The following is a 288,358-nucleotide window of genomic DNA, read 5'->3' as shown; positions in this document are numbered from 1 at the left end:
TGCAATGGAAAACATGGAATGGATCCTCTAGAAAGTAAGGATCAGGAGCAGGAAAAACGAAATAACCTATGCAAACTTCTCCCTACCCCTCCAAGGAAAAGACAGGAAACTAAACTAAGAGGAAGGCTAAGGCAAATGGGTAACAGCAGCAAAGGACAGAGTCAAAGAAATATAGAACACAGACAAACTGGGCTGCATCTAAAAGGGGAAAGCACTGAGAATTGCTGCCTGCAAACAGGGGAAGACAAAAAGGGAAATCAAGGGAGCAGAAATCAATTAGCGCATGAATCCGAAATTCAGGGCGGAGGAAACAAGAAAAGAGGAACAAGGAAGTAGGTACAAAGGCAAGGAACCAGGGACTAGTCAAAAACAGGAACACTGCAAACGATGACCAGCGCTGGACTGAAGTGAGACTGAGGCTTTTAAAGCTGTTTAACGAGCACACGACTCAGGTGTGCTGACTGCTGCACCTGCAGCCACAGGTGTTGCCTATCCTCCACCCAACCTTGTCCTGCAAGGGTGGAGGTGGAGCAGTGGGCCAGGCATTCTGGGAAGCACAGTCATTTGGTTAAAGAAGCATGCTGGCTGCCAAAAACCTGGAATGGATCCGGAAGGGAAGTAGTTTGGAAAATAGGGATTTAGCGCTCCCAATTCATTACAGCATTGTGGCATTAGGTTCGGAGGAAATGTCCAGCAGGGAATAAACCCCAAATCAAGCCCCCAAGTGGTGGGAACGGGAGCGAAGGGAGCGGGTCGTGACACCCTGACACAGCCCTCTCCACGCTCCACTCTTCTATATCTGATACTCTTAATATCCTTGCCCCTGTCATGAGAATCTGCCTGAAGTCCAAAGTCAAGTGTAACTCCTGGTATGACTCATACCTCGTCACACTAAAACGCAAGTGCAGGGTGGCCGAGAGGAAATGGCGTGCTTCATGTTCATCCTCTGACAAACTGGCCTGCCGCCTGCTGCAAAGGCAATACCGGCTCTCCATCCTCACCAAGAAGAGAGCTCATATCCAAGACCGCATCTCTGTGACATCTAACAACTATGCTGAACTCTTTAAAATCTGCATGGAACTGGCCAATCCTGCCGCAGTCTCTACCTCTCCTGTCCCTTCCCAGGCCCTCTGCACGGCACTGGCTTCTCACTTCATTTCTAAAACTCAGGACATCCTATCCTCACTCTCCTCCTTTCACCTCCCTCCCTCTACTCCCTGCTCATCCTCTGGCCCTTCTGCAGCCACCCCACCTCCCTCCTTCTCTGACTTTCCCCTTTTCTCTACAGACAAGGTTTCTAGACAAGTCCGATCTACGAAAGTCTTGTTGAAACAAGTTCACCCCTGGTCCTCTAAAACTATCAAGGACCACATTGAATCCCTGGCTGATTTCTGCAATCACTCCTTCACCACTGGAGTCTTCCCATCCCCCCTGAAGCACTCCCTTGTGCACCCTCTTCTTAAGAAACCCACTGCCGACCCCTCATGCCCGGCTAACTATCACCCAATCTCCATCACTCCCTTCCTGGGCAAGCTCCTGGAGAAACTGGCCATCTCCCAGCTTAATCTCCACACTGAATCTGATGGTTGTCTTCATGACCATCAGTCTGGCTTCAGAGCTGCCAGAAGCACGGAAACTGCTCTCCTGAACATCTGTGAAGACCTGCTCTCCAACCTTGACTCCAACACCCAGTGCGTCCTCATCTTGCTTGACCTCTCTTCTGCCTTTGATACTGTCAACCATGCCATCCTGCTCAACCGTCTCCGTGGTAACCTGGGTATCACTGGTCAGGCTCTGGCATGGCTGACTTCTTTCCTCTCCGACCGACCCTCCCAGGTCCAACTTGGGTCCTTCCTCTCCGATATCTTTTTCTCTACCTACGGTGTCCCCCAGGGGTCTAGCCTCTCTCCCTGGCTGTTCAACCAATACCTGGCACTCCTTGCCCACCACATCGCCACTCTCTGCCCCAACTTTCAGCGCTATGCGGATGATACCCAGCTAATTTTCAGGCTACCCTCAGCCTTCTCCTCTCCTTCCCTCATCTCTGACTGTATGCCATCCAGGAGTGGTGTGCCGCCAATGACCTCTGCCTTAATGCCAGTAAGACTGAGATTCTACTCATGGGCACACCCGCTGCCTCCTTCCCTGCAGCTCTCTGGCCGGCCTCTCTTGGCCCTCTTCCTGCTTCCACCTGCAAGGCTAAAAACCTCAGAGTCATCTTTGACTCCACACTCTCCTTCTCTCCTCACATCTCTGACGTCTTTAAGAAGTCACACTACCAGATGCACCTCCTCAGAGGTATTCTTCCTTTCCTCTCCTTCCCCCAGAATCTCACTGTCTCTAGAGCCCTAGTTCTCTCTAGGCTGGACTATTGTAATTGTATTGGTGGTAGATCTCTCTCTTCGGCAGGGGCCTCCCTCTGGAACAGCCTTCCTGCCTCCCTGAAACTTGAGGAGAACCATCTCCGGTTCTGGAAGCACCTCAAAAACTTCCTCTTTGCCTCTGCTTTCTCCCCCCTCTCCTCTGCTGAATTCCTGGCAGGAACTGCACTTGTTACCTGGCCACCCTTTCTGATTCTCGGGCCCTGGACCCACCATTTGCCCTCCTGCACTGCCTCCCTGACAACCCCTGCACCTGGAGACTGTTTTCTGTATCCCTACAGCCCCCTACCAGCACTTATATCTGCACTTACCTTGCACTTGCCACCAGTGGCTGTTTTTATTTATCTTATTTATTCTACTATCCCAAGTACTGCACTTTCCCCTCTGCCTTCCCCCACGCACTTTTCCCTTTCCCCTTCCCCTGCACTTGTGCGATCTGAATGACACCTGGCCTAGCAGGATTGTTGTTCTGTTTTCCCTTTGTTCCCCCTACCTTGCCCCGCCACGCCTTGAAACTCTTGTGTATAGGCGTGTTATAAATGCCATATCATATCATATCATATCATAATAAAAAGTCTCTTGCCTTCGAAGGCCTGATGTATTCAGCAAAACAAACAAACAAAATGTTCCTTTCCAAATGAACATTGGGGTGTTGACTTTCAACCCCCTGGACCTCTCCCTTTCGGGCTCGGACCATTATGCTTCTTTCGATGGGCTCTGGCCTTTCTTTCAGGATCTCTCTCTGTCGGACTTGGATACCAGTGCCAAGGGGTTTTGTCACAGTTTATTATAGGGTCACATGCAAATCAGGGAGCTCCTTCCCCACAATGAATGTGGGGCACAATAAAAACACTTTGGTTGATATTAGGTTCTTTTTGATAAGGCCTCCAACCCGTCTTGCACACAACCTCAACAAATACCCGGTGCCACAATGGACAAGGAGCCAGGCCGGTGTGTATTAATAAGATATTGATTCATTAATGTATTTAAGTCAAATTAGGAGAAACAGATTATATCAGCCACAAAAGTCACGGCAACACAAAAAGAAAATAACCTTTTGTAAAGTACCAACACAGAGATGACATTAGAATACTCAGTCACAATAGTTTCTTTCTACATCACCCACCGATACAAGCAAAGAACAGTTAAAAGGCACACAATGAAAATGAATTCAAACAGGGTCATGCTTCTTCTGCCAGGAACCCTCACCCTACAAACATGCACTAGGCTTGATTCTTTTAAATGGAAGGCAGTGGCAGTGAGTGGGAATACAAGGGGAAAATTGGTTTTTGGGTCGTGTGCACAAAAACAACATGGGAGACAGAAAGATAATGGTACAATTCGTTTTGCAAAGCACAATGGTGAAAGCGGTTTTAAATTCTTTCACACCACTGCTATCGGAAAGAATAGAAAGAAATGGGGAGTTTGTTTTTTCTATACCAAAATGAGACAGCCAGGGCTTTGAGATATTATTATGTATCATGTTCACTCGTCTTGTATTGTCAGTGTATAAATATTGAGTGTCCCACTCAAGACACACTACAAATGCTATTGATATCTAGACTCGAGTAGGTCACGAATACGACAAAACGATTACGGCGGATTTATGATAGCTATGTCTCCATGCCAGTGCTAAACTACCATGTTATCTCTGAAACGCCCAAAATATGTTGCTCAATCTATGGCTACCTTATCTATGCAAACAGATTAGGTGTATGTAACCGGACGATCGTATGCTAACTGTAATTCTTAAAGTCAGTTATAGTGCTGTCCTAATACTAAGAGTTGTATGTGGGGTACAACGTTGTTTCCTCGCCTGCTGTTTCATCGCGAGGCTTTTAAACGTGCACATTACATCGTATGTGCTCATTACATTTTTTAGGGGGGGTGGGAAAGGGCAAATAAGGGTTTGGGCGGGTGGGCAATAGTAAAGAAATAAGTGTGGGTGGGGGTTTGGGGGAGGACCCCCCAAAAAAACCAAAAAAAAACAATGAGCATATTTGATGGAATGTGCACGTTTAAAAGCCTGGCAATGAAATGACATGGAACCGTATGTGGATACCCTGTGATCATAAAACTATATGTAGTGACCGTTTAGCATAACCTGAGGTAATTACCATTTTAGCAAAGTCCTACAGGCCATCTCTGTGCTAACCCAGACTACTTACATCACTACCTAGGATGCTTGTACCAGTAGAATACTGCCAATATACTGTTAGTCCCCTACCAACAAGAAGTTATGCCAGGCTGGTTAACACATTATGCTCCCTTTTTGTATTGTACCCTATGACTTGCCATGCACAGGATCACATGTGCTAACCCAGACTACTTACATCACTACCTAGGATGCTTGTAGCAGTAGAATACTGCCAATATACTGTTAGTCCCCTACCAACAAGAAGTTATGCCAGGCTGGTTAACACATTATGTTCCCTTTTTGTATTGTACCCTATGACTTGCCATGCACAGGATCACACTTCCTGTCCCACATAAATGGTCTTAGTAGACTAGCGTTCCCCCGACACCACCCCAGCCCCTGTCCTACTCCATTCCTTCCACATATAAACCCTTTCTATCCCCATTATGACCAGAACAACTTCCCTGCTGACCGAGCAGCGGCCAAAAATCTAAAACTACCTCCATGCCATGCATTCTCACCGTTAACAACACAGCCAAAAGGAGCTCCCACCCAATTCAAGGCATAGTGAAATGCGACAAACTCAGGTCACGGACTGACACCACGGACTCACACCACCCTACCCCATTCAGATGTAGACTACACCAAAAGTAAACAATTTAAACTGAACCGTCTGCAGGTTAGCACCAGAACCCAACGGCTCAGGTCACAGACTACAAACTGCCCTGCCATTAATGTCTCTACCTCAACTAATTCTACACTTACCATACCTACATCAGATCACCTACCCAATTCTCTCAAAACGAGCACCACAAATACTACTAAGCAACAAGTCACCCCACACAATGTCGCCAACTCTCACCCAACACCTACACCTCAGATTCAACCTCCTACACAACTCAAATTAGCGGTTATCAACGCACGATCCATAGCTGCCCAAGCCCCGGGAATACAGGATTATATTATTGACCAGTAACTAGATATGCTCATAGTGACAGAAACTTGGCTCCACCAAGCTTCTGGACCAATTCTTAGCATTGCTATTTCGCCAAACTACACCATCCTTAGGACGGATAGAACTAAGTCCGTAGGTGGGGGAGTAGCCATTATTGCTAAAACCCATCTCAAACTAAGATCTTGCCCCATTGATAATCTAGATGGATACAAAATACTACTAGCAAAACTTGCTACTAACCATAAAACTACTATTAATATAGTAACTATATACAGAGCACCCAATAACAATTCTCAGCCTGAGTTAGATATACCACTACTACTAACTCCACTCATCAAACCAAAGACAAAATGTATCATCCTTGGTGACCTGAATCTCGGCTTCAATGATAGCCAAGATCACAAAGCAGAAGCCTTACACAATGCCTCTTAAAGACATGCTATTTACACAACTTGTGAAAGTGCCTACCCATTATAAAGGAAGAACATTGGACTGGGTATTATCCCTCAATACTATAGTATCCATAGAAACGATCATTCCACTACCCTGGACAGATCACCATAGCATTCATTTTTATATCATGTGCAACAAACCTGACTTACCCAAGCCCACCACGTTGGACTCCTATGTAACCAGGAATATTTGCAAACTCTCTGCTGAAAACCTTAACCAATTCAAAAAAATATGCTAACAGATAAGATTATTACTATTGATAACCTGTGTTCCCTTGCAGATACTTACCATAACTGCCTCACAAACACAATAGATACCTTAGCACCTTGTGTCACTAAAACTAAACGATCCGATAAAAAATCCTCCTTTTGGTTTAATGAAGAACTAGTATCACTTAGGTGTATAAAACACTCCTTTGAACGTCTCTACAATAAATCCCACACTCCCGAGGCAGCCATCATTGCACATGAAGCAAATGTGCTCAATACAAGGTTTAGCAATGCATCCTCAGACTCAAAAGAATTGTTCTCCATCCTTAAAGAGCTGGAAATCCCCATCCCGATCGTCAACTCTGTTCAACCGAGCAAAGAATGGTGCACTACAATTCAAGATGCCCTCGCCGCTAAAATCAAACTGCTACAAAATAAAATCATCACTAAAAGAAAAATATTAGCTGAAAAATATACCATGGCCGACTCAACCACTAGTCCCATAGTATGCAACATCCCAGCCTTGTAGTGCTCAACACCATAGCTAAATTGAAAGCGTCTAATTGCAAAGGGGATCATTTCCCAGCGCATCTAGTCAAACTATGCGCTCCCATCCTTACCCCCATTATCACTTAGTTTGTTAACGTGTCCTTCAATTCCAATTCGTTCCCAGCCAGCATCAAAGAAGCCTGGGTTACTCCATTATTAAAAAAGCCCATGCTGGACCCTCTAATTCCGACTAATTACCGGCCCATAACTACAATCCCATTCCTTCTTAAAATTATTGACAAAATAGCATACAATCAAATATAAACCCACCTCGAACAGAACAAACTCCTAGGAGCTAGACAATCCGGGTTCAGGCCAAACCACAGTACCAAAACCGCTCTTACCGACCTGAAAATCCAAATAGATACTATCAGAGACTCAGGAAAAATAGGTGTACTGCTGCTGCTGGACTTTTCAGCAGTGTTTGACCTTGTAGACCAAGACAAACTTTGTGACACATTAGCTAAAGACTTCCGTTTCTCCAACGATGCCACACTTTGGATTAAATCATTTTTAGCTGAACGTACATCCAGAGTCGCCATTGGCAAAGATGAGGCTGATCCCATAGCTGTCCCCATCGAAGTCCCCCAAGGATCCTGCCTCTCCCCCACCCTCTACAATGCCTATACAAAACTCCTATTCTCAGCACTAGATTATATGGGTGTCATCTACACAAATTTTGCAGATGACACCCAGATCCTTATCCCCATCACCGGGGACTACGCCTAAGATACCCAAACCATTAACAAAGTCTATGCCATCATTCAAAACTGGATGACAATGAATAGTCTCTGTCTTAATGATGAGAAGACTGAGGTTCTCATTGTAGGCTCCCAATCTAAAATAGGCACACTCCACCCATACTACTCACACATCAATATCGACGGCACCTTGATCCCAGTACTCAAGCAAGTCAAAACTCTTGGCATTTATCTAGATGCTAATCTCACTATGAGTAAACATATCTCAGCCCTCTCATCCTCCACAGCATACACAGCCAAACTCATTGCTCTGAGCCGCCAATTCCTTACACTCTCCAATTGTATAAGGTTGGCCAGAGCTCTGATATTAACTAAGCTCACTGTAACGCCCTTCTTCTAGGAACTTACAATACCAATATCAGTAAGCTACAACTGCTGCAGAATAAAGCTCTTAGAGCTGCATTAGGTATAAAGAAAACAGATCACATCTACAACATTAGGCGAGAAAATCATTGGCTACATATCAAAGCCAGAATCATCTTCAAAACTTTATGTGTTGTATATGAATGTCTCACAAATAAAGCCCCCAGCTACCTCAACAATGCTATAAAGCAAAATAACAATCAGTTGGACACTCATATCAAATAACAAGTCATTACTAGAAATTCTGCATCATAAATGCACCAGAGAAAGGAGGGAGCAGTTTTAGAGTCCTCACCCGTACCCTATGGAACTTCCTACCACTCAGAATTAAAAAAGAGGAAACTATTTCAGGTTTCAAAATAGTGCAGAAAACGTGGTTGTTCAACCAATATTGATATCCTATGCTATCCTGCCATGACCTACCTAACACAGGCATTGGCTATATATTAAATGTGAATGTTAAATTTGTAACTACACTGTATTTTAGAGCTGTCTGGCTAAATGCTATTCTCTCCGTTTGACTGTAACACTGTACAAGAAACTTGATAAGCTGTCTGTAACCTCGCTGTGAAAACACATGGTCTGTGCGTGTAACAAATGTAATAAATAAATAAATAAAATAAAAATATAAGTCAGCACACAATGGAAAAATCGGTTTTGTGTTGGAATCACGGATACAATATGAGAAAGAAAATCCAAATGGAAATTCGTTTTTCAGATCACAATGGGAACACAGGGGCAATTTCATTTTGCACAGCACAATGGGAACACAGGGACAATTTTCATTTTTCAGATCACAATGGGAAACCAGGGACAATTTTGTTTATACCTTACACCCTGCACACACACGTGGAAGCAGGGCTTTTTGGGATTAATTATTTTGGAAAATCTTTATGACTATAACGGCTCACAACGCACTGGGAAAATATTGTTGGTTTTGAATGCCAACCATACAGAATCCATGAATTAAATGGGGGAATTAATTGATTTACTTTGATAAACATGCTAAGGATCTACACAGGCAAACAGGGGATTTTTCAATCGGGAAATAACTAACACAATGGTGAAAGAATACTTGGCCTACACACTGTGGATTTTTGTTTGGGGTAGATCTACTTACAGGAGAGATCTTGACTGGGCATCGGAGAGCATCAGGGCACTACACTGTGACAGCCAAAGGGGTCAGTCAAGGATTTCCTCTGTGTCCTACAAGGGTCCCAAGTCATCTCCTAATTCTCCTAGCTCCTGTCTCCACTGCAACATTAGGCCTCTTTGCTGGGATGTTTTTCCAGGTTTCAGCAACAGGTCGCCTCTCGGAATTATTGGCAGAAGTCCAGGTCTGAGGCAAGCTGGCTTAGTTATAGGGCAAATTACATCACTAACTTGTCATGATTCCCACAGAAGGGATTGGATAGCCACAACTACCTCACTCCCACCTGTGTGCAGATAGGACAAGTGGATGGGGGAGTACTTCGGGACAGCTAGGGGAGGAGAGAGCTTCATCATTTCACTTTGACAGGTGGGCTCGGACTGCATTAAGACTTAAAAAATCTCACCACATGGCAAGTACCCTTAACTTTCACACCTTGACATGTATGAATACATTTTGAGCACTACATTTTAATGTGAGCCAAATGAGACTAGTTATGAGTCTGCACGTCATTCCTGTGCACAGACACAGTTTTTCTTCATTTACTCTGGAACGCATTCAGTGAAAAATATGGCGCTATACGGGCATCATATGAATCATAAATGGCATGCTTTTATCAATTTTTTATATCTCTGAAATTCATGAGGAGGCCCAAATCACATTTTCATTAATAACTTCAGTTGTGTTTATCCCACCAACATGGTTTTAGCATGGTTGGAAGTGCTTAATGTTCACATTTAATAAAATCCTAGAATGACTGTGGTGCGATGTATACTATCCATTTTACACAATAAAATGCATTTCTCCCATTTAAAGCAATGGGCAGCCTCAATACTAATTTTCTTAGATCCCTACCTTTTCTTAAGTTTCACGCTCCTGTTCTGGCATATGACGCAAGCAGAGAGGTCTGTGTTTATATTAGTTTACCCCTTCAAGGGATAATGGCTAAGCTAATGCACTTTATTATGAGACTCGTGACCCGGAGGTCACAAGTCCTGCCAAAACAGACAGGGCCTACAGTTCCCCCCATCATTTCTGATCTCCAAAGTAGTCAAGATTTTATTTTTAAGGAAAGGCACTGATGGATGGAGACAACCAGGGCTGAATCTCCAGGGCAACCAAGGGAGGCCCTGAAGTTTAATTGCACATCTGAAGAAAGAGCCAACAGCTCATGGCCGTCCAGCAAAAAGCCTGTAAACTCATGCATAAATGCATTTTAAATGACATATATGGTACACAATTTACAATGTATGCATATGATTTCTGAATGGGTACATGTACATGAGAACACCATTACCCAGCATACAAGTTTGGCAAACATTTTTCTGAGCATATTTTTAGTTGAGATTAGGGAAAGCGAAATTACATGCATTTGTTTATTTCACAGTAAAATGCTTTGTTTCACTGTGGCGTCTTGAAACACAATTCTGGCATTTTCATTTAAGATTCTGTGCACTGCTGTTTCTGGAAATATCAGTGCAGCTCTCCGTAGATTTGTTAACACATTATGTTCATGTGTCTTCCCTTTATGAAAGGTATTGCACACATTCTAGTATCTGGAAGTTTTTAGGCCCACTTTCTTTCCTTTTTATTTGTATTCCATAGGCCTTATGTTCAAAATCATTTCAGCACAGGCCTTTCATTTTGCTGGGTCCTTAGAATTGTCTCTGTCCCTTTTATTCATGGCATCCAGTGCTATTTCACCACACAGGATGATCCACTTCCATTGGTTTTACAATACTTCTTGCCTTCACGAATCTTAACGTCTTTTTAAATAGTTCTTCAGGCTCTGCCCCTTTTTGTTGGCCTCTCTCGGCCAGGTTCACTCTGGCCAACTTTTGCAAAAGAGTTCACTGTGGGAATCCCTCTGTCGGGTTCACTCCTATCAACACCCTGTTCAACACTTTGTTCACAGGACTTCAGACTTTGCCCCTTCTCATTAGCATCATTCCACCGGGTTCACTCTTGCCAGCCTTTACAACACACAATTCATGCACTAATTTCATCAAGTGGGATTTATCCCCCTGTTCTTCAAAATCATCTGTAGGTCAAAGACTTTCGATGGTACAGAGGATTTTACAAGTCCCCTGTATGACCACTTTGACCTTTTTTAGCCTCTTTCCAAGGCCTTCTTGTTATGGTAGTTTCTACCATCATGTAATCGCCCAGAGTTTCCTGCGTCAGCACCCATGTGGTGCCGGACTCATCTGTTGCTGGTTTTCCCCTTTTTTCATTACTCGCTCTTTAAGGCTGTCACAGTTCCAATTTAGCCGTTTGCTACTTTTCGTTCAACACAGTTTGGTTTCTTATCGGCTTTCCTCTCGACTCACCAGCTGTGATGAACCTCTTGGCTTTCTTTCTCTTTGGAGTCAAGGTTGGTACCACAGAGACAAGCGTCTCTTCTCAGCTTGGTAAACAGTGGAGGAGGGTCTTGTGTACCGTTGACATCTGCTGCAACACACGCTGGCTATTGTTCGTGGTCTTATGATTCTGTCTGCGGAGGTCTCACGGGCCTTGGTCAGAAATGGCAAGGCCGTTTCTATCCTTGTCATCCCCTCAGTAGGCACCGTCTTTCTCCTCCTCTTGAACTGCCATGCTGAGTTAGCTCTCACGTCGTGCTGTCTGCCTTGCTCAACGTGCACTCTATTGCTCCACCTTTTATCCCTGTGGGCAAGGGGAGGGGCCATCAGGTGTGTGTGATTCTGGTCAATTGCCTCACTTTGCCTGACCCTTGTATTGGGACATGTCAGGTAAGCGACTCTAGTGTTAGTCCGTTGTCTTATGTGTTGTGCGAAAGTGTTTGTGTCGGAAAAGGGGGACGGCAGAGTTTTGGAATATCCTACATGGTTGGATGGGGAAAAGGTGTTGAAAGAAGGGGGATACCGCATCTCACCCATCAGTGTCCCACTCCCACTCCTCAGGGACCCCCCATCCAGGTGATCTTCCTTCACTGGTCCACCCCCAGGAACTGGATCCAATAGCGATGGCCATGTATTCACCACCTGGATGACAGATCCCCTTGCAATAGCCAGGGAGACACCGCCAGGTTTTTCACAATATCATGTTTCACCATCCGGTGTCCCACTCCCACTCCCTGAAGAAACCTCACCCAGGTGATCCTACCGCATTGGGCCACCCCCAGGAACGGGATCCAAAAGCGATGGTCATGTCCTGGCCACCTAGATGACAGATCTCTGGGGACTAGTGGGTGAGACACCTTCTGGTTTCTCACACTACCCTCCACCCCTTTCTCTGTGCCGGCCTCATACCTGAGTGTTGGCCGCCTCTGAGATCATCGTCTCTGTTGCAGTGAATCCTCATCTGAGCATCTTGGCTCAGGAGCGTGGGTGCATAACGTCTCTGACGGGTCAGTCTCACACTTTAGGGGACCTCGGGTCATTGGGTGCTCTGCCCTCTAGGGCTCGACTGCAGTATTGTATTGTATTGTATTGTATTGTGTTTGGATATTTATATAGCGCCCTTTCCCCACTTGTATGGCCTCATTGCGCTTTTTAGGTTGGAACATCCTTAGTGACCGAAGTCAATGTGCTTGAAAAGATCTAAAGGGTTTAGATTAGAAGATGCGTGTGTGCATTTTGAGGTTCTAGAACTTGGGTGGCTGGCTAGGCTCTTCTAAGCTGCCCAAAGCGAGGTCAGGCACGTGGGTGGGCGTTGTTGTGGGTTTGCGATAGATTATTATTGTTGGGAGAGTCGATGTGTGACCAGCTATACTGAAGTTCTTTCCTAGGTAGTTGCTGTATGCTAGTGGCAGAGGTGCTGTGGTACGTCGGGTGTTTCAGTCTGGTCAGCTATGTGTGCTGCTAGACCGAAAAGCTCAGTCATAGCGGCATTCTACAGTGCATCGATGCTTGGAGGTGCCTCTAGCCTGTGTCCACAGATGTGGTGTGAAGTATACGTACCATTGTCTTCAGGATATACGTACCGCAGCCATGCTGGATGATGTTCACAGTTATACCTATAGTGTGGCCCTGGCTAACATTTAGTCTACATGTGAGGTAAACCAATATTCACAAGATATAACCAATAAGTGGCACTGGCTAAGATTCCCAATCCTGTCTAGACATGGCAAAAGCCAACACTCACATTTGGAACTACATGCAGCACCGGCCAACATCCACAATCCTGTCTAGATGTGATGCAAGCTAACATTAATAGTTAGAAATACATGTGGCACTGGCTAACATTCACAATCCTGGCTAGATGTGATGCAGGTTACTAATCAAAAGATATAACTAAGATGTGGCAATGGTTAACATTCACAATCCTGTCTAGATGTGACACAAGCTAATATTCATAGTTAGAACTACATGTGGCATTGGCTAACATTCACAATCCCGTCGAGATGTGACGCAGGCTAATATTCCCAAGATATAACTAAAATGGGGCAATGGCTTACATTCACAATCTTGACTAGATGTGACGCAGGCTAATAATCAAAAGATATAACTAAGATGTGGAAATAGCTAACATTCACAATCCTGTCTAGATGTGATGCAGGCTAATATTCCCAAGATATAACTAAAATGTGGCAATGGCTAACATTCACAATCTTGCCTATTTGTGACGCAAGCTAATTTTCCCAAAATAAAACCAAAATGGGGCAATGGCTAACATTCACAATCCTGTCTAGATGTGACACAAGCTAATAATCAAAAGATATAACTAGGATGTGGCAGTGGTTAACATTCACAATCCTGTCTAGATGTGACTGATGCAAGTTAACATTCACAGTTAGAACTACATGTGGCACTGGCTAACATTCACAATCCTGTGTAGATGTGACGCAGGCTAACATTCCCAGGTTATAACTAAAATGTGGCAATGGCTAGCATTCGCAATCCTGTCTCGATGTGACACAAGACAACATTCACAGTTAGAACTACATGTGGCACTGGCTAACATTCGCAATCCTGTCTAGATGTGACACAAGCTAGTAGTCCCAAGATGTAACTAAAATGTGGCAATGGTTAATATTCACAATCCTGTCTAGCTGTGACGCAAGCTAATATTCCCAAGATATAATTAAAATGGGGCAATGGCTAACATTCACAATCCTGTCTAGATGTGATGCAAGCTAATATTCCCAAGATATACCTAAAATGTGGCAATGGCTAAGATTCACAATACTGTCTAGATGTGATGCAAGCTAATATTCCCAAGATATAACTAAAATGTGGCAATGGTTAGTTAGAGCTACATATGGCACTGGCTAACATTCCCTAATATTCATAGTTAGAGCTACATGTGGCACTGGCTAAACATTCAGTAATATTCATAGTTAGAGCTGAATTTGGCACTGGCTAACATTCACTAATATTCATAGTTAGAGCTACATGTGGCACTGGCTAACATTCACAATCCTGTATAGATGTGACACAAGCTAATATTCATAATTAGAGCAACATGTGCCAGCAGCTAACATTCAGAATCCTGTCTGGTTGTTAAGCTGGCTGGTAGTAACATTCTGGCCTGATATGTTTTGAGGGTAAATAGAGTGGCAGGGCTTCCAGAGTACAGTTATTGCTGTACTCCCCACCCGGGCCACACCTACCTGGGTAGTCGATGATGGTTGAGGGCTGCCCACTGTCTTCCCCTGCTGACACCTGCAGACACGATAGGGAGCTGGCTCTGTTGGAGTGGCCCTTTGCCTCGGGGCCCTTAGCCGCAGGGGCTGCCGGACAGAGGGCTGCCCAGGTGAGGTCAGGATAAGGAGGGGTGGACCAATAAGGGCCAGGGGAGGGAACAGGAGGTGGAAACGGGAAGGAGGACACTGGAACGGCTATTGAAGATGCGAGGGACTCTCTGGGCAAATGCAGCCCCATGAAAGAAAATGGGTGTTAGGGGGACCGGTGGTCAAAGTGTATGAAAAGAATTACCGGAGCTATGTTCTCTGCTGGCCTGTCCCAACCCCCCACAAACCCCATCACCATGCTTCCTCCAGTGCACCATACAAACCCCTAAACAAATGTGCCTGCTGTTTAAGAGAATGTTGAGTGCAGTGCACTGAAGTGCAAGTTTCAATTCTTCTTACATGTTTATTTTAAAACTAAACCATTCTGGAGTGCTTCCTCTTTAAAATAAAAGTATAGGAACAGTAAAACCTAATTTAAAAGTAGAGGAGCACCACTCCCAACCACTCCCGCCCACTTTGACCACTGCCCCGCAGTGTTCTGCAAGCTCCTTGATCCTTCCACCACCACACTCTGAAATAGTCTTGAAATCGACCTGCCCAGTGTTCAGGCTTCCACTGTCAGTGGGCTGGCTTAAGATCCCCCCTGCCCAGTAGCTATGATCACCCATCCTTTTAGGCTCTCCTGAGAAGCAAGAGAGGAAACAGGATTGGTTCAGCATCTCCTTAACAGAGGTTAACAAAGTGGGGTCAGCAGTCAAGATCCTACCAGTTAAATAGCCCTCTATAGTATAACATGGTTTAACTTGCAAATACCCCATAAACAATGGGATTCTGTATCAAGGGAAGTCGTATTCATACTCTGACTTGGGGCTCCATTGTCCCTAAGAAGGGTCACCCTCAGTGAGATATCACTTGCCCTCTCCCCTAGGAAGTATTTGGTGGAGCAGGCCCACCTCCCTAGTCCCAAAGGGAGTGGCTCCCCTTTGAAGAAAACGGATGAATTCCCTGGATTAGTCTCAAATTCCAGAAGCACATACACTTTTGAAATATTTACTTAATTCCCAGGATGCAAAGTCAATTCACATACCCCACCCCTCAATGCTTACAAATGACAGTGGGTGGGGTTTAATCCATTCCCCTTTTAGAGTATTACTCCCCTCAGGATTATTTCCCCTTAATATTATACTTACATGTGAATTTCTTTTTTGATGCCTCACGTACAGGTGGGTACCCTCTTAAGGACAGGTTCACTTCTCCCCCTCTACTGACAAGTGGGCATCAGTCACTAAGATGGGGTCATCTTCCCTCCCCAGCCTGTTTGCTGTTTCTTCCACTGGCAAAGGCCTGGGGCTTTAACTCCAGGTAGGCCTCACCTACAGTGCTCTGCTTATGAAAATACAAAATGGTCCAAAGGAAAGCAATCTATTTAATTCTCCTTTCTGATGTTGTCAATTCTCCTTTCCCTCCTTCCAAACAGTCAATGAGTGAGCGAATGAGTGTCTCCCCAAAATCTATGGGTTTTATCTTATAAAGCACAGACACCACTCCCTTTAGAGGTGTGTATCACTTCCCCAATCTAATTTGTCATTGTATTTGATTGGGCAGTGTTCCAAAAGTGATATCACACTAAACCAACCCCGACATAGTCATTGGGGATATTAATGAGGAGTGCAGTCTAATGGGAGCAACTTCTAAACGGTTTCCCTTCCCTTTGATGTAGTGTCATCGTGGAGATTTCTGCATTAAACAATTGCAACCTCCAAAAACACCATTTTCCACACATGTGATAACTTTACGAATCGGTTCAGCAGATTCCTCTCACATAGATGAAACAAATAATGTAATTTTCATCTTGACATGTCGTGTGATGGGTTGCTACACATTTTGGCTCTTTACACACTGATGCTTTTATGCAAAAATGTAATTTCTAGCTCAAAATAACAGGCTCTCTGCCAGGGATGCTAGTACATATAAATCAATGGCACACACTTTTAAAAATTCACATTGTCTAATTTACATAATTACCTTATTGTAAACAAAACTCTTTTATATTCAGTTGATAGAGCCTTTCAACCTGAACATTAACAGAACTAACTCTCAAGGACATTCTGTCCACAATTAGAAGCAACAATGTAATTCCCAATGTAAAATTAAAAAAATATTATTTTGTATCATAGGATGAATCACAATCTGAAATGGGGTACCAGTTGCTGGCAGGTGCAGCCAAATGGTGTCTGTTCCTTTTGGAGCTGGAGGCTGAGTCATTTATGATTCCTGTGAACACTGTTGTCATGGTGCAAGTTCTTTGAAGTTAGGCTGCTGGGTGATTGCACCTTTAGTGTTGCGTCTTTTGAGTGACCCTAGGATCTAGCTGCCCTTTTTGTCAGAAATCCAGTCTTGAAAGGGGTTGAAGTTGCATCTTCATATGAAGACCTGGCTGATTGAAAGATCAGATTATTTGAGAGGGGAATGCTGCTCACCTCTTCCCATAGAAGATATAGTGTAATTTAAGGGGGTCTAGCCAAAGCTCAGAAACAGATGGCACTTGCAAATGGGCAGTCTTTGTTTTTATTACCTATTCATGTCTCTGTAAAACTACGGTCCAATCAAAGTTATAAGAGTATACAAACAGCTTCTAAGGTCAATGTTCACACTTTCCTTTTCGGAATGCCCCTTCCTGTAGCTTGTTGAGGGGATGGGAAGCCATCTGGTAGTTCAGGCCTGACTTGGTCTCATTCACAAAATGCAGCTTCAAAGTTATCTTTTTTCAGCTTTTTCCTTTGCCATCAACGTCCTGTCAAAGCCTCATATTTTGGAGATTTCTGCAGGTTTCTTTCTACAAAGCTGATTCTGACTCCTGTAAAGGAAAATAGATACAATGCAAGGGCCAATTCATTTTTTCATTTTCCAATAAACTGTTGTGCTTTTCATCCAAGGTTGGGTGTTTTTTCCATTTAACAAAAGATTTCTGGATACTTTCTGGTAACTGAAAGGATGTATTTTCTTGACTTCATCATTACTTCAGAGATATACACTTATTGTAGATGGACTACACACATTGCAAATTCCCCCACATGTGTAATTTTGTAGATGCTGTGCGTTGGCTGCAGCTCACATGTTTGTTTTTAAATTGGTGCTTTTCCTTTTTTGCATACTTTCTTTCCGTATAGACTTTCCTTACAGCATCAGGGTCTCTAGGAGCCAATGATTACACAACGTGTCACAGAAGGCTCAAGAAACACTCCAACTCACAAAGAAGGTTCAAGGGTTTTTATTGAGTTTTTCATCACTAGGACTGTCCCTCTCTCTTTCACCTTAATGCACCAGTCCTTCTCTAATCCAGGTGTCCCTACTCCCTGGGTTAGTATATAAAGATTATTTCATCCTACTGTGGACAGTGTCCATTGTGGCCACTGTGAGGTAGGTTGCCTCTGTAGTAGTCACACATTTTGGAGATTCTCGGGTTTGCAGGTGTGAATTTTCCCCTCTGGGACCTGTCCGGGCTGCCTTCATGCCTCTTCCATACCAGCTTCTTTCCAACTGCCTAAACTTAAGCTATTGCCATTGTGAGAAACCAGAAGGTGTCTCACTCACTAGTCCCCGGGTATCTGTCATCCAGGTGGCCAAGACACGATCATCGCTTTTAGATCAATTTCATGGGGATGGACCAGTGTGGGAGAATCACCTGGGTGAGAGGTGTTCTGGGAGTGCGTGTGGGACACCGGATGGAGAGATGCAGTATCCGCTTCCCTGTAACACCTTTACCCCATCCTACCAAGTAGGATATGTGGGAACTCTACCACCACTCCCTCCTTTACAACATGAAAACTTTCACACGGACAGCCCGCTATGAGGGAAAACAGGCTAACATCCGAATCGAATACCTGATGTGTCCCAATACAATGGTCAGGTGAGGTCAGGCAATTACTGGCCATCACACACACCTGACTTCCATTAGGCTTCCCCACATGGATAAAAGGTGGAGCATGAGAGCACACTCTGAGTGAGGCAAAGCACACAAGGAAACAGCAGTTCCGAGATGGCAGTTTAACGAGAGAAGACGGCAAAACAGAAGGGGATCGCAAGGAGGGAAGTACCTTTGACCATTTCGACAAGGAACTGTACTTTCCTGAAATTTTGAGAATAGAAAGTGTAAGACCAGGAAACCAGGCTGAAGAATCCTGCAATGTGTGTTGAAGATACCCGGGGCCCTCCTGCATCAATAATCTAGGCAGGGAGAAGTGCCAGCTGCAGTGGTACTGTCCTTGGCTCCAAGAACAAAGCAGCATCAGTGAAATCAACAGAGCCGGTGAGTTGGAGAGACCGATACAAGACTGGGTTAAAACCAAGGTTACAAGCAGCAACATTATATGGTGAGCATTGGAATGAACATGGTTAAAATGCGTGTGATGAAGAATGCAAGTAAAGTTGTACTGCTGATCAGTGATTGAACTTTTAAAGCAACATTCAATACCCTTGACAGAGTGGTCTGGCACCGCAAAGTTGCTCAGTCGAAAATATCTGTAAGGTATCCAGCTGAAAATTGGCAAAGTAAAAGTGAGAAAGAGAGCATATCAAGAAGAGAGCGAGTAATTGTGAATCGAAGTGGTCCTGCGATGGATGAGCATAATCCTGTGCACAGTTTAAGGTTTTCGATTTCTGAAGTAAAGAAAGCTTGGAAAAGTAGAGAAAGTTGGTCCGAGCTCAGTGAAGGGAGATCAATTGAAAGCTTTGTGTAAAAGTGAGTCTGAGCCCGGCACATGGGGACCTCGGGTGTATAGTGAATCACCGAGAAGGTTTTGTGTTAAAGTGGGTTTGAGCCCGGCAGAGGGGGACCCAGAGTAAATCGAAAATCACCCAAGAAGTTATACATGTGAAATCCTAAGAAGAAAGGAACTTTAATGTTTGTCGTGTTACATCAGGCCCTTTGAAATAAGAGACTTTGGATGGCAGAGACTTTGGCACAGAAGGCCCTGATGTTGAGGTTTTGAACTGCATCCTCATGCTAGAAAAGCCAACAAGTGCGAAGTTCGAGTGTGCCGCCTTGTCCCGGGATGACAACCTGTGGAAGGGAAGCCAACGGGCTTGAATATCCTCACATATTATTTCTTGAACACTTTTCTTTTGCATAACATTGTTTACCACACTATTTGTATTTAGAAGTAAGGATTTGCCATATGTGTATTAGTATAGGCAATTTTATTTTGACAGACTCGCTAGGACTGCGTTATTACTTTACTTTAATTTATGTATTCCTGTGCAGCCAAAGAAGTGCCCGTAGGAATACGGGCGTATGGAAAAAAAGTCCCAACATAGATATAAAACAAACAACAGTCATCTAACAGAACTAACTTGCTAGACAGTGTTCTACCTAAATAACTGCATTTTCAGTTTTTTTTAAAGCTTTCCAGTGACTCACAGTTTTTAAGGTCCATCCTGAGGGCATTCCAGCTCTGGGGTGTCACCACCCAGAATGGACCTCTCTGGACCAAAGTCAGGTTGGATCTGTGAACATCTAATAGTTTGCGGTCATTAGATCTCAGAGTCCTAGTCTTTCTCTTTCTAGTCAGAATATCTTCCATGTAGGCTTGGTATTGACACACATGTGGGTGATGGTCAGAAGATTAAATTCTATCCTAGCCTCTATCATAGCTGGTGAAGACTTCTCTGAGCATCAGAGACATGATCAATCTTTTCAGACTCAGAATTGCTCTTACTGTGCCATTCTGTTTCATTTGCAGCCTGGCTAACTCGTCTACCAATCACCACCAATAGGCTGCCTCAGTAGTCAATCTTCAAGCACATAATAGCTCTTTCCACTGTATTATTATTCAATGTTCAAAGCTTGCTCCCATCTTTAGATTTAGGATTAGATAGGTGTCTTTCAAACCCAATTGAAGTTCAATAAACACCCTTCAACTGTGATCACTTGTGTCTGTCTTACTGTTGATACCATACCTTCCTTACATATGGTGTTAGGCGTGGGATATGATTCAATTGCCACAAATTGAGAATCCATGCTGATAATCGTTGTACCACCAGAAGGTGAAAATAGGATTGTTGAACTCCCCGAATTTGATTGTGTATCCACTCTTAAAGAGGTTTTGTTTTCCCAGCTTCACGTCCCAAATGGTCAACAAGATTTATTTTTCAAACATCAGCTGTTATTAGATTCCCTTCCACTTTCCCGCTATAGCATCCAGCAGTGGGATCAAATAATCTTAAAAATACGACCCACACACGTCTTTATTAGACCTAGCGATTTGAATCTACTTCTTCCTGAACCTTTTCTTCTTGGTACCAAATCAACGACGGTCCCTGGTCCACCAGGTTTAGCGGTCAACTAATCCTGATCTACCCCTCCATCGGAATCAGACTCGGAGGAATCAGATGACTTTCAAACCCTATCAGAGGGAGTCAATACCTGTTTTTCTTTTGATTCAGAAAATACAACAGAAGGATCCCTTACCCCGTCAGAAGACATTGTCGACCTGACAGCCATCATGGCCCAGCTGTCCACCCATTAGATTCGGGATGGAGCTCACCTTCAAGAGAATTTAACGAAATTGGTTGAGTTACAGACAAGACACCTACTACCTCAAGGGATACTACAACCATATCAAGAAGGCGAAGACGTAGGGAATTTCTTTTTGAATTTTGAGCGATTATCCGAACAATTAGGATGGGAAGACAATCTAAATTTTGTTTACTTAGGGCCTCTGCTGAAAGGTGGCTACATAATGCCTACCAGCTACTTAACATGGCCCATGGGGCTACTTTTATATCCATAAAAGAGGGGCTTCTAAAAATGGTAAGGCAATCCGGTAACCTCTATCAGCAAAAATTAAGAGCATAAACCCCCCTTGAATTAGGACAGCGAATTAAAAATACAGTCACCCTCTGGATTAACAACAAAACAATGGAAAAATTGGTAGAAATTATTACTCTAAAGCAATTCACCAATTTTTAACCAACCACCCTTTTTGCAAAAGGCAGTACAACAACTGAATTGACCCACCTTAATCATGGCTATTGAGAATTCCAAAAACCACTCTGATGCAGTGAAACACTTCCATTAAGTACATCAAAATGAGGAGCGCATGGATCACACGTTTACACATCGTACCAAACGCCAGGTACTAGATAGAGGGGGAGGATCCTATAAATCCAAGGAATGGATGGCAAAAGAATAAATAGAAATTAAAAGAACTGACCCAAGGGACAGAGAGGAAAGTAAAAGATAAGAACCTGATGGAATTAAACCCTGTCCTCCTATATGCTTTTCATGTAGAGAAACTGGCTATCTGTCCAGTAATTGTCCTAATAATCTAAAGGAAGAACCCATGAAAATAGGCTTTCCAAATGGGTAAGAGTGGGTGGAACCCGAAGAAGAACTGGAAACCTTTAGTATACGTTTATGTCAATCTTCCGCTGACATTGTGTACGAAAGGGCCATGGTAAATGGAAAACAAGTAAAGGCATTAATCGACTCAGGTAGCAAACAGACCGCTATAAGGGCCGATTTGGTTACGCAACAGACCTTGAGAATGCAACCCTGGTTAGGGTTATATGTGTACACGGGGATAACAAAATATACCCTAAAATACCTGTGTACATTAACATCAGGGGGGAGTCATATCTAGTATCATCAGCCATTATTCCTGCCCCCCCCGATGAAGTAATTGTGGGAAGAGACTTCCCTGCGTTCTCCACTTTCTTGCAGGAACTTCCAACTCCCCTTAGTGAATATATACCCCAAGACCATTGGAACTCCAACTGTTACTCCCAAACCTCTCCAGTGTGGGAATGGACAGAGACAGAGCCCTTGAGCCCAGCATTTACCAAAAGCCTTCTACAAAATTTGCAGAGCACCTAATTTCACAGTCAACTCATTGATGCCAGTGTATGAGGTACATTCGGAAGACAAATAGGAACACCTCACCTCTACCAGAACAGAGGAAAAGAAACTCATGGACTATACAAGAGTCCTTTGATATATTTCCTTGTTGTTCTATCCAGGATCTTCAAATTGAAGAACCTAGGAAAGGACCAGGTATATCCACCTGGCATAGTGGAAGGGCATGTGAGAAACCAGAAGGTGTCTCACCCACTAGTCCCTGGGGATCTGTCATCCAGGTGGCCAGGACACGGCCATTGCTTTTGGATCCAGTCAAGTGGGTGGACCAGTGCGAGAGGATCACCTGGGTGAGGGGTCTTCGGGGAGTGGGACATCAGATGGAGGGATGCGGTATCCCCTTCCCTGTAACACCTTTACCCCATTTTAACAAGTAGTTTATGTAGAAACTCTGCTTCTCCTTTTCACACGGACAGCATGCTATGAGGGAAAACAGACTAACACACGAACCGTATACCTGACGTGTGCCAATACAATGGTCAGGCAAGGTCAGGCACTTACTGACCATCACACACAGCTGACTTCCATTAAGCTTCCCCACACAGATAAAAGGCGGAGCATGAGAGCACACTCTGAGCGAGGCAAAGCACATGAGGAGACAGCAGTTCCGAGATGGCAGTTTAATGAGAGAACAAACACAGCAAAACAGAAGGGGATCACAAGGAGGGAACTTCCCTTGACCTTTTCGACAAGGAACTGTTACTTTCCTGAAACCTCTAGAAAAGGAAGTTTAAGACCAGGAAACAAGGCTTAAGAATCCTGCATTGTGTGTTGGAGGTACCCAGGGCCATCCTCTGCCAATAATCAAGGTGGGTAGAAGCACCAGCTGCCACGGTACTGTCCTTGGCTCCAAGAACATACAGCGTCAGTGAAATCAACACATCCGGTGAGTTGGGGAAACCGATACAAGACCGGTCTGTGTTTAAGCCAAGGTTGCAAGCAGCAACATTATATGGAAAGCACTGGAATGAACATTGTTAAAACATGTACAATACCCTTGACAGAGTGGTCTGGCAATGCGTGGGTCCTCAGTCGAAAGTCTCTGTAAGGTATACAGCTGTAAATTGGCAAAGTGAAAGTGAAAATGAGAAAGAGAGCATATCAAGAAGTAATTGTGAATCGAAGTGTCCTGCGACGGGTTGTGAAAAATCCTGTGCACAATCGAAAGTCTTTGATTTCCGAAGTAAAGAAAGCTTGGAAAAGTAGAGAAAGTTGGCCCGAGCTCGGTGGAGGGAGATCAATTGAAAGCTTTGTGTTAAAGAAGGTCTGAGCCCGGCAGAGGGGAACCAGGGTGAACAGTGCATCACCCAAGAAGGTTTTGTGTTAAAGTGGGTCTAAGCCCGGCGGAGGGGGATCCGGGGTGAATCAAAAATCACTCAAGAAGTTTTACATGTGAAATCCTAAGAAGAACAGAACTTTAATGTTTGTCGTGTTGCATCAGGCCCTCTGAAATAAGAGACTTTGGATGGCAAAGAGACTTTGGCACAGAAGGCCCTGATGTTGAGGTTTTGAACTGACTAATCCAAACTAGAGGTGAGTGATATGCAACAAGCGTGAACTTTCATTCCGATAGATAGTATCTAAAATGAAGTATGGCCCATATGATGGCCAGGTCCTCTAGTTCCAGAACAGAGTAATTGTTTTCACGTAGGAACAGTTTGCGACTAGTGAATAATGCAGGGTATTCCAATTCATTGCAAACCTAGGACAGGACTGCTCCTAACCCTGTAAGGGAGGCATCTGTTTGCAATATGAATTCTTTAGAAAAATCGACTACCTTCAGGATTGGGTTCAGGCACAGAGTCTGTTTCAAGGTGTTATAACATATTTAATCCTCATCATTCCAATTAAGTTTCTGTGGTTCAGCATTCTTCAGTTTATCTGTAAGCCGGGCTGTTTTGTCCAAAAAGATGGGGATAAACCTACGGTAATATCCTATCAACACAAGAAATGCTCTAAGATCTCTTTTGGTCTTGGGTTTTGGTATATCTACGACAGATTTTACCTTCTCATGATGGGGTTGTACCTTCCTGTTTCCTACAAAGAAGCCAAGGTATTTTACGGCTGACCTGGCCAATCTGCACTTAGCTGGATTAGCAGTTAGGCCAGCATTTCTGAGGATGTTCATGATGGTATAAAGATGGAAGAGATGGTCCTCCCAAGTCTTACTATAAATGACAATATCGTCAATATAAGCTCCCCAGAAATCGGAATAAGGTTGTAGGATTTGATCCATGCCACGTTGGAAAGTGGCAGGTACACTGTGTAAGCCAAAAGGAAGGACTTTAAATTGAAGCAGTCCTAGAGGTGTTGAAAACACATTTTTGTTTGATGATCTGGCCCAAATACAGGAACTTGCCAATACCTTTTTTTAGATCTAGGGTGGATAGATAGGTGGTTGTTCTGAGTTTATCAATTAGGTCATTGATGTGTGACATGGGATAGCCATTGAAGTCCAAAATAGCATTAACTTGATGGAAGTCTATACAGAATCTCCAGGGCTGGTCAGGTATATATTGACCAACATGATAGGAGAAAACCAAGGGCTTGAAGAAGGCTCGATAACATTGGCTTTCAACATTTTGTTGACTTTCTCAATCACTATCTGTTTACAGGCTTCTGGGAGTCTTTAAGGTTTTTAATGAATCACTTTACCTTTGGGTTTTCTAATATAGTGGTAGGTACTTTTCCTGGTTTTTCTGAGAATACATTGGGAAACAAGTCCACTACATCTTTTAGATTTCCTTGTTGTTAGACAGATAACTTGGGAGGAATAATAGCTTCCCTACCGCTACAGATATCAAACCCTATTGATTGCTTGGTGGCAATGGACTGACTATGTTTTTAAAACTGTAGGGTTCCCCAATTTGTTTCATTTGAGTCACATTCCACTCCTGACACCATATGTAAGGAAGGCATGGTATCAAGAATAGACAGACAAAAGTGATCACAGTTCAAGGGTGTTTATTAAACTGTATAGGTAGGGTGGAAAAACGCCTAACTTAAACCTAAATCCAAGATGGGATCAAGCTACGACCATCAAATAATAATATAATATAATACTTTATTGTGGTATAATCCAAGAAATGGATTTTACACAACACATTTTAAACACATTCATTGATACATCACTTATCCATATATATAAAGATTTATACTAATATAGGATATATAAAGAAATAAGTAAAATAAAATAAAATAAAATAATATATGCAATATAAGATGTATCAAATATATATCAAGTATAAAAGAGATAAAATATAAAAAGCACAGAACAGCGTAATATCTCAGCAGTATACTACAATACAATTAGAATCACATTTATAATCACATTTATAATCATAATTACAGTAGAAGAGGTGCGTTCTGATTCTACTGATGTTATTATTATTATTATTTATTGTTATTGATGTCCATATTACTGCTATTCCTGTGTCGTTGATAGTAAGGGCATAATTTGTGTCCATACTCTAAAAAGAGACATCTGCAAACGAAGAGATTCAGTATTTAAACACATGTACCAAAAGTCATCCTCCATAATTGCCTCATAGTTATGGACCCATTTAACATATGCATTCATATATATAGGGCCCAATTTAGGGCACAGGGTTAACACATGTCTAGAGGTTTCCAATATTCCTGCCCCCTGACAAATACGGCATATCCTGGCCTCACCAGGTATTTTCAGTCGTGGTCCTATGATAGTCAATACAGGCAACTGATTGATTCTTAATCTTAACAAGAAATTTCTCACCTCAGGGGCCGGGCATAGTAGCAGATATGGCTGTACTTTTAAGTATCTATGTGAGACATATCTAACCGCCTCATATCCCTTCAATTTGGACAAGTGGTCTAAATTTGCACACCAGTCCCATTTGTTCAGCTTGTCCTCGAATGCCTTTTTTTGATGGATATATGGTAGTTTGCTCAGGTTTGCATATGTCCAATCAATTTCCCTAAATAATGTTTCATTCAGATCTTTATAATTAGCACCACGTGGGTGCCTTTCTGTATCGTAATTTTTTCCTGCCAGGCCCAGTAGTTTACAGTGGGGCTCTGCGCGTGATTTTAGGTAGAAAGCACCTTGAGCCCGGAGTGCTCTTCCTCTCAGGGAGATGAGGCCCAGTTCTAAGCGGAGATATTGTATCGAACACGAAGGTCCCAGTCCCAGCACCATACGCCAAAAGTGGCCTTCCAAAGTGTTTAGCCAGGTTAGATCTTGCATGGCCAAAGCCTCCAAGCCATAGAGAACTGCCGGCACAAAACATTGCAGGTAGAGTTTCAATATACCAGCCATACTGAAACCAGCCGTGCCCTTTGCGAATTTACACGCCTGGAGTGTGAGTAATTTCGCTCTCCGTGTCTTGTGTCTTATTATGGCATCATAGTTTGTAGGTGCTTTAAAATCCAGGCCCAGGTAGGGATATTGTTCTACAACCTCAATTTTACCCACCTTGGTATCTATACCCGTACGATGTGGTCCCTTTCGTGCTATTGTCATTATTTTTGTCTTTTCCACGTTAATTACAAGTCCTATCTGGGTGGCATACTCCCCTAGTTCATTCATCATATTCTGTATGCCGGACATCGTGCGATCTAGGAGAATCAAATCGTCCGCATATAGCATTCCTATTACAGGAGTGTTTCCTAATTTCGGGGGGCAAATAATACTAAGGCTGTCCTAGGAGTCAAATTAAAAAAAGCCTAAACTAAAAAAAAACTATTGCCAATCCTTACAGCTAAATACAGCTAAATACAAACAGAGTGTGCGATAGGATTCACAAGAAAGAAAGAAGTGTTCACAAATGATACGTCAGGATCTGTTAGCTGGGGATCTCCCTTCCCTACGTTTTGAGCACTGGACAAGGAGGAACTCCAGAGCCCAGCACACGCTCGAGCCTTCCCCGCATGAGACTACAGTTCTGTTTTCAGATATCAGGACCTCCGGTGGTTAAGTCTCTTTTCTACAAAAATTCTCTTGCCACTGAGGACCTGATGTGCTCAAAATAATAAACAAAAAGTTCCTTTCCGCCTGGATGTTGGGTGATGTCTTTCACCCCTGGATCCACCTCTTCGGGGCTCAGATCCCTCTTGACTGTTTTCCTCTCTTTGGGTGATGCTTCTTCACCCCTGGGTCTCCCTCTTCCGGGTTCAGACCCATCTCGAATGTCCGCCTCCCTCTCCTGGGTTCACTCTGGGTTGTAGTCAAAAGATATTTTCATATTTTTTCCTTTCACAAATCTTAATGTCTTATTAAACAGTTCACTGTGTACATCTCTCTGTTGGGTTCACTCCTTGTCCTCACAATGTTCATCGGGCATCATTCTGTAGGCATCCCTCAATCAGGTTCACTCTTGCCAATCTTAAAGTTCCTTTTTACCTTTTCACTATACAGGATTCGCTTCCCTTGGTTTCTAATAGTTTGCCGGTCAAAGACTTTCGTCTGTACAGAGGATTTTGCAAGGCTCCTATATGGTATGATATGATAGGTTATTTATAATGCGCTTAATACCCAAAGGTTTCTAAGCGCTGACCCGGGGATCAAACCTGTATTGCTCTGTGTTGTCTTGCTTCCAAGGCGAGCACGTTGCCCCTGATCTATCCTCCTGAGACAAAGTAGCTTTGACCTTGATCCTACGGCTCTCCTACAGCCTTCTGGTATCAGTTGTTTTCAACAGAGGGGGAAATTAACCAGAGTCATCCGAGCAAGCACCCACATGGTGCCGGACCCCATTTGCAGCTGGTTTCCCCTTGAAGAGTGTTCAGTTCTGTAAAGTCCCTTTTACTTTGCCATTTGCTAATTTCATTCGACACAGTTCAGTTTCTTATTGGCTCTCCCCGGGACTTACCAGCTGTGATGAACCACTTGACTTTTCTTTCGTCTGGAGTAAAGGATGGTACCATGGGAGCAAGTGTCTCTCCCTGCACTGGTTATCTGAGTAGGAGGGCTTGTGTACCGTTGACATCTGCTCCAACACAGGCTAGCTATTGTTCATAGTCTTAAGATTCCTTTCATGGAATCTTCGTGGGCCAGGGTAAAAAAGACAAGGTCACTTCTCTCCTTGTCGCCCCTTCGGTCCTTGCTGTCTTTCTCTTCCTCTTGAACTGCCATATCTGAATAGCTCTCTCGTTGTGCGGTTTACCTTGCTCTCTGTGTGCTCTCGTGCTCCACCTTTTATCCCTGTGGCGAAGAGAAAGGACTGTCAGGTGTGTGTGATTCTGGTCAGTTGCCTGACTTTGCCTACCCCCTGTGTTGGGATATGTCAGGTAAACGGCTCTGGTGTTAGTCTGTTGTCTTTCGTACTGTGCAAAAGTGTTCATGTCGGAAAGGGGGATAGAGCTTCTGAGTAGCCTACATGGCAGGATGGCGAAAAGGTGTTGAAAGAAAGGGGATATCGCGTCTCACTCATCAGTGTCCCACTTCCACTCCCGAGGACCCTCATCCAGGTGATCCTTCCTCACTGGTCATACCCCCAGGAACTGGATCCAATAGTGATGGCCGTGTTCTGCCCACCTGGATGAGAGATCCCAGGACTAGTCAGGGAGACACCTTCAGGTTTCTCACACTACTTCTGTGGGACACAAAATCCCACCAGCTACCTTGCAAGCAGTGAAGGAGGCTGTAGATCCACATCTTTTGAAGACAACAATCCTCTGTATATAATGCAACACGCCATTCTGGAGAGGGGATCAATTTCGAAGTGCTTTTGAAGCTGTAATTAAGGAACATGAGAAAGACTGCCCCCTAACTTAGCTGTAACACACGTGCAACATCTTCCCCCTGTCCACCTGCCCCTCCATATTAGTGCCTGGTACCTCTTCCTTCATTTCCCTCCCCACCTTACATTCTAACCTCTCCTGCAACTAACCTCTCCTGCAAAAAAAAGAAAAATCAACAAAACAAAAAAAGTTTCCTTTAGGAACCACCTTTCAGTTAAAAAATAGAACTAAAAAGAAAATCTTACAGACTCCATCTACTTTACATTTCTCAGTAAAGTACATAGACTCAATAAGATTTTCCAACATTTCCATTAACATTTTGTGTTATACTAATGGGAATAATGCGCCAGTCTAAGCTATTGGCGCAAGCGAAGCAAGGGCAGATAACGAGGGCTCTGGACCGTTATCCCCATTCCAGCCTCTGCAGTGGGGGATGAAGGCCATTAGCACCCCAGGTTTCCAAAGGAGTAACCCGGGGGTGCTAAAAAAAAGTTATTTTCCTCCTACACTGGGACGCACACGGTGTCCCGCTGTAGGAAAGAAAATCCTTTTCCAAGATGGCCATCATGGAAAGGGAAGGCGGGGCTCAGTACAGAGCCCCTCATCCCTTTCAATGGCAGCCTGCAGAAGGCGAAGAGAGAATCCTATGACCGTATTACAACATTACCACAAACACATTTGTTTCTGTCACGACCCTCGCCCAAAACCCCCTCTGGCAAACCCATTGGCCAGGTGGAGTCAGGACTCGGGCCTCTAGAGCCTGGCATCCTCTTCAAAAGCCCTCATGGGGCCAGTCCTGGCACCTATGGCGCCAGGCTCATACACCTAAAACAACAATGTGCTTGGGAACTACTTTATTGTATTGTCAGCCAACATGGAGGCATCCACATAGCTTGGATCCTAAGAACCAAGCTATGCGGTCTAGTGTTTTGGGTGTGGCAGGCCGGGAACTACTTTCACTGGTACTACTTTACCTGGGCTATATAAACCACACCCTGACTGCAGAACATGCTTCGTGTTACTTTGCAGCTTGCAACGTGACGCTCACTGTGTCCAGCTATTCCCTCGAACCTCGGAGAAGCAGAACCTGCAAGGAGACAAAAGGAACATCATTAGCAGCAGCATCTTACCTGCAGTCTTCATCTTTAAACACTTGCAGCTACTGAGAACAGCTTCCTCGAATCTGCACGACTCCCGGACAGAATGACCTGAAAAAGGAAGATAGAGGCAACATTAAAGAAAGCTGTAGAGACATTTACAAATTACAAACTGCTCAAAAGGCTTACCTGGCTGGTCACTTCTCGGCTGGCACCACTCCGGACATTCTACTCGCGCTGCAGAACACTACGACCTACAAGGAAGGAAAACACAGGTTAGCAAAGGCAAGACTTTGCTGCGCTGCGCATAGCGCTTACTTACCGCATCATATCGCTCTTAATGCGCCATCATTTACCAGCGGGGCTCAACCAAGCCAGTTCGCTGCGATGAGGCTCCGCATACCTAAGGGAGAAAAAAGAGACATTTTAAACAAAGAAAGGCATACAGGATAGCAACAAAACTAAAGAACAGCAATAAGACCTACCTGAACAGTGAAGTAACAGGACCGCACACGCCCATGAAAGACAATGCGCCCTTGCAAAGAAGGCAGGACGGAGAGCACGCCTAATTCTACCACAAGGTGAGGAGAGGGCGCCAGAGGGACTGAAAGCATATGGGGGTGGAGGGAGGATACTTACCCCAGTCAGTCAGTCTTGAACACAGTCCTCCTGTATTTTCAGGCAGAACCTTCCCCGCAGACCACATCAGGGCAAAGCTGAGAAGCATACCAGCGAGTAACCCAGCTGGGTGGCGTCCCTGTGGGTACCAGGTGAGTGTAACAGTTTCCCCCTTTCAAACCTATCCCAATTTCGAAAAACGTTACCACATAGCCGGTCCCTGGTGTCTACTCTATCCCTATTGGTCGCATTTCGCTTCAAGTGAAGCGCTTAGGTCTAGTTCCGGTCGTGCTATACATGATCTACTCGTCCTCTCACTTAACGTGTCTCTTTCAGCGTACCACTCGATCCTCCTCGCTGCCTTTGATCTATGGCGGTCACAGAAGTGTGATCCAGAGCGTTGGAACTTAAATTAGTCTGTCGCGCCCCGATCACACTCTGTGACCGCTGTGTCCCCTGCTAGCTGGTCTCTATAATTGCGGGCCCCTGAGGCATCAGGTGGACTAAGAGTCTAATTAAACTATGCGGATATGCTCTGCCACTTACTCACTATACGGCACTCGCTCCAAAAGGTCCCTGTCAGCGCGAGCGCGGTTCAACCAAACATACACCATACACATCAAATGTAAGAAAATAAATATATACTTGTCTCGTTGGTTGAGCAACAAAGAAAGAGGAGGTTTCAAGGGATCATCAGTGTTTATGGGACTATATGGATGTGGATTGGCTAGTTTTTTTATCATGTGTTTTTATGGACCAATAATATTTTAGACTACCAAAGACTCTAACTGTTGTGACAGACAACAGGGCCAGCCCACCTTAAGAGGAGAGCCACCTTAATGGAAGAAGGGGGAAGCCACGGACAAGGGGAGGAGGGAGGAAGAGGAGGGGCTATTAGAGCCCAGGAAAGGCAGAACTCTGTAGAGGGTAATAAAGAGCTGTTGATTCCCTCCCTGTCTCTGTGTACTTCTGTGGATGGTGTGCGGGGCCTAGAGCGCTAGTGCTCACCAGAAGGGAAGCACAACACCCGGGAACGAAGAGTAAGGTCCATGCATGACCAAGGATTACGACATACCATCATCAGCAGAAGAAAGGGCGGAACAGTGTTGCGCATGTTGACAGCGGGGGGAAGGAACCTGAGCACCGCACACGCAGCCGGCAGAGGGCCTTGTGCAGAAAAGGACCAGCGGAGAACCCTGGATAACCCCCAATGAGAGCAGAGCGCCCAAGGATCCACCGGCGCCCCACAAGTGCCTGCAACGGGCGTGGACACAAGAACCCGACGCACAGAGAAAGGTGCGCGAAACACACCAGCGAGCATTGGCAAACGTAGGAGAAGAGCACCCCACAAGACACGTGTTCCCCTCATGACTGAGGAAAATCATTCGCTTTATATGCACGTCACAGCAACACCCGAGGAGTGCGTTGGAAAATGCACTGACATTGAACTAATGCCATGTGCAAGTAAAGGCCCAAGGACATAAAAAGTGTTGGGGCGCCAGAAAACAAGTGGTCCAAGCAGCGGCACACCACACGTATGACAACAGCACAAAGAGGGTCTGACAGAGCAGCAGAACAAAGGCAGTTCCCTTAGAGAATCTGACGAAAAACAGGCGAGTGTAACACCTGCAGATACGTGAGCAAAGACACCAAGACAGCACACCAGCAAGGGAAAGACTAGGAGGGTCATGCACATCCTCCAAGACGGGAGAGGACAGACCGTCCCAGAGGAGGTAAAGGGCCATGAGGGAGGATGATCGTGTGAGAGGCCCGCTGACCAGGTGGCTAAGAGGACGAGTGCAGTGGCAGGAGACTGTCACACCACAACAGGAGGGAAACCCGCCACATGGCAGCACGAAGGGAGCAAGCTCAGGCTGGTGAGGATGGAGAGTACGCACACCAGCAGCACCACGTGCACCCCAACATAGGCTGCAAGACCGGAAAGAGCACCGACCAATCAAAAACCCTGGGACATAGACTACCCACTAAACAACCAAGGAAGTGACCCCACAATACACCAGAGGGCAATCGTCACACCAGACCCTCCCAGCAGGCCAACCAGGTGCGCAACCAAATGTGCAACATGCAAACAACATGTACAAATAAGGCATGTGCCCGCTTGACAGCACCACAGGAGGATAGCGAGGAGAACGTACTATGAACGCCCAAGAAACAAAGGACACAATGCAAAGGGAGATCATAACTGAATGGAAATACCATCAACGTGAAAGATCAGAAGATACACATACAGCAGAAGAATATGATCTCCAGAGGAAAAGTGAAATCGTGACGCCAATGGAACACACCAGAAGGGAAAGAGTAAAATGCAAATAGACAACAAAGCACTACAGGAGAAACTGCCCAAAGAGGGGGCAACAGGCGAAACTGGACTACAGGAGAAACTTTCCAAGGAGTGGGCGACAGGAGAAACTGCCCAAGGAGGGGGCCACAGGCGAAACTGCACAAGGAGGAGGCCACAGGAGAGACTGTACTAGGAGGGGGCCACAGGAGAAACTGCACTACAGGAGAAACTGCCCAAGGAGGGGGTCACAGGAGAAACTGTCCAAGGAGGGGGCCACAGGAGAAGCTGCCCAAGAAGGGGGACACAGGAGAGACTGCACAAGGAGAGGGCTACAGGAAACACTACCCAAAGAGAGGGCCATGGCTGAGATTGCCCAATGAGAGGAACGGATGAGGTACCATACATAGGAGGAGACAAGAGCCCCTGCAGTGCTGAAGGAAACTGACCCGGGCAGGAGGGGCAAACTTAGGCGCCAGCGAGATGTGCCAGGGTGAGGAAGACCCAACGCAGCGAAGCAGGTGGAAAGAAGCAGCGCCCAGTGCCAACCAGCAAGCAAAGGAGGTGAAAAGCACCCACAGCTGACAGCGAGCCGCACCCACCAAATGGAACCGGCTGAAGTGGGAAAATGGAAAAACAGGCTCCCATTTTCCCCCTCTCGTGCCTGGCCTAAAGGTTCACGGCCCAAGCACCCGCCACGAGAAGAGTTTGCCCATCTACCGGACGACCAGATACCCTGGTACAGGAACATAAGGATGTGTCCATCTGCCTGCCCAGCAGCCCGCCCTGCCCATGCCGATGCCTGTTGTATGGATCAACTGGACTAAAACTATACTTCGTTAGAGATGCCATGACGACCTAGCCAACGGATAAGCACACCTGTGCCAACATACACACTGGACACTCCCGCACCAATCTACATGAAGAATATACTCAGTGCTATGACGTAGGCGACAGACATACTCACGGACGTGCATCTTTATTATTTTCCACATAGGCTCTCAAAATGCAGAAACGCAAGACGCATCATGACCTCATCTAAAGAGCTTGCTTACGCTTCCTCTAAACCTAGATGCCATAATGAGAATTATAACAAAGACACGATACTGGTCATAAGACAGTATGAGACTATAACCTGAAGCGCCTGTGCACCAAACGGTTCCACCTATACACCAGACCTAAGTAGGCCGCAAGCAAGAGCTCCCGTGGACTTTAACAGAACAAGAGTCAGGTTGCTGATCCTGCAGAATGAGCTTGGCGAAAGCAGACAGCCAAGGTCGTAATGTTGCAAACCCACATTCCAAAAGCAGACCATCAAGGGCACGATGTTGCAATCTCGCACGCCGTGCACCAACATCAAAGTTGCACCTGCAATTAAATCAGGCACACAGTGGAAAAACAATATTAATTGTGCAGAATTCTGCCTCAAACACGGTCCCACCTCATGTGACTAAGCCGAACCTGACGAGAGGCCAAGCCCAGGAGGAAAGAGGCGTCTGGATCCCTCGTTACGAGACACAGGCAGATACACTTGAAAGGATCAATAGACATCTGCGACGGTGGGAGTATTCAGCCATCCAGCTCATGAATAAGTCTTCACATTGTCTGCATGTACCCATAGTGAAACATTGTTGCAAATTGCAGGTACACGAGAGCTGGGAACAGCGATGGTCCCAGGCTGTGAAGCTCACGGGCGCACCAATCAGAACATGGGGCTCTTATCACTGACGACAGTAACATTAACCAATCATTAGGAGTCTTCATGTAACAATTCTCATGTATCTAATTGTAGGGACAACCCAGATATATCACCTGACTAACCCTCGTCCACTCATATTATTCTCTATACGTATGCTATACTAACCCTACCACTCGAGCAACCAATTAAGAGTGGCGATAGGTTTTTTGTTAACTTTCTAGAGTGACGCAAGTAGCGCGTCATACTACAGTAAAAAGGGCCTGCGAGCCCCACGATCGTGTGTGTGTCAGGTCAGACGCGTATGATCCTTGACCCATCCCTGCCGTTTGTGTTTAATAAACAGCAGAGTGACCTTGCTTCTTGTGTGTGTCTCATACTCTATCTCTTTTGGGATATACGGGAGGAGTTGGGGCCTCCCTGTCCGGAGGTCTGCGGACGGCCCGGCCGACCCCGGCAGAATTTCCCCCCGACAAGTTGGAGGCACTGCTGAGATCTGTTTAAGATCGGCATTTTTATTTTTGACTTTTTCCAGGCACTCCAGGTGCGAGGAGGCCCGGCGGCGCGGCCCCCTCTGCCGTCGCCCCCTTTCTGAGGACTACAGGACAGTCGCGGAACTGCGAGAAGACCGGACAGCGCAATCCGGATATTGGCCCTCGGGAGCCAGTTGAGAAGTATCCCGCCCGCGGTTGGCGAGTGTCCAGACGTGGTCCAGACGAGGGGAGGTGGCGAGCCGCTCGGAGGGGTGCACGCAGTCGAGCGGCCCCGCATCAAGAGAACTTGGTGAGCATGCCACGCACAACAAACAATGTGAAATTGTGAGGGAGGGGGGAGGAATTAAATACGGGAGGAGGGAGGTGTTGCACAGGTGAACGGCGAAGGTTTTGACAGTTTAGTGTTAGGAATAGAATGAATGATAGCTGAATGAGCGCGAGAGCAGGTGGCCACGTAACGCGAGAGAAGGGGGCGGAGCACGAAAACATCACGTGCGGCCGCTCGTAGACACTGATTGGCCCGCGAAAACGTGTAAGGGTGTGTGTGTGTGTGTGGTTTCCTACGATTTGGCATTTATTGATCAATGAGTAGATGAGGATCCCTATTGTTCGAGCAAGACACTCGATAGGTAGATGACGTTTCCCTGTAGGCGGTAGCTAGTTAGTTGCCTAATACGGAAGATAATTGGCTGGTTAAGCCCTCCTGTCGAGGGGCGTATCACACGCGAGGCGACGCAGTGTGCGCAGTCCGATTATATTGATTGATTTGATTACCTTGTTCCAGGAGTGACAGGAAGACAGCTGTGGGGTTAACGGGGGTAGATTGCAGGTGTATTTTGGATTTAAAGAGTATATGAAGAACTTACCAGTAGCTCTACGTGATCGGTGACGTCACCAATAGGGTTTTCATAGGATATCGCAAACACGAGGTATCCTCGTTTTGAGAGTGTTGAGGAAGAGAACTGCGGTAAGGGAGTGGAAACGGAGATAAATGGTAAACGAGTGGATAGAGGAAAGGCGAAACGGGGAATGTGGCTGCGCACGGAGAACGCCGGCCACGGCAAGTGTAGAAGGGGGAGGAGCACGTGAAAACAGGACGACTGTATAAGAACGTAATAAGGGGTATGCGGCCGCAGGGGGCTACGTACTCCTCGGCCGCAGGGGGCCGTAAGGGTGTTGTATAAAGGAAGAAAGGCAGAGGCAAATATACAAATGTAACATACTATATTTTTATAATTTTACTTAAGCGGACTATCGTAAGTCCCCAAACTTACGGGGCCAGGTAACGATATAAGGCTGTATATTATGAACTACTAGTGGGATAAACTGGTACCAGATTAAGGGAGGGTAGCGAGTGGAGCGCTACTATGTCATACGGAACAGGATCGGGTGGGTGGGGGAACACCCTCACAACGCCACTACAATACATATGCACAACACTGCCACCCCATAGGGAGAAACTGATTAAGTATAGCATAGAATGGACACAGGGGACGGATAACAAAATGCTAACACCGTGGCCGCCTAACGGTAGCTTCGATCCATATGCCCAACATTCACTATTAAATCATCTGCACAATACATATAAAGGGAAGAAGTTGGCAAACCACGTGGAGGTGTTTAACTTATGGAGGATGTTCCAGGGGTCCCGACCAGGACCAAATGGAATATTCACTATGGGGGAAATACCAGAAGAAACAGAGATTAAGGAGGAAGGAGAGGATGGGAAACAGGGGTATGAGGATCCAAAGACCACGGGAAACAGAGGTAAGGGAGGAGAAAAGAATAATAAAGCAGATGAAATAAAAAAGGAACCGAGCAATGATATACACCTAGTAACGGGAGTAAAAACAGAGGGAAGGGGGTTGTACCCTTTAAGAGAATTGGGAGAAATAGAAAGAGGACAGTTAAAGGCGGCTGAGGGATACTCGAACCCGGCATACAGCCCTCCACCATATGTGGCTCATAGGAAAATGCCAGCAGGGGAGGGGAGGACTGGAGAAGACCAGACTGTGGAAATAGGAAATGATGAATGGGTAGCTGCACAGATATTATTAAAATTACGAGGTTCATTAACAGGAGAAGAGAAGGAGGTAGTAAAGAAAACAGACGAGGATAATGCCTGGGAGAGTGAATTGAGGGGGGAAGAGCTGTTAAGACAAAAAGAAGAGATTCTGGAGGAACAGAATGAACAATCAAGCAGCTTGAGAGGGAGGAGAGAGAGAGAGCGAGGAAAAGGAAAGAAGGTAAGAACGAATTGGAAAAAATAAGGGAACGAACTGAGGAGCAAAGGAGAGAAGCTGACAGGGTAAAAGCAGCAGCAGAAAGGGTATCAAGGGTAATACTGCGGGAAAAGAAAAGGGAAGAAGAAGAAAAAGAAAAAGAAATGGCAATATGGAGGAGGAGGTTACTATCAGAATCAACTAAGAAATACGAAGAAGGGAGGGTGATGGAGAGTATAGTAGAAAAAGAAAGGGCGGAATGGGAAAGAAAAAAAGAGGATGAAAGAATATTAGAACAGATGAGAAGTGAAGTGATGGAGGAATTGAAAAGGAAAAGGGAGGAAAATAGTAAGGAGATGGATGAAAGGTATGAAGGAGAAAGAGGGGATAGGGGAAGGGAGAGTGGAATATGGGGGGATGTATATAATGACACAGAAGTAGCAACAACATCAGCACAAAGGGGAGCGGTTGATAAAGGAGAAAGAAGAGAACTGGACCTAATAGATTTACAAACAGTAACGATCAAGGGGAAAAAGACCGAGTGGGGGTTGCCGTTTATGAATAGCTTTTGTAGTGAGGAAGAGAGAGTGGAAAGTGAAGGGAGAAACAGTGAAAGGGAAAGCTTAGATAAACTATACATCACCCGGACCAACATAGACTCACCATGGATCAGTAGGAGAAAGGATGTGATGAGATGGAGAGAAGTGAGGAGGGAAAGAAAGGAATAAAGAAAAGACAGGCATATGAGGAGGCAACATCCCCATCCCCATCATCCCCATCACGCCCTCCCCTATCGCACCCTACATGCTCAACCACCTCACGTTCGTTACGCAAAATAAAACTAGCGCCCTTCACCGACGAACGGACACCCTATACATGGCGGCTTAGAGACCTCCCTAGTCGCAGGCAGGAAAAAGGTATACACATGCCCACATTAAATACAGAGAAAGATGGAAGAAGGGGAAAAGATGGAGAAGGAGGTATGAGCTGGGGAAATACAAACGAAAGTGAAAATGTGGAAGAAAGGGAAGAGGAGGAAGGGTGTGAGGACTCAATATTGTGGAACACAAAGGGTGAAACAAGACATAATTTAATGCCACTTTTAGAGAGAGGTGGGGTTAGGCCACAGTATGTTCCTTGGAAGCATACCGATAAAGAAAATATAAAATGTAGGCTCCCATCAATAAGTGGAGGTGCGGGTAAATGGATATATGAAATGGAAAAACACACCGCAGGACAGAAGCTAGCAGTAGGAGATGTAAAGGGCCTTTTAATATCAATATTAGGGGATAGAGCGGATGACATATGGAAAAGAGCGGGATTTCATGGGGTAACAATAACAAATACCTCGCACGATGGGGCACCGTTCGCAAATTGCAGACATGCACTATGGCAGGCATTGAGGGTACAGTACCCAGACACATCAGATATAGGAGCAATTACATCCCGCAAGATGCATGAGAACGAAGATCCTGTTGATTATATCCAGGAAATCCAAGAGAAGTGGCGCATGGAAACTAGAGAACAATGGGATAAAACACCAGCAATATTTTACCATATACTGGTACAAGGGCTCCCAGAAGGAGTTCAGAAACAACTAAAGAAAATAGTGGGAATGGAAGCAAAACCATGGCCCGAAATACAACTGACTATAGTGCATCATTGTAGGACATGGCAAGGGAAAATGAAACAAAAGGAAGAGGACAGGAAAACGGAAGAGACTAAATTAGTACAGAAAAAGCTTACTAAATACACAATGGAAGGGGCACTAATAACTACACCTACAACAATGACCCAAAGCCCCACACAAGTAGTGGCTGCACAAGATTCCTCCCAAACACCACCTTCACAGACTACAACACAGCAGGTGCCGCAACTCCAACCATACACGCCAAACATGGGAGGAGGATACCCAATGCAAGGAGCTGGATATTACAATTATAACAGGGGGAGAGGAGGAATTATGAGAGGGAGAGGGTACGGGTATGGTACCCAACCGCAGGTGGGAGGATTTAGAAACTCCTACCCCACAGGGCAACCAGTATACCAGGACAACACAGGGAGCTTTCCATGGCAGAATAGGGAACCACCGGTGTGTTGGAGCTGTGGACTATTGGGGCACATGTCACGCACGTGTAGAGTTAGACCAGGAACACCATCATGGAGTGATCAGGGACAACCACGGCCCGCACCGGTACAGCAGGGCATACCACAACAGCAAATGTTGCCACAAGGAAATGAACAACAACAACCATTAACACAACAACAGCCCCAAACACTGCCACAACAACAGGTAGCGATGACACAACAACCACAAATACCACAAACGCAACTGGGTAGGGTGACGGTTTTGGGACACAACCCTTATACCGGGAATGGCCAGTCGTTGTACCCCCAATAGGACAGCCCACAGACGGCCTTGGTGTGTCCCATCCTGTCAGTAACACCTAATAGTGCGGAGGAACCACGCATAGAGGTAACGATAGGTGACAAAAAATTATCATTCCTTGTTGACACCGGGGCGACCCGGTCCTGCATAAGGGAAGGTAAATTTAAGATGTCAGGCGAGACCATGAACACCCAAGGATTCTCTGGGGCTAGAGGGTTGGTTCCCTTTACTGATAACATTCCCTTATCTATTGGAGATTACGATCTGTCAGTTCCACTTTTATATTATAGTGCCTCACCAGTAAATATACTGGGGAGAGATATAATGAACAGGTTGAATATGACGATCTCCTTTACTGAAGACGGCATAATTTGCTCTACTCCAGGGATTAACATGCTCACAGCACGACAAATTATGCAGGCATACTGTGGGCAGACAGCGATTAGGGCGGAGCCAGTAGATGGTGAATTGTTCCAGTATGGAACGGACATGGCAATTGCATGGATGCCAGGCATAGGAGGGAAAATATGGAGAAGGCCAGCAGCCTATCTGTTCAGACCAGAAACACCTGTTAATGAGCCAGAAGGGAAGGAGGTTTCAATGGATATTGAGAGCATTATTGCAACAGCTGATTATATTTCTGTACATGCCCAAGACAGAGAAGGAAGAGCATGGAGGGCAGTGATAGCGTTAGCAGAAGGATGTAGGCTCACCCAGGTGTCAGATGAGGAGCTGTTTTCAGATGAAAAGGAGGAAGGTGAAATGGTGTTTATGATGAGTGTGGAAATATGGCTAAGAGTGGCCTACAAACAAGTAGCACAGAAAATTGCAATGGCACTTGAGGCACCCGCATGCACCCTTTCTTTAAGGACAATAAGTCAAAGGTACCCAAATCATTGTGGACTACCGGCCCCTATGACGTGGGCTGCATAAAAAGTATAGGGGGAGTAAAAATAAAATTGAAAAAAGGTGCAATACTCCCCAGAGTAAAACAGTACCCACTATCAAAAGAGGCAGATGAGGGCATATATGAAACCATTACGGCCCTTATAAATAATGGTATACTGGTCCCCTCAGAATCACCATGTAATACGGCTGTGTACCCAGTGCGCAAGGCTAAAGGGGGGTCTTGGCGCTTTATACAGGATCTCAGGCCCTTGAACAACATAGTACAAGCGGAATATCCCGTAGCTGCTAACCCGGCCACAATATTGTGTGGCATTCCAGCAGAAGCATCACGATGTGGATGACATAATAATTTGCAGCAAAAACGAAATAACATGCAGAGAGGACTCCTTAAAAATGTTGACAATATTGGCTGACAAAGGTTACAAGGTAGACATGGAAAAGATACAGTATTGTCAAGAACAGGTACTTTACATTGGCCAGCTTATATGGCAACATGGAAGAAAGATCGCACCACAAAGAGCACAAGCTATTTCGACCACTCCAATGCCACAAACTGTAAGGGAGCTGCAGCAGTTCCTGGGGCTCTGCAACTACTGTAGAGCTTGGGTATTTGATTACAGTTCATACATAGGACCCCTGCTTGAGGCGTTACGGGAAGCTAATAAAGGGGAGAAAAAACTGGGGTGGACGATGGAAATGAAAGAAGCTTTTGACGAATTAAAAGATGCGATATCAACTGCTCCGGTACTGGCATCCCCAGATTATGAGCGGCAATTTTTTATATTTTCACATTGCGACTCAGCAGTAATGAAAGCAGTGTTGGCTCAAAAAACAAGCATGGGCTACAAACCCGTAGCATTTTACAGTGACCACTTAGATCCTTTAATGTTAGGCCACTTCCCCTGCGAACAAGGTCTCGCCGCAGCTGCTTTCGCGGTGGAAAAAGCATCAGCAATCACCATGGGATACACTATTTGTGGAACATGCACTTTTTGCGATATTAAATAAACCTAAATCCACCCTAACCACGCAAAGAGCATCAGGTTATAAGATCGTTCTATCCAGAGCCGAACTATCAATTGTCAGATGTAGCACGGTTAACCCTGCAAGGTTCCTAGCAGAAGTAATTGAGGAGGGAGACTATGCCCATGACTGTACACAAACAATTGAAATGTACTCTGTACTAGAAAAGTTGAGGAAAACGCACTAGAGGGGGGTGAGCTCTTATTTATTGATGGGTCATCAACTATCGATCAGAGAGATGGTGTGAGGAGGACTGGGGCAGCAGTGGTGAGAATGATGGAGGTACCGGTGTGTGTGGCAGTGAAATGTGTACAATTACCACAGCATTACTCCGCTCAAGCAGCTGAACTGGTCGCACTGATCTTGGCGTTGAAGGAAAGCTTTGACAAACGAGTGACCATATATTCCGACAGCGCATATGTTACATCAACTGTCCACTCAGGGTTGTCAAAATGGAGAAGAAGAGGGTTTAGGAGAGCTGATGGCACTCCAGTGCAACATGCCCTCTTATTGGCTGAACTAATTGAAGTAATCAATGACCCCCAAGAATTAGCTTTAGTAAAATGCACCGCACACACCAATGGTGAGGACCACGTCTCAAAGGGTAACGCAGCAGCAGACGCACATGCGAAGTATGCTGCATACTTTGGTGAGATATGGAACCCCCCAGAGTCACAGAGAGGGAGAGGGAGGGGAATAGCTAAGGAGATGCTGATAAGAGAGGGGTACACCCATCTCCCAGCCACACAGATTATGGAGTTACAAGCAGCTGCACCAATGGCCGAAAAAGAAATATGGGTAAAAAGAGGGTGTACAATGTCACCAACCGATGCACTATGGCGCCAGGGTGGCACTGGAAAGGTTGTAATACCATTGGCACTTTTGAACACCGCCCTGAACCAACTACATCATCCAGCCCAAACAGGCAAGGAAGTAATTGCAGCACGAATTAGGGAAGACTGGTTCTGCCCCGAGTTAAATTCGCATGTGTCGAATTTTATCAGTAATTGTCTCACATGTCAACAGTTTACGGCCGGCCACACTCTAAAGGTGATAAGAGGTACTATACCCCGGCCAGAGGGACCTTTCCGGCATCTCCATATTGACTTGATATGATCAATATATGTCAAGGAAATAGGTATATGATTGTAGTAGTATGCCCATTCTCTAGGTGGATTGAGGCAGGGCCCTGTTCACACCCAGATGCATTTAGAGCAGCCAAGTTCCTAGTGAGGGAGGGCTTCCCCAGGTGGGGAGTGTGCGAGGTGTTAAGGTCAGACAACGGCCCACACTTCGCAAACGAAATGTTTCAGCACATTACATCACTGCTGAACATTCAACATAAATTTGCATGTGCATACCACCCACAGGCCAACGGTGTATGCGAACGCCTGAATGGCCTATTAAAGGAGGCAATTGCAAAGATACAGCAAACAACAAAAAGGAATTGGTTATATTGTCTTCCATTAGCCTTATTTGAGCTAAGGAATAGGCCAGGGTCCGACCACCACCTCACTCCCCATGAGGTGGTTACCGGACGTCTAATGCGCCTTCCCCTAACGCCAACGTCAAGAGCATTTACTGACCACGAAAGTACTGCAAGTGTTCTGGGTGATGAAATGTACCAATATGTGTCTTCTTTGATTACTAGTGTAGTGTTTGTGTCTCAACAGCTCGAGCGCACATGGGGCGGGTCTAATAGAAGCCAACAAGAAAACGTGGATAAAGAACTGGAAAAGGAAGGACTGTGTAAGGTTGCTAAAGGTGACCACGTACTACTTCGCAACTTCAATAGGAAATGGAATGACCCACGCTTTACGGGTCCCCATCTGGTAGAGGAGGTATCAACAAGAGCAGTAAAGTTACAGGACAAGCGTGCCTGGAACCACCTACACGACGTAAAGATCTACAGACAACAGACCCGCCCCAGCGCCATGACAGGTCCATTGAGAGAACAGCAACAACATCGACAACGGAAGAAGAAAGTTCTACCACAGCCAGCGGCCCAAGTATTCCCATACCGTGTCACTCCCCAGACTCCCCAGAGACAATAACTGAAGAAGAAAGGGGTGATCCCCATACAGCCCACCCCATGATCACACGCTCAAGAGTAAAAGCCACGCCCACCAGTTGAACCCAAAACCCCCCCCTGCCCACCATCCACTGACCCCTGTCCCCATTACAGTAGTAACTGAACTAAAGAACATTGTCTTGCACAATTACACATGTAAACACGTGAATGCTCTCTTTTCTTTTCTCTCGCACATGCAGGAACCGCGTATTATTGTATTGCTAAGAAAAGTAGATAACTAACAAATTCACTGCCCAGGAGTAGATGGTACCTTCAGACGATAATTACCCAGAAGAATTGTCACACCAATTTGTATATGAAATAAAAAGGCCAACGTACCTGAAAAGGAAAAGGGTACGTGTCTACTACACAGCGTTCCTTTTGGCCATAGAATATTCGATGCCCCACCTCCACCCTTACTTGCCTGCCCTAAGGGATAGATCGCTTAGAGTAGCGTGGGAACAGCTCTTCGCCTGGGCACTGAATGACTACTTGATAGGGAGACCTTAAATAACAACAACTAACATTTAATAACCAGCATATTGAGAATTTTCAGGCAGGCAACTATAACATCGCAAGAATACGGTGCCGGACTGCAGCAAGGTAAGAGCAAAAATGCCGGTGAAATTAGCGTATGTAATAAAAGTAATAGGGATTTTGGTAATCACCGGGTTCGTAGCTGCCTCTGTATGGCAGTACAGCTGTGCTATCAATATTGTTGCTGTACCCAAACCTAACACACCCCCATCCCCAGCTGCAACAGGTGTTACGTCAGGTGATATTAGTAAAATTGCGCACAAGCAAAATAGAGTCCAACGCAGCACATACTCAGATAATAAAGGTATTGACAATTATATACAAGATTCAGCACACGTCTCGAACAACATATGGTATCAACACATGACCCGCATTGGTAAGCAGACAACAGAAGACAGCTGCTACGTTTGCTCCTTAATACCATACGCCATGAGCGCTTCTCGAACATTTGTTGCCACAGAAATAGACGAAAAAACAGCACGATGCATAATATACTTGGCACTGTTCCAAACGAAAGGAAGATTTCAAGGGACAGTGGTGCATATGACGTGGAAAACACGAGACTCATACCCATATGAAAACAACTTCCTCAAGACTTATTTGAGTTACCACAAGAGCAGTTTACATGCTGAAGCATTCAGATACATAACAAGTGGTCCTGCAAAAGGAGAAACACAGAAAGTAACACTGCAGTATTTATCATGTGATTGGTACGCCACTGAAGTTCCTGGTAAACTAGGATGCTGGGAGAGGCCACTGGTGACGATTACGGGGAAAGTATACCTGGACAACAAATGGGAGATAGGAGTGGTTGGCAGCAACATGGTAACAAAAGAAACTATTTCAACTATCGATGCACACAATCACAGATGTTGGACGACTTGGATCAAATACGTGCCTATGCTCACATGGATAGAAACGGATGAAGACCGATAACAATACTGCCGCTGACTGCGCCCAAAGTATGCTATCAACATAAAGGAGAGGTGGACGTAGGATACAACACCAATTGTGGAAGCGTGATGGAGTTACCTGAGGGGGGAGCAGGAACAGCAGTGATAATGGACCATTACTGGGCCTGTGGAGAAAAGGCATATCACACACTGCCCCCTCTGTGGAATGGTGTATGTACGATGGTGCATGTCAATGTACCATCACTTGTGGTACCCCAGAAACATGTGAATGTGGCGAACTTTCCCAAGATGGATGAAGGGGACAAGAGAAATAAGAGATCTGCACCACCTCAGGAGGAGCCAGGGAACAGGACCAGCAGTAATGATACTGTCCTAAATAGACAGAAAAGACAAGGAGAACCTCTGACAGGAAATTACCTATGGGGAAGGTCGGAAATGGCACTGACTTCAATCCCGCCAGAGCACAGACTATTCAGCAGAGCAGCAATGTTCTTCTCCTCAATAATCCATCCGGGACTACAGGCTTACGCAAACGCAAAATGGCTCCAGATAACTAGATGGGAACTTATGATGACCATCAATTCTACAGTAAACGGATTCAACGCGATAAAAGAGGAGCTGCGAGCAATAAGAATGGTAGCACTGCAGAACAGATATGTATTAGACCTCCTCACTGCCATGGAAGGAGGAGTTTGCGCAAAGATAGGACAATCATGCTGCACATTCAGCCCTGCCAACGATGCTGACAACGGTACACTGACAGAAGCAGTTTCACAATTGGCCCAGTTACACTCCAAAATGGTGGATGAAAGTAAAGGTGTGAAAAAGGATGAGAGCTGGTTTTCGCTATTATGGTCATGGATGCCATCTTGGCTGTCAGACGGACTGAAAATTATAGTTGGTTGTATTATTTTGGCTGGAGCTACACTGATCTTAATAAGATTTTGGAAAGCCCGGAAAGCACGCACCACTGACGAGTTGCTCGAAATGGTTGGTATGCACCCACTGATGCCAGCAGACGACGGCCAACACACAGGCATAATAATACAAGAGAGAGAGAAATTGCGCAACCAGATCATCACCAAACACCTGGACCCACCATCGGTGAAGGTCGAGAACCCAAGAAACCCCAGGAGTTACATAGGGAAATGGGTATACTGTACTCCTGGAGGAATCTGTGAATATATGTATTGGTCATTTGAAGATCATGTTAACCATTATGGACATTTAGGAGGAATAACTAAAGTGTGGAGAGTAAGAGGAGATAACGAAAAGGATATGTTTGTGGTCGACAAGTCGACCAGCGGGGGGACTGAAGTGGGAAAATGGAAAAACAGGCTCCCATCTTCCCCCTCTCGTGCCTGGCCTAAAGGTTCACGGCCCAAGCACCCGCCACGAGAAGAGTTTGCCCATCTACCGGACGACCAGATACCCTGGTACAGGAACATAAGGATGTGTCCATCTGCCTGCCCAGCAGCCCGCCCTGCCCATGCCGATGCCTGCGGTATGGATCAACTGGACTAAAACTATACTTTGTTAGAGATGCCATGACGACCTAGCGAACGGATAAGCACACCTGTGCCAACATACACACTGGACACTCCCGCACCAATCTACATGAAGAATATACTCAGTGCTATGACGTAGGCGACAGACATACTCACGGACGTGCATCTTTATTATTTTCCACATAGGCTCTCAAAATGCAGAAACGCAAGACGCATCATGACCTCATCTAAAGAGCTTGCTTACGCTTCCTCTAAACCTAGATGCCATAATGAGAATTATAACGAAGACACGATACTGGTCATAAGACAGTATGAGACTATAACCTGAAGCGCCTGTGCACCAAACGGTTCCACCTATACACCAGACCTAAGTAGGCCGCAAGCAAGAGCTCCCGTGGACTTTAACAGAACAAGAGTCAGGTTGCTGATCCTGCAGAATGAGCTTGGCGAAAGCAGACAGCCAAGGTCGTAATGTTGCAAACCCACATTCCAAAAGCAGACCATCAAGGGCACGATGTTGCAATCTCGCACGCCGTGCACCAACATCAAAGTTGCACCTGCAATTAAATCAGGCACACAGTGGAAAAACAATATTAATTGTGCAGAATTCTGCCTCAAACACGGTCCCACCTCACGTGACCAAGCCGAACCTGACGAGATGCCAAGCCCAGGAGGAAAGAGGCGTCTGGATCCCTCGTTACGAGACACAGGCAGATACACTTGAAAGGATCAATAGACATCTGCGACGGTGGGAGTATTCAGCCATCCAGCTCATGAATAAGTCTTCACATTGTCTGCATGTACCCATAGTGAAACATTGTTGCAAATTGCAGGTACACCGAGAGCTGGGAACAGCGATGGTCCCAGGCTGGGAAGCTCACGGGCGCACCAATCAGAACATGGGGCTCTTATCACTGACGACAGTAACATTAACCAATCATTAGGAGTCTTCATGTAACAATTCTCATGTATCTAATTGTAGGGACAACCCAGATATATCACCTGACTAACCCTCGTCCACTCATATTATTCTCTATACGTATGCTATACTAACCCTACCACTCGAGCAACCAATTAAGAGTGGCGATAGGTTTTTTGTTAACTTTCTAGAGTGACGCAAGTAGCGCGTCATACTACAGTAAAAAGGGCCTGCGAGCCCCACGATCGTGTGTGTGTCAGGTCAGACGCGTATGATCCTTGACCCATCCCTGCCGTTTGTGTTTAATAAACAGCAGAGTCACCTTGCTTCTTGTGTGTGTCTCATACTCTATCTCTTTTGGGATATACGGGAGGAGTTGGGGACTCCCTGCCCAGAGGTCTGCGGACGGCCCGGCCGACCCCGGCAGAATTTCCCCCCGACACGGCTATGCAGCTACCAATATAAGAACAGTGCATGCAGCAGATACGCAACACCACCAGGGTGCATCATAAAACAAAGGGGGTCCAACTAACGAAGAAGGCCACCACTGAGAAACAAGAGCACAGGCCACGAACGACATTAAACAGGACACAACCATGCCTGCCCAGAAAGTCAACCAGAGACTGGGCACGAGGCAATCACCAACAAAGGCTCCCACGGTCAAGTCATCAAGACCAAATAGACGAGGGAATTTAAGGAAATCCTGCACAGGCACACCCGACATAAGACACAACCAGCTACCAATCAAACATGCCCAGTCGAATGAGTGGACAAATTGGGCACCACACCTAAACCCAGGCCCTCCAGAACCTGTACCGGGGGATGTCAAAGCGATAAGATCCAAGACAAAAATGGAATCCCATCAAGAGAAGCACATCGCCATACACACCGGCACACACAGGCCACTGGGGGAAGAAGGAAGGGACAATAAGTGTCCCCCACCCGCCTACGGAGGAAAGCTGGGTTGTAGAGGCAACGCTCACAATTCTGACTGTGACCAAGACTACTCCTCCGGAGTGCATATGTCGATGCTAGTAAGGGCATGTCACTATGTGACTATCACAATGCTGAACATAGCACAGCGCACAGCAATGGCACACTTCATGGCCGGGGCTGCTCCACATACGCCCCTTGCCAAGGGTACCACCCTACCCATCAAGGACAAGTAACCACCACAGAGGAGATGACTGGCAGGGAGGCAGTACGCCTCAGCGCTGGAGACCCCCCAAAGACTGCAAAGGGGGAGCAGAGGACATACACTGCTTGAGATAACAGACAAAATAATTACAGCCGACTGTGGGGCATGAGCATGCAAACACCTAGTCCTCCCAGTGGGAAATTGGACCACAGCATCCTCCGTAGCCAAGCAAGAGCAAGAGCCAAGAGCAGAATCCAGTCACCAAGAAGGCCACAGGCAACAGGGGCATCAACAACATCATCGGGCTAAAGAAGGTGCTAGCAGCTGTACCAGGCTAGAGTCATCAACAGCCACTATTACGAAAATGGGCTGTCAGGGGCCTCGACTAGCAGCTTGCCCCGCAGCTTGACAGGCCCGGGGCAGCTCGACGCAGCTTGCCCCGGGCCTGTACCACCACCCCAGAGACCACGTCCGCCACTGATGCGACCAGCAAAAGTCCTTCTACACAAGCAGCCTTCTCTTCATCAGTGAAGATTGCAGGTGATGGGAAGGCGGTCCCCGGCACCCCAATCTACGACTACAACGAATACTTGGATTGTCACCACACAGCCCACAACAGCGGCAACCGAATGGCACACGTGCCAGCACAAAGGATCAGGACAACATGAAAGAGAAAGACAAGAGCAGAGCAGTTCAGCATGATGCCAAGGAAATGGAGTGCTGGGCTACGATGTTGAATGGTCAGCAAGAAGATCTTAAGAACCAGCTTCCAGAAAGTGCCCTCCAAGGACGAAGAGAGAAGATGATCGACAATAGCAAAAGCCAGCGTCTTTTGGGTTGAAGGAAAGAGCGCTCAGGCTGAAAGGCAGCCAATGGGGCCATAAAGGACAATGCCAATAGAGAAGAAGGGTGGAGAAGATGTCAACGCTGACGAGGTAACCAAGGACTACAGCAAAGAGACACAACATTGCGGACCACAAGCATGAATGTCATGGGTGAAAGGTCTTACTCCGGGCAGCTGCACTAGGATATCACACGGGTGCTGGCGTGGGTGCAGAGAGGAAGAACAGCGAAAGGGAACAAGATCAAGGCGAATACCACAACGGCCGCCAGACCGCAGGAGAAGAAAGACCAACCCCTACAAAGAAGATAAGCAAGGGGGAAGGGGGTGTTGTGAAAGACAACAGGGCCAGCCCACCTTAAGAGGAGAACTACCTAAAGGGAAGAAGAGGGAAGCCACTGGCAAGGGGAGGACTGGCAGGAGGAAGATGTAGGGCTAGTAGCATACATGCCAACATTCAGATGCACCGGGGAGGGAGATTTCCACAGTGAAATCGGGAGATGCATATTTCCCCATAGGAATGCATTGGGGCTAGAGTTATTTTAGGTGGGAGACTGTGAAAAATAGCATTATTTTTCACCTAAATATCGTGAGTCTCCTGCCTAAATCCATAGCTCTCAACCATTTGTGTTGCAAAGGCGGGTGAAATCACCCGATTTTGTTTTAGGCGGGTGAGACGCCCATTGAAATGAATGGGAGTGCTGGAGGCATGGCGGGTGAGTCAGCCTTTTACAAGGCGGGTGACACCCGCCAAAAGCGTTTGAGTTGAGAGCTATGCTAAATCGGGAGGGTTGGAATGTATGGCTACTAGAGCCCGGGAAAGGCAGAACTCTGTAGAGGGTAATAAAGAGCAGTTGAGTCCCTCCCTGTCTTTGTGTACTTCTGTGGATGGTGTGCGGGGCCTAGAGCGCTAGTGCTCACTAGAAGGGCAGCAGAACCGAACACAACACTAAGTGGGACTTGTAGTCTTTGCTTTGTTACCGTTATTATTGGTGTTTTTTTGAAGTGCTGCTTGAGAAGTAAAGTTTAAGAGAAAGCATAATCCAAGCCTCCGGTCTTGACATAGAATTTCCCTCCTAGGTGCGTCTGAATGTTGCCATGTATGCTATGCACATGCGCAGACCGCACATGTAATGCGCCATCACAGCAACTATATTCAGGATACATTGTAAATAGCTTTTTCAGGTGGAATGTGGCTAAAGATTTGAGTAAAGCTAGTGGAGTAGGAATTCCACTAGTGTTACTTAAAACATTACCACATTCCACTTTAAAAAATGCCTAAAATTGGACTTTAAATATTTGTAAAAAGCGTTTATGAACGTGTCACAGTACAATAGTCTAGGGAACTAGCCTCAAGAGCAACATAATTGTCCTACTGTTGGGATTTGGTCAAATGGGACGTCTGCAGCTTTTAAGATGGGTGCTATTTTCACTGGAGATACGGGTTGGCTAGGGAAGTATCAACCCGGTCCCTTTTTTATGTCTATCTATCAACCGTTTTTTTTTTTTTTTTTTTGCTGTGATCGAGGGCCGGCCGTATATGACGCGAGGGAGCGAACTGCATCCAATCCCAGCAATTCAGAGTCACAGGTCCTCCGATGATTTGCCCGTTCATTGTGTCCATCAGCGACAATGCTCGCGGCCCCCTGGCGTTGACTCTGGTGACGTTGTGCTGCACGCGGGAGCTCTGTAGCTCCGCCCATGCAGTCCTGTACACTATCTCGGCTGCCGTCCCTTTCCCGGGGCTAATGGAGCGGCACCGCAGCGGCGGGACAGGGCTGGGAATGGAGCCGCAGGAAAGTGGCAGGGAGCCGGCGGCTGCTGCGGCCCCCGGGGTGGTACTGTCCACGGGCCCAGGGGACGAGTATGAGAGCTTGCCGGCAAGCGCCTCCCTTGGAACGCACATGACAGCTGGAGCCGTTGCCGGAGTGCTGGAACACACCGTCATGTACCCCGTGGACTCTGTCAAGGTGAGCGTGGGGTCAGGGGTCACTGCAAAGTTTGGTAAGCTTACTAAATGAGACTGGGGAGTCCGGCGCATGTGCTCTTTCAGAAGTCTTTATATGGAGGACATAACGTTGCACGGTTGGCAAGTATCCGGGGTCGGGAGAAGAGTTTGCAACGATCTGCAATCGTTAAAGTCATTTTGCATTCTAGATCGTGCAGTGCAGAAGATCAGATGCCTACAAAAATACCGCAAGATGACTGTGTGGAAAATGGATGGGATACAGTAGAAGAGTCTCACTATGTGATGGTGCGACGAGGGATAGTAGCTGAATTCAGTACATTATGGGTGCTAGGAGAGGAATTGCTGGCAGTCTGTATACCCGGTTCCCCAAGAGTGCTTCCAGTGTGGCAACATAAGAGTGCATCACCCTTAGTGCATCGAGTACTTTGCAGAGGGAGACGTCAAACATCCCTGACCATTGCTACAGAAATGGTTGCATTAATCCTAATATTACTGTGATCGAGGCTAAAGGTATGGCATGCCATATATATTTCAATGAGGCTCACCCTTGCGCGACCTTCTATGCTAGTTGTAGTGACTTTGCAAAGTTGTCCCGGTTATTGAAGCACTATCTGTTATTGCTAGTCTTATGAACGTTGTGACATAAAGCATTACCCTGCAAATCATAACCATTCAATTACAAATTTGTAAGGCATTCCATGTTTTTGAAAACCTAAATTCCTTAAATGTTATTCCTGCAGTAAATACCTAACATTTGGGGAGGTGTGGGGGGGAAATGTTAGCATAAAGAAGGGGGGGGGAAGAAAAGAGGAGTAGAATTCTTCTGCCTTCTGCTTTTTAAGCTTGGCAACAAGACTTAGTAATGAATGAGTTGGACCCATTGTTGTCATATTGACTGATGTGTAGTTAACAAAGCAGGCTGTCCATGCGAAAAGGACGTGTTAAGAGAGAAACTTTGTGAGGGGTCTAGGCTGCACCGCAAATGGGTCCAGGTAAGTGAGTGGGACATAAAGCTGTGAGGGAGGCAATCTAACAAGGGACTGGCATGTGTTAAGCAGCATCTGAGAGAAGGGGGCAAACACGCATGTATATAATTTATTTGACTTTAGAGTGGGCTTGGCCCAGGGGCATTGCTAGGTTTGTAAACGATCCAGGGCTAGAGACCATGGCAAGTACAGATGACAACTATATCATATGAACGCACACGCCGCATCGTGCTTTGGAGCGTTAATACTGCCTAGTATACGGCTCATACTAGGGAGTACTGCTAACATGTAGCTATACGGCCACTCCAATAGTGCTAGGAAATATTTTATGGGGTTATATAGGACAAAAGCCTTTGGACAGGACAGCCAAAGACTTGCCGATAGAGACATTGTATTTAACCAGCTGGAGATCTATCAGTTTGCCACATTAAACATACAGTCACTTGCTGCTAGTTCTTGGGCTGTCAAACTGACTGGGGATAGCTAGTGGACTTAAAAAGTGGTGGGACATAATTAAATTATACACTGTAGAGGGTGAGCATGAACTTGACCACGGGGTCAAGGTATTTTGGAATGGTTTGCAATTTCCCTTAAATCCTCACATAGGAAGTTTGAGGAAAGTGGACTGCAATCCTGAATTCCTCTCATCTCTTCTTTGAAATGAGAACCGAGGTTCTAGTTCAGAGATCATACAATCCAAGCATGGTAGAAATAACTTTGCTCTGAGGTCATCTTCTGTATTGACATGTTCTGCAAGAAGAATTTTGTTCAACCACCGTCTTCCATGCTCATTTGCTTTTTTCTTCGTTCTACTATTTCCTTACCTTCAATGTTGGTATCACTGAGCAAGGAGTCTGCATTTTGCCGCATCTCCAAAACTCTTTCTGTAGTTTGCATAGATTTTAACGTATTGAACACAGCTTCTTTCAAATCAACTGTTTTAGCTGAATCTAGTGTTTTTTGGAGGATTGTGTGGAAGCCCTCTGTGGTGGTAAGCAAAGACTGGAACAGAAAGAGACAAAATACTATTGACAATTTTCTAACTTTAACAGTAAACCAGTTGCTGTACTGGGTTCGATTTCTGAAAGGCAGAGATGGAGAGCACTGAAGTAGTGCATTTACACATCGCACCTGACAAGACTGCAGAGTTTGTCTGAAAGCTGTACAAGTTTGCCTTTTTTTAAACCCGGACTGTTTTGAACCACGTTAAATGTATGGTGATGAATAAGAGAAGTGCTGAAAAATGTATAAAGATTTTCCATTGTATTGAAGAAATCTTTGGCATCCTTTATTGCTTTCCAGGTGTGGCATAGCACAAGGGTAAGTTCATGGGCATGGCAATGAACATGAATAGCTTCTGGATGGTATTTCTGAAACTTTGCTTGTACACCACCACTTACTCCACTCATAACAGCTGCACCGTGTTGGGTTTGAGCAACACATAATATACTGTCTACCCCATGTTATTTTAGGCATTCATGTAAACACTCTGTGGTTGTATCTGCATTAAAATCCTCCAATTCCCTGAAACCTAGAACATTTTTACTAGCTATTGGTAATACATAGCAAACACAGATTTTCAATTGCTCTTTTTTGTGATTATCTCATTTCTCATTTGCCATTATTGCATACATGCCGAAGCTTTCAGCTCATTTCCTATTTTAAGTGTCACTCCGAGCAGCACTGGATGATTTCATTCTGAGATGAGGGGGGAGTGTAGGTAGCATTGTCAGGAGGATCACACTTTTTTCAAGAAAAGGTTCAAACTAAAAGTACATTCAAGAATTTAATGAAATTTCCTTTGTTCTCGCTGTCCTCTCACTCATTAAGCCCCTTAAATGAAATACCTTGTTTACCAAGGATCTTTGTTACTGCCACAATACAGACAAGACAGTATTGTCGTTCTTTGATTTAAACTTCACTGCCTGTTTGCATCTAATCTACAACATTGCCAAAAGTTTGGCCTTTTGTGTAGGCATGGGAAGGGCTCTTGCGAGGCCCAGCAGTAGTGATATCAGACTGTGCCTTCTACAGGTACCTTTTGGTTACAGGTGCAAAATGTTGGGAGTACCTGGGCATCTAATAGCCATGCCTGGCAAAAGCACAATAATTATATTCAAGCTGAAACTGTTGGATGTGCCAATGTTTTTTTTTAATCAGCACTTCAATGAATGACATGCAGAGTGCTTTTCAATCGAGTGGCTGAAAATAGGCCTGGTAAGACATTTTTATTACACAAGTAGTGTTTATAAGTCATAAAATCTCAGACTGCTTTGAACGTACACTGGCAGGTACTTTGAATGCAGCGCCTGATGGTGGTAAGGTTTGATTAAAGCAAGCTCAGGTGTTTTGGGTGGGCAGAGTCAGGAATGGGTAAGAATGGCCATAGGGATTAGCATGGCATTGGTCAGGAAGTGGGTGGGCACATAATCAAAAAACACCTACAAACGGTGTCCCTCCTCATGTCATTCCTCCCTACCTATACTGCAATGCAATACTTTCAGTTTATAGGTGTCGCATGCAACAACTAATAGCCCAAACTATAAACTGCTCTTTGATCTGCGATACCTCTGATCCTGTTATTAAAGGACACATTCTGGTTCATCCTCAGATCTCCGAATACACTTTGCGCTTCACTGTAGCCTAGGGCTCCAGTTGTGACAGTCTTGGAGTTTGGCGAGGGACTCAGTTCAGTCATCTATGCTGAGCCTGAAGTGGCAGCCTCTTCGGTTTAACAGCCAGCATCTGCACCAGCCACAATACCTATGTAATGTACGGATGCCGAGATCCATCTGACGCAGCAAAGGAGGAGGGAAGGTGAAAAACAAAATGCTTTGGGCAGCAGTGAGTTTCATGTGCTGGGCCAGCCCCTTTCAGACCGGGGTGTGACTGATGATATCTAAGACATTTTCCAAAATTTTCCTAAAACTGTCAAGTGTTACTTTATATGAAATCCTACACCACCTATTTTAGAGAAAGAACTGACCAAACTGTACTGAGTAGGTACAAAATTGTAATGATTCAGGCTGAGATTTTAGATAATATACTTTACTGTATTCAAGATGTCATTTGTTTGTTGGTGCAAGACAATGATCTTGTGTTATCCAGTTTTCCTGCCTGCATCAAATACAATTCTGTTTGTCACGTTGATCAATTATAGGCCTAATTGTCTCTCTATTGGTATGTCTTCAGAATACAAAGCCCATGCAATATTTCTTGTTTACACCTAGGTGCATAGTTTTACTGTGAAGTAACTGCCTTTGTGAATGCTCGTTCTCGCTATATTAAGGTCAGAAGAACTCTGGGAAGGATCCTAAGGATGCACAGCCCGGCACCGTTATTTTATATTTTTTATATTTGTAAAGCGCCCAAAGCCTGAGGCACCAGGGCGTTGTTTCAACCAGTTACATGAAACAAACTTAGCCGGAGAAATGCACATATTGGCATTGGTAAATAAGAGAATGTTGTTGCAAACAGTTACATGAAACAAACGAGATTAGCTGATGCAATGTACATGTTGGCATAGGTATAAATGAGATGGATTATAAAACAAGTTATGAGAACAAACAAAATTAGCTGATGCAGTGTACATATATGCATGGGTATAAAGGAGATTGTCAAGCGATAGGAAAAAAATTAAAGACCAGTTGGCATACAGAATGGGATGTATACATTGACATGGAGAGGGCATGTTGTGAAGCGTTTTAGGTGAGAGCTCTGTTTTAGGCAAAGAGACAAGTTTTTAGTGCCTTGCCCAGTAAGAGGTTTCCGCTCTGAGGAAAGTGGTTAGGGAGTTCCATTGATGTACTGCTATTGAGGGAAAGCTCACAGCCCCGCCCCTCCCCCCCACCCACCCATGGCTCTTTGGGGCAGATGAGTCTATGCTGGTTAGTAGATCTGATTGGTCTAGAAGAGTTTGTTCTCTGTATTTTGTTGATTAGATAGGGTGGGGCAGTGTTACTCAAGCATTTGTGTGTAATCAATAGTTTTGAAGGTGATCCTTTCTTTGATTGGGAGCCAGTGGGCATTTTTCCTAGTGGTTGAAACATGATCTCTTGGGGGCGTTATTTTGAATTGTATGGAGTTTGTTTATGTTCTGTTTATAGGTACCGGCGTACAAAACATTGCAATAATAAAACGTTGCCCTTGTAATGGCTTTGGCAATGGTCGGGCAGTTTTCTGGTGCAAGTAATTGTCTGGCTGCGGTGAGGAGCTTGGCAGTGTAGGCTGCTGATGAAGCTACTGCTCTTACTTGTTTGGAGAGGGCAGAGTCTAGATGGACGCCCAGCGTTTGAAAGAAGTCTGAGACTGGGGTGAGAAGTCATCTATGGTAAAAGAAGAGTATTGTGCGCTGAGCTTCTGCAGTCGGACGGTTGATTCTGTGAGGAGGATCTCTGTTTTTCATCATTGAGACAAAGGTAGTTTGTAGCCTTCCAGGTTTGGATGGTGGCGAATATGTTAAGTGTGCGGGAGTCCTCTTCGTAGGAACCTGACAGCGGGTTCAGGGTTTGAGTGTTATTGGCATAATTGTATGTTATGCTGATACCATCAAGGATGTTTGCTTTTTTGGTGAAAATGTTGCATATGGATGGGGGGACGCAGGAGCCTTGGGAGGGTGGGGGGGCACAAGGAATGGATATGGGGGGTACATTCGCTGTATCGGAAAAGGATCTAATTGTTCTTCCATTAAGGAAGGAAGCCATCTAGGCAGTGGCATTTGCTAAGAAGTCGGCTGAGGTGATGAGATGGTGGCAAATGGTAGGGTGGTCAACCAGATCAAATGTGGCACAAAGGTCGGGGAGAAGGAGCATGGCAGGTTTGCCAGAAAGGTCAAGGAGAAGGAGCATGGCAGGATTATCGAATGCCTACGGTGTGGTTGATTTCGAGGTAGGCTTGAATCTGATTGTAGGCTGGCTCTTGAGCAGGAATGGGACAGTGGTCGGGTAGTTATTGGGTAGAGAAGGGTCAACACTGTTATTTTTTTTTTTTTTTTTTTTAAGGAGCGGGCTGGTACTTGGTTAGCTGTGAATGCAGAGTTAATGAAGGTGGTGATGGGTGTAAAAGTTTCAGCGTAGTCCTCAGATTTTTCCTTGTGTTGTTTTGTAGTGGAAATGTCACACTGCAGATCACATTAACTGGAATATGCACACATCTCATTGGAGTGTTTTAGACAGTAGCGTATCAAAGTGTTAAATGGAACCTCTAGTGACAACTACTATGGCACTTCTATTTAAAGGATGAATCTGTGCTCTCCATTATGTCTACACTTGTTAGATTGAAAGGTGGTTCCTTCAATGCTATTGCAGGTAGGTTATTATAAAAGCCCTTTCCAGGTGATATCTTAGTGGATTAATGTACACCACCTTCCTCATTCTTTTTTCTGATGGCAGATTATGGTTACTCTTGATGTTTCCTCCCAGCTCCTTATTCAAGTACTCCGCATTCAGTTAATCTTTTTCTTGCCTAATCTAAACTACTGATGCCCTGTTTTTAATCTCGGATCAGCCCAAACTAATGAATCCCCTACCCCCGGAGACAGTTCTGCGGATTTTCAGTTTCTTTAAAAAAAAAGTCTCCTGTAGCAATTGTCGAGCCCCCCACCCCAAATCTCCAATGACCCTGTATTAGACATTTCCTCTCACTTTTGCCTCCATATCTTGAATTCCTGACTCCTAGCTGTGGTGTTTAAAGTCCCCCCAAAAAAACGATGAGCTCCCTCCTGTTTTTTTAAAACTGTGTTTATTGTATCTCGAATACAATTCTTCAGAATGTGTCCTTGTTTTGGGTCCATGAATGGCGATTTCCAATACAACATTTTCGAACTTCTTCTGTGTACTCAATGTTTTTCAATCGATGCCTGCATTCTGTAGATTTCGAACTAGGAAGAGCTTCATTTTAATGTTCAACTGGATTTGTTGATACATTTTATTAAATTGTAAACATAGATGCACTGTACCTCTTACTATGAACAGGTTAGAACAATTGGGAACCATCTCAGCATAGTGACAAGATGTTAAGTGTCTGCTAACTGATTGTGATGGATGGAATTCCGATGATGATACAAAATCACTTTTAGAGGACAGGGTCGTGCTGTATTTGCGTGTCCTGCTGGCCATGATGACTGAAGGTAACATGTTGATAATGCTTTTTGTATTCATGGCTCAGAGAATGTTGGGCCTGCGGGATGTGAGAGCAGTGTGGAGCTCAGCAAAAAGTGGCTAGTGAATGTCGCCTGTCTTAAATGGACTTGTAAAGGCAAATCGACAAATGTATTTTCCATAACTGGCTTCTTGTGTCATATTACGGATAGGATCCTACAGTGTAGATAGCCTACTTGCGTGTAGACAATATTTTTGCCTTGTATTGTCATAACTCTCTTGATTTGGTTGAATCCCAACACAAACCAAATCGTACGCCTTAAAGCAGTATGTGATTGCTAGTTGTTTGACATAACAGTTGCTTTTTAAGTACAAGATGTGACCAAGTGGGATTAAAACGCTCGCAGATTATGTCTTCATTGCTATTTTGCCAGCATTGTGTGCTGAGGGGTAGGTGAGGGTTCCGCCAGCAGTGCTCTGGCAGGGGGAACACGTGTATGTTTATGGCCGCTGTGACACGTGTTTTGTGTCCACCTGGCTGATGGTTTGATAGTTTGTATTGCACATCTCATTGAAGAAACGCAAAGTAAGTTGTTGGTTTTCTGTGTTGACATTTGCCGTTTAGCTCTAATCTGTATCTTTTGCCTTGGTCAATGTGCCCCTTTTGTAAGTGAAGTGTAGGCACGAAACGACCACAGTTGCAGTGCCGTTTGTGATGTTGGCACGTCCTTTATCTAGTAAAACAGAAAAGGCCTTCGTTCTCCATTCTCCCCCTCTACCCTCCAGCTACCCCCACAACCTTCACAAATAATCATTTAGACTTTTTTTTTCTTTTCAGGATTCGTTTTTTTCTTTCAGAAATGTGGAGTGAAAAGTACAGTTAAATACTTATGTACCGTTAATGTTGGCGGATGCTGGTGTAGGATGCCCTATTAGTGAGGCAGTTCATTTTTGACCAGGAATGCGGAAAGAGTGTTCAATTTGACCTTTGCTGATCTCCAATGATCCGCTTTGAGGAAATCTTTTTATGCCTAACTTTTCACCTGGGCGCTTTCAGTCTTGTTGCATAATTGGGTGTGAGATTACATATAGCGGTGCAAGAGAATTACTATGGTCTTATAGAGGAATTCATTAATGTGAGTAAAGTTACACATAAAGATATCTATGAAAGAAGACACAAGTAAGTACTCGACTGTCGGGTAACTCATTCTATCCATCAAAGCAAATGTGCCCTCTCTAGTTTACCCCAAGTGTTCTCTACTTAATAGGCTAAACTAAATCCTGTTAGGTAAGGTTCTTTTAAAAATGATTTAGTTTAACAAAGGTAGCGGGCGCCCCTCTCTCGCAAGAACAGACATGATAACCTGTTCAGTGGTTATTAACCACTTGAGAGTTCGCAGCCACTGCTTTTACCCACTGTGCCTTTCACAGATGGGAAATATCCATTTGCATATCAGTCTTTGTCCTGCCCAGGGGCAGTCCAGCACCGAAATACAATGGCAATTCCAATCTGAACGAGAGTACCACCAGCAACCCCATACACGTGTTTCACCCTTGTTGGGGATCATCAGTGAGGTGAAGCTGATGCCTCTCTAAGCACAGTGAGAGGGAGACCACGTCTGGTTGCCCCCAGGAGACCTAGGGTTACCAATCCCAGGTTCCTTAAAAAATAGTTTAACAAAGGTAGCGGGCGCCCCTCTCTCGCAAGAACAGCCATGATAACCTGTTCAGTGGTTATTAACCACTTGAGAGTTCGCAGCCACTGCTTTTACCCACTGTGCCTTTCACAGATGGGAAATATCCATTTGCATATCAGTCTTTGTCCTGCCCAGGGGCAGTCCAGCACCGAAATACAATGGAAATTCCAATCTGAACGAGAGTACCACCAGCAACCCCATACACGTGTTTCACCCTTGTTGGGGATCATCAGTGAGGTGAAGCTGATGCCTCTCTAAGCACAGTGAGAGGGAGACCACGTCTGGTTGCCCCCAGGAGACCTAGGGTTACCAATCCCAGGTTCCTTAAAAAATAGTTTAACAAAGGTAGCGGGCGCCCCTCTCTCGCAAGAACAGACATGATAACCTGTTCAGTGGTTATTAACCACTTGAGAGTTCGCAGCCACTGCTTTTACCCACTGTGCCTTTCACAGATGGGAAATATCCATTTGCATATCAGTCTTTGTCCTGCCCAGGGGCAGTCCAGCACCGAAATACAATGGCAATTCCAATCTGAACAAGAGTACCACCAGCAACCCCATACACGTGTTTCACCCTTGTTGGGGATCATCAGGGTGAAACACGTGTATGGGGTTGCTGGGCAGGACAAAGACTGATATGCAAATGGATATTTCCCATCTGTGAAAGGCACAGTGAGTAAAAGCAGTGGCTGCGAACTCTCAAGTGGTTAATAACCACTGAACAGGTTATCATGTCTGTTCTTGCGAGAGAGGGGCGCCCGCTACCTTTGTAAAACTATTTTTTAAGGAACCTGGGATTGGTAACCCTAGGTCTCCTGGGGGCAACCAGACGTGGTCTCCCTCTCACTGTGCTTAGAGAGGCATCAGCTTCACCTCACTGATGATCCCCAACAAGGGTGAAACACGTGTATGGGGTTGCTGGTGGTACTCTCGTTCAGATTGGAATTGCCATTGTATTTCGGTGCTGGACTGCCCCTGGGCAGGACAAAGACTGATATGCAAATGGATATTTCCCATCTGTGAAAGGCACAGTGAGTAAAAGCAGTGGCTGCGAACTCTCAAGTGGTTAATAACCACTGAACAGGTTATCATGTCTGTTCTTGCGAGAGAGGGGCGCCCGCTACCTTTGTAAAAAAAATCTTTTAAAAATGACCATCACGTTCCAAGGCCATTTTTGGTTCTGTCCAAAAATCACAACTTTAGAAGTTGGAGAGTGTTAAAAAAAAAAAAAAAAAAAACTGTTCTTTGCATATATTTGAAAAAACGTTTGTGACATTAATGTGCCGATTGAATGCAACAAAACTCCTGAAATTAGGAAGGTGTTGAAAACTGCGCCAATTTATGTGGCCCCCATTGCGTAGGCCCATAATTACATGAATGTGTATAATATTTACATTACACATGCTGTGAATCATTGATGTATGCTACTGTACGTATGAAAACTCGTATTAAAGTCAGGATTGATATTAATGTTAGTTTTCATGAGATATACACTATGGCATGTTTGTGTGCAGTTACTTGTGGTTTAACGGGATACTGTCTTTGTGACGGGTGTGGTGTGAATACAGGGATTGCATGTGCTGGGCAATATTGGATTCATATGTTTAATGGCTTGCAAATTCCCTAGACCTGCAGGTCGAGTAACCTAGTTTACTGCCATGATCTGGGAGAAATTAACTCGACCCATAGCAAAGAATGACAACAAATTGAAATGCATATTATGTAAAATGGTGCGTGTCACCACAAACTCACTTTGTTTGGCACACTGCTGCCACCCAGAGGCTAGCCATGCACGGTGAATGTTTTATTTGACATTTACTGCAAGCAAAGTAAATTTTCAATAAAAGCTTCAAACATCCCCTGCAAATGGTACTCGCTCTTCATAAACTCTACTACTATGTGAGTGGCCAAAAGGCTAGCCCCAGATGAGTGTCTGTAAACGGTTTGCTGAATGGACACAAAAAATAAATGATATAAAAGCTCAGAAAAGAGTTTAGCCACCACACGTGCTAATATATAATGCAATCCTAATCAATAGTGCCAAGTGAACTGTGGGCGCTAACTACAGTTTGTTAATACAGTAGATCTGTAAATTGGATGGAACTATTGATCACTACTTTGCGTTAACAACTAGTTATCTTTGTGTATTCATTATGCAAGAGGAAAGAAAGTCGGAGACTAAGAAGAGTGGATGGCATAGCGGGCCGAGAACCTGGTAAACTAGATGGAATATTGTAGTTTGCAGCCATATCACTTTCAGGTTAGCTGGTATAAAGCAACCGGTTGATAAGATATAATGCCAATGAGTATGGGATCAGCCCATTGGTTGAGCACCAGTTGCACAGATGTGTGCAACTAGAAGGTTACAGAACTAGAATTGCCATCAAAAGAACTTGGTCATGTACATTTTCAAAAGTGTTCACTCGCCATCTTCCCCAATAAATTGAAATATAGTTCACACAATGAGAGTTAGATGCACAAACCTAAACTTTACTGGAAAGCATGGAGACAATGCAGTGTGTTACAGTAGCAGTACAGTAATTATGCATTATGATTATGTAACAACTTACATTTTTAGGAATGGAAATGCAGGAATACTTTAAAAAACAAAACATTAACACCTACCTGTTTGCCAGACCGGATTTCGTTGGCTTAATCAAAGTATCTCCTGATTACTTCTGGTTTGCAATTATTTGGAAAGGACATCTTGCCTGGCACTCTTACACAGGCATTTGACACTAAAAAATGGAGCCGAGTATTACTGCTGCTCTCTTGCTCCATTAGCCCCAACTTGCACCGAACAGGGCGAGTTGTGCTTTTATTGGACACAGTGAAAATGGCTAGCTTTGCTGCACATGTCCATTTAAAACCTGCAGAATTGCATAGCAAATTGCCATTTGACACTGCATATGTTATGCCTTGCATGTGCTACATGGTTTTAAAACAGTTGTACAGCTCCCAGTGCTGCTGATTCTTTTGCATATTTTTGCCCTAGTTCCTGAATGACTTCACTTGAAAAAGCAGCTGTTGCTACCTATTCGCTTGTAGGTGCTTGTCTCTAATATGGTGCTGGTCAGTCCTGGCGTGCCAAAAGCCCTGTTTATTCGATATGTAACTTGGCCAACAAGTGCCTCCGTTTCTTCGGGATTTTCACCTGCCATCTGAATGGTTACAAAATAAACTCCATTATTTGCTACAGTTTGCAAGTTATCTTTGCATTGTGTGTACCTCCAATAATGCCTTGTGACTAGATTCAAATAAGGAAATGTGAGACCTAGAATCTAATCAGACTTTTATCTAGTCAATGCAATGATTTGTCATGGGAATGAATCGATGGGTGCGTGGGCTCTGCATGTTGAACTTGAAGGGCCCAGCAGTATGCTTCCTTTCAACTTTCACGCAGGGACGTCATTTCACCAAAATGCCAGGGGTAGCGGAAGTGACATCGCACGACCCTTGACCCCTGATGACATCACAGGAAGTGAATTCATTTGACCCCACCCCAAATGATATCGCTGGAAGCTATGGAACACAGCCTTTCACCCATTGGCAAAACAGGAAGTGGCATCACATAGCATTGTACACTATGAAAAATATGGTTAAGATATCGCTATAATGTACATTTCATACAAGAATGGATCGCCATATGTGTGTGTTTAAGCCCATATTACCAAATTACTGTGAATGCAAGCAGACGTCCATGACAAAATGATGTGTTATTAAATAGCACTTACGCTTAAGTGATTAATATAGAAAAAAATATACACCTAACCTCTGTTGGTACTCATTTATCGACCTCCAGAAGGATGAAAGGCTGAGTTGAGGTGTTTAAGAACAGACTAAATCAGTGACTCACCCCCTGAAATAAACCTTTAATGAGTCTAGCAAATATTGTATAGCATTCCAGAAAGACACATTATTTGGCATTCCTATTCTTTCTTATTTCGGGTCAGTGCTGAAAGTGTTAGACTTGTGGCACTCCTGTGGGGCCTGAACAAGAAAGCTAGCCATTATAGACGTAAAGAGCCACATGGTGCTGGCCACAGCCCAGGAGCTTGCATTAAAAAAAAAAACTTTTTTTTTTTTTGCTTTTTTGGGGGGGTATTTTTTTTTAGAGGTTGCGACCTCTGGCGACCCCTAAATGACGTCCCTACTTTCACGTCTTCCGCTCAGCATTCAAACAGTCTATCTTTTCCTGTGGGAAATTGGATGAGCCCTTTCAATGCCATTTTTCTGTGGACTCCATTTGTTTTCTATATTTCAAATTCTAGTCTGTCGGCCTAAAATTGGACTACTCGCAAGGCTTAAGCCAGTATCTCCTACCCATGCAAGTGCCTTACCACAGAGTTCTCCTGGAGCCCAATCTCCTGTGGCTTTCTCATTCCTTGGTTCACGTTAAGGGTACTTCTCTTCCTCTATTGGAGGAAGGTGATGGCGGTGTGTTCTACCACCCCATCTCCCTTTAAAAACATCCCCTACCTCTTGAGGGTTCCCCTTGCTGATTTACCCCTTTGTCTGGATTACTGTCCTTGTTAGCATTTTTCTGCAACTCTGCATGCCGCCTGCATAGGTGATCTCTGCCTAGTGATAAGTGGATGTCCCTGTTTCCATATTGCTCCCTCCTTTGTTCATTAAGAATGGTTAGCTTTATATGAACTTCTGTTTGTAGGCTCTCCTCTCAATAAAGGTACCATTTATTCTCTGAACAATTGATAATTATTCTATGCTAGGGTCAAGCTTAAATTCATAGCTGCAGAAGTCCCCTGTGTCCCCATTATGTCTCTGAATATTGGTGATAAGGATGTGATGGCTGGAGTGCCTAGAAGCTGCTAGCTCGGTCAGTTATGTCTCTGAATATTGGTGATAAGGATGTGATGGCTGGAGTGCCTAGAAGCTGCTAGCTCGGTCAGCTATAAATTGAAATCCAGCTGTCCCAGCTTGCTAAGGTGAATGTGCAGTAGGAGGGGAAAAAACATGGCTAAGGCCCTGTTTGTGCCTTTGTTGAGGTTTTATTTGTAGATGCGCAGCTCACAGCTGTCCCAGTTTTTTTTTTTCTTTTTGAATGCCATTTGGTTAGGTCCTCATTTTTTGAGAGGGCAAGCCCCCTGATAGGATTCTCAACGTCTGTAACTGTACACCACCTGTTTGTTTGTCCTTGTAGTTGCTGAGTGGCGCTATGCCATGCTATGCAGAATAATGTAAAGTGTCAAAATGTGCAGTCATGAGAGTTCAAAGTCTGTTTGCAAAAGGGGCTCTTCCCGATTTGGATGGAAACAGGCTAAGAATCCTTATGTCAGGATTTCTGTGGCTAAAGATCCATGCCAAGTGTTCTTGCGTGGGTAAACTAAATTACCTCTAAACCAGTTTTACATGTATTTTTTATGAGTGGATGCCAATTCGTGACACTGGTATGGGCGGTATTGGATAGTGTTACTATTTGCTAGTGTTACCAGGAGAGTGGCATCCACACTATAGGCTGGCATTTTTAAAAGTGAAGCTGATGAGACTTCCTGCTCTTGCAACGATAACTGTAAAGTTTGTATTTGGAACTTCACAATTGGAAAATCAAAGCAATCAAAAATGGCGTTCCTGCCATGGATAGCAAGGCGGACTTCCCAATGACCCATCTACTGCCCACTTTCTATCCTCCTTTAAAAAAAAAAAAAAAGTTAAATTAAAAATGTTCTTAGAAAGTTTGCTTCTTTCATTTGCTGTGACTGGGTTGTGAGGTTAAGGATTAGAAACCACTGTCCTCTCTCAAAAGAGTTCCATCTGGGGTGCACAATGTTGTGATTTGCTATTATATTCCTAGATGAGAAGGAAGAAGTGCTATGCATCTCCACCCCGGAAATGGGGCTGTAATGTATGGCTTTTGAAGCAAATCACTCACCGCTGCTAGCGATTCACGTCTGTGTTTGGCCTGCTATGCTCTAGCATGATTAAACGCAAACGCCAGAAAATTATAGTTTACATAAGTCTCCCTTATGTAAGATGACGGTTCAGAATTTTTGCTTAAATTATATTTGATATATACAGTAGTTTAAGGAAATCTTCTTAAAGCTTGTGTGTATTAGTCAAGCTGTCAAAATCTCAACCTGGGCATAACAAGTAGTCTGCCCTAATAGCAGAAAGATTACATAAGATATAGCCATTTTGGGTAAAAAAACAAGTGACAGTGTTGTAGGATAAATGCCTAAAATTTCAAAAGCACCTATTTACTGCTGTTTCTATACATCACGACCAGTCTATTCCAACACTGTTACTCAAGTTGGAAAAATAGAGCTCAAGGCTAACTACTTCCCATCTATCAGCTCAGGCCTTCTTTGTGTTCTCAACCATTCTCAAGGCTCCCAGCAAGCCTCACCCTGTCAAACACCGGCTCCCTCGTGTGCGTGTGGCTCTTGGCCTGGATATTTTATTAATTCAAGAAATATGACGACTAGCAAGTTGCAACATTTAAATGTCCATTGTAGAAGTCACATTTTCAGCTCTGTATTAGAGTAAGGATTTTTTTCAACTCCCAACTTTTCAACACTTCATGCATTCTGGGAAAAGCGTGTTACACAGGGACGTTTAGAATTTTAGCTCTGTACTTTAGCTCTTAGAAATCTTACTTCCTCGACTTGTCTAGTGAGTGAACATAACAGGCAGGGTAATGATAAATCTCGCTGAAGTCTGTTTGCTTCATGTTGGTTTCTGCCCACATTGCATTGTATTTTACAGACCTGCTTACTAAACGTGAACACAGCTTACCTGCCACTTCATTTGTCTAATCGGTAAATAACAGCAAATCTTTTCTTTTCCGTTTTCTACTAGAATACATGACTTGGTGTAGCAAACATCAAAATCAGATCAGCTACTGTAAACCATACAAACTGAAATCCAGTCGTGTTGTGCACTATCCCATTACTGTACAACTCTTTGCCCCCTTGGGGTTGAATCTCTTTGACCCAGGCGTCCCACCGCCCTACTTCCCCATGCTCCTATCTGAGAACGCTGACTTACCGCTCCTCTGTTCACATGGAGAACCCTCCGTTGCAAACCCTCCCCCCCCCCCCCCCCCCCACCCGACCATTGTGAAAAGCCCTATACCCACACATTGATGACGTGGGCCATTGGTAGCACACCCACTCTCCTAGAACCCACCACCCAATGTTTTCCACAAGCCGTTGCAACCATGCATCATGACAGCCTTTCAAGAGCAATCAACTAATCAACTTGAATTCTAGGGAGGTCTCTAGTTCGAGCGTGCCTGCAATATGTCCCAGATTTTGTGCCTGACACTATCATTCAGCACCATCCTCTGTGATATGCCTGGTATTTGCACATCCAGTTTCGGCCCTCGTCCACTTCCGTACATCCCTCAGCCAATCAGTGAACGGAGTCCCATTCAGAGCCTTCCAAGCCATTGCTATTGTGCGCTTCCCTAGGCTCAGCCCTAACATCAGTGCCTTATCAAACATCTTTACACCTGCCATTCTTACTCTATAAGAGCTCCAGGAGGCAAGCAGTGTTTCACAGGTGGACCCTAAGCCCCATCAACAAGTCACATCCAACACGTGGGATTTATGCCTGGCGTCATTTTAACCACTATTACAGGGCTGATACACAACGCATCACAAGTTTACATTGGATCCATTGGAGCCGCGCATTCCTGTATACTTGTTTAGTGCACACAGCGCGCTTCTCTACTTTGTATCTGTTAGCGGTTCCCCTATGTCTCCCTCACGTTTCATTCTCCACTTCATCTCAGCATTCTTTTTAGCGTCTGTCAGCAGCGTAAATCTGAGATTTTCCTGCCGCCATGCCCCGTTCATCCATTGGATCAGAGGCTTTGCAGGGAATCCCTCCCACAGTGTCCTGACTGTTATAATGAAGTTAGCAATGCCTAAAAAATTAAGGTGAACACTAGGATGTGGCGTCAGGAATTCCTGAACGTACCAGCCCAGTCATCAACCAATCAAATTGTAATGGGGTTTTATTACGTGTCAACTTCTCTGCGACCGGTTTCACTTTGTAATGGATCAGTGTCGCGTGTGTGAATTAAGTCAGAGGAACCCCCCCTCCCTTACCCCCCACCTCCGTTGTCAGTGTATAGAGTTATTGCTTTCACACGAGAACTGCGCCACAAGTAGGTTCAAAAACATTTTTTTGGTATTTTTATGTCTTCAGTGGTTTGTCATGTCTCCCGAAGGAGAAGAGCCCTTTGGATTACACGTGTTTCAGCACGTCCTGTGCCTTTTTCAAATCGGGGCATACATCGCTTTCACTTCATGTACACAATCAATTACATATCATATTGCATTGTGTAAAGACAGACATTGAGTAGGGAGTTGTGGGGAGGATAATGAGGATAAACATTAAGTTAGTAAAGACATAATAATAAACTAAACATATTTGAAGCATATGCTGAGATTGGATTCATATTCAATTTTTTTTTTTAAACCCAACATATTTCACATTGAATCGGATTTGATTCATATTCCATTTTTAAAAAACACAAGACGCAGCACAATGCACTTGTCATTCTCATAAGATTCTTCACAGTTAACCCATGTGATCATGTCGTGGCTAATTCTAGACATTCCTTTTCCAGGACCATATGATTGCAACATTACATACTATTTGTAAAATGTCTCTTAACCATATGTATAATTTCTTCCTTGTTGAGTATTGCTTGTGGTCCCAAAAGTTCCCTGGGTTGTAATACCTCCTGTAACATATTATCTGAGTCACACATTCCACACACACGTTGCAACCTGTTACTGACTGCTGTCCTTTGCCATGTAATGTAATATTCGTACAGCCACCCGTATTGTAAGCGGGTATTTCCAGTTTATTTTGTTGTTCCTGGTTTATTTATAAATAGTCCAATAGTCATCATTTCCTCAATTATATTTTTGTATTTAACTTGTAACTTTTAATGGCCATATTGAAGCGTTGCTGCGTTTTTCAAATCTTTCTATATTTGTGTTAAGATTGCTCCTTCTATATATGTTTGTGTTGCCCATAAGACTTTTTTACTTGTACTGTCATCCACCAACTCATATATTTAATGTCTTCCATAGTGCTCATCCCCTCATGCGCTAGGGCTTTCCTCAAAAGTCTAAGTTTGTTCTCTCTGCGTCGGCTTCAGATTACGAATGGCGGCGGTGGCTGCAATGTATGAAGCTTCTGCTGGTTTCCATAGTCCGTCCTCTATTCTTCCTCATCAGGTCGACAGGCGCCATGTTTTGGCTCCTGCTACATTATCCAAACTTTGGCCAATTGGAGTATTCCCATACTTACTGATGTATCTCCCGTGATTTTAATGCTATGTATGCTAAATGTTTCTCGAATGGGCCAGTCACTTACTTATTATTTTAATCTCCGGCATATTTTCTCATGACGATACTGCTTCCCATCTATATTTGCCTGCTGCAATTTTATCCTCCTGCATATTAAGTTTAATAGTCAATCTATCGACTTCCTCCAAACTGACACATTCTTAAGATTGGGTCCACTAAATTAACTGCGCATGGCAAATATCTTCATATGCAGGTACGGTCTCCATTATGAGCTTAATACATTTTCATGGTCTTTAATGTTCCTAGACCCATATTTGAAATCTTACATCCTCAATAGTCAGTGTCCATTCCTTCAATCCACATTCACACAATTACCCTTTTTTCCATACCAAAATGACCACAGTTCATTAACAGTTCTACAATTTTCCCCCAAAGACCACTTAACTACAGCTCTTCATAGAATATTAAGCTTGCTTATAGAAAATGCACCATTTCATTGTCCTTATTGAGTCCAAATTCAATTGTTCTAAATGTACATATTAGTCGTGCTTCTGCTTGCCCTAGCAATGCCTCTCCATTACCTCCTCGTCTTCCAAGTTCTACCTTCTGTAGTCCTATGAACCTTAAATCTTGCTTATTGATATGATCTGATAGGTTATTTATAACACACTTAATACTCAGCTTTTTAAGTGCGGACCCAGGGATCGAACCTGTGGTGCTCCTCGTCGCCTTGCTTCAAGGCGAGCACGATGCCCCTGAGCTATCCTCCCGAGACGATATCCTGTCCATTTGATGTGTCTGCTGCCAATGCTGCGCCAGTGGGAGTGTCGCGTCCTGGCTCCCAATTGATGAAATGTGTTCACGTTTGTTTCCTCATCTCCATTATGGTACTTCCATATAAATGCGCTTGCATGCGCAAAGTATCGCATAAATTATGTGTTTTGACCTGCAATTGATATTTGCTTTGATTCTCATTTTAATTCCTCTTGCGTCTTAGAAAATCCTTGTACTGTCATGTGCGTACTTGCATACCGTGCATGTTCCGCACTTCCTGACTCTTCCGTTGTTAGCCAGGTTTTGCTTGGTATCTTTGGGAGTAGCGATGGACTCGGTTTCATCTTCAGCGTTTTAATCTTTCTGTAGGTTATTTTTGGATAATCGATGTATTTTGATAACTGTGGGTCTAGTTTCAAAAGGTACCAGTTTTTTTTTTTTCAATATTATTCTCATCTCAATGTTGCAATATGTTGTAATAAATCTTACTTTCTCCATGTCCCTGTGTTTCTTGCGAACAAGAGTTTCTTCCCTCTTCATTTTTGTTGCTTTTTCACGTGCTTCTTTAATACATTTGGTAGGGTATCCTCTTTGTCTGAATCTTGAAGTAGCAAATCGCACTCTTTATGGTTGGATCTTTACAATTTCTCTGTGCTCCGATAACTCCCCTCTGGGTATATTCCATTTCACTGGTTGGTAGTGGTAACTGGTTGCATATAATGTTGCATTTGCCTCAGCCTCTTAGCAATACGTTTGCGTTTGTAGTTGTTCTCCTGCTACATACATTGTTGGGTCAAGGAAGTTAATACTGTTCCTGTTGGCTTGTCCAATAAATTCTATTCCTGAATCATTTTGATTTCATTATTTGCCTGAAATCCTCCAGTTCATCTGTGTTCCCATTCCAAATTAAAAGCACATAGTCTATGTACCGGGCCCGTATTGCCACTTTTTCTGAAAATGCTTTAGCCTTATAGACTTGCTGATCCTCATACATTCCTATAAAGAGATTTGCAAGTGCCGGGGTGTATTTTGTGCCCATGGCCACTACCCTTTTCTGTCGATAATGTTTATCGTCAAAGATGAATATATTGCATTCTAGTTTTGCACTGCATTTCCTTCAGCATTTCTGCATAATGATAATGAGAAGCGGAATCCTTTCAATACATAATTAATGAGTTGTGCCTGCACGCACGTCTCAGGTGGCTAGGAGGTATGTAGGTTTCCAATTAATACGTTCAATAATCCTTATTGTGTCTGTTGTGTCCTTGATATATGCTCTTAGCTTAGGCACTATAAGAGGATTCAATCTAGCACTACAGCTAAGTCAATGCCTAGTCTGGGATACTGAATGGAAACCCTTATTGATATATCTTTATGTCCAGTTCATGAGTTCTGGATGACTACCCCTATATAACACCCCTCTCTTGGAATCCCCCTGACCCCACTGAGCCAAGAAGTAGTTCTGTTTTGCAAGTTTAAAAGGTTTATTTGATAATTTAAACAATATATATATATCACACTTTATAATAAATTAATAATTGAATATCACACTTAACCTGAGCAATAATCAATAATGGTTAGTCCGGCACTAGCACACTTCTTTATAATCAATGATGAGTGGTTATAGGATGGATAAGATAGCAACAATACTTTTATGGTTTCAAATGGATGCAATGTGGAATGAAATGCAGTACAGAAAATAACTTGATAGGATTTCAGCAAAAGACAATGTAATCACTTTCTTGGACAATTCACCCCCCCCTTAATGCAATGTAAGGAGATGAATAGGATGGGACTCAGTTGTTAGGAATGCAATCAAATAGAATTCAGTTCAATTCCAGCAAGCTTAGACTACAGAAGTTTGAAACACAGGCCCAAAATGCTTTTATATGTGCTGGCAATGAAGTGAGGAATATGTTGAAAATGGTTTTAATTCCCTTTAGGAGGTTCAGGGTGAGTGAAATATACTTGGGATGAGTTCAGGCTCACTTTAGCAAGGATCTAGGAGTAACTAGCAGGTTAAACGAATTTTTGGCAAAGGAAAGCAAGGAAGCTGCTGTTTTCAAACGTGGCTGGATTTTTAACCAAATCGCGGCAAAATTCGCGATTGCGTGGATCACGAGTACGGCAAAAGTATAAGGAGTAGCAAGTCGGTTCTAAGCTTGTTGAAAAGCTGAGATTCTAAGCTTTCAGAGGAAAGTTAAACCAAGTTCCTAGCCCAAACGGTTCCAGAGATACGGACGATTAAACAAAGGTCGTTTTTCGGATTTTAAATTTTAAAAGTTCAAAGCGACAGGTTACAGCTTGCAGCTAGAAAATGACAGGTGACAGCTTTGCAAATGACAGGCGACAGTTAGGAGGCAGTTGTGGTTAGATCAAAATAGATTGAATTATATTATTTTAACTAAGAGATTGGTTCTGCACAGTTCTGCTAGGTACTCACAATATATTTTGAAATAGGCCTCCCCATGGATTTGGTCAGGTTTTGGACTAGACTCCGGTTCTGGTCTCTGCACTTCACAGTGATCTGGGTCAGCTCTCTGGTTCTGCTAACAGCGGTCTGGGTCACTCTGGATCTCTGGCCTCTGGTTCTGGATACTGCTCTGCTTTCTCTGGGTACAGCACTGCTTCTGGATCTTTCTGGCGTAGGGTTTCAAGCCAGAATCAACACCTGAGTCCGGCTGCGAATAGTCTGCAAATGATTTTTGGGCCTGCTGACAAATACTTTTGCTTGCAGTGGGCCTTCTTGGTTCAAAGTTCTGTAGTCTCTGTTTAGCTTGGAAGTCTAAGTGTAGGATCTCTGGATGTGAATTCGTCGGTCAGCATGCTCCGCAGCAAATGGAATAGAATGTCTCTACCTGTCCCAGCAGTCTCTTTTTATGTGTTTTGAAAGTGGGTGGAGAGGCTAGCTTTCTAGGCCCAACCCCTTCAGAGTTCTGATAGGTTGGAGAATTCTTTGCGTTCTCACTGGAGAGCAGTATTGTGTGTCAGAATTATTTCATTTAATGGCTTGCAGAAAGGATACTCCCCTGTCAGATTACACACAAATCTATATTTGACCTAAAGACATATTTGCACAGGTACACATTTGTTTAAAATTACATGCACCCATCACATATCACATGAGGTATACCCTGTTCAAACTCTGCTCTTCCTGGAGGCTTGCATTCAGAAATGGCAACGTTTTGCGTTTTTTAGTGGGTTTTGCAACATCAGATTTTTCTCCACATTTATGCACATGTACACCCCCCTCCCACACATCTCAGTAACTTTCCAGGTCACTAGCTTAAACACAGAGTATGTGGTGTCAATAAATAGCAGGGTTTTGCCCCCGAACATCACACAAATTCCCAACGCGTCTTAAAACGTGCACAGAAAAATCACAAGAATTATGGTATCATTTAAATAATTTTGACAAGTCCGCACTGTGAGTTATACATCTTTCTTAAAATCATATTCTGGCCAACAGGGGTGTGTCTTTTCAGGTCACATGGTGTAGAAACCAGTTTATCCAGTTTCTGCCAAGCTCAGAGACCCTGCCCCTCCCAGCTTCTGCCTAGAGGAAGCTATTTTACGGTCCCCCTAATAAACCATCTGCCTGGGCCCTGGAAGGCCCATTGTTCAAGAGGAAGCCATTTATGGCCTCCCCCCAATAAACCCTCTGCCTGGGTCCTTTGTTTAGTCTCTAGCAGTCCCTTGGTAATTCAATCAGAGAGGGATAACCTCCACTCAGAATGCAGCCAGGCCTGAGAACTGCTGTGGATCCAGTTTCACTCCAATTGGGGGGAAGTTGTCTGGCAGAATCCAGTTCCTTAAGCCAGACCCCAGCTAATGTCACTTTTAGTTACCCAGTTTTCTGCATTCAAATAAAACTAACAATTTTTACATATGCAGCTAGAATGCTGATTCTAAGTTCAAAACTATGACATTTTAACAGTTACAAACTGTGTGACACTCAAAGTAGGTCACTCAGTTAATTTAAACATTTTCGATTTTTGGTAGCTTTAAATCCAGTTTCAGTTAGGCTGCTGCAGACCTGCAGAGCTCAGCCAGTCTTGTTATAAAGCTTCAAGTCACTTCAGAATAAAACTTTACATTGTATCCACCTCTTAGTAAGTCTTTCTTTGGCCTGCTTTGGGTTCATTTATTCAGTTTTACACAAATGTCTGGTGGTGTTTTAAAACGCCGGCTTTCTGATAGTGGTGAGTACTGGTAATGCAACCATTTTTGGGATTTAAGAAAATGAATTCCCCACAGTTCTAGGTTGCTTTTGGCAATCAGCATTGCCATTCCCTATGGTTTCAGGCTACTGTGTGGGTAGCCCATGGTGGTTTTAGGCAGTGCCCTTCTGTGCCCATAACATCGTCAAAAATGGGTGGCAGCCTATTCTTCATGCATTTCCCTGTGCATTTTCTGGGAAGCTCTGGCTATCATGATGTTTTCAATGCCAGTAATGCACAGTTTTCTTTGTTAGGGCTCGGATGCATGGGTAAAAACATCCCACAGCACCCTCGGGCGCAGAACATTGTCAATGTACTCGGATATTTTCTCAGTGGCCCATCTGATGCCACTAAGTATGAGCTGCCCTTCTGGTATATCTTCAAACACCTAATGCACCTTCGGAAGGAAGTCTATAGTTGGCAATACTGGGTGCCTCACAAGTAAATACGCTTTTTCCATCATCCGTAATAAGTCCTTTTCTAGCCCAACTGGTATCAATTCCTCAAGTTGTTTCATTATTTCATTCTTCGGATTACTGAGTAGTTCTTCATAGCATAATGGTATTTTCAAATGGTTGTAAGACATCTGGATATAATCCTTTCTGTTCATAAAAATGATGTTCCCGCCTTTGTCGGCCTCTTTGAGATTATCGTCCTTCAAGTGCCTGTTGCTCCTTCTCTGTTAAGTTGCTTGCATCCAATCTTTTCTTTCTACTTCTCGTACGTTTTTCTGACAATAACGAGTGACATGAATAACCTGATTTGTAGAAATCATCCATCATGTTCTCAGCTGAGAATTGGGATGTGAACTTTGATTTTGGTCTCATCTTTTTCCCCGCCAGGCCCCCTGGTGGTGTTCATAATTCTTGCAAGGAATTATGCATCTCCATTGGCTCTGATTCCTCGAAAGATCTCAAAATATTAATGGTCTGTCTTTGATGGTTATTGCACTTTTCTCTATTCCCGGGTTTCTCTGGCTCTTGTTACTTTTGTGACAAATGTTTTTTTAAGCTTCAGCTTGCGGACAAATTTAAATAGGTCGATTTGTATCTCTGTTAGTCACATGTAGGCGCAAATGATAGACCTTTATAACGTAATCTCATCAATGCTTAGGCGTCTGTTGAATAAGTTCATCACTAAGTTATTTATTTCTTCCTCAGCTAGTAACCCCCCCACACCCTCCCAATTCACCATGCCCCACTCTGCCAATAGTACACTGGTTATTCCCCCTAAAGACAAGGGCAACCTCTGTCCCTTAAGTTTCGTGGTCTGCCACCAGGTTTGCATGCTCATGCTAACTGGTGAAGGAAGCATTTCTGTCACTTTTCATGGACCACATTCCACTGCAATCCAGTCAGTGTCCCTGTGCGCAAACCAACCAACCGTATGCTGGATCACAGAAAACCATTAATAAGACCTGAAATCAGACGGCCTGATAACCTCCACCTGAACGCTCGAGATTGAGCCCTCATACAAAAGTCTCACCCATCCAATAAATTGAAGTCCCATTGTGACCAACAACATCCATTGGACTTTCCAACAAATGAAGTAAAAAACTTGATAAAAGTCTAAACTGACCACTGCTAACTTCTCCTTAGAGTAATTATAAATCATTAGTACCTGGCTAGGGGCAATCGTATTGTTTCACACGATCTGATTGGGTCCTTACGTGGCCGACACGGCTCCGCTCACCGCCGCGGCCCCGGGTTCCTTCTGGGAGTGGCCGCCTTGAAAAGGGAGAAGAGTCTACATGTAGTCCCTTTTCTCCTTTTGATGTGCTCACTTTTTTTTTTTTTTCTTTCTTTGCGAAACGCTGATGGCGTCTCGCAAAAGGAAAAAGACTTGGTACTCCGGTGTTGCGACACGGAGCTAATAGCAATAAGGCCTTTCGCAGGGGCGACATTACTGAAATTAACTTTTAATTCGTCGATTGAACTAAAAGCAAAGTGCACAAAGCGAGGGAAAGATGACACTGGAACAAACACTCCCTGTATACGTCTACAAATTGAACCATGGAATACGAAATATAAATGCTAACTTCATACCACTATAAATCAAACTTTCACATTGCATAACCGTATATAAACCAAATAATCTATGAGGCTTGAGGGCATTGATGCTCTCCAGATTTTAAGACTGCAGTAGAGCCGAGTAATGCGGTGGTGGGTGTTGTGGTCTAATCTAATTTCAACAAAAGGGATTGTAGTGCATTTTTAAACTATACAGGGTGGGGGTAAAATTTGAGTACAAGAACGTCAGCAGGGAAGCCCTGTGCTTTGTTTTCTTTGCATGTCTTCTGGGATTTTAGGAGCAATTGTGTAGGAGCTGTAAATGGGGCTGGTTGTTTGGCATGGGCAGGTTCCCCATCAGGCACATATTTTGTGTTTTCTACAGCTTTGAAATTGATACAGTCTTAAATCAGTGAATGTTCTTGCGCATGGGGTGGAGCTGATCAGACTTGTATTGATGTGAGGTGTGTTGCGACATAGCAACTTTTTTGAGGGCCAATGGTGGAATTGGAGAGGTCAATGATGGCAGAGTGTTGCTGGCATCAACTTGTTGTGAGGGACTGGAACAGAGGGTTTCTCCAATTTAAGCTGGCACTTGGCTCCCTTAATCAGGAAGGATGAAGTTTACTATGCATTTTGCACATCCAGGACTGAATGGTGACTGTACAGGTTTGCGGGTACTAGTTATCCCGAAACAATTTAAATATTTGGGTAACTGTATTTTGGTCTCTTCATTTAGAGTGATCATTTTGTTTGGACGACAGAGCTCCCAGAATCTCTTACAGGTTGAAGATCAGTGTGGGTAGGGCGAAATTGTATGCAGAATGGGGATCATTTTTTTATCCTTGTTGATAGCAGAGGTGTGCTGCATGAGTTATCCTGTTTAAGTTTTTTTATATTCAGGTCCAACCAATTTAGTCTCGTTAATGTTAAGCTTCCAAGCTCTGAATTTTACATTTTGAAAAGCCCAAACGCATCTTTATTTATCTGTCTAGCTCAACTTTTGCAAGCCTGGCTAGTTCTGTCTTAACACACACCTAATGACGTTGGGTTTGGAAGCATGCACATTTCAAGTCTTCTTATTTGCCATTTCCATAGGACTCTGGCACCAATATCCTTTTGGTGGGCTCTCGTAGTCTTTGCGAGTTTTTAAGATGTTCTTTCTTGGAATACAGTGGCTCGCGTACTTGCCTACAACCACTACCCCCGGTCAATGGGCATTTTTGGATAGAGCAGGTACCAAAGGGAAAGCTAGCTATATTTGCAAAGCTGTTGGGGGTAGTTTATTTATGAATGCAAGAATGGCTGGATGATTTTGATGGTGTGGATGGAGGATATGTGAATGGGTTGATGAGCTGTATTCTTTAGTTGGATGCTGATTCACATTGTGTGAATTAATGTGACTGGGTAGATGTGTGGGTTAATTTGCAGGGGTGGGTGCGATTTGTGTGCCAGGATGGATGCGTGAAATTGTATGCATGGATACGAATGGGCGTTGAGTGAATGATTAAGATAGATGGCTTTGATTGAAATCTACTAGCAAGGAGACTTGAGTAGCTTTTTTTATTTTTCCTTTTTTTAAAAAAATAAAGTTAGCTGAGACTGCTACTCACAAAGTGCATTCGTTTGTTAAATAAAACCATAGCTCTTTCAGCAGGAAGTGACTGAGTGGAATGGACTGCATGGACTATCTTAAACAAGGCAGGGAAACCTAATCAGCCCTTAAACGATCCTCATTTGTTTTTTAAATTACCATTCTCAAATCTCTGGACTAAATGATTGCTCACGTGGTGCAGTATGTGGGCGATGCTGGCCTTGTGCCCTCCAAACGGCCTGTGCTGCTGAAGCTGTTTGTGGTACCTCTTAGGTTTCCAAGGCAGATTACTAATGAGTTAAGCACTAGCTTTTAACATGGAACAAATCTGTGCTTTCTGATTTCGAATCGTGACTGGGGTGACTTTGCCTTTCCTTCCACCGAGCTAGATTGTAAGGTATGGATACATGGGGTATTAATGACTACATTGTTACAGGTCTATGTGAAGTCCTGTTATTAATCTGCATGCACAATGAGCCGTTGGCAATGGTTCATAAAATTAACAGGCTCTTCCGCCATTCCCAGAGTAAGTCGAACCTTCTTCAAGTCTGATAAGTCTGATTCCCCCTCAACGTCTGACAGTTCTTTGTGAGGGAATCTGGAACGAAATGTGATTTTCTTTAAAATATGTAGTCTGGAATGTGTTGATCTAATAAATAAAAACTTACCATAATTGTACCCTGTGTAACATGTGTACTTTCTGCCCTTAATTATTTGCACGTGGTCCACACTATCTAGGGAGGGTGCTGTGTTCATATGCACACGTGGTAGTAGGCTGAGCTTGCATGCATACACACATGAATATGAGGGAGTTGGGCTAGGGGTGCACTCTTGATGATCCTCTCGGCTGTTTATCTCCCACACTTTGGAGCATGTTGATCCTGCAACATGTAGAAACGATCGGATACCAGACCAGACACAAGTTGGCGTCAGAGTCATGAGAGGAACAAAAAAAGCACTACTTTCCATTTGGAATGACCTTAAAAATAACGCAACCTCCCAACATGACCAATACCATATACCATTAGACCTATCGCCACCCTTCAACAGTCGACCGAGAAACTCTTATCGAAGACTCTGGGAAATGGGAGTCTGCAATGCATCTTTACCATGATTCAAATTCGTCCTAACAAACAACCTGGCTAGCCCCCTTCAACTCGGCACCCCACACAACCACATGCAGAGTTACACAAGAATCATCACTCTTGCCACTACTCTTCAACAAATAACTGTCCCCACTCGTCGATCTCCTCAAAAGACATGGGCACAGCTGCTGTAAATATGCAGACGGCACACACCTTTTATAAAATCAACCCTACTGGAGAAGCACACCAAACCCTGATCAACAAACAAATGGTTTAGCACCAAGCCTTAAACTCAACCGGGACAAGACCGAAATAATGATCATGCCCAACAACCCGTCGGCGCAACATCACGTTCCATAGCCTACCGAAATGGTAAATCAACCGTAACCCTCCAAGTAGTTTAAAACCTTTCAATATTAATACATCGACTGAACACTTGAACCACAAGTCCACGCAGTAGTAAAGAAGTGCTTCTATGCGCAGAGTCCAGCGGATACCGCCTTTCCCCACCTTCCCACATGGAACACTCGCTGTCGTCATCTCCCTTGTCATGTCAAGGATAGACTATGCTAACAGCTTCTATCTTGCAATGTCGGGATTACCTCACCAAAAAAACTACAGTGAATACAAAACACAGCAGCAAGACTATTCGAACTCGCTAAGCAAGAACACACCACACCAACACACAGAACCCTACTCTGGCTACCAATGGAAAAAAATGATTTTTGAAACTCTCTGCATAACCCACAGGGCAATCCACTGCCCAGAAGCGGATTTCAGGAAATGATCTCGATCTACAAACCAAAACGAACATTGAGGTCCGTCGATACCATTCTGCTTGAACCAAAATCGCCTAAATGCTATCATAGGGAAACTGTCAACCACAACACAAGGAGAGACCTCATTAACTAAAAAAAAAAACAATCAAAACTGCATGAAGCGAAACCGGACTGCCTCAATGAAATAAAGCATATCCATGCACACCGCAAAAGAAGGATATGAACACAGCCAAACCAATGTAACCCATGCAGAGAAGCGCACCGACCACTCCCATTATTAGTAACTCTACTAAAAAAACTTTCTAGTCTCCTACAAACTCTCCCTAAACCACTAAAACTAAATACACGCATCTCTATCACAGTGCAAACTTGAAATGCCCACAAACGTCGCACACACTCTGCAACACCCCACTCAACCCAACACACTACAGATATCTGAATCGGAGACATGTAAAAAAAAAAAAAAAACATACACACGTGCACACCAAACCCACACCAGCCAAAAGCAAACCCAACACACAGTGACTGTTTGGTTTTTCTGAACTGCAGCTACCAATAGCGCAACAAAGCTCTCTTGCGCTCTCTTTGTCCATCCCACTAACCCCCTTCTTCCTTTTCCGATCCGCCAGAGTACATGGAGACCGAAAATGGCAGCAGTGTATGGTATAAATCACAATTGCAGGGTGCACAACTTGCACCACCATTGCCTAGTGAGATTTGACTCTTGGTGAGTAAGAAATTGTGTACTTTGCGTATGCATAATGTATCCCTCCCAGCACCTCGCAATAAAAATCTTCCGACTGTTGCTCAACAATGTGCCCTGTCCATCCTCTTTGAACATTGCAGGAATTGTTACTTTGTGGTTGGTGGTCAAAGGGCACCTGGTGCCATGAAATTCAGGGACCTTAAGGTGTAGTCGGTTATATGGGCTAAAACTGGTGGTCGTCTGAGGATGGGCTGGGTCATGCTTTGGCCAGTGTGAGAACCTGCACAGCAGGCACTGGTTTGTGATCACGGTCTTGTAGGGCACATTCCTCATCTTTGCAACACTGTTAGAACAATGAATAGGCGTTGTGGCGGTTGGATGTGTGGGCTGTCCTCATGGGAGCTTGGGAATGGCTGGAAATGTCCCTTTTCTCGATTTGGGCCTACTACATGCAGTGTCGCGTTTTCCGTGCAGGCCTTACCTTCTTCCTAAGATTAGTAACCGTGCTCTAGATAGGATTTTGAGGTGGGAGTATTTTACGCATGCTTTTTCAAATTAAAGAGTAAATGCAATATCAAGAGTAAAAATTAGTTTTCTCCTCTGCAAGAGAGTAAAACGTATCCAACACATACTATCGAATAGTATATTTTAAAGCGCGATATGCAGAGAGGTGATGGAAGTCTTTCTTGAAAGTCACAGCTTTAAAGTTTTACTGCGTTTGTTCCAAGTACATTTTTCTGAACAAATACAGTAAAACGTTAACACTGCCAGTTTCGGGGAAAGGCTTCCCTCGCCTCTCTGAACAAAATGCAAGTGCGCACATCCAGGGGTGCACCTAGGCTAAAATTTAGGCGGGGCTAACCCTTCAAATGTTGGGAGGGGCATCTAACTACATTACTCATTGTAATGAGACTATTCCAGTGCAGCTTCAATGTTAGAGGATGGGGGGGGTGGGGGAGAGGCTGCAAAAAGACAGCAACTACAATTTACTATGCCTGATGGCAATTGGGGTAGTGCCAGAGATTACAGAAGGGAGGGAAGGCGGTGTAGGGAGGGGAGGGGAGGAGAGACGAGGGGGGGGAGGAGAGGGGAAAGGATGCAAGGCAGGAAGGGGGCGAGGGGGGAAAAGGGGAAAGGATGCAAGGCAGGAAGGGGGTGAGGGGGGGAAAGGGAAACATCACGGAGGGCAAAGGGGGGGGGGTGAGAGGTGGACTTTAAGAGAAAAGGGGGGAAGGGGAGAGGAGGGGTCTGTAAGAAGGGAAGGGTGGAGAGGAGGGTGCTCTGAGGGAAATAGGGGGCACACAGACACACTAGGGGGGCAGATGGGCACGCCGGGGGGCAGTAGTGGCAGACAGGCACACCGGAGGGGCGCACAGGCACACTGTGGGGCAGAGGGGGCACACAGGCACACTGTGGGGCAGAGGGGGCACACAGGCACACTGTGGGGCAGAGGGGGCACACTGGGGCAGTGGGGGGCACACGGGCACATTCGCGGGGCAGTGGGGGGCACACGGGCACATTCGCGGGGCAGTGAGGGGCACACGGGCACATTCGCGGGGCAGTGGGGGGGCACACTGGCACATTCGAGGGGCAGTGGGGGGCACACAAGGACATTCGAGGGGCAGTGGGGGGTACACAGGCACATTCAAGGGGCAGTGGGGGTACACGGTCACATTCAAGGGGCAGTGGGGGCACACGGACACTTACTGGGGCAGCACAGCGGCGTACCATGGTGGACAGGGGTAGACGGGGCCAGGAGTGTCCGAGTGGGCCTTGTGAGGAGGGCAGGCCAAGCCTGCCAGCCTCCTCATTGGCCCAGTTGTAAGAGGCCATGCCCAATCGCAGGCACCCAGCGTTGTAAACAAAAGCACACCGGCGCTGATGGAAGGAAACTGCCATCTTGGAATGGCCATGTCTCGTGGGGTCAGTGAGGCCAGCACACAAAAAAAGCACATCAGCAGACACACGACTCTGCCAAAATGCTTAAAAAGTACACAATCATAACATTAAGCAGATGCCACACCTCAGAGTTCAATTTAGCCAGAGTCACAAAAACTGTGGTGCCATCGTGCACCGGAACATGGAGCCCAGGAGGGGGCTTACCTACAGATGTTAATGCAGGGCCTCAGGATGTGAAGAGGAACGCATTGTTCCAGCAGCGCTGGTCGCTGTAGAACGAGGAAATGAAAGCTAGCATTTGCTTAATGTGTTCCAGCGCCATCTACTGGAATGAAAGAATAGGGGAATTCTCAACAAAGTACTGTGGCCAGCCTGCATAAATGGTACGAAAATAAAAATAAAATGTGGCGTATTTACGTTATTTTAATGCATAAAAAGCACCAATACGCTCCATATCTGGAGGGCTTTACTATATCTATGCAAAATAGAATGGGTAAAACTGGGTAATGGCTAAAACTGCCCTGTATATTCTGGGAGATAATGGCTCCTAATCCAATTTGGCCCAACTTTATACGCTTTCTGTTATGAAGTACAATATCGGGCGTATGCTGTTCGCTTGGTACAGGAGGAGGATCATGTGGATTGCATGCTAATTTCAAGTTAATGGGGTCATGATGACTCTCCATCCGCCTAATCGCCTCAAATGACAGTCCAAAGTGCACATTTTCCCATGGCATGCCCCCTGGGCAGCGGCGCACGTTTACGCACAACTCCGGAATCAAGGTACAATATTTGTGGAAAGAACGTGATCGTCTCGCTGGACTTTTGTACTTTATGGAGCAAAGATTGCTCTGTTGCACTGTACTTGTGTGCGCTCACTGAAACTCCTTGTGAGCATGCCATTCCAAGATGGCTGTGCCCTCTTGTTTCGCACTGGAGTGCTGGGGCTCGCGTGAGTGGGGCCCAGGATTGGCCGTGGCCTGCAACATTTTGGCCAATGAGGAGGCCGGCAGGATTTTGGCAGGCCTTCCTCCAGGCCCGATTCTAAGGCCCCCTGTCTACCCCTGTCCACCACGGTACGCCACTAGCCACCCTTCTATGTCCTGTGTGTGAACCCACTTGGCCCCCTTTACCCCCTGCCAGTGTCTCATTGGCCCCTTTGCCCCCACTCCCTGTCCCCTGTATGTCCCTTGGCCCCTTTCTATGGTCTCCTGCCCCCACTCTCCCTTCCTTGACTTAACGCCCTTGCCCCACCACCGGTGTTTTTTTTTTTTTTTTTTTTTTTTTCCCCAATCCTTCTCCCTCACCCTTCCACCCCCCCTTCCCGTCTTTCCCTCCCCTCCCTATGGCAATTCCGGCATACCCCAATTGCCGTCAGGCATAGTAATTCATAGCTGCCTGTCTTTTCAGCCTTTCTCACCCCCCCATCCTCTAACTATATCTAATGCACTTACTTTTATCATCGTCCCTTAGACCGCTGATATCAGCTTGTTTTACCTCCTTATCCTTCTGTCCCTCCCCCCGCAAAATCGCACCCCTTCCCTTCTAGCACCATCTTGAACAGTCATTGACCTTTTATGGATAGTCACTTTTTTTTGTTACTCTCACTATCCCTTCTCTCCTACCACCCCCCCCCCCCCCTACTACCCCCATCCCACCCATCCTCTTGTCACTCTTGCACTGCAACAATTGTCGTCAGGCATAGTAATGTTACTGCTAGTTTGTCTCCTTCCTTCCTCTCCTCTCCCTTTTTGTTACATGCACTTGTACTATCTGTTATGATTGATAGTTAATTTTCCCATTCTGAACTGTTTCAAGGACCTGTAAGAATGTAACTGTATTTTCCCATGTTGCCTCCCTCCTTGAAGTGCTTTGAAACACACTGTGTATAGGCACTATACAAATAAACGATCAATCGATCACATTTGGCTTTCAAAAATTCTGTTTTGTAAAGAAGACTTGAAAAGTACACAACCCATATGTACATACTGATAGAAGCATCTTTGGCATGTGAACAATTATGATACTACCCTTATCCCCATTTGCAATGGAAGACTACAAATACCAGAATGCAATTTAGCAGAAGGCAAACAATAGCTTGTGGGTTTTGAAAATGTACTCTATAGACAGTTTGTGTTTCAGTGTTTGATATAGAAATGCTTCTTATATGATGTGAGGAAAATGTTAAATTCTTCCAAAAATTAGCACGTTTAGGTGAATTAAATGTGTACATTTGAAAAGTAAGCAGATGTTTCTAAAACTGTTTTGTGTAATCTATGTTAATTCACTTGGGGGACATCCTAGATTTATCTAACATGCTTTGTCTGTGCTTTCAGTATAAAAATGCCTCTTTAGAGTTCTTAAAATAGAAAGGTTAAGAACATCTTGTCCAAAACAATGGTATTTTTAAATGAGCCATCAATTATTAGGAAAAAGGGTTTGTAAGAACCACATGCAATCGGGCGTTGGATATTGAATATTTTGACCAATTGAGTTGCGTATATAAAGCAACTAAATATTAGAAGTCTTGCCACTTCAGTTGGGTTCAATTGATGGTTTATTAACTAACATACAACGTGCTGACACGTGTTTTGACCGAACAAGGGTCTTTATCAAGGATGTGATGGTTAAATTACCTGGTTTTATTTTGCGTGGGATATCGCGAGAGTTGAGTGATGACCAATTCTCCATTTTGACAGAGACAAATGTGTTAGGCGACATGGGCTCATTAGTGTTCCGTAGGACATGGAAAGGTAATGTGTGGTGGGCATAGTGGTTGTGCAGTCACATTGGTTACACGCAGTCGTTGCACAATACACAGTTGTTATGTCAACCCGGGTGGGACAGAAACAGCACCAAGGGGGAGAAAAGCAGCAAGTGAAGGGTTAGTAGTATCTCGTAACTGGATAGGGTGTAGGGCTGCTTGTTGCCCATTGGGAAGGGGGCCCTTGATTATATTTTACCAGGTTTTATGAGGGTCTAAGCGCATATAAGCTGGCTGAGGAGCTCCAGAATGGTGGTTCTGCTGATGAGCAACCTGTGGGAGAAGAATAGTTGTCAGAGGATCCTCTATGGCCCAATATACAGGTTTTTTAAATGTATGTGGTAGGAGTGGTTGATGCTACAGCCTAAACGGTGCTTAAGGCGGGGGTCCGATTGCTGAGGTGCCCTGGCATATATGGTGCAATGGGGGCAGGGGCTGAGCATGACGTGTTTAAGTTGGTGGGCAAAAAACCTAAGGGGTGGCAAACTTGTGTTAAGGGTTGTGCTGCCGGGGCAGGGGTCCTGTTTTAGTTGGCTGCTGGGAGCCCAGTAGCGAGAAAGGTCCAATGTCACTGAAAAGGGAGGAGGGGGGGGGGACAGTGAGCTTGGTAAGGTTATACAGTGCTGGTAGGCTGAAGTCAACAAACCAGATGGAGGAGAAATACTCTGGCAGATGGCTCAAGTGAAGCGAGCGTGATGGAGTGGCCAGGCCAGTCACAGATCGTCCGGTGTGCCTGGGAGGCCAAGTACCGCAGGGATAGCCGTGGAAAAACGTGGTGGTGCTGGCGGGCGTAATAGTGTTGGCCTTAAGTGATTAAGGAATGGAGACGAGGGCAGGGTCGCAAGTATGCAGTGGCCAGGTTAAGGGGGGGTGGGGGGGGGAGGTGTTTCAGAACGGAGCCCCGCTCTATTGGTGTCAGATAATGAATGGGCTGAATAGGGATCTGCAAACTGTGTGGGACAGAAAATGAGGGGTACCAGCTGCGGTGCAAACCTACCGATCAGGCTGATCATGATTACTCCCACTTTAAATGCTCTGGTAGAAGTTGATAAGTAGTTATGAGGCCCACACTGAATGATGGGTCGCTACAAGTGGGGGGGGGGTTGTCTTTATAGAGTAACAGGTTTGGAAGGTGACGCCGTGGCCACACAGAAAAGAGCGTACTACACGGAAGCAGCACAGCCCCTCTTTAAAACAATATTACGTGGTATACTTATGTCTTGGGAGGATAGCTCAGGGGCAACGTGCTGGCCTTGGAAGCTAGACGACATGGAGCGACACAGGTTCGATCCCCGGGTCAGCGCTTAGAAACCTCCTGGGTATTAAGCGTGTTATAAATAACCAATCCTATCACATATTCGAGGCAGGCACTGGTGCCTGCGGGGCCCAGGTCAGCGGCACAGACTGCCCATGCCTTGGGCCAGCCCTGTTCAAAGATTGCACACTTTGCAAATGTGAGTCTTATGTTACTTGCATGCATATTGTCCACTGCTGCCATTTTCATGGGGTCATGCTTTCTGGCAGATCTGAACAGCGATTGAGATGGGGTTAGGTTAGTGGGGGGGCTGGTAAATGCAAGCTGACTTTGCTGCAAAGTTAATGCATGCATTTCAGTAGCACTTACGTATGTCTGTGTTGAGGGCACAGAGCTTGGCAATGCAGGCCCATAGGTGGTTTGTTAATAATAACCCTTTTTTTCATTTTCTCCATCCTATGCCCATATTGAAAGTAATTTAAAGACAAAAACATTTAAATACATTATATGTATTTAGTATATGTTAATCCCACATTCCCTATTGGTCCGCAACCTACATAGAGATCTAAACACAATATACATTAGCATGCTACATTGGTTAATGCATTACCCGTGACCATCCTAAGTGCAGCCCCCCCTACGAATGACCTAATTGTACATTCAGCAGAAAATACTCCATTCTGATTGGCTAAAGTCTTACATGTAACATTTACTAAAATTACATACCCTCATCAAATTCATGTAACCTTTGATGTGCAGTCCCACCGAAACGACCCATGTAGTGAGTGTGAACAGTGGAGTCAGCAAATTAGATTCAGTAATATCCTCTCATGAGCTGTCAATTTGGCAATTCAGACACTTCTCGGGTCTTGTGCTCTGCAACACGTTTTGAAACCTGTTACTATCCATAGCACACATCTTGCTATCTCTTTGGAACTAGGTGGCTTCATAAAATACGTAAATAGGGCTCCACTCTTTGGAAATCCATTTCTCATATTTATTTGTGCTTCCAAGCCATTCCATTGCAGATCCAGTTGCTTCAACACTTCTGAGGGGGCAGTATAAACACTATCTAGTTGTGATGCTTTGGCAATGTCTCCACTCAAAGCTTCGTTCACACCGTATATGCCTTCACAACGATCATCACTGCCTCTGCAGTAGCAGCTCTGCACCGCGGTCAGGAGACACAGCCGACAACAATGACGATGCCTGATCCATCCCGGCATCACAACAGCATACTGGGGTAAGGACCACCCAGCCCCACTGCCATGCCCATTCCTGCTCCCTCACCCAGGAATCCGCCGAATTCTGCAAATCTTTCACTTGCTCCACGAGGAGCCTCCCCAAAATGGAGACCGCAACGTTGTTTACACGTTGCTAGGTCACCGAGCCTGATCTGATTGGCTGAGCTTTGTTTTTATGCAGCCACACTGAACCGGAAGACGATAGCCGTCCTTTCCTATCTAAGGCCATCTACTGCCTTAGCCTGCCTTAGCCGAACTACGCCGTTACGCCAGAAGAGAATACCCGAGTACACTCTTACACTCGACCCAAACAGCTGCATCCTCCATGGAAGTACACGACCCTCCCTGCAGATGAGACGCCGGCCTCCAAATAACCATAACCGTCGACTGCCACATGCGTATCCTCAACCCACTTTCCTGATGTACCACAGTGTAAGCACGAACTACCAGATCCCCTAGAGGGAGGCTAGAGCCCCTCACACTGCAGGAGCAGTGCGCGCTCCAATCCGGTGAGCGCAGCCTGCCCAGGTAAGCTTGTGGACCCTGTGAGCATAGCCAGCTGTAAACTGCTGACTCCTTCTGCGATCGTGGTGAAATCCGCCTTTAAGTTTCAGCCCATCTACAATTTATCCTGAACTTTCTGTACACCGTACAGCTGCTAACCAGGCTGTTTGCTGTGCCCTTGCCACCCTGCTAAGACCTTCCAACCTACAGGACCTTCCGCCTTGCTGTTTAATCATCCTTTTGTTACCGCTCTCGGCACCACCATCATGATCCAGTTCTACCGGTAAGCACTGTTGCTGACTTTGCAGTGAGACAGCAAGTTGCTCTGGTCACCTGTTGCACTCGTCACGGTGTGCTATTCCCACCCTCCAGTTACCTACTAGCCATGGAACTATATGGATCATTATATTGTGTGATCCCTACACCACTGCAGAATGTTATATGCTCCTAAAAGTAGTTGAGTGATTAATATGCACCTAAAACTAATGTTCAACATCACTTGCCTCCTACCTATATCTTTGTGTGCAAAATTGTGTTCGCCTGTCCGTACATGTGTCTGCCTGTAACTATTGCCCCTGACACGATGCTAGACACTGCATGAAGCAATTTTCTACAGACCTTGCTAAATGTCTCCTTCCCAATAGTGACATGCTTTGCTAATTGATCTATGCTTATGCTCTGTCTGCATTGCCTTCCATTTGTCTGGCCACTTAGCAAAACTCTGTAGCTACTCAACTAAACAGACCCTTGCCCACTGTTCACACTCTGGACTAGCCTGGCCCTTTGTTGACTGCTGCTAATCTGCACTAGCCTGCCCCCATGCCTACTGCTGTTATACTGTACTAGCCTGGCCCTATGTTGACTGCTGCCATCCTGAACTAATCCATGCCCACGTCCCAACACCTGCCAATAATAGGCAAACACCTCTACCAACACAGACATGACATCTCCTACGTCCAATCTATCTACTTGCTCCCTAGCCATCCTTGCCACACTTACTGCCTTATCTACAATGGCAGCCCCCCACTATAGACCCCCGACAGCATAGGAACGGACTAGTAAGATGCATACCCAGCCACCTACCCAACAGTCATTAGATCCCATTACCCATATCTACCAGAAACAGGTCTGCCCTACCATACTAAGAAACCATAGACTAGGATCGAGACTCTCTAAGCCACCACAAGCCCACCTTTCAAACGGTCACTCCAAGACGGAGCCTACATCAGCCCCCCGCAACACTTCTAAAACCAAAACTATCCGTATCCAGAAACCCTGCACTAAATCCTCTGAAACCATGCTCAACAAGGACCCCTCTAGTGATACCATGAAAGTCACACATAACCTTAAGGGAGGCCTCATTAACGTTGGATCCTTGATGGCCCATGCAGCTGAAATTGCCGACATCACATGCAACCAACTCTACTTTCTAGCAGTGACTGAAACTTGGCTGCATAAAGCAGCTGGCCCAGCCCTAATGCTAGCCATACTTACGAGCTTCACCATCTTTAGAAAAGACAGAAATTTCCAAAGGAGGCGGCGTAGCTTTCATCTGCAGAGCCGATCTCACTATCAAAGAAATGGATCATATGACTATGCCTTCAGCAGAACTACTCTTGCTAAAACTAGGAATCTCTGCCTCAAGCACTATTACTGTGCACCTTATCTATAGACCTCCGGGCCCACAAGGTACCTTTTTGAAGATGACATAACTACCCTTCTGTACACTAATGCCAAACTGGAGACACATCCTACTTGGTGATTTCAACCAAGGCTACAATGACCCTAAAGACACTAATGCCTCTATCCTAGCCAACACAATTCTGAAAGCAGGCCTCACCATGCGGAAGAATGGCCCCATGCATTCCAAAGGCTGCACACTGGACTTGGTGGCAGATATCAACTGCGCCTCGCTCATAACGGCCATTGAACTGTGTATATGGACTGATCATTATCTGATCTCGCTGACCATCTCCGACTTACCTCAGTCCAAGACAACCAAACTACTGGCACCTACAGCCCTCACCCACTGTTTAAAAAAAAAAAAAAAAATATTAAAAAAAATAATTCAGCCCATCACCATTCACTCCAGTCTGATCACTAACCCTAATGATCTGGTTGATCTGTACAACACCATCAACTAATCTATAGATGCCATTGCGCTGTTGAAACTAAGCAAATCTAAACCTCTTGCCCATCTCAACACTTGGTTCACCCCAAGCCTAAAAGCCTTGTGTAAAGAAAAAAGACGAGCCTGCTGGAAAAAAAAAATCCCTCTCCTCACTGCCCTCACTAATAGTTATAAGAAACAAATCATTCAGGCAAAAAAAGAAACTTTCAATGACGGAATCAAAAAGCAAACTCTAACACTAAGGAAATCTTTTCCATTCTTAGAAAATTAGAATCCCCTATCACACCTGCAGACTCTTGCAGCAAAGATAAAGTTTGGTGCACTAACATTCAAAATGCCCTAGGCAACAAAATTGCCACGTTACAAGACAAAATATCAGCCAAAAGATCCTCCCTCCACAACATTGTCCTCTCCACTCAAGAAGCCACCCTACGGGAACTTGCCGTCAACCAAACTAAACCACACAACCAATTCAACTTTAGAGCCATCTCCACCGTAGAAGCTAAGATCATCATCACTTCTCTTAAACCCTCTTGTTGTCTTGGCGACACCTGTCCACCCCCAATTATCAAAGAAGCTGCAACCTTAAAGATGCCTGGATATTACACCTCTTAAAAGCTACCCTAGATCCTAATGTCCCAACGAACTACAGGCCCATAACGACAGTTCCGTTCCTCCTTAAAATCTTAGATAAAGCTGCCTATCCACAGATTCAATCCTACTTGGAGACTAATAACCTTCTGGGCACAAGACAATCTGGATTCAGACTGAGACGCGGAACCGAGACGGCACTCCTTGATCTCAAAAACCAACTAGAGGAGCGTAAAGATAGAGGAGGCGCGTCCATTCTTCTACTCCTAGATATGTCAGCCGCCTTTGACTTGTAGATCATAAAGTACTATGTAACCATCTCAAATCGGCTGCCAACTTCTCTACGAAGGCCCCTGCGTGGATAAATTCATTCCTGAATAATAGAACTATAAGAGTCTTCTGGCCCACTTCGGCTGCTGACCCAGTTCCCATCTCCTGTGGTGTTCCTCAGGGGTCATGTGTCTCCCCTACTTTGTATAATATTTTTACAAAGCCACTCTTTGATTTCTTGGACAAACTGGCTGTCTTGTATACTAATTATGCTGACGACACCCAGATCCTCATCCCAATCCAAGGAGACTACGACGAAGACACTGACCTGATAAACAAAATCTATTAAATCCTTCAAACCTGGGTGGCCACACAGGGTCTGTCTTAACAACGATAAAACCAAACTTTTAATCATTGGGTCCACCAGTAAACTAAACAAACTATCCCACATGTACAAATCCATCACTATCATATTAGAAGCACATTAGGCATTCGTAAAGGACAACACACATCTGACCAAAGAAGAGCCGCCAATTGGTTGGCCATCAATGACAGAATCAAATTTAAAAACCCTGAACATTATACACAACTGTCTTAATAACAAATCACCTGCATACCTCACCGTAAAATTATCTAGAACGCCCCATCAGAAAGGCCCAAGCCAATAGTATTAGAATCCCTAACTCCAATCTGAAAAGAACTGGAGGCTCAAGCTTCACAGTATTGACTGCCCATCTACGGAACTCTATACCGGACTCACTTGGAGCCACACCCTCCTTCCACTCGTTCAAAACCAATGTTAAACTCTGGCTACTCTGCAACGACTGCTGACCCCTTCCCCCTGAATGACTGGTCTCCACCTACCTAGACACTTCTCTCCTCTCCCTATACCTCTTCTAATCCTTTGTCACCGATGACTGTAAATGCAATTCTGTAATTGTAGTGCTGCCTCAAGCTGTTTTTCCTTGTAAATACAAACACAATCTCAATTGCAACTGATACCCTGTATATAAATGTAAGAGATTTATGTAACTGTAACCTGAGAATTCACAAGCGCCCAGTTGCCCAACGTCCTGGTGCGCTCTACAAATAAACAATACAATACAACTATTGTACTTTTCTGTCTTCAGATATACAAAGTTATTCTACATTTTACTCCAAGCTAATGAGATCTGCTATGTCCTGCAACAATAACTATGTTCTGCACCTCACCCTTCCTCAAGTACCTTGACATGCTGAACGCTCGTTGGGGGAAGCAGGAATAAAGTTTAATTAAATGGAAGGACAGACACTCCTAAATGCGGCTTAGTGCCCTAAAATGAAGGAAATCCACACATTCTGACTGGCCTAGTTCAAGATGGCAGGACTCTGGCTAAGCGGCCCTTATGCTAATGGAGACCAAGAACCTAATATCCTTTGCTACCACCACTACAAACTCTCTAGCCTAGTTCTCTACTGGAATGTAGCAAAACTAAATCCAATTCGAAAATGGCCTGAAATGCTGCTACGTATGACAAACACTGACACTGAAAATGACCATCTTTATGTTCCGCTCCTTGGATCAGACACCAATCTGAGCACTGTGTGTTTGTGTTGGTGTCTGCGGTCCCTGTCACCCCCCCCCCCCCAATCCCACTGTTCCTGCAAAGCAAACCGTCAAAAGCAGTGTGCGTGGTGAGAGAAGGGATTGTATCTGGGCTAGAAAGGCTCGGGGCAGTGTCCCAACACGGGGCTTACTATCGATAAGAAAAATAGATGGGTAAAGGTGTTTTGTGGCTTTGTCAGCAGGTTTTTGTCACCAGGAGGTGCCAAATGATGGCTGATTCGAAATGGAAGGGGGTGCATACAGTTCATGCCATGTGAAACAAAGCTGAGTCTGTGATTGTTTGTCTCCCTGTGTTTCTTTAGATCTATTTTGGTTAGCATTACTTTGCATCCTGGTAATTGTAAGAAAATAAAGCTACACAGGTAATCGTTTTTTGCTTAGTGTGTATTTATTTAATTTATTGAAATGTTTGTATCGCGCACCCATGCTCGTAGGCCTCGGGGCGCACAAAAGGATAATGCGTGTAAGTCCCAGCTTGCAAGAAAAAAGGTATATCCAGCAATACGTGTTGCCATTTATGGTAACTGTGCATTCTTGATGTTTTATTTAAAGATACATTTTTTTGTTTTTTGTTTTTAGGTTGTAGTTCCCCCAATTGTATTAAAGGTGAGGATGGAATGTGCCTTAATATGGCAGAACCCACCTCTTTGCGTGATCAACTACGGGAATTCAAGCGCTAGCAGCAATATTCCAAGTAAATGTGGAAAAATAGTAGCTGCACTGCGTTCTGGTGCTTGTCGAATGGCATTTATAAATGGGAATGTAAAATGACACATACTATCAACGCCAGAACTTGAGTTCGGTTTCAGCCTGTTTTTATAAAACGCGTATGCATTAATTAGGTGAGACAAGTGAGCAGTGTTTGTATGTATTTTAGATGTATAGGATTAATATATCTTAAACCTAGTTACTAAGTAAGATCACTGTAGAAAGCAGCGTGGTAATACAGGAAGATACACTTGAGGAGAATCATGGGATGGGAGAACAATGAATATGGTTTATTCCCTTTAGCTATGTACACAAACATGGAGATCTGTGGCGAACCTGTATACATATGTTTAAATTCTGGGATTTTCAGACTTTCACTAGGGTGAAATTGTACAATTAATGAACACAATTTTTTTCAAACAATTGGGCAAAACACCATGCAATTTACAACCAATTCCTCCAACACATGGAAAATTCCAGTGTGGTCACCAACAGTAAGCTGGATATGCAGGCACTGCCACTGTAAAACACATGTTGATGCCATTGCAAACAATATGTCCTCATTGTCATTGCTTTTTTGGATGCTGGAGCCCTCTGTCTGAGGGCGCTGTACATGCTAGTCTGGTTTAGCTCATTGGTCATGCACCGGAATTACCTGCAAGATTCCTGCAGGGAGAGGCAGCAATCCTGTGAGCTGTTCTCTGTGATCTTCATAACAGGCAGGTGTCAGGCTGCCACCTTTTTATGTGTAATTCACCCCATGCTACAACATAACCTTTTCTAAAAATGTTAATATAACAATTCATATATTATCTGGTTGGTTTGTTAGATTTGTTCATGTTTCAAGTCACTGTTCTAAAACTGAATGTTTTAGCACTGTTTACCCGTTTTTTGCATACAATTTGATCACATGGTTTCTTCATGTTCATTTGTAAATGATTTTAACATAAAATATTTTAAGGGTAGTCAAAGTAGACTTGGCTTACCTTTCCTCTGATGAATTCTGTGACGTGGCACAATTTGCATGTATTGGGGATTTGCTAAACTAGCAGTGGATTTTATTTTTTGACAAAGCAGAACGTGGTATATGCTGATTTTTATTTTACAACCATCTGCCACATTGATTGAAATATTCCTTGGATTGGATTTGCACACACAGCCCCAAAAGAAACCAAACAACCCATAATCCTGACTGCAGATGGAGAGAGACCATCCAGCCTAAGGCAAAAGATGTACCATTTCCATCCAAGGTGGGAAACCAATTTTCTTTCTTGCCGCATAAAAGGAAAATGTACATCTTTAATCTACGGTGCCCAAGTTACAGTGGGGGAAAAAAGTAACGTTGATGGGCATTTTGCAACAATAAACAGATTATGTTGCAAAATGTTCCTGAAAGGATGCCATCTGCGATCCTAACGACTACACCCTGCAATGAAAATGCTGTTAGAGAGGCATCACTCACAATTGTTACCATTTGATGAAAAACAAATATACTTTTACAAATGGCACAATAAATGAAGGACACAGTCACTTCTAAGTCTGTTGTAAGAGATTTTTAAAACTGTCTGAATGGTGTGCAGTTTGGTGCAAACACTATGGCAAGGAGGGTATCTGGGCTACCGGCCAATGGATTGCTTGTCTCTGCAAATATTCCTTTTTCAGACATGAACTTTCAGCATCTGATTTCTGTTGCAAGCTACATACCAGATTACTGAGCGCTGGCGGGTAGCATGCCGGGTGAGCCTTCACGTTTATTATTTTGATCTGTTTTCCCACATTCTAGTATGTGTGACATTTTCAGGAGACAGCAACTTTCAAAAATGATGCAATAAAGATGTTTTTGAAGTTTTATCATTTTTAATGCACATGTTCCTTTTTTATGTAAAGACTAAATAATCCACCCCAAAAAAAATCTTGGTACAAATTCTCCTACTGATGGACATCATCACTGTAGTAGCTCCCGCCTTATGGCCAGTAACTACAAGTAGCTCTTGCTAATGTAAAGGTTGTAGACCTCTGCCTTGGAGGATGCCATGCCTTGCCAGTTGCAGGGTGTTGTAGACATTCACTGCATGGGCATAGGTCATGACGGGGGAACAGGGGGGACAAATCCTGTTTGAGACGCATGTTAGTTTCACACACACATGCTTCTCAAACAGGAAAGTTAGGAAACGACTGTGTATCTGCCAAACAGGGCCCTACACCAGTTGTGGGAGTAGGGGGGAAGATGGCATTTATTGGGTTGTTGTTTTGAGGGGTTTAGAATGCAGAGGGGCGGGTATAGGTTTTCTGTTTGAGGAAGCAGACAGCAAAATATGCATATTTTGCTCAATCGGTACGCATTTTGCTCTTGAGTCAAGTGAGGCTTCATGGCTCGGCTCTCCCAATGGAATCTGTGTCTTCTCACCTCTATTTAAAAAAAGTAACATTTGTAAATAAAACCTATTTATGAAACTGAACAAATGGCAATAAAATAACCAGAAACATGGTTGGCTTGTGTTTCATATGAAATAGGTAAAGCAATGCAGACAGGGGAACAGCGGAAGAGGAAAAAAAAGGACACTGGGGATTACACACCCCCAGAACTCTTAAAACGTTTTTTTGTACCCATTTAAATATGTGTTCACTTTAAAGTGTACATTTGTTTGTCCTTTTCATAGAAAGCAATACAGCTGTGAACAAATGATTTTGTCAAATGCTTTCAAACATTTAGCTTTTTTAGCAAAATCTTTTGACCGTTTAATCGAGATTTACCTTTCATTTGGGTCCACTGCAGCCAGATGCCGTTACCTCTTAATACTAATAATAAACACAGTGCTGATATATTGGCTTTGAGGACCATTGAAAAGGTCTGACAAAGACTGAATTATGCTATCGGAGTAGCATGTATTTTGTGCATGCCTGAATTGCAACATTAAACGGAAAACCTGCTTTTCACACATTGAGTGGGTTCATAAAGTAGTGGAACTACAATGAAAACAGTGTTTGCGTTTCATCACACACACACAAAAATAAATTATAGGGCTGCTGTAACGCAGCTATTCGTGCCACCACAGCACAAAGAACCCATGTTTGGGTCCCTACAGATTCATTTGCCCAAGTGTGTGTTGACCCTGATGACGGATGCCATGATTTCTGTAGGAAGCTGAAAGAATTATTGCCCTCCCTTCGCCCCTCTAAGAGATAGAAACCACTGCATACACTGTCAGGTCACGTGCACATGGGATGGGAAGGCATGAGCCTATGGAATCATCGGTTTATGACACAGGTAGTTCACAATATATTCCGTGCAGGAGGTGCCGTGCATGGGGAGGATTACCTGCCCTTAGCGACATAGCCATGCCCTCGGGGTTATGCGAGTCCATTAAAAGTGGTAAGACCCAAATCACAGGTCAGCAAATCGGTTCTGCACTGTGGTCTTGAAATATAGTGCCCTGATGATGTCTAGCAGAGGTTCTATCAATGCCCATATTTGCCAATTTGACCGAATCCTACCGTCTCCTTTCACACCTGAGCATTTCCCTCATCCCTTCACGCATGAACGCCTTGTTGCGCGCTGACACCCAAAATAAAACGTAGACTGGCCCAATAATACAATTTTCTGCCCAGCAAGTTATCTAGCAGGAAGAGGGGGGGGGGGGGGTCCTGTTACTTTGTACTCAAGACTCCTGAACTTGAGTGGTATTAGATCACTATGATGAGGCAAAAGGTGTATGGAGCCAATTTATGCTTGATATGTACCAACTCCTCATTCCCCAGAGCTCGCTCCGGTTTACTGAATGTCAAAGAAAACCTAGATGCTCCTTTAGCTTCTGCTCATCAAATCTGTATTGCAATCTCTGGATTTACCTTACTACCAACCTTAATGCAGATTGGCTCTTAAACATTTTATCATGGTCATTTTTGAAGTTCAGTTCCCCTAACCTCCATGTTTGTGGCCTTCATCAGGCTTAATGGGGATGCTTTGAAACAGCGTAAGGTAAGGAGGCGTAGCCGATAGGGGCCGCCTGTTTGACTGAGGGCTTTGCCGCTCTATCAATACCTAGAAATAGAGATGGAAATAGAATTACTGCCATGACAAAGGGCCAAGAAAAGCAAAGACTACTTCTTGATTTCTGTTTAAAAAAAATTATTCATAGGTCTGGTATTGAATGGTAGCATGGTAAACCCTGTGGATGTTTAGGCCCTCTACATTTTGCAACTTCAGCCATCTCAAACCATCTAGACATTAAGGATGTACTTGAACAAAAAATGAGTCTCGTGGTTTAAAAAAAAAAAAGGTTTAAATATTGCTGCCCGAGACGCCCCTGCAGTCTCCACCACCTTTATTTATACCCTTACCCCACCACCCGTCCTTTTATTTTAAAAAAGGGCACAAATATCCCAGCGAAATTCAACCAAAATAACTGTCTTTTGGGACTCCGTATTTTCTCATTTGTTTTTTTTGGGGTAATACCAGACATTGACATTTCCCTTGATGAAACTGTTGTTCATCAGGATGTTCTAATGGACCCGCCTCTAAGACATAAAGCCAAATTGAAATTTCATGAATGATCTACAACTGTCGCGGGTCGTCGAACGTCCGACGGAGAACAGGTCGAGCTACGACGGTGAAGTGGCCGCGTCGTTCCTAGCGGTGCTCGGTGACGGGGAAGTGTAAACGTACTGCAAGGAAGAGGCCTGCGGGGCACCACGGTGTTGATAGTTCTGGACCGCAAAGAGTTGAACTGTGGCCCAACAAGGGCGTCGAGTCGTCGACGTCTCTGTGGTCTTTGGGTGGCGGGAAACCCACCGGTAGATGCTCCTCCGCGTCGACGGTCAGGCCTTCTCCAGCAGGATACAGCGGCGAGATGATGCTGACGAGAGTGTCCTTGGATCAATTAAGTTTCTTAGGCAACGGGAGCACGGCAGCTCCAGTCGGAGATGGCGGTCGACGACAGTGACGGACAACAGTCCAGGCGCTTCTCCTTGGAGTTCCGCAGCAGTCCCCATATCGAGTCGGCAGCCTGTCGAAGGTCTGTCTACCAGGGAGCTTAGGCAAAGATCAGCTGTGCACGATGGTCCCTCGTAGCTCGGGAAGAGGGCGCCTTACCAGGGTCTCTCTGGGTCAGTTCTTGAAGCACAGCAGCTTTCAGATTGCAAAGGAGAGAAACAGCAATCCTTCTCGTCCAGCAGGGCTCAGGGTTAAGCTTCACTCCAGTTACTCGTCGTATTGGACTTCAGCTTCTGAACACGATTCCTAGCAGTGAGAGGTCCCCAGATATACTGCTGATCTCCCATTCATTCCGCTGGGTCATACTCAAGCATCCAATCACGACTAGGGGCATTCATGCAGGCAGGCAGCCAATCGGGCACACCAGGTATTCAGGCCATTCACTTCTCTCCAGACATTCTCAACAAGTTATGTGTATTGGGAAAAGTACCGAGCCATTCAACACTCCAAGCTGCATTCATACCGGTTTCGGGCAGGGCTGTCTCAACCATTGTGTCAAACACCAGGTTCTAGACAGTCATAACATAGAATGTATATTCGTCACACACTCCATTCACCCAGGTCCCACCCACAGACGTACCCAAAACATACGGTCGTTGAGAAGGCTCCAGCCAGTCTGGTCGGCACTTCCCCACACTAACATATACGGAACTTCCACCCAACAGCCAGTTAGGGGGAAGGAACAGAGGCAGGGCTTCCCGGGACTTCGGGAAGATCAGGGTAACAGGTGATGGAAGGCAAGAGGCCAGGGGGGCCATTTTGCCTCCATCAGGAATCTTACCGATTCCAATGACAGGGCCTGGGCATCCCAAAACGGAGGATGCTCAGGGCACCAGTCATTTCAGCATGGAGTTGCCACTAGCCCGTACCCTTCTCTGTGGGTCACACACAGGGGCCCAAAAACATACACTAGGGGCACATGGTTGTACCCCTACCCATGGGTACCATAAGGGTATCCCAGGTCTGTTCACCAAACCAAAAGAGAGAGAGCTGCACCGCAGGAGTCCCACATGAACTCCTGCGCGGAAAACACGACACAACACACTATAAAAAGCAGTAAAGGACAAGGATACGGAGGCCCTGTCCCTCCATTGCATTTCCAGCATCACAATATCATAAACAAAGCATGACAACAAGGGATCAAACATTCAGTACAGGATTACAGATGGAACTCACAAATTCTATAACTAAAAGTGAATGTGCTAAAAGCTACTTAATGTTGAAGTAAAGAAAGAGAAGACAAGAAAAGGAGAAAAATAAAAAGCCTCATGGAAATAGTAAGTCATATTAACTGTACAATTCATGAATAATCATAAAATATCCCTCAACAAGAATATTGTTTTGGTTAGAATATCAATGGCCTATACAGACACAAAGAACGGCTCAACATACCTTGCAAACAACATTGAATTAAGAAAGAACAGATCAGTATATGTTTCCCGTTCAGATACATTTACCATGGGCATCAAGGAAGCTCCCCAGGTGTCCAAAAACATATCAGTATCCCCGGCTTGTTTGTAAATGGCCCTTTGATAGGTGGAGACGGTGAGCAACTTCTCCACCCAATCGTCGATGCAAAAAGAATATCCTCTAACAAAGATATCCCCAAGCACCAAAAGAGTTGCAACCATTGGAACTGTACAACATAAGATCAAACCTAGCCTTTCACAGACGCCCTCCGAGAATGTTTTAGTTTTTTGACGGAACCTGGTCAGATGACTGACAGTGCCTCTTGCTTGCTTTCCAGAAGGTGTCTCTTAAACATGCGTACCAGCGTCCAGTAAGACCTAAAAAGGAGTTTGGTTTGCATTGCTCTTAAGCCCCATTCAATGCTCATCAGTCACACATTACCACAGCACCGCAACCAGCAACTTTGATCAATCACCTCACCCAACTCTTCTGCCCAATCATTCACCAACTCTGGATCTTCCTTACAACATGCTTTCAGGATTCCGTACATAGTGGCAGCCGGATGAAACGCACGTTTGCATGTTTCCAAAGCTGACCAAGCTGTACTCTGGGTTGCCAACTGTGATGGGTCCATACTCGCAGTGATGATGATGATGTTCAACTTTCTGTACTCCGTATCAGTGAAATCGTTCATATTTAAAGTGAGGCTCAACTGTGCAAATGGGATCCATTCATCACCTTCAATCAGATCCTTAATGTACTTGATTCCCACCAGAAACCACGCTGGCCAGAAAAGTACTTTCCTTTGTGATTTCAATGCAGGGTTGTGCCAGACTGATGCATCCGGGAATAAATATGGATAGGTTCCTATGCGATTGGATATGTCGCACCTAAATTCCTTCATGAAAGCAGTCATTGGATTCTGCCCTTTGGAAGGTTTTGTCATTGTCCTCAGTAAGGCCTTTGGAGCCAGTTGTGACAGTGCGTTACTCTCCCTTATTATTTCAACTATTTGATCTCCATCCGTATCGATTACCTTGCACAGATGTCTAGTCATGAATGCCAGATGATAATCGGGAAAGTTAGGTAGATTCATACTGCCTTGTTTTTGAGGAAGCTGCATTTTCCACAGCGCTGGTCTCGGCAGTTCTGCCGTTCCATATGAACTTCTGCATGATCCTGTCGCTCTTCAATGCTTTGGCACCTTGATTGGAAGCATTAATAGGAGGTAATTGACACATGGAGCGAAGTTCATTTGAATCGATTTTCCCCCATGTGGATAGCCTCAAGAGTCCCCATCTATCCTAATCTCATTGAAACTTCAGCATTATCATTTCAAAGTTCATCCTCAGTAACTTCCCCTCCTCTGGTCCTATCCAGATACCCAAATACTTTATTCTTTCTGGACAACAAATAAATTGGAATTGATTGCAGGTATATTGCAAGCACATGTTATTGATTGGGAGTATCTCAACTTATCCCAATTCACCTTATAACCTGACACTGCAGAAAACCGTTCAATCATCTCGCATTAGATGTGGGATGCCAGTTTCAGGATCATGTAAAGCAACTAGCAGGTGATCTGCGTAAAGCCAGATTTTGTTCTCATGATCCTCTGCTATTATTACGCGGAGATTGTCGTCCGATCGTAGTAGCACTGACAGCGGCTACATTGACAAGATAAATAGCGGGGCCAGTGGACACACTTGCCTGGTACCCCTATGAAGCAAAAATTATTCCGAAATAAGACTGGTGGTAAGTACGCTTGCGGATGGATTCATGTACAGCAGTCTTAACCATCACTTGAAATGTTGACCAAATCTCATCTTATCTAAACAGGGAGGCCCACTCAATACAATCAAATGCCTTCTCGGCGTCCAATGAGACCACAGCAGCAGCGTTCATGTTCAATTGCCAATAGCGGACGTCTCATATCTGCCACAGCTCTACCGGTTACAAAGCCGACTTGGTTTCCATGAATTAACGAAGGTATCACCGGTCCAATCTTCTAGCTAACGTTTTGGCCAAGGTCTTGCAATCTGTATTAATCAAACTGATTGGTCTATAATTTGCACATCTTGTAGGAGATCTGTCTTTCTTTTTCAACAGTTATCAAAGCATGCCGCGTAATATCTGGTAGGGATCCAGTCTCAAAAGACGAGTTATAAACATCACATAGCAGTTTTAAGGCGAGATCAGGCAAAATCCTGTAGAATTCCACAGGCATTCCGTCGGTGCCAGGCAACTTGCCCATATTGAGCTTGGAAACGGCCAAACGAACATCTTCTAATTCTATGCTGCCTTCAAGACTAGCTGTTTGAACCTCGGATAGGTAAGACATTTCCAAGGAGTCCAAGAAAGTTTTCATAGTGTCTAGTTCACAATTCAAATCTGATCTGTAGAGGTTTTCATAAAAATTGTGGAACGTGGCATTTATTCCTTTTTGTTGCGTCTCCAGACTGACACTAGGATTTCAAATTGCAGTGACAACACGATCACTCTCAGCCATCTTCAGCCTGTGCGCAAGGAGTCTACCCGTCTTCTCTCCATTCCCAAAATGGTTATTCTTTGTCTGTCTGAAGAATGCGTAATTAATTTGATCTGATACCAGCCTATTTAGCTTAATTTTGCCTTCCTCAGTTGAGATTTAATTCCTTCGTCTCGGCTTGCAGCAAATTGCCTTTCCAAATGCTTGGCCACTAGAGTTTCTTAATTTCTTTTTCTCTCATCCTCCTGAATTGGCTATCGGCACACATTGAATAAAATATTTTAACGCCTCCCATACTGCAGAGACTCTTGTCTTCCATTTTATTGATTTCAATGAATTCCTCAGTCTCCTTCACAATTTCATCTTTAATCTGTTCATTCTGCAGAATGTATGTTTGAGTACATCCTCCACCTTGCAGATTTAACCAGAGTATATTGCAGAGAGACACCCAAAGATATAGGTGCGTGGTGCAAGAAATCGATGAGTCCTATTCTTGAACCAAAGCAACTGTGTCACTCGACCAGAAGTCGGAAAGAAAAATGCATGAATAAGTGTCATGGCACAAGCATAGATGCTTCAGACGCCATATGTCCGCCAGACTGAGTTCAGCAATCCAAATCTCCATTGGAGCTGTCAAGTAACGGGTCCAATACTTGGTTAAAGTCACCTGCTAACACAATTGAGTCAACATTGCAGTCTTGAATAAGTTGTGCATGCGTGTTGGAAAAAAAAAAAAGGATCATCTGTGTTTGGTGCATATACATTACATAACAGTAGTATTGTATTTTGACTGTGACGCAAACAATTCTTCCATCCTTATCTGCTTTGCTGAACAGGACAGTTAAAGGTAAGTTCTTTGTAAAAAAGTATCGAACCACCTCTCTTGTTGGTCAAGTATGTTGGAAGAAAAAAGGACTGGCCTACCCATCTCCGTTTAAGTTTCCCAGCTTCATTATCATCAAGGTGTCTCTTGAAGGAAAGCAATGTCACATGGCATGTGTCTCAAGTAAGTTAACAACCCTGGTTTGTTTCAAAACATTAAGACCATTCACATTCCAAGAGACATGTTAAGGTAATTCATAAATCTAGAATTCATGTTGTACATCCCAATAAAAGACAAATAAGGATTGCAATCAATAAAGAAAATAGAAAAGATAGGAAAAGGGAGAGACCCACACCCAAACTGGGCATGAGTAACCAGACAATTCTGACAACAGTTACAATTAGATGGCCCACTGGTCAGAGATAACGCTGTGTTAGAGCACAATAGTCACAAGCAAAAATAGTACAAATAAAGCTTCCAACCCCAGTCCCCCCCCCCATCCTAAATACTCACAGCTGACACTAACGTTTGAAAATAATTCACAATCCTAAAAGCACCCAACCATTAAGTACATTCACCTACACATCGTGAACTGATATTTGAGTTGAAAGATCAACCCCCACACAAGCGGTTTCCAAAACTAAGAATAAGAGGCTCAGTAGTGACTTCTAACAAAGCACAAGTATAGCCACACCCTAACCTCCAGAAGCAAATCGGCCTACCAGTCCCCCAAGTGACCACGTATCCTAGCAGTATGATCCTAAAGATCACTCCAAACACACAATCCACAAACCAGTGCACGACAACAGCTGGCGTAAGCTCCAAGCTCGACTACCAATCGGATAAAAGTCACAAAACTTCCCAGCCAATCCATTGTGAAACACCCAACTCAGTTTTATATTATCAATGACAAGTGAATATTTCGGTCCACAAAACCATCCCACAAAATCACACTATACTAGCAAACCATTTCACACATCTTAAGCATCAACCGAGGGCCCAAAGCCTAGTCAAGTCCTTATTAATCCCACAGCTAGGCAAATAAAGAGAAAAAACCTAAAAATAACTGTCCATATAGCCTATGCAATCCCTTTAATGCTAGTTAGTGAAACGCAGATGTACCATTCCTATGCTTGTAGAATACTACACATATGAGAGAGCACAAGTCAACCCTAGCGAGCAACGCAATAGAGAATACCTATCCCAAGCTCCCCAAAGGCCACAGTCCCCATTAAGCAAAGCCACAGAATTACAATTACGCCCCCTCTAAATTATCACTACCCATGGCACACGCGTCTCAAACAGGTGGTAGCCCCATCCGAGAAGAGGACAAGAGGAGCCCTCAACTCCGCTCTCCCCACCATGATTGCCCAGGCACGCCAACAAAAACTTGTGCGCATTATCATCCGAGCGGGTAAAAACACATCTATGCAACCAGTGTTTTCGAGTGTTAAACCACAGAAACAACTGAGTGATCTTGTGGTGCGTTGGCCCCTACGACTTGTAACAAAAAAAGGGACACAATACTGCTAGCTGCTGTCACACCCTCAACCCTACCAGCTAGAAAATTCTGCAACAAACCTTGTTTGGGGTAGAATTAAATCGTGCCCTGGAGAGGAGAAATATTTAAATATGGGATCGGCTCCTGCGGCAAGCAAGGAGCAAGATGCAGAGCAGGGCAGAAATCCATCTCCAGTATCCCACCAGTGTAAATTGCGACGAGGGCTATAAGGGGAGGCTCATTATGGCACACACACATCTCGAAAGAGCAGAGATACAAGAGCTCACAGAAGGTGCATCACGCTGTCCCTGTCGGGCCACCAACCTTGGGAGAGCTCAAACGCAGCATCATGCGCATTCCAAATAGGCACTTCTGCCCAGGCAGAGTGCGACGAGGACCTGCAATGACCCCCAAACATCACTGCTGCCTCCAATGGAGAAATTTGCGGTCATTTTCCCAGCCGACTGGCCCCGAATACATACGCATGTATAGAACTCCGCCCAAGTAAAGAACACCACCACGGCCAAGTTACGGCCCCGGATGCATGTCACGAACTGTTGGGTCCTTTCCTCCAACCATATTTACGGGGTCAAACATACGCATAACAATGATAAAGATAACCAAGTTAGTAAATGTTCGTAATGCTCGAGCGGTGGCTGTTAACTGTAGCACACAATTCAATCGCAGCAGAGCTAAAATTAACTAACATTAAATACACATGCAGAATCACCACATAAAGTAAACATTACATACCAAAATATTTAAAGGCTAAGCATAATCGGATCTCCTAAAATAGGGGGTTGTGGTAGGATATTTCCTAAGCCATGCACAAGCCTGTTCTGGGGCATCCGTAAGTTTAACCCTTTCAGGCAACAAAAAGTTTCAAAATTGCAGGCTTAAGAAGTGAAGCTCTGATTCTACGGTCCATGGCCAAGCGTTTTGCTTCCCCAAATGCATTTCTTTTAATGCCACTTCTTTTGGAAAGGCAGGGTAGATATGTATGAACTCTCCTTGCCAAGACAGTGATTCATGTTGCCTTGCAACGTGTAGCACATTTTCCTTCATGGAAGTCTTCACAAAAGAGATGATTATTTGCCTTGCTTTCCCAGCCTCCAGTTTACCCGCTCTGAATACCACATCCAAGTCATTTCACTGTAAACCACAAGCAAGTAAGCATTCTTGCAAGATGTCCCTCACCAAGGTCATTTGGTCAGACTCTAGCTTCTCCAGGACAACATCAGGCGAATATTGTTGCCTATAGACCGCATTTCCAAATTAATATTTCTCATTTGGAGTTTGTTCATTCCCTCTTGCAGTTCTTGATAGGCTCTGTAACTGCCAGAGGCTTCCCTCTCCAAGCCAGATGCTCTCCCTTCCACATCCACCATGCGAATTATTGACCTTCCCAGTTAAGTCAGTGAGGGTTGCCTTGACATCTACCTCATAGCTGGCCACTTGTTTCAGGAGTTTAAAAATATCTCCCCTACTTGGTGTTTCTTCAGCTGGATCATCATTGATTTGGAAAATGTCTTGGCGCCTCTTTGTACTTCTTTCTCCAATGCCTCAGATCTAGGTGCTTGGCATGGGTTAATTCGGGAGAGTTCCTGATGGGGAATCCCATCTTAATCTAGAACCGTTTATGAGCATATGTTTGGGCTTATGACGTTTTTTCATATTCCATTATTGGAAGTTTAGAGAAGACTATTAGGGTCTGTTGGCAGACATTAAAGCCAGTCGGAGGCCAGATGTCCTGTCAGCTGCAAAGGCACATACTTGGTGAGGCTAGTTTTTCGTCTTGGGGTTGGAGGGGGTGCATTTTCGGGGTGCATTTTCGGGTAAGCCAATCAACAGAAAGATTAACATTAGCTACAGGCCTATCCCATTTGAAACCACTGCTTGGCAGCCTATCCCCAAGCAGTCCTCCGCAGCTGCAGTGATGATGTTTGGGGCAAGCAACTGTCCACATCTACATCAGGCCGTGCAAATTCTTTAAAATCCCACTAGACCTGCAGGGGGAGTTGCTTAGTTTACATACTCGACCTAAGAGAAATGCACTTGCCCCAAGATGACTGGTGACTAAATATTTACCAGTGCTTTTTTTTAAAATGGTGCATGTCGCCATAAGCACACTTCATATTTGGTGCAGTGCTGTCGAGCATGCACAGTGAAACTTGTATTTGCCATTTACTGCCAACAAAGTGTTTTTGCAGTAAATCAAAAATATGTTTGTAACATCCCCATACTCGCCAGCAAGGTCGAGTAACATGCAAATGTTATTCGCCCTTCATAAAAACTACTTGCCAATGCTAGTGGGCTAGTAGATTTTGCAAGCCCTGTACATCTTTTTCTTGCTCTTTGCTTCCCTTGGATAAAGCGGATAAGCTGCTGAATTGCATTGGTTGCAAAACCTAACGAAGGTCAGTCCAGCAGGTTAGCTTTGCAGGTTGCTTTCACAGCTTGAGATTTACTGCTTTAAGTAACCCATCAGAGTGTCTGGCAGATGTGGCACAGGCTTATGTTTCTCCAGTACCTGAGCTCTCTCAAGGCACAGTGGTTACACACAAATTATGATTTTCCAAGTGCGCTGTTCCAAGTGTGCTGATATCGTTGGATGCGACTACTTCAATTCCAGCATTCTACTTTACACCGTAGTTCCGTGTCCGATACTGCAGTGCTTTCTTTGTGACTGGACTACTGTATGAACTCTTTTAAGGAGCCTAATGAGTATAGACTTGTGTGGACAGTGAACAATAGCGAAACTTTGTACAATCATTTTGCAGTGATTTGCTCCAAGAGAACCTCCCACTCTACCCAGAATCCATATTGCTTAGAATTCACACATTTCATGTGCCCGCATTTTCCAAGTGCGCTTTTCCAAGTGTGCTGGTATCGCTGATAGGGCTGGAGGCGTGGAGCGTGATAAAGTGAGTTATTGGCTTTCGAACATTAGCGTCTTAAGAGCAATTTGGCTCTATTTTGATTAATTGCAGTAAGCGGCACCCAGTGCTTTCATGGTAGCGTGTTGAGTATTTTTGTTTATTTATATGCCACCTATTTGCACGCTGAGCACTGTTATGCCTTCTACTGACAAAATGGCTTGTGCCATTGAGAATGCCAATATAACACCCAAACGTTCTACGCACTCCGTGAAGCTGGTTCGCAGTGTGAGTACATCAGTGTGTGCTAAAACCATGGCACTTATGACCAATTTTATAAAATGTTATCCTTGTCCCTCTCCTTTTCCTGTGTTAGCTGATGTACCGGCAAACATGAATGAATCCAGTAACCCGTAGACTGATGAAATGGGAAGGGCTGTGACCATACCAATTGATCTGTCTACTCCATCGGATTTTCTATTGGTGGGTTTGCCAGATATTGAGTATGTTGGGGTAAATGACTTGCAGGGTCCCATGGGAGATGGAGAAGATTCAAGCGTGGCCGCATGGTTACATAGAGACGAAGACTGTGCCCAGAGTTTATTTTCTGACGCTACACCTGGTGGTGCCCCTGAGGCGCCCTTGGACATATCTGGACATTTGCCCTCTGGGGTGCCCATAGCAATAATGTCATCTCCAAGGCGTAACCCTGAGGCTGAAATGATGCCGATCTCTCTGTCTGCTATTCCAGTCCCCGATGTTCTCTGGTTCGATGCATGATTGCTCTACTAATTCACTCTCCTATGCTCCACCTACTCTGAGAAAATTTGGGCCAGTGGATGGTCAACCTGGTGATGTTATTGTGGCTGCTGTTACCTTTGCAAGCAATGAATACTGCGTTATTTTCGCTTGCTAAGTTGTTTGATAGTTTGGACACTAAAGTGGGGGAACTCAATGCTATGATAACAACAACTACTTGAGTGTAAAATTCCCATGAATACTCTGACCCATACAAACCGAGTTAATACTTCACTTACAATATCAGATGTCTGAACCAAACGTGAACAAAAGAGATTTGTTGTTGGCTCTGGCTAAAGAATTTAACCAGAATGCTGATGCTATTACAGTTTAATGTCCTAATACTAATGAGTCTAATCCTGGTGATGCCATCCGAATAGTTTGCTGTAAGAACAAAATCGGGGAACTCAGATTGTGCTTATGTAGATTCTGATGAAATGCTAGATGTCATTGCAGCAGGCAATTCTAATAATTGTGTCATTGGTGGGTTTGAGGGTAAATCGATATTCAACATTTTCTCTGGAAAAAAAAAACAACTCAACAAAGCCACATAAAAATGCAATTCCATCTGGAAAAAATAACAGGAAAAAAATAAGTCCACCCCCACCCCTCTTATGGCAACCCAATGTAATTCACGTTCTTTAATTCAATCCTTGACCCTTCCCCCAAAACCTAAAGTTACATGAAAACTGGTGGTGGTGAGGAGGCAATCCAATAGACCTAACAGTAAAAATATGTCTATAGTTGATAAACGACAAGACAATCTATTGCACCTCCGGCGAGAATTCCTTTATGACCCTTTGAATAACTTGGTGGAAAAAGTGCAATGAGAAGCACATGCCTCTCTGGATCCATCGACCAACCACGTTACCTCTGGGGAGAGAGCGTTGCCGCCACGTCAATCAATTCCACAAGGTGCGATTGATATCTTCTTGACGTTGGAAGATCGACGCAAAGAAATTGGAAAATCAGTTGCCCTGTTCATGGCCAACCCTATGAAATACTCTAGTCCTTCGCAGACAGTCAAAGGGTCCCAGCTGAATCCCAATAGGATTTACTTATGTTAACCAGTTACCAAATCCTGACCAATCCAGGCACTTTGCAATGGAACAAAAGGATTGCTCTGGGTTTGTGGATAGTGTGTACGATACACAATCCAATTATGATGGGAATTCAGTTCCTTCACAATAAATGCATTCGCTATTTTGTTTTACACGCACATATATTATTTATACACATTGTAACACTGTGCCTTGAGAAAGCGTAGGTACGGGAGAAACCGATTGTGCCTCCAATTGGATAATGTTGGCACCAATTTAAACACACATAGCACATTAACATTTATGTAAATAAACCAAAAAAGTGACGTATGGTTAATGGATGATTTACTCATTTTTTAAAGAAACTGAGCACGGCGCAGAATTCACACCTACCTATTGCATATACTGTTACATTTAAGGTCCCGTTTGGCCCCTCCTCATGCCTGACTGTTCCATGTTCTTATGTAACATCATGTTAACTTTCTAGAACTGAAAGCGAGATTTGTAGCTGTAGAGCAAAAGGTTCTGATTCTTATGGACAATAAAATGTATGTTTTACATCAACAATGGAGGGGGACACATTTGTTCACCTTCATGCTACTTGGCAAACAAACTCTGGGAATGGGCTACTCCGCAGGGAGTTCCCTTCGGGCTCAAATAGCTGGCAGGTGCTAACAATTCAGAGACTGACTCCAACAGCAAACTACATCAGAATCACTAGTGTAATCTGCTGCCACAGGTTATGCACAAGGTCCTCCATGAGTGGGTGGCAGGGTCCCTCATGTTGATGAATTTGCCGCTCACCACTACTACACATGTTTGCAGTTTGCTTCATAGGGTTCAGTAGGGGTGCTGTAACCTCTGTCTCTGCTGGATTCGTTTACACTTCGATTGAACAAGCTGATGCTTACATCATTACATCTCCTGCTGCCCCGCCAAGCACCTGCTCTTTATTTGCAGAATGCCCAGGGACTGCTATTCTAATAGCACCCTACTGACTAGCAAGATTTGTTATTGATCTCGCCAATTTGTCTGAGCTTTTTGTCTATGTGGGATGATCTGCTGACTCAACAAAGGGTTCAGGTGTCTCTCGCTCTCAGATTTCTATGCTTGGCAGACCTGTACCACATCTGACTGTGTCTGCCACTTGTTCCTAGATGCTAGAATTAGGTCTTTGATCTCCTCTCTAGAAAAAGGTCTCTTTCTCACCAGTCATCCACGTAAAGAATTTCTGCAGAACTTACTTGGCAACCTCAAGGGTTTGAAGGAATTGTATGTCTTTCTGTTGTACCACCTTCGTAGTGTAGCATCATTCAGATTGGCTTATGTACCTTTGCTTCCGGACAGGGTATCCTTTTAAGCTGAGACCTTGATGTATCTTGCCCATTTTGGCTCATCTGCCCTTTGTGCTTCCGTGTACATCCACCTGGTTTCTTTACTGGAAGTTTCTTTTTTGTGTCCCTGAGTAATGGCACAGAATCAGCATAGTTTTGTCTGGTTGCGGAACCCTTCATGGTATTTCGCAAAAAAGGTGGTATTGTGGCCACATCTTCCCTTCCAAAGGGAATCAAAAGAGCTCCACCCACGTTCTTTACAAACTCCCCTACACACGTGGATCTGGACTGTCTGGATGTATGAACCGCAAACACATGTTGCCTATGGCAAACTCCTCGTTACTTATAATCAAACAGGCCTCTATTGCGGGAGTGTTGCTCTACTGCATTCTGGAAGCTTACAAGGTACTGACATTCCTACTCGTAAAGGTCTACATGCCGTGGCAGATTGAGCTAAAGTAGCATTTGGATTTTCAGACATGAACCAGCTCCTATCTGTGCAGGGGCCACTTGGATAATATCTTTGTCCCTGTGTAAACCCTATTCTTTGGACTTAAGTGCAACAGGTGATGCCCAGTTTGGACTGACTGTCCTCAACCTGTTTGGCTCCTGTTCAGTCAGTCAAACCCATGTGGGTCTTATTGTTGGGTCATCGCCCAGAAGTGTTAGGAAAGATTCCATTTATTTGAAGTTTTCCCTCCATTTTTGCAAATTTTGGCTGCTGTTAAACACCATAGTCTGATTTTACAGTGAAGCACAGCCTTCAGCTGCACTCCCCTGGGCTTTTCACTCGCTTTATTCTGGAGAAACTGACATGCCCTTACAGTCAGCACTGGGAGACTTTGATTCCCTTAGTCCTTGTCAATGTTGCAACTTTTCTGCAACATGTTGCTGGTGCACACTGTACCTTGCAGTACAGTGCACTTGGGCCTTCCTGTCATTTGCAAAGGCCATAGATACTCTCGAAGGATTTTTTAGGAGAAGTGCAGATGTGCCTTGGACAGGACTGGTGGCAGCTTATCTTTTCTCATATTTTTAACCCTTTCCTGCCAAGTAAACCGCGTTTGACACGAATCCGTGGCCTGGCTCCAAAATGGCCATGCCACGAAGTTCTTTGTATTGTCCTTTGGCCATCTTGCCCCTTCACCTTCCTCAGGTCGAGACGACCCGGGTCAGTCCTTATTTGGGCATGCATTATCCCACGAAACGCCACGCTTTTGCAGGATTCTGCATGCCTTGTGTGTGTGTGTGCTTCCAGGATGTGGGTTGGACTGTCTGGTTCCAATACACGTCCTGGGTGCCAGAGTCTGTTTTGATGTGAATGCCTGGGACCGCTTGGGACCACTGTGGTCCATGATTGGTCCACATTTGGTATGCCTGTATGTGAGCAGATCTTCCATTGGGTCCTCTTCGTTTTGGCATGAAACGAGATTCTGGATAAGAGAAGGCTCCAACACCCATACATGTTGATTTTCTTGAGTTCTCCCTGAACGAAGGATAGGTTCCAAGTATCCTGACCTAAGAAGCTCGAGGAACCGCTGGTGACCAGCTGGAAGGCCTGGCACCCTGAGCCCACTGTTGTCCTCCTGGATCCCTCTGCATCTGATCGAACTAGGTCTGCGAAGACGCGTTGACCCATTGGAATAGTGGGACCAACTATTCTCGGCATCTTCATCAAACCCTGCAAGTAAGCCTTCTCTGAAGTGTCCCTGGGCCAACCAGTGGGCTGACCAGCTTGCGCAGGATATTTGCTCCGATACCGCTGCCGTTTCAAGGAGGCCCTTGAAACTTGGTACATCGCTAGCTCTCATACCAAATTTCACGGCACTCCCACCGAATTTCGTACACTTGGTGTTCCCAGGCCTGGGAAAAAAGAGGGAGCCTGATCCAGAGTGCACGTGGTTACCATGTCACGCATGCGTGGAGACTAACTTTGCAGGTTCGCTGCTGCTGTGCCCCTCTTGCCCCTGAAGGCTGCTACAGTGAAACTGGCCTGATCCATCCACCAGGAGCAGAGAAATCGCCACTGTCCCATTTGGGAGCTAACACTGTAACTTTGACACTGAAAGCCGCTGTATTGCCGCATTTGAACCTGCCAACAAATCGGACTCTGCTACAGAAGTGTGACGGGGGTCAGGGAGTACTAATAACCCTTAGCAGTGGTCCCTATCGCATCCAACCCTTTTTACTCATGAATGGCCCTTGAGGGTCCCTCTCCTTTTCACAGATAGCCCGAGCTGTTCCCAACTCTTTGAACCTGCTCTCACCTGTTGGGGAGATCCTCCTTGAATAGTCTGAACTTATTCTGCATCACCTTACCTGCCTTCCTGAGCTGTTACAGACCCTACAAAATACCTGTTTCGCCCATCTGCACTACCGCGTGCGCCAGAATTGCAAGTACATTTGAGCAGTAGGCTCCTCATTGTAGGGACTGGACTGCCTTTCAGTTAGGATTGTGATTACTGCAGAACTGCCTAAAAACTATTTGCACCACCTGCTTCCTTGCCTTTTTTTAGTCTGTGGACCCATTTCGTGCATTAACCCTTTAGGCCACTTGGTCTTGTGTGTGTGTATATATATATATATATATGTATGTATTTTAGTAGGCTTGTGTTGGTCTAAAAGTATTACTGTTGATAACTGTGTGTTGAACTTCAAAGGCCTTGAGTAAATGTATTTTTGTATGCATGTGTATGTATATATATAATATGCGCACACACACCTGACTGGGAGTGATTTGTAGTGACATTTACTCTGGGTGCTCATTTGATGTCTTTCAGTCACCCTCACCCCTTCTGAGACCTAGTCTTGACCACCGCCAATGCTACCTTGATTGGTCTGGCTTGTCCAGAAGGTTACCCTGTTCCAAGAAACTAGGTTGGCCTTGTGAACCTCTAACCACCAGGTCAGAGTTCAGTAATCAATTTTAACAAATTGGTATACAGCGGTGGGATAGGACTGAAGGTATCCAGTGCATTACAGATTACTCCTGCCCAGGACACATAATGACTTAGTGATAACTGTAAAGGCCATAGACCTATCTAATTTAATGGAAACAAGTACCTTTTCATAACCTTAAATGCTTCTAAATCCAAAACATTGAGAAAGATGTGTAATCAGAGGGGTTTACTTGCTCAAGGTACAAAAGTGGAAATGATTCAGAGAATCATGGAATGGCATGAGTTGCAACTCAGTGCCATAGCTTCTGATGAGAGTGCAGAAGTGGAGCTGCTTCCACTGGCAGAACTGACAGTTCTGTCGCTGCCCTCAACAATGGTTCCCATGAGGACAGGGAGGGTGCACTGTCAAATGTTTCCTCTGCAAGCTCTGATGCTGAGGCCATGCTGGAATTCAAGAAGCAAGAGCTGCTGTTTAGGCAGAAGGAGCTTGACCTTCACATGGCTAAGCTGAAGATGGAGCAGACAGAAAAACAGAAGGACAGGGAACACCAGTTGGCGCTTCAAGTCTCCAATGGATCTAAGGGATCTGGACATTGGTCTGAGTCCTCTGCTCATCCAAGATTTCCTAAAGATCTGCTCACTGTGTATTATGAGGAGAATTACATTGTGGACTGGTTGAATGGATTTGAGTATGCATGTGAAGTTCAAGAGGTTGTAAATGCTGATAAGATTGCATGGTTGATCAGCAGACTACCCCATTCTGGCTGCAGTGCTATTATAGAAATGTCAAAAGCTGAAAGAGTAGATTTTGGGATGTTACGGCAAACTCACATCTTGAAGTTTGGGAAGACTCCTGCCCAATACTTGAAGAGGTTCAGAGTACAAAAAGAAAGAAGGTAGTACTTTGGTGTCATATGTGACTGTGTGACTGATTCTTTAAAGAACTTGACGGGCTAGGTTGAAGGCTATGAGGTCTTCACCTTTGATGTTATGGTATATCTCATCATGCTTGAACAAATGTTTTGCAGCTTGTTCCCCTGAGCTTAAGCAGCATTTGGCAGATTCAACGGTGTTGGATCATAAGAAGCTGGCCATTGAAGCAGATTTGTGGGTGTCCCATATGGGATACTCTAGGGACAAGACTAATCCTGGTAAGGGAGGAGGGTAAATAGTCCAAAAATGAGGAGGGTGGGGGAAATCTGATAATCTTCCTCCCAGAAGAGCCACAAAGAAATTTCAGGGTAAGTCGCAAGAGAATATACAGGGTAGTGGAGGTTATACTCCAAACATAACTCTGGTTACAATAAGCCTCCCTATGTCCCAAGACCCAGTGGATCTTGTGTGGCCAGTGGAGCAAGTGACCATGTGAAGGGGGACCCCAGATGGAAGGTCAAAACCTTGGGGTCCACTCTGCGAATCTGGAAGAGATAACGGGGGGCATCCTTTTCCTCAGACTCATTCCCCAGTGGGATAGACTTTCAGGTCATTTTTTGAGGTCTGGGTTCCTTGGAGTCTAAAGTCTCAGAGGCTTATGCTAGGCTTCTGGATAATACCAAGCACTATTTTAAAGACGGCGTGCTAGTTAATGGAGTAGATACTCCTGCCCCTAGGGATAGTGGGTTTAGCAGAACTGTTATTGTTAAAGGTATTTATATAATACACTGTCATCAACGGAGTTGGTCTCCAGATGCTCAGGCGGATCAGTAAACCAAAGGTGGAGGATGGGTTAGTGGGTGAAGAGGGTGTAGGAAAGTGAGAGGTGGTGTACTGTTGGCAGCTTCCGTTCTGTTTTCACTGTGCGCTGAGCTTGGTTGTGAATATAGGATTGAAGCGAGTCCTTGCGTTCTGTTGTTGTGATCTATGTCTTGATGGTTGTTGCGGTGTGGTGAAGTCCTTTCAATTTACTGTGAGAGGTGGGTTTGTGAGTTTTTGTGTGAATTAAGTATGCAGAAATTTGAGGTTTTGGTTAGTGGGTTGTATGTCTCATAATCCTTGTAGTTTTGTTTAATCAGGTTGTCATACTGGGTAGGTATATTCTTTCTCTTGGTCAACTGGCTGTCTAGTTTCTGGGGCGATACCAAGGCTGGTTTCTAGCAGATTTATTGGGCCCCAATTGGGCGAGCATTATCCCCTAGTTTGATAGTGGTGTTATATTCTCATTCACCAGCTCCTTTCTATCTAGTTACTGTCGGTAGTCCATAGGTAGGTAAATTCTTCTCTTCCCTTTCTGTCTAGTGTTAGGTGTAGTTGTGAGGCTTTCCTCCAGCTAAGTTATTGAGCTTAGTACACCCAGGAGGGCAAGCATTATCCCTACTTACATAGTGGTCTTATATTATCTTTCCCCGCTCCTTCCAATGTACTGTTGGTGGTACATTGCTGCCCGTGTTTATGAGGTGGGCCAGGTGTTATTGCTGGGTCATTACCTTGCTCTCCCTTCCGATTGATCTGTCGGTGTTCGTTGGTATGATTCAATGTGGTTTGTCTTTTAATTGATAGGTGGATATGTTGCAGATCTGTATATCTTTACTTTATAAGGTTTCATGACTTGGGGAATCTGCATAGGCTCTTCTCCCAGCCTAGTTCAGCTGTGTATGTCCTTATGGGCATTATTTCTGGTTTTGGGGTGAAGACCCATGATTTGAGGAGTTTCCTGAACTGTAGGAGACCTGTTGTGTTCCGTATGTTCTTTGGTAGTTTGTTTCAGGTTTTTGGGGCCAGGTGAGAAAAAAAGAGGATCCTCTGAGTTTTCTCTTGTTGTATGATTTGGGTTCCAAACGGATGTCGCTGCTGGATCTGAGTGGCCTTGTAATGTGATGTAAGTTTAGTGTTCTTCTGAGGAACTCTGCACATTGGTCGTGGATTGCTCTGTGCGTTATGCACATTGATTTTAATTTGATCTGCTGTTTGATGGGTAGCCAATTTAGCATTTTCAGCACTGGTGTGATGTGTTCTCTTCGAGGTAGTTTAAGGAGCAGTCTGGCCTCTGCGTTTTTTATGCGAGTTTGTTTAGGAGTCATTCAGGCATGCCCAGATATAGACTGTTGGCGTAGTCTAATCTGGACATGATGAGGGCGATGACGGTAGTTGTTTTGTTGGTGAATGAGAGTAATGGTAGGATCCTTTTAGCCTATCGCAGGAGAAAGAAGCATTTCTTGATTAGGGCGTTTACTTGTGGCTTTACAGTGAGTTTGCTTTCCATCAGGACTCTCAGGTTTTTTACAATCGATAATGGGGCTGGAGTTTCACCAAGGTTCAGTTGGCCATGGGAGGTAGAGGTTGTCTTCTCCGTTTTTTGTGATGATCATCAGTTCTGTTTTGCCTGGGTTGTTTAAGGTGGTTTAAGTTCATCCAGTTGTATATTTCTCAAAGGCAGTTCTCCAGTGTTGAGTTGTCTTCTTGTGAGTCTTGTAATTTGTAGATTTGTGTTTATTTGGTATAGCGCAAGACCAAACCCAAGGGTAGCTTGGCGCAGACATTACAAGGATGCTTGAGAACTTAGTTACAGAGTGATACAGTAATACAGTATGATTAGGAAACATAGTTGCAAACGGAGTAAAAAGATAGTTAAAGCCGGTTGACAGAAACAGGGTGACATAGGTGCAACCATCAGAATTCAAAGGCCAAGAGGGACCCAATGACATTCCTAAATGCTAACAGCGGATGCCAGAGTCGGTTCGGTAGAGGCAGATTAAAGCGTAAGTGAAGAAGGTGGCAAAGCGAGGGGTCCTAGGAAGGAGAAGTGGTCAAGTTAAATGCCATTAGATCGTATCCAGGTAAGGACCTTCCGCCTGAAGCTAGGGTATGGTTGGTCCGTTCTGAGATCTAAGGGGAGTCTGTTCCAAGTTTGGGCAGCTATGACTGGAAAGCTGAAGCCGCCGGCTGTGCTCTTTTTGTATCTGGGCACCACTAAGGTGTAGGCGTTAGTCATTCTTGTGGGACGGTTTGAGGTTCTCTTGTTGACTCTTTGCCAGGTTAGGAGGAGCTATATTGTTGAGACATTTAGAGGCGAGAGAGAGGGTTTTAAGGGCAATCCTGTCCTTAATTTTTCGCCAGTGGATATTTCTTCTGGAGGCAGAGGCATGATCTTTATTCGGGATATTAAAAGCTGCTCTAAGAGCGTTATTTTGGAGTGTTTGGAGTTTATCAAGAATGTACTTGTTAGATCCCGCATCTAGAGCATTGCAGTAATCCAATCTGGATATGATAAGTGCATTGGCTAGTGTGATGCCGCTAGTCTCAAATAGAAATGGTCTACATGCGTGGATCAATTCGCAAGTATATGCTGTGGACGATGCTAGGGTATTCATTTGTTTCTTAAAGGCGAGTGCTGAGTAAAGATAGACCTCAAGGGTTTTGACTGCATGCATCACTGTCGTCGGCGTAGTTGTAACAGGTGAGGCCATGTATCGATTTTAATTAGCTGTAACAAGTAGATGTTGAATAGTAGTGGCGAGAAGGATGATCCTTGTGGGACTCTGCATGACAATTCTCGTGGCTTGATTTGTAAGGTTTCATCCATATTGCTTCTGTTCTGTTTATTAGGAAGGATCTGATACAAAGTAAGGCATTGTCTGTGATTCTGAATTCTTCCAGTCTCATGATGCGGATGTCGTGGTTAACTGTGTCGAATGCCGCTGAGATTTCTAAAAGTATCAGAGCACTGCTGTTTGAGTCTGCATTTGCCTTTAGATCGTCCCAGATTGAAATAAGTGCTGCGTCTCTTCCTCTCATCGGTCTGAAGCCTACTTGTGCCTGGTTTAATGGGTGGTGTTCTTATATGAATTCCTGGGTGGTTCTATATGCGTTTCCAGGAGTTTAGCTGGGTAGGGGATGTTGGAGATGGGTCTGTAGTTGGAGAGGTCCTCTACGTTTCCTGTTTTATCCTTGATTAGCGGTTTGATGTATGCTGATTTAAAGGCTTGAGGCACTATCCCTGTCGAGATTTATTGGTTGAGGATGACGTTCCTGTAGTATTCTATTGGTGTTCCCTGTGGGAGGATTGATTTGTAGATGTCGGGGGCAGGGATCCGCGGGGAGCCCAATTTGTTGCTTGGATCTACAAGTTTGATGACTGATATGTGCTGGAGGTTTAGGAGTTTGTTCTGGTGTTCCTTGCATCGGTGGGTGTCTTCAGTGTTGTGGTTGTATGGTCTGTTTTTATAAGGTCTGTTGGATGGCCATGATTTTATTTTTGAAGTAGTCTGCAACGTCACGGCATAGTTTCTTTGTTATAGGAGCGTTGTTGCAGCCGGGTGGGTTTTTTATTTCGTTTATGATTTTAAATAGTTATTTTTGGGTGTTTGGTGCTTTGAAGATTCTGTTGTCGTAGTATTTCCTTTTTGCTTTTTGTATTTCCTTTTTGCTTTTTGTATAGAACTGTAGTGGATTCTACCTTTGGTAGACCCAGAGGAAGTTGCCGGAGCTCCTCTGTTGGCCACTAAATTGGCTGATGGTCCACCTCTCAAGTTTCCAGTTATGCCTGTAAATCTTACTATACATGGTACAGTGGTCAGTATTCCAGTGAGCAGTCAGAGAGATGTCCCAGGAAAGGTCCTGCTGGGGTATGAGCTCAGAGCTCTAGGGCTTCTGGGTGACACAGCAGAGAGACCATGCACAAGGTCACAAACAAGGGCTGCATTGGCCAAGTCCAATGCCAAGCCAAAGGGGAAACCCAAGGCTAAACGAGTCAAAGACCAGAGGGAAGGAGAATATTCCCCTTAACTCACCTACCACTGTGGTGGAGGTAGTTGGTCAAACACCTGAACCTGATTAGGTGTTACCTGAAATATTTGATCCCAATGACCATCTTGAACTACATGGGTGGTTGGTAGAAGGTGGTCCTGACAGGGTTGAGTTCAGTAAGTGCCAACGTGATGCCCATCTCTGGAAGGCTCAAGGAGACTGGCCTGCTCCCAGCTTTAGGGTGAACCTCTTGGGAAGCATAGGATTTATTGGGAAGGTGGGCTCCTCTACAGTGAGCCTACAGAGTCTACAGAAGGAGACCATACGAGGTTGGTGGTTCCCCTTGCTGTAAGACCCTTCCTCTTGCTGTTGGCGCATGAAATCCCCCTTGCTGGTCACATTGGTATCAAGAGACCCAAGCAAAGGTTATTCATGCACTTCTGCTGGCCAAAGATGGGAGTGTAAGTAGAAAGTCAGTGCAGGAGTTGTGCCGCATGCCAATTATCTGGAAAAAGTGGCCCAATAATCCAAGCCCCATTGGTACCACTTCCATTTGTGGGGGTGCCATTTGGGAAGGTAGGGATCGACATTGTTGGTCCCCTTAGCCTCCAAACATTCTCGGGCAATAGGTTTATCCTGGTGCTGGTGTACCATGCCACCAGGTATCCTGAGGCCATCCCATTGAAGACTGACTGCCAAGAAATTTCAAAAGCATTACTTGGCATATTTACTAGGGTTGGCTTCCCTAAAGAAGTTGGGGCAGCAACCAAGTATATGCAGGCCATGTGGAAGGAATGTGGTGTCACCTATACGTTTTCATCTGCATACTGCCCACAAACCAATGGTCTCGTAGAAAGGTCTATCCAAAAATATAGAGGGAAATCGGGTATCACTGCAGGTTTCAAGGGAGCAAACCTGACATATTATAACAAAAAGCAAAATTGGGGCTCCCGCGCCTAGTGTGGGTGTGAGCATGCGTTTTTACTGGATCACTAAGGAAATCGCACTCAGGGATAATTAAAAGACAGTACAAAATCGAAGTCTAAGGAAAATACAACCTGACCTCATTAGGGAATACGATTCACATTGAAAATTTAATAAAAAACATGCAAGTATTAAAATCAACTTTGTAAAACTAACATGTAAAATCTAGTATACGTGCTGACAAAGTGACTAGTGCTAACAACACAAAGTGCTAAGTGCTATTGGCCATCTGGCTACAAAAGGGCAAGGTACAAGCATCATACATGGCTCCAATTGTACATACAAAATTGTAGGTTGTTCTTTCTTTTTTGAAATAGGTCTGATTTACATTTTCAATCAAAATACAACAAACAAAGAAACCACACAAAGTACATAGATAGAGACCTTCTTTGTTGGGTGTCTCTAATTTAGATGCCTTGGTCAAAGGATACCTAAAGCGCATCTATGAAGCAAATACTTCGCATTAGTATCTGTCTAAAGCCCAACATGTTTCGTTCCTATAGTCCTATAGATTATTGGGAGGAACTTCTTCAGGGGAAAAGGAATTTTTTGTGTGTGGGGGTTGGGGCAAGGAGCACTCCCAGCCCAGGTTCAAATATTAACTGTCTGACGTCTGACTGTCGTAAAAGTGAGAAGTCTTTTTCAATGATTCTTGACGGGCAATTCTGAGAGATAGTGTCCGTGTAGTCTTGTTAGTAGTACAAGAAAAACGATCCCGGCCACCCCATCTATTAGTGTTAGTAAGCTGCCCGTGAGTACTGTCTGGAATCACAGTATTGCAGTCAACAATAGGATCCTTAAAGTAACACTCGTGTGTTTGAAAAGTCGTTGAAGGATTGGAGTGCCTATTTAAATCTCGTTGATGCAGGCATACAGGGTTTAGTGCCAAATTCTGCAATGGATGGTCCATTGGCGCTTCATTGTGGTGTGGCTGAATCTCACAATTTCGATCGGAAAGGAAAGCTGCTGTTGTAGAGGTAGCTTTCTTCACAGAATCCGATATGTGTCTGCGGCTGCGCATGCATCAAATGACTAGCGTCTGTACTATGGCAGTACGAAATTGTGAGATTCAGCCACACCACAATGAAGCGCCTATGGACCATCCATTGCAGAATTTGGCACTAAACCCTGTATGCCTGCATCAACGAGATTTAAATAGGCACTCCAATCCTTCAACGACTTTTCAAACACACAAGTGTTACTTTAAGGATCCTATTGGAGACTGCAATACTGTGATTCCAGACAGTACTCGCAGGCAGCTTACTAACACTAATAGATGGTGTGGCCGGGATCGTTTTTCTTGTACTACTAACAAGACTACACGGACACTATCTCTCAGAATTGCCCGTCAAGAATAATTGAAAAAGACTTCTCACTTTTACGACAGTCAGACGTCAGACAGTTAATATTTGAACCTGGGCTGGGAGTGCTCCTTGCCCCAACCCCCACACACAAAAAATTCCTTTTCCCCTGAAGAAGTTCCTCCCAATAATCTATAGGACTATAGGAACGAAACATGTTGGGCTTTAGACAGATACTAATGCGAAGTATTTGCTTCATAGATGCACTTTAGGTATCCTTTGACCAAGGCATCTAAATTAGAGACACCCAACAAAGAAGGTCTCTATCTATGTACTTTGTGTGGTTTCTTTGTTTGTTGTATTTTGATTGAAAATGTAAATCAGACCTATTTCAAAAAAGAAAGAACAGCCTACAATTTTGTATGTACAATTGGAGCCATGTATGATGCTTGTACCTTGCCCTTTTGTAGCCAGATGGCCAATAGCACTTAGCACTTTGTGTTGTTAGCACTAGTCACTTTGTCAGCACGTATACTAGATTTTACATGTTAGTTTTACAAAGTTGATTTTAATACTTGCATGTTTTTTATTAAATTTTCAATGTGAATCGTATTCCCTAATGAGGTCAGGTTGTATTTTCCTTAGACTTCGATTTTGTACTGTCTTTTAATTATCCCCGAGTGTGATTTCCTTAGTGATCCAGTAAAAACGCATGCTCACACCCACACTAGGCGCGGGAGCCCCAATTTTGCTTTTTGTTTTCTCGTAGAAAGGTCTAACAGAACCTTAAAGAGCATGATTGGGCCTCTGGAAGAGCCCCAAAGAAGAAAATTGGATATTCTATCACCATGCTCACTGTTTGCCTACAGGGAAGTACCGCAGGAGGGCGTTTGCTTCAGCCCCTTCGAACTTCTGTTCGGTCACCATGTGAGGGGACCCTTAGCAATAGTCCGAGGGATGGGAGATGCCCACTCCTCCTATCGCTACAAATCTAGTAGACTATGTGCTAGGGCTCAGAAAGAGGTTGGTACTCCTGATGGATCTGGCTAGTGAGAAACTGAAGGCAGGGCAAGCACTGGTCAAACATTGGTATGACCAGAAAGCTGCCCTCATCAATTTCACACCAGGTCAACAAGTCCTGATCATGAATCATATAAGGCATAGAGCTTTATAGGATAAATGGTCTGTCCCTTACACAGTGGTGGAGTCACTGGGCGAGGTCAACTATTTAGTGTACCTTGGAAGGGCTGGTCAAGCTCCAAAAGAGTCATCTAAATGGACTGAAGGCTTTCATCCCAAGAAATCGCTGCACTGCTGCTGGCTTCAGGTGTTGAAGAGGAGTCGGAACCTCTCCCTGACCTGTTCCAGGGCAGTCTTTCAGATGGCTCCATTTAGGGTGTCAAAGGGGCCCCTCGCCTGACTTCTGATCAGCAAGATGAGGTGAAAGGTTTGCAGAGGCAATTTTCCCCCCTTGTTCTCACAAACTCCTGGTTTGAAACCTTGGTTCAAACATGACATTGACGCAGGAGATGGTGTACCTACCGAAAGTAAGGGATACAGAATGTCAGACAAAGTAAGGTCTTACATTAAGACAGAGGTCAACAAAATGTTGGATCTTGGGGTCATTGGACCCTCTAGTAGTCCTTGGTCCAGCCCGGTGGTGTTGGTTCCAAAGGCAGGTACTTCTGAGTTGAGGTTCTGTGTGGATTATGGGGCTCTGAATGCTGTCACCAAGACAGATGCACACCCCTTGCCTAGAACAGATGAGCTGTTGGATACTTTGGGTGCCTCCAAATACCTCAGTACATTTGACCTCACTGCAGGCTATGGGCAAATAGCTCTTGCACAACATGCCAAGGAGAAAACGGCTTTCTCGACACCAGAGGGTTTTTACCAGTTCAGAGTAATGCCTTTTGGGTTGAAAAATGCACCTGCCACTTTCCAGAGGCTTGTGAATCATGTCCTTAATGGGTTGGATGAATTCTGCCTAGCATATCAGAATGATACAGCGGTTTTCAGTGCCACCTGGGAGGATCATGTGAAACACCTTAGGATTGTGTTGCAGGCTCTTCATAAGGCCCACTTGACTATAAAGACCAGTAAGTGCCAGACTGGGCAAGGTTCAGTGGTGTACCTTGGACGTGAAGTAGATGGAGGGAGGATACAGCCTCTACACAGAAAAGTACAAGTAGTACAAGACTGGTCTACCCCTACTACACAAGCCTTTTTAGGGCTCACTGGGTACTACAGAAATTTAATTGCAGACTATGGCACCATAGCTGCCCCTCTGACTGCTCTTACAACTTCTAAGAAACCCAAGAAGGTAACTTGGTCTGAAGAGTGTGGGAAGGCCTTTAATGGCTTAAAAGAACTCCTTGTTGTCTCAGGGCCTGTGGTTACCGAAGACCTTTTTATTGTGCAGACAGATGCCACAGTAATAGGAGCTGTACTATCACAGGTAGTTGAGAAGGGTAAGGAACACCCTATTGGCTTCGTTAGTCGCCAGCTTAAGGACCGAGAGCTCAGATGGTCTACTGTAGAGAAAGTATGTTTCGAGTGGATTTTGTCCTCCAACGTATTCCTCATCTTCGATGCATTCCGTCAGGCTTTAGCTGCTTCGGACAATTTTTTGGCAGAGGGTGCCGTGCGTCGATGACGTCGAGTCGATGGTCCCTCGAAGGCCTGTACGAAGTGTCAGGGGATGACGGGGAAGGCCTTGCGAGAGAGGAGGGGAAAACTACAGGTAGGTCGTAAATCAGACCGTAAAGCCTCTAGCGTCGAGTTGAGGTCCCGTCAGGAGAAATCTCCTCGACACGAAAGGCATCGGTCTAGGTCTCGAAGCGATTCCCATTGATCGTCTTTGACAAATAAATCAAAGAAACAGCGCCACAGGTCCCCCTCCGCTTCGTCCTCAGATGAATCCCCAAAAAGGATGAAGTGTCCCACTAAACATTCATCTGAAGAATGGGAAGCAATCCGGATCAAAATGATGGAGGTGTTCGAGAAAGCGAAGCCTCAGTCCGCGCCTTCCTCGGAAGCCGGCCGGGAGCGTAATCAGTCCGACACTTGTGCGCCCTTGAGCACGGGTGTTGAAAAAGGAAGGATAGAGAACCTTCTACGACACTGAGCGAGAAAAGCCGGTCGAGTCGCATCGACTGCTCGAGGATTACCGACGCCGTCCGAGACCGAACACACTTCGAAGTCTTCGAAGAGCGCCTCGACGCCATTGAAGCCGGTGCCATTGAAGCCGGTGCCATCGAAGACGGGTATTACGCTGACGCCTTTGTCGACGTCACCCGCCGAAGCCCTCGACGCCGAAACCCCCAGTTCAGCAAAATCAGCCAGGGAAAGGGAAGGCTACAAGACCTGTAATGCCTTCAGGACCCATTAACACTCCTCCACCTCTCCCAGAAAAGGTCCTAGGAAAGAATTCTTCTAGTCTCTGGCCTCAATTTTTGAGGAGCAGGAGAAATCTGATGAGGAGAGAATGTACCTTTTGGGCTAGAATATGGCACCCCAAATGTCCCAGAATCCCTGATTTCAGAAGAAAGTAGGATGAGTGATTTGGTTGAATCACTGCACAACGCAAGTGGTATTGCTACATCTCCTGAGAATGACTTTGGTAGACCAGAACCAGGAGAACATGCCAGTCCATCATACCGTCAGCTTATGACAAAGGTAATATATTATTTAGGATGGGCTAGACCTCCAGCCCAATTCATCCAAGATGATCTAACAGACATATTGGATCATGTTCCTACTGAAGACGCAATACTACCTTTCCACGTAGCCTTGCAAAATAGGGTGGCTAAGAATTGGGAAACTCCAGATTCTATTCCGCCAGTGAATAAATCCCTTACTTCAAAATACCGCCCTGCCAGTAGCGACCCCGGATATCTGTCTAAACATCCCACTCCAGAGTTTGGTTATACAGGCAGCCACAGCTTCTAACAAAGTAGCGTACGCTTCTATCCCCCCTGGACAGGGACGATAAGCGTGTGGCTAGCTGGGCACGGAAGGTATTTTCAGCTGGGAGTATGGCATTAAAATCAGCTAACTCCACATGTGCCTTGGCAAAGTTTTCGTACACTCTGTGGGAGTGCATTGCGATGGCGGCGGAGCACATACCAGAAGGTGACGAAAGGGAAGGATTCCTAGCCATCGTTAGAGATGGAAAGGAGGCCATGCAAGAATCCCTTGAATCTGGATCGGACACTGTAGATGGTGTGAGCAGGTCCATGGGCACTCCCACGGTAATGCGCAGATTTGCATGGTTACGGAAGTCGGATTTCGCACTAAATGTGCAGAACCGTCTCCTGAACATGTCCTTTGACGGGTTTCACCTTTTTGGCAACAAGGCTGACGAGAGCCTTGAGAGGTTGCAGACCTCAAAGGCAGCTGCCAAGTCTTTGGGTGCTGCCATCCGGCAACCTCAGCCTTTTCGTGCACCAGGTCAATCTTGGAGGGGACGATTCTATCGTTACCACTCCTCATATGGAAAGGCGAGAGGAATGGCCAGTCAAAGGGGCCAGAGAAAGGCCACTCGCGGTGGACGAGGAAAACGTGCAAAGCCAGATCCAGCTACAGCCTCACTGCCATCACCGGCTGCAGCAACCGCCTCAAAACCACTTTGAGGATTTGCATCACAAGACACCTGTAGGAGGGAGGCAGGCTGTCACAGCATCTGCAAGAATGGCGAGCCATAACTTCAGATGTTTGGGCTCTAGAAATAATAGCCCAAGGTTACTGCCTTCCTTTTCTAACGCAACCTCAAAGCAATCCACCAATGAGACGCCCTTTGAAGTTTTCAGCCCCGCTCCTACAGCAGGAAGTTTTAACCCTGCTGCAGAAAGGTGCTATAGAACCAGTACCTGCAGCGGAGAGGAACAAGGGATGGTACTCCCCGTATTTTTTGATCCCCCAAAAAGGACGGAGGACTGAGACCCATCCTGGACTTAAGAAACCTGAACAAGTTCCTCAGGAAGGACAAGTTCAAGATGGTAACCCTTTCTCAGGTCCTTCAGGCCCTTCAACTCCAGGACTGGTTGTTGTCATTGGACCTCCAGGATGCTTATTTTCATGTGCCGATTCATCTCAAGCACAGAAAGTACATGAGGTTCGTAGTTGGTGACTCGCACTATCAGTTTCGAGTCCTGCCATTCGGATTGACCTCCGCCCCGAGGGTCTTCACCAAACTGATGGTAGTGGTGGCAGTGCGCCTCAGGAGAGGGGGGGATTCACGTCTACTCCTACCTGGACGATTGGCTGATCAGAGCACATTCTGCCGAACAGACACTAGATCACCTGAAAGTCACCTGCCACTTCCTCCACAGACTGGGCTTCTCCCTCAATTTCAAGAGGTCACAAATGACGCCTCAACGGCTCCAATATATAGGACCTATATTAGACACATCCCTGGGAAAGAGCTCGCCTCCCAGGTCGAGGGCTCAAGATATTCTTCAGATGGTTTCCAAATTCCAAAATGCCCAAAATCTTCAGGCCTACGACTTAAGGTTTCTCAGCCTCATGGCATCCTGCATCTTTCTGGTGCCAGAGGCACGTCTGAGAATGAGATCCCTTCAATGGGCTCTAAAGACTCAATGGTCCCAGTTCTCAGGTCGAATGACAGATCTTCTCCAGGTTCCGAACAAGGTTCGTCAAGATCTTCTATGGTGGACTTGTTGAGAGAATATCCTGAAAGAAGAACTTTTTTGGCAACCATGGACGGAGATCACAGTAGTGACGGACGCCTCACTCGAGGGGTGGGGAGCTCATGCCAACGATCTGACAATCAGCGGAGTCCAAACTGCACATCAACCTTCTGGAGCGGAGAGCAATCAGACTAGCGCTAAAAGCTTTCCTGCCATCTGTCAGAGGAAAACATTTCCTGATAATGACGGACAACACAGTGGCCATGCATTATTGGTATAGGGTCACTAGCTCTGTGCAGAGAGGCAGTGCAGCTATGGTATTGGGCAATTCAAGAAGGAATCTCTAACTGCAGCTCGCCTAACGGGGGAAGAGAATATGACGCACGGTGTCCCACGAATGGGAACTGGCTCAGGAAGTCATTCAGGATATCTTCGCCCTTTGGGGAACCCCTTAAGTAGACCTATTTGCGACCGGAATCAACCGGAAGTGTGAAAGGTGTTGCTCAAGGGAATTTCACCCAAGAGGAGCCATGGGGGACGCGTTCGTGGTGAAGTGGAATTCCCGTCATTCCTCAGGTCATCGGGAGACTGAGACGCTTTGGGAGCCGCATGATCCTAATTGCCCCGGATTGGGCCAGGAGAACGTGGTACCCGGACCTTCTAGACATGTCCATCTGTCCCCTAGTACATCTTCCTCAGAGAGAGAACCTTCTCTCTCAAATGGAGGGTCGGGTTCTCCATCCAGAGGTCAAAACGCTCAACCTTCACGCTTGGTATCTGAAAGGCTGAGATACAAGGATTGGAACCTTCCAGATGACGTCATGGAGGTATTGCTTTCGGCAAGAAGGCCAGCAACAAAGTCTCTATACCGTTGCCTTTGGAAAAAGTTTTGCAACTGGTGCAGAGAAAAGAATGTCAATCCTTTTCTATGTTCTATTCCGGAAGTACTGTCCTTCCTCCTGACCCCTGCACATAGAGGTCTAAATGTTGGAACCATTAAAGGTTATCTTGTAGCGCTTTCCATCTTCAAGCGCTCGTTGGAAGAATGCTCCTACTTCAAAATTCCTTTGATAGTGAGTCCTTTTAAGAATTGTACTAATGTGTTTCCTCCTTACCCATTTCAAGTGCCAATTTGGGATCTCAATCTGGTCCTAAAATTCTTAGTGTGCTCCTTTTTGAACCTTTGCACACTTGTCCATTAAGATTACTGACGTGAAAAACTGCCTTCCTAGTTGCTAACATCTGCAAGAAGATTGAGTGAAGAATTGCAGGCACTGTCTTCTGGGCCACCCTATACTGTGTTCCATAAGGACAGAGTTGTGTTGAGGGTTAAGCTCTCATTTTTACCAAAAGTGGTATCTGATTTTCATTTAAGTCATAAAATTGTCTTACCCGCAGTCTATCCTCCACCTCATCCTAGTAAGGAGGAGGAAAGATTACACAGGTTGGATCCGAAAAGAGCTTTAAGCTTTTACAGCTCTAGGCTTTCTAAGCTTAGAGTGGACAATCGACTGTTTATTGGCTACACAGGAAAGAAATTGGGTCAGTCAGTGACTAATCAAACAATATCACGCTGGATTTTGCTTTGTATTTCAGAATGCTACAGATTAGCGCAAAAAGACCCACCAGAAGGTCTAAGGGCTCATTCCACCAGAGTCATCGCCTCTTCAACAACCCTACAAAGAGGTGTTCCTATAAGGTCCATTTGTGAAGCAGAAAGTTGGTCCTCGCTGCATACTTCTTCAAAATTCTATAGCCTGGATGCTTCCCAGTCTAAGGAGCTTAATTTTGGTAAAGCAGTACTGTACTCGGCCATCTAAGAGTATCTAAAAATCTAACCCCTCCTCCAGAGGAATTGTCCATACTGCTTTGGGAGTCTAAGATGAGGAATACGTTGGAGGACACAATCCACTCGAAGAACAAGTTACTTATCAACTGGTAACGTTCTTTCGATTGGATGTTCCTCCAACGTATTCCTCATCACCCTCCCTACCTACCCCACTGTAGATGTTTCCGGGCTATTGCCACTCTTAACTCTCGCAAGGCAAATACCTGACTGCCGGCACAGTCTACACAATGAAAAAATCAATAATGAAGGGGGGAAAAACAGAACTGAGGCCAACGGGCGCCGCGCGTGCTATTTATACACCGATGATATCACCCTCGACGGAGGCCTTCGAGGGACCATCAACTCGACGACATCGAAGCACGGTGACCTCTGCCGAATTTTTTTTTCCGAAGCATCTAAAGCTGGATGGAATACATCTAAGATGAGGAATACGTTGGAGGAACATCCAATCGAAAGGACGTTACGAGTTGGTAAGTAACTTGTTCTTCTCTGTTGCATGGGCCCTAAGGAAGCTGAGGCCTTACCTCTATGGTACCCACTTCACTGTGCAAACTGACCCTAAGCCCTTAAAGTGGCTAATGACCATGAAGGGAGAGAATCCAAAGTTGCTGAGGTGCTCCATAAGCTTTGAAGGCTTTGACTTCTCCATTGAGCATAGGCCAGGTGTCCAGCATAGCAATGCTGATGAGCTGTCCAGAATGTTTAACCAACCTGAACATGACTGTTCTGGGAGGTGCGAGTGTTAGGAAAGATTCCCTTTATGTGAAGTTTTCCCTTCCGTTGTGTAACACCCCAACGTTTTGCTCCTGTTCTACACCATAGTCTTACTTTACCAGTGGAGCACAGCCTTCAGCTGCACTCCCCTGGGCTTTTTGCTCACTTTATTCTGGGGAAACTGACATGCCCTTACACACTGACAGTACTGGGAGACTTTGTTTCCCTTAGTCCTTGTCAATGTTGCAACTTTACTGCAACAATTTGCAAGTGCACAATGTACCTTACAGTACAGTGCACCAGGGTCTTCCTGTCATTTCCGAAGGCTCTAGATACACTTGAAGGATTTTTTTTTGGGAGAACTGCAGATGTACCTTGGACAGGGCTGGTGGCAGTTATCTTTCTCATATTTTGAACCCTTTCCTGCCAGGTAAACCGCGTTTTCCGCGTTTCGCACAAATAGGTGGCCTGGCTCCAAAGTGGCCATGCCACAAGTTTCTTTGTCCTGGCCTTTGGCCATCTTGCCCCTTCACTGACACGGGTCAGTCCTTATTTGGGCATGCATGCTCCGGCGGGGGGGGCAGGGGGGGCGGGGGGGGTGGGTGTGTGTGTGTGTGTGTGTGTGTGTGTGTGTGTGTGTGTCACACACACACTTAGAGGATGTTGGTTGGACTGTCTGGTTCCAATACACATCCTGGGTGCCAAGAGTCTGGTGTGCTGTGAATGCCTGGCACCACCATGGTCCGTGATTGGTCCACGTATTTTGTGACTGTATGTGAGCAGATCTCCCATTGGGGGTCCTCTTTGCATTGGTGCGAATGAGATTCTGGTTAAGGGAAGGCTCCAAACACCAAACAATGTTGAACTCTTGAGTTCTCGGTGAACGAAGGATAGGATCCAAGTATCCTGAAACTATGAAGCAGAGTCGAGGAACCGCTGGTGACCCGCTGGAAGGTTTGGCACCCTGAGCCTGCATTTGTCCTGCCGGACCCCTCTACATCTGATTGAACTAGAAGGTCTGCGAAGACGCTTCGACCCATTGGAATAGTGGGACCAACTATTCTTGGCATCTTCATCAAACCCTGCAAGTACGCCTTCTCTGAAGTGTCCCTGGGCCAACCAGTGTGCTGACCAGCTTGTGCAGGACCTTTTGCTCTGATACCGCTGCTGTTTTGAGAAGGCCCTTGAAACTTGGTACATCTCTAGCTCTGTGTTCACAGCACTCGCACCGAATTTCGTACACTTGGTGTTCCCAGGTCTGGAATAAATAGAGCCTGATCCTGAGTGCACACAGTTACCGTGTCGCCCAGGCGTAGTGATGCAGGTGTGCTGCTGCTGTGCCCCTTTTGCCCCTGAAGCCTGCTACAGTGAAACTGTCCCTCCACTAGGAGCAGAGACATCGCCACTGGGAATCCACGCTGTAATTTTGTCATTGAAAGCCGCAGAGCCTCAGATTTGCCGAATTTGAACCTGCAACCGAATCAGACTCGTCTGCCGAAGTTTGCTCCGGAGTGTGCCGGAGGACGGCGAGTACCAGCAACCCTTACTGGTGGCCCATAGCGCATCCGACCCTTTTTACGCATGAGTGGCCCCTGAGGGCCCCTCTCCTTTTCACAGATAGCCCAAGCTATTCCCAACTCTTGGAACCTGCTCTGCCCTGTTGAGGAGGCCCTCCTCGAATAGTGGGAACCTATTCTGCATCGCCTCACCTACCTTCCTGAGCTGCTACAGACCCTACAAAAGACCCCGTTGCACCCATCTGCACTACCACGTGTGCCAGCATTGAAGTACGTTTGAGTCTGGGACTGGACTGCCTTTTAGTTAGGATTGTGATCACTGCAGAACTGCCAGGAGACTATTTGCACCACCTGCTTCCTTCCCTTTTTTTAGGTTGTGGACCCATTTTGTGCATTAACCCTTGGGCCACTTGGTCTTGTATATATGTATTTTAGTAGGATTGTGTTGGTCTAATAGTATTACTGTTGATAACTACTGTGTGTTGAATTTCAGAGGCCTTGAATACATGTATTTGTATTCTTAATATATATACACCTGACTCGGAGTGGTTTTTTGTGTCCTTTATTCTGTGTGCTCACTGAGGTCTTTCAGTCACCCTCACCCCTCCTGAGACCTAGTCTTGACCGCCGTCGATACTACCTAGATTGGTCTGGCTTGTCCAGAAAGTTACCCTGTTCCAAGAAACTAGGCTGGCCTTCTGAACATCTACCCACCAGATCAGAGTTCAGAAATCCATCTTAACAAGAGTGTAAGGGAAAGTGGACAGGACCTAAGGGTATATCGGGGTTACTCATTGCAGTGACTACTGTGCTCCCAACCCTTGATCCGCTTTCCTCCATACACCCTTCTACCTTCCTTCCTATCTTTTCTGTACGTTAGTCTCAAAGGCGGGTAGAAAACTACTACTAGGAGTGTGGCCCTGGCATGGTGTCCGGAGTCTGAAAAATACTTTAGGGTTTGGGGTTTTCTGTGTAAAATAATTTGTGCAATCGGAGTGGGCCGGACATCACTTGTGTATGGAGGAAAAGGGACTTTGGACTAGGAGTACAGTAGTCACTAGGTTGAGTAACTTTAACATTTTGTATCTTGCCCAACTCACTCTACTTTTATTTTATTCACACAGACGCGGATGCAGAGTTTGCAGCCTGATCCCAAAGCCCAGTACCGAAGTGTGTCTGAAGCGCTTAAGAGAATTGTCCTCACCGAAGGCTTCTGGAGACCCTTAAGAGGGATAAACATTACCATGCTTGGGGCGGGTCCTGCTCATGCCTTGTATTTCGCCTGCTATGAAAACATGAAGTGGACTTTAAGCAACGTTATTCACCAAGGTGGAAACAGCCACATAGCAAATGGTATTCATGTTTTTAATCTAATCACCTTTTACATTTTGATGTTTGATAATTGATGCAGACACCATTTATATACATATCCTGATTTATCTGTTGTAACATTGTAGTGCATGTATACATTTTGAATGTTTATAGGATGCAAATGTATTTAATGAAACGGGCTTGAAGTGAAAAGTAAAGATTGAAGCAAAATAAAATTGTGGTTCATATAGAATTCATTGAACGCCCCAAGAAATCAAATGTAATCCCGTTCCAAAATGTGGGGCATAAGGATCTGCTTCCACTTTGTATCCCCTGTACAATCAAAAGGATTCATTTGGGAATCAGATGATAGATGCATTTTGGTGTTGACAGGTGTTCGTTGGAAAACGTGGAAGAGATTTTGTTCCCCATTTCGTCAGTGCTACTGCACTCCACTCTTAAGAAATCGCTGCAATGGAACATTTTGGCACTTTAACAAATAACCATTTTACTGTATGTGTAACAATCGGCAGGCCTCCTATAACCACTGCCTATTCTTGCCCATCTAAAAAAATAAAACTCAAACAAATAAAACACCAGAGTAACGACGATATGAAAGGTTTGCACAGTACACGGGAGTTTGTAGCCGGTAGACCAGGAAGTCTCTAGAATGAGAGAATAAATCTAACTGAGACAAAAGGTGAGATGCTGAGGAGCAGATTTTAGAGATGAAACTTCTCTAGAAATTGCCATTTCACAATTGTCCACTGGAGTAAACCCAGAGGCATTGCGACCCAATGGTTTGTGGATCCTCCAGCAATGTAATGTTAATGATTTGCGAGAGGTTCTTGGGGGAGGGGGGAACAGGGGTGGATGTGATTGTAAAGGAACACCAGTTTTGAAGTTGTTTTTGATCAAAATGCATGTTTTGGTTTGGTGCCGTGGCAATGTTGACCAGTTTGCTGTTGGGTTGCATTATGCTGAAGCACTGGAGACAGCAGGAAATCTCTCAAACTTGATTTCAATTGTGCATCCACAAGCTGCAGAGGAAAAGGAAATCTGGTAAATACCCCAATATTTACCTTGCTGACCTGTTTCCTCCTGTCTCTGGCCCTTTGAGGAATCCCAAAGATCCTGAAGCGGCAAATGTTATTTTCTGAGATTTCCCACTCAGAGGCCAGCAACATTGCATGTGCCAGGGCTCATCCTGTGGTGATTCATTGGCACCCTAAAGCTCTTGAGGAGCTATGTTCCTGTAGGAGTCAAAGCTACCCCTCCGCCAATCTCTTCACTGTTTTCCATCTGTGTTGCACATAATGCTACTCTGCAGATTGACTGCCTGCGCTCAGGGAACTGAAGAATGTTGAAATGCCATTTTGTATTTGTTGTAAGAGTAATCTTGTTGTTGGGCCCCCATTGGATCTGTGCCATTTTTTTGCACACATGGCAGAAAGAAATACATGGTGTAGTCTACAATCAAGATGTGTACCACTATGACTAAGGGTTGGATGGTAAGGCACCTGATGGGAGCTGACTCGATGTGATTAAGATCAACGAGATTAGTTTCCTCTTCCCCTCCCCTCTGTATCCTCGCGTTCGATGTATACCAAACTTTGTACATCCATCCCTCACCACTGCCATCATCTGCATCATTTGATTGTTATTTCCAGATTCCCTGTAGTCCTCTAATAAAATGTATTTCATACAATTCCAGGAACTCATAATTAAGGATGGCATGTGTCTCCATGCCTTTCTTCTCTTAGAGCCCACAGATGCGAAGTGCCACAGAACCTACATCTAGAGTATTCCCCCACAACTATTCCTCCATCACAACCAGACACTCCTCCAGTAAGGAGCTAATTTTCGAAGTTGTTCTAGCAGCCGACTCCTTACAATCCCTGTTAATTGCCACGTGTTGCCAAAATTGGGTACACTAATCCACATCAATTGTGGCTGGTCACTGGATTCGGACGGAAATTAAGCCCATACCATCCATATATAATGCCAGAAGAAACACAAGTGACTCCAGGACTCGGCGCCAAAGAAAAAGATTGTTTAATAGCATAAACTATGAGTCGTAGCTACATCTGAGAACAATAGCCCTCTACTTGATTACGCGTTTCGGCTACCATGAGCCTTTGTCAAATCGGGGCCAATATTATTGCGAAAAAGTCCATATGACTGTTGTCTGAAATATAGTTAAAGGGACAATCCCAAAGGCTGAAAGTTCTGCCGCTCGGGCTTCTATTCGCGTTGGCTGCACAGTGCCAATAGACCATCCTCACCCATTTGGGGGTTCCAGGCTTCAAAGAACGAAAGAGCAGGTAACCATATCAACCTTCTAGTCTACAATGGCATAAATAACAAAGGTCCTCTCCAAGCGGCTTTGGATTCATTCCCCCTACTTGGACCATAAATGTAAACAATAATCCTCGTGTCTCAGATCCTAGGGGAGGTTATGGGATCATGTAACCTGACATTTGCCAACATGGTGTTCAACCAACAAATAGCCTGTAGTCCTATTGGTGGTGGAAAAGGGGTTTCTACTGAAACTGCATTACTGGTCCTTTTCTGATCCTCCTGTAGTTCAGAAAGGAGAAAAGCTCTTTATTTGGAAGTAGACAAACCGGTTCGCATGAGAGGAAAAACAGTCTTTTGGGGTTTGTATCAAGTATATATTTTTCAGGTGCAAATGAAAAACCAGGCACACCTGTGTACATGTTGGATCTTTTTCCACCTCGGTGTTCAGAAATCCCCAGTACTGATTTGTTCCTAGCTATGCCAAAGGACTGGAGTTGTACACTGAACCTGCACAATGTGTTTGGAGGCAAACTGGTAAAAAGGTGCAAATATCACATTTAATATATGATTGAATAAAGCTTTTGTATTACGGTTTTCAAAAGAAAAGGTATACCATAGTCTTGTCAAGATGGTTCTTCAGCTTATAAAGTCTCTTCTTTTAATTTCAAAGACACAAGGTGAAAGTCCTCCGTTCGCACTTCAGTCTTTTGTGAAAACCTTGGTTCTTGGTCTTCCAGAATGCACTGTCTGCACTTCTGCCCATCCTTATGGGATGCATTTGTTAGTCATCTAATGTGGGGACAAAAAACCTCAAGCCATGCTTTCCAAGCTAAAACATCCCAAGCTATTGCATCCCAGTTTAGATCATTAAATCAAACCTGCCCAGCCTTGTGGGGAGCTTGCTGGTGTAAATACCATGGCTGAGATGTCCGAGTAGAAAGCTGTACTACTTAAACACCTCAGCTGACCACAAGCCATACACTTTTTTTTTTCACCTAATGTTCAGGATATTAGAAAGTTAAACCCCAGAATGGGTACTTTTTGAACGACACACCTTCCACAAAAGAGATCCACAATGAAAAACGCAGCCCCAATTTACTATCCAGGTTCTTATCCAGCTTGAGTGCTGGCCCAACAGTATGAGAAGGGGAAATTCTTCAAATTATGGACTTGACCATAAAGGCCTAAATTGTAGACGGAAATAAGATCATTGTCAAATCTCCTAAAATAGCAAGCTATGGGAGGCTCTCTGAAATAACTTGGCCGTGGCTGAATGCAAAAGTACGGCTTGGAGTGATTCTTCTCGATTTGAAAAAACCTGCGAGAATCCATATCCAAGAATGGAACGTTTGAACTGTTTAAGTTGTCGGGTGATCAACCGGGCAGTGTATAATCAAAGCAATTTGGAACTGAGCAATAAACTCTCCACCCCCAAGATTATATTGGACTTTCTACCGTCAGTCGTCATGAGCATATTGCATACCTTATCTATAAATTGATTGCCATAATATTGGTTTCTGTGACTTTCAAAACATTTATTCTGCTTCCCTGAGTGGTTTTCTTAATAGTTTAATTTGTTCATTAGTTTAGTGTTTCCCCTTCTGACAGTTTTTGACCTTATTTGTTCCATTTTGCTTGTTTGTATATTTTATGTCTGCTGGTGATAGCCAGCGTAAGAACTTGTTTGGGCAGGCAACCCTGCAGATGAAGGTTTTGCTTTTTAGACATTCTGTCTGGTGAACATGTAAAGAAGTGTTGTCCTTCTCAAAGGACGGAGAATGTGAGTTTTCTTTTTCTTTTTCAGTCCAGTCTGTCATTATCTCACCAGACTGGCAACTTTAGCTTGCTGGTTCCAAATTCTTTTCTGAATCCCATGGGCCCTTGTCACTGGTCAAGCTGTTATTAATTTAGCAGTGCCTTCTTAATCAGTTGCATTAGAGTTCACTATTAATCAAAGTAGACATTAAGTGATGATCTTGGGAACCCCAGGTTTAGTGGATTTTCCCATCCCACCCCATTCCTCCTTTGGTGATGGGACAGTAACGCCACATTCCGGGACTTGTGGTCTCTTCAAGACTGGCAATACCACAACCTGCTAACATGCAGGATGGCACAATAGTCCCTCCTATTTGCAGTCTAGAAATACAGCTATGGTAGACAGGGATTTTTCAAGGCATTTGCCTCCAGCATCTCAGCGGGTGATTGGAACACAGAAGCAGATTTATTGAGCAGGAGATCATTTTGGAACTACAAATGGGAGTTTTATTAAGATGTGGTGGTCTCCTAAAATCAGAAGTGTGAAACTGCTCAATTGAATTATTTTGCATCCCATTTTAACATTGTGGTCAGGACAACTCGCACAAGTTTAACCACAACGTAACACCCATCCGCACTCATGGCAAGGATCCTCCATGTCTCCATGGCCCGCACATCTTCCTTCAAGGTGAATGTAAACCCGCTCCTGGAAATGCTATTTCCTGCCCCTTGATTCGCTGCAGTGTACCAGTTGTGCGCCTCACTTGTGGCAAGTACTTAAAACTACAGCTACCTAGTCACTTCCTCACAACAGCCTATAACCCTGGCCTGACATCCTCCTGTATGTCCTTTTGCCACCCCAATCTGCCCAGGCACTGCACAGCCACCTTTTAAGGAAGATGCCTACCATGCGCTCAACGACATAGAGCCCAGATCCTCGCCGGGGCAAGCACACGCCAACACCAATGCTGTACGAGGCTCCTCCAGAAACACAGGGCAGGTCCTCCCCCACCCCCCCCCCTTTTTTATTTTTATTTTTTTTTTTAACCAGAGATGCATCCGACAAGCACTGCCCATAGAAATATGAAGCGCTGCACAAGGACCCACCGCCCACCTATCCTCCTGGGGACCCACCCTAAGATTGATAGGAATATGTTCATTCCCCTCAGGAAACCTCCCCACCTATATCTATATCTATATATATATATATATATATATATATATATATATATATATAATCCCCCCGAAATGGCTGATGGGAGCCCTCAATTAACACAAGATCATTCCTGTGCATGCCGACATAAATGACCTTGTAATCGCCCTCAAACTTGACTTCCTGGCCGTCACAGAAACCTGGCTGCACACCGCCTCTGGCCCAGCCTCTAGCAATCCCCCCTGGCTATGCTAAACATAGGAGTGACGGACCTAATTCCAGAGGGGGAGGTGTTGCGCTGACGGCTAAAGAATCCCTTCCCATCAGACACCGGACTACATCGCTGGAAGGGAACTGTGACCTGCTCTCCACCAAAATCTGTCTCTCAAACAGATACCCTCAACCTCCACATTGTTTATTGCCCATCCTCTCATTCGAGGTAGATCACTTACATACACTGGGCACTAACATCAAGCCCACTTTCAGAACAATTCTCCTAGGAGACTTGAATATTGATCTTAATGACCCCTCGACCTCAATGCCACCTTGGTAGCTAACTCACTCAGCGCACTCGGATTTATCTATCGAATCAACAACCCAACCCACTCCAAAGGCTGCATTTTATACTGGGTAGCAGACCATAATTGCCAAATCTCTATTTGCGCCAACACCCCCTGTCCCTGGTCAGACAAACCACATTGTGAAAGACACAATCTCTCCTACTAGACACCTTACCCATGCCACGGCTGCCATGCCTTCTGCACCTCCCGTAAAACAAGGACGCAATTGCTCCATTGGTACAGGCACTGCATCCATTGCACCTTTACACCCACGACCCCAGCATACTTGCTGACCTCTACTATAAAACTACCACCACAGTGGACACCATTGCAGCCCTAGGATCCCTCAAATCCAAACAAGTAAAACATGTAAACTCCTGGTTTACTTGAGATCTCTGTGCCATAAAGCGTACTGCAGAAGGTAACTGGAGAAATAACCCCACGGACACACCCAGAAAATATTATTTGTCAGGGCTGCTAAAATCTATAAACGAGCCATCACCACAGCAAAATCCACCTACTATAACATGATGATTGCCGGTGCCAAATCCTGCGCTTGTGAGATATTTACCATACTGAGGGACCTAGAAATTCCCCTTGAACACTCCCTCACCTGCCATTATTAAAAACAAAGCTTTGTGCACAATGATACAAAGTGCCATGCTGAACAAAATTGAAACGCTACACAAGAAAATTCACCACAAATCCTTACTTAAAAGCCCAGCTGGTAAGATAGCGCAGCGGGTTGAGCGCTCGCTGCTGCAATCTGAGCGTGATCTGCAGGTCACAGGTTCGAATCCCGGCAAGGCCAACTCAGCCTTTCATCCTTCCGAGGTCGATAAATGAGTACCAGTTTCGGTTGAGTGATATTGTATGTAAATATGTGCTCTGTAAAGCGCTTTGGATTAAGGTGCTATATAAATAACACATCATTATCATTAGAGGCCACAGAGCAGAACCTGATGGTCAATTTCAGCTCTGTCTCGGAAACGGATGCCGCTTCCGCCGCCATGCTAAAGGGCCCGACACCCTCTAGGTGCAAATGGGATGTCTGCCTAGCTTCCATCCTAAGGTATTGCTCAGAAGCCCTGGTCCCCTTCATCACCAGATTAATCAACAGCTCCTTTGCCTCCTGCCTAGTACCTTCCTGCCTTTAAAGAAGCTTAGGTTCTCCCGCTTATCAAAAAAGTCTTGCTTTACCTCTCCATTCCAAACTACCGGCCCATTACCACTGTCCCCTTTCTCTTGACAATATTGGATAGATTGGCTTACGTCTTGATTCAGTAATTCCTTGAGACTCCCCACATCCTGGAACACGCCAATTGGGCTTCCGACCGGGCCATGACACGGAATATGCCCTGCTCGACTTGAAGAACCAGCTGGACGAGTTCAGAAACGAGGGGAAACCTGCCTTTCACCTCCTTCTCCTGGATCTCTCAGCTGCGTCCGACCTAGTTCACTATCAAATACTGGGCCACCACCTTACCACTGCGGCCCACTTCTTTCCTGAAGCTACTTTCTAGGTTTTTAAAACACAGATCATGAGTGTTTGCCGAGAACGCCAGTGCACCACCCCCCCCATCCCATCCCATCCCATGCCATGCCGTGTGCCCCAGTGCTCATGCATATCCCCCACCCTCTAGAACATATTCACCAGACCCCTCTTTGACCTGCTAGATTCCCCTCCCTTTGTCAGGCAACTACTTAGATGAGACTCCCACGCTATGCAAAGTATACACGACGATCCAAGCTTGGATGGCCGCCCACCGCCTCTTTCTGAACGATGAAAAGACTGAGATCCATTTGTTTCGGCCATCAACTGTAATGAAGAAGCTGAACTCCCAGTAGCCATCATTCAACATTGATGGCATCCAAATCCCGGCATCTTCCTCAGTAAAGACCTTAGAAGTGTACCTCGACTCCGCCCTCTCAATTACGTGTCATGTGAATGCCATCGCCTCATGTGCTGCACTACCGTTGAAACGTATTAATGCCTTCAGACCCTTCCTCTCCCAGGACAATCGCCTCCCTATCGCCCATGCAATCATTCGGGCACAACTTGACTATTTCAACGCCTTCTTTGCGTGCACCTTGCAACACAAGATTTGTAAGATGCAAGTGATCCAGAATAACGCCATCAGAGCTACCCTCAATATTCCCAAAAGGGAACACATCTCGGATGCCAGGAAGGATGCACACTGGCTTCTGATTTGCAAACGAATCATTTTCAAGACCATATCTATTACACATAGATGCCTCGCCAACTCAACCCCAACTTAACTCTCACAGAAGATTTTCAGAGCCCACTCAGGCAGACTCCTCAGTTTGGCACATACCAACAGGCATATGCTGCTTAAATTCCGACGGACTAAAGCTGGCGGGGCACGCTTTCCTACCTTTGCGGCTAGATAATGAAACGCACTTCCGCCGGCACTGAGAGCAGAACCGTCATATTGGGTGTTGGAGAACACTGCAAACCTGGCTAGTCGCTTATCTTTGTTCCGCTGATTTTTCTGTGTTTTAAAAAATATATATTTTTGACCTCCCAAGATGCTTTGTAAGTGGTTGTAACAGCGCCTTCATCCCCCCTGGTTTAGTGCACTTTATAAATGAATAAACATAAAATATCACCCTTGCGCATTCTAGTGGCCTGGGCCGCAATTCTGTGGGCTATGCGTTGAGTTTGAGTCTTAGTTGGAACAATTTGCTGGCATGCATGTTTCCTCCTCTTGCACTAATGTACACACTTCTGACTAAATGCACACAGTCACCACTGCCTGCTTCTTCTCAATGTTCTTTCTTGGAAGAAAAGCCTGTTTTTTTTTTTCACCCCACCTCCACTTTAATCATTGAACCTGGAACCCTGGGTCTAACTCCACCTTGAGCTATCGCGGGGAAAATGCAGAAATCGTCGGCTAGAACAGCCTCAGAGTAACCAGAGTATCTCAGCAAATGGCTGCTTCTGACATTGTTGCCTACATGAGGGATCGTAACATGTTCATGTACATGTGGCAGTTTGGTGTTGTCCTCTTTTATTTCAAGCTATTCAGAACAGATTTCCCTGTTGCAGGACTTTTCTGGCAGTGTTCAGTGCCTACAGAATAGATTTTCATACTCCTACGTCCCGTCCCCTTTCTGCCATACTTTTGGGACATTCCGTCCTGTGGGACAGGACCGGAGCACTTTTTGTAAAAAAGCATCAAAATGAAAAAATGTGTCTTCTCTTTTTACGCCGGGTACTGCATGCGGCTCTAACCCCGCCCTCATTAGCTCCGCCCCAGGCCCCAGGCATCACCCTTCAGTCCTTTTCTTTGCACGGTCAGGCCAGACGCACTAGCACACCGGGAACACCTTTTTTCTTTCCTGGTCTCCTGCTCCGGTTCTGCAGTCGCGTAGTCCTCCGTCTATGCCGGAACATCTGGGATTTGCCACTTGTTGTTCTTGCGAGCGTCGCTTCGCTAGGACAAAGCCCCATTCTCTCTTCTTGGAGTGTCTGGGACCGGATCACCGTTGGGACTCTTGTTTCTTCTGCGACTCCCTTTCGGTCCAGGCACTTCAATGTCTTTGTAGGTGGGAGGAAATCTTCCAGAAGGTTCCTCCATCGCATTTCCAACTCTTCATTGACGGAAAGAAGAGACCCCCAGTAAGTTCAATACTTTTCAGGGCACCCCGGCCGGGGGATTCCTTCCCGGGGTCCTCTAGGTCCGGCCGGGGCTTCAAAAGCTCTGCTACCCGGTTATCCCCGAGGTACCTCGCAGGCCTAATGGGCGTACCAGGGTTTTCTCCAAGGGTTTCTGCGAGGGGCCTGCCTATACCGGATCACAATCTGAGGTTCACCGATCAGGTGCTAATAGCCAGCATAGTCGTGCTGAGGCGTTTGGTACCGGAGTTTGTGGCGCTTCCCACACAGACACCGGGGTGCGCCCTGAGGCCTCTGTTTGAGGCTTTCTGTACCGAACTCCGGTTCGAGGCCCCTCTCGGGGGAGATATTAAGACAGGCTCTGTTCCGAGGTTCCGTTTAACGAGGCTAGGGTGTGTACCAACAGAGCGGAGAGGCCTGTAAAGGTCTTGTCTGTGAGGTGGATTCCTCAACTTTCCCGTGCTCGCAGAGGTACCGGTTCTGTTGAGGGGGCACAGGGAGAGGTCGTCGACCGTAACTCCTGTTGCCGAGGTTCCTGCTTTTTGGAGGCTAAATCAAGGGACAGGATGTGCAGTTAACATCCAAGGCCCCATAGTACCGGCTCTGCCGAGGATCCTTGTGTCAAGGCTAAAATTTCTGTCAAGTCCCCAGACCAAGTGCCTCATCTACACATGTGACGCAGTTCTCAGATGTTCACAAAATGGCAGGTGTTCCTGCATGGTCTACTGTGGCCATTTTGGATTCTTCCCTCATACCCACGCTCTCGTTGGTGGGTGCTAGGAACCTTCTTTTTGGTGGACAACCTTATCCACGCGACAGTGTGAATCCGTTCCGCCTCTTCCTATGACTGGCGTGCTCGGTAACCACTACCACATTCGGTCTCGCTTCCTCCTACATCTGCCCTATTGGTCTTTGTAGACCCGGTTGGTGGCAGGCCCTCTTGGCAGCCCTCCTCTCTACGTTCGTGGGATAATGTTCCTCATGAGAGGCCTCTGCCCATTCCAGCGCCTAAGACCTCTGCAGAGGATGCCTTTTTTGGGGAAATTTCAAAGTCTAATGAACTCTGATCCCACGAGGGAGTACTTTAAGGGCCTCCTTAAGGAAATCTGCCCTCAGAGTCTGTTGCCTGCCCCAACGGTTCCTGTCATGGTGCCCGTCGCCCCGGCAGTAACACCTCTGCCGCCCGACCCTTCTCCGGCTCTTTCGCCTCTTCCTCCCTTGTCACTGGTGGGCAAGTCTTCAGCAGAGCGTTGTCAATCTGACGCCTGTTGCGTCGTAGTCGGGGGATCCGGGTGCTCTAGACAACCCTTTGGCAGATCAGGACAGTGAGGACCAGCCCCGCTCTGTACGAGCATTTCACGACCAGCTACTGGACATGTCACTCCTTGACATACCAGTGCCTGAGGCACCCGCTCCACAGGAAGGGGTGCTTTCGGGGCTGCTAACCTTGACTCCAGAGGAGTGCACCGGCCTGTCCCTTCAGAGGGAGGTCCTGGCCGAGGCACGCAAAGTATGGGATAAACCCCACACAAGGCTGCACATAAATAAAAGAATTAACGCACGCCTGTTACAGGCTTCACACCTGTGAGGAAGTAGCCTTGGTGTCATGCCTGCTCCCGTCCTCGACGGTGGTAGCGGCCGCCACTCTGCAATATAAGCCGTCCTCTGCGACTTCCGCGGCTCAAGTTCTGTCCAAGGATGACAAATTGCTCAATTCCTTGGGCAAGAAAATGTTTGCCAATTCGGCGCTACAGTTGCGTAAGGCCAATGCAGAGCTCATCTGGCGGCGGCGAATATGAAACTCTGGAGAGATTTGGCTGACTTCCAGGAGTTAATTCCTGTTGACAGGTTAGAAGACTATAAAGGCAGCTTGTCGGACGCTATAGTGTTGGGGCAGTAAATGCTGTAGGCTGCTGCGCATCATGTCGACACCTCAGCTCGTGGCCTCGTGCTGTGGGTGGACACCTCGTCAGGATTGGCTTCATGCAGCAAAGTTTTCGAAGGAGGTCCAAGATGAAGTTCTGGACCTGCCTTTTGATGGCAAAGACTTGTTTCATTCTTCAACGGATGACTGGCTCACCAAGACTAAGGCGAGCACGCAAACTGCCAAGTCTCTGTTGCTGCTCCTGAAGGCCCCAGTCAAAGCTCAGAGATCTGGGTCCCTATCTCAATCCTCTTCAGGTCTTAGAGGGTTCCATGATCACAGGTCGTGTAGGACTGATCCTCTGCCAGGTAATTCCCGCTGGAGGCAGCCACGTGTTTGTTTTTTCTGTGGTCAGCCTCTTCAGGGACAGGTAGTCTCTCTGTGGAAAAGTCTGCAAAATATTATTTGGCGCTCGCACGAGACTCCGGTGGGAGGATGAATCTTTCCTCATCTGGAGGCGTGGCAAACCGTCACTACTGACTGGTTGGTTTTGTCCATTGTTCAGGCGGGCTTCCGCTTGCCCCTCCACCCTTCAATCCTCCCTTTCTGCAGTTGAGGACACCCTCCCTCAGAGCCGAGGTCCAGAAGCTTCTAGATCTCGGGGCTATAGAACCCGTTACCCTAGTGGAATGAGGGGAGGGCTTCTACTCTCGTCTGTTTACGGTGCCAAAACCCAACCAGGCTGGCCTGCGCACCATTCTAGACCTTTCCCAGTTCAGCCTTTCTCTTCCCCAAGAGAAATTCAAGATTACGCCCTGCCAAATAAAGTCCTCTCTTCAGAAGGGCAACTGGCTCAGCGTTGTGGAGCTTCAGGATGCTTATATACATATCCTGATCTGGAGCCCGCATCGGAGATATCTGCGGTTCTCCCTTGGAGAGGAGCACTATCAGTTTCGAGTGCTCCCTTTTGGTCTCCGCTCTGCGCTGTGTGTCTTCACAAAGATGTCAGTCATCGCTGCTTTTTTTTTTTTTTTAAGGCTACAGGGTATTCCTGTGTATTCATATTGACGACTGGCTTCTGCGCTGTCCTTGTCCGGTGAAAGCCTCGAGCAATCTTCAGTCTCTCCTTCAGCTCCTGTTCATTCTTGGGCTGTCTGTGAACTGGCGGAAATCCTCCATGACGATCTCTCAGGACCTGATATTCCTGGGTTTCCGTTTGAACACGATCGACTGCAGGGTGTAATTGATGGTGAACAGGATGGCGGATCCGTTAACCACGTGTCAAGTCTTCATTCAGTTGGAGAGCATGTCCGCCTGGTGGTTCCAGAGGCTTCTGGGTCTCATGGCCTCGTGCGTGCTTGCTCTTCCCCTGGAGCATCCCAAGATGCGATTTACGCAGTTGGCTCTTCTGAGCTCCTTGCTCCAGGCGGTGGACCCGGACACCAAAATGATCCCGGTTCCACCCTACATGACAGACCTCCTTTGGTGGTCTTCTTCCAGCAATCTGTCGGTGAGTGCGCCCTTTCAGGAGCTCTCCCCTCAGGTGACCATTACGACACTCCTCCCTTATCGGGTGGGGCGCGACAATTGATCATCTTCAGGTTTTCGACCTGTGGTCGCCGCAGGACAGACCATTTGACATAAATTATCTGGAACTTCTGGTGATTTTCCAGGCGCTCAAAGCTTTCAAGCCAGGGATTGTGAACAAGGTGGTCCGCATCTGCACGGATAATGTGGTATCCATGTTTTACATCAACAAGCATGGGGGTACCAGGTCACCTCCCCTTGTAGATTTAGCCATTCCGATTTGGGAATGGGCCATTCAGCACAGTGTTTGGCTGTTGGCGGTACACATTCCGGGCCAGCTGAATGTAACGCTTTCTCTTTATGCTTCTGGGAATGGGCTCCGAGCCGCTTCCCTGGGGGATGCTCTCGATATTCGTGACACAACTTGAGTGCCTACGCCTTCCCGCCTCTTCCTCTGATTCACCGGGCGCTATGCAAGCTCAGGAACACGTTGAATTGAACTCTCCTGTTATTAGCCCTGTGGTGGCCAGCCAGATTCTGGTTTTCGGAGCTTCAGCATCTGTCAGTCTGCTCACCGATCAGGCTTCCGCTGATTCCCGACCTGCTTCTCCAGATCGATCAGCAGTTGTGGTACCCCTCCCCACAATCGTCCGGCTTGGTGGCCTGGTGCCTGAGTTCAAATCTTTAGAGTTTAAATTTGTCTGCGGATGATATATGCGTATTATCCAAGCGGCTAGAAAACCTTCGACCTGGTCTCAGTATAGGAGAAAATGGCTCCGTTTCTGTCACTGGTGTTTAGCAAAAAAGCTGGACCCCAGAGAAGCTGCTATCGACACAGTGCTGTCTTTCATTTCTCATCTGGCAGCTTCAGCCATGCATGTTTTGTTTTATAGGACTTATTTTCAGCTATTGCCGCCTATCTGTCCACGGACTCTTGCTCTTTTTTTCTTTGACAAACCCTGTCATTAAAAGGCACTTTGCAGGTCTGTTTCATCTGTATCCACCTGTGCGCAGCCCACATCCTAAGTGCGATCTGAATGTGGTCCTTACTGCTTTGTCATAAACCCTTCAAACCCATGCCTACTGCAGACTTAAAATTCCTTTCATGGAAAATGGCCTTTCTGATTGCGGTAACTTCGGCAAGGCGTGTAAGCGAGGTTCAGGCCTAGTCGGTAGAACATCCATTCCTCACCATTTACAAGGATTAGGTTGTCCTCCGGACCAATCCCGCTTTCCTTCCAAAGATGGTATCTGATTTTCATCTGAACCAGTCTTTTTCCTTACCAGTTTTCTTCCCAGAACCGGTTTCAGATGCTGAGGGTTCTGCATAATTTGGATGTAAGGCGAGCTCTTAAGTTTTATTTGGACAGAACATCTAATCTTCGGAGCTCTTCCCAGCTCTTGGTGACCTTCGGGGACCCAAAGCGAAAGCCGGCTACGAAGGCAACTAACTCCCGATGGATTGCTTCCTGTATCTCTGAAGCATATTCTGTTCAGGGCCTTCCACCTCCAAAGGGAATTCATGCCCATCTTGTGCAGGGCAATGCAGCTGCCATTGCCTTCCAAAAATATTTTCCCTGGGAAACCATTGCCAAGGCAGCCACATGGGCTTCCCCATCAGCTTTTGTGACGCATTACTGCTTAGACATGAGCTCCAGGGCTGATACTCAGTTCAGGCAAGCTGTACTTAAAATCTCTTTCAGTAAAGGAGTTCATCCACCCATTATCCTGTAAGGAGTGCTTGGTAATCTCCCAAAAGTATGGAGTAAAGGGGACGTGACGTAGGAGTATAATAGTTACTCACCGTAGTGACTACCTTACTCTTAGCCCATAGTCCCCTTTCCTCAATACGCCTGCCGTCCCCTCTAATAAGTATTCTCTGTTATTGCTTATATGGTCTCGGGCCTGGCGATGGAAAAGGACTGAAGGGCGATGTGTGGGGTGGAGCTAAGGAGGGCGAGGTTATGGCAGCATGCGGTACTCCCCGTAAAAAGGCCACAGGACGGAATGTCCCAAAAGTATGGGGGAAAGGGGACTATGGACTAGGAGTTAAGGTAGTCATTACGGTGAGTAACTTTATTAATATTTTCCTTGACCAATCCATGCTTCTAATCTACCTAAAATCAAGCATTTTGTAATTGTTATCCTGGAGACCTGCCTCCTAAACGACCTTCTCAAGCTGAAATGGCTCAAAGCTCGCTGAATGTTCATTGGCATGGGGACAACAAATGAAGTCCTCTAACAGTTTACAACCTATTAAAAGGTCCAATCTGACCAGCAGTATTTTAAGGCATAAACAGGTCATTGTGTGGATTATAGATTAAGTTTAGAAGATTCAAAATATATTTTCCAAGGGTCTGCATGCTCCTGCAGTGGGGGCTAAAGCAGCATAGGTAGAATCACAAATGCATGTGCCCATTGACCTTTTCTGCAGCAACATGGTGTGCAACCATTACGCAAATTGTTTGGGTAGTGTAGCTTAGGCCATCCTCCCACCAAATTTCCTTTTCTCTGGTTTCTCTCAAAAGCATGGAGGGTAGGGGACATGTGCTAGTAGGTGAAGCTACTCGTTAGTGAGCACTCTGTCCATATTACGCTTTCCTCCAAACGCCTTCCCTCCTCCACTTGTTTGCCCCCGCTAAATGTTTGATTATTTATAGTCCCGGTTTGTGTGGATGGAAAAGGATTAACTAGCACATGGCATCATTAGAGGTGTCACCTGACAATGCAAGAGGGATGTCGGTAGATATGGATGTACACAGCGATTCTGACTCCAAGGGATTATTCCGATTTCCATATTTCAAGAGTATGCCCTTTATTGGATTCCAGATATTTCGCACCCCTGTGGGCAGTGAGCACGCCAACAAAGGCCACTGACCCTTTCAGTAAACTCTGAGGGTGATTGATGAATCTCCTCAAAAGTTGGCCAAGCTCACCTCTTAAAAGACGGTGAGTATTTGCTATGCAGAGTTTCTGTGGCTTTCAAGTCAGGTCCCTGGACAAGAGACCACTGTTATCTGTGAGGCAAAGATTTGGAAAGGGCATTTTTGCTACATTTTCCTTCATAGTGTAAGCGATATTCAATCAACACTACAGCTAAGTCAACGCCTAGTCTGGGATGCTGAGGAAAACCCTTATTGATGTATTTTTATGTCCAGTTCAGTACTCTGGATGACGACCCTTGTATAACACCTCCCTCTTAGAATCCCCCTGACCCCACTGAGCCAAGAAGTAGGTTTGTTTTGCAAATTAAAAGGTTTGTTTGAAAAATGAAACAATATATATATATATATATATATATATATATATATATATATATATATATAATCTATCTATCACACTTTATAATAAATTAATATCGGATAGTACACTTAGACATATGATGTTGATCCACAATGGGTAATGTTACAGTGGTACACTTGATTACTTAGGAGTAGTATAGAGGATGAGGTAGCTGAAAATGAATGGGTAATCTGGCACTAGCACCCTTCTTTACAATCAATGAGGAGTTAGTATAGGATGGATAAAGTAGCAAAAATACTTTTATGGTTTCAAGGGAAAAGCAATGAGGAATAAACTGCAGTACAGAAATACTTGATATGATTTTAGCAAAAGATAAGATAATCACTTTTTCTCTGGCAATTCACCCCCCTCCCCTATGCAATGTAAGAAATGGAAGGAGATGGAAAGAGGAGCACACAGTTCTCAGGAATGCAATCAAATACAATATGAAATTCAGTTCCCCCCCCCCCCCCACCCCCTGGCAAGCTTAGAGGAAACAGGTAGGAGTTTGAAACACAGGCCCAAAATGCTTTTTAAATGTGATGGCAATGGATGGGAAAATGTGCCAACTGATTTTAATTCCCTCTAGAGATTCAGGGTGAATGGGAGATGCGTGTTGGTATTAGTTCAGGCTCACTTTAGCAATGCTCTATGAGTTATTACCAGGTTACGAATTTTAACAAAAGAAAGAATGGAGCTGCTATTTTGACAAGTGGAGAAATTGAGCCAGAATCGCAAATCGCGGTAAATTTCGCGAGTGCGTAAATCGTGATTGCGGAAAAAGTATAAGGAGTAGGAAGTCGGTTCTAGGTTCGTTGGAAAGCCTAGAATCACAGCTTTAAAATGAAAGCCCAAACGGTTCCAGAGATACGGACGATATAATAAAGGTAGATTTTCAGATTTAAAGTAAAACTCAAAATGACAGGTGACAGTTTGCAGCTTTAGAATGACAGATGACAGCTCGCAGCTTTAGAATGACAGATGACAGGATTACTAGGAGGCTGTTCTACTTAGGTTAAAATAGTTTGGATTAGATTATTTTAACTAAGAGATTGGTTCTGCTAGCTACTCACAATGTCAAGTTGAAATAGGCCTCGTCACGGTCTGGTCAGGTTGGACGGGACTTCCGGCGGGTGGTTCTGAAGTCCCGACTATCTGGGTCAGCTCTGCTCTCTGGGTCTGTCAAGCACCGGATCTGCTCACAACGGTCTGGTTTGTGGTTCTCTCGGGTTCCGGATACAGCACTGCTTTCTGGATACTGCTACAGGTTCTTGCAAAAATTCTTGGCAAAAATTCAAACAGCTCGCCCGGCTGTTGAATAGTTTGGTTGGTTTTGAGGCCTGCTGAAGAGGATTCAGCTGATGGATTCAAGCCTCTCTGCTACAAATTCTTGAGTTAATTTCTGCTACAGGTTCTGGAGATTGATGGATTTGAAGTCTGGATCTCTGGATGTGAAGTAGTCGGTCAGCATGCTCCGCAGCAATTGGAATTGAATGTCTCTACCTGTCCCAGCAGTCTCTTTCTGTGTTTTGAAAATGGGTGTGTGCCTGGCATAACTGAGCCTGCCCCTCTCTACTTGTCATTGGCCCAATTCTCCCCTCTCCCATGATTGGGGGAAGGAAATGTGAGTCAGAGTGATGCTGTAGGTTTTATGGTCAGAGGAACCTCCCCTTGTCAGATTGCACACAAATCTATTTCTAACCCAAACACACATTTATCTATGTACCATTTTTCTAATATTATAGGTCCAGTTAACATATTTTCTGTAGCACCAAACAATCCGATCCCTGTCTTTGTACGATGTTGTGTCCACTGATGACAGAATTCTCCCCTTTTCATCTAGATAACGACCTCTAAACCTTTCCAGATTTTACACAAATGTGCACCAGGGATATGGGTTACAGATGATAAAGTGTCAGATTTTTAACATGCATACATTTGGAGTAACAACCTTTTTTTCGCTACTATCCCCAGGAACATACTACAGGGTCCTAACACCTCTTAAAATGTGCACAGAAAAATGACAAGAATAATGATATTAATTATATAATTTTGATCAGTCCGCACTATGCGTTATCTATCTTTTTAAAATTATGCTCTGGTCAAAAAGGGGTGTGGCCTCCCACATCACAGGGTGGAATAACTGGTTTATCCACTTCCCCCAAGCTCAGCTGCTAGCAGAGGCACTGCCCCTCCCAGTTTCCCCAAGAGGAAGCCACTTTACGGCCCCCCCAATATAACATTTGCCTGAGTCCAGGACAAGGCTTTGTTCAACCTCCTGCAGTCTGCAGGTCCCCTCCCTTAATTCAATCAGGGAGATGTGAGCTCCTTTTGGCAGGGGCAGCAGGATGCAGCCAGGCCTGGGATGAATGGCTGAGCAGGTTTCTCCTGTCGGGGGTAGATGTCACTTTAGTTCCCAGTTTAAATCAAAACTTACAATTTTTACATTTACATTAAATAATTACTTCCTTCAAGTCATTTCAGAATATAGTTTTACATCGTATCCACCTCTTAGCAAGTTTTTCCTTGGCCTGGTTTTGTTTCATTTGTTCAGTTTTACACACAAGTCTGGTGGTTTTAAAACGCCGGCTTTCTGATAGTGGCGAGTACCGGTATTGCAACCATTTTTGGGATTAAGAAAATGAATTCCCCACAGTTCGGAGTTGCTTTTTGGCAATCAGCATTGCCATTCCCAACGGTTTCAGGCTACTGTGTGTGTAGCCCAATGGTGGTTTTAGGCAGTACCCTCCTGTGCTCACAACATAGGCAAAAATGGGTGGCAGCCTATTCTTCATGTTTTCCCTGTGCACTCTCTGGGGAGTTCTTGCCATCATGTTTTCCATGCCAGTACTGCAGTTTTATGGTAGGGCTTGGATGCATGGGTAAAAACATCCCACAATAGAAAACCAAAGGTTTGAAGTCACCCCATTCCCCTTACATCCCCCTCCCCATTGACTCTCCCCAACCTAGACCGGGGAACACCAGACTCCATTATCGAGCAGTATTCCCTGCTCTCCGAACTGTTGGAAGTCAATTTGCTGATGATGTTTCAGCACTTAGTCATGGGCAGAGGGTTTCATGGCTCTCTCCTCCCTGCTTCCCAGCCCTCATTTCCTGCCTGCCCCGAATGTCCTCCCCCTCTTCCTCCAAAATGCATTGAATCGGAGTATGAGAAATTAGGAAACTTACCGAAATGTTGCCTTCATTTGTGCGCCCCTGCAGTATTTTGTGCAGCTTTGGGGGCACACAAAATACTGACTCCCATCACTGCCCCCAAACAGAGCTGGAGTTGTGGGGGTGTCCCCCGGTCTCCTTGGGTGCAGTAACGTGAGTCGGGGGAGGGGGGTTGCTGGGGTGTCCCCAATTTACCATTGTGGTAAGCTGCGGAAAAGAAAAGCACCCTGCAGCGTCAGCTCTGACCCATGTTAGTGGGAGGAACTGTCATTGCAGAGGTGTGCCGCCATAAAGGTAAGTGGGTTGGGGAAGGGGAATGCGGGCCAGGTGGGATGTGGGCCAAGTGATTGGTGCAACGCACATAAGATGCGTTGCACTAGTCGAATACATCTCATATATTCCTAATGCATAAACTGTACTGTAATGACATACTGTACCAACCAAAATGTCAGCTCTATACTTTGTCGAACTCATAATGTACCTATGAATGACTATATGCCTGTAACTAAGATTTTTGCAAGTAACAGCGCCACAATGCCCGTGGGTTACTTGCGCGCTATATAAATATAAATAAATAAATCTATCTGATCACTGCGCCACGCTGTTAACATTTTTGTCGGCGCAGTTACAGGTGGCGCAGTGATCACATAGGTTCAGAAATTATCCTACTTTTGGAACGTTGGTACTGTTATTTGTAACATACCTTTTAAGTAGCACTTCCAGAAAGCGGCTATTCTACTGTTAAAGTTAAGTTTGACCACTTCACTGGTGTAAGGGCGTAGCCAGGAATTTACCATGCATCTGGTCTAGCATATCTTGAAAGTAAAGTGGCAGTTTTGACATCCTACCTCAATGTGGTACAATGGTTTGTAATGGGAAGACTGCCTTTGGGCAGCACTGGTGCTGTTGCATCTAAATGGAAAAGGAGTGTGGGGGCCCCTCTACTTAAAATGAATATGGGTCAAATACCCTGTTCTATGGAATATCCACTCGGGAGGATCTACAAACGCTTTTTAGCTCACTGCAGCTTTTACAGTGGAGAAATATCCACTTGCATATCGGTCTTTCCCCCCACCCACAAGTGCAGTCCAGCACCGAAATGCTAGGCAACTCTCCTCTGAACAAGAGTACCATCAGCAACCCCAGACATGTGTTTCAGCCTTGTTGGGCCTCCTCAGTGAGGTGAAGCTGAGCCTCTCTGAATGAGAAATGCCTAGCATTTTGGTGCTCGACAGCCCTTGTGGGTGGGACAAAGGTCTGATATGCAAATTGATATTTCTCCTCTGTGGTATTTTTTTTCACTTCATCTCTAAAATAAATGGCAGATTTTGAGAAGGTGGTTTAAAAAAAAATACTCTATTCCAACACACTCAAAAATAACGCCCTGGACCACATCAGAAAACTTTGCTTTTGTGCGTTGATATGCTAAAACTAATTTGACATTGATTGAAGGCTACCTTTTTATAGACCTACTTAATTATCACTTTTTCTTTTGACAGGGGTTGCTGGAAGTATGGCAACATTACTTCATGATGCAGTAATGAATCCTGCTGAAGGTACAGTTCTCTTATGTGATGTTGATGTCTGGCATGAATGACTCTTGGCGCTAAACCAAAAACAAATTAATTGCAAGGTACCAACATCCTCTCATGCTCTACTTCGTTCTGTGCTCCTTCGTTTATAGTTGCCCTTGTTGAGCTTAAGAGCAATGTTAGCAGCCAGCCACACTTTTATTTAGACTAGCTGGAGGTTACATTATTTGACAACTACATTCAGTAAGGAAAGGTATCCGATGTCAACCTTTGTGATAATGACATTGCTTTGTTTGGTGGGTCTGTGCAAGACATTTGGCATCTTACTCTTAGTTTTACGAGAGATGATGCTGCGTCAACCATTCAAATAAAACTGGCAGTAAACGGCTATTGAAGGCTGTGGCGAGTTTAGTTAACTCCCAATTTTGATATAAAGAGGTGAGCCGCATGGGACTGGGTTAGACTAGACACTGCCTATGTACCTTACAATATGTTAGATGGTGCAGCATATCCAGCAGCTCGCTACCCCCAACAGGGTGCAGCTTTACACCCTTGTTGGTGTTGACGATCACAGCTATAAGACTGTTCAGGAAAATATCGAGGATTTCTAACAAACTCTGGTACAGAATTCTCCTGTATCCTCGTAGAACTTTAGTATCTGGAATGTACCCAGAGCATATGGTATCACCTGTTCTCCATTGTGTTCCTCACCCTCTCTAGGCAATGGGGCAATCTGGTGTGACACGTTGGGTGCATCTCCTGAAAAAGCCTGAAGCACACGCACCCAGAATAATCTTCTTGAGTCCCCCACGTAAAGGGTTTGAACAACAGGAGACCCCGCAGTTGGGCTGAGAAGCAGCCAAATGTTGCGCATAATTACTCTGGAGCCGCCGAATGCCGCAGACGTCCGCACACAAACCAGATATCAGCAATGCTATGATCCGCATTTAATGATGTGGATCAAGCAAGTGGTGGAAATCACCTAATCACCCAATGCAAAGTGAGTCTGGTGGAAGGATATGAATTTGTTCGGGGGAAATGCATACTAAGGTCTGAAATAAAACTATAGCCCATGCAGCCAGTGCCAAGGGCTGAGACGGGTGAAAAAAAACAAGGTTAAAAGAAAAAATAAACTAAGTAACAAAAAGCTTGCAAAGGAGGGGGAGTTGGGGGCGTAGCTTTGAGGGAAGCTGACATGCAAACTCTCCCTAGCTACATGGGTAAGATGCTACCTGAAAAGAGGTAGTCCATGTCTTGACATGCCTACTGCAGCTTCTCTGGAGAGATTTACCTACAGAACCGACCCAGTGAAGAGTATGCTGCTGTGAGAAAGGTGACTAGCAAAAGAGTCTGAGGCATACAGGTGAATCTCTTCCTAAAGTGGACAGACCCCCTGGCAGGAGAGTGACCTAATTTGGTCTCCTGAAAAGGACCCTGAATGAGGGGTGTAGGAGGTGGGGGCACCATTTGTTCTGAATGCTGAAGAATCCTAGGGTCTGGGAGTGACCTACTACGGATAGCTACAAGGCTGAGGTGTATCCTAGGAAGCCTGAAACCTTGTCAAGGTCTTGATGTCCCTCATATTTGACAATGTTGGGCAGTTGGAGAACCCCACTTTACAATGATCCATCCCTTGCATTGCATTATGTAGGGAAGGCATGGTAGCACAAGTATGACACTGTCACAATGGATACAATTTGTAAATCCTTTATTGAAAAGTTTGTGGTTGGAGAAACTCCTATTTTGCCTTACAACTAAGGGAGTAGTCTCGACCATCAAATGATAACAGGCCTATGCTAACAAAAACCTAATGCCTGCCCTATCCTTTGTACAAAAGTGTAAAAAGGAGAAATGTATGCAAAGATAAAATCAGTGTTCAAAAGAATAAAGGTAGTTGAACCGGCTCTCTTCCTCACGTAAAACCTCATGGAGTAAGGCTGTCCTCGTAGGCACGATGACGCACTCTGGCCTTGTTTTTAACACTCTCTAAGTAGTTCCAAACCGTGGTTTTAGGCCTGCCTGACCTTCTACGTCAAAGTCTCTTTCTTGACTTACAAAATGTCTTTCCAACGTAAAGTTCACAAAGGTCCCCCTCTGCCGGGCTAAGACCTCTTCTGTCACAGTTCAACACAAACTTGTAAGGGGGCTTCCTTCCCCAAGCTTTTTGTACTTCGGGTCTCCCTCAATCGGGCACAGACCCCTTTCAGATGTCCAAGATTTTCGAATGTGCACGGCTTTTACTAGATCACCATAGGACCACTTCGACTCAAAGTTCACGTTTACTTTGCCATTTGCTTGACATTATAACTTTCAAACAATGTACCTTTCACCAACACTTTGGAATGGGCTACTTCCTTTCGCCAGACCACTCTGTTACGTAGTGTCGCTAATCTCACAGCTGCCTTTTACTTCAAAGTTCATTCACAGGTCTGCCTTTCTTCCCGTCTCATTCACACGTGTGCAGCCTTCACTTGTGATATGTCGCTACTTCATTCGCTTTAACACACACTGGTCTCTCAGGTTGCTTGCCAACTCACCAGCTGTGTGTGCTTTGTTCTTGTTTTGCTATTTTCAATTCGCCAGTCAAGGGTAGTACCAAAGGCTTCGCCCTGCTACCCCAACTGTGCCATTCTTCCGCGAGGGTCGCTGCGTCCTTGGAACACAATGTAATCTTCACTTGTGGGATCTGGCCTTCTCAGTGTGTCTTTCGCAGTCTGTCGAAGGCAACAACCTCCAGTAGGGAACCCTGGGGGTTTTCGACCCGAATTAGCCCTACCTTTTTATTCTTTTAAATGTTTGGTATTGAGCATGAAGGTAAAGGTAAATCAATCCAGAAAATGCCCATGACGAACTAGAATTAGGCACAAGTAGTCATTCCTTTCATGTTGACCAGGAGCTTTTGCTTTCCGTCAGCTGTCACAAAAATGTCTTCTTGTGAGGCTGAAGGAACATTCTGTTGTAAAGGGCTATGTAGGTAGGGCGCTTGAATATCGTTTGGTCCCAACAAAACGTATCTGGTGAAAAGATGCGCTCCTTTTTGTGGTGATTGTCCTGCGAGAAAGGCTGCAAAGGCCTCTTTTGCCCATTGATCGCTTGAATTTTGGAATGTTCTACTAAGTAAGGATTAGTTCCACCCTGCCCTAATACCGTCACAAGGGATTTCAGAAACATTTTGTCAAAGCAAAAGTCTCTTTCACTGTTTTTAATGCCATAACTAGTTTGTAAATTGGCCATGCGGATTAGCTGTCCTGTGCTTTGTAAACGTTACTAAGAATGTGGGTTCCAAATCAAGTCTACAGTTTAATCTTGCACTGCTGAAGAATCTCTTTGGTAAGTGGGCTCATCGGATAGGCTGCTTTCCGCACTGTTAGAGTGCTGTGGATGTACCAGTGACTTCAGGGGTATTCATGCTTTTTTATGCTGAGTCCCCCCTTTAATACAAATAGTCAGAGCCTCCCACCCCGACCTTAATAAACCTATTGCCACCCCAAAACACCCAGATTGCTTATATTTTCTATTAAGAGCAGAGTGTGGGTGCAGAGCTGGCTGTGCCATGTCCCCTAACTCAGAATCTTCCAGATTGCTTTGGGCAAAGAATGCTCTACTGTGTCTTGGAGCCATGGTACCTCAGGAGTGTTAAATAATAGGTACTAAAGGCTGCCAGTGCAAGAGTCCATGGGGTGAGTCACTGTTTTCAAACTTAAATTTGGAATAAATATAAGTACCAACAATGTATGACTAATCCTTTTCTGTGCGGCTCAAGTCCTTCTGTTTTTAGTCCTTGATGAAAGGAATCCCCTATTTTATGTGAGATTTGTTGTGCAGTATACCACGCCAGTTCCTGACCAATTCAGGTCCAATTACTTAACTGGTTCTCTTTGCTTGATTTGAATGAATAATACGTTGATTTTAATGTATTTTGAAATGGTCAAATGGCCTTTTGACATCGTTTTTTGTTTAAACGAAATTGTCTAACAATTGTTTTTCTTTTCCTTAATGTTTTCTACTCTGCGGTGGATCAAATCTTCCTCATCTCAAATCATATCTGCCTTGGTGGATCCTAAATTCCAGTTGTGAAGCAGAGGATGCAGATGTTCAATTCACCATACAAGACTGTCTTAAACTGCCTTCTGACTATAAAGAGGACCGAAGGATTGGGTGCATTTTACCGCAGCTACACTACCCAATTGACAATGAATATTCCCTTCCAAGCTATACACTTTATTACGTACGAATTCATGCAGGAGCAAATCAATCCAGACAGACAGTACAATCCACGCTCTCATATCATCTCTGGTGCCTTAGCTGGGGCTGTGTCTGCAGCAGCTACCACACCTCTTGACGTCTGTAAAACTTTGTTGAACACTCAGGAAAATATGGCGTTGAGTTCAGTGAACATCAGTGGACACCTCTCTGGAATGGTAAATGCCTTTAGAACAGTTTACACTCTTGGCGGCATCTCAGGATATTTCAAAGGCCTCCAGGCAAGGGTAATCTATCAGATGCCCTCTACTGCCATTGCCTGGTCTGTTTATGAGTTTTTCAAGTACTTCCTGACAAAGCACAAACTAGAGAAAAAAGCATCCTATTGAAGGACTGACCATAGAAAGTTAGTCGAAGTACAAGTTTCAGACATATGATATATGCATATAGTTTTTCCCAGCTGACATAGTGATATTGTTAATCCAACGACCATTGCGTCCGAGCCTGGATGTGGCAGTGGTTCTGCTTATCAATGGCAGACACTGCTAGATGTCCGGGTTAGGCAGCATACCGAATTTGGATTAATCTATTGTCTTTATGCCTTAGAATTTGTATCATGAGGATGTATTGCTATTAAAAGGGAGGAAGTTTGCATGGTCATTAAATATTTGTGCTATTTCCAGGTTAGGGATCAACCAGGTTTGATACAACCTTCTGCAGGTTTTATTAACCTTGAAGTGATGGCACAAGGTTGTGAAGCGCCTTACTCTGAATATTCCTATTAGCCATGATTATCATTGAGCTCTATTTATACTTAAGCACGTCTGCTGAAATCGCACATTAGTTTTATACAGTTGAAATGAAACTAGTGAACAAAATACAACTTCCATACATTGATTTCTAATACAAAAATACATGGATAATATTTATCCTTTATTTTTTTAATCTTTATGGTTGTACCCCAGCCAATCCTCGTGTAGTGTGAGCGATAGTAAAGAGCTACACCAAATATTTTTTCACTACCATAATGTCTTTAACCGTGGCCGGGAATTTAAAAATAAATTCTTGTGACATGTATTCTTAGAGTGATCTAAAAAGGTACATAAGTGGAGTTATAATTTTACAAGTGATTTTTATCATTCCTTGCATTGCAATCACTTCTATTTATTCATAATTTTAACCCTGCCTCATTTCCAAAGAATACTTTCGTGGTGCATTTCAAATAACAATGGGACAAGAGGTGCAAAAATGGTGGAAAAAAGTCTTTTTAAACACAGAATACTTGATGCATCCAAAATCTGCTCTTCCGTGCCCTTCTGAAAAATAGCTCATTTAAGGCACAGCACTTGAGGATAAAGTAACATGAAAGGTTTGGTCCAGACAGAAATAGGACGGTCGGTGGAGCTAAAGTGACAGGATACTCTGAGATTTTTGAAGAAATGGTTTAATAATTTTGATCCGAAATTAAAAGGGTCTTGGTTGCATAGGCAAGGATGTAATTGGCTTTTATGGTTATATTTTAAGTTTTTCTGGGATTTAGCTTGACCATTTTGCAATCCTGTTGGATGAAACCTATACAGTAACCTTTCGAACCCCAGCCTTCCTATAATCTATCTGGTCCATTTCTTGGGTTGCTCTGCTATGTTACCCATATGTTGTTAGACATCTCATTTGGACTTGTCTGCATAGTTTTCAATATTTTTTGTTCATTTAACCACTCTTCAATTTGGAGCCTGCTCTAATCCTTTGCCTAATAATTAATTGCCTTATTTAAACAGCAATTGCTAGCCATAGTCTCATGTGCGTACCTAGACCAATTACTTCTTTGTTTAATAATTGAAGACATACTTCTAGGGTGTTGGTCATCTTTCTTGAAACAAGCGTGTGTTCCAAATGGTAATCATCCAGTGTACAGACTATTCTACACTGATAAATTAGCTTTCTTACAATTCGATTGTAAACGTTCTTAGCAGAGAAGACATGGAGATGTTGGGCATGATTCCATTTCCCTTCCAAAGAGTTAGATGCTTCCTCCCAAACACAATCTAAACTGCTCGTGATTTGTTTGTAGTGAATACCTCTTTGTGTGCAAAGCATGCAAATTACACACACATATATTTGGGTACAGTCAGCAGTTCGATTAGTGTCTTTGTCTTTGTGATGGGACATTGTACACATACCCACATTTATCTTTCCAACTTAAAAGCATACACGCAGAATGCTGCCTCTAGGCAATCGAGCAAGTTTGCCCTAATCCTTTGGATATGCTCGTAATAACCTATAGTCCTGTAGAAAGACTGACATTTGAGTGTGCTGGTGGGGTGTAGCAGGGGGATTCCATGATTCTGAAAAGAACCTTGTCAACAAATGTGTTGCAGAGTTGTTGTCAAATAGCTGTGTGGGGCTAGTTCTCTGTGCTTCTCAATTGAATTGTAAAAGTAACATTGTATTGGTCATGCATTCTACATGCATTTCTTGTTTTTACTTCAGCTTCCCAACCAAGAATAAATATGGGGGGTGGGGTATAGGGACCTGAGCTTTTCGAAATGATAGAGGACAAGTATGCAATTGCATGTTTAATTTTAGGCCTAGCTGTACTTTGTGCGAGAGGAATGAAAGTGTAAGTTCATAATGAAAAAGATCTTCTCTCTTGGGTACCAGTTTTCAGTTCCGGGCTGTTTGAAAATGTTTAATTTGTAGAGCTAATAATGCCACCTGTGGCTTTCAAGGACTTGACGGCATTCCGACCAAGTACATTGGTCTTGCAGCCCATTATCAAGCGATTTTCACCTCAAACAATCCCAGATAGAAGGGGATTGTGTGTTGATTCACAGAGAAGGTTTCACATTTTCGCATCAATAACACCAAGCAGAGGCAACATCTAATGGCATAATCAGAGGACACTGTTTGGGTATTCCCCATCCTCCCGATTGCTCTTAAAATAAGCCAAAAACAGGAGTGTAGAATCTTTTTTGAACAGTAGTGAAGGATGTGTATCCACCGAAGACCAGTTTGCGATACTCCTCAGAGAATGGATATTCTACACTGCAAAAAGGCTACGTGAAAGTTATAATGCAGTCTGTTAATTCACAGTTAAACAAATACTAATAATATCTTGGATCTTACAGGATTTGACACTAGATGTAATGTTTGAGTGCTGTGGAGGTGCAGCACCTGTTCACACACACTGCAAGAGATTCTGATGTTGCCTCATCCTTTGTATCAGCCACCTTAGCGCTAAATCTAGTCTTCCTGGCAGTTGGAGCTTAAATGCTAAAGATAAACGTAGGATTGCATAACTCTGGGACAGTGTAATGCATGAGAGACTTGCATATAAACTTTGCACTTGGAATTTCCGAGGGCATTCCTTCAAACACAAAAGTAAACCTTCCTGCCCCAGGATGTTCAATTACAACTATCAGGTTTGTGTCTGCCAGACGTTTTCTGACCCTGTTAAAGCTCTCTGCTGGGGTTGCACACTTTCTCCATGTACATCTTACAAAGGAGACAGTTGAGAAGGTTAATTTGTCCTCGCGATACGCTGGCCATCCCTACTTAAATCTAGCTATAGTCCTCATCACTACAAAGAACAGAGAAGACATTCTGATTTTTCTGCTGACTTTAACCTGAGAAGGCCACACTTTTGTGCTTGGTGTGTCGATGGTGATAAGCATGCAGCATTTTAGAGAACCCGCTTTTACTCTGTGGCAGAAAGAGTGTGGAAAAAGCTGTCCCTCAAAAGGAGAGTTTGGATGCAGAGAAAAGGAGTCCAGCAGAATGCTTGGATGTTTTTTCAGTGCATATTGGGTTTCCTACTGGTATGATCTGTTCCTAGAACAGATTGACTGGATATAGTCAAGCAAAAACCCTTTCACCCACAGTTACCCGTTAGATCTATGTTGAAATATAGCTTCCAACAGGCTATCGGCCATCTCCTTGGTTATGATCAATCAATGTAGTCCCAAAGTCCCAAAACGTTTTCCAAACTCTGGCTGTTGAAGTTTTGGTTTTAGTGAATGTCGGCTGAAAACCAAGTGTTTCTTGATTCTTTTTACTTTTAGCCATCCTTCCTCTTGCAAATATCTGTATATTGACCTCCTTTTCTGATCTGATTAGTGTGAACTGCAATTTTGCAAACATTGCTATATCTCTTGACTTGTGGAATGTTTTTCATGTGTCCACGCCTGTTACTTTCTGTACTAGCTTCCCATACCGGTGGGAGAAGTGCCCCAGGACTGTAGCGCTAGTGCTCTCAAACACGAGGAGATGCCATGCCCATGCTCCTAACATCAGGGCAATCACTATTTCAGTTGATCAACTCCCTCAAGAGCTCATGGAGAAAGGAGCATGACCTGGCCATTATATAGCCATTTGTTTACAATTCCGTCCTCGAGGTAGTACTCCAATGTCTACACAGTAGCTTGCAATTTTTGCCCACTATGTTGTGGACTTAAGGCCTGTGGTTACTTTTTTGGTTTCCATATATTTACAAGGCACAACAGTTAACTTTGCTGTGCCTTCTAAGCATATGGGAATCAAATAGCTGAAGCCTTGTACTTTCTTTCTGAAGTCCCCTATGTCAAGAGCGAGGTGAGAACCTACCTTCTTGAAAGGGGGCCCCGAAAATGACATTGACAATGTCAATGCAGTTGCGAATTTTCTTCAGCAAAATAGTGGGATCTGACCAATAGAAAGTGTTTAGCATCTTAGTAAGTTCTAGCTGCCACACACTGGCTGGAAATCAAATATTGATTTAAGGATAGTAGTGGTTTGGTTTTGACTTTCTCTTCTGTTGGCTATTTTGGAGGTAAACCTAGGGGAACATTTTTCATGGTGCTTTCGGGTATACTGATACGCATTTTGTAAATAATTGCAAGGGTTTCTTTTGGTACCTTTTGCATGTGTTAATGAAGTTCACATAAGAGTTTACATGTCGCAGAAAACACTTTCTAGTTTTTTTATTGGCATACTTTTGGGCAATTGTTTAATTCAGAGGTGGGTTGTGGCAATTACTGTTGGAGATTTTACACCATGCCCAAATTAGCCAGTCACTTAATTAATCTGATTTGTTTCTGGTTGAAGAGTTGGCGAAATGGATCTGAATAGCCCTTGCATTCCTGAAGTGGTGGCTTAGTCCAAATTCTTTGAGAATGATTCAGTATGTGTTAGAGAATTTTGGAGCAGTTTTCCCTTATTAGACAGATTCCTGATTCTCTAGATCTGGAATTAATTTACACTTTAGTGCCTCTATAAAGTTCAGATGATTGGCAAAACCTGGATACATTTTCATTTATTAGTGCAAATCCTAATTTGCATTCAAGAAAGAGCTTTAAGTACGTAAGCTTTACAAGTGTCACTATTTCTTAAACATTAACGTAGGGCAACATGTATAAGATTGCATTCACCAAAACAGCACCATTAGGTTAATTTACCCATACATGCTGTTCTTTCCAACATTTTTAACATATTTTAATGCCTCAAGCTATTTAGCAGGTATAAGATATGCCATCTTGTGGATCGATTTAGAGTTTTAGGTTTGCTCTGGGGATGATTACTTTCTTTCCAGCTCTAATCATCAGTAGTTTACTAACCTGTTAGAAGGAAGTCTGGTTTGAGACACTGAGCGCTCCAGGGCATTGCCTGCGTGTGGTCATGGATTTATTTGTCTCACAATATACAGATAATTGAAAGGAATTGCTATAATAGGTTGGTGGACGTGCCTTCCTTCCTTGCAGATAATCTGATTTTTGAAAAGTCGACATGCAATGTGAAATGCAAATGTATTGTGAAGCTCTAGTAGTGCAGAAGAACTGTGAATGTATATAGTGTTCAGTAGAGAATAATCCATGATTTATTGTGGGTTGACATTTTATAAATGTGTACTGTTTCAAAATATTGTTCCATTAGAGAGTTTTGATATGAAGTGATGTGCTCTTAAAACAATGAAAGCAAACTTAAGTCTACTTATACCAGGCTTTGGTTTCTGGCAATGCACTTAGTAAATCAAAATATTGAAACAGGACTAAAAGGTAGACATTGGTCCGAAATTTGAGCAATTTAGATCCACAGCTCTGCTAGGAGGGTATTGTTTTGCCGACAGGATTGAAACAACTAATTGAAACATACAGGAGGAATGGGTAAAAAGAGGTGGCGATGGGGAATAGCATAGGGACAGGGAGTGCTTGCGGCGGGTGGGGGGGGGGGGCACTCCCCCAATATAATGAAAGCAATATTCAATGAGGTTTTTTTCGATTGACATTTTTCAGCAAAAAATCCATTGAAAAACTCCTGTGCCGAAATAAACCGCTGGGAGAAGGGTCTTTTGGTAATTGAAAGGGGCTGATATTGATTGGGTTGGTTGATGGGCAACCATTAAGATTTATGTAAATGGAGGGAAGATGTGCCCTTGTTGCTTGACTTCAGTAAGGCGTGTTATTTTTTTTTATTTGCAGAATGATGTTTAGCAACATACAAAGTATAGTGCATTAACATAGTCCAGCCGACATGATACTGAAGCGGTGACCACTGACGCGCAAAGACCAGTTAGACGAACAGGCAAATAGTTTTCATACCTGGGCTGGTAAAAGTAACTACTGGCCACTGAATTCACCTGGGAAGAACATGATTGAGGGGAGCCGTTTAAAGACATGGTTCTCAACTATTTGAGAGTGAACCAGGCAAGAGCCTAGTCAGTCCGGCAAAAATGGCAATGTAGAAAACGCATGCCTGCCCTGCAATACTGGATGATGTGCTTTTTTGGGGTATGCATTTCACCCTGTATGAGGTCCAAATATGTTCTGTGAAGTTCGAAACTTCTCAAACGTCTCAGAATGGTGGCAGTTGGTTGACTTTGCCAAAATATTTCCTTTATAAAATTCTGTGTATGCCTTCATGTGTTGCATGGTGCACATGTAGATGGAAATATATCATGAATAGCGGGCGGCCAATTCAATTGTGGCAACACCTGTCCTGTAATCTTCATCCCATCAATGATTTTTCTCTTGCTCAAGCAAGATGTTGGTGTCTAATGAAATAAAATTGAAACACTGCTTTTCTGCAGGCTTTATTCGGTGATCGCCATGAACATGTTAGAAACATTCTTGTTAAGTGTCGCCCTTTTCCTGACGTGATGCTGCAAAGCCTTCCCGCAATTCTCATGTTTTTGTAAAGTAGCGCTTGCTGCATGTTTCCGACTGTATATGATTGAAAAAACACATTTGTAGCAGTTTTGGTCAAGGGAATTTGGCTCACTTCATAATTTTGATGTCCATGTTATTCACCCACGAAAAAAAGGTGGCATGCTGCATGTAAAGGATTGTTCTTACCTTAACTCTGTACCAAAAGAAATCTGTAGGACTGTTTGTTCAGCTAGGAATAGTTCAAATGGCCTACTTGCTGAAGGTTTGTAGGTCTCAATATCTTTGCTCGGCAGATAAGATAAGGAATGGTGCTCTCCTTTTCCGTTTGCTCTTGTTCCAGATGATACCTTTTAGTAGTGCTTCAACAAAGTAGTGACACCACGCAACTTGCCTGGCCTATCTTGTCACTGCCTTTGTGTAATCTAGCCATCTGCCCAAGGAACTCGATATATCCACCACTGCTCATTTGTGTTTGAGGAAAGGTCTGTCATCCTTGTTTATGTAACTTTGCCTTTACGCTTTGGCTATTTTAGTTGAATAAGACGTGCCCATATGATACCACAACAATATTTTTCTGTTTCGCAAACAATTAGCGTTAGCCAAGAGATACTCCATTACACCGAAGATACTCTTGCAAAATATGAAAAGCTTCAGCCAGTTTGTCACATGCTATTGAAGGGACTGCCCGTTATTTTTCAGTTAAAATCGAAATGCTGTATTAACTCATGAAGTGCTTTTGAGAATTGTCTGGGAGCACACTTGCCAGTGAGCCCCTTGCTAATGCAATGTTTTTTCCTCCCTGAACTTTCAGTTGGTATGGCGCTTGTTTGTAGCAAAGGGACCCATTAAGTCCTTTTAAGAAAAATTAGTCCTTCATTCTAGTCCTGAGATCCTGCATGTCAAATCTCAATAGATGCATATTTGTTACATTGTTGGGATTTCAGCCTTTATGAGCAAGTGCATCACTCAGTTCTCGCTTGACAACCTGAAAGCAATGGCAAATGCATGTTTCAAATGCAGCTGTAACCACGAAGAGCAGTTGTATCAGTCACTCCAAGTGACGGGCAGTGTTTTACGGCATATATGTAAAAGACTTTTGCAGAATTTAGTCGAAACTGATTGCTTGGTCCATCGTGTTCCCCCTTGAAAATAATACTGGTGGAACAGGAGACCAAAAAGTTCTTCCAGTGGAATTTAGTATTTGCTTCCATAGGCAGAACATGGTGGATAGTGTGACTTATCAAATGCAATGTAAACCACAGCATGATCTGTCTATTTGGTGGTCAGGCATGTGAACCTCTTCTGCTATGTGACTTTTGTGTGTTTACATAGGGCTTGTTTTTTTGTTTTGTTTGTAGTGCTGGTTTTTCGCCTGGTGCTCCAATTGGCATAATTTACTTGACATGTGTGCAGCCCTGTGATTATGAGGAGTTCTCCTTTGGTAAGGTTATACATGCTACTTTTTTCTGACCCACCGGTTTGTGTTGTCTAACAGAATTTTGCATAACCTCCAAAGTCGGGGTTCGGTAATGCTGGATGAAGGTCGTTGACTCCACCACATGTAATCTACAGTTGGGTCCAATATGCTGGGAAGGAATGGGATCTATGCTGTTAATAAACAGTTAGAAACCTAGTCTTATTTTACTGGTTTCTTTTGTATTACCAGTTTGTATTGTGAGCAAGACCAGTCTATACAAAAAACCTATTCAAATAAGTTGTAGCATTCTCTGCAGGTCACCCTTCCATGGAAGCCATCTGAAATCAACATTCACTAGCCATGCTTGAGTGTAGTTTAATAGCTGTACATTCAAACATTGGTTTCAAATTCAAGCTTATCCTAGTGCTGTCATGTCTTCTAGTTATTGGTGTTCACTGAATTTGGAAACTTTATATTCCTGATCTATATATTTCTGCAGTACCTGTGGTTGATGGATTTAAACATTCAGCTTATAGTTTACATCTTTACATTTGTGTCACTTAGGCATTATATAGATTTTACATTAAACAAGAATTTCGTTCCTTCACTTCATTGGAAACCTTTTATGATGGTTTTCAGCCTTTTACTTTCCTAGCATAATGGAAAACGCAGCCACCTCCATAACACTTTTCTTGTTTGGATAGTGCAGGCTGGTAGAAAAGCTTGTGATCTTCATTCGAGTGGTTCTACTCCATGGAAGAGATCACAATTGGGAGGCAAGGTTTAGCCAGTGACCCCAGCTACTTTTGCCTCCTGCCAACAGCAGTTAATTTGCCAATTGAATTTGGCACATAAAACATTTTATACATCACTGCCTTTGTTCGAACAGAAGGGTGCATTGCTTCCACATGCATGTTCTCGTGCAGATCGGTGCTCCTCAGTCTCCTTTTATGTCACACATGTATATTCCTAAAAACTAGTTAATTTATAGGAATAAGCGGCATGTAACAGACTAGTTTGGGTTCCATTTAATTTGTGCATGTTTTATTCAAGACAGTTTGTAGCTTTGGTCTCTTTAGTCCTCTTTTCCATTTATGCTTAAACAACTGTTTTTGTTCACATCTTGATTCTTCCATTTGCCATTTGGGCTGTGTCACTCTAAATGCAGTTAAGGCAAGCACTCTGAACACTGTTTTTTAGTGGTATTTTCTAAAAAAACAAACAATTCTGTCCATGTGAAACATAAAACGTCCTCTACTCTGCCTTTTATAAATGTATAGTTCCTTTGGTATCTGTGTGGTTTTAAAGAGGAGGTTCCTTTTGTAGCTTTCTGTAATATGAGGAATTGCACAATTAGTAAATATTTTGGTGCAGTAACTAATTTGTTATCAACAAATGAAATGCATAGAATTATACTTTATCCAGCTATCCATTTCGCCAATTGAAGGCCGGAATATACATTTGATGAACCATGGAAGAGAATTGGATGGACAGATCAGTTCCTTTTTACTTTTTTTTTTTATTAGATGGAATGAGCCATCTTCATTACATCCTTATATTGATGAACTTAATGGCAATTCAGTTTTCCCTGTTGCAAATTTGTTTTTGATCGGAATGGTCATAGTGTTCTTTAAAGGAGGAATTATTTTTTAAAACAATCTCTGGCACATTAAAAAAAAAGTTATGGAAGCATTTACAGATTTTACAACTCACATTGGTGAGAATATATATGTATTTAGAGGTGGTGTTTGCATCTGCAGCGCTCTGCAGCACCCTTGGCTACAATTTAGCTGTGCAGGTTTTTTTTAGAATTTCTATTGTGCAGATTTTTCATAATGTGTATTTTGTTTTTCCTTCATGCCTGCTGGTCATTGTGATTTGCATACTGTGCAACCTTCTTTCAAACTACACATTCTTTCTCTGAGCATTTGTAAGACTGCTGCATCATCCAGGTATGGTATGTTGACCTATAAATTGCCATTTGCTCATACGAAGATTATCTTGCCACATTCTCCAGAAATAGTTGTTCTGGAGCAACTTTCATTCCAATAAGAGTTTTATCAAGGTTGAGGAAACTACGAAGACATTACCGGTGCTAATCAAATGTATACCTTAAAAGAAATGTCCTTAAACATTGTATTCTTCAATTATTAGAAATCCATTTTAAAAATTCTCATTCTATGGTTTTTAATGCTCAGTATTCGCTGCTTTTAATCAGTCTTTCTTCCGATTAACCCAACGTTGAATATTTAGTACAATTGCACCTGCAGTTCTAACTGGGTTTTCTTAAAACAGTCTTCAATTGTAATTGTGGTTAACTCTTCTGTGGACCCTCTTTATGGGCACTCCAAGTGCTTAAAAGCTGCTGCAAAGCTGTACACACAACCACTTTTTCTGAATCCATAATGGCGTTAATTCTCTAAGGCACGCAAGATGGCATTCAGACCACGATTCAAGTTGTCCCTTATGTTTGTATTATTTATATTTTATATCCAGTTTGTTTGGATTCCAACTGTTTTAAAATACTTCTTGGAATTCTGTCCTCATGAATTATGTTCCCTTGTTACCGGGTATTAACTTAATCCAGTTAAATCGGATTTGTTTTTCTAATTAACAGTAGGCAAACAGATAATGTTTTATAGAGGATCGGCTCTCATGAAAATGGTTTCTCAGTTTCTTGCTTTGCTGCACCTCTTAGCCATTTAATTTTCCCAAACAGCTCATCAATGTACCTTTTTAGTTTTTGATAGAATTGGATAGATGGGGCTGCTGCATTTGTCTGTAAGTGACTAATCACTGCATTCCAAATGTCTGCGCAAATACTTTTACACAGGTGCAGTCCCTCCACCAGCCTCCCCACCCAGAATTTGTGGGAATGACTGAGGGGGGGGGGGGTCTTAGAGCACACCCGTAATTTAATAGTTCAGTAATTGGATGTGGCAGTTTCAGCTATGCCTGGACTTTCCTGTCTCAGGCCAAGCATGGGCGAAAGCTCAACGCAGACAAGTCTTCACTCTTTTTTGTATTTCATTGTCTCGATGTCAATGCTCTTGCAAACCATATCTGTTTACATTACTTTTACATTTCTACCATTGATGCAGGGGAAACTAGAAAATCAATGCATTTGCATTGAAAGCCCATTACTGCTCACTCGTGACAAGCACCCACTAGGCTTCATCTGGGAGTGTCAGGTGGACACCCAACACTTCTATATTACCAGAAGTGCTGTCTGTGTGTTCACATCATCCTTAGCGCCTCCACTCCCACCTCCCCCATACGCCAGTCCCATCTATGAATCTGAGGACATGCTCCGTGCATTCTTTGATTTACACCTCTGTAAATTAGTACCTTTGGGTATATGTAGATAATATAACTGATCTTAGAAGCAGACCCTTGCTTTTTGTACTTCATGAAAAATGCTTTTAGAAAAATCAATAACATTTGAACAACTGCAATCGTTCGGAGCACTCCCAATTATAGGATGTCAGCAAGATACACAATATGTATTAGATCAATCGCAACTGTTTACCTATCGAGGGGGTACTTAGGCTTGTAAATGTAAGCTTGTTTTTAATGTAAATAACTGACTTTACTATGCAGTGATTTCCATTGGCAGCCTCAGTGAATATTGGCATCATTTCTGAATTCGATTTTAGTTGAGAGTTTATTTTTATCAACAAATAAGCATTGTTTTATGTGAACACAAGGTATATTGCTGCTTTATGTCTGCCGAAACGCACAATATTTTTTTAAGGGTAAGAGATGGAGTTATTTTTAAAGAAATAATTTTTTATGAATGTTTGCATTTCTTAATTTACATACTTGTATTTAGAAATATTGATCGTAACATTTGAAGATGAAAAGAATTTATATATTTAATATTACAGAAAGTTTGTTAATACATATTCTGCTTCAGTTATAAACACTGGAGCTGTGTAAAATAAAATAATTTGTCAAATCCTTTTCATTGTCTGAGGTTTTTTGTCTTTTTGTCTTTTTTTTTGTTTTTTTTGTTTTTTCTTTTCAGGTTAAGCGTCTCCGTATCTGGGATACCCCGTCACCAGATCACCTAGTTATAGTATTCTGCACCATCGCGACCACAATTTGCAAGCATAAAAGACATGTTTTTTTTTAATACACTGTGATGCATCAGCTGCAGTGACCTGTTGCTATGTTTAGAACTTGTCAAGCTAGTTAATTGCTGAAAGGTGAGGGAGGTTGTTGGAGTAAACTGTGGGGAAGCACAACTATGAGCATTTACCCCCACCCCCATCCCGGTTCTTCATAGAATGGTGACCCCTTTGGCCCACTGTTAACATGGTTTGCCCCAAAACACAGGTCATTGCCTCCACATTTTATTTAATTATTGTATGTTTTTATTTTTTGTATCCTGCATAGTCGCACAGCACAGGCACATTTGAAGCGTGGGGAGGGTGGGGGGTTAAAGATGAGGTACACTCACATAATATCACACAGACACACAAGCCTTTGTGGAAAAGAACAAAACGTAGCAAGACTGGTAGTATGGTCATGCAAAGGTGCATTCTCACAAATATTCGCAGGACAAGCTCACTTTCCTGGAATGAAAAAACAGAGGCAGCAATAGAGGAGAAGGGTTCTTAACAAACACGGGTGTGAGGGGCATACAAGGGACTGAGTAGTGCAGGTTCAGGCACACCATGTGTGAGACTTGCTTTGGCCTAGTCCAGTTAATGCAAATCCCCCCCTTGAGTAAACATATTGCTTCTGGACGCCTTTTAGATGTTTTCTCTTTTTGTCTGTTAAAATCAGTCACTGTATTCCCTTTGGAATAGCATTGCCCCCTCCACACTCTCATCCCCACACTCCCGTACATACCCTCCGGGCACCCCCAAAGGGGGGGACCATCCCCACAGTTTGTAAAAGATTGGTCTAGTCTGTCTATGAACCATGTCGTCTGTCTCTGGCACGTCTGCCTATGCCAACTGACCCCCCACTCCACTTGATCCTTCAGACAGACTTACTTGGGTCTGGCTCCTCAGGATCACCCAGAAGAGGAAGTTAGATTTATTGATTAGAATTTTTGTTCAGCTCTACCCATAGAATCTCGGAGCGCCTCCTCAGTGAAGGTGTTTCACAACCGTATGGCAGCATTACTGGCGTTTTGGGAAATTCCTCTTCCACGTTTTTCTCACACTGTACCTGTGGTCCTCTCCTCAGTCCTAGTTGTGAGAAGCAGGGTGCTCTGGATTCCATCAGTCCTACCTGAGGCCTTGAAAATCTGGCAAAAACCCAAACCACTGTGGTCAACTGAAGGTTGGATGTCCGCAATAGACCACTACGAATGTGTGCCGCCTCTTTTATTCCAGTCATAGTGGCTGCAATGCTGTACTCTGTTGCAACTTCACCGGGAATGGGGTTATTCCTTGATTCTGAAGAAGGAAGAGATTCTTGATTCAGTAGGAAAGATCTACCAGAATGTTTCTCTTCATCTGTCTGCTGGGCTTAGTTTAAGGCTTTACTAGCTGCAGAAATCTGAAGCTCGGAAGAATGCTAGCTGAGTTTGAGAAATCCTTTCTCCTAGACAAACGGGAACAGTTCAGCTAAGGGGTCTTGGAAGCCAAATAAGTGGCTCAAGACATAAGTCTGCTGTAGCCAACATAGAAATGGCTGCATGGGGTAATCTCCTGGGTACTGATGTATGGAATGTTGCTGAATGACGCCCACAAAAATGTGATCCTGGCAATTCGGAAAATAGCTTTGACGGCATCCATTTTGTTTCATTCATCGACCAATGCAGAATTAACAGAGAAAATGACCTGCGCATGCACTGGTCATGCTCAGTAATGATCGTATTTACAGCGGCACAACAGTGCTGAGAATTGTATGCCTGATCATTGTGGAGCTTCAGAGTGTTTCAGGCTGGGCAACCGGATAAGTCGGATAGCACCCAAAGAAAGAGTTTGCCATTTCCAAATGGTGCTTTCAGGGCTTCCTCATTTGAGCAAACATTTTAAAAGAGTGACATAGCAGTCAGCCTCTTGATCTGTGTCTGGAAGTAAGCAGGGCCATCTCATCAGACTCACCTTCCTTGCCCCAACCTCCCCACACACTCCTCTGATCCAGATTGGATCAGCCACTCCTGGAAGGACAAACCGGTGCTGGAGCAGTGGAGCAAGAGCTGTGTTCTGCTCCCAAGGTGTTAAACATGATGATGGCTGTAGTGGCTACCCATGTATCTGGCTGCAGTGGTTTATCTGCCCGTACATGAATGACTGGTTGGTTCAAGCAGCCAACCCTCATGTAGCCACCTACTCGCTTCTGACCCTTTTGGCTCGCTTATGCGTTTCTCTGAACCAGAAATAAATGGACCGCAACTGCTTCTCCGAGCTTGTGCTTCGTTGGCTATCACTGGGAAACTGCAGCGGCTTAGTTTTGCCCTACTATGGAGAGCGTTGTCATTGGATGGTGCTCAGCTGTCTCATGCTGAATCTTTCAATAACGAGCCCTTTTTCTCCCTGCTTCCAATGCCATCTTCATCCTCCCCTCTACTATTACCTTCCTGTCTGACCTTGCTCCCTCAGCAAAGGCTCACAATCTTGCTTTCCTCTTGGAAAGCAACCTATGTCTGCAACAATTCATCACTACCACCACTACTTCTGCTGCTTGTATTCACCACCTCAACATTCAGATAATTCATCATTTTGTTACTTAACTCTCTAAACACTTTAATCTCCATTATCATGCTCCAGCCTACTCCTTGCCCTTCCTCTCTACTCCTTCCTCCCTCTAGCTGAAGTCCACAACTTTACTACCTGCGCACTCTACAACCTACCCAGATTCCCCCCCCCCCACTTCTTTCTACTGACAATATGCTGGTTGGCTTTCCATGCACAACAACTCTTCAAGTACCTTCTAGTCTACAAAGTGATCAATGGCCTTGCTCCACAGTACTTGTCTATCTCAGTCTACTCACCATCTCGTTCCCTCTGATCCTCGGCTGGATTCAACCTCACTGCCCCACACCCTCTAGGTGCCTCCTCTCTCTTCTGCTCTTTCGCTCTACTCCACTGAAACCCACTGCCTAAAACAATCCAAGCCAGGCCAACTGTGGAATTCTTCAATGCTTGGTTTGAACTTCAATTACTTGCTAAAGGGGAGCTGCCCTTATCCTCTTCCCCCAATCCACCCAACCGGACTCCACCACTGCTTCCAGTGGCACTTGATACTCTAATTGTGTGTATTTAAATAGTGTTCTTCATTTTGAAGCACGTGTTACCTAAGCCACCTGTTTTCTTATATTTTCTTTGCTATTTGTTTTGCTTGTCCCTGTTTTATGACACACTTTTCTACACCCTCTTAATAAGGCTCACCACTGGTTTTCATCTTTGTGCTATTGTATAGGCACCAATTGTTGGAATTCCTCTGCCGTCTGTAAATTATGGCAAGTCTTTTTGAAATTGACATTCCTGTTCTTGTATTTTTTTAAAAAAAAGAAATACAAATGCTCAATATGATGGGCAGTATTGCCTGACTTAGACCATCGCCTCACTTGGATGTTCCAGAAACACCTGGGCCTTGAGATTCAGTGCTGTACCTCATGTTTGGTGAAAATGCTGGAGTCAGGCGTGTTAGTCTCAATTAAAGAGTATTTCTATTGTACAGAAGTTCCCCGCTTGCTAGTTTGGGGAGTCATGGGCATCTTTCAGGTTCACAATAGCTGTCCTCCTTCAGAAAGGCAGCTGCACATCGTGTTACAATTGATGGTGGACTACAGTGACCGGAAGGGCTTCCTAGCAAACATTGCAGGCCCAACTGCCCTGGCACTTAACACAATCACCACAACAATACTTCATTTCAGCAAGCAGAGGGGTCTAGCTAGTTCCCACAGCAGTTCCTTCTGGCTTCGATCTTTGAGAAGGCTCTTGTGTGCAGTATTGACATTCAAGCCCTTCACCTTTTGAGGGAGCTTAATACAGACAGACTTCCTCAGCAGGTTGGTGTCGGTCACAGATGGGAACTTCACTCAGAGGTACTTTAGAGAGTTTTCATGAAATGGGCGTTTTCATAATTTGACCCGTTTGCTCATCTGGAAAACTGCAGGATAGCTTTGGAGGGCTTGTTTCATTATGTGCCACTTTCTTTCTCTGGTCCACAGGATGTCGTCATATTTTCAGATTCTGAGCATTGCTTTACGATTCTATACTCCCTGGTGGCCAGTCATGTTGTAATCCTTAGACATCATGGCCTTGACTTTCGTCCCTCTTCACCTTCTTTAGAGGACGGACCTTTTGTCCCAGAAGGAGGGAATGATTCTGTACCCATTTGGTTTTAACGTGGCCTCCGGATTACCTCCCTTTTGAGTCATGAGTATCGCAATCAATTTGGAAATATTTTCAGAGTTGGAAATTGCTGGGAGTGATTTGACTCCTGCTTGTCATCCAGAAGAGCCTGGCTAGCTTGTCATCAACTAATACAAGAAGCTTCCTTTTGACTTTCCAGTCCAACCAGTGCCATATACGCCTACCTATGTTGAAATGTGAATACTTTAGCATTAAGGCACATATAGAAGGCATTTAAAGCATAATAGCCCATGTACAATGTAGATCCAGGCCAAATAGTGCATTTGGTATTGAAGGTATGTGTTTGGCCCACTATACACCAGCTCCTGTTTACTAGTTGATGCCCGATACCCAAGAGCTGCTTTTACCTCCTGTTCATTAAATTCTTATTTTGATCCTTCTAATTGCCTGCCAGGAAATGGCGTACTATAGCCCAGTGTAAAATGAAATAGTCTAGATTCTGCCACTGGTACCTGGAGTGTAGCATTAATCTGCTTAGCTGTCATTTATCTTGCATCGGACAGCAGATCATTTATTCCGGGGCTATCTTTCAGAAGCCCTTGCAATGGTGTATTTCACACTCAACACCAATAGTTAATCAGCGTTTTGAGGGACTGTCGCACCTCCCCTCCCTCTTTTTTTTTTTTTAACAGTCCATAGGCCCTTCAAACAAATGGCTCTGGGTGCAATCAAATGTGCAAGCATGTATGTATGTATGTAGAAGGGATATAATGGCTGGGGAGGTTGTGGAAGTTTACTTGGTAGATGATAAACATGATCATCTGCATGATACATGGTACACAGGATGGCTAAAGGCAAGGTACCCCTCCGATTGCAGGGCTATTTATTATGGACCTTAACACTAGAGAGCTTGAATGGGCATTAATGACCAAAACAAAGGTTATGCTGTTCCGTAGTGCTACAGACGATGCATACTGCTGCTTGCAACATGTTCCGCTCTCTGACATTTAATTGGGTATTGCTATCAAAAGGCTGGAAAAAAGTATGAAGAAGCAAAGGCTTGTGCGTGGCTGCTGGACCGACAGACAAGTGGGTGCTGAGCTATAAATTTGTCAATAATATGCAGGTCTCAATGAGGAACCCCGGCATAGCAATGGCCAAAACGTTCTTAGTGGACAACTATATACCAATCATAAACGACCATGAGTTATCCTCTCGCACCTGAATTATATCTTTAGCCTGCATCGCATCTAGATAGGATTGTGAATGTTAGCATATGCCACACTTAAATGAAACTGTGAATGTTACCAAGTGCCACACTTGGAGGGAATCATGATCACTAGCCTGCCTCACATCTAGATGGGATATTGAAGATTAGCACGTGCCAAACTCAGATGGAATAGTGAATGATAGCAAGCATCACACCTAGACATAACTGAAAGGACAGCAATGCCAATTAACCGATCCACTAACAATTTCACCCCTCTGCATACACCTCTCAAACTCTGACCATATACAACCACAAGCCTACAACACAGCAATTGGCACAAACTTCACTGCAACAACAAAACAAACCACACATAGACTCGCACAACAGCACACAACGACTACCGACCGAAAAACACCCCAAGCCCAGTCAACGGACCCACTGGGCTGAGGCTGCCAACAGCCTATCTTGCTGCTCTCTTGCACTTTTCCAGCTTATTCCCACTAACTCTCCCCCGCTTCCCTTTTTCAGAGCACCAGGGGACCATTCTGGTGGTGATAGTGCGCGATACAAATATCCTTTAACATAACATTAAAAAATGATGGAGGACTCGAAGTGGATGAAAATGATTTTTGGATATAACATTGTATCACTGCAAGAAAACCCCTTCATGTAGCTCCATTAGAAACCTTTATGTAGCTCCATTAGAGATTGATGGCTATGTCTATGGAAAATATCCATTGAGAAATAAAGCCAGTCCATCTGGTGGCCTCATCCTGTGGCTATCCGACAAATGATCTTGGGGAAGCAACAGCCTTTTTATTGATTGACCGACTATCTAGTGTGGGGTGGAGAAAGTTGGGCTTGTGAATTTATTTGTAACATTTTTCTATATGGCACAATCTAGGTTGGTGAAGAGGGTGCTTACTAGTAGAGATAATCTATCCGATTTAGGGCTTCTTTTGAGAAATGGAGGATATTTTAGATTATGAGTTGGGTAATCCCTGTGTATTATAATTATGAGGGATTTCAATGCTAATTTGGCGATTTCATATTGGTTTGACAAATAGTGGGACTAGTAGCGTGTGAGGTGGAAGAGAATGCAAATCCCTGACCAAAGGACAACACATGTGGCGCATCCTTTTTAAACTGGCATGAGGGCCCTATATGCAAGATCAGCCTCTTGCTCACAATACTTTTGCCCCCATACCACCCCAGCCCCCTTCCCCCAAACACCTATGTGAATCCCTGATTTATTATAGTTGAATTACTTGGCATCATGGCACAGATTGAAAGATTTTTAAGATGATCCTAATAGACCTTATTTGAATTTTGAAAGGCTTCTTGTTGTGGCAAGGAAAAGGGATAATCATGAAATATTGGAGGCCCTGGAAATAGTTGGATCCCGAAGAAACATTTGGTGACTTATCTGATTATGTTAGATTGCTATAGGACGGTTTCATGTCTTTCCATCATTTTGTACTTACTGCTTGGGTTTTTATCCAACAATTAAAACAGTTAATGCCCCTCCATCACTCCCTCATTTTGCACCTGGCTGCATCTTGGAACGGGGTCCCCTCCCACACCCCTGCCACGTCCCAGGCACTTGCCTTTCTCTTGAGTGCCACTCTGCTTCTTCCTTTTCTGCCTGATGCGCACTGCCCTCTACATGCCTCTGACCCACCCCTAACCTCCCATGTGTCGTCACTCGTGCCTTGAAACACTTTTGTATAGGTGTGTTATAAATGCCATATCCTATCACTTTCCTCTCATGCCAGCAGATTTCTGTCATGCTGCAACTGCGGAGTGGCATAGGCCTTCCATGCCCCCTGTTGTACAGGTTGATGAGGGCAAATCTGCATTGCATTGACAGTTTTGGATAACCGCACGCAAGCTACGGAAAAAATAGTGATCTATGGGCAATCAGTCCTATGGGTGGGGAATATATTTTCTTTGTGCCACAACTGGGCAGGGGATAATGGAGGCAAAGATAACAATGAGACCCAAGCCTGGGCTAATGCCTCTTGCATGAAGGCAAAGGGTACTTTACCGTCCGCTATCAAGGATATTAGCGACCCTAGCATAATTGGAGATCTGCAAATTTGCTATAAAAAGCTCATGACTAATGCTAAGAATGCCTATTCTACGTTATTTGGTATTGTCTTCATGAAGCTAGTCTATAAGAACCAGACTGAGTTTTGGGTAGTTGTATTTAGGGTCTTTGGCCCATCGATGTACATTGAGAATAGGATTAGGCACTTGGTGTTGAAATCAATTTGTCCCTTTTTTTATCTAGAAAATAATTTGATGGATAGCTAATTTAGCATTGACAGGCAATGCCGACCTTTCTCCTTGGAGGAATTCCTCTGGAAAGTAGCTTCCTGATTCACTTTTTGTAACTCTCCTTCCCCTCTGGACCACCTAGTATACCAAAATAAATAGGCCTTACTGATAATAGATCAGTAAGGTAGCCATGGCCTGTCTCCAAGTGGGTAACGTGTTATTGTGGATCAGACACCCAAATGTAGTGACAAAAAGTAATACTAAGATTTTTGCAAAACATCCAGATTCCCATATCCCCACAACTCACCTCTGTGGGAATACCCTTACTTTGGTATACTGTCGGCATATGTTCCACAGAATTTATCTGAAGGGAGCTAGCAAGTCTAGAGACCTCCTATGACTGGTCACATTTTTGTTCCTTGTCTTAAAATGTGATCTGTGCAGGTTAGTTGCTCATTAAACCTCATCTCTAAATGGTCACATGGGTTTTTCATGACCTCCCAGGGATATTTGCATGCACCTCTTCTGTTTCCTGGGGAGACATATGACGTTGCACTTTGTTGCATTCACCTTTTAGGCCATGTTATGTCATATGTTCAACATGCTGATCTACCAACAACTGCAGGGGATTAATGGGTCCTGATGATCAGTACAGCGTCATGCACATAACTTAATACTGGGATCCTTCTGCCCCGCAGAGTGGAACATCTGTACCTGAGGCTGCTTAAAAGATAGCAAGGGAATTAACATAGAGGGGAAGCAGAACGGGTGCATACTAGGGATGTAATGGTACACCGTTAAAGATACCGTCAACATCTTAATTGAACAGTAATAACTGTCACTTTGTTTATACCGTTAAGTGTGCTTTTCAATCTGATTTGGAAAGGCTGCAGTAAGCAAGTGCTGCACAGTCTTGGTCTTGCACTTTTAAAAAGGGTAAGATGATTGTTGTGCTGATTTCTGTTGTAATTGAAAAAATCAAGTTAAAATTGCATTATATTGCACACGTTGTCTTATTCTTGACACTATCTTTTTATCATTTTTGCACTTGTTTGGCAAAGAAGAGCATAGGGAAAGTGAGGCCACATTAGTAAATGCAGCTTTGCTGCTGTGAATGCTTTTTCCTCTGTGATCAGTAGAGGTGGGTCAAAGATCAGCCGACTTTGCGCAAATTGTGTTGAAAGCTGCCCAGTGCTTGAACTTTTGTGTTCCCCATGCAAAGCTGGTAATGATGAGCTGACTGACTGGCTCTATAAGCATACCAGAGACTCCAGTTCACCAGACCTGGATTTCATGGGCAAACTAGAACAAAGTTATTTTGTTTCAGGCATTATTTATTTGAACGGCAGCATACAGATTTTAAACTGTTTCACACAGTCATGCTGCTTCGCCCTACAGATCAGATCTTCTATGTACATTGTCCCAATGGTAAATTTGCAATTAACAAGACCACAGGGACATCACAAGGATGATCTGAGGGCCTGAACTGAAAGTGAGCATTTTATTTTTCCTTTTGTTTGCATGTAAACAAATGTAATACAATGTTTAGTGACTTGCAAAAACAGTGGAGCCAGGAGCACTTTGCTTAGCAACCACTCGGCCCGCAGGAGCAGAAAAGCATCGATTCAGCCTGGTCCGGCATCATGTGCCATTAGTTAAGTAAGTTAAGGTCCTACTGCACTGAACAAACATACATTGGAACAGCTCTTGATCTAGATGTGCCAATTGTAAAAGTGAAGTCATGAATATCAAATTACTCTCCCCAAGGTTTAGATTCAAGGAACTTAAGTTTCTCATGGACCAGATAGCCATCCAGTTAGTGTTAGTTTAGAATTCTGCCACAAATTTGAAAGATGGGGAGCTACACATCCCAGAATTCAAGGGGCCGGGGGAGGAAATGAACTGGATGCTCTTCTGATGCATGTCCGCAAAACAACTTTAGCTCTGTAGACCAGGCATGGACTGGCCCATGGCCAAACCAAAAACACGAAAGACTTGTGTGGGCCTGTTTTTTGGATCAAAGTGGGCACTTTTTTTGGCCAAAGTGGGCCAGTTTGAGTGACTTCACTATGCGGCGAATAGGTTTGACCACTGTTGCTGAATAAATATTCTTTTAAATTTACAATTTGTGTCACATTTTATCAAAAATCTCCCCTTTGGGTACTATTGAAACAGTGTTCCAAAAGGAATGAATTCCCATTTGCAACTGTAGCCCACTTTTATGTTGGTGCCTGAGACAGTTTTATGCCCAGTCCGACCCTGCTGTAGACTGTGTGAACACTGGGCCTATCAGTGCTTTCTGCTAGTAAATAAACTGCCCCCCACTGTGTAGATTCCACATTGGCACTAGAGTTGTTGCTTCGCTTGATCCTTCACCTACCTGCCTTCTACATATGGCACTGGACTCGAGCAAGCAGGACAGATTCTATATTCAATTTGAAGTATCCAGAGCAATGGGGGTGAAATATTTCTTAGAATTTGTGACACCAATCATGAAAGCATTCCTCCCTCTGAACTCTCATCACAAGGGTCCTAATGCACTCAGACCTGGGGAAAACTGTAATGATGGGGCTATGGTGAGGTGGTAGTCTAGGCCATATTTATTTTAACTATGTCATTTTCAAAGTGTGTTTTTTTTGGCCACTATCTTTAAGAAGGTAAATTAAAATGTATTTCAAGAAAGAAATCAACAGCGCCCACTGAACACTGTCCCTTTAGGATTACATGGTCAGCGGTGACTCCGACATCAGACCTTTAGGCAGATGGCAAACAAGCTATAGTGATTAGATCACTATGCAACCTTTCGGTGAGTATGTGCTGGCTATGACATTTTGACAAAAGAAACACAATGACATGGGCTTTCGGACAGCACATGAGTGACCTTTCTCCCTTTTAATGGGATAAAGAGTTATCAAAACAAACTTTTTGTCGCAGCGAGGGGTCAAGATGCCCATGCCAAGTGGTTCCAAAAACATGCAAGTCTAGGCCGATTTTCAATGCGATAGATTGTGACTATGCAGCAAGCTCATTGCTCAAAATGTGCATTATAACACTTCCACTAGTCACTCTTTCATTCAAGGTGATCCACGAGTGAGCACCATGAAAGACTAATTCTGCAGCCGCTTTAGATTCCTGGAGGATCAGCTAAATATGCAGAGACAAGTTTCAAAATTCTACCTTGCTACAGCTGGAAAATCCTGCCTGCATTTGTAAGTTGACTAAAAAGCATTGAGCAGTTTTTAATACCATGCTGTAAACCACACGTGCCTGACACAAAATCAATATGTCAGCAATAGGAAGAATAAATAGTGCCAAGAAGGAAAAAGGATTTACTCTGGGTTGGCAGCCTTGGGGTTTATATTGTATAATGGATAGTGTCTAAACCTGTGACAATGGGGGATTTTTCTGGTTCTATCATTGAATTTACATATAATAAGTTGCATCGCAAAATTCACTAATCTCTGCGGGTATTCCCTGCTGCCATACCAAAAGGGTAACTTGTCCGTGTTTACTGAACACCTTTTGGCCCGCAAGTAAACTAAAGGCTTTAGTGTGTGTGTGTGCGCATACTACCATCAGCCTCCATTGATCTGTGGGATTCAGATTTTCAAGATGGCAACATGTTCACCTTCACCAGTAGCCAGTGGGTTAGTTAAAAGCCTAAATGACAACTTAAGAAAAGCTATTAAGTTTGCTTTGCCACTCGCAGCAGCCCACACCCCCCTCCTCTCCACACGTGTGTTTGTGTTTGATGGAAGCAAGGGGTGGCATTTCAGTGGAAAGTATGTTGAAAAGCCCAATTCTGGCCCTGGGTTCCTGATTTTTTGTTTGTGATAAGTCTGACCATTTATGACCTTATAAGAAAATATTTGTTAAGATGAGTTAACTGCACCTGCTATACTGTGATAACCATGATATACCGTCATTTGGCAAGAAGGTTATCGTACCGCCATAAAACTAATACCTTGACGCCCCACAGTGCATACTTTTACCCCATCTGGCCCGTTTTCTTCCCTTTTAGCATCACTCATTTTGCATCCGTTTCTAAAGAAAAATACTGACCTGGGAATCAACATGGAGAACACATTAAAGAGGGGTTTTGGGGAAAAACCATTTTGGCTAGGATATGCCAAAGAAGCTTCCTATCCATGTAAAAGGCCGAACTTGGATCCATGAAGGCCACGCATACAGGAGACCCCAAACCAATGATGTATTTAGCCAATAAAAGTACCCATTGTCTGAACTGGTTCTGTGGACAGACATGACGACACTCATCAATTGTTGACAATTGATGATCCTGTAGGTTGCTGTTCCGATTCGCTTATCGCTTGCTATGGTTTGTACTCTGGAATATACTCCAATGAGTTGGCCTTTGTGGCCGGCTGCCATAACCCGGAGCAGATGTTGAGGGGAGGTGAGAGTTAATGTGCTGCTGCATGCTGGGTCCTACTGTGCTCTTCCCACCTGCTGCCTCACCCCGGCATGGTGCAATTCGTTGCAGTGCAAATGTCTCAAACTCTGCATTCTAGGGTTGAGGACCGGGCCTTCTATGACCACATTGATGTTTTTGCCGATTTGAGGTAACCATCTCGTATGAAAGTGCTGAAATCCAGGAAAAGGGGTGGGTGTCCAAATGTTCTGTAGCCAGTAATGTCCGTAGAGTTCTAACAGGTAACTATGCAAAACTTGGTGCAGATTGGTGAAACTGTGTGGAATTGTATAAGGAACAACGCTTCGCCAAGCCACAAACTTTCACTTTTAAAAGTATAGATCAATTCAAACATTAGGTTAGTCCCCATCCCCTCACTAAAGGCAACTAGTGTGTCCGAGGGGAGATTGTGTTCTGTGAGCCAGTTATTTAATCTCCTCAACACAATTCCCACAGAAAGGGAATATGTCTTCTTCGAGGAACATGTCCAAGGTGAGTAATTGCATTGAATATTTATGCTAAAAAAAGGGGCCCACCGTTCAGTATGTGAATGTAAGGGTTTATTAGGTACCCTTTTATTCCCAGGTGCTCCCACATCTCTGCAGTATTTTGAAGCCACTAATGCTGCCCCATCACTTCATTGAGATGAGCATATAATCAATAATGTTGCAGAATCTTCCATCATTGAAAGTATAATACCCACATCTATCGGAAAGGAATCTGCCGTTTATGGATGCATAGCCAGTTTCCTTTAGGATGTCCTGTAGAACAAGGGCCCCATTATTGGTTGTAGGGTCAACCAAACATGTTTTGGGAACAGATAAAGCTAGTTCTGCTTTGTTTTCCAAACGTGTATCCCCCTCCCTTTACCCAGCCCGATATTGAAATCCCACTGCCCCCACTATAACCAGGAAATCACATAATAATAAAAAAAAAAGTCTTCCAAAAGCCCATGAGTAATTTGTGGTTGATCATGGTCATGTAGCATTTACCATTTCAATTACTGGAATAAAACTGGCCCCTTTCCAGTTTTATTATTGTAAAAGTTGAGCCAAGAGGGTAATTTCCCCCTAACCTTTGCCATCAACAATTTGGGTCCATAGAGTGTTTAATGGTCCACCTCAAATTAACTGAGATGTAAGTTGCCAGGCCCCCCTGTCCCCCGAAGGACTCCTCTCTCCCCACCCCGAGTCTAACCACTGGGGCATGATAAACAACTGAGACCTGTAGATGAATTGGCTCCATCAACCAAGTTTCCTGGAATATAATTGTTTAAACAAACTGGTAATATCCTGCACATTAGGCCTTACATATATTTAAAGGAGCTGCACCTTCCCCCCAAGCGCTTTGTTGTAAAGTGCAAACTAGGTGATTTTAAAAAGGGTAAGATGATTGTTGTGCTGATTTCTGTTGTAATTGAAAAAATCAAGTTAAAATTGCATTATATTGCACACGTTGTCTTATTCTTGACACTATCTTATTATCATTTTTGCAAATTGTTGAATATGTGACGTTAATGGTTTCCTAATATTTTAAAAACACTTTATAAGACCGTGAATTCACAAAGTACATTGCGGGTCACAATTATCCTAAAAGGCATGCATGTCATACATTGCTCATTGGATTCTGGGTACAATTAACCTAGTCGTCAAAATCAAGCTGGGGTAAGACTTTCAAATTTGGTAAGAACTTTTCTAAATGGTGCCCAAATATCTTTGGGTTGGCTTGTAAGGGAAACCATTTGAATAAAACCTTCTTCACATTCATTTACATGTATCATATCCTTAAGGGTAGGTGCTGTTCTGGATTTCCAGCATTTAAGAATATTTCTTTTGGCCACGTCACAAACTGTGTTGAAAAATCTTTGTGTTTTGTTGGAGATCCTCCCGATTTACCCAAGTAGGTATTTAATGGGGGCAAGAGGAATGGGAATGTCCAGAATGTCATCAATAGTTTCTGCCACCGCCCTCCAGAATTCAATTATCAACGGGCACAACCAATACATGTGGAAAGAGTCTGCATTTTCGGGCCGAGCACTTGGGGCAGCCCGATGATGCATCAGGGGAGAACTGCGCATTTCTCTTAAGGGTGAGATGTAAGTGGTTTAGGATCTTAAACTGAATCGATCTCAAGTTTGCATTGATAGACACCGATTTGTAGAGTTGACAACATTTGGCTCATTGTACCTTATTGATAGCTAAACCCAGGTCCGGTTCCCATATTGCTTTCATGAGGTTACGAGAGGGGGTAAGTGTCTGTATTAGTTTGTACAGTCTTAGAGGTCCCACAGCTAACCCCTTTGGGTTCCATGGTAGCCAGGATAAATGGGTGTGTTATTGGTTCCTCCGGAAAAGAGGGCCTTTGATGCCGAAATGCAGCTCTCATCCTGTGATATTAAAGGGCCCTAGAGGGACCATGGCCCAATTTAGACAGGAAGTCAGCAAGTGATACAAACCTTCCATCTAGAAAGCTATCTCCGAGAGTTAGTTGGGGGTGGTGGTCCCAGGAACTCTTAATTGATTGGTCGCAGTTGGGAGCTGTCCCGGCAAAACACCACAAGGGTGAAGTCTTGCTGTAAGGAGTTTTAAGTTTTAAATATTCTGGGCCATGCATTTACTGTAGTCCTGACCGGGTCGGTGGAGCTGGAAACCGCGTATCATTTACTGAATAGGGCTGTTCAGAGTTCAGTTGGGGAGGCAGCGTATTGCTCTACCCAGAGATGAGCTTGATCGTCAGTATCAGAGTACCATTGCCCCGCATATTGGGGCTGCGCAGCCACATAATAAAGTTTGAAATCTGGTGCTGACCGCCCACCAGTTATTGTTCAATACAAAGGAGGAGGTCATGGATTTTATTTTGGTGAAGAAGGCTCTACCGGGCCATATAGAGAGATTGCTAAATAAGTATAATAATTTGGGCAAGACAATCATTTTTAATAGTAATATCTGACCGTATATATTGAAACTGGGAGATTGTTCCAGATTTTAAGCTTGGCCTCCAGCTGATCCAAGTAAAGTTCCAAATTGGTGGCATATAGTGAATTACGGTCTGTAGATCTATCCAGCCCCAGGTACCGCATAGATGTGGGGGACAACCGGAAGCCCAACAGGTTATCCAGTTGTGCCGTGTTTGGTGTGAGCGGTATTAGCTTGAATTTGGAGTTATTTACCTTGTAGCCTGAGGATATGGAGAATTTGTGTATATCCCTAATGATGGGGGCAAGGTTGAGTTTGGGGTCCCTAATATACAGCAAGGTGTCGTTGGAATACAGGGAGATCAATTGGGGAGGGCCATTTATCCTGACCCCTTTATTCTTGTGTTTGAGTCGCACAAGTGCTGCCAAAAATTCAATTGAGTCCAAATATTAGGGGATTTGGGGGTACCTCTGTCGAGGGCCCCTACTCAGGGGGAACTTAGCTGAGAGGGTGTGGCTAGTTCGGATCATAGCAACAGGATCTTAATATAACCCACAAAATTTGAACCAAACCCATTGTGTTTGAGTGTTGAATGCTTTTTCAGCATCTAATTATGCTGCAACGACTTTGGCTTTGGGGATCTAATTGGGTAATGATGGCAAACAGTCCTGGTAGGTTCAGGGAGGTATATCTAGTGGGTATAAAACCCGATTGGTCAGGATGTACTAGCTGGGGCATGAGAGGCAGTAAGCGGCTGGCTATAAGTTTGGCAAATATTTTTGTGTCTGAATTAATGAGAGCGGTCGGTATGAGGCTACTTCTGAGAGGGCCTTTTAGGTTTGTAACAGTGAGATGGCCGCTTCTCACATCGATGGGGGTAGGGTCCCTGCCGTAAGGGCCTCATTCCATAGTGCAAGGAGTTTAGGGGCGAGCTCTAGTGAATAACCTTTCTATAAATCTATCCCCAAGCCATCAGGCCCGGGGAATTTGCCTGCCGTTAGACCTTTAATTGCTTGCATAACCTCTTCTACAGTCAGTCGGGCTTCCAAGGCGAAGGATGACTCGGCAGACAACTCAGGAAGTGGAACAGCAGACAGTCGGCGAGTCCCTGTCCGAAACAGTATCAGTGTTAGCATACAGTGTAGAATAAAACTCTGTAAGCACCTGGTTAACTGCAATTTCTCCCACACAAGCCGCCCCATTTCGGGCACAAATACTGGTAATTGGTTGCTTGAGGTTTTCCCCTTTTATCAGTCTGGCCACTGATTTACTAGTCTTGTCCCCCTCGCCGTATCTTCTCTCCCAGCTAGGTTTAGTAATGTACAGGACCTCACTGGCCGCAAGTTTATAAAACTTGTTTAGTTGTGTATGGATTGATTCCGTAGGTGATGGGGCAAAGGAATTCTCCAGCGTGCATAGTTTGTCTCCTGCAGTTCCTGGCAGACCCTACGAAGGGAGCCATGGGTCATAGCAATAATCTGGCCTTGTAAGCATACCTTAAGGGGCTGATTCATGGAACAAACGTGCGCTGAAAATCTTGGTGCAAGCTGGCGCAAGTGTGAAAAAACAGGCGCACGCGTGCGATTCATGGAAGTCCCTGTGCGTGTTTCCCTCGGGATGTGTGTCAAACCTGTGCGTGGCGCACAGGTCATTGCAACATCCCGAACGCTGTGCGCAACGCGCACAACATCCGCGCACACACCAAAAAGTGGGCGGGACACGGGGTGTAACACGCGGAATGGGGAACAATGTGTGAAAAAGAAGGCGTAACTGGGGAAGTACTGCAGGGAAATACACGAATGCCCACATGCACGCGAACAACCCGTATTCATGGATACGAATACGGGAAACCCGTGCACGGCAAAAGACTCGCATAGGCGTCAACGCGTCCGCTACATGAAGGCATGCGGAAGCGTCCCCGTGCACAGTAGAAAAGTGCGCGCAAACAACAAACACGTATATACAGCTACGATGAATGCCCCATTTGTCGCAGCACTGATCGTGGGACACCGCAGAAGAATAGCCAGGGCCTGCATTTTTCTTCCCCGGACCAGCCTTTTTGGGATGCCTGACGACCACGTCTATGGCAGGTATAGGTTTTCATCTCGTATCATCCTAGACCTGGTCAGGGAGTGGAAAGATGACCTTACATCCCCCACCCTGTGCGCCCAAGCATTGAGCCCCTTGGCGAAGGTGCTCAATGTCCTGCATTTTTTGGCCACTGGGTTATTTCAGCAGACTACTGCCATAGTGGGGGAGTTTCACAGGCCACACAGTCACACTGCCTACAACAGGTGTTGGCAATCATCACTGCACGCCCCTCAGTCCGCAGGCACAAATACATGGCCAGAACACCTGCAGAAAGGCAGGCCGTGGTCCAGGTCTTTTACAGGGTGGCACACTTCCCCAAAGTGCTCGTGCCATAGATTGCAATCATGTGGCCCTACGTCCACCTAGGGCCACTGAGCACATCTATCGAAACCGCAAGCACTGGCATTCCATCAACGTGCAGGTTGTATGCAATGCTAAAGGAATCACCTCTGTCTATGCAAACTACCCTGGCTCCACCCATGACAGTTTCATATACAGAATGTCTGCCCTGAGCCGGGCCCTGGAAGCTGGGCAGCATGGTGACACATGGCTCCTAGGTGAGTACAAATGCCTGTGCACATGCATGCAAGTCAAACACAGACAAATACCCAAACCTAATAATCTCAACTATTATCACCTCCCCAGGGGACAGTGCCTACCGTCTGAGCAACCACATGATGACACCAATCCGGAACCCCACCACGCCACCCCAGGTAAGATGCAACAATGCCCATATTGCAACCAGGGGCATAGTGGAGCGCACATTCGGAGTGCTCAAGTCATGCTTCCGCTCCCTTGACTGCTCTGGTGGGCAGCTACTATATGCCCCCCCAGTAGTGTGCAGGATCATTGTGGTAGCATGTGTCTGCACAATGTTGCAACACAGCGGGAGGTACCGGTGGACATGATGGTGCCCCCACATCCCCAACCACAGGCACAGGCGTTGCCCATGGGCGGGGACAGGGCACGTGGCGAGGCAGCCGGGACCCATCTTGTGGCCACATTCTTCACCTAAACTCCCACCCCTGCGGAGTGCAGACAGTCCTGGCACATACCATGTGACAATCAATGATGACAAAGAGACAGTCAACTGTCACAACCTTACCACCCTGAGAATGTTGCCACAGAAGTGCTACATTGTGTGCACCCATAGCTACTTAATCATAACCAATCCTGTGTGACCAAAAGGAACACATGCAAGGTGTGTATCACACACCCCTGCAAAACAGTCCATCACAATCCCTGGTATGTCACCCAAACCACATCACCCTTGTCTGCTACACCATGACATGATATGGCATGGCATGCAATAGCAAAAGGCCAATACATGACCAATAATATACAAAGTGACATGTCATAAATGAAAACTGGCATGAGACAATGATGCCTGACATGGAATCAGATGAAATGACTGACCAACAACCTCCCACACATACAAAGTCAGACATAAATGCTTTCAACAGTCGTAGCATGAACACAACACTGAATGCCCGTTCACATGCACATTGGGCATGGCAAAATCCCGACTCCCGAACACGTGTGCTGTGTCTCCTACAACCCACTGCTCAGCACACAGCACTTTGAGCAGCCATTGTGCTGCAGATACACCTTGAGCATCACATGAAAAAGACTAATGAAATCTACAACCAAATGACGCATGTACAGGATACCCAAATGGTAATAGATCATGTGCTGCATGGACACAGCGGGCCTGAGAATGCAATCTGTGTGCACCTCTGGCCATGGAAGGGTGGTTGTACGTGTGGTGGATCATTGTGCAACTGCGTGTGTGTGTCATTAGGGACATGCACTCAATATATGCATGTGGAATCAAGTGACCCGCAGTGTCCTGTACCCATCACATGTGAACATTGGCCATGTGAACACCCCAGCATGTCAAACCACACCAATCCCCTGACACCTGAAAAGTAAAGACAACACAGGAACAGGCATTGAGCAGCACAACACATCATGTACACACTACCCCACAATTACAATGTCAGAGTGCCCAAAACACTGTAGGCCAAGCCAACTGTCCAACAATAAAAGGCCCTCCCTTACACATCCCCGTGACCTCCTGAACAACTGTCGCTGGGCTATTTAGCCATCTTCCTTCAAGTCTACCTGGCTACAGGATCACCTACCCCTTGGACTCCATGTTCCAGCTAGCGTGTAAATAGGGTCCAGCCCCCTCAGAGGCCACCTTGACTTGTAAAAATGCCAAATCGCAGAGAACTCCAAGTAGGCAAACCCACAAACCAGGGAAAAAGGCAGTAGGCAACAAAAAACCCTGGAAGAGTCTCCAGTAGATGACTTGAAGTAGCAGGAAATGTCAAAGCACATGTACAAGCAGAATGATGGAACAACCAAGGTAGCACAGTTGAACAATGGTTCAACAGGATGGGTACCATCTACGGTACATTACATACAATGATGATGCAACAACTGATGGGTAGTGTCACAGTTCCGGTGTCCAGGTGCAGAGTGGCAGGAACCAACCTCACCCTCTGTGGTCTGGGCTCCTGCATGGTCAAACCAACACAGGCCTGTGAGACCCTGGTGGGGAAGGAGGGTCAGGGATATGTTGCATGGACAGGCATTGGCATTCAGGACAACCGGAAAGAGGGGCAGGAGAGTGGATGTGGATTTGCAAGGGAAAGTAGGCAAAATACAACTATTCACAAAAACATACTCAATTAGAGAAAACCTGTTCATCATGCACATTGTACCAAATTACTCAAATGCAAGCCAAAGAGACACTTATCTCTGGGGTGAGTGCTGGCCTCCTGCCTGCGCACTCTCAGGTCCGGTAACGGGAGCACTTCAATGCTGCAAAGAGAGCGTGAGTTACTAATCTGAATGTGTGTTACACACCACACACACCCCCCACCCCTCAACCCCCCTTCGCAAAGTAAGTGACTTCTCCACAAACACACACCCCAGTCTGCTGCCATGTACCCATACGTTAGCTTGGCCCACCGATGGTACATACACTGTCAATGCAGTAAGGCCGGCGCATGTGGCCGTGCGGGAAATGGAAGACCAATGGGTCAAGAATCAGACATGATACAATGGTCCCTGGGTGAGCAGCTAGACGCGTATAAGTTGTGTACTGGCTGCCGCAGATTTAAATAGGTAGTGCACGTGGCAATTTACATGCAAATGACATGCACTCACCAAGAGTCTGAGCCTCGCTGGTTGTCCCTGTGCACTGTATCAGTTTCTGGGTAGGAACGCTACTACCCTAATTACTCTGCTTCAATGGAGCAGGGGGTACTCGAGGATATGTTTGATGGCCCCTGCGTGTGCCCCTGACAACTTGTAAAGCCACTTGGCATTTGGCCCTCAATGCATGTCAGCTGTACTGTGTGCTTCTACAACAATACCTAGCAAAGTTCCTGGTGCTACTTAGCATCCATGTGCAAGTGGCCTGGTGGAAGGTATTCTGCGGTGTGTGCCCTTGTGTTGCTCACCTTGCCAGGAGCTCTTGGAACACGTCTGCTACTGTGAGACGTCTGAGCACAAGCCCTGTGCTTCTGCTTGCGCACACATCCACACGTCTGCACCACCGAACATGGCTAGTTTTCTGGATCAGTTGTCCCTGTGTCTGCTGGCAAAGGTAGTCTGGAGGCTCCTCTTCCTGCAGAAAGGCCATTAAATAAATTAATAAGGCTGGAAAGGGGGGGGGGGGTGTTGTGTGTGTGTGTGTGTGTGTGTGTGTGTGTGTGTGTGTGTGTGTGTGTGTGTGTGTGTGTGTGTGTGTGTGTGTGTGTGTGTGTGTGTGTGTGTGTGTGTGTGTGTGTGTGTGTGCACACCTACATGCTGGTTGTCACTGGGCCAGGTTACAGAGCTGCATCCAAACCCCTCCCACCAACAGTGTCACTTTGACAGGCCAAGGGTGCAGGCTACTGTCTACAGCATGAAGTGCATCAAGCACATATACAGGCAAGAAAATAACACATCACAATCCACATCAATTAATGGAGACATCAATCACATACTTGCCCAAATTCATTACAGACATGGGGTGGATGAAACGCAACCAATCTCCACTAGGGGTGTTAACACAAGTAGCACAGCAGCAGATAGACCACAGTTATCAAGAAAGTCCAAAGCCCTTGGGTACAATTCTGTAACACCAAACCATCCTAGCGAGCCCATGGATAAGGGAAGCAGGAGTGGCCTATGTGAGTCAGGACACCAAGCTGCAAACACATACATAAGACAAGCTTGAAGGGTCCAGCTGGAACAGACAGTGGATGCTTTCAAAAGCCACAAAGCACCACACCGTCACATGAATGCACAATAGACAAACAATATGAAACTATATTAACTAATAAACTAACAATGAACAACCTACATAACCTAATTAAAATAACTATCAAATAGTTAATATTAACTAACTAAACTAAAAGCAAAAATAATAAATGGCCACATACGACCGGGGGGGAGGGGAGGAACCCTGGAGGGGGGAGGTACAGAGTGCACCTCAACACCCACATGCGATGATGTTGAGACAAAAAAAAAACTTCCATGGGCTCAACGCCTGCACAGATTCTGCCTCATCCTGAATAGGAGGACGTGGGCCAGGTCCTGACCACGCCTAGGCGCAGCTTGCCCTTCGACGGTGGCAAGCTTGGTTATGTGCGGCAATGACACGCAGGTCTGCATACAGAACCTCTCGTGATACACGTGCTTCCTCTTGCAAGGTAACATGTCTAGCAGAGAGTTCTTCCTGCATGGTCTGGCTGGACAACTGATGCATCTCCTGGCAAGCGTGTAGCTCAGGCAAGATGGTACGCTCAAGCCGCTCAAAGCTCTCCTCTGACTGCACCCTCTGGGACGTCAAGATGGCACACAGAGTGGATCTGAGGGACTGGTACTCCGCCCTCGGGGCCTCCATGTGTGCCTCTGCGTGAGCAGTAATTGCTTGATGCAGACAACATTTCAGCCTGGCTTACCCTGTCAGAGGGCGCCATGCCCAGCCTGAGCGAGCGGGCCGTGGACTGTGCCGCCTGCCGCTGGAGAAGCAGCTGCCTAGCAGGGGGGGGGGGAGCACGGATTGGGCCACACATTCCATTCTCACAGCGATGTTAGTGCTGCTCCCTGACGTTCTGAATTGGCAGTCATGTCTTGCTTCCACACAGTATACCTTGGTGGCGCGCGGCCACCGCGTTGCTGGGCTTGACACCTGCGGGACCCAAGGACCGGGCGTCCTCGTTGGGTTGGCACCGCCCACGGCTACACAACTACATGCCCCCGTCTACGTGATGCCCCAGACACATCAGCAACTGGTGTGGAGGGTGACCCTGTGCCCCAATCCACCACAGGTGGATGTCCCACCACTGTCTGGCCCCTCAGTGCAGGTGTAACGGACAGAGGAGTGTCCACATCAGAATCACTCACCCTTGACGTATGGACCTGATGCACATCCAACTCGACATGGTCGTCAGAGTGGTCATCTGGGCTGGACTCATTGCCAGCCAAAGATAAGATGGTCTGTAGCACACGTGGGTTTTTGTGGTCTCCCACCCCACGACCCCCACTTGTGCCGGGTTGCGGTTGTGATAACCTTGTGCCTGGCATGACAACACCATCCTCTGGCTCCATTGCGTCATCTGAAAAGTGGAGAGAAAAAAACATTAGTACACGTTAGAAGCACATAACACAGTCACACATGGACATCACACAGACAGCCAACACATGAAGCAGACATGTCACACAAAAGAGAACCTGCCATACATGCCTGGTCAATTCGACATTGCATCAGTGAGTATGCATGTAGAACAGTGTTACATTGCTCAGAAATGAGTTGAAGCAGTGCAGAACATTTGTACGTTACTCACTATCTACATGAACAAGTACTTCAAGATGTGTATCAAAAAACGTGAAGGTAGTGCATGGGCAAGTTCAGGCAGCACGTGCAATGTGCATGCAATGGGGTGCATGGCTACAAGCAAAACCTCCTCCTATCCCCGAGTGAAAATGCAGGGATGCCTTGCATGGTAGCAAAAGGGTGACCAGAGACCTGTGCATTGCCAGCCAGTGTTGACTAGCATCAATGGCATCATCTGAGTCAACTGACAACACAGCAGATGATGATGGGACAGTAAGCAGGACACATGACGAACCCTCAGTAGTACACCCATGTGTGCAAAACCCACTACACCAGTTGGACAGAGTCAGTGGGCCTGAAACTGGGGGAGGACTGTGCCCCACACAGACTGTGAGACCCTAAACGTGTGTGTGATGCAGGACTGGCCAGAGTGGGCATGGGATGGCTGAAGATATGCCCCATGCTCATCAAAGACATACTACAATCATCATCCAGTCAAGGACACATAGTGGCATGCATGGAATGCACATGGAGCATGAATGGGCACTCATGTCCCTGCGGAGCATCTGCCATCTGCACAGTCCAAGTGAGACACCCTGCATGAAGGGCAGAGGATGTACCCCACTGCATGTGTCTGGCAGGTTGGCTGGTGGAAGTTAGCATGTACACAGGAGGCTTGAACAGGCCATTGCAGTACACTAAAATGATGCACAACAGTGCAATGGTGTAATTGGGATGCAGGGGGGGTGGAGGTGCAAGGGGGCATGCCTACATGTAGTACCCGCATGCAGGCAGAGGACACATGCACGTCAGTCATGCAATGACATAGTCCCAGTGCTGAGAGGTAAATCACCCCTGGCTACATGCAGAAGGACCAGAGAGCAGGAACATGGACCGGAGGGGCATCTGGGTGACTAACATGTGAGTAGGGTGCAAGTGTGGTGATGAGGACAGTCCCTGTCTGCTCCACATGTCCACCATCCTGCACATCAAGCATGCATCAGTGAAGCATTGCATGACTAGCACATGAGAACCATGTAAACATAGCATGTAGTGGCAGTAAAGCACAACACATCACACATGCAACCGACACATGGGCTGGACATACACACAACACTTGCTGGACTGGGCATCAAAATCCGGCATCTCTCCCACTCCTTTGACCAATGCTGCTGGTATGAACTCCGCAACGAGCGACTAGTGCAGAGTGAGGTCATCCTCCTCAGGTGGTGGCCCACCGCCAGTCACCAGAGTCATGCTGTAATTAGAGGCATGCTTGGCCTTAGTGCTGCATTTGAGTTCATCCCAACGCTCCTTGCACTCGGCAGCTGTGCGCACCTCATGGCCGAATGCACTCACATTATCCGCAACATGCTTCCAGTGGATATTCCGATGGGCAGCCGCAGTTTGACAATTTGGCCCCACTATCATATCACAGTTGTGGGCCCACACGTAGTCCACAAGGGAGTCCAGTTCCTCCTTGCAGAAAGGCTTCTTCCTTGATGCGCAGGAGGCCGTGGCTTTGTCTGGGGTCCCAGCCTGTGCTGCAGATGCAACCTTCCTCCTCTTGGATAGTGGCGCAGACCCTGGCTGGTGAATGCCGCTCTGATCAGTCTGGCCAGTGGGACCGGTGGATTGAACTAAGGGAGTGGTAGGATGAAGGATGACCGAAGGCTTGTCTTGCGTCAGTGGCTGCTGGTGCCCTGGAATGGACCCTGTGCAGCAACATCCGCTGTGCCAGGTTCATTGATCGTGACTGTCCTGGTTGGTAGACTCACAACTGGGGTGTTGTTGGCTGCATCTGCCCCTGCACTTGCCAACACCCTGCTGGTCAGGGCAGCAGATGACATCACTGCCCCAGGGACACGTGTCTCGGTCAGGGCAGCCCTGCGTGCACCTACGGTGTTCCTCTTGACCAGCTGGAAATCCTCCATGGAATCTTCAAGTGCCAACGCAGCCTGCACTGGCAGACCCTGAGCCTGGGTGGTGGTGTCCACAGCTGCACCTACCACTACCCTTGGCCCTGTGGCAGTCGATGAAACGGACTTCCGGGTCACACGGGCACCAGTGCCAGATGCAAGAACTGCATCTCCTGGAGCCACAGGGGGTGGTGGCATGACTGCACCAACATGTGGCACAACATTGTCCCGAGCTGGCACACCCCTGCCTCTTCCCCCTCTGCAGCCATCCTGGACACCCTGGAGTCCCCCTACTCCCTGGTCAACCCGGCCACGTCCCTGACCACGCCCGCCACAAGGAGTATGCCCAGCTGAGGTGCCCCGCACCTTTGGTGGCCTCGCAACCATGGCACAGATGGAGTAGTGCCGGCACAGATGGCGAAGTGGCAATGGGAGGTCTACACGACAATTGTCCTGGGCAATTGGGGTGAACGGGGTGGGATACAAGATGTTGTAAGCACCCCTGCACCTGCAAGGCTGTATGTGACCCCGGTGATGAATTGATGGGTCACGCAATGCTCAGGCACCCCAAAACTGCAGTAAAACCGTGCACGCACCCCGGTAGCCCACGTGTGTGGAATTAACCTCCCGCAGTATGTGGTGGCACCCAGGGAAACGAAAAACATGTATGCGTGTGACACGCAGGATACTTTGACCTCAAATGGGTGCGCAATACATGGGGGCACCCGCAGTGGGAAAAATAGCGTGCGCAACTCACCGTCAGACTAGCGTGATAATGGAAAACACGCATAGCCAATACCCCCGCCAAAAGAAGATGTACGTCCTTGATCCGCTGTGAAGTAGTAACACACACACGTCGGTCTCCACGAAAAGGCACGTACAGTGAACTGCCGGGACCCGCTCACCTTTAACCCGTGCTGACGGGAATGCCCGCATGCATCACGTACGCGCGTAGGCCCTCGGATTACACGCGGACGTGCTGTTTTTTCACGTGCTGCATCACTATGCACCCGTCAAGAGGGAAACGCCCGTGCGCGTAATGTCAGACGTGCTTATGAGCTAAGGGCCTTTCCTCGAATTTCACACTGACGTTCAGTTTTTCACGTGCCAAATCATTCTGTATCAAGCTGCCCACGCGACAACACACGGAAGACCACGCTCCTGCCCAGAAGGCCATTTTCCTGCCCTCCAGAGCCATGAGCACGCTCCCACCTGCCATCCGCTGCTGCCTGCCTGCAAAACACCTGCCCTGCTCTTTGGTGCCTGCACGTCAGCAATCTGCAGGGGTCCAGCTGCTGTGACCACCCCTGCTGGAACAGAAGACTCTCGACTGGGATACCATCTCTCCACAGCCCAGCCGCAGGACCCAGTTGCCCACCCACACCTGCCTCTGGGGTTGCCATGTCGGACACACCACCATCTGGCACCAGTGGCAACCCCCCAGCAGGGAGGCAGAGGGCTACCAGCTTCAGTGCCAATGAAGTTGGTATCCTGGTGGAGCAAGTCCTGGGGAAGTATGATGCCCTCTTTGGAAGATCGCGCGCCGACTATAAAGGAAGGAAGAGGATCTGGATGGACATCGTGGCTGCCATCAACGTGGAGGAGGTGGCAGCCCGCGCATCAAACACGTCCGGAAGCGCTGGGAGGACTTCAGGTCCAGGACCCTCAACAAGGCCCGGCGCCTCTTGAAGTCAATGGATTCTGAGGGGTCCCGGGTCCGCCTAACCAACAACCAGATGAGGGTCCTGGAATGTATACGCCCAGCGCTCCACGTCCAGGTCCTTGAGAGGTAGACCCGTCTGGAGTTGAGCGGTAAGTGTACATGCTTACTGATTGGATGCTGTGCATGTTGAGGTGTGGCAGGAGTGTGCAGGTTGCACATATGTCTTTGTAGGGCCATGTCTTTGTAGGGCCATGTATGGATGTGTATGTACAGGGACGTGAGCCCGCCACATGGGAGTCCTCTCATGTGTGAGACACATTGATGGTGTATGTGTTGGTAAGCATGCTGGCCAAATGCAGGTGTGGGTGCACACATCTTTTAATTTCTGTGTATGTAATGTGGCATGGTTGTGGTGTTCCACCTGCATGTATCTGCACTATGTTCATGTGTGTGTATATGACAAGCGTGCAACTGTGATACGCCATGGATGCATGTGACTCTGACATGTAGGAGGCTGATTGCGAGATGTGACATGGATGGCGATGTTATCACTGCAACAGGTGGTGGAGATGTACAGGTGCATGAATGTCTGATGGCGTGTGTGCATGTGTTCTGCACTCCCTGTGTTGCATGTGATGTCAGGCTCACCTTTGGCTACTCATGCTATTGTTTGTTTATGGATGGTGCTGCCTGGTGCAACATTCCTGTTGTTTTGCTCATGTGTGCGAGTTGAAATGAAGTGTGTTGGGGTGTGTGATTCCATGTCTGAAGTTTGCGACTGCCACTCATCTGCAACTGTTGTGTGTATCTGACCATTGTACATTGCCCTGATGCCTGTGTTCTGTCTCTCCCTGTCTGCAGTGTCAACTGATGAAGAGGGCGTAGACAGTGCTGTGGAGCACAGCGGCAGGGATCCCACCGCCAGCCGGAGACGCAAGGCCCAGCTCCCCCCCCCCAGGTTGACATCTCTTCGGGGAGTGAGGAGTCTGGTGCCGCGTGCGCGGCCGCAGCTGCCGGGAGTAGGTCCAAGAGGCTGAGGTCAGAGGTGGACTCCTCGGCAGCAGAAGGGTCAGCTGAGACCCCACAGGCGCCTACGGAGGAAGATGGCAGAGAGTCATCCAGGTTGGTGCGGGGGGGGGTGTTTGCTTGAGGAGGAGGCTGTGGAAGTCACACGCTCGGGGCCTGGAGGGGGTGGGGGATTCTACTGGTGCCATGGTGCAGTCCAGGGTCAGAAACAGGAGGCAGCAAAGGCCACCACGGAGGTGCCTGTGTGTAATCCTGTCCCCGATCCTGTGACTGCATCATCCGGCGCCAGCAGGGATGCCTTCGCCCAGACCCATTTTCAGGGAGGGTGATAGACGCTGTGGATGTGGCAATCCGGGACCGTGTTCAGCCTTTCCTGGCTGGGGTGGCGGCGTGTGTTCGTGACATTCGGGGTGACGTGCAGGGTTCTCGTGGGGACAATGCACGTCATTTCAAATGCCTCGAAGACTGCGTCATCCGGCTAGGAGGGACACCGGTGCTGGGTTCCTTTGTGCGCTGGAGCTTCTACCGACCCCCTCCTCAACTGAACCCCCTATGCGCCAGTTGTCCTCCATACCATCTTACTGCCCAAGTGTCACCCAGGCACCCTGTGGAGCTGACCCTGACCCAGCATCCAGGTTGGTGGAGCAGACATCCCTGCCACAGTTGGGAGTCGGAGGTCCAGCAGGGGTGGCCATCACAACAACTGGAACCCAGCAGGAGGAGGACGTGCAGGCATCACAAAGCAGGGTACATGCACGGCAGCAGCAGGCTCAAGGTGGGAGTGATGATGGCTCGGGGACATCAACATCAGAGGGGCAGGCATCGGCCAGAGGGCAGGAGGACCCTGGATTGGGAGTGTCTTTGTGTGGCAGCGGTTGGGCCAGGCCATAGATGCGGAGCGGCAGCGGGCAGAAGAGGCACGGTTCACTATAGTCGGGGCGGAGAACTCCATGCGCAGGGCGCTGAGGCGGGCTGAGTGCCTTGAGGGAATTTGCAGGGATTTGGAGGTGAACATGGCATTATCCCTGCGAGACCTCGGGGCCAGTAAACAGGCCTGCCTCCAGGACATTGAACAGGAGTTCGATTGATGCCCTGGCCCGGGACATCAACAAGTGAGCCGTTGGACTTTCCCGCTGCCATTGTATATAGTTCATTAGTGTCCTTTCTTTTTTCTTTAATTTGGTGTACATGGACTATGCCCCACATTTTTGTATATAGTTATTAATTAGGCAGTTTTTTTGGTAGGTTTCATTTGTATCGTTGGGCTCATGGACCCTGGATTTGTAATTTGTATATAGTTGAACAGTGGATTTATCATTATTTTTATTTTTCTCACCATGGAGCAATGGATTCTACTTATTTCTTTCCCTTTGGATCTGCTTTGATGGACGGAGACCTTCGACACATTTTCATTTGGATTTTTTTCGATTTTGATTTCATGATTTTTCTCATTTTGGAACATGCAGCATTTTATTTATTATTTCCATTATTGTGTTTTTTTATTTGAATCACAGCTTTTTTGTTTCATACTTCAATGTGTGTTATTCTCTCATTGGTTTCATGCATGTCACGATGTGGGTTTTCAGTCACTGGCACCCATTGTGTGCGTGTGTGACGGACATGTGTTGATGTACATACATGCCATTTGGGTATTTTCATGTAATGGGCATTTCAATGTGCGGTGTATTTAATACTTGGTTCTTTCGGCAGGGGTGGCATGCAGTGGGATTTGGGTGGCCATGAGGGCCATGATTGTGGATCATGAGGACATGTTGCGGGGGGGACATGAGTCGGGGCCTGCTGGTAGGTGCCCATCACTGCTGGGTGGGTGGGGGTGCAGGGGGACATGTGTCGGTGCTCCCTTGTGCATGGTGACATGTGAACTTGCTGGTGGGCATGGCCAGGGGTGCAGGGTAGTCCCCTGTGTTGTGGGCTGCCTGCAGGCCCTGGGGAGGGGGGAGAGGGCTCACCTGGGAGGACACACACTGCCAATTCGCGTTGGGGCACCCCAGGAATACACGTACCCTGCTCGCCCAGCGAAATCACATGTGGAACGCCACGCAAACCCCTCACTATACATGTAGCCCGCTGGCCAAGGCCTATGGCGTGTATGACTTCCCGCGCACCCCCCAGGATACACGTACCCTGCTTGCACAGGGCCTATCGCGTGTGAAACTCCCCATGTAGCCCACAAATACACATACCCTGCTCGCACAGGGCTTATCGCGTGTGAAACTCCCTGTGTAGCCCACAAATATACATACCCTGCTCGCACAGGGCCTATCGCGAGTGACACTTCCCGCGCACCCCTGAAATTCGCCCAGTCTGCCCATCCACCCTCCCCATGCCCCACAGGCACCACATCCACCCTCCCCATACCACACAGGCAGCCCATCCACCCTCACCATGCCCCACCTCCCCATGCCCCACAGGCAGCCCATTCTCCCTCCCCATGCCCCACAGGCACCACATCCACCCTCCCCCATACCCCACAGGCAGCCCACACCACAGGGGTGATTTTTTTTCAATGCAAATTACCTGGTGCAAACGGGGTACGTGTATTCCGAGGGGTGCGCATGGAGTTTTACATGCTATCGCCTTGCGCGAGCAGGGTACGTGTATTCAGAGGGGTGCGCACAGAGTTTTACACACTATTGGCCTTGCGCGAGTGGGGTACGTGTATTCTTGGGCGTGCGCGGGGAGTTTTGCACACATTTTTGTGGTGGGGGGGGCTGTATACTGGTCCAGTGGCCTTTGCGCCTGGTTCTGGATTTGTGCGATTTCTTTGGTGCACGGGGCGGGGTTGGGGGTGTAGCTGGCGCTGTTGCAGTATCGCTGTGCCATGGCTGGTTATGGATGTGTAATTCCATGAACACGCTGTGCGCCTAAATGGGTTTTGCCGCACGCAGCTGGCGCAGAGTGCCGCACGCGCACTCTGTGCGCCAGCGGCGTGCGCCACTTGTGCACAGAATTCTATGAATAAGTCTTCCATACCATGGAAATAAAACACACCCTTGTTGCGTTTAAAAAGAATCTGTCAGATCAATACACAATGGCTTCACCACCATAGTGTCAAGCAGAAAGGCTGGGGGCATTTTCAGAGCGTGGTGCACCTTTCCATTTGTGTTGGTTGAATGCAGGGGCAAAGATATGATATATTTTCTTTGTTTCGCGCTCGTACACAAGTGTTTCAGAGCGCGACATGGCAAGGCAGGGAAACGGGAGAACAAAACAACGATCTTACTAGGCCCAGTGACAATGAGATTGTGCAAGTGCATGGGAAAGGGGAAAAGTGCACGGACGGGGGAGAGTGGAAAGTGCAGAGCAGAGCATAAACAGATAAATAATAATAAATACAAATAAAATATATAATGGAGCAATAAACAGGGGTAGTGCAGCCAGCAAGTGGCAAGTGCTGTGTTTACGGCAGCAGAACTGGGTAAGTCTGATAAGTGCATAAAAAGAAGAAAATGGTGGGGGGAATGGGGGACTGTATGGGTACAGATACAGTCCCCAGTGCAAGGGGTGGCCGAGAGGCAGTGAAGAAGGTGGCAGGGTGAGCAGGTAACTGGGCCAAGGGGACAGGGGGTGGCCAGATGCACAGTGCCAAGAGATGCAAAGAGGAAGGTCTTGAGGTGCTTCCTGAACCGGAGATGGTTCGCCTCAAGTTTTAGAGTGACAGGGAGGCTGTTCCAGAGGGAGGCCCCGGCTGAAGACATCTACCCCTGGCTTGTTTCTTTGAGAAACAACTGACCCTGGGGAGTTAGAGAAGCGAAGAGCTCGAGAGGGGAGGTATTTGCTGAGGGATAGCTGAAGGTATTTTGGACCCATTCCCCAGAAAGCCTTGTGGACAATACAGAGGGTTTTAAATGTAATCCTTGCATCCACTGGGAGCCAATGGATTGATTTCAGAGCTGGAGCGATACGATCCCAGGGCTTGAGGCCAGGGACAAGTCTCGCAGTCCTGTTCTGGATTAGTTGCAGAGGGCGAAGAGTAGAGGCAGGTAGATTTAGAAAGAGGCTGTTGCAATTGTCCAACCTAGAGAGAACCAGAGCTTGGGAGACGGTGAGCTTCTGGGGGTTGGAGAGGAAAGGAAGAGCGCCTTTGAGGAGGTGCAATAGGAAGTTTGACTTTTTAGAGAGCTCAGAGATGTGGGTGGAGAAGGAAAGTGTGGAGTCAAAGATGACCCCGAGGTTCTTAGCCTCACAGGTGGGGATAGGAGGAGGGCCAATCGAGGCTGGCAAGAGAGAGAGGGGAAAAGGATGGAGAAGCATGGGCAATGAGGAGGATCTCTGTCTTGCTGGCATTCAAAGATCATTGGCGGCACACCAATCTTGAATGGCAGTTGGGCAATCGGCGATGAAGGAGGGAGAGGAGGTGGCCGAGGGCAGCCTGAAGATGTGTCATCAGCGTAGCACTGGAAATTTGAGCATAGAGTGGCAATGCAGTAGGCCAGAGTTGCCAGAAATTGTTGAAAAGACAGGGCGAGAGGTTAGACTCCTGGGGAATGCCACAGGTGAAGAGGAAGATGGAGGATAGGAAGGACCCCAGTTGAACCTTCGAGGGTTTATTGGAGAGGAAAGTGGTCAGCGGGTCAGTGGGTCAGCCAGGCCAGAGCCTGATCACGGGAATGGTCTGAAAATGTGAAGGGAAAAATAGAGCATTCAGTAGTAGACCTGACCCAGTCGGAGATCAATGCGTGAGCCTGAGTTACGAGTGGAGGAATGGGAGGTAAATTCCTGTTCCTGTGGGTCTAACTCAGCCAAATGTCTACTAGTGGTAGATATTTCATGGATTGTATTATGGTGTGAGCCGATCTGGTCAAAGCCCGGGGATTGCTGGAGGTTCTATCGGTTACAGGTTCTAGGATGGTGTCCCATTGCATATGGGAATCATCTGTAGGGGATATTATGTCCACTATTTTAAGGTAAAAGTCAGGGTTGTCCATGTTCGGGCCGTAAGTATTCATAAGGACGGTGGAACAGCCATACATATCACCCCAAACAATCACATATCTTCCAAGCGGGTTCACTGCAGTTTTGGATACCCGAAAACCCAGTGAGTGATGAATAAGAGTGATAACCCCCGTGGAATGTGAGGAGTAACCAGTGCTATCTGCAGGTAAAGGAATCGGCCACTTTTGTCAAAGCATGAGTTTCCTGTAACATCAAAATACATATTTTGTGTCTTTTAGCATAAAGCTGTATCTTCCCTGGCTTAATAGGGTTATTCATACCTGGACATTCCATATTAGGAGCCTAATTGACTGACTACCACTCCCCGACATGTTTGATAAATCGGTTTCCAGTGTGACCATGCAACAGTATTGAAATGAAAAGCGTACTCCATGTGACCGTCATTTTTTATGTTTTCAACCATCTAACTACCCCGCCCCCCTGCCCCACCCTCACAGTACCATGAACATGACAGTGTACACCCAGAAACAAAAACCCCTTCCTGAAGCAGTGTGAGGTGTCTGCGAACATCAACAAGAACGGTGGAAGACTACCGAAAGTGCCCTGCATTCTGCAAAACAGAGCTTCCAAGGAACGTTCTTCAGGTCTGTCAGACCCAAGGTAATGCACAAGTAATCCGATTTTAGTAGCAAACTTAGTTCAAGCAACCACGTTCAACAATGAGCAACCACTCCTGAACCCATGGTAGACTTTTGTGATGATTCAGTCAATCTGTGTTAGGCGGAATCGGAATGGTCCGTTGGATGTAGAATGAAGCGTCCTCTGGTGTTTCAATGAAATACGATCTGCCTGCATGTTGTATTCTGAGCCTGGCTGGAACGATCCTAGCATATGGAATATTCCTGTCTTGCAAAGACCTCTTGACTTGGTTCGACTGAATGCTTGGACACCCGAGTCCAGATAGATATGAATTCTTCCCTTTTTCTCGTGAGAGTTATCGAATCATGTCAGTCACAATAATTCAGCATGTGAGCGATGGTTGTGTGTGGCCGGGCCCCTGGTTTGGATGGCAGAGTCAGAGAGCGATGTCAGAATTGAGCAGAAAAAGCTGCCTCAGGAAATATGGAGCGTAGCATGACTACAAGGAAGGATTCCATCAGGATGTTTAGTGGATTGCCAAGCCCACCACCCTGATGCTATTGCGGCGTGACCTCGACTCCAAGTCTTCACACTTCAGACTGATTGCTTTAAGGTCTTTCTTAAAACATTCAATGTCCTTGCCATGTGTAGTTAGTGTCTTCAAGTTCTCCTACAAGATTCTCAGCCTGTGTAATGCGACCACTTTCTTTCTTGATCCGCTTTCAATGAGTTCACTGTTGCACCAATGTTATCCAGTATAGTGTTTACTGCAGTGAACCCAGCCTGCATCATAGTCCTATAGGGGTCCATAGTCGTGTCTGTGGCTGCATTTGTGCCCGGCGGGCAGGTGGAATCTGTGACCGACTGCAGCGCGTTTGTAAAGGCATCCATGGGGCCTTTATTACTTCCTTTGGCTCCCCCTCGGTTCATTGCTTGCGCGGTCATGCACCGGGCAAGGATATGTAAAGTGCAGTATAGCCAAAGGGTTAGATCGCTGGTCATGTCGAAATAACGAAAATCATCCATCCAGTCGGTCCACCTGGGGCCTTTGGTGGCTTGAGGAGTCATGGTGAACGGCGGGGGCAGACGTAGTTGTATCGACTTCGCCACCCGCGGCAGTTGAGGAGAGCCCTGGTTGGACCCAGGGTTGGAGGTGCTCATGGTGCCTGGGAGACGAGGCCCGCACGTGCGTAGGCGACGCGTGGGGCGAGGTAGTCGGGCCTAGGACGAGCCTACGTGCACCCGGCGCCCGGCAAAGGGGGTCTGCCGCTTTTGTCGATTCAGGCCTCTTCTACGGCCAGGCGTCGACGGGCAGGGTACAGGATGGAGGCGCGGGCGGGATCGCTTCCGCGGAGCTTCGGTGGAGGAGGTCCGGCGAGGCGGATCCGGCGGAGTGCCGTGTTGCGTGGAGGTGGAGGAGGAGGTTCGCTGGGTTGCCCACCACGAGCGGACTGCTGCAGGAGGAGGACTCCAGTGTGTGGGAGAAATCCTCGTCGCCAAATGTTGCCTAGGGATCTAGGCCCAATGAAAGACGCACACACGGAGGGATAGGAGGAACTTCTTTATTCTTTTACAACCAAGCAGGAACTGGCGCTTGCTGCGCACGTGCCCCATAACTCCCTTGCCCAGTCAAAACTCCGCCTTTCCAACGGAGGGGGCTCATGAGCGTTAACCCCTTGAGCCCCGGGTAACAAATATTTTCTCAGTGTCCCGTGAATGAACGTTGCTTCTGTGGTTGGTCCAGATTGTAACTGAAGTCTGGCCCGGACACCCGTAGCATAAAGTTTATAGTATGCGGATGTGCCTCGTTACCAGGATTTCCCAAACTGCGTGCAATATGTAAACGAGGGACCCATGGTCTATTTGTTGTCACTGGAGCCGTCTACTGTCCTCCGTCCCCGGCCACGTATTGTAGGAATGCTTTCGGTAGTCACCAGGGGCTTAACACGCTCCGGATCGGGTCGGCCCGTATGTGGCAATGGGGCAACAGCAGGGGATGGGTGTAGTGCCGTGAGGCAAAGCAGTGCAGCGGGGGCTGCTTCCAGGTTGCCGTCACCTCGGGTCCGGTAGTTTCCCCCAGCAAGGTCTCCTGGCTCGGCTCTGTGTCCGCAATTGTAGACAAGCAACATTGTGTACAGGCCTGCCTAAGGCCACTGGTTAGCTCTGGGAGATTCTCGCTGCAAGTTAGGCGATGTAGGATGTTAAGTTGCTCCTCAGCTGCTCCAAATGGTCCAGTGCCCAGTAATACCAGTGACTCGAGTGTAGTGTTCCTTAGAATGCAGGATATTCTAGTTGGGATATTTAGGAATGCAGAGCTCACGGTCTAGGCAGCCATTCCAGTCGTTGCTCAACAGCGCCCCCCCTCCCTAATATCAAAGTTAACTTAAACATGCTTCATTAGAGTACTTAATGTGAGCTATCTTAAATTGAAAATAAAGGTTCCTATTTATCTTTTTAGAAACCCCCCATGTGCTATATGCATGGATTTGTTACATGAAGAGACATCTAATAAGATTTGTGCAACAAAACAATATTTGGGTTCAGAATTAGCATTGTTTAAAAAAAATAGTGTTGGTAGTATTGAAAAATACATTTTAAAAGGTAATGTGTGCTGTTCATCTGATTCCATTGTATTTATTTGTTTTACCCATTAATGGAAGTTTCACAATATTAGACAGACAAACTGAAAACCGGGCATATTGTAGGTTTTCTCCGTGGCGACAATCATATATTGTTTCCTAAAGCGCACAGAGAGGGTCTTTCCACCATGCAGGCCAATAATCAAAAGTATTGACTCGCTTACAGGAAAAAACAACAAATTATATAGATTCTTTACTCTAGTCTCTTGCAACAAAGACACATAGGAGGTTCTGTGCCAAATACTAAAGACCATATGACTGGAAGACTATACGTTAGTCACGCTTTGTGTTATGGCTCTGTACACAAGCATACAACATCAACAAGGCCTTCAATCTGCAGATTGTCCTAAATGCAGTTCCATCTAAAAAGAAAAAAATCAAATGATTTTAGAGATGCTGGCATTCACGCTTAATTTTACATTCAATGATAAGTTACTGTAATGATAAGACTAGAAGGGACCTCTTTGGGACCAAAATAGAATCCAGCATATTCATTGGATACTCTGAACATTTGTGGATCCATTCAGCTAAGAATGGGGGGTAGGGTCATAGATGATATATAATGATTTGGAAGAGGGGGACCACACGTGGTGAATATTTGACATTACAAAAACTGCAGCAAACATAAAATTCTTTTTTTTAAATGTTTAAATGCACATGAGCCATAGTAAAGACCATTAAAGAGAGACTATTGTACGATTAAGCATATTTGTGCTGGACCATATGTAGGAAAAAGAACATGCTTTGTGGCAGTTTTAGTGATTAAAAGATGGACTGTTTTTATTTTTTGTTGTTCTCAAATCGGCTGTAGATAAATAATATTCATTGTGTCGCTCTATGGGGCGTTACTGTAGGGTTGATGACACTTTAAAATGGCTCCCAACGAAGTGCATAGTCTTCAATATCTTCTTTAAGGTCTCATTTGAAAGACTCGTTCTGGGCTAAAGTGGTCCTAACAACATTTACTCTAAAGTCAATGGTGTTCCAAAGAAATGCCCATGTTTATTGCACAGGTATGCAAATACATCACTAGGGTTATATGTTAATTTCTTCTTTTTTACACAATGGTTAATTTGATTATCCATTTAGGTACAAACGTTTGAAGTTATGGATGGTATGATGGATCAACCATAGTCTTCCAGATGCTACCACTCGTGCTCTGGCGTAACAGGGTCCCCCGCAGCCCCCGCGATGCGGCGGGCTCCGCGACCACATGTCCTAGGAGGGGGCCCCACTTGGAGTAAAAAAAAAAAAGTTAAAAAAATGATTTTCCATTTTTTTGTTTCTTTTTGAATTCACTCTGCATATATAAAAACATTTATTTCTGTAACAGAAATGATTTCTTTATGAAGGCAGAGTGAATATAAAAAGATTTTTTTTTTTTTTAAGTCCGGGGGCTACCCCCACCCCATGACATGAATACCCTAAACTGGAGGCCTCTATGTGATGGGGTGGGGGAAGCCCTATGACTTCAAAAAGAAATAGTTTAATTTTTAAGTCACTCTGCCTTCATAAAGAAATTATTTCTGTTATTTAGTACTTAACGGAAATAATTTCTTTATGAAGTCAGTGATTTCAAAAATAAACTCTTTCTTTTTTAAGTATTATGCCTCCTCTCAACCCCATGACGTGTGTGTGTTTGAGTGTATGGTGAAAGAGTGCACACAAATATATGGGTGGCTGGGTATGCGTGTGTGCATGTAGAGTGAAAGGGTGAACACTTAAATGTATGGGTGGCTGCCTGGGTGTGCCTGTATGGTGAAAGGGTGCACACTTAGGTGTCCAGTCAAAGTTTCGAAACATTAGTTTAGAATGTCAAAAGTTCCAACACAAGAGTCCCAAAAAAAGTTTTGAATTTATTTATTTTATATTAAAGGGTTTATTTTAATTATATTAAAGTATAGTTAAGTGTTTAAAAAAGAAAAAAAAACAGGGATTTGCCGCCCCCAAAAAAAAGAAAAATGCGAACATTTTTTTCGACACTTTTTGTGTCGGAACGTTGTGACTGTCGAAACAGTCACTAGGAACCCACACTTGCATGTATAGGTGACTGTGTGAGTGTATGGTGAAAGGGTGCACACAAATGTATGGCTGCCTGGGTGTGCCTGTATGGTGAAAGGGTGCACACTTTAATGTATAGATGGCTGGGTGTGCGTGTGTATATATGGTTAATGGTGTGTGTGCTTGTGTTCAGGGGCGCAGCAAAATCTATATTTCAGGGGTGCTAACCCTTCAAATGTTGGGAGAGGCGCTAACTTCGCGTGTGGTGGGGAGGAGCAAACTTATTTGTGTGGGGCATCTAACTTCTTTACGCATTTTAATGAGACTTCTAGTGCAGCTTCAATGTTACAAGCAGTTAACTCTCATATAAGTCTGAAAGCACCCACTTATGGACTGCTGTGAGAATGACTGGTCTCCTGCTCCCTCTCTACCCTTCCAATCACTCCCCTGCCATGCAAGTACTAAACCCACATCACAATTTCAATTGCCTAGAAAATGTGGCATTTGAATGCAGCTACTAACAGTGAAATGCTGTGCATTAGTAATTGCTGGGCCGGGCCCTTGTTAACAGTGAAACCCAGGTGCCGTTTAACATCTGTGTCCTTTTCTGTCTGCCAACTGCTCTGTAGGTCAGCCAGGTCAAGTCAACATAGCCCACAATTTCAGGGGTGGGGGGGGGGTGTGTGCTGAAGCCCAGTCATCTCAATGGTGTTGCACCACTACTTGTGCTTAATGCCTTGGTTACTTATTGGTAATCATCATTACTCATAGCCCTATTCGTCCTCATCCCAGTACTTATATATGAGGCAGCACTTGTGTATGAGGCAATATGCCTCATACACAAATACTAGGATGAGGCAGAGGTACATGAAGGTAATGCCTTACTTAGCTACATGTAATCTTCATTACTCCTAGTCCCACTCTTCCTCATCCCAGTACTTACCTATGAGCCTCATACGTAAGCACGGGGACAAGGAAGAGGGACGTGGGGGTAATTCTGGGCCAATGAGCTGATTTTGGAGGTTGGGGTAGGCGATGAGAGGGAGAATGGATGTGTGTGGGGGTGGGATTGTGCAATAAATCATAATGGTTGTCCATGCCAAGCCGGCATGATAGGTGGTGATAGTTGCTAGAGAGGCATTTTGGTGCAGCCAGTCTAGTCATTCCTCAGTTTGGTATGCCTTTTTTTAACTGGACATTTCTGATAAAAGCAGTCCTGCTAAGTGTAATTACCTGGCTAGACTGGCATTTGGGTTCTGCCAGGATATCCGTTTCTTACTGCAGCACTGTATATTTTTCTGGGCATCTGTGATAAAATGATATGATAAGTCATATGTAACGCTCCTGTACACAAGTGTTTTTAGGAAAGGAAAACGGAGGGAGGACCAGACAAATGATCTTACTAAGCCTTTGTGCCATTCAGATCATGCAAGTGCAAGGAGAAAGGGAGGGGGGGGGGTGCAAGGGAGAGGGGAGGAGAAAACAGGGCAGAAATGCTCTGAGTAAGTGCAACCAGGGCAGTGCCGCTCTGGGTAGTGCAAGAAGAACAAGGGACTGTAGGGTTACAGTTACAGCCCCTAACTTCGTGGTATGCCCGGAGGTGGTGCAAGGGTGACTGAGCAAGAAAGAGCCTGGACTCAGTGAGACTGAGGGTAGCCAAGCAACCAGTTGGTACAGCAGACAGGTAGGTCAGGTAGGTCAGCAGCAGAGGAAGAGAGAGAGCAGAGCAGAGGAGAAGAGGAACATTTTGGGCTGCTTCCAGAACTTCAGGTGGTCCGGTTCAAGTTTGGGAGGGGCAGGGAGGCCATTCCAGAGGGAGGCACCTGCAGAGCAGAGAGATCTATCCCCAAACTCTCTGCCTGGAGAAGCATCAAACCCTAAGGGCTCGAGAAGGAAGGTATTTTGGAAGAGAGCGTTAGATGTTGTGCGGATCCCACCTTCAGAAAGCCTTGTGCACAATGCAAAGGGTCTTGAACTTGATCCTTCCAGCCACCGGGAGCCAGGGGAGAGATTTCATGGCTGGAGAGAAACAGTCCCTGGGCACGAGGCCAAGGATAAGTCTTGCAGTGCTGATCTGGATTAGTTGCAGAGGGCGGAGATTAGATGAAGGCAAATTGAGAAAATGGCTGTCACAGTAGTCCAGCCTAGAGAGAACCAGGGCTCTAGAGACAGTGAGCTTCTGGGGGAAAGTGAGAAAGGTAGAGTCCCTTTGAGGAGGTGCAGCTGGTAGTTGGACTTCTTGGCGACGTCCGAGGTGTGAGGAGGGAAAGAGAGAGTGGAGTTGGTCCGATCACTTCATTGTTTCTTTCGCCATTCGCTCTCCCAACCCGCTCCCATTACCTAAACCAGAACCTCTGAATCTATGCAAATGCTGGAAGAAACTAAAAATCCTTCCCGACCTAGTCGATGCACTCCTTCAGTCTCCTCCTCCTACCCGCCTACCCAATGAACCCCTAACCTCCGACGCATTTGACTCATGGCTCAACACCTCACTTATCCCGCTCACCCCCTCTTGCAAATCATCAGCTCACCATCGCCTTTTTCCGAGATGGTTCACACTAGAACTGAAGACCACTAAACCGCTATATAAATCCCTAGAATGTAAATGGCAGAAAGACAAAACTGCCCTGAGCAGATCCTCCTTAGCCCGGCACCATCGCCACTACAGGGCCGAAATCCGGAAAGCTAAAAAAGCCCATTACAACTCCCAAATCCTACACTGTAAAAACCCCAGCAAAGAACTTCACAAAATCATCGCTGATTTCACCAAACCATCATGTACCACCACCCTTCCCTCCCCCTCATAATCACTGTGCGACTCATTCTCTCTACACCTTTACACCACAGCTGTCCAAAGAACAAACTCTCCAACCAACAGACTAGCTCTCTTACACCCACCACCCAATCCTCCCACCCTACCTGCCACCCCACCCCCTGCGACCGCGATCCAACCGACATTTGACTCCTTCACTCCTATATCAACTGACCAAATTCTCAAACTTCTCTCTGCCCGCAAACCATCGGCTCCCCTCTCAACCCATGCCCAGCCAAAACCCTCAAAGAAATGTTCGCATCTACCTGCGCAGGGGAACACACAAGAACCATCATAAACGACTCCCTCTCCTCAGGGACTTTTCCCGACGTGTTCAAAACTGCTCATGTCAAGCCTCTTCTCAAAAAACATTCCCTTGACCCTCTTGAGCCCAAAAACTACCGCCCCATCTCAAACACCAGATTCCTTGCCAAACTTATTGACCGAACCGCCTACTCCCACCTAAATGCCTTTGTTGAAGCCAATAAACTCCTAGACCCTGCTCAATCAGGTTTCAGAGCCTGACACGGAACTGAAACCACCCTAACCACAATCTGGGATGACCTTAAAAACACTGCTGACTCTGCCGGATGCGGCGCACTAATCCTTCTTGACCTATCCGCCGCCTTCTACACAATCAACCACGCAATCCTCCTTGACCTCCTCCACTCACTGGGAATCCGTGGTAACGCCCTCAAATGGATAGCATCCTTCCTCAACAATAGGAACCAAATAACCCTACTCTCCTCCCATGCTTTCCACGCCCGACCAGTCAACACAGGCATGCTCCTTGTGGAACTCCAATCAGCCCTCCTGTTTAACTTCTATATGTCCACCCTCCCACGAATAATCCGCTTGCACAATATCCTGTGCTATAACTACACTGATGACACACAACTAATCCTAAAACGCCTGAATTCAAAACCCAACTGCCAACCCGACCTCGCTTCCTGCCTCCTCAACATCGATCACTGAATGACCACAAACCACCTCTTGCTAAACCCCTCCAAAACTGAAATCATGGTATGTGGCAAAACCAAACTTCTTCCTCACCCGATACCCTGGTATCTGCCATGGGCAATTCCCCGACATCCTCAAATTCAGTAAAAAACCTTGGATGCACCCTAGATTCAGACCTAACCCTCTCACTCCAAGTCAGCGTCTCCAAGTCCTGCCACTACCACCTTAAAACTCTTAGGCACATTTTTCCATACTTCTCCTTTTCCAACAGACTCTCTGTGGTCCAATCAATTGTTATATCAGGACTGGACTATGCTACCCACTCTACCTCGGAGTCCACACGTACCAACTGACTAAACTACAAAGAGCACAAAACGCAGCAGCCAAACTACTTCTAGCACTTAGCCCAAGAGATCACATCTCCCCAGCCCTCAAAACTCTGCACTAGCTTCCGATTGCCCGAAGGGTGACCTTCAAAACCTTATGCACCCCTCACTGAGCAATGCATAAAACCGGACCTCAATATCTTCAAGACAAACTCCCTCCCTGTCTTTCCCTCCCTCTCCCTCTTTCTCTCTCTCTTTCTCTCTCTTTCTCTCTCTCTTTTGTTCCCTCTCTCTTTCCCTCTCTCTTTCTCCCTCTCTTTCTCCCTCTCTTTCCCTCTCTCTCTCCCTCTTTCTCTCTCTCTCTCTCTCTCTCTCTCTCTCCCTCCCTCCCTTTCTCTCTCCCTCCCTCTCTCTCTTTCCCTCTCTCTCTTTCCCAAGGGCATTAACCTACCAGCGCCTTGAGATCATACCAATGGTACATAAGGCGCTATATAAATGCAAAATAACATAACATGACACCAGGAATGAGCGAGAGAGGAGAGTAGGCTGGGGGGAGCTTGAAGGAAAACGGAGTGTCATACGCATAACACTGAAAGTTGGAGGAGAAGGTAGAGATCAGGTGGGCCAAAGGGGCCAAGCAGAGGTTGAAAAACCAGGGTGAGAGGATAGAACCCTGTGGAACGCCACCGATAGAGAGTGGTGGCGGAGTGAAAGGGACCAAGTTGGACCTGGGAGGGGCAGTCCAAGAGGAAGCAGGTCAGCCACTCCAAGGACTGGTCCATGATGCCCAGGTTCTCACAGTCGATTGTTCAGGATGGCGTGGTTGACCGTGCCGAAAGCAAAGGAAAGTTCAAGGAGGATGAGGACAGAAGGAATGCTGGAATCAAGGTTAGAGATCAGATCTTCACAGGTGTTCAGGAGAGCAGTTTCCATGCCTCTGCCAGCTCTTAAGCCAGACCGATGGTCAGGGAGACAACCAACAGATTCAGTGTGGTGAGTAAGCTGGGAGAGGGGAAAGTTCCAGTGGAAAAAGAATGATTACCAAAATCGGCCAAGGCTGGAGCAAGGGTGTCAATATGGTCCTTGATGATTATGGAGGAGCGGGCAAGCACCTGTTTCGATGGCACTCCATAGATGGGACTTGTCTAGAAACCTCATCAGGTGTTGGAGAGAAAGAGGAAAAAGGAGGAGGAGAGGGAGATATGTCCAAAGTGGGACCAAGAGAGGGAGAGGAAGAGGAGATAGTGGACAGGATGTCAAGAGTTTTAGTGCAGAAGCGAGAGGCCAATGCTGTACAGAGGGACTGTTGAGGGAACAGGAGAGGTAGAGACAGCAAAAAGATTGGCCAGTTCCTTGCAGATTTTAAAGAGTTTGGCTGTGTTGTTAGAGGCCGCAGAGACGCATGCTTGAATGTGTGCTCTCTTCTTGATGAGTCTTATTGCTTCGACTGGCATTTTGGTGCGACCAGTGTAGGTTTGTCTAAATGTGGCCTGGCATGCTTTACTGTAATGTTATTACGTGTCTACAGTGGTCTACATTTTGCAACCAGTTGGACATGTTTTCATTGTAGCATGACATTTTTAATAGCAAAGCATTCCTGTTCATGTGCATTATTGGCGACTTGCATGCATTGGATTGGTGTTACCCTACAAAACAGAGTGAACATAATTCTTCATGTGATGCACCTGAACTTGTCAACGTTGCAACCAAGATAGTTTAGTGACAAATACATACCATATTGGTCAACTCTATTCTCGGGGTATTACATTGTTTGAGTTAAAAATCGAGCCCCCTCTTTGAAATTACGATCATGAATGTTTGGGATCCTCTCAAGAAGAATAAACTAAATTTGTGTTCAAGTGCAAAGAATATGTTCGGGCAGAGTTCCAGTCTGCTCCAGTCCGCGCCAGGACAAGGGACAAGGCTCCAGAGTCCAGACGGTCTAAGAGCCCCAAGGTAACTTTTACAACTAACTTGTCCACGAAATCTATCAACTACCAACTACCAACTATCCTCCTCCTTATACCTTTTCCTTACCGGTTACCCATTTCTGTTCTCTCACCCTCCTTCTTCTTTCTCCTTTCCTACCCGCCAATCACTTCCTACTGTGTCCTCTCTTCCCTCCTTCTCTTCCTTCCTCCACCTACCTCACTGTGACCCTTTTCCCCTCCCCCCCACCACCCCCCTTCCCCAATTCCCCCTCCCATGGAGGAAGATTCAGATCAGCGCAGACTCAGAAGCAAAGTGCGTAAGAACTTACATGCACCATCGGCCGCCTCGGCCCCAACCTCTTTACATCATTCGAGGCCTTTGACGGCGACCGCTACGCTGCCGTCGCCTGCCTCGACTCCTCGAGAATATCTTCTTTTTCCTTTGGCGAGCCAAACTCATGGAACTACCATAACTTCTGGGACACAGTCATCGGCACCCATGGAGCCTGTGAAGCCGGGCGCCCCCCCTGGGCCTGAGTCCCGGATCGTCCATACGCACCTTACAACGCATAAAGGTGGACCAGCTAACGCCACAGCGCCGGCCAGCTGTCTGGTTCCAGCTCCTGACGCGACCTGCCCTCTCACCGCTTCGGCGAGTGACCCATCCTCTGCAGGGACCGGAGGGTCCCTGCCAGTGGGTCTGAGGGCGCCCGCACCAGTTGACTCACCCGGCACAGCCCGGCCAGACCCCGCTGTATCAGCCGACACGGCTGAGCTGAACAACATGGCGGCACCATCAGACACTTCTTTCAACTTGACTTCGGCCCACACGCCGTCATCGGTCTCTGAGCCTTGTTCTGAGTCCCAGCCATGCACGTCCAACATAACCATCGAGGCGATGATTCATATAACTACGGACGACCCCAGGACCTTATCGGATACGGCTGGACGTGAGACTCTAAAAAAACAATTAGCCTCCGCTCAGGCCCCAGTGGCGCTCTGCATGGCACCGGACCTGACCTCAGTCAATCTCACACAAACATCCGATATTGAGTTTAGCATTCTGCAAGACAATATATCTACAGCTGAGATTTCTCTTCTCAAACCTCCTTCAGATTCACAATCTCAATCTCAAAACAAACCCAAAGACACATTAATGAATTCCTTCTTGGAATCAATAACTGACACAGATTCAGACGAGGACTCCATCTCTCCGAACATTGCTTCGCACAAAAAACTGTGCGCCCAAATAAGACCACCGCACAAAAACCAAACTAATACAAGAACGAAACCTGTGCCAACGACACAAGCGCTCAATAAATTGACGGTACCAACAAAAAAAAAAAACACCAAGTCCTGGCGTCTGCACCAGCAAAATCTTCCAAGCACCCACTAAGAGAGGCCCGACCCCAGTTTCGGAAAAAGAGAGGTGATTCTAAACTTTCTTTACCCACACCTCTCTTGTCATCCGCTTTGCTGAACTTCTTTAAGATCCAAGGGAAAAGAAAACTATCGACCGACTCTGAGCTGTCTGATGCGGAAATTCTAGAAGCGCTTGACGAAGCCGCGCCTGCCTTAAAAACCAGAAAAATTGTAGCTATTGAATGCCCCCACCCACCCACTTGTCCTACAGATCCCAAAGACAACCTACAAGACCTCCCGACACCAGTCACGTTGACCCCCGAGCGGATACTTTCTGCTCCACTCATCACTGCCCCAGATATCCAAGCTGAGAAGCCCCTTTCTAGAAACCCGGAACCCAGCTCATCTCCTCACTTAATACTCAAAGACTGCCCGGCTAACCAGGGTCTCCCGGGCATTCTAGACTTATTACAGCCCAAGCCTGTCTCCTCATACAAAGTAAAGTCCACACAATCGTGGCCGAAAACCCACCTACCCATTCTTCCCCCCCTGGCGTCGCTGGCAGATTCGCCACCCAGCGTTATCATACAAGACGACAGCGACCAACACCAGAGCCCGGTCACAGAGAGACATTCAAACGACGCAGAACTCGAAAGAAGATCAGTAAGGCGCAGGCATTCCCTGGCGAACCCTGCATCTTTAGGACCCAGAGACTTCCCAAGAAATAATAGACCACTCTTGGATCCTGCCTCTACACCTCAAAAAGACACATCGGGCAACAGAAAAGATTTAACGACAATTATGTCGGCAATAACCATCGCAATGGCCCCTTTCTGCAAACTCTATGAATCATTAGGAGATGCATCAAGAGACAACACGGCCATCTTGGCCTCCATTCAGTCTAAACTCACATTCCTCGAAGGCTACATCACTGCTATCGACTTGAAACACGACATATTTAACACCTCAAAAGACCCAACACTGTTGGCCCCACAGCAACCACACTCACCTGCGATAAGGACGACGATCCTTCCTCAAAAGTTCTGTGCTGACAGCTCTACACAGACGTCCTACACTACCTCCTTCATTGATCTTGCTCCAATATTTTCGAGCAAACCAAAGCCCACGTCAGTGGCTCTAACGCCCACTTCCAGTTTCCACCCTACTTCCGCTCAAAACCAGGACCGGACCCAACGGAGACTCCAAGGCAAAAAGACATTAAAACTAGCGCTAAGCGATCGTCAATCCTCCCCGCCGATCCATCCCCGCAATCTTCTGTCAGAACGCGGCTTAACAAACTCCGGCCATTCTATCTCAACGGACACCTTGGATCTGCCCAGGCCACGGCCTCAAACCACAACAGCCTTGGCTCAGTCTCCGAAAACCTTTGAAGAATCTCTCGTTTCAAGTCCTTTATCTCCAACCTCAGCCCAAGAAGTGGACGACTTGCCTATGGCACTCTCATCTACTCAAGATGCTGGACAAACCCCTTGCCGGCTGCCCACTCTACAGGCGCTCCCTGATGCCCCATCCAACTCAACATGGGAGCCGGCTGGGAAGCATCTCGAGATTCACCATCTGCCCACGCCTGCTCCAACCACTTCGACCAAACGAAACACTAACTACGTTCAAAATAGTGTGGTAGATAAAACAAGGCCGTCAAAGCCACCCAAGACCCCCAAGCCAACGGAACTGAACCCGTCCAACGTTAAGACAACTAGAACCATAACCCTGTTCAAAATCGAACAGATCTCAAGCAAAGATAAATACATAATTCTCAACAGAAGAACTGTGCTGAAAATATCATCGTCAATACCCGCCTTAAAACATTTGAAATCGGACCACTTTCAGCGGGTCGAACCTTAACACAGAGACAACAAGGCCAAGGCGCACCTTTACATCTATAGCTCGGCAATACAAGATATCTGTAAACAAGCGGGCGAAGACCTAAAGGCAATGGGGCTCCTTCTCTCAGAAATAAAAACCTATGCCGACAGACCAACCCCTTTTGGGGTACACTCAAAGAAGAAAATTAACAACGACCAGAGCCCATCTAGACGCCTCCATGAGCGCAGAGACAAGCTAAGGTCTCACTTCAATGTCCCCCAAGAAAAAAGTCAACCTTTGACCAGACCCATGAACATCGGGCAGACCCTACCCGGGACCACTTCTCTCAATACAGAACCTCATCGAAAGCGGCCTGGGTAGACGCATCACCCCAAAGGCCCCTCTGTCACAGCGAACACAGGCAAGCCACACCTACCCGCGGCTTGTCTCAGTACCAGCAAGACAGGCAACGCACGGATAGACCAGCACATGCCCGGAGACACTACTCACCTCAAAGTGATAGTCGTGCCTACAGGTCTCAACACCGACACTCAACTTCTGCCTTATCACCAGCGAAACCCACTACAAGGCCAATAGGACCATGGCATTGGATTAAAGAAGTCCTAGCTCCAAACAAGGCAAAATAGCAATCACTAGAGGAAGCCGACGTCCCCCTACATCCAAAACTTTTAACGCTGGCCTCCTGGAACACAAGGGGACATACTCACTTAACGACTCAAAACTGCATAGACTTACAACAGTTCGATATCCTCTGCCTCCAGGAAACATGGCTGCTAGACAAACCTGTGTTGGATGGATACGAAATTGTGACATCACCGGCGGTAAAGGGTCCTCTGGGTCGTCCCTCAGGGGGTCTCTTAATAGCGGTGAGATCGGACCAAAATTTAAAAATTCTCAAAACTACTGCTAACTCCTACGGGGTTCTGGCGGTCCTGTTGGCATGGAACAGCCCGTCGGACTCCCTCAAACCATCTTCTAAACCAAGCCTGTCGCCCCCCCTTGCGTTGATCACCACCTATTGGAACCCACAGAGAATTTCCACATCTCTCTTTTGCCAAACTATGGAGGAAACAATCGACGACATTCGTATAGAATGGGAGACGCCATGGATCATCATTTGTGGTGACCTCAACGCTAAGTGCGACCAGCCGAAAGAGATCTCTTCGAAGGACACGGAACCCACGCAAGCCGAACGAAGAGGCGAAGTATGGATGACACTCATGTCCTCTAGGAACCTACATAACGCCGCCAAGATCAGAGAAGGCCAGCCTCTCCTACCAACATGGAAAAGAGGCCACTGGTCGGCTACTTTGGACTACATTTTTGCCTCTCCAGCCCTGTGTGCACAAGTCCAAGACTTCCAAGTGCTGGAAACCATGTCAAGCGACCATAACCTTTTGTCCCTCTCTTGGGCCTCAACAGCGCTCTCGAACGGCAGCTACCTCCCCGAGGTGGAGCTCAATCCACAACAAACGCGCCTGCGTCTGTCTGCCGCAAATATAAGGGCAATCACCTCTCAGTACGTGACAAACCAAAACGCGGAGTCACCCTTGGAATCTCTTGGTAGACCAAACTACCTCCCACTCCTCCTATCCTACAAGTATTCTTCGACGTTGGGTCCAAAAGCCCAAAAGATCCACACTCATCACTTCGACAAACAAATAGCACTCAAAAAAACAGCATTGAGAAAGCTAAAAAGACAAGTCAAAGCTGTCAAAACCGTCGAAGCATGGAACAAGTGGGCCAACGAATTTCAAATGTATAAGGCATGGTTAAGAGCCAGACGGGCAGGCATCTACCAGCGGGATGCTGAACTTATGCTCCGAGTCCTCACAACTAAAAAGACAGCAGACTTCTGGTCTCTAATAAACCACACGCAAGCGACAACCTCCTCAAACATGAGTAACGCTGTTCCGGAGCAAGCCTGGGTTACTTTCTTTACCGACCTTTTTGCGAGTCCATCGGCAGAAAAATCTCAGTGTATCACCATGCCAGACTCCCCATGGGTGGACCTTTCAGCCGTATCTGACATATCTCTCGCAATCAAAAGGCTTAAATCGTCCAGAGCGCCAGGTCCGGATGGGCTGTCTAACATAGACTTAAAAAAACATCACCATGAATGGTCCACCTTCATTTCTAATTTGTTCAGCCACTGCAGACAAACGAGAAAGATCCCACTCTCGTGGTGCACATCCATCATTATTCCCATTTACAAACAGGGACCCAGAGACGTCCCGGGCAACTATCGCCCGATAGCCTTGCTGGACATCATGGGCAAGATCTTTGCGTCTCTCCTCCTAGGCCACTTTCAACAATGGGTCAAAACAGCCCCCTGCAATGACCCTCTTCAAACGGGCTTTAAAAAGCATGGGAGCACTACACTGAATATATTCATACTATCCCTGCTGAAAGCGAAAACGAAAGAAACTTCTCAGCCTGTCTACGCTGCCTTTATCGACCTTTCACAGGCTTTTGACAAAGTCGACAGAAGGAAATTATGGGGCAAGTTAAAAAACTGGAATTGCCCAGAATCGGTCCTAAATCCACTAATGGCCTTGCATACCAACACCACTCTCAAGGTCAGGCTGAACAGACAAGGCACTCTCTCTAGGGAAATTAGTGCAAACAGAGGGGTCAAGCAAGGCTGCCCACTGGCTCCAGCCCTTTTTGTCGCATTTCTTGGTGACTATAAAGACTCTGAGCGGCTTGTCCGCTCCTTTCCGCCAAAGCTTGGAAACACGGTTCTGTCTCAACTCCTCTACGCGGATGACATGATTTTGTTCGATCAGACGCCAATCGGCTTGCAACGGCAGCTCGATAACCTTGCAGCCTATATGTCAGCCAACAATCTACTAATAAACCAGGCCAAAACCAAAATCATGATTTTTTCAAAAGACATTCGTCCTCACAAAAAACCTACATCGTGGACAGTAAACAACATCAGAATTGAGGTGGTTTCCCACTTCAAATACCTGGGGGTGGTAATCGATGGTTCAAGCAAGGAACAGAAAATGCAAGCTCACCTCTGGACAAAAACAAAGCTTTTGACCTCTCAACTCAAAGCGATCGACAGGAAATTTGGCAATTGCCTTCTATAAAGGGAAAATAGTGCCAGCGTTAACATACGGCACGGACGCAATGTTCACGATTCCACACCAACTATGGCGAAGGCTAGAGGGCCACATCTGGAAATCACTTTTGGGTTTACCAAATGCAATTCCCATCGAAGCAGTCAGAAGAGAGCTGGGGCTGCTCTCGTTAGGCGCGACTGTCAGTGTGGCCTCGCTTGCCCTGTTTAGAAAGACCTTAATAAAAGATGGTCTTCAAATCTGCAACTTCATCAGCCAAGAGCTGTCCTCCACGTCCTCCAAAGCCATTCTGCTTTGGGTGCGTCGGCAAGAACACACACTGGAGGAAGTGTCATGTTCCAAACTTGACCTAATTTCGAACCCCCAAAGGGTAAGCGACAAATTAAAGACCCAAGACTGGATCTCCACCATAGAAAAAGCGGCAGCAGCGAAATGCTTAAGACATCTCCCGCCAACATTTAACAAGTTGAAGTCGCCCCTAAGTTACTGTGTTAAATTCCCAGACAAAAAACTTCGAGGAATATTTTTGCGAGCACGTCTCAACCTGCTCCACACAAGAGAAATCCTGGGGATTAGATCTTTAACTGCCATAACTACCTGCAGGCTATGTAATGATCCTGACTCCACGGAGTCAATACGCCATCTTTTGCTGAACTGCCCCTCGCTGAACCGAGAACGCCTGGCCTATCTTCCTCCACTATGGCACGACTCAACCCTGATTGAAGAAAACACATGGTGGTGCCGTTTGATTTCTGGTGAAAAACCCCGCTGGGCAACGGCTACGGCAAAAATAATTCAGGAGGCTTTTCTCAAAATTGCGGACCAAAGCTCGAATTCCTTACCGGAGGTGCATGGTGGATACCAACATGACCACACAGATGCACGACATGAAGTCTCAACTGGCGAATCAGGCGTCGGCTGAATATCCCCCTTTATTCTGTAAAATTTCCACCTTGACTTGATCGCAACTTTCCAACGTCTCGTCTGATCGCCGCCTTTTGCACCTGTGTGGGTCTTCGAATTTTATTGAAATTATGAACTGATACCCCTTGTAAAAATCATGCTTTTCTAGTTGATTATGTACAAGTAATAATAAAAAAAAAAAAAATATATATGTACGTGAAAGTGGCTGGTCCTGTTAAGGTCACTATTTACCAGATTACTTATAAGCAGATCACAGCATTAAGCATACATGTTTTGGATTTAAAGGCTCTTTGAATTCTCTGCTGTACCACAATCACTAGTTAATGATAAAACTGTGCATCTGTGCCAGCAAAATGATGGAAATCTTGAAGTCTATCCGATCACCACCACCACCACCACCACCATAAAGCAACAGCACAAACTGTAAACCACAACCACCATTCTCAATACTCTATGCGTCAGAGGTACAAGATTTGGATGAGTCAAAAGGCATTCAGACATACAAAGATCTGGCTAAGGCAGTCCCCCAAAAAATAAGTCCTGGTACTTCAATGAAATGCACTTATTTTTGAGACAGATGAGTATGCCAAAGCAAGAGGCTCCAGGGAACGGTGCCAACTCTCTACGAAATCGTGGATAGCACAAACCCAGCTATATTGCACTTATGCAAAAATAATGAGAGGAAGCTTCTTCAACATATTATCATCAATGATGAATTAACTTATCCAGCTCAATAAATGCTTCAGCAGGCACAAATGATCATACATGTTTTTAGCGGTGCGATTTACCGAGGTGGCCGCCACACTTGCTTTGAACTGGCTTCCTAGTACACAAGAAGATGACAGACTTCTCCATGCTATCTTTGCCAAAGAGGAAGGAGCTACAAAACGGTTTGTGAAGGACACAGTTTACAAAACTCCATATGAGTCTTATGTTGTACCTTCTTCAAAACACATGTTTTAAGTTCTGCACTACTTGTATTTCATGTCTTGATTGGATCTGATTGCACAGGTACCTTGTCATGGAAAGTTAACATTTCACAATGGCAAGTATTTACTGCAGTGACTGAAATTTACTAGGATACAAAATTCCTGGACTGATATTAGATAAACTGGAAGCAATAATTTGACAAGTCTATCAGCCCAGAACAAGTAAACTAAACTTGCAGAGTTCCGCTGGACTATTCTTTCTAATATCAGTTCAGAAAAGTTAGCATCTACAAGGGCTTTATTATTTGAAATGAAGAGTGCACTATCAGGTGCGGTCTGTCTACACCTGCTGCTAGAGAGGCGGAGCTCTCTTTGAAGTACTGTCTGCGGAGCACAGTAGGGCCAAGTGGATCACAGTGCAGTGCCTGCAGTCCGAGCAGGAGAACAGCAAACCGCGCTCTGCCTTCGTTGGAGTGTTGCAATAAGACGTTTCTCGCGAAGTTGGCCGACGGTGAGTGCTGAGGGAGGACTTGCATTTTATTTCCACGTTGGATGCTCTAAACCTTGTATCCAAATTTTGGGAAGGAATAACTTGCTGACAAACGGCTTTAAACAGCGTGCGTACAGGAGAACAGCTGTTTAAACATCCTCACACTTGCTAGACTGCAGGGTCTCCCTTTGATCCTTCGAATTTACTACAACACAATGCAAGGGGAAACAAAAAGCTACACGCTTAAAGCGCGAACTCCCGTCTGAGGGGCAACTCAACACATAGCACTGAGACAAACCAGAGTGCACCTCAAATGACCAAGGATTTAGGAAAGATTTCAGCTATAGTTCCCCTCTAGTCTTCAAAACTGTTCAACAAAATGATAAAGGAGGGAGGTGCTGCTTCTGAAAATACAGAAATGCTGATAATCTGTATACAACCTAGCTTCTCATGCCCAGCAAATTCAGAGATTGAAATCTCGGGACATGTTCTGATGGAAATCGAACATCAGGCAAATACTACTATCTCTGATGCCTGTGTTAGTCTGGAAGAGGAGAAACAGGCAATTGAGGACCTTTGAGAAAAGCTGAGCATGTCGCCAAACATTTTCAAACCCAGGACAACCGAACTGCTGAGTCAGAAATGTCACTTCGTCCTGCGAACATAGGAATGGATGACTCCACAATTTTACATGACCATTCCTCATTACCTCCTCTATCTCATCTAAAATGATACAACTGAAGGCGGAACCTCGTCCTTGGCAGCCCATAACATCGTGCTGCAGTCATTTATCTGCCTTTATGATGCGGTGGTGCACGAGATACAGTGCAATTCTCAGTCTTTAAAAGGAATAAAAGCTTTACTTATGCAAGCACCAGCTCTATGCAAACTGCATTTAATCGAGAATTCTGCCAACCTCCACCTAAAAAGCCTGCAACTAGAGGATTTGCAGCATACAGGTACACGACTAGAGGCGATGAGGCAATTTGAATTCTTCTGTGAGAATTGTCCCTGTGTCTAATGGAATAGGAGGCGAAAGTCGAGACAAAGTCAAATCTAAGATGCTGCCACTTAAACAAAACGAAAAAATGAAAAATATCAGAGCAGCCTACAATACCTCAAATAAGGGTTCCCGCAAGCTTCTTCGTAACATGTTACAGTGAGAAAAACCGACCCTTCAAAAGTGATCTAGATATCCGGAGTGATACTTTGAGTATTAATGACGCGGTTTCAAGAACGCCTGCTACAATGGGGAATTTGACACTCGAAAGAAAAACGGGCTCTACAGTTCCTCCGAACAATACCCAAACAGGATCTACCAATCAGTCCACTGACACAGAACTGAAATCTGAAAGGAACACTGAGTCTAAACGGGTAAAGAAACCAAGTACTACTTGGAACCAGGATCCCGGAAATAAAAACACAACTCCAGGATCAAAAACCATACCTAGCTCAATCTATCTAAAAAGTCAGACCCCATTGATTGACCTGACTAAAAAAGGAGTATCCCTGACTATAAAAAGGAGTTTCATCCTACCAATACTCGAAGGCACCAACATCGTCGACTCAAAGAAAACCCTGAACAAGCCAAAGCAGCTGGGAAACCAAACATTAAATCACAATCTGAGGAAAAGACAGAGAGTCGCTTTTGAATAGGAAAGGACTTCCTAATTTCTGAATCCATCCGTGAGTGTGACGATAACATTCCGCTCATTAGAAGCAGACTGTTATCACTCCTGTGGTCTATCCAGCAGCTCAAGTCCATATCTTCAGCCGACATTATGTTTGTGCATTTGATTGACCCTAACCATCTGTGAAAATGCACTGTATAGGTTTACTCAAAATTGGTTGGGAAATCCATTATTGAGCAACAGGAAACTATCCTTTTAGAATGTTTTAAGTGTTACTATGGATGCATAGAAGACCAAAGCATACTCTCAGACAAACCAAGTATCACAGTTACACACCACTTTGACTCAGATTATAAGTATGATCACGGCTCCAAACATGAAGATCGGAACTGGGGTTGGCTCCCCTCACTGCCATCTACCACATGGCGAAACCGACCTGGCTTCACCTAAATCTTGGAACATCCTTAGCTGGAACTCTAGGGTCCATAATTCCTTCTTGAACAGGGAAACCAATGTCAAATGGGAAGATTTCAACCTTGTCCTTCTACAGGAAACATGGCTGATGTTCATACCTGTTTGGGATAGCTTTACTGTTGTATCAAAGTTAGCAAATAAGGGAGCTAAGGGAGGCCTTAAGGTGGCCTTATCACTGTCATAAAAGTTTCAAACGGAATAGGTGTAATTGAAAAGGTCACACACAACAACTCAATCTTAAAGGCATGGTCTAGTAAAAAATTTTATTTAAAAAATAAATGGGCAACATAAAAAAAAATACTAGCATTCTCTTTTTTAAAACTTCCTATGTAAAATTTTGAGCTATTCAAGCTCAAAATTCGCAAAAGCAAGCACATGGGTGCATCCATTTTGTGAAATGGATGCCCTCCTGTGCTGGCTTTTGCTTTTGCGGCACTAATGAAGGAAAAGCCAGCCAGCTGTAGTAAACAAAAGCTACCGCTGGGTGGCTTTCCCTTCATTAGTGCTGTACGCGGAGGACAGGGACCGGAAACCAGAGCAGGAAAGCTGCAGCTGAATCTCGGTAAGTGCTATATATTTAAAAAAAAATAATAAGCACTAGCTGCGTTTTTTTTCCTAAGTTTTCCGGGCTTTAGGAGCCCGGAAAACGTAGAAATAAAACCACAGCTTTAAAAACGTTGTATCACTACTGCTGTCCCAGTATGCCTTTCTCCTGTGGTGTGGTCTGGTCTATTGCTAACGACCCGTCAATATAAAGCACTCTTTCCCCCCACCCCCCATCCCCTCCAAGTGTGTTCTCCCTTACTTAGGGATGTCTTAATGGTTTTCTATGTTTGCGTTGCAGTCGTGTGCACAGTCATCCTCCTTTATGGGCTCGGCCACCTCAGTACCTTGATAGCTGGATTTGATAGTATCATATCCCGAAGCCCTTTCTGTTGTCATTGTACTTTTAGGACGCTCTAGTATTGCGAAGAGAGCATGCTCCACAAAAAGAGTGGTGCTGCATCCCATGGTAGTACTTGCTGATTTCTCCACTACAAATGCGGCTACAGCTAGTGAATGCTTGCAAGAGTAGTGTCCTCTCATCACTGGGTCCAGTTTCTGGCTGTAATATTCGAATGGTTTGTGACTCATGGTTGTTTTCTGCGCCAGTACTGTGGTCATTGCTACTCTATTGGAATGTGAGAATAAGTAAAACTCAACCTGATAATCTGGGATCCCTAACACTGGAGCTGTGCATATTGCTGTCTTCAGCTCTTCAAATGCTTTGGTCATTTCTTCTGCCCATTGCAATGTACCCTCCCCTCTTTGTGCTTCTTTCTGAGCACTTAATAAGGGTCTTGTGTATGTGCTGTAGTTGAAGACCCATGATCTGCTGTAATTGCAGAGCCTAGGAACTGTTGCATTTGTCTTATGGTCATGGGTTTTGGTGTCTTGCAAATTGTCATTGCTCTTTCTGGCGCCACTTTCGGCCCTCTTGCGATATCAATTGCCCAATATATAATGTATAATATATAAATATTTATTTCTGTATAGGAACAAAGTTAATTCTTGTGAGTCTGGATGGAGTGGTATAGAAAAGAAGGCATTCTTCAAATCTATAACTGTGAAGTGCGTAGCGTCGTAGGAATGCTCCACAAAATGTTTGCTGGGTTCGGAACTAGAGGAAATTCTGCCTCGATAATATGGTTCAAAGGTTGCAAATCCTGTATAAAATGCCATGTCCCACTGTTGCCTTTTTTACAGGGTACACAGCCGTGTTGCACAGTGACTCTGAGGGTATTAGAATGCCTTGCCTAAGTAGGACCGCAATGGTCTCGTAAATGCCCTCATCTTCCTCCCTCGACAGAGGATATTGCTTTGCTCTTGGTAACTGACTTGAGCTTTATTACTGCTCCTATTCCTTTCAGAAGCCCCATGTCCTAGGGACTTGTGGTCTATAAGTCAAGTCTTCCTCAAGAAATGACAGCCGTGCTTGCAGCATCATCACCATTCTCTGTGGTACCTCCTTGTAGTGTATTTTCACCCAGTATGTAATGCGGATATCGTACACCATCTCGTGATCTGAGAGGTTGTCTTTGAACAATTCTTAATCACTGTAGTCCACCTGTACCCTTCTCCCACTGCAATCACTGACCTCCATGCTTGTCCGGTGTCATCTGTTCCGTGTACTGTTATTCTGTCTTCCCCCACTATTACTGCATCTAGTTCTAGTGGGATCACCATCCCCTCTGGCTCGTCTAACAGCAGTTCTCGTCTGGATATGTACTCATTTGAAAGGTGTCATAGTTTTCTCTGAATAACTGTATTGGAATAGTTCTTCATCTGCTGGTGCCCCCCTCTGCACTGTACACCCACAGTAAGCTTGAATAATGCCCCTCACGTTTAGGAGGTGAATCCCAGGTGTGGAACACACTGTCCCTTGGTCAGTGAATGAGATGGTCATGTTAAGTTTGTTCATAATGTCTCTTCCCATTAGGTTTACTGGTGTCTGTCCAGAATACAACAAGCGTAGAGCTAAGTCATGCTGTCCTATAGAAAGTGTGAGATTGTCTGTAAAAGTAACCAAGTAACCAAGTACTTTGCCCCAAAAAATCCCTGTGCATTCAGCGCATTGCCTGACATTGGATACCTTCCCTCCCTGATGCAGGATCTAGTCACCCCTGTGTCTACAAGAAAGGAGAAGGTCTTGTCACCTATCGTCACTCCTATAGGTGGTTCCTCTGCCGGGTTGGGTGTAATCAATAGGATGGAACACATCAGGTCTGTCTGTGGGTTGTCCTATTGTGGGTACAATGACATTCTGTTCCCTGTGAGTGGGTTGCCCCCCCACCACAGTCACCCCTCCCAATTTCCAAATGGGAGTCATCCCCATGGAGTCTGTGTGTGTCAGTGTCCTGTCGTTTTGCTGTGCTTTGTATGGTGACTGCATATTATTCTGCATCTGCGGTGCAGGTGGTGCCTGTGAGTACGGCTGTGGGGGTGCCTGGATTTGGGGTGTCTGCATCATGGGCTGGTATGCCTGCGGGTGTGTGTCCGATGTCTACACTTGTGTTTGGTCTTGAGCATAGTACTCAGTCTGTTCTACCTGATGTGTGGGCTTATATAGCATCCGCCCATTCTGTTGTGTCCCCCCCCCCTGCTCCTACATATTCAAGAAATGTGCCCTATCTGTCCACACACCCAACACTGGGGTGGTCTTCCCATCTGTCTCTGATATCCCCCTGAAAACCCTTCTTGCCCATGCTGCATCTGAGACCCATACCCTCTTCCTCTAGGTTGTCCCATCTCTTCCTCTAAATCTGTGGTATGCATCACCCTCTCCTATGGAACCTTCCCCCGCGGGTGGTTGTCTGTACTGTGCATGTGGGGCACTTTGTCACTGCCCCTTCCATCATGTATTTTGATAACTTCTTCTGCACTAACTTTGCCTCTTCCTGCTTTCTTTGCTTGCGCTTCTTTCTCGCATTTTCTTGCATTAACTTACAATAGCGTACTATAGTGAGTTAAATTTTGGACAACGGTTTGGCCACCATCCCCACTAACTTTTTGAGCTGCCTGCTCCGGCTACCCTTGGCATAATATATGATGGAATAATCCCACTCTCTTGTCCCATGGTTTCGCGTTTCAATTCTGTTTCTCTTGAATAGCTTCAATGTATTGCAAGGGGTCTATGTTTCCCCCCATTATGCGTGCCATAATCGCACAAATGTCTGAGGTGTCTGGGTACTGTACGCATAGAGCATGCCACATGGCCGCTTGGCAGTTGTTAATGGTGAGCCGTTTTGTGCCGTGTTCCTGGTGGTTACTCCTGTGTAGCTGGTCCTTTTCCATACGTCATCAGCAACCTCCCCAGTAAACATTTCATATCCCCCAACACTAGTGTCGTGCTGCTTTTAGCCTTTCTACCTCGTATATTCATTTCGCGCGCACCTGTGGTCAATGAGAGTAACTTACACCTCAAGTTGTCTTTGTCAGTCTGTTGCCATGGTATGCATTGAGGTCGCCCCCTCCCTTCAATAGTGGGCATTGTGTCAGTCAAGTTTCCCCTCCGTCTCCCAGTGTCTTTGGTGGCAGTGAATGCCCTCACTAATTCTCCCCTCCTTCATGCTGGAAGGTTCCAGATTCTATGTGTACATGGACTGAGGCTATCTGTGCTGCGCGATATATCCCTTGAGCGATGTGCCCTTTCCCCTTTGTCACCCCCTAGTTTGGCTGCGGCCTTATATGCTCCCCATATTGTCTCTCGCTCCTCCCCAGAGGACGATGGACAGATCGCCACCCCTTCCTCATCCTCACTCCCTACTAAGTCCTCCTCAGACTCAGTAAATCCACCATTGCTGTCAATATTATCTTGGAAGCTTAGTCTCCTTAATACTGCGCCTTCATGCTGCCTTTCTTCTATATCAACCACGCCCTCCCCCCAATGGAGGACCCGATATTGTCAATGACTGGCATCGTGGTTGCCCTACTATGTCTCCTGCCTCGGTCTTGCTCTCCTTGCTCCCCTCTTTCCTCGAGGTCACAAAACATGCTAAACCCAATTTCACTCGCACTTCCCTCACAGCGTGCTCATGCTCTTCCCTGCGCAGTTGCTCTCTGAGGAGCCACTCTACTTAACAACTTTCTCATCCATCTGTACTTGCTTTTCCCTTTCTTCTTCTCTTTTATTTTCCAAATCTTCAAGCTCTCTGTCTCTGTGTTTCTTCGCTGTTCACACTCTAGTGCCTCTGCCTTCCCTCTCTCCCTTCGTGCTCCTCCTATTCCTCTTTTCTCACCTTTCTGCTTCTTCCATTATGGCTGCCCATTCCCTTGCTTCACTTGTGTCATTACGACCCATTACTTCCTTATTAGGACCTCTCACTTCTCCCTCTGTCTTCCCGTCTAGTTTGAGCAATATTTGTCCGCCTACCCACTCGTTGGATGCTATATTCTCTGGTCCTTCATGTCTCTGTTCCATCCCCATGTCACTCTTTTATGTGTGCCTGGATATTGCTGCACCCTCTCTTTTCGCCTTCTGCATCTTCAGGTCCCTGAACTACTTTTCCAGTCTCGTCCTGCCCTTCCTTCTTGGTATATTGTATTTGTGTACCCTGCCGCTGCTCTCAGTTCCCTTGCTGGATATAATCCCTGGGCGCCTGCTGTTGTGCCTTCACTCTCATGTTTGGTAGGAGTTGGGTAGGAGCAAAGGGCTTTTCGCCCACAGCCCCCTGTTGGTTCAATATCCAGTGAGGCTGCGCCAAATCCCCTCTATAATCCTGGAGCCTTTTCCTCAGCTCGAATATAGTCATTTGCTTATTCAATTTCTTCCCCTTGTAGACCTCGTGTATATGTGCATGTAATGGTTGCTGCACACATTTGGAGAAGCTCCCACCTTTTGGCCATGACTTTGGCAGTGTACCCTCTGTGCTTCGTGCAATTCCGTGCTATATTTACAAATGTTGCCCTTATTTCACAGATGGAACCTGCACATGTGCTTTAGGGGTGTATCCCCCATGTTGCTGCCACAATGCATCACCTCAATACTCACTTGTCCCCAGGTCAGGGCTTTCAACATTTATGATGTTACCATCTCAAAATGCCACAACTCTTTCAATCCTTAATCATCACAAAAGTTCTGCACCTCCTCATGCTCTGCATCCTATACACAACCCTCCCTGATGATGTTTTGTGCATAAGAGAAAGAAACGGGATCGTTGATACCTGCCCACTCACATAATTGACCAAAACATTTCCCAGTAATACCAAGCCAAGTCAAATGCAAACATATATCCACGGCTGGCTTCCTGCCTCTTAACGGGGGATATCAATACTTACATGCTCAATCTGTACCTACTGCGTTGCGTTGTAGATAAAACGCCTCTGCGAGACTTAACCAGAAGAACACCTTCCATGATTCAAGCTAGCTTCACTTTCTAAGCCCTATACACTGGGATACCATCATCCAGAACCTGAGCTACAACGCCCAACCCACAGGAAATCCAATATTTACATAGCTTCTGTCATCCATGCCGTTGAGTCAATGATATAGACCAACCGGCGAAACTGGTCTCCTCAAGATTGAATGCTCCCTGACCACAGACAATTAACATTGAGTTCTATGTCTCACCACCCAATACTCAACTCGACACCACACCCCACCCAACCTCTGTTCACCATTTCCCCTATTTGCTGTATGCCAGAGTCTATACTTGCACACCGTGATCGGCTGATGCCACTCGGCCATGGCTTTCCCCCAATCTGCCACTCATCTCATCTGGGCATCCCAGAGGGAGCGGGCAGGATTTTCTCCAAGGTTGCTTCTGACGGCCTCTTCACGGGGTGCACCTTCCGTGTGATTCTAATTCTCCGTGGGTCACGTCACAGCCCTCCAGGTGCTGCGATGGAAGAGTTGGCTCTCTGCCAATCGAACATAGTGAACCATCCTCTGCTACCACTTTCTATAGTATGCCAGATGACTCGGGCTAGTGCCACAAAATCACAGTTTATCAGAGTACCCAAAGCCCATCGAACCCTCCCTTGGCAATGATGGAGGACTCAGCCATGGGGAAAATAGAACTGGCCAAACAGACGGGGATCATACAGGAAACATCAGAATCTCTGGCAATCACAGCTCCTGAACTGGCGTCGCTTGCTTTAATCCCGTGGTGACGTCGCAATCCCAAACCCTCCCCAAAAAACCTACAAACCAAACCCATTGGGTAGCTCAGGAAAATGGCACCTATAGAGATCACCTATGAGTTATTCAGTTGGTCCTCCCATGTCAGGTGGGTTCGCCTAAGACGTCCCCAAAAACTATCTTTTACATTGTTGCCGGGTCGCAGAATGACCATTGGCCCTGGCACCATTGCACAGCACCCCAGGATTTGGGCATCTTGATTGGCTGGAGTGGGTCTCCCCAGGCCTGGGAACCTGTTCTGTTCACAGTGCCCAATGAGAAAGATGGTGTGTCCCCATTGTTGCCACTGATATGGCTACCGAGCTGGAAAAAGTGCATGCAGGTTGCAATGTTCGGTGGACAACACATGTATCAATTATATCTGCTTTGCTGGGAACAGCCCCTCTTCCCACCACTGGTAAATGGCCATTGTTCGGCTTGGCTGAGTCACATGGGTGAGCACCACAAAACTGAGCTTTTCGGTCTGTCATTGGTGAGGATTTTGTTCTGTTATTTCGCAGGTGGCTCACTGCCCCGGGAGTCAGGAATTTCCCCCTGCCCTTGTCATTGGCTGCAAACACTGGCCCTGTCCTTCGTGCTGCAGAGTCTGCATCCGTTATTCCATATTTTGAGGCCTGTGAATTCACTACAGTTGTCGTATGGTTTTCCTGTATATTGTAATATTTTCTTTAGAGGCTAGTAGTACTCGAGCCTTTCCAAGTTACGTCCCTGTAGCTCCATATGGTTGGTTGCAATAAAGCGGTTACAAGCTTGCTAGTATGCACTTTGCCATCTTGCGTTTCTGTGTTTGGCTAGTGAAAAGGAAAGGATTCTGACAGTATGTATATGTATCTGTCCTCTATTTACAGAACGGTGAATGTATGTTCTTGGTATTGTACAAAAAGACTATCTAAATGGTCGCATGAACAAAAAGTTCTAAAAATGCTGCCACCAAAGGTTCGAACACCAAAAGTTCGAACCTTTGGTGGTAGCATTGCAGGTAAGTAAAACAAACAAAAAAAAAACAGGGTCTGCGGGGGTGTCCCCAGCAACACCCCGCTCTCTATACTGTGTGGTATAGTGAGCTGGGAGTTGCGGGGGACACCCCTCGCAGCACACCTGTGAAAAACAAAAAAAGGGGTCTGTGGGGTGTTGCGGGGGAAACCCCGGCAGCCCCCGTAAAAGAAAAAAAGAAAAGGTCTCTGCAGCGCCGGTTCCCGATCACAGAAGTGAAAGGGAACTGGTGCCACAGGGACACAGCCTGAAGAAAAGGTAAGTGGGGTTTGTTTATGTTGGGGGTGTGGGTGGGTGTGTGTTGATTGGGTGGGGGCGGTGTGTCATGGGTGTATTGTGGGTGGGGTGTGTATATGTACATGTGTTCGCATGAGAAAGGTGTGAACCTTTGGTGGGTCGCACATTTCTCATGCAAACTTTCTGTCCACGGCAAAATCAGCCGCGGTCGGATCACGTAGATCCATGTTCTTCGTTTGTGCATGTGTGTCTGTGTAACTTCCTGCAGGGGTGCGAGTTTACTTCATGACTAACGTTATGTTGTCACTAATGACGTCCGCACAGCTGGACATTATCAATAGTCAACCTGATCCAGTGATGAAGCACCTGTAACTGCAAAGACAACAGCTGGATGGGGTTTGAACGGTTGTCTAAGAGTATCTGTTCCCATACGTGGAATACACTGGTCCGCCCCCTACGGGGGGGTGGCCAAACAGTGACTGGCATCTCTCGTTTCTCATCCTCTGGGCTAACATGTGCATAGGGAACACAGGGGCTATTCCAGGAATCTCTTCAGTACGCAACACCTAAGTTAGGGTATCATGGCAGCACCTCTCAGGTATCTTAGCCGCATCAATTTCATATCACATGTGACAGCCCTGTGATCCCAGTTCAGCTTTTGAAGGGTTATGTGTATTTCCCGCTAACTCTGCAGCCAGCAAGACTGTGAACTTGGGGGCTGCCTCTCCATTTTCCTTTTGTGAGGGTAGGTAACGTCCTCCCAGCATGACGGCTACTCCACACAACGCTGGCCTGGGAACAGGAATCAAAGGGCACACCCATTCACACAAGCCAGGGCCTCAGACAAGAGTGCTGCATATCTAAAGGCCTTTGATTCTATTGAGAAGGGAAGGGAAGGGTTAGTATAGAGAGAGGGAGTTCTTTATTCTCTGGAAGATGGTATCACAATGTTGCTTCCCTCTGCCTCTATCTTTCCTTACTGTCCCCTCGACTTCCTGTAGCACACATCACTTTGAGTGTGATGTCAGAAGGCAAATTCCACTTGTTCCTAGAACAAGGATTGTGCCCCTAAAGTCACCTGGGAACATTTGCCTTTAAAAGAAGGGGTCTCCGCCACTTCTTTGAATCATCCGTAGACAGCAAACCTTCAAGAGGATTTGTAGGACCCTGTTGGGAGAGCAGTCCAAAGTCCTCCAGTTGTGAGCTCAACACACGTGTTCCAAGGCAGAGGCAAGCTCTGTCCTCTAACCATCCCCAGGGACAAAGGGGGGTGAACTGCTGCTGGAAAAAGACCTGCATATCTGCCAGCCACATTGCTGCCCAGGACCTCAACATGCGGAAGGAACCCTGGAAGGTGTATGCCAGTCTCTCCCATGTTTGGGAGCTCAGGAAAAGGACTTGTCTTGTCCATAAGACTCTGGAGTAGGACTTGCAGCTCTTGAGAGACAAGACGGCCAGGATTCATGTAATTCTGCCGTCGAACCACTGTGAGCCACGATTCAAGTGTGTTATACCCAGTTTGAAACACCAGGAGACTCTGGAGCTGCCTTCTGCATTCATTGCATTTTGAAGCACCAGTTGCAGTGCTTAATTTGTAAAAAGTGCCAGGGCCCAAAAAATCTTGTCCCCCTAATGCCGGCCCTGGTGCCAGCGGGCACTGCCCGCAGCGTGAGTGGCCCGGACTGGTTCAGTGCTAGACCTAGAGCAGCCCATCACACTTCTGCCTTCATGTCACATGTTTGGCGCTGCATCAACTGCTGGCACAGGCTAGTAGGGGGATGAATGGGGAAGGAGCACACAGGGGTCGAGGACATATACCCTCACCTCTCTGCTTAACATGTAAGTGCGCTCCTCCAGGGTTGCACCTAGGCTCAAATTTAGGGTGGAGAGGGGGTGGGTGGCTAACCCTTCAGGGAGAGACGCTAACTTCAGAGACAGTGGAGGAGTGGCAAACTTACCTGTGTAGGGGCATCTAACTTCATTACTCATTGTAATGAGACAATTCTAGTGCAGCTTTAATGTTACAATCAGTTAACTATCTCCTTTAAGTCTGAACGCACCCACACTTCTTCCACATCCTGAAGGTCCAAGAAAGTGTGACAATGGCAGATGGTGTGCAATGAAAGACTAAATATCATAGCATAACAGGACATTTCAGAGTCTGGGGCAGTACTCTGGACGGTGGCTGGGAGCAACAGGGGAGAAAATGTAATGTTGGTTCTACCACAGTTAGTCTGCTATACATACTAGAATCTCTGGTGCACTGACTGGCTGGTGAGACTGTCTGCCTGTCAAATCAAGTGTTACGACTCCAAGACTGGGGAGGGGAGGGCCAGTGCAGCAATAATGCAATTCTATGTGACCGTATTGGAGCCACTAGCAGAGGAGCACCAGCGTACACTAATGTGTCCCTACACTTATTAAAACTATCCAATTGTAAGGGTGTAAACGTAATCACTTATAAGCACTCAAGTTTTTGCAGTTGAAGTCAGGGTGAGATTACATCATTTGGCCAGGATCACACACTTATGCTAAACAGCAAAGCAGGGATTTTAACCCACGGTGCAATTTGGGAATGGCCACCTTCTTACATGCTTTACGTGGAACAAAAATTAATGTTTTGGATGTCAAGACCTACAATAATACTGTCCTATAGAGTTTACTTGCAAAATACACAAATTGACAACATGAAAATCCTTATAGCAGCATGTTAGACCAAAATGATATTGGTGTACCTTTATTTTCCACATCCTGAATGGAAAACTATAAGATGCAAACGGCAAAATATCTTTTTACCCACTTTATTTTCAGAGCTTTAAGACGCAATAAAATAGTTGCGTCATAAACTCACTTAGGTTGGGAGATTCGTCACAAACCTCCAGCGTGTTAGGTATGGTTTTAAGAACATTCAACTAAGGACATCAGAGCAAACTTTACTTTTTAGCATATCAATGGCAATTGCTTGTCACGGTTATTCTGTCTAATAGCATATCAAGTTATTAGACGTTATGGGTATGAACACATTTTCAAAGGGTGCTTTATTGTGTTGCTCGCTTACACTGTCACAGACTTCAGTTGGAAATTCACCATCATGCAGCATAAGAAAGGCCAATTATGCTGCCTGCTTATGAGAAAAGAAAGGTGTTGTCAAGGTCATTACGGCACTGCAGAGCCAGGGACACCGCTTGTGTTTCTCAGGGGGGCTGTGACTGAGGAAACGGGCAGTGCTTGATCATCAAAGCATGTTCCTGATCCTGAACTGTTAAAGGACACATGATGCATCTGTCCATAATAAATGCCTGGATGGCATGCTAGCTGTGCCCTAATAGATGCCACTATTGCCAGTTCTAACAATTTCATAATGGTGGCCACAATATGTTTCAGCATACCACAGTAAAGTACATGTTGATGATACCTCCATCCTTAAGATATGCCAGCATGGCCATGTAAAACACTTGCTCCTGCCCGCTGTACCCAAATACATTGCAATATTGCTAATGCAAAACATTTTCCTGATATTGTGCAGAATATATGTCAGACATGCTACTGAAAAGCGCATGTTTGTGATGCCTCTGTCCACTACATATGGCCGCATGGCCCCTAAAACACTTTCTCATGCTGGCTGTGCTGTGCCGAAATATATGCCAATATTGCCAATGCTAAATACTTTCCTGATTTTGTCCACAATATGTCACCCAGGCCCCGAAAATGTACATGTTTGTGATGACACTGTCCATTTGTCAGCATGGCCCGCAAAACACTGTACCATGCTGACTGCCCAAATATGTGCCAGAATTGCCATTTAAAAAGATTTTCATGATCGTTCGACCAATGTATGCCACCATTCCACAGATACAATGAACATTCCCTATGTCAATGCTGATGCAAGCCACGCCAAAATTGCAAACACACACATGCATATGTTACACTTGCACATACAAACACTGTCACTTACTCACACATGCATACATGACACAGACATACTTTTTCACACTTTTATTAACATTGAAAACATGTAAGCATGCCAGCCCTTTTTTGAAAAGTCACACTTACCTTAATTCCACATGAACATATTTTCATAACTCTCTACTCTTAGTTCGTGGGAGCTCCAGGTAGTCTAAGGCATGTGTAAAGCAGGCAAAGCTCTGAGGAGCATCCACGAGCATTAGCATTTCTCAGATCTTGGTTCCAGGGCACCTTTGCGATGAGCACTTTGGGCTTGAGGACGTCGCCAGTTTGCTCACCTTCTCCATTAGTGCAAGCTCAGAGGTGAGCATGAAATGTAGTTTAAAAACCTGGCAGCTAAGGTCACATGGAAGGGCACCCGGATGTGCAGGAGGGACCCAACGTGGGTGACACTCGTGGCTTTTGTGTAGTGAAAACCTTTCACGCAAAAATCACAACTATTGACTTTAACTGAAAAGCTCCTCTGTTCAGACACGCAAGTGCACCCGCATAAAGTGGGGAAGCCGAGGAGTGGATAGGCAGGAAAAGGGCAATAACAAATAGAGGGACAATTGGGCAGATCGTTGTAGCTGTTTACTCTTGGGGTGCTATCCCACAATAGCATTTTCTAGCGGCTGCCTCCTATTAGCGACGGATCATTCTACTACAGTAGTGTCTGTGTCGAATAGAACACCAGTCACCCACATACAGAAAACACCTTAAAAACTGCCATAGAATAAAAATGAAAAACAAGCAACAATCCCCCGGCCACCTGTCCCCACATTCATCACCCAGGCCGTCACCAGCATACTATCAACCAATGCCCTAATGGCTGGTGCGTGCATCCCTGTGTTCTGCATATGCTGGCTGCTCCCCCACACTGCAGACGAGTCTGGCGGTCCGGGGCCACTACACTAAGGATCATCTATGCATCTAATTGTAGTTTGTCTGTGCGCGGAAGGAGTCCTCGGCAGCTTTTATGGGCCTCCAGAGGTGATAATGATTTAATAAACATGCACACACGGCAATACATGCTCTCGAATGCAACATTTAAGAAAATCTTGTTTAACATTCTGAAAGGTTTTCATAGCTTACCTTACCTCTTGGAGTTGTCTGCGCAGGGAGACTGTGATTCAGGTCTGGGGTGGTCCTGGCTGGGCCACACAAACGACCAAACTGACGCACACGGCTGAGGGCAGCAACTAGGACGCGGCGCGCACCACACGTGGGCTGGCTCGGGCAGGCTCTCAGGAAATGACGAGTGACCACGCAACGCCGTAACACTGCGTGAACTTCTGAGTGAAGGTGGCGCTGTGTCCATCCTCCACACGTGACCATCTTTAATGTAATTGGCTCAGAAGAACAGCCAATGAAAACTGTACATTCTGTCTTACTACACAGAATGTATCAAATACTGTATAGTAACACAGAATTTTCATTGGCCGTTTCACTGCGCTGTAGTCAAACAGGCTGCAGGGGCTGGCCTTGCCAGCCATATGCCCCTGCAAGCAGAGCGCATCTCGAGACGAGATCACAATACACAAACCAACTTACAATTACAAGCCCTGCGCCGGCCCGCATGATGCTCCGGTGCCCAAATAAAGAGTGCCAGTGTTGCCCACCGGCACAAATTAAGCACTGACCAGTTGAAGCAAGTTGTTGCCTTGCTTGAACAGAGAAGTGCTGCGGCATCTGCTTTGTTCGAACCACTGTTTGCCCCACAAGCCTAATTTTCACGGATTGAATCGATGATCGAAGCACGGCTGGCCACATTCTTTGATTCATTTCGTACCACTTCACCTGCACATCCCTCCATCAGCCCGTCTGCCGTCAAAGTGAACTTGGTGACCACCACTATCCGCACCCCTCGAAACTGCTTAGAACTGCATCCTTCTTTCAATTCGACCTGCTCCGACACCTGCTTGCCGCTGGGTGACTATGGCTGCTGCATCTTGAACTACCAAACAGGGCTGAGATGGCTGGTTCACTGTTGTCGAACTGCCAAGACATTGCAAAAGGTGCTATTGGTTGATAACTGCCTCCTGGTCCATTTTGGGCCCTAGAGACTGGCTAGGTCACATTAATTCCTTTTTGCAACCTCATGATTATATCCTTTTGAACATTGTGGTTTGCATTGCCTTTCCTGCCCGTCTCATTACCGGGAGTGCTTCATCTTGTTATCTTGTGTATTCTGTGCTTTTTCCACAGGAGTGGTTTTGTAGTGCTTTCTTTTTTAGTTATTATTGTACATAGTGTGTTTGATTTAGCTCCGACTAGATGAACAATGGGCTGGTGCTGAATGCCTACAAGAGGTCAAACGCCTGCTGGGTCACAAGCAGCCCAACGTATAGTACTGATTTTCAAGTCCGATGGTCGAGGTTGTGCCATGCCAAAAATAATTCTCAAGTGAACCACTAGTAGAAATTGACAAAGCCTAGAAAATGCTTCAGCTCTCTGAGAATGTAACCTCTGTCACATGGAATTAGAACTTTTCTAGCTTGGAGCATAAGCCGTGATGACCGAGACTGTGCAGGATTTCCTCGACAGGTTTCCAGGGCTCAAGTCGAGGGTGTACACGTGGGGGGACGGAGTCCACCCACTTTATTCAGAGGGTGGACTCAGTCCCCCCACCTAAAATGAGAAACATTGAATGACCTCTTTGAATTTATGAATCAAAGATGACCTCAGAGATCAAAACGCAGTCCCAAGGTTTGTAGGCTGGAGACTTCACCACTGCACTATATAACCTGATGAAAAATAACAACCACCTAAAAGTGAAATGTTGCATTTCGGTACTGCAAGTCCCAAGGAAAACATTTGTATTGGTTCTTGGAGTTTAAAACATGCACACCTTTTAATGTTTTCAAAAACACTATTAGAGGAAAATATCCTCTCTTGGTTTTGTGTGTGTGTGTGGATTTTATGACAGGCAAATGCCATTCGTCCTGTGCAATTTTGGGGGGTTATGCAAAGCCAATTTAATGAAATGTGTATATTTCACCTTGATATGCTAATTTCTGGTGACGTCGCATCCAATTGCGTTTGTTGAGGAGTCCCCACACTTTAATATTTAGGACTTGACCCCTGCATGTTTCACATGCTCGAGCGAGACTGGGAGTAAATGCGCATGTCTTCCAAGGATGCTGGTACCAAGACATTGTGGAAAACATTTGCAAAGACATTTTGGAAAGTAGCTTTGCAAAAGGCCAAACAGCATCAGTGTCTGTGTACAGTTTGAAAAGCAGTTTTTAATTCATTTGCAGGTTGAATGCACACAAGGTTTTGAGCACTGTGCAGATCCAACTCAGTAAAATACGAATCGTCCTGGACTTGCTTGATCAAATCGGGCATAACGAGTAAAAGATATTGTTCTGAATTGTGATGCAGTTGTGCCCTTGGTAATAGACAAAGGGGCGGAGGTCTCTGCTCTTTTTCTGCACAAAGATCGGGATGCCATCAGGGGATGTTGAAGGTCAAATAAATCCCCGGCACAGCAACTGTTTAATGAAATCCTGGAGTACCTGGTCCTCAATGAGAGAGTACATACATCCGACTGTGTGGAATTGTGCCTCCTGGCACAAGGTTTATTGGGCAGTCCTAGTGTCTGTGGAGTGGCGTACAGTCGGCTTCGATGGGTGAAAATACATCTGTGTGCTCGTGGTGTTCTGGGGCGCAAAGGACGGGAGTGCAGACACTATCACTGGAATATGCCTGGTCAAATCTTCAGTGTGGCAGGTCTTCTGACAAAATGGAGATGTAACCTCAATGTTTTGGCTGGTTCAAGCCTATATGTAGCTTATGCTTGGCGAGCCAGAAGATAGCTGAAATCACACACACACGTACTGGGCATCCAGCAACTTCAACATGATCAACTCTTGGTGGTTGTAATCTCGAATGCAATCATCCCGTGGGTGATTACTTTGGAGATCAATTGCAGTCATCCACCGAGTAGATCAGTGCCTGTTGAGGTTTGAGAGACATTGCAATGCCTTGTTTTCTGGTCAATTGAATATCCATTTAGTATCCGCAGGCACCGGAAATGCGGAAGGCTGTAAACTTCAGGGTGTAGCAGCTCCTATGAATTCCACCAGGATGTGAACATGAAAAGGGGTCAGTTGGTTGGAGCAATGCATGGGGAAAACAGGAATGATTTCTGCGGGCCTGTAGAGAAATCCTGTTACTTTCGGGCTTTGGCGTTTCCCAAGGCTGAAGGCAGGCAATCTCACACAATACACACACAATTGCTCTGTGTGATGACCGTTCCTTTAATGGGTGGAAACAAGTCTGCTGGGCCAACATGGGTTTTGGACTCGGGTTCTTGAGGGCCGGTCTGTTTCAGAGCGACATGATTATAGATTTTTTTGATGCACAAGGGACAACGAACAATACACATGTCTGTTTGAAACTGATACTTTTAAATAAGATGCCGAATGCTTCTTTTAACAAATAAGATAAATATCTAGTGTCTACATCATCACAGGTTTCGCGCTGCCACGCTTCATCAGGGTATGCATTTATCAGAATACTAAGATTAAATAAATGCAAACAAATGCTTGAAATCTTGACCCCAAAGCTTATTTATGAATGTATTGAATTCCAAGTGAATAAAAACAGAATACTAGAAAAACAATTGGGTAATAAACCTAAAGTTACAATGATTTACCTGAAATGTCATTGTTTCATTCTGTATCGTTCCAGTTTATTACTTGTTCATGTCAAATTGTAAAGTGTCGGCAGTTCTATTTGAATATTGTGTTACCAGGTTTAGATGCAACAATCTTGTAAAGACAAAATCAACCCAAAGATATCCTGCTCTTGGAATATGTAAACCTGTAAAATATGGAGATGCTAGAGTAGAAGAGTCACTAATGACTAGTGGGGCATCCTAGAAAGGCAGAATGACTAGTGCGGCAACCTAGGAAGGCAGCATGACTAGTGGGGCAACCTAGGAAGGCAGAATGCCTAGTGGGGCAACCTAGGAAGGCAGAATGCCTAGTGGGGCAACCTAGGAAGGCAGAATGACTAGTGGGGCAACCTAGGAAGGCAGAATGACTAGTGGGGCATCCTAGAAAGGCAGAATGACTGGTGGGGCAGCCTAGGAAGGCAGAATGACTAGTGGGGCATCCTAGGAAGGCAGAATGACTGGTGGGGCATCCTAGAAAGGCAGAATGACTGGTGGGGCAACCTAGGAAGGCAGAATGACTGGTGGGGGAACCTAGGAAGGCAGAATGACTGGTGGGGCAACCTAGGAAGGCAGAATGCCTAGTGGGGCAACCTAGGAAGGCAGAATGACTGGTGAGGCAACCTAGGAAGGCCGAATGACTAGTGGGGCAACCTAGGAAGGCTGAATGACTAGTGGGGCAACCTAGGAAGGCTGAATGACTAGTGGGGCAACCTAGGAAGGCCGAATGACTAGTGGGGCAACCTAGGAAGTCTGAATGACTAGTGGAGCAACCTAGGAAGGCAGAATGACTAGTGGGGCAACCTAGGAAGGCAGAATGACTAGTGGGGCATCCTATAAAGGCCGAATGACTAGTGGGGCAACCTAGGAAGGCAGAATGAAAGCATGCAACATAGTTGAAGTTTAAAGTTGTGAACTGTATGCCATTGCAGATGCCTTTAGTGAAAGTAGCATTTCTAAAGTAAAATGCTTGGGAAAAAGAGTGTGATTGGCATTTAGCAAAGGTTTCATTATTTTGTGTTTGTTCCTTTAGAATTTGACATTTTTAAAGATGCTTTCGGGTCGAGGTTGCATGCATATTTTATTGCGTGGATGTAAACCTAGCGTGATAAGTATATGTGTGCTGTGAAGAAGCAAATGTTGCCACTAGATATATATTGATATAGATAGTTTGTTAAAGGAAACATTTGCTAATGGGGGTGCCTCTGTGAAGCTCTGTATCCCCCCCCTGTAGATCTGTTCTGTGGTACCTCTGTAAAGCGCTCTGTTATGCATCTACACTGCTCTATACCTCTGTAAAGCGCTCTGTTATGCATCTACACTGCTCTATACCTCTGTTCAGCGCTCTGTTATGCATCTACACTGCTCTATACCTCTGTAAAGCGCTCTGTTATGCATCTACACTGCTCTATACCTCTATTAAGCATCTACACTGCTCTATACCTCTGTTAAGCGCTCTGTTATGCATCTACACTGCTCTATACCTCTGTAAAGCGCTCTGTTATGCATCTACACTGCTCTATACCTCTGTAAAGTGCTCTGTTATGCATCTACACTGCTCTATACCTCTGTAAAGTGCTCTGTTATGCATCATCTACACTGCTCTATGCCTCTGTAAAGCGCTCTGCTATGCATCTACACTGCTCTATACCTCTGTAAAGCGCTCTGTTATGCATCTGCACTGCTCTATACCAATGTAAAGCGCTCTGTTATGCAGCATCTACACTGCTCTATACCTCTGTAAAGCACTCTGTTATGCATCTACACTGCTCTATGCCTCTGTAAAGTGCTCTGTTATGCATCATCTACACTGCTCTATACCTCTGTAAAGCGCTCTGCTATGCATCTACACTGCTCTATACCTCTGCAAAGCGCTCTGTTATGCATCTGCACTGCTCTATACCTCTGTAAAGCGCTCTGTTATGCATCATCTACACTGCTCTATACCTCTGTAAAGCGCTCTGTTATGCATCTGCACTGCTCTATACCTCTGTAAAGCGCTCTGTTATGCATCATCTACACTGCTCTATACCTCTGTAAAGCACTCTGTTATGCATCTACACTGCTCTATACCTCTGTAAAGCACTCTGTTATGCATCTACACTGCTCTATGCCTCTGTTAAGTGCTCCGTTGTTTCTTCGTTGTGCTCAATAAATACCATAATAATAATAATAATAATAATAATAACGAAAATTTCCATTTGTTTTGCTTGTTGGAAGAAATCATTGATTTTCAATAGTAATTAATGTGATATTTGGTGAAATTAACTGTGCGTTTGAAAGAGTAGCTGGGTCTCTAATTTGAAAGTAACAAGCTGTGAAGGTGGGTCAGTAGGATCTATGGATTTCTGCTCGTTTTTGTATTTTAATTTGACCCTTCCTCCACTGCTCTGACAACCGCCTGCCTTTGCCTACAGGACTGGCCATAATTTGGAACTTGTCACGCAATCTGAAATAAATTGAGGAATGCTGGATACGAGCAATGTTAATGTGATTCAAAGTTTGGCCAAATCCGATGTCCTTGCTTAATTATTAAGCCACTGGACATTCCTCTGTTTACATCTTGTTTAGAATAGATTACTTAATTTTTGTATTGATCAGGTGTGTCACTTGCAACATACCCACATCCGCCTTCTTACCCTTAATCTGTAACTTTATTCACACACTTTCTGTTCCAGGAGAGATTTTACCACCATTTCCTTTTTAAGTAACCACACAGTTAGTATTATTGATATCTGGATTGAAAACATGTATATTTGAACCCAGAAGGTACTTTGTCTGTGGGATGCTGCAGAAAAGTTGTTCATTATGTGGCTAGTTGGAAAGTCATTATTCTGTGGAATATGATCTTTTGTTGAGTTTGCTTTTAAAGAACCAAAATGCAACAGGAGGATAGCTCAGGGGCAACGTGCTCGCCTTGGAAGCAAGACGAGACGGAGCAACACAGGCTCGATCTGCGGGTCCGCGCTTAGAAACCTCTGGGTATTAAGCGCGTTATAAATAACCTATCATATCAATCATATATCATATGAAAGCATTGTGAGACCAACTGCGAAAGACGAATTGGGGTTCAAGTACAAGGCTTCAGGGATAAAACTCCTAATAAGGTTGCTGCACCGAGCAACCCTTGAAAAGATCCCAATGTGACACCTGAGCTTTGGCTAGAAAACCCTGCAATCCTCTGATTTTTCTTAAAGCCAAAGGCTTACATTTACTTAAAACTTTACAAAACGTTCATTTAAACTTGAGGTGAGAGTCGCGACAACTGATAACACTCTACGGAAGAGAAGCCAACAATCTACTTAACGGCAAACATTTTGTAATCCATACCATCTGGAGGAGTATTTCACTACAATCATAGTAACATTGTGAAAATGAGGTATCGACTTACATGTGTCTTATACAGAGACCTTTACAACATAATAAGTATGACCCAAATGCGTCATCAAATTTGTTGGTAACGAAGTAGGCCGGCTGACCGCAAGGCAATATTGTTCTCAGACAATAGATGCTTCCAGTTAGGGTCACACAAGCCTACATGTATATGTCTTTTTGCTCGTGGAGGCTACATAGATGTATGGTGGATAGACCTGCAGGGTCCGTACCTATGTGGCACCTCTTGTTGATCCACCGATCCATGTGGTGGGTGCGTAGTACCATGAGAAACCATGAGCGAGGTGGGATGTACTGTGTACCATGAATTCCACCGGAGCCACGCCGCGGCCGGCAAGCACTTCCTTATACAAAGTATTGGCGATGTTAACTGCATCTTATGTGCCTAACATGATGACATATTTATTTGTAGACCCAAAATAACTAAATATTGAAGGCCATTCATTGGACGATAGATGATCTCTCTAATCTTACATGAAAAGTCTCAAACACCCCCATAAGAAGGTCAATAAGGCAAATGTGTGAAGGAACACCACCAGCAAAAATATTGCCGTGCATACAACGTAACAAATCATCAGTTATCCAAAGGTTTTTGAGTTCAAAACGAACAGCTAATCCTTATGAATAGAACACTCTAACACGCAATCCGTTTGTAGTTTATACGTTCTTAATAACTTCTAGGTTTTTTTCATGGTCCCTTGCTGCCAATTGCCGACCCTCTCCTGTTTTTAGTTCCCTGCTCCCTTCACTGTGTTCTCCCGCCTATGGTTGTAAGGCACTCGGTTGCGTCCCGAAACTAGGTCTGTGCTCAATGAGCACCCTAATAATAATTATAATAATAATGGTCTTCAAAGGCATGGATTATGACAGCCACTATTGATTTCCAACGAGCAGGGTACACATCATAATTCAAGGGTAATGTTGTTGCTCCTTGACCTATGTTGTTCCTCTATAATTGCCTTGTTTGTCAAAGCCTTTAAAGAACATGATCCTGTGATTATCATCCCAGATCCCTTGCTCTCTTTGTTATCGTTTCATTCTGGGAATCTGAGACATGAACTCTCTTGGTGGTTCGCCAGGTTTTGTTTCGAACCAAGTTGTTGTGCACTCTTTCTTTTTCCAATGCTTTTCCTGAAGGGGCATCTAATAGTTTAGGAATACATTTTTATCAAAAATGCAACCGGCTCTCCCCTGTTCCACTTCGTATGGGAAGATTGTAATCCTGACACTAGATCTCCTACAGTAACTATCCTGTGCAGTGATGCTTTTATTAGCTGTATCTGGCCATGTTTGCTACTTTCTTCTCTAGCATCAATACTCTGCCATTAGTTCTTGAACTCAATTGGGCCTCATTACGAGTCCAGCGCTAACCCGCCAAACTCGTAACACTTTTCCGGCGCCTGAAATCCTGGTACCACCAGGACGTTAAAAGTCCCGGCGGATCGAAAGTCAAGTGTTGGGAAATGTTCTCCATTCCTGTGCAGTCCCATGGGACTCCATGGGAGTGGTGAGACAGAAGCACCAGCACCGTTGGTATCGGTGACGGTGCTACCGTGAAAAGTCTGCCTACCCGGACCATTGCGCCCGACAGGTCAGACAAGCCAGCACAACAGCCCCTGCACGCAGATTTGTAGTGTGGCGGTCCGGAAAGGGTGCTGGTACGTTGCTACTGGCAGCCTTATTTCTGGACCACCACACTTCTATTAGGCCCTATGTTCTAGTTTCCCTGTGTGCTCTTTAACCCCACTATTTATTTTATTTCACTTAAAAGGATGAATTTTACATTCATAACCTTCTGAATTCCTAGTTTCACTTGTCATCAGACATAAAGTGCAGCCAAATTCATAGTGCGAGGCTCAGCGATTAGTTGCCAGCCATGACTCAAATGCTCTCTTTTGGCTCACAGAGCTCGTGAGCGTTCCCCGTGGTCAAGTTGTGATCTTTCACTGCACTGATGAGTTATTTCACCCACAAACGGGCTATCGGGGCAGTCACTGCTACTCATTTTGATGCGGCCTCAGCCTGAGATGTCTGCTGCCATTCCTTTAATATTGACTCAGATGGATATAGAGTCTTGCGAAATTAAGTTTGCCATAAACATAATTATGTCCACTCGCCCTTCCACGACCACAGGCAGGAATCCGTCGATACTCTGCAAAGTGATGAACAGAAGCAGAATTCACTTCCTTTGCCAATCCGAGCAGTGTCCGCCTCCTCTTTCTCATGCAGTGTATCTATCAGATCAATAGTGGCCATATGATAGCACTTCTCTACGACGGTGGTGGTAGATCACACGCCTAGACCCATCGTTCCGTTCCGTGATGGGTCATGAATTTCACTTACCGCTCTCTTCTGCTCTCCATCTCATCTTTCACCATCCATAGCTCTAATTACGTAGGTGCGTCAACGCCTTCACATAGGAGGCTTAGATCTCAAAGAGGTTGAATTTGAATGGGGTGACCAGGCACAGGCTTGTATGTTTATCTGTTCCAGAATTCTTTTACCAATAGAATACTGAAAGATGGTCACTTTTTCCCAGATCATTAAATCTGTTAACCCAGAAGATTGGTTCTCCCGTTTGGCCACTTTGGCCAAAAGTTAGTTTTTAAAAGAGCTCAGGGCAGTTATGGCTTGTTGGCTAATTCAAGGATCACATCTTTCTGTTGCTGATTGGCTGGCTACTACGAGCTTCCCCTGATCTGTAGTGACCCCCTTAAAGTCTTGCAATTTTTTTTTTTTACCTCAACCTGTGAACGTCAGTAAGTTAATTAATTTACATATGTATTCTGTGACGCATGTGCATGTACCAAAATAATGCTTGTGAAGTTACGGATTCCAAACCAACACTTATAGATTACTGGCTACATTCTGGATGCAACTTCAGATCAAACTTTTTCACTCTGTCAGATCCAAGACATTCTTCGATAAATTGCAGCTTTTGGTGTTTATGATGCTTTGAAGCCATGTGGCCTTCTGTAGCTCAGTAGTTTCAATGTACAGGTTCCATATGTGAACCGCAAAAGAGAATGTCAGGCCCTGAAACTATTGACATCAAAATGTCCTGCCCTGGTGGTTCAGGAGTCCAAATTTGCTTCCCCAAACTAGAGTTGTGAAATTTCTCACCATGCTACTCCAAGAGCTCTCTGTATTTGCAATCTGTACTTGGACCTATGCTCTAAAGCACATCAACTTTTTGCACTGGATTTCCATCTTCCTGTCTCTGGAGCACAGCTGCTAAACATTGGCCTATTTTCTACACTAAGAAGCAGCAGGGAAACACCAACTTGAAATACTTCTGTACATGTTTTGTTCTGTTCGCCCAGTACTAAACATTCAATGCTGGATGCTATCTCACCATGCGTACAAATTTAAGTGAGGTGAAGGTAGGCTTCAAAACTATGTTCCATGAGTGCTATCTTCAGTAGGGGGCATCTGTCAATTACAGAATCCTTCTGAAGTGTGGGGTTTTTATTGCAGATTGAGGTGGATGCTCCAAACTTTGTCACAGATGGAAGCAGGCCATTCATCCCTAGCTGTTGAATTTAAGGCCGTGGTAAGATGGAGTGTCGACGGGAGAGATACAAAGACAATACCTATCGAAATGGGACCAATGATACATACTGGGCCTCATTTTACGACCCCGGCGCTAAACCATGGTGCTGTTAGCACCATGGTCCATACCGGGGTCCGCCATGGTGAATGGCGGAATTACCGGCCCATTCCAACGTTGGCGGGGCGGTAATTCCCCATTCACCATGGGCCCTTCCCCATTCCCATTTTTGCCCCATAGGTCTCAATGGGAATGGGGAAGGCGCTAAGTACGGTGCCGCAAATTGCGGCACCGTACTTAGCCCCAAGGTCCCTTTGCGGCACCCTACTTTAACGCCTGCTAAAAGGTCGGGTCCCGCAAAGGGAACTCGTAATGAGGCGTTAAGGGTTTAACGGCGCTGCAGACTTTTACGGTGCCGTTAAACCCTTAACGCCAGGGTCGTAATGAGGCCCACTGTCTCCAAGATGATTCTGCCTTTTTATTTATGGTATAAATTCCAAACTTGATGAGCTTTCCTTCGGGATGCACCAACTCTGGCTGAGGAAAAGTGTCCAATTTTAATGTTTGCAGATTATGCAGTTTTATTATGCCTGACGCCCCACAGCTTTGAAAATCAGCTGCAGGCATTTGAAGAGTTCTGCATTCATAATGGGCCCTCTATGAATGTGAAGAAAACTAAAAACGTGATTTTTAGGAAAAATAGAACAAAGAGGTTAAACAGAATTTGTTTAAAATTAAAATTGAACAGGTAAAATAATACGACTATTTGGGTGTTCGTTTCACAGAAATTGCAATTGGATTCCCCAAGTTTCTAAAGCAGATGAAAGTGTCTCTTGAAGCCACTCCGCGCAGGCGAGACAAGCAGCTCTTTATGGGCCAGAACTTTGTGGGGGAACGAATTGTGGCAAATTATCCATATGTGAGAACAACATTATCAAAAACAGAGAATTGGGTTTTTGTGTAGGTTAACCCCCCTCTTCTACTGAGACAGGGTATGATTCTCCCCAGGATTAGCTGTGTAGAGATCTGCAATTAATGATATTCTGCCACAAGAGGGCGGGGATCGCTTCCCTGGATGATATACCTAAAAAAGGCTTTGCACTTAACCGGTCTTTGTGACTACTTGCTAAAGCCCCAATGTATTGACTGTGGCACAAAACCAATCGCTACCCTGGGAAGAATCATTGCATAAATGGAATTGTGACCTTTCTAACAAATGCCCTTTGGGCGAAAACGAGGTTGAAAATGTAATGCACTTTCTCTTACTCTGGCCACTTTATTGCAATATCGGGAAGAGATGTCTCAAGCTGCGATTTAAACCTAGATCAATACTAATTGTAAACTAGGCTTTAGCATTGTGCGTTGACACAAGAGATGAATTGGCAGTGCACGCGGTTGTGAACTATCTGACAAATGCTCAGAGGGCTAGATGGCGTTACATGGTTTGATACTGCCAGGGGTGTAAAAGGAGTGTTCCATCCACCCGCTAGTCCTCTTTAGTCCCAAGAATCTGTGATTTATATCATTACTATTGGACATTGTGGTTTTATGTATATCCCTGGCTCTGCGGTTATGAAATGTTTAAAAACTGTTCATGATCTGAAGATGAATTTTATAGTGATGGGTATACATATGAAGGAGAACGTTGACATCTTTAATCAGATTTCACATCTCATACCATTTTTTGTTCATTGATTTTTAGCTTATAGCCACGAGACCTTAAGAACCAACTGATCCTCTCTATGAGTAACTATGCAATTATGTTTTAAATTCTTGCTATTTTGTATGACTATATATACATAATATATACTATGTACATTGCTATGATGTTGCACTAAGGACATGCCAGCCATCAGTTGTGATTTATATTTCTTTTTGTTGTTTTTATGATGTAAGGCTCGAAAGAAAGCAAATTGACTGACTTTACTTAAGTGTCAGGAAAAGATCCTGCACTTTTGTCCTGATCTTTTTAGAAAGAATTTCAACATTGCCGATCTTTAAATGCCTGTGATTTCAAATATCAACAACTTTAAAGAAATGGTGCATCATAACCAGCCAGGAATCCCAAGATCAGGCAACACGGTTTGGCTTCTGTCTTTGAATTCCTAAGGAAACAATGGCATCTTCATTAGCATCTTGTAGGTGGCAAGTAGCCAGATATGATATTCAGTTGGTGCAAATGGATCTAGGTGATGTGACCTCTGCCCCACCCACCTGCAAATCACTGCTAATCTTTTTGGCACTTTTTTTTTAAACCCTGCTCCTTTCTTTCTTTAGTTAAGCATTCTTCCAGCCTCTTTACATTTGCAGTTTCTCAGTTGGTGCAGGTAGATATGGCATGTGACCTCTGCCCTACCCATCTCCTAAACCTTGCTCCTTTCTTTCCTTTAATAACTCTTCCATCACAGGTCATCTCTCACCTGGGTGTAGAAAGGGAAGGGCAGATGAAGAAAATGGCAGTTCCTGTTTGGTCCTAATAGGGCCTAGAAAGGGCTTAACCCCCCACCCCACACCTACATACCATATGACCTAGTTCTTCCCGCCTTCTGCTCACCAGCCACTGCTGACATGCCCAACCTGGGATTCTTTGAAGCATTCTCGCCTAGACGTCCTCATTACCAGGCATCTTAAGAAAAGGTTTTCTGAAGAGCAGGATGCTGGCCGTTTCTGCATGTACGGGTCTGGCAGCAACTATGGACAGACCCTCTGCCCCTTACTACTAGTAAGACATAACCATGTATCTCTCACATACCGGCTCATCCCCCTGCTCTCTACGACCACCCAGGGAAAGGCACTCATCCACACTGGACATCTAACCTGGTCAACCTTCTCCAACTTCCCGTCCTCACTTCTCTCCTTTTCCCCCTTCACGCCGTACATGCTCTTTAATACTGATTAACGTCCACTCAGCCATCAAACATGCAGCAGGCATTTTGGACTTAATCACCACCAATAAACCTGATGCTATATTAATGACCGAAGCCCGGCTCATACCAACCACCTCCTACATCTTTGATGTGCTCGTCTGACCCAGATACATCATCCAGCATGCGTTGACCAGTTGAGGAAAATGAGGAGAATTGGCAGTCATCACAATCAATCATCATCAAATTCAATGGAAACGTTCTCTTGCTAATGCCCTCTTATCACTCAAGGACTCAGCCACTTTCCCCATTATCTACCGACCACTTCACAGGTGTGGTACCTTCCTCTGTGAAATTACAGAGTTAGTTTCTACCATTTCAGTCTCTCACAGGACCAACATCTTCCTTGGAGACTTCAACCTCTTGGGTACCTGAGGAGCCAAAAATGCCAGCAGTGTGTTTGTGTCCCTGGCTGAATAGCTAGAAATTACTCAATTTGTACTAGCCGCCTCACACACTGGGTGCAATATCCTACACCTCATCGTATCCCCCTTCCTAAATTGTGCAGATACATTCATGCATGACTGGACAGACCATGGAGCCATCCAATTCTCCTTATCACACTCACTGATACACCACAATAGTCACTATAAACACCCCATGGTGGTACAGCACTTCTTCAAAAACATTCCAATAGAAGCAATAGGAAACAGTTTCAACAACTTCCCCACATAGGCAAACATTTCCTCACGATTAGAAACCTTTAGCCAAAGCTCAAAGTAGTTGGCAGATACTTTTGCTCTAGAGAAATTGGGTCATGCACAAGTCAAACTGTCTGCCACTGGTATCCTCAAGTTCTCTCTGTCTCAAGGCCCACAAACTGGAGGACCTTCTATCCCTCAAGGCTTATATTCCAAACGGTGAACCCTGATATCTAAGGCCTAGGCTACTTATCACACCACTGCAATTATGGTAACATCTAACAGGAGAAAATCCCATTTGTACTCTGCTCGAATCCAAAACCAAACCCAGAGGTTCCGGAATCCTGGGAGAAGTGTGATAAATTATTCATCTACAAGGTCAATACCATTAGGCTCCCTATCGAAGGCACCAAATCCTCTGAACCCGCCTCCTTAAATTTCCTCGCACAGGCCATTCAACTCTGGACTAAACTCTCTTACGTCTTTCATGAGGACCTTTTGTACACTCGAACATCCTTGAAATGGACCACTTACAGTGACAACATCCCCCTGGCCAGAATCATTAAAAAACGCTCTGGTCCTGTGCTTGCTGCTCTTCGTGGACAGTCAACACCTCTCTCAGTGAGGGTACGTTCTCAGACATCTTAAAAACAGGGTTTATACACCCACTACTGAAAAACCTCACTCTCATCCAAGAAGACCTAGCAAACAACTGGCCGATCGCTGGCCTTCAATTAGTTGACACAGTTATTGAGAAGGTAGTGCGAGCGATCAGAAATGAGAGGCGGTCACAAAGTTGTAATGTTTTCAAGAATAGATTTTATTAAAATAAAAAGAATAAAGGCTTTTATGCCCCTATCCTAAAGAGTTTCCCTACATAGGAAACTAAAACTAAAGCAAACTGTCCTTGTGTCCAAAATGTATCTAACCCTTACACTGAAAACCATCAACAAAAGTGCAAGGTGAATGTCTCTGCTTTAAATTCTGCAAAAAGTGTACAATAACTTAGCATGCAAATCCAACAAAACAATCCTTGTATCCAGGGGTTGATTCCCTTCCCCTGAATGGTCTCAAGTAGAATATTGAAAGTGTTCTGTTCAAACAATGCTCCTTTAAGATTAGTGGAAATGTCTCTTTCACGTGACACTTTCTTGAGGGTGATGAAACATGTCTTTTCCAAGCAACAGTATTTGAAAGGATGTCAAAAATGTATTGTCTACACAGCAACTTAAGTGATGGTGTGTTAACACTTTCTTAAGGATGATGAGAAAAATATCTTTTACAAACAATGGTTCCTTAAGAGTAGTAGAAATATCTCTTTTAAACAACACTCTTTTAAGAATAATAGTGTCTTTTCCCAATATTGTTGTTGGAAAGGATGGCACTCCACAGGATTCATCAGTCCTTTCTAACCACCTTCTTATGAGAATCGAGCAACTCTGCTTTGGGACTACCAATCCGAGTTCTGCCCAAAATGCAACACCTGTGGCTTACTGTACTCTTCAGATTATTGATAAAAGGGACCTGTGCCTGCTAATCCTCCTAGACCTTTCAGCTGTATTATGCAAGGTCGGCCATTACACACTATTCACTCTTCTTGAGCACAGTAGAGGCCACTATGGAATAGTCCTGAAATGGGTTTCATCCTAACTCTCGGATGCTCGGCAGGTTGTCCAGATGGACTCTCTCGGGTCGGAATGTCACCCCATCACCTGTGGAGTCCCTTAGGGTATCATTCCCTTCACTGTCATCTTTGACCTCTGTATGGAGCTGCTGGGCTCACTCCCAGATGACACCAACATCCCAAAACACCAGGACGCAGAGGATATGCAATTATACCTAAAGATCAGGGGCACAAAAGATATAACTCACTCATGCCTTGCACCCATTGAAACATGGATGACAAGTGCTTACTTACAGGTATTCAGTGAAATGCTATCCAACACAAATGTAGTCAGTAAAAATGTCATGGTGAAAATACCTCTGCAGTGAAAAAGTGCCAAGCAAAAAGTAGTCAAAACATGCAGCTGAAAAGTAGGCAAAAATGTAGTGCTGCGAGGGTAACTGTTATGGTTAAGGATGGTTTAGTGGGCTTGTGATTGCCTGATGTACAGTTAGGATAGGGATTGGGGTAAGGACAGGAGTTAGAGTAAAGAAGTTTTGATTTGGTTAGTCGTTAGGATAGATTAAGTGTCAGGGTTGGTGTTAGTGTAGGGCTAGGGATAATATAGTAATGGTTTGGGCAAGTGTTAAAGAAAGGGGTGTGGAAGGTTGGAGAGGCCTGAAGATGTTTGCGAAGGATAGCAGTTAGGATAAACCTAGTTGTTAGGATAAGTGGCAGAGTTGCAGTTAGGGTAAGGCTAAAATTAGTATTAGAGCAAGGGTTTGGATTAAGGCAAGGGCTATGTACTTTGTGGCGAGCTGGGGATGGGGCTGGAGATAGGTACACTGTTCATTTGCTATTTATTTTGTGTTGAGTCACATACAAATAAAAGGCTTTAGCACTCTGAAGGGCTAGTGTTCTCTAAAGAGTTCAGGGTGGAATAAGGGTTGGAATTAGAGTTAGGGTAAGGTTTAGGAATGATTGTGGAGATTATGTTAGGGGTTTGAGTCATATTGAGGGTTACAGCCTTGTACATTTGTGGATTTCAAAATAGCTTTTTAGGTGACCTTATTGCTGGAAACATTTTCACACTTTGCATTGCTTGTATTGAATGACTACATTTTTTTAAACTACTTTTTGCTCACAACAGGACTACATTTTCCTGGGGACATTTTCACATTGAACCCTTAAAACTTAACCCACCAAGATAGAATTTGTAGTCCTGGTTTACCCCTCCAAACAGCACCCCACTCAAAGGTGGCTGGATGCAATATGATTGGACGGGCTCAACCCTCACCCAATCGGCGGATTCCCTAGGTTTCATAGTGGATAGCAATCTGTCCTTCCCAAAGCATATATTGAAAAGGGCTCAAGCAACATGGCTTCAGATCTCCCTACTCCACAAGATAAAGTCCTTCCTCCCGCCCCAGGGGTTCTGGATGGTGGTGTAGACCCTAGTGGTCTTGCATATTGACAGGGGTAACGCCACGCTTGCAGGGCTCACAGCTGCTCTCTTGGTCCCCCTCAAAGCAGCATACAGTGCTGTTGCTTGCCTCATCACCGGCACTAGGTAATTTGACCACATGACCCCCACTTTGCACAAATGACAGTGTCTCCCCATCTGGGCTGAGACCCGGTTCAATACAGTGTTCTCACATATGAGACAACCGCTGCCTGCACTCTGGCCTCTAGCACATAGCCATCTGGCAATAAGACCATCACCAGACTGGAAACTAGACTGGCTCGCAAGAGAAAATAGGAAACCGTTCCTCTCCTGCCTCACGCTGTCTTCTCAAACTTCCTCTTGGTGTCAATCTAGGCTGCTTCACATCTCCTTCAGTTTAGGAAACTGAAGACCTGGCTCTTCAAGCAACCCTGTGTTACAACCTAGATTCTGCCTATTTTGTGCACACCCCTTTCCATACATTGTACTGTGATAATTATTAATAATGTTTTCTTGATGACTTGTTAAGTACTTCCTGTCAATGTTTTGCTCTATGACCTGAGGTAGGGTTGTCCCTACAAAAATATATAATAATAAAAGGTTGCTTGGAGTGCAGGCTGAATCCGGTTGAATAAATCCACATCCTGAGCAAGCATTTTGCTGCTTTTTCACTTCAGTCCGCCCACTCCCTGATGTCCCTACCTCCCCCGTCCCAGGGAAAATAAAAACTCTAAACCTATCACCATTTGTCTGCTACCTACATGTGTGTCTGCTGCCATCTACTCCTGTATCTTTGCGAGGTGGCGGCTGCCACAGAAAGGGAAAATGGACTCTCCCAAGACTGCTAATGCCATTTCCCTGCCAGCCATTTTTGTTGGGTTTTTTTGTGGATAAGAAAGCTTTTGTGTTCCCTGCACCAAGAATTATTTCACAAAAATAATAACTTAGTGCAATAATGCTTGGAGCGGCATAAGCCTGCTGTCCTCGTTAAAGGTCCTCTCTTCACTCATACTTATACACTTGGGAAACTGGCAGTTTCCACCTGTTACAGCCCAACACCGTAGGCATTATTGCATATGTGCACTCTTGGGGCCTCCTCACGAGTGGGGCGGTATCCTGGCTGTAATACTGCCTGACTGTATTTGCCTTAGCACCCACCGATCTGGCGGTATTTCCACTGGATCGCAGGTTGGGTGTTAACGGTAAATGTCCATTCCTCATTGGGTCCATTGGATCCAATGGGGCATTTTCAGCATTAATACTGCCGGCGGTAATACTGCTGAAAACAGGGCGTTAATTGTGATTTTCACCTCCAGAAAAAAGCTGGAGGTAAAACAGCCCATTTAGCACCCAACTCGTGGTCGGCAAGCCCTTAAATGCAGTGGTAATACTGTTACCACTGCATTTAAGGGCTACAGCCCAACTCGTGATGAGGCCCTTAATGTTTTATAGTTAATTTATTTTGCCAATTCGGGCTATTAGATTGTTTTACAAGAAAAATGTGTCTTTAATTGTGGCCTCCTGGTACAATGAAGAACAGGTGCGTCCATTAAAGAATGAAGTTATTGGGAGGAATTTTCTGAAACTCTCATGAGCAGGTCTTAAATATTTATTTGAATGCCTTGTTTCATAAGCCTTATGAACCCATGTTCTATAATGACCTCAAACTAGTACTGTTGGAAACGACTACTTTTTGTGTTTTTTTGTGGTGTACGTGTTAGTTCGAAGCGCCAATGTGGTCCTCTATCTCCCAGGAGAAAAGCCATACAACATTTTACTGAAAATTGAAGTAGTGATACTACATACTTCTTTCTTACCAAACGTGATTGAACAAAGATTTTAATCTAAATTAAGATCTATCGTTTCTTTCAACCAATTACAAGAGTGTAGGGAATTAAGTACAAGCTGCATTTTTGATGGGCGCTCCATTTCTTTGTTGTTTTCAGAAAATAATCTTCCCTTTTCAAGGACCTTTGTCGGTCTGCAAATCGGAAAGCAAGGCGGTACCAAAGGATCGTAAATGGGTGCCTGAGTAGTAATAAACTCCAAGCAGCGCTTGCAAACGCAAATGGTACGGAAGAAGTCAAGGCAACTAATTTCATACAAATCGGGTATGTTTATTTTACATTTTTAAATGAGTTGCCACCAGAGAAGTCTTTTCACCAAAATGCCAGGGATAGCGGAAGTGACATCACACAACCGTTGACCTGTAATGACAACACAGGAAGTGATGTAATGTGACTCCACCCGAAGTGACAATATGTGACGCGATGGAGCACGACCTTTCACCCCTTGATAAAACAAAGTGGCATCTCATAGCATTGTTCCTAAGTACACTATGAAAAATATGGTTACGATATCACTGTAATGTGACATACATTTCATACAAGAATTAATCAACATATGTATTGTTTTACTGTGTATTGGACCATATTACCAAATTACTGTAAATGCAAGCAAACGTACAATGCCAAGTGATATTGATGTGTTATTATATAGCACTTGCGCGCTTAAGCGCTTTATATAGAGCTTGCATCTGTGTAACCAAGTGAATCATCTGGAACAGCACCGCGATGCCTCAGGGCCGCTGCGCGCTTTTATACATTCAAATAAATAAATAAAAGCCACACTGCGCTGGCCACAGCCCAGGAGCTTGCATTGACTTACTGACCAGGCTTACGCCACCAAAAAGCGCCAAAACCAAAAGGGAATGAATGCAGGCTGTGGAAGGAATCACAGCAGAGAGAAGAACACTTAAAATGCAACATTAACAAATGAAAGGTGCCAAGAAAAAATATAGTTTACATTTAAAGTAGAGCAATGTCAACAATGTAAAGCAGTGTATTTTGTTTTTTTTTGTTTTCAGCTGAATTCATCAACTTTTACCATTTCATTTAAGTTCAAGTTTCTACAAATGTAAAACATTAAAAAAACATTAATAAAAGATACCATTTCAATTGCATTTTCAACTAGTGGCATGCTCTGAGACTGACAGCCAATCAGGCTGGTAGTAGTAACCGCTGGTACAGCCTAACTTTCTCCAGAACCTGGCAGCGGCGGTAGGGCCAAGCATTCTACCGCTCCTGGTGGCGGTCAGCATCTCAGCCGCTCACCCCACTCTCCGGAGCTGACGCCATCTTCCAGCTCTTCTCTCACTGACTGAATCTTCTCCGCGTTTTCCTTCTCCCCACTTAGAGATGTTGTTTAAACAATGGATCTGCGTTCCTGCAGCCCGCAGCACAGAACTACCTGGGAAAGCTTTTTTTTTTTGTTCTTTCATCATCGATTTTACTCCCTACAGCATCGAATGGTACACGAGGGGAAATAAAATAATTCAGGGTGATAGCGTGTTACTTTGAGCCAAGGTTGGGTGCTTAACGTAATAATGGCCCGCCCCGAGGCGAACCTCTCCTTATGCCTCCTCGGCTTGTGTATGCTGTCCAAAGGTTGCAAGCAGACAACTTTGCTTAGCTAACTCAAAGATTCTAAGCTGTACCCGCTTATTAAAACGCCACCATGAAATCAAACTTGAAAGTACATTTAATTGTGTATTTTCTTAAAGTTATTAAAGGTAATTCAACTTTCAAGTCAGTGTTATACTGACACCTACTGGACGACTGAAAGCCCTTTATGTTCAACTATCTATTTTATTTTAAGCAATTTTCACTATGCAGCAAATGTATCCCACGAATAATGCATGTGCTCACCATTGGTAAACCAGTAGTTACACCCCAATTCACTGCACTTTCAGGCCTCAATATATTAAACGTGAACTTTCACACTTGTCGATTAATCTTTTCCAAAGTTCTGCAAAGCATGTGCCAGGTTTCGTTTTCAAGACACACACATTGCTGTGATTTTGCTTGGGACCAGCCCCCCGTGGCTCAATTCAGTGACATCGCTGCGGAATGTGAAGCGAGGGAGGGAGGGTGCTGTGGTTTCCGTTGGGGCCGTTATTGTGAATAAAGATACCCCCATCACAAGATCATCATTTACAACTGACGACAACCTTGTGCTAAGGACAACTTCTCATCACGTTTCATAGCTGTGAGTTTGGATAACCACTCCAAGCGGAGAGTGGTTAGTAAGGGAGGCACCTGCCTCAGTAATTATCAGGTTTTTGGAGACCGTGTTCTTTAGAGACGGTTTCACCATAAGGCAGCGACAGACAATGGGGCGCAGTTCATCCCGGAAGTGATGAGGACTTTCCTATAGATGGTAGCCATTGTTTACTGCTGGTCTGCCCACTGCTTTTCCGAGGCCAATAGGTCAGTAGAACTGGTGAATCACGTGACCCCGAGAAGTGGGCTTTCTTGGGTGGAAGTCATCAAACACATGGTCTGGGACTAATGCACTACTCTCCACTCTGAGCCCAAAGTGTTTCAGTGTGTGACATTTAAGAGTCGGGAATCCAGTACATGCGTGTTGTGCCCCAGCTGCTTGGAAGATGCCTGCATTATAGATGTTGATTGATGCCATGGGTGATTTGGCGAAATGTGCAGTGGTTGACTGGCCCACCGGGAACTCTGGAGATTCCCCGATGGGCCTCTCCACCATGGGCCTCTTGTTTGGGCACCTTTGCCTTCTGCTCCTCTGTCCCTCTCTCCCGGTCACCCCATCTGCTTACTACCATCTCTCCTCATACCCCACAAACCTCCTCCAACCCTCTCTCCCAGTCACCCCATCTGCTTACTACCATCTCTCCTCATACCGCACAAACCTCCTCCAACCCTCTCTCCCGGTCACCCCATCTGCTTACTACCATCTCTCCTCATACCCCACAAACTTCCTCCAACCCTCTCTCCCGGTCACCCACTCTGCTTACTACCATCTCTCCTCATAACCCACAAACCTCCTCTAACCCTCTCTCCCGGTCACCCCATCTGCTTACTACCATCTCTCCTCATACCCCACAAACCTCCTCCAACCCTCTTTCTCAGCAGTAATGAAGGCAGTACTGACACAGAAAGCAAGCATGGGACGCAAGCCTGTAGCATTTTACAGCGGGCACCTGAACCCTGTAATGTTAGGTCACTTCCCATGCAAACAGAGTTTGGCCACCGCAGCTTTTGCAGGGAAAAATCATCATCAATAACAATGGGGTGCCCCACCACACTATTTGTGGAACACACCCTCTTTGCCATTCTGAACAGGCCCAAATCAACATTGACCACATAAAGAGCATCAGGAAATGAGATAATACTATCTAGACCGGAATTAACAATTGTAAGGTGCAGCAATGTAAATCCAGCAAGATTTATAGCATAGCAGAATTAGTAGAAGATGGTGACTATGCTCATGATTGCATACAGGCAATAGAAATGTACTCCAGCACAAGAAAGGTTGAGGAAAATGCTCTACGGGGGGGAGAAATAATGTACATTGATGGGTCCTCAACAATTGACCAGACTGATGGGGTAGAAAGGACAGGAGCAGCAGTGGTTAAGTTAACAGAGGATTGGATGTATGTACCAGTGAAATGTGTACAGCTGCCACAAAATTACTCCGCTCAAGCAGCAGAACTGGTCGCCCTAATTTTGGCACTAAAGGAAAGCTATGATAAAAGGGTAACAGTATATTCAGACAGTGCATATGTAACATCAACGGTACACTCAGGATTAATAAAATGGCAACGGAGGGGTTTCAGAAGAGCGGATGGTACACCAGTGCAACACACCCTTTTACTTGCTGAACTGATTGAAGTAATTAAAGGTAATGAAACAGCAGACGTGCATGCCAAGCATGCTGCATACTTTGGTGAAATGTGGACGCTCCCAGAACAACAAGGAGATAAAGGGAGGGCGGGAGCAAGACAAATGCTGATGAAGGAGGGATACACACACATCCCTGAAACACAGATACTGGAATTACAGGCAGCAGCACCTATGGCAGAAAAGGAGCTGTGGGTAAAAAGAGGGTGCACAATGTCCCTCACAGATGCATTATGGTGTCAGAATAATACAGGCAAGGTTATGATGCCCCTAGCACTATTGAAAACAGCCCTAATTCAGCCACACCATCCAACACACACAGGAAAGGAAGTGATTGCAGCAAGAATAAAGGAAGACTGGTTTTGCCCCGACTTAAATTCACATGTTGCAAACGTCATTAACATGCCAACAGTTCACAGCCAGGCACACGCTGCAAGTGATAAAAGGTACTATTCCCCGGCCAGTAGGACCCTTCCTGTACCTACACATTGACTACGTTGACATGATCAATGTATGTCAAGGACACAGATACATGATTGTAGTGGTATGCCCATTTTCAAGGTGGGTAGAGGCTGGGCCCTGCTCTCATGTAGACGCTTTCAGAGCAGCAAGGTTTCTAGTGAGGGAAGTTTTTCCCAGGTGGGGAGTTTGCGAGGTGCTGCGGTCAGACAATGGCCCACACTTCGCAAAAGAGATGTTTCAACACATAACTACATTACTTGGCATCAATCCCAAGTTTGCATGCACATATCACCCACAGGCCAATGGTATCTGTGAACGTCTGAACGGCCTCCTGAAAGAAGAAATTGCGAAAATACAACAGACAACTAAGAAAAGCTGGTTGTACTGTTTCTCCTTGGCTCTGTTTGAGTTGAGGAATAGACCAATCTCAGATCACCACCTCACACCACATGAGGTGGTGACTGGACATCAGATGCGCCTTCCCTTAACGCCACCATCAAGGGCCTTGACAGTCTATGACAGCTCTGCAAATGTTTTTGGTGATGAAATGTATCAATATGTATATTCCTTGATTACTAGTGTTGCCTTTATCTCTCAGCAGCTCGAGCGCACGCGGGGTGGGTCGAAGACTACTGAACAAGATGAAAAAGATAAGGAACAGGAACAACAAAAAAATTGGACAATTGCGGAAGGAGACCACGTTCTCTTCTGCAACTTTAACAGACAGTGGAACAGCCCCCGTTTCACGGGGCCCCACCAATTGGAAGAAGTATCTCCTCGAGCTGTGAAGTTGCGTGATAAAAAAGTGTGGAGCCACTTACATGACGTCAAGCCCTACAAAGATCTGACCCGCCCTTGCGTTGACGACAGGGCCAATGCAGCAACAACAACGAAGGACAGCACAGCAGCATACGCAAGAAAGGACAATTGTGACACTGCCCCTGACCCCTCCCCACCCACAGATTCTAAAATGTTTGAACATTCGCCCACAGCTCACCCCATGGTGATGAGATCCCAGGTCAAAAAAATCCCTGCTCCAGCCAGCCCACCCAAGCCACTACCCAAATAAAGGACATTGCCTGATATTATGTAACAATTGCACCACACATGCAGACAAGTGCATGCTCTCTCTTTTTTTTGTGTCGCACATGCAGGTATGGCGCACATTTTTTTATGTATAAGGATAAGAGAAAAGACTAACATTGCGTTTTTTGCCCAGGGGTAAATGTTACCCACAGACGATAACACCCCAGAAGCTCTGTCACACCAATTTGTATACGTTATAAAAATATAAAAAGACCAAAATATCCAACAAGGAGGAGGGTACGTGTGTATTGCAACACATTCATTTTGGCCATAGAACAATAATTTCCACAACTCCATGAGCACCTACCGGCACTGAGAGATAGGTCACTGAGATTAGCGTGGGAACAGCTTTTCGCCTCGGCACTAAACGACTACCTAATAGTTGTCAAGCTCTCCCTAACACATTAACGCATATTTTCAGAAATTTTCAGGCAGGCATCTTTAACATCGCAAAGAATAAGCTGCAGGACCGCAGCAAAGGTAAGACCAAAATGCCAGTGATATTATATATTGTAATAAAATTTGTAGGTGTGTTCTGCCTCTGTCTGGCAGAAACGCTATGCTTCTCGAATTATGGCTGCACCTAAAACTAATATACCCCCTACCACAACTGCAACAGGTACGGTGTCAGGTGGTACAAGTAACTCAAGAGTTTATGAAATAGAGTTAAAGCAGCACATACACAGATAATAGTGAGATTGACACATACCTCACGGATTCAGCACACATCACTAACAACATTTGGTATCAACACATGTCAAAAATTGGTAAGCAGACAACTAAGGACAACTGCTATGTGTGCTCGTTGATCCCATACGCCATGAGTGCATCAAGGACGTTTGTGGCTACTGAAGTACCAGCAAGGACAGCAGAATGCCTAATATATATGGCCCTGTTCCAAACAAGAGGATGATTCAAAGGGACAGTGGTATCATTGCAATGGAACACGAGAGACTCATACCCATGTGAAAATACCTTCATAAAAACGCTTAAGATGTACAACAGCTACCGCCTACACACACAAGGGTTCAGATGCATAACAGATGGCCCTGATAAAGGAGAAACAAAGAAAGTAACATTAGAATACCTGCCGTGTGACAGGTATGCAAGTGAAATTGCAGGTGAACAGGATTGTTGGGAAAGAGCCCTCATTGTAATATATGGAAAGATATACACTAATGAAGGATGGACAGATGGAGTGGTGGGGAGCAATATGGTAACAAACGAAAATGCGAATTCAATAAAAGAAATAAACCATAAGTGTTGGATGGAGTGGGTAAAAAATGTACCACTGTTAACATGGCTGGAGAAAGACGAAGACCCAATAACTATACTACCGCTAACTGCCCCCACACTGTGCTATCAACACAACAGTGATGTTGATGTTGGAAACAAAAACAACTGTAAAAGTACAATACTGATACCTGAGGGGGGTGCAGGCACAGCAGTGATAATGGATCACTATTGGCCTGTGGTAATAAGGCATATCACACATTGCCGCCATCATGGAATGGGATATGCACTATAGTACATGTCAACGTACCATCTCTGGTCATGCCTCAGAAACACGTCAATATGGCCAACCTCCCCAAGATGGATGAAGGAAATAAGAGGAGGAAAAGATCTCTGAAGTTTGAAGAAGGTGACGAGAACAGCAACACAATCATTATGTCGAGAGTGAAAAGATGAGGAGAACCACTGATGGGAAACTACCTGTGGGGAAGATCGGAGACTGCTCTCACCTCCATTCCACCAGAACACAGACTATTTAGCGGAGCAGCAATGTTCTTCTCATCAATAATACACCCAGGACGGCAGGCCTATGCGAATGCAAAATGGCTCCAGATAACATGGTGGGAGCTAATGACGACGATTAATTCCACAGTCAATGGATTTAACGCAATAAAAGAAGAACTGAGGTCGGTACGGATGGTTGCACTACAAAACAGATATGTGCTGGACCTCCTCACGGCAATGGAAGGAGGGGTTTGTCCAAACATTGGACAATCATGTTGCACATTTACCCTGCTAATGAAGCAGATAATGGAACTCTTACTGAAGCAGTAACACAACTTGCTGTGATGCACTCGAAAATGGTTGAAGAAAGTAAAGGAGTAAAGAAAGATGGTAGCTGGTTCTGCTTTCTATGGTCGTGGATGCCCTCCTGGCTATCGGATGGACTGAAATTGATAATTGGCTGTTTAATAGTAGGGATGGCTGTGTTAATAGGAATAAGGATTTGGAAAGCAAGAAAAGCACTTACAACGGATGAGATGATGGAGATGGTCGGCATGCACGCCCTGCTACCAGACGAAAACGACAAGCACACAGACATGATTATACAAGAAAGGGAAAAGTTGCACAAACAGATACTTGAAAATCACTTAGACCCGCCATCCATTAAGATGGAGAACTCAAGGAACCCGGAGAGCTATGTTGGAAGATGGGTATACTGTAAACCCGGCGGCGGATGTGTTTATATGTACTGGTCATTTGAAGATCATGTCAACCACTAAGGACACCTGGCTGGAATAACGAAAGTATGGACATTAAAAAGAGATAAGAAAACAGATGATTTTGTGGTCGACAAGTCAACCAGAGGGGGGACTGAAGTGGGAGAATGGGATAACACCTTCCCCCAATTTCATCCAGATCATGGCCTAGGGGATCGTGGCCCAGACACCCCCCTCGAGAGGAGTTTGCGTACTTACCAGATGACAAAATACCCTGGTTCAAAAACAGACACATACGAGGGGTATGCCCACCAGCACGCCATGCTCAAGCCGACGCCTGCAACATGGATCAGCTCGACTAAAACAACAGCCACAAGTATCCACATCATTAGAGATGCCATGACGACATAGCCAACAGACAAGAACACACGTGCCACCATGCACACTGGTCACTCACACACCAACCCACATGAAGAACATACTCAGTGCTATGACATAGCGGACTGACACATCCACGGACATGTATCGTTGTTATTTTTCACATAGGCCTTCTACAGCACCGGAGAAATGCAAGACGCCTGAAGAGCTCGTGTATATGCTTGCTGATGCTTTCTCGCTACCTGTCTTTATGAGGACGCTACCATGTATACCTAATGTTGCGTATGACGCCTTGTAACCCTGCGACCCCCATAATATGAATTCTGTACCGCCACCCATGAACTAGGCCCAAGTAGGCCGCGGAGCAAAAATCCTCAAGCAGGAGCCTCATAAATGAAAATCCTCCCCGAACAAAATACAAGAGCTGACCATGCAGAACAAGCCCCCAACGAGAGCCCGCAGCAGATGCCACGATGTTGCAAACTGCATGCCGCACACCCAGCGCCAAGGTTACATCTGCAGGTGCCAAGCCCTCAGAGACAGAATACAAAAACTAATGCTCATAATTCTACTCCAGCTACACGTGACCAAGCCGAACTGACAAGGTGCCAAACCTACAAGACAGAGAACCACCAGGGTCTCACGTCTGGGACATAATCTGCAACAACGAAGCAACAAGTTGGACACCTACAGCGATGGGAAAGACCTGCCCACCAGTCCATAAGCAGACCTGTCCATAGTCTGCACAAACACATAGTTACACATTGTTGCTAACGTCAGGTGCACTGTGAGCTGGGAACGGCGGTGGTCCCAGGCTTGGAGGCCCGCGGGAGAACCAATCAGAATACAAGGGGCTCATCACTGACGCCATTACTCCTAACCAATCACCAAGGGTCCCCTTGTAACAATTCCAATGTAGCAACTGTTAGGAACAGCCCAAGTGTACCACCTGACATGTCCTCGTCCACTAATATCTTTTCCTATAGGGGATATATACTAACCCTACCACTCGGGGAACCAACCCAAAGGGGCGATAGGTTTTGTGATGATTTTTCCCAGGTGACGCAAGTAGCGCGTCATACTGCTGCAAAAAGGGCCTGCGAGCCCCACTAACGACGAGAGCCTCACCGGATGCATACAGTCTGAGCGTATCCCTGCCGTTACTCTAATAAACAGCAGTAATAGCCTTGCTCCTTGTGTGCGTGTGTCATACTCCTTTCGGGACGCGGGAGGAGTTGGGGCCTCCCCAGCCCAGAGGTCCGCGGACGGCTCTGCCGGCCCCCGGGAGATCACCCCGACAGTCCAATCAGTGTCTGCTCCATAGTTTACTCCCAGGCCCTTCTCAGCCTTTCTCCAGAGCGCCATTAGACACCCTTGCTTAGTACAGTCTTCCTAAGTGTCCTCCAATGGACAATGTATGGATTACCAATAATCTGAGAGGCTTTTCACACTTGGTCACAAATATTAAATCTATTGAAATTGATGCATTTTGGTCAAACATTAATGGGACGAGATCTATGGCCTTAGTAGCTGCACCACACCATATTTCGAAAGCGCTGCTCTGATGTTTTAATTTTCCTATATAGGTTTATCAAAGCACTGATTGAAAATGCAATCATTTGTTCATAATTGCCTACCTGCTGAGTAGACTCTCAAATGATCAAGTGCTCATTAAATGTTTTATCTTTCTTTGTTTTACTTGCTTTGTACCATTTTTATCAATTGTTATAATATAATTAGTTTTTTTAAAAAGTATTTTATGTATTAAAAAAGTGCTTAAGTTAACTAAATGCACAATAAAAACAACAGCTCAACACTATAGCAAAGCGGCACCACAGGCAGCAAGTGGTACAAGTCTCATGCAGCAGGACATAGGGACTCACAGGTTGCTACAGAGCATGAGGTGACTGGCAGACTTCACATGTTCTGACCTTTCCCCAGGATTGTTAACTGGCTTAATGTTTCCTTTTTCATGTCAAGGTTGTCAATCTCCCTGCCATGCAGAAGGAAGAGCTGCTTCTGAAAATGCGTTATCTGTTTTATATAAGTCTTCAGGCCACTAGGCCCCTCCTCTGTGGCCGAAAAACCATGACCTCCAAGTAACATACACTCCCACCATTAAAATAAATTTAGTTTAAAATGATTACTGGTCAGATATTGTATTGCTTACTGTCCCGTATTTAATAATGATTCTTGAATAACAACGATCAGTTGTACAATCGATTTTAGTTACTTTACCCATTCATGTCAAAATCGTGTGTTAGTTCATTTATGTACAATCATATACATCAATTTATGGTTTTCAACTAGTTGCCCTTGTATTCATTCATTTTTGCATAGTCAATGTTCATCGATTTAAGGTTGCTTGTCTATTGCTCCACAATAATTTGCCCTTGAACTGAATCCTTTTTTTGGCAATCAATATACATCGGTTAGCAGGTGTATCTTGTTCTTCACAATTGCAAATGCTTTATCTTTAGATAAATCAGTTGTAGATAATTGAAATGCCTTGTTTGGTAAGTTTACATTTTTGTCAAATCATGATGTGAAGCTCTTTGCTTCTTACTGATAGACAATTGCTTTACATGTGTTTGCAGGTTCACGTTGTGCAACAATTCATAGTTGGAAGGAATATGTCCTTGAGTTAAAATCACTTCTAGATATGAATGCATTAATTAACAATTTGTAATAATGTGCACATTAACATGCATCAATTAGCAATTTTGGATTTTCTTTTTCATTTAACAATTTTTAGTAATTTGCCAATTTGTATGTATCAATTGGCAATTTGGGGCTGTTTCACAACATGTGTTTTACCCATTCAGGGCTTTCTCAAGATTACAACCATTCATTTATTAATGCTTGTCAATAAATTATGTATGTGGTATGTGGTATTCAGTTCAGTATGGCATGAAATACAACCATGTTTTCCAAACAAAATTGAAAACAGGGGAAGAAAGAGGTAAGCAAAGAATATTTCAATTTTGATGGAAACATTTTTTTACAGGACATTATTGCATTTCGTTTCACATTAATTCGGTATATTTTTACTAATGTAGTTGCTGATTGAAGGCTGATCCTTCATATCAGATCAGTTGCTTAAAAGAACATTTTTGTCATAGTTATTTCATGTTTGTCAAAGAACCATTTTGTTTAATAATTATGTTCAGTCTTTTATTCCATGTTTACCTGGATATTCTAATTATTTTGATGTTGCTTTTTTCTCTTCAATATTCATAGCATTTGTGTGGTTGACCTTGTATTATCCTAATTTCCTAGGATAATTTTATATTGGTCAATCTCATGTATGTGTAATTCATTGTTTGTTTCGTAAGTAAGGAATGATTGGTATTCACCAATTTATTGAAGTAGGTGATGCTTAGGTAATTCTGTTTGATTTCAGTGAATCTCATTCTGGTCATCCATATTGGCATTAAATAATCTGTAATGTAAAGAGGACTTAGTGATTTCTTTTATCTGAGAGGTGCAGTAGAATTATCACTACATTTTGTTTAAAAATTCACTGAGCAAACTTACTTGGCATCAAACTTTGATCACTCTGTTCCACCATCAGGAGAACCCTAGCAGAACCTGGATAACCCTTTATTATTTTTAGGGAATGAGTGTTGCGTCTTTTTTGTCCCGTGCTGGCTGTTTGCACAGATGGCTGAAACGAAGGTACTGACAAAAACCGAGTTTGACCAGACAAAACATTCAGGCTGGTTGTCCAAATGCCTTTGCACGTCTATGTGGTGTCTGTGGCTTTCGATAGGAGTAACAGGGTGGCTCCTCCCACTACTGTCGCTCTAGACTGGGAGTGAAAGCAGATGGATGATAAGGTTACACATTCTGCCAAAGCCTGACATACAGCAAGAAACTGTGGTTCTAACAAGATGCAATAACTGCATGTAAAGCAGCTTTGCAAATCAAACATTGTATCTCAATAATGGGAACTGATCTGAATTGGTCTCCTTGGCAGAGCCCTTAAGAATGTGAGCAAAGTCTCTACAAGTATTGCGTTTGCACTTCCTACATGAACGGCAAGGCTTATGTCTTGTGAGGCTCATGAATGCCTTGACCTGGCATTCAATAGTAAGGAGTGGTTTGATGTAGAGATGGACTAACATTTGGACAAGTGCAAGACTAGCACCACCACTGTAGGTTCTTTGGAGTGACATCATATGCATATGTAAAGGGGTTCTATCCTTCTGATCAATCCAAGGACAAGTCTAGAGAAAAGGTGCATCTTTTCACCCTTTTTAGGTCAGATGCCCAAGATAGGAACATTCTCTCCAGCGGTCAGAGAGAAAAGTGAAAATCAGTCTAGTGGTTCCCTAAATCAGGAGAACCCTTCGAGTAGCTCTGACTACTTCCTCAAGATCTGGGAACAAAACACAGACTCTCAGTTAGTGTGAGGGGCTCTTTGAACCTCAACATGTGGCGCAAGGTTTCTCTGGGCCCTTGAATCATTCTTAGGATTGCCGTGGGGTGCAGTGCTCTTCTTCTCCCCATCAGATGGAATTTCCAGATGCAAACAAGACTGCCATTAGGATAGGAAGTGGGCATCAATAAAACCAGATGATGGGTTAATTTACGGGACATCGGGCCCAGTAGGATGTAAGTGGGACCCTGATCTACATGTGCAGGACTAGATATGTTGGAGTACTCTAGCACTCCATCGCATGTCAACCAATTTTCAACAAAACACCCCACCCTCCCTGGCCCCCACTCATCCCCCAATCAGAGAGGTGAAAACCCATTCAATATCCAGCAAAACCAAAAACAGCAGCAGCATCGCTTGGGGGGCCGTGCGCTGGCCAAATGCGGCGACACATCCAGGCCGGGGAATTGACTAGGCATTACGTGGTGCATAGTATGAAACCAACGAACACTAGGTGAAGGAACAACCTTGAGAGACATAGCTAGATATCAGGTGATCCAGCATAGGGAGCAGACCATAGGGTCCACTATAGATAAGATCCAGCTTCGCACTTAGAGTGGTGACACGATCCTCAAGGAGCAAATTTGTGTAGCCACAGGATCTCAAGCATGTGTAGTCAGCCACGAAAATGTTCTTCTAAGAATTTGTAGGCCTCCTTGGAATGGTGAAAAAGAAGACCTGGTTTGTGTGTTCAATTCTGGGTTTAGCAGAGTATAGCATAGAGTATTTCACTCTGAGGTCTCGCAGTCTCTTCTTGGTAGCCAGGAAGGTTTTTCGTTCTTGCTGGACCGAGACAGAAAAGTCTGGGTAGAGGTGAACCCTGGAGGATCCCAGCAAGAGGTCACCTTTGTCTCGTGCCACTCGAAGAAGAACATCCCTGTCCCGGTAGTTCAGTACTCACTCTATGATGGAGTGGGGAGGAGCGGCAGGCTTGGGCTTCGCCATCAAGGCTCGGAGGTCTCTCTCTATGGAAATCTGCGGGGAAAGTTGCAGGGAATCCAGCAAGGAGTGTAAAATGCACTCAACATAGTCTTCCATGGGGCCATTTATCTTATCTTCTGGAACACCAATGATGCAGAGGTTGTTACGCCTGGAGCGCGATTCCAGGTCTTCATTCTTCTTGGTAACATACAGAACTTGTCTTGATAAGGTAGTGAGTTCAGCCTGGAGGGCCATGATGTCGTCCTCGGCCACTCTGACCCTAGACTTTAAAGCACACATGGAAAAAATCAACACGCGGGTGTCGGAGGTAATCGAGGATATGGTCCCACTCATATCGTCCAGAGCTGATGCTGGAGAGCAAGACTCCTGGATCATGGAGCCACAGCGAAAATCCCAGCTTCCATTCCCAGTAAAATAAACCACAGGACTACACTCCATATTTATCTTCTCTGGTTAAACCAATGCCTGCCAGGCAAGCACTTGAAGATGGGCACTATCCAGCTAGTTCTGGCACCCTTTCGAGAGGGTGATGAGTTGCCAGCCATATGGAAAGATACCTATCTCACCCCTCTGCAAATCTTTCCTAGGTTTCCTGGAAATGAACATGCATTTTCCACTACTAAGTGCTTCATTTGTAACATAACACGGTACCTCACATTTCACCAAGGTAATTATTGTGGTTTGTTCTTATCCATTTTAGCACAACAAAAACGGCTCTTTTGGAGAATAAATCAGTGCAGATTTTACTCTCAAAACCTTAAACAACAGTTGGAGAACAGTGATCTGGCTGACCCTAGTGGAAGAACACCCTGTCCATGACAGGAGTGCCTGGCCCTAGGTGACGGATGGTGCACCGCCTATCTAATAGTGATAGGAGAAGAGGAACTGTCCTTCAACTCTACTGCTCAATTAGATTCAATACAATTTCTCCCATGTTTAAAACAAAGCACAGAGCAAACCATTAGCATTGTTTATATATTTTAAGCCGACAGGACTGGTTATTAGATCTTGTCTGGGTCATAAATTCAATGTAAAATTGCTTAGGACCTGTGGATATCTGCTTTTATTCACCCAAAAAGGTTGAGCGTACCAAAACAAAATTGGTCTGTTCTAATGCTTTATGAGTGAAAGCCCGTCTCATCTGGGCAACCTTAAAAGGCTCACAAACCGTGAGTAGATGTAAATCTTTTGGTATCATATCCCCCTTATTTTTCTGGAATATCAAACAAGTCACGAGAGCACTCGTGACCTGGAGGTCGAACGGTTTCGATGGAGGATCTAATTTTGTGCCATCTTCTTCGGGACCAATAGTTTTACAATGGTGATTACAGTTCCAGCGTGAATCTGTATATAACAGATCAGGTGGGCACATCCCTCCCCCGCCTAGGAGCGAAAAGTCTGACTGGCAGGGGGAGGTGAACTGCATGGTATACTTCTTGGTGTGCAAATACCATGCTGGGGGATTCTGCCGTGATCTTGAAAATCTATGATCATCAGTATTTGTTTCTCGGGTGGTGCTTCCAAAACACTTCCATCAGGTACTACAAAGCATCGTCACAGAGTGCGAGTGTGCTGCGCAGCCATCAACCATCAGCGTCCAAAAGGTAAGAAAGGTGCGGGAAGTGAGAGCAGCCACTACTGCTCCCTACTAAACTTCTTAGGCTCTTCCTTCTAGCGGTTAGCTGTACTTTGGGTCCCTTCTCTGTATGGTGCTATCCGTTTTCTCCCATCTTCTCTAACTGCTACTCTATCTCTTATCCTATCCCTCTCACTAAGTCTGGAAGGAAGAAGTACAAGAGGGACATCTTGGCCTCCCTATCACTGATACCTACATCAGTGCTTCCTTCAGGCAGACTGTCACTGACATACTCTTTGCCGTTCCCTCACCAGACCTATGGACCCCGCAAATGGTCTCGGTTCTCTCCTACCTCCTCCTTTCCCATTAATGGTGGCACTCGGTGGGAGGTCCTATCTATCTGAGTGGCATCGTCTTGGTCCAGGCCCTCATCCCAATCTCCTCCTGTTCGATAGGCATCTCCCACCCCATAAATCTTTCAAATGTGGTAACCTGCTCCACTTCGCTATTCTCAACTCTTGCTCTGCTGTCAAACACTCCTGGAAGAACTTGACCATGATGTCCTTGCTCTCATAGAGACATGGCTCAGGACCAGCTCTATCGCAAGTTTTGACGCTTTCCTCCGGATGGCTACAAGATCCTCTCTGAGCCAAGAACCAGCCAACCCAGATGTGGAGCAGCTCTAATCTTTCCGGAGTGGGTCCTTGCTTCTGTCATTCCTACACAGGCCTATTCTTCTTTTGAATGTCTGGTTTGCAGGCTGTCTATCTCTCCTGGCCTCTCTCTAACTGTGGCCACCATCTACATGCCACCTGGCCAGGATGCCCTCTTGCTTTCAGAGTGGGCTGACCTCTCCTCTTCTCTCCTTGCCTCTACCTCTCAATTACTCCTCCTCTGGGACCTCAACAGCCACCTGGATGCTTCTAATCCCTCCTCTGGGCACTTCTGCAACCTCTGCGAGACTCTGTTTCTCTTTACATTGTACCCTCTGGTCCGACACACTCTGCCGGACACACCTTGGATGTTCTCATCTCCTCAGACATCCCCCTCTCTAACCCTCTCACCCCTCCTCTCTTTTGGACTCATCACTTTCTGCTCTCCTCCCACCTAAAACTTCTTGTCCCCTAGGTAAAACCCTCCCCATCACTGCTACCTTCCTTCTCAGTCATTCGGCCCATAATGCTAGTGTCAGTAGCCTCCTTTGCCTGAACTGTCTCTGCTCCTTCTACTCTCTAACCTACATCTTGCTATCTCCAATGCCTTGGACATCCTTGCTCCTGTCATGAGAATCCATCTGAAGCCTACATCCAAATGCAACTCTTGGTATGACTCTGACCTCACCGCCCTGAAACGCAAGTGCCGGGTTGCTGAGAGGAAGTGGAGGGCCTCGGGTGCATCCTCTGACAAATTGGCCTGCTGCCTGCTCCAAAGGCAATACAGGTCCATATTCAAGCCCGCATTTCAGAAGCCTCTAAAAACACGGCCAAACTCTTTAAAATCTGGAAGGAGCTTGCCAATCCTACTGCAGTCTCCACCTTTTCTGTTCCCTCCCAGGCCCTTTGTACGGCTCTGTGTTCTCATTTCACCACTAAAGCTCAGGACACCCTGTCCTCACTTTCCTCTTGCTCTCTCTCTCCCTCTACCTCTCTCAGGCCCCCTTTGGCTGCCTCTCCCCCTCCTCTTCCTTTCTCCTCATTCTCTCAGATTACACCTGATGATGTTTCTAGACATGTCCTATCTTTGAAAGTATCGTCCAAACAGGTGCTCCCCTGCTCTTCTAGAACTATTAAGGACCAGATTGCCACCCTCGCTCCAGCCTTGGTCAATTTCTGTGATCACTCCTTCACCATTGGTTCTTTCCCCTCTCTCCTCAAGCACTCTTGTGCACCCTCTCGTAAAAAGGACTTCTGCCGATCCTACCTGTCTGGCAAACTATCGCCCGATTTCTACCACTCCTTTCTTGGGCAAACTCCTGTTAAAGCTGGCCATCTCCTAGCTTACTCTCCACACTGAATCTGTTGTTTGTCTACATGACCAATAGTCTAGCTTCAGAGCAGCCAGAGGCACTGAAACTGCTCTCCTGAACAACTGTGAAGATCTGCTTTCTAACTTTGATTCTACCTCTCCCTCTGTCCTCATATGCCTTGACCTTTCCTCTGCTTTTGATACAGCCAATCACGCCACACTGATCAATCGCCTCTGTGAGAATCTTGGAATCACGGACCAGGCCCTGGCGTGGGTGACCTCCTTCTTCCTGGACCGATCCTCCCAGGTCAAACTTGGGTCCTTTCTCTCTACCACCTCTCTCTTTACATGTGGTGTCCCCCAGGGCTCTATCCTCACCCTGGCTCTTCAATGTGTAGTCTATCTGGCCTCCTTGGCCCACCTGATCTCCTCTAACTTTCAGTGTTATGCAGATGACACTCAGTTCTCTTTCAGGCTTCCTGCAACCTACTCTCCTTCCTGACTGTCTATCCACGATTCAGGATTGGTGCGCCTCCTATGATCACTGCCTTAATGCCAGTAAGACTGCAATCCTTCCCATTGGGACCCCTGCTCCTGCTTTCCCTCTCTCACTTTGGCCACCGTCTTTGGGCCCTCTATCCTTGCCTTCCTGTGAGGCAAAAATCTTGGTGTCATCTTCGACTCCACTCTCTCCTTCTCGCCGCACATCACAGGCCATGCCAAGAAGGCCCACTTCCAGTGCACCTCCTCAGAGGCATTCTACCTTTTCTCATCTTACCCCAGAAGCTCACTGTCTCCAGAGCCCTGTTTCTCTCTAGGCTGGACTACTACAACAGCCTCTTCCTCAATCTGCCCAACTCTACTCTTCACCCCTGCAACTAATCCAGAACAGGGCTGCAAGACTATCCTTGGCATCAGGCCAAGGAACTGCATCTCTCCAGCCCTGAAACCTCCCAACTGGCTCCCGGTGGCAGCAAGGATCAAGCTCAAGACCCCCTGCATTGTCCACAAGGCTTTCTGGCGTTGGGGCCCTCTCTATATCGGACTCTCTCTGCCTAAATATCTTCCTTCTAGAGCCCTTCACTCAGCTATCTCTAACTCTCTGAGAATCAGACTCTTCTCCAGACAGAGAATGGGGGGGTGATCTCTCTCTTCGGCTAGTGCCTCCCTGCCTCTCTCAGACTTGAGCCGGATAGCCTGAAGTTCCGGAAGCAGCTCAAGACCTTCCTTTTATCCTCTTCTTTCTCTCTCGCTCGCTACCTTGCTAACTTCCTGTCTGCTGTGCCGACTGGTTGCTTGGTACCCTCTGAGTCTCACGGCTACCAGGCTCCTCCATGACTAGTCTTCCCTGCACTGCCTCCTGTCCGACCATGCACTTACGGACTGCAACCGTAACCCTTACAGACACCTGCCTCCTTGCAGTTACCCAGAGCCTCGCTGTCCTACTGCACTCGCACTTCCCCTTTCCTCTTCCCTGCACTTCCCCCGCTCACATCCCCCTGCACTTCTCCTGTCGACCTTGTATGATATGAATGTCTTATGGCACCTAGAAACACTTGTGTGCATGCAAGTTATAGATATCATATATCATGACGTCACTTGCTTTCAGTCCCAATCCAACTTTGGGCCCACCCACATAACGATGATGATGGGCCAGGCTGGATGTTACATTCTTTCCCATTTGATTAAATGATAAGCTGCGGTCATCCGTTTTCTTCAATACATCTGCCTGGTAGTCTTATCAGACTTTTTTAAAATCTCACTTCAGGGTATTTCTGTGAGTCTTTTTTAACTGCTGCTACCGAGGCATGTTCATTACCTCAGCATTCATCACTACTTATGTATCCCCGTACTTCAGTATCAGCATCTTGGGGTTCATCCCGCTCTTGTTTCACACTATGTAATGCTGACCATGTTGCCTTTTAGAAGAAAGACACATTCCTTGTGATTGTTTTACCTTCTCACCACAATGGTGAGAGACTTGGGATCAAACGGTGGAAGGCCTTTATGTGAGAAGGGTTGGCATGCTAATGCTACATCACTTTCCTATAGTTGGGACCGCTTTGCTTTCCTTGTCATATCAGCATATAATTTTATCTTTTCTTTTAACCTTGTGTCCTGTTCACGTTATGCCACCTGATCTCCTGTTTTCTCAGCTGTTATGATAGGTTGGGTCAGTCTTGTATGAGACAGCCGCCACCCCTCCCATATGAAGAAAGATATGTGTTTTCACAACAGAACCCCTACTCAAGCCATATCTCCAATTGGTTCAGGTACATCGATGATGTCATCTTTATCTGGCATGGGGAAATGACGACACTCAATGACTTTCATGGATGGCTAAACCAGAAGACGATGGAAATTCAATTCAACTTCCTCGACCTCAAAATAGAAGCCAATGAAGATAAACTTGCCTGTAATCTATTCAGAAAGGAAACAGATCATAACACCCTACTGCATTACAGTAGCAATCACCACAGCAATTTACAGAACAACTTGCCATATGGACAATTTCTAAGAATACAACAAAACTGTACGGAAACTGGACAGTTCAGAGAACATGCAGTGGAATTGGAACAGAGACTGAGGGCAGGGGGATACCCTAAGAAATTGATAAGGAGCACCAACAAAAGAGCATTATACACCCCACGTGATACCTTACTTACTCCTAAAACTAGGACCGTTGACAAAGACAGAATAACATGCGTTGCCACCTTTGGACAAAACACAACCAAAGTACAACAGATTATCAGAAAGTTTTGGCCACTAATACAGTTGAGTCTGCCCAATGAAGCACCACCCAGAATGGCACTCAAACGTGCCAGAAATCTAAAAGAGCATTTGACTCATGCCCGTCTTAAGAAAACCACTCGGACAACACTTTGGAACCTGAGGGACCTCTCTGGCCACTACCCATGTGGCCAATGTATAGCATGCAAATCAACAAAGAAGGTCAGAACATTCAAGATTGGGAACAAGGATTGGGTACTCAAACATTTTTCGAACTGTAAGACCTATAATGCAATTTACCTCATTGAGTGCCCTTGTCGCCTAAGGTACATGGGACAGACCCAAAGACCAATCAACAAAAGGATAAGCGAACACCGCTCACGCATCCGCTGTAAGATACACAATGCCCCTTTGGTCACCCACTTCCTTGAATTTCGTCATAGCCCCAATGACTTTACCTGGTGGGTGATCAAAAAGCTGGAAAACAATACTAACATCAGAAATGCTCTCAAACACAAGGACGCATGGTGGATTTTTAGGCTTCAGACACTAACCCATGGCCTTAATGAAGCTAAGGTCCCATGGGAGTAAGGGGGCCCTTGAAGATACAAGCACTATCTGTGTGCTCCTGTGTATTACTTGCTATGACATATCTTCACCTCTGAACTGATCAATGTACCTCTATACATCAACAGACCACCCTCGATTGGCCAACCGACCGACATGCTGACTGAAGAAGATGCCAATTTCTTTGTAGTTGACTAGAGTACTGGATTGTTTAGTGCAACCTTATATTGAGATCAGACCACCCCCGAACGGTCACCCATACGACATCATGATCGTTGTAGATGCCGCCATCCCTCCAGTAGATCTTACTCACACTAACATGGAATCCCTAAGATCAGCTTGGCACAGCTCGAGTCATTACTAGTTCTATTTTGCCACACAGAACGAACCGCCTGTAGCTTTATGCTACTTAGTAATTCTTGACACGTACAGCCCACCTGGGCCTGCATATGCCCCACCATCTCTGCAGTCAGTTTAAACTGGTACACTTATCTTACCAGCGGTCGGCCATGCTACAAAGGTAAATTTTTTGCTATAACCATAATAACTCCTCTGTCTTTGCACCTTGTAGGCCCCATAAGCGGCGGCCTTATCCCCCAACAACGTCGCCATGACTATGTGGTGCTACTTTCACCCCGCGCATGTGCGGCACTATATGACACATCTCCCAACAACGTCGCCATGACCACGTGTTGCAACCTTCACTCCACGCATGCGCGGGACTACATAACACTAGTCCCGCGTGCATGCGCAATGGTACAGCTCCCCCTCAGATGTAGGAGAGCCTCGCGGATCAGATGCAACGCAGACCCCGTCTTGATTTATCTCTAGGTAAGTACTTGAGTGATCGAGAGGCTCCCTCTACCAGCCCCCTTTTCGCTTAGCCTGCTGCCACTCCAGTACCTCGACCACGCTGATTCCGACATTCTTTTTGTTTACTCCCGACAGCATTATCTCTGGGGTTTACATGACGTGCTACCAGAGAACAATATACTGAAGTTCCCTAGCATGTCTATATTTCTTCACCCATTTGGGATTCCACCTATTAATACATTTTACAAAGGTACAGTTACCTTTATTCTCAATCACATATTAAGTGTTGTACTTGTTCTTGCTCCCTGTTTGCCTTGAGCCCCTCACATAAATATTCTGCTTCTACAGCGCTATTTTAACATTTGTATTCTAGATTCCCAAACTTTAAGATGACCTGTTTCTTCACTCACTGGATAAAACTTCCCTGAAGCTGTTCCCATCATGCGGGAGACGTATCCAGCAGTTTTATGCCTGGACTTAGTGACCACAGGATTCCGCCCCTTTACAACGAAGATCAGCGGTTCCCACTCTACAGGTTGGCCTCTTCGCAGCTCCGCTATGTTTTTAACATATCAGACTACAGCTGACATTGTTAGTGTTACTTTAGAAGTATATTTTACCTATATTGCATGCTAGGCAGCAATGCTTTCTCATTTTAGCTCCTTTTTGCTTACTGTAGGTAGTGAAACCACATTTAGATCTCACGTATCTTTCCCCCTTCTTTTTCTTTTCTCTCATATTACAGAGATCTCCATACCGGAGGCCCAGACGAAGGCGTTCTAACTTCCAGCCGAAACGCCCAAAGGCCAAGCACCCCATGTGGCGTATTGACCTTACCAACTAGATAGGGGGCCCCTCCCCCTGGCGTAGACCGATGGTTTTGGTCCTCTGCATGTGAAATTCAATTCACACCCTGATTTGACCTCTCTGTACCTCTAAGTTTAGCAGGGCTACTTATACACCTTGATCTACTTGTGGACTGACAAATCAGGTTTTTCTTCATTATCCGTCTCCCTTGTTTTCTGTGTACTGTTAATATGCATCTCTGTGTCAGTCTAACTAGGTTCTGCTTTGACTAAATTCAACTTAACCCTCTATCCTTAACTTGTTAGACACCCAGCTTCAAACAGGGGTACTAGTCAGCCCTTGCTGAAACTGGGGTCCAAACAATTGCTCCTTCTATTGGTGCTGTACAAATATTGAACAATTTGTTGTTATTAATGCAAACACCTTTTTTATTTTCCTATTGTGCAGAAATGTTTCTTGCGCACCCAATTGATACTAACTCACTCAATGTATGACTATCGAAAAGTGAAAATATACATTGTGAAATTATTGTTCCACATATTGTATTTATGTCTAATTTCTCTATTTACAAACCAGCCAGCTGTGGTTTATGATTTTTTGGTTAAAAATAAAAAAGAACATGAACAATGGTTAAATCAAATTGAATAATGACTGAGAATGAGGGATTTGTGCCTCTTTCTGCCATATATGGTGATCTGATTATGCAGGTAAAGGATTGGTTTACTACTTGAAGCCCCACTTTGAAATTATTTATAATAGAATCATGCAGACACCCCGACATTAGGATAGTGTTAAGAATTAGATCTGTGGTTGGAGCCCTTTTTGTTCTCCAGCCTTTTAGAAGAAAGACACATTCCTTGTGATTGTTTTACCTTCTCACCACAATGGTGAGAGACTTGGGATCAAACGGTGGAAGGCCTTTATGTGAGAAGGGTTGGCATGCTAATGCTACATCACTTTCCTATAGTTGGGACCGCTTTGCTTTCCTTGTCATATCAGCATATAATGTTATCTTTTCTTTTAACCTTGTGTCCTGTTCACGTTATGCCACCTGATCTCCTGTTTTCTCAGCTGTTATAATAGGTTGGGGCAGTCTTGTATGAGACAGCCGCCACCCCTCCCATACTTAGCCTTGGCACCCACTGGCTCATGCCACCACAGGCCTGCACTTATTTATTGGCGGCTGACCACTTCACCTAGGCAGTTACAGCTGCTCACTCCCTAGCACTTCCCTCTTGATACACCTAGCACTTATCCCCCCACACTCTTCCTCCCTTCTCTCTCTGTGCATTTGCAGGTCCTGGATGCTCACAAGGCCTAGTAGGTCCACCTCTATCTATCATTGTTATATTTGATTTTCATTCCCATGTTCCCTCCCTGTTTCCCTGTGGGCGCTTTTATTTTATTTTTATTTTATTTTAGTATTTGTATAGCGCACTGCAACCCATGGGCATAGAGGCGCTGAGAAGGATATGTATGCAGGCTTGCTTAAGGGTTACAAGATAGCGCCCCAGTACAATGAGTAAAACAGTTACATCGATTACAGAAGGTTACAATTCGGGTGCAGTAAGCAGAGACAGTCATAAACTGGGCGATGGGGGGGGAAAGCAAAGTTAGGCAAAAAGCTCAGTCTTCAGGGCTTTACTTAAGGTTGTGTGTGATTCGATCATCCTGAGTTGGGCAGGGAGGGTGTTCCAGTGAGTTGCAGCCAAGGTAGTGAAACTGGAGCCACCGGCTCTAACTCTTCGTGAATGAGGAACAATGAGGCGATTGGCATACGCCGATCTAGACGGTCTGGAGTGTGTTTTTTTGGTGATCCTCTGAGCTAAGTAGGTAGGTGCCAATCCATGGATGCATTTGTGTGCAATGGCCACTGTTTTGAAGAGGATCCTTTCTTTGACGGCAGCCAATGGACCTGCCTTCTTACCCCAGATATGTGCTCCCTGCGATCTGCACCAGTTGCGGTCCTCAAGGTGTTGTTCTGAGAAACTTGAAGTTTAGACAGGTTCTTTTGGGAGGTGCCGGCGTAGAGTACGTTACAGTAGTCTAGCCTCGATCCTATAATGGCCCTTGCAATGGTAATGCAGTTGTCTTGTGACAATAATGACCTTACAGCATTGATTAGTTTGCAGTGGTATGCAGCTGATGAAGTGACGGCATTAACCTGTCTGTCCATGGTCATGCTAGGTTCCAAGTATACGCCTAGAGTCTTGATGGCTTTGGATACGGTAATGGGGATGTTGTCTATTGTAAATGCGTTTTACTGGGCACCTAGTTTACTGAGTGTGGCTGTGGATCCAATTAGCAAGAGTTCTGTTTTCTCGCTATTTAGGCATAGCCAGTTTTCAGCTATCCAGGCCTGGATGGTGGAGTAGATGCGATTGAGAGTATTTGTGTCTGTAAGGTAGTCACCAGTCAGAGGGATGAGCACCTGTGTGTCATCAGCATAGTTGGTGTATGCGATGCCCATGGCGTCAAGAAGTCGGAACAGTGGCCTCGTAAAGAGGTTGTAGAGAGTTGGTGCTTTAACACACAATTTACTTTACAAATGCACAATAAGTAATTAAATAAATGTGCCTTCCAAACATTATTTCTGCTGGACATCTCTCTGTGGTGATGTGCATAGTGTTTTGGTAAGCCCTTAACAGATGACGTAACGTTTGTTGCACAGGTTTGTTGGTAGTGTTGATTCTCCTACAGTACACTGTCACAAATCAATTTCCAGGACACAAGTGGTCCAGTGATGAATATTGGTTTCTAAACCATCAATCAGCCCCGTACCGCTAATACACCAGAAGGGCTCCGAATAGATTGCAAACACAAGCAAATTATAAACCTCCTTATCTAATTTTGGCAATGTGGACGGAATGGCAGGCTCATCTCCGAAAGGTTGTGAACCGTTGGTTAGTTGCAACACAGCAAAAATACAAGTATTACCCAATGATAAAAGGGACTGTTCAATCAAGGTTGTATAAAAATACCTACTTTATTATTATCACAACAGACCCTTCTAGCACACTACAAAATACAACCAACCTTGTAAAGGAATGCAGAGGACAGTTTGAAAGAAGAAAAAGGAATGCACTCTGGATAGTCTGTATGGTAAATAATCGCAATAGTTTGAGGATGCTTGGTTTGAGCACAAAGGGAGCAATGGGTTGTAAAGTGTCACTAGGGGCCTTCGGAGAAGGACCACGGGGACAGAACTACAATGTACCTTGTGCTTGTAGGAGTTCTTGGTGCTTGACAGGGTCAAGTCGGTTTCAGGGTGCTTTGCAGCTTCTGTGACAGAGTTTAAGATGGGAGACAGCTACGGGTATCAGGCGGCAAGCTGTTCGGCATGCAAAGCTGGATGGACGTCTGCAGGCTGGGCCACACGGCGGCTCGGGTCAGGAATCATTGGGTCTCATTACGAGTCTGGCGCTAACCATGCCGGAAAAACCGGCAGGTAGCCGCCAGACCCGTAAACAGTTACTGCCTCTGGACCACCCAGTAACACTGGGGTATTACAACCCTGGGCGCTGTTAATTCTGGAGGCGGTAACTATGTTTTTATCCTATTCCCATAGAGTCCCATAGGATTCTATGGGAATGGGGACCATGGTAACACTGGTTCCATCTATGACGGAGCCAGTGTTTCCATTTCTGCCTGCAGGCGGGTGGCGTTACTCCCGCCAGGTCATAACTGGCGCGAGTGACTCCACCCACCTGCAGAACTCATAATCTGCCGGTCCGGAAACAACGGTTGCGGTAGGTTTTCCGCCACCGTTGTTTCCGGACTGGCAGACTCGTAATGAGGCCCATTGTCTCATTGCTGGTTGGCGGTTCTGAAGCACTGGTTACCAGGTCTCGGATGGCTTTAGTGACTGCAGCCTAACCGTCAGCAGTGCAGTTGCTTGCAGCTTGAGGGGCTCGACTGGCTCGATAATATTTCCTTTTATGTGGACGTCACTAGATGCTTGTCCATGCACTTCTCCTAGCTTCTTCAATGGCATTCTGTCATCCTTAAAGGAGGAGGGTCGTAAGCTGAGGCGAGTGTTGCAGGCAGCTGCCTTGTTCTTGGTTTGGTTCAGAGGCTCTCAGAGCTGCTGGAAGGGTCCTCTGGATTCAGTATCTCCCTCTGTTCCCTGGGAGATGTTTAGGGGAGGGATTTTGCTTCCCTCTTGGAGGTCCTGGCCTTCCTTCACTGGCAAAAGATGTAACGCAGACTGTACTTTCAGCCATGGTCCAATGATGATTTCCTCCTTCTGCTTCTCGTGAAGGCTTCAGATGATCTGCCAAATGAGGGGCTGGGCCCTCTTTTAAAGCCAAAAGGACCACATGTATTGGTGTAGGCTAAGCCTACCTTAATGAACCAATCCTGAGTCCCTACCAACAATCTGCTGTATGTGTGAGGTCATAACCAGAGTGCTTTGCAACAGAAAAGGGAAAGGTGTGAAAACATGTACTACTAAGTCCTGCCCATCTTCCTGCGTGTTTTGGATCAAAGGGTCCATCTGGTTAATGGAGATCTCTGTGGTTCCTAATTAAAGCTGCAGGTCTCCCTTGAAGGTGCGGGGAGACCAGACTTTCCGACTACGTCAATCCACATACTTGTACCTTCTGAACGGGGTATCCCTGTGGGAATCACTACTGTAAACATGCAGTCCGGACATGACATTTCACTTTTTCTCGATACTCAGGGTGGGAGCTGGCATCAGGTTGACAGTGCATATGAAAGGATTTGGGGTTTTCTATCTCCATTGTTAGCCTCTGCAGCCAGGCCTCATGTGGCCCTGTTTGAATTAAACTTTGATTAGTATGCAAATGTTGCCACCTGCTACATGGCTCAACAATAGGACAGGGCCGATCCATGGAGCCTTTCTTAGTTAATTAGACTGTCCATGGTGGGGGGAATGTTTGCCCCTCCCCCTTCTGAGATGACATGGTGTTCTTCTCGCTGTCATATCCCAACTACATATGATAGTGGGGACTGCACCAGTAGGCTGTGTCCACCCAGAGTATACGGGTATATGCAAATGTCATGTGGTGAGCATAGGAAAATGTGTGTGGATTAGTCCCACACATTTTCCGGATCTACCATCATTCAATTTCATTTAAAAATTGCAAAAAAGTGCAGACCCACTGTGCGGATGGTTTAATTCCTAATGTACATTGTAGATCAGCCATGAAATGTTCTACTGTCCTGTTGGCGTGACTTGAGGTCATAGTGGCATTATACGCCTATGGTGGAAACCCATGTAGGCTGCAGAATTTCTGACTAGTGAAAGATGCACTGTTGTCCGAGTTCACTATTTTTGGTATGCCAAAAGTGCTGATATTGTGTCTAGTGCAGGTATTGTAGCTGATGTTCTCATCAAATGTAATATTTGTATGTCAGGGTAGCGGGTAAGTCCATCCAGGACTACTAATATGTGAGCTCTTGATTTTAATGGCCCAAAGGTATCAGTCGCCACTTCTTCCCATATATTTTCTGGTAATCACATCATGCACAGCTGCACTGGGCATGTACAAGGATGAAGACTTTAAAAAAAGTTCCAATCCTGAATGGTCGTTTGAGAAGGTGGACCACCCCTGGAAACCATGCCTTTTGTCTTAGTATTCTGTCAGCCGAGACTATTCCCCTGTGTCCCTCATGTGCCAAGTTAATTATTTGCTGTTGAAGCGCTACTGGTATTACTATCTTGTTGCCTTTTAGCAATATTTGTGAATTTGACAAGGATAATTCATCCTTGAAAAGTGTTAGCATTTGTATTGTGTGAAGGTCTACCACTGGGTTGTTGCTCACCAGGTTTTTTTGCATGGTTCCATTTTCCTGATTTAGACATGCAATGACAATGGCTAGTGATGGACCGTCTTCTGTTTTCTGTCTACGTTTTTCAGTGGATATCTGTGTGGGACAAGATTGATGTGGTACATGCTTGATATAGCGATCTGCTACTGATGGCGTTGAGTTGGTAATGGGTGACATGTAGAAAATCAGCTGGATTTATGTCTTTTACAGTTGTGTGTATTATTCTGAACTGATAATATTGCAGTCATAATCCCCACCTGGCTATACGAGCTGGCATGCGTACAGTTGGTTTTCCATAAATTGTAGTTAATGCTTGGTGGTCTGTGATAATCATATATTGTTTGCCAAACATAAAAAGGTGATCACAAGCCCAGACCAATACCAGCATTTTTCGGCTGATGAGTGTTTCGTTTGGGTGAGACTCCGACTTGATAAGGATACAATTCTTCTCAGGGATGATGATCCTGCCAAATGTTGTGCTACTATACACTCTGACCTCTGTGCATGGCGGGAACCATGTAAACAACCATATAAACTCCTGGTCTTTCATTATGAGACGTTGACATTGAGGAGCTTGTAGACGCCAAATCCTGAATGTAGCGGGTACAATAACTAGAGAGACCGAACAACTGTGTGACGTTTGTTGATATGGGTCTCTTTTTCAGTGCAGCTATTATGTCTGGATCCGGTTCAGAGCCATCAGTGGAGAAAATGTGAACCAAAACATCTGAATGTTTTCTTGTTGAAATCACATGTGTCATGATTTAGAATTAGGTTGGCTTCTTCCAGTGCTCAACACACCGCATTGTGAAATTCCTGTGTGTTGGAAGTTTATTATCACCGTAGTTCATGCAGTGTGCTGCTGCAGATACTATTGCAAAGCTTAAGCATCTGTATCGGGATAGTCTTGGGTGCGTTGCAAATGCTGTAATGCATCTTGATCCAGACTGATTTCAAGTAATAACAGCCCTTCTTTATGCCTAGTTTTGGAAATATGGAGGCTCGATTTAGTAAGAGCATAGTATTAGTCATCCTCGGTGCTTGGTTACACTTAATGTCGCTTGATCAAGTATGTGCAAGCCCACACACAGGCAAATGCAGTTGTTTGAGCCTTTTTCAGGTACTAGTATTATAGGGAAGACCAAAGGAGTGGTTCCCTTTACGACCTCAGTAATGTCTAATTTCATCAAATATTATAGTTCATCTTGTACTTGGATTTGTGTATTAAAAGGGATGTCTATGTAGTGCTAAGATACTGGTTTTACTTCCATATTGATGTAACTTGACTTGACAATTCTTAAATGTTCCTATGCTTTGGAATAACGCTGGGAATAATGCCTTTATCGGTTTTGATGTTTCTATGTATTGTTTTGCCATTATCTGATATAGTATGTGTATGAGACCCACCTGGGTTGCTGTTTTGAAGCTGAATATACATGCACAGCTGTTTGCATGACATTAATTGAATTGTTTACTGCTAATCTTAGCCTGGGGCTACCTTCCACTGATGTTAAATTTCCTATCGCAAACGCATATCTTCTTTTTCCTTCATGACTCAATGGCCCTCATTACGACCTCGGCGGTAGCCATGCCGCTATTGGCGGAGCGTCTGGGTCCACAGAATGAGGAATTACCGGGCCATTCCGAGTTCGGGAGGCCCGGTAATTCCTCCCTCCAAGGACCCGGACCCGGTCCTTCCCCATTCCCATTTCAGCCCCCATAGGGCTGAATGGGAATGGGAGAGGGAGCAAACAACGGGCCATTACGAGTTGGCCCGTTGTCTGCTCCCTCTTCCCCTCGCGGTACCCGGTAAGCACGCCTGGGCTGACCAGGCGTTACTTCCTGGGTCCCGCAAGGGGACCTCGTAATGAGGCGGTACGGGGTAAACGGTGCCGGCACCGGCACCATTTACGGCACCGTTAACACCGTACCGCCAGGGTCGTAATGAGGCCCAATGACTAGCCTGAACAACTTGTTGATGGCGATCTTGTTGTCAGATAGTGTATTTTCCTTCTGGATCTGTGTTGTCTCTGTCGCTTTTCATGAAAATAATGAATGTAGTTAACTCTTGACTTATTTAAACAATAATACTTGACTGACTTATCAGTATAATGATAATGATGTGTTATTTATATAGCGCCTTTATCCAAAACGCTTTACAGAGCATATATTTACATACAATATCACCCAACCAAAATTGGTACTCATTTATCGACCTCCGAAGAATGAAAGGCTGAGTTGGCCTTGCCGGGATTCGAACCTGCGATCTGCAGATCAAGATTGCAGCAGCAAGCGCTCAACCCGCTGAGCTATTTTACCAGCCGGCATATATAGTGTGCAGGCCATGTGAGTGTCCACAAATTCAGGACACTTTTTTTCTGTGCTTATACTTGCGACTTTCAGTGCCAGAGTCGCCTTTTCTCGTCTGAACCTCTGAAAATGATTTTGAGTGTTTGTGGTTGCATGTCTTGGAGGTGAATTCCTTCGTTCTGTGTCTTGCCTGGACAAAGCAGAATGTCCATGTGTGATTGATTCTTCGCATGTATTTGTGGTGGATAATCTTCTCTGTCAGCACACTGAGCAAAAAGTATTTTCTCTTTAGCATACAGAGGATTCTTGCCATAAAGCTTGTCAGTTTCCTTTGTGCAGCAAATTATAGCCGCATCTGTAGCATATTCTCTTTGTACCTTTGTCTGCTGTCGGCTTTGTCATTATGTGGTGCACAGCCATGGGGGTGCTGGACGTAATGCTCCACTTCTCATCGCGCCTAGTTGTGTATCAATGACCATAGCGTACGAGCCGCTGTAAGTCATTCTCTTCCTGTTTTTGGCTTTCTAAGTAATTTCCCTCTGAACGTGGACGAGTCCCAACCGGCTATTATCTGAGATTTGTTGGCGTCCCCGTTTGAATATCAATGGAACTCAAGTTGTTTTAATCTGACATCGAGTCTTCCAACAAATGTGACCATGGATTCACCTTTTTGTTGTGTCGTCAAATAAATAACACGCTCTTCACAGTCTATATTTTTGTGAACGGCGAAATGATCATTTAGTTGTTTCAATTCTTATTATGTGCCTATATCCTCTTTGGCTATTACTATATATTA

General features: G+C 45.3%; 1 protein-coding gene across 3 annotated transcripts; it reads left to right on the top strand.

The window, feature by feature from the left end:
* Positions 1 to 51,489: 51,489 nt before the first annotated feature.
* Positions 51,490 to 170,778, top strand: SLC25A37 (solute carrier family 25 member 37). Of its 3 annotated transcripts, XM_069617605.1 has the most exons (5): positions 51,778 to 51,891; positions 52,079 to 52,400; positions 133,082 to 133,310; positions 154,024 to 154,080; positions 158,128 to 170,778. In XM_069617605.1, exons 3-5 carry the CDS (start codon positions 133,088 to 133,090, stop codon positions 158,646 to 158,648), a joined length of 801 nt encoding a protein of 266 aa, XP_069473706.1. In that variant the 5' UTR covers positions 51,778 to 51,891; positions 52,079 to 52,400; positions 133,082 to 133,087; the 3' UTR covers positions 158,649 to 170,778. The 3 variants fall into 3 exon arrangements, with proteins under 3 accessions (XP_069473705.1, XP_069473707.1, XP_069473706.1); XM_069617604.1 differs by lacking the exon at positions 52,079 to 52,400 and having other exon boundaries at positions 51,490 to 51,891; XM_069617606.1 differs by lacking the exons at positions 52,079 to 52,400; positions 133,082 to 133,310 and having other exon boundaries at positions 51,776 to 51,891.
* The last annotated feature ends 117,580 nt before the right edge of the window (positions 170,779 to 288,358 follow it).

This window comes from Ambystoma mexicanum, chromosome 10 (genome assembly GCF_040938575.1).
Source record: "Ambystoma mexicanum isolate Mex_15411 chromosome 10, UKY_AmexF1_1, whole genome shotgun sequence".
Classification (NCBI taxonomy): Eukaryota; Metazoa; Chordata; class Amphibia; order Caudata; family Ambystomatidae; genus Ambystoma; species Ambystoma mexicanum.
The sequence above is the reverse complement of the archived record's forward strand: the minus strand, read 5'-3'. Positions and strand labels throughout refer to the sequence as shown.

What these genes read in the sequence shown, in the direction of transcription:
- SLC25A37 (XM_069617604.1), top strand. Translation starts at nt 51,520, where the DNA reads ATGATTTGCCCGTTCATTGTGTCCATCAGCGACAATGCTCGCGGCCCC. An exon ending in ACCCCGTGGACTCTGTCAAG is followed by an intron (nt 51,892 to 133,081) that starts GTGAGCGTGGGG and finishes TTATTCACACAG; the next exon opens with ACGCGGATGCAGAGTTTGCA. An exon ending in AGTAATGAATCCTGCTGAAG is followed by an intron (nt 154,081 to 158,127) that starts GTACAGTTCTCT and finishes CCTAAATTCCAG; the next exon opens with TTGTGAAGCAGAGGATGCAG.